This window comes from Dermacentor andersoni, chromosome 1, assembly GCF_023375885.2.
Source record: "Dermacentor andersoni chromosome 1, qqDerAnde1_hic_scaffold, whole genome shotgun sequence".
NCBI classification, from domain to species: domain Eukaryota; kingdom Metazoa; phylum Arthropoda; class Arachnida; order Ixodida; family Ixodidae; genus Dermacentor; species Dermacentor andersoni.
Window position 1 is genome coordinate 355,052,471 of NC_092814.1, and position 288,358 is coordinate 355,340,828.

Sequence of the window (288,358 nt, forward strand, 5' to 3'; positions counted from 1 at the left end):
GCTTTTTGGTGGACTCGTCCATAGCCCGCCCAAAACGGTTGCAGAGTTTCTCACTGAAGCCGTCACCATGGATAACGACCTGCACCAGCACTCGCACCAGTACGATCGGCAAGTGAATCTTTCCTGCGCTACCAGTGGCCTAGGAGCTCTCACGACTGACGTCGAGTCGCTTCGCGAGTTTATTCGATCGGTAGTCCGCGACGAGCTGCGACAGCTGCATCAGGTGCAGCAGCCTTCAGCCAACCTCATAGCTAGCGTCGTGCGCGACAAAGTGGAGCATGCGCTCGGTACACCGCGTTACGAAGCAGCACTTTCAGTCACTCCACCACTTCAGGCGTTCACGACTTCAAGTGAACCTCGACGCACAACTTACGCTGACATTTTAAGAGGCACCGTCCCGTTGCCGGCGACACCTCCTACCGTGGGCGAATACCAGCGTGCGACTTATGCAGACACATTGGGGCACCCTATCCCTGGTACAGGAATAGTGTGCCCCAATGCAGGTAGCGCAGGTAGCGGCAGGTAGAGGCAGGTAGCGCCGCTGCCTGCCGTCACCCCGTATGCCATGCTTAAGTCAGCGCAGGCGGTTACTTATTTTGGAGAGGTTTGACCAGCCGTACGTAAATCGGACATTTGGCGCATGCTCGACCGACGACTGCTGTGTTGCCACTGTGGCGAGGAGGGTCATGTCTACCGAGAGTGACAGTACCGCCGCCTTGGACTCCAGGGGTTACCTATCAATTCGCCCCGACCCTGTTTTGGACAACGGCCACCTCAGATTGAAGATTTTATCGCCCGACAGCGGGCGCCACCGTCATCAAGGCGCCAGTCGCGATTGCCATCACCACGACCATCCTATTCGAGAGGTACAGGTCGCATGTGACAAGGACGATTTCCTAGCCCTCGCCTGGAAAACTCACGTCAGCGACCTTTCAAGGCGAGGCCGCTGACACTCGACGTGCAGAGGACCTCCAATCGATGCGACCTCAGACCGACGGAGACTTGACGAAACCCGTGCCTCAGGCTGGAGACAACTTTTCGATGAACATACTTGTGCTGATAGACGGTCGAAATGTTACTGCTTTTATAGACACTGGCGCTGACTACTGGATTATCAGCGGAAAACTGGCAAGCAGTTTAAAGAAAGTTGTTACGCCTTGGAGAGGGAAGCATGTGCGGACAGCCTGCGGACATGTCGTGACCATTTGGTGTGTGCCCTTCTCGGGTGAAAATTCAAAGCTCTACGTTTCCGATCAGTTCCTTTGTTTTCCGAGAATGCTCCCGTGAATTGATACTTGGAATAGACTTTCTTCCAGAGTATGCATGGCGCCATCATCGACCTCCGCCGACGCTGTATATCGTTCTCTACAAAGAAAGCTACGACACGAGACGACTGCCGCCACAGAGCCGCTCTACAAGTTTCCGACGACAGCGTCACAATACCAATTCGTGTTAGTATAATGATTCCGGCAACGTCCGAGGGCACATGCGAAAGCGAAGCACTCGCAGAGTGCAACTTCTCCCTTCTACTTACTTTCGGAATTAGCGTGGCTCGAGGAATCATTGACGTTAGGGATCGCCAAGCTGAAGTGCTGATCAGTAACTTCATAAATGAACACCGACACCTCTTCCCTGGCACTGCCGTCGCTTACGCTGAAGTCTTGGATGACGTCATTGAGTGTTTCGCTTGTGGAGGAAGCGGCAGCGATGAAGAATGCGTTCCAAATATTGACATCAACAACGAGCTGTCGGAGGACAATAAGGAGGCACTGCGAGGACTGTTGTGCGAATTCAAGGGCTGCTTCGCTCGATCGTCTAAAGTCATTCAGACGCCAATCGCGCAGCACAGGATTACTTACGACGATGCACGTCCTATTCAACAGCAGCCATATCGTATTTCGCAGAAAGAACGCGAAGCAATTCAATGAGTCAAGGAGATGGTTGACGATGGCGCCATCCAACCTTCAAACAGTCCGTGGTCGTCACCGGTTGTCCTGGTAAATAAGAAGGACGGCACTCTCCACTTCTGCGTCGATTACAGAAAACTCAACAACGTCACAAGGAAAGACGTTTATCCGTTGCCGCGCATAGATGACTCTCTCGACCTGCTACGGTGAGCCAAGTATTTTTCCTCCCTCAACTTTAAAAGTGAGTACCGGCAGATTGAGGTAGACAACCATGACCGGAAGAAAACAGCCTTTGCCACTCCTGATGGACTTGACGAGTTCCGAGTACTTCCGTTCGGGTTGTGCTCTGCTCCACCCACTTTCCAACAGATGATGGACACTGTGCTAGCCGACCTAAAAGGGCAAACCTGTCTCGTCTAACTGGATGATGTGGTCGTATCTTCAGGCAGCTTCTCCAGACATCTTAAGCGACTGCGGCAAGTGCTCGAAGCAATCTGATCGGCGAACCTCACCTTAAAGCCTCAGAAATGCTACTTCGGTTACAAAGAACTGAGGTTCCTCGGACATGTCGGGAGTGCGGAAGGCGACCGTCCCGATCCCGAGAAAACTTCCGCTGTAGCTGCTTTCCCCACTCCTACCGACAAGAAAAGCGTTCGACGTTTCCTGGGACTGTGCGCATACTACCGCAGCTTTATACGCAATTTTTCTACAATTGCCGAACAACTTACTCGTCTCACTAGAGACGACACGCCGTTCATCTGGAGCTCTGAACAGGAAGCGGCTTTCGCTGAGCTTCGACACCGCCTGGCATCGCTCCCTGTTCTTGGGCATTTCGACGAGGACGCCGAAACGGAAATTCATACCGACGCCAGTAACGTCGGTCTGGGTGCGGTGCTCGTACAGCAGCAGGAGAACGGCGAAAGGGTCATAGCTTACGCCAGTCGCACCCCATCGTGACCTGAGTCCAATTACACTACCACAGAGAAAGAGTGTCTTGCCGTCGTATGTCATGAGAAGCCAACAAACACTGACACCAAGGACAACATAGGGAAAATTACTTGTGCTTAATAAATGGAATGAAGAAACGATAAATTAATGAAAATTAAAGTGGATGAAAAAACAACTTGCCGCAGGTGGGAACCGAACCCACAACCTTCGCATTTCGCGTGCGATGCTCTACCAATTGAGCTACCGCGGCGCTGTTTCTCAATTGGTAGAGCATCGCACGCGAAATGCGAAGGTTGTGGGTTCGGTTCCCACCTGCGGCAAGTTGTTTTTTCATCCACTTTAATTTTCATTAATTTATTGTTTCTTCATTCCATTTATTAAGCACAAGTAATTTTCCCTATGTTGTCCTTGGTGTCAGTGTTTGCTGGCTTCTCATGATATGACTAACAAAATCGGGCCCCACAGTTAACCCCCTTTCTTGTTTATTACATAACGAGGGTCTCGAATCCGGCAACATTGATGCCTTCAGGTAGCATATGTGGGTTTATTGACCAGTTGCCTTCGCCCAAAAAAGATCCCGTTCTCGTGACACCTGCGGCAACAAGGACGTTCCACGTCCGCCGCCAAAGTCTGTGAGTGGTGGCGCTGGCTAACACTCCCAGGGTTCTACTATATAGTACACATAAATACCCAAGAAAGTGGATGGGGAAACAGCGCCGCGGTAGCTCAATTGGTAGAGCATCGCACGCGAAATGCGAAAGTCGTGGGTTCGGTTCCCACCTGCGACAAGTTGTTTTTTCATCCACTTTAATTTTCATTAATTTATAGTTTCTTCATTCCATTTATTAAGCACAAGTAATTTTCCCTATGTTGTACTTGGTGTCAGTGTTTGTTGGCTTCTCATGATATGACTAATAAAAATCGGGCTCCTCGGTTAACCCCCTTTCATCTCGTTTATTGCCGTCGTATGGGCACTTGCAAAGTTCCGACCTTATTTCTACGGCCGCCCATTCCGGGTCGTGATGGATCATCACTCCTTAAGCTGGCTGGCAAACCCAAGAGACCCTTCTGGACGACTGGCATGGTGGGGCTTGCGCCTGCAGGAATACGACGTGATCATCGTGTACAAGTCAGGCCGCGCACACGAAGATGCCGACACAATGTCGCGCGCGCCTGTTGAACCTGCCGATCAACACACCGAAGATGACAGCGCTTTTCTTGGGGCCATAAGCGAGGCAGACGTATCTACACGGTAGCGAGCAGATTGTGAATTGCGAGCTATCATTGAACATCTAGAAGGCCGCAACGTACGTACGTCTGCCCTGACAGATTGCTCGCGGATTGTCTTCATTTTGTTGGCGAGAGGGAATCCTATTCAAGACGAATTCTGCTGCCAGCTACAAAACCAATCTTTTACCCGCTGTGGTTGCTTAGTGGCTGTGGTGTTGGGCTGCTAAGCACGAGGTCGCGGGATCGAATCCCGGCCACGGCGGCCGCATTTCGATGTGGGCGAAATGCGAAAACACCCGTGGTACGTAGATTTAGGTGCACGTTGAAGAACCCCAGGGGTTCGAAATTTCCGGAGTCCCCCACTACGGCGTGCCTCATAATCCGAAAATGGTTTTACCAGCAGTATTCGTGATGAAATCCTGTTCGCATGCCACGACGAGCCTGCGTCTGGCCACTTCGATTTCACTCGAACCCTTGCTAGGGTACGGAAATCCTACTACTGCCGGAAACTCTCTAGCTGTGTTAAAAGATAAGTCCAAGCCTGCCGTGAATGCCAGTGCCAAAAGTCACCCAATTATGAAACCTGCGGGATTGTTGCATCCTATCGAGCCGCCTCGAGGGCCCTTCGGTCAAGTCGGCATGGACCTCCTGGGCCCGTTTCCGCTGTCTACTTCAGGAAACAAGTGGTTCAGCATAGCCACAGACTATTTAACCCGCTATGCTGAAACGAAGGCTCTTCCTAAAGGCACAGCTTCTGAGGTTGCACAGTTTTTCGTACAGAACATCATACTACGCCATGGGGCCGCAACCTGTGTCATCACAGATCGAGGGGCAGCGTTTACGGCAAGGCTGCTTAAAGAAGTTTTTAGAAGCGTTTACAAATACAAGCCACTTTCACTATTACCAGTGTTTTTCAAGGGCCTGAAAATAATATGTATTCGGTCTGATCAATTTCTTTCACAACTTCGTTGTCATAACAAATGCCCAATACGTATCTAGAAAGGATAGATCGACATAAATAGCCCGGCTTTCAATAAAATAATACATAGTACCAAACATAGATAAGAATATATTTCCCCTTGAATCGTTTCTTCATTTCAGCAAGTCATTGGACTCTCTTAGTCAAACTACATTATTGTATCAGTCGGAGTCTTATCGAACACCCGGCCAGTTGTTTATCTCTGTTTAATTCTTACTTGAATGACGGATTCGAGTGTTCACATCTAAGTATATATCCCCACGTCGTCCTTCCAAATGAATAGATTTGGCGTACCGCAAGGTACTGGGCGAGGACCATGTTTGTTTAATAAATATGTTAATGACATAGTTAATATTGATGCTGATGAAAGCACTTTGCCGATTTCTGGCCACTCTGTAAGCCGCATATCATCAGGGCTGGGCAAGGATCATTTGCAATTGTATCGAGATACGATACAATTGATACTTGGGCAACAAGTATTTGAGATACAGATACAACCATAATTATTGTATCCGATAGGATGCTTTCCATTTGTAGCTTAGGATACTTCGATGCATTCTCAAATTTCTTACTATAGATTTACATAATACAGCAGCAAATAGTTATGCACAAAAATGCTTGCTTGGAAATTTCTTAACTGCGACGAACCTTGTTTCATTTGAATGAAATGTCTTTTAGTCTGTTAGTATTTCAAAATTTTTGCTTTTTCGCTCAAAGTATAATATTTTCATTCCGAAACAACTTATTGGGGTTGCTTTAGCTACTTAACATGAAAGCACTTTATACGCTGCGCTGTCAGGGGTTCTGGCTCGTCGCTTTTGTTATTGATGGGCGCCATTGCTCTGCTTGCCGACCAGCTAGCGGATCGCCATCTAATTACAAGATCGTCAGTGATCGAGCCTCAGCACAATACCTTGTCTTTAAACGTGATACCGTTTACGCAATACCGCGTCACCGGAAAGGTATACAGCAGCAACAATGCTGGTAGCGACATATTTTTGCGGCGCATTGTGTATACAGAGAGCACATAAAGCTGCAATCACCTTTCATATTCTACTTATCTGCCGGCGTAAAGCGTTCGTTAGTGACATATTGATACTGCACGCACCGGCGTGCGCAGCAAAGTACAACCAAGCGTCATGGCGCCAACGCAACTAAAAGCAAAAAATAAAGAAAAGGTTGGCTGCGCGCAGACGTTCGTGCTTGTTTCTGCAGAGACGGCGCGAGCGCCGCCACGTGACTCTGCTCCACCAATAGGGACGCGCAGAGCCCATCGCCTGCCCTCGCTAGAGGGTTCCGGCGGAAGGGTAAAAGAATTTCGCTGGTTTTAGTTTTATTCAGGTGGCAGCAGTGCCATCGTGAGACGCAAAGTTCAGCCAACGTTCATAGTTTCGCAGGGTGTCGTTGCGATAGCAGTATCTCGTATCTTAGGATACACGATACATTCTTTCACGTAACGGAAATGCAGGTACTGATACACGTCTTCTCGGATGTATCATGATACAGATACAAGACACCCAAAGAGTTCCTAAGATAGTATCTAAGATACATGTATCTTTGATAGTGCCCAGCACTGCATATTAGAGTGTAGTGAACTTCTTGCTTGTGAACTTCTAGATGGTCTAAGACAAATCAAGTTAAAGTTAATCCGCCCAAGGCAAAGGTTATCATATTTCAGCGTCTGCCGTCCTTTTCTCCCGCTGCCGGACCCTCTCACGCAGCCACCACAGTGGGAGAGGGCGTTGTGGGAGAAGAGGAGGGCTGTCCTTCCAGAGCGCTCCAACACAGTTGTGTTTAATGCTCCCAGTGCCACAAAGCTCTCGCGCGACAGGGCGTGCGTCTCAAAGAGACAGCTGGCATTCGGCGGCGGACGTGGCCCGCAATATGGTTGCACGAGAGCACGCGCCTTTTGCATGGACGCTTTTGTAACGGCGGTCAAAGGGCGGCCACCGAGCACCACCGACCGTCAACGACGAAAACGGGCGAAACATGTAAAGTAAGGCTATCCGCTTCAAAAGCGGTTGATAAGGTACCCATATCTAGGTATCTCAGTCTCAAACGTTACTCTCAGGTCTTTATTTAGCATTCAAACGACTGCGGCTTGTTCGTAACAATAAGTCTGTCTTGAGAGTGGAGAGACCTGTACACTCGAGAGAAAGAATGCATTTTGTTTATATATATATATATATTTCAAGTGTTATCCTAAGCTGCGGGAAGGTAAGATACGTGATGAACGCCATTAAATGAGCGAGCACTTAAAGACAGCCCATGGTCCTAGCAAATCAGCTGTCAGGGTCAGGGTCGATGCAGGCATGCATCGCTTCCCTCACCGTGTTCTGCGCGTCTGTGGAAACTGTTTTAATTCCGTTTCCGTGACAACCCCTCGGAAATGGCGACGCCAAGGCAATCGCATGTCAGGCACTATGTCCTGAACCTTTTATGACTTGGCGTACACAGCTCTATTTGCGCACGCACGCAGCCGTTCATTAGGAAACTACGGTTGGTGACAAAGCGAGATTTACCTACCTGGAAGTTCAAAACCAGAAGAGCGACGAGGTCATCAAGTATTCGGCATTTTAAAACCTGCTCGTATTTTCAGACATCAATTGGTCTCGACTCGGGAAATGATTGCAATACCCTGTCTCGCCGTATTGCCACCTCAGAAGACCAGCGTTGAGTATCTGACAAAGCAATGTGCGCGTTCCTGCGGTCTTCTTCCGTGGTGTGGCGACATACCGCCAGTCTGAGCTTAACACGTCCTGCGTTGTTCTTTTTAGCTTTGGTGTTGACTAGGCGTAATATTTCCGAAGTGGAAACGGCGACTTACCGGTTTGTCTTACAGTAGAAAAGAGCATGTTCGCAAGTGTGTAGAAAAAAAAAACCAAAAACGTGCTTTGCCCTTAGGCGTAACGCACAAATCACCGTGGTATTCGCATGTGACTTTGTTCCGCAGGGGATTGCTCCACATATACAAGCATTTCAATGATTGAAAGATGTCTTGACCTGGACACGTTATAAAGCAGATACAGCACACTCAGGCAAACACCCCCGATGGTGCATTGAATATCTAAACACGTTTTCTGCGCCCTAGCTTACGTTTTCTGAAAAGTCCGAAAATGAGTGTACTCGTTAGCAAAACTTCCTCACTGCACTCTCTTGATATTTGCAGGGTACTGAAAGCACGTTATATGCGATTTAGCTACCTCACAGAATTTAAGGGTGGTCTGGTGCTTCACTACTTCAAGCAATAAGAATGCTACGAGATTCTCTTCCACCGATTTGCCCCAGCGTTGGCTCGAGCACATCATATGGCCACAGTGGGCAACTGAGGTCATCCTGCTACTTTACGTATACATATGGCATCCCCGGTGGTAAAGTGGAGACAGAGGGCCCACGCACGGGGATTCTTCTTTAATTCCAATCCTCACTCACTCACTGGCCTTGTATAAAGTATTTCAGCATGGTGTTGTTTTTTTCAGATCAGCTGCCAAGCATCAGCAAATCGTAGAGAGTCAGCCAGTCATAGTTCTTTAAGTGCATTTTCTTTCTGTTGTAGCACTGGTGGCGTTGCAGTATAATGCAGAAAGTTGGTTTGAGCCAGGTTCCGGATCGTATTCAAAGAAATTTATGGCCCAAACTACACGGCGACATAGAACAAACTACACGACATAGAAAGGGCGTGAACTTCCAGTTGAGTTGATTCAGAAAGAGAAATCGCTGTTAAAGCACAGCCAATTCGCGCGATCAGCCTTTAGCTCTGCCTATACAGGGTGTCCCACGTAACTTGAGCCAAGATTTAAAAAAATAAAGGCGAGTCGGAAGCGAACTGAACCATACGCATACTATTCGCACTGGCCTATAGTAACTCAGGCAATTTTTTCTTTTACCCACAACTCATTAATTAAGTTTAATTACCCAACCTTTAATTATTGGCTGAGGACCGAAAGTACGATATGCAGATTTCTAGAGCACCATCAGAAACCACCGATCGAGTTGTTTCCTGTACGATGCGTCTCATGTAGTCCTTTTTTTTTTTTTTTCGGGTAGCTAAGAAGGCCCGCGAAATATGAAAAAAAGCCACGTGATGCAGCGCTTGCGCACTGGTATCTTGCTGCTCTCAAGCGTGCGTTCGGTGAACAAGGTCGGCTGCATCATGACTGGCGACGGGAAAGCGGCAGGGCGTTCTTCATCTCCTCGGCAGCGCTCGGCCACCAGCATGCATTTGCGCCGTCATCCGACGGAGGCCGACCTTGAGAGCAGCACGATACCACTGCGCAAGCGCTCCGTCACGTCGCTTTTTTCACATTTCGCGGGCTTTCTTTTCCACCCGGAAAAAGGACTACGTGAGACGCATCGTACAGGAAACAACTCGATCGGTAGTTTCTGAAAGTGCTCTACAAATCTGCGTATCATACGTTTGGTCCTCAGCCAATAATTAAAAAGTTGGTTAATTAAATTAATTGATTAGCGAGTTACTGGGAAAATAAGAAATTGCCTGAGTTACATTAGGCCGGTGCGAATAGTATGCGTTCGGTTTAATTCGCTTCCAACCAGTCTTTCATTTTTAAATTATTCGCTCAAGTTCCGTGGGACACTCTGCATAGAAACGAAGTTTATAGAGAGAGCGAAAGATAAGACAAAAATGGGGGTAATAGAGGATTATTAGATCAAGCCAACGGGTATGTTTCAACCTGCCTTCTTTATCCCTTCTCGATAAGCAACTACTTTTTCTGGGCAACTCCCAGGACGTGTCATTTCACAAGTATGTGCAGCTGATCACTCAGAATTCGTCTCTTCTTTTGGTTATTCTGCTTGTGGCATGCTCGCTTTAATCACGTGACATAGCGGTGCTTAAAAAGCGATTTCTCCTTCTGAATAAACTCAGTTGGAAGTTGGCGCCCGTCCTGTAGTTTCCGTCTGTATCCTCGTCCAACTTGCGCCGTAAATTTCTGTCAATATTATGCCCCGTAAGTCTTGCACTGTTTCACGCAGTGTCGCTTGGAGTGAACATTCGCAGGGGCGTGCGGAGCAATCCGCTACCGATAAGAACACAGCATTTATTGCGGAAGTGGCGTGCCCCGGTTGTAAAGTGGGGTTACGCAACTGCTTTGTCCTCCTCTAACACAATCTACCTTTCCAATTTTAGGGCTAGTTTCGCTTAACTACTCATGGACAATAATTAAACCTGCGCTACGCGTTTTTCCACGTATTGACCAGGATGTTAAAGTTCAGCCTCCATTCGCACGCCATGAGTTAGCGCGATTTTCATTTTTCTTTCAATTTGGCCATTAATGAGTGGAACAGCCTTCCACGTAGAATAATTGCATGCATTACTAACGGGTGACACTTTATTCAAGGAATAAACAATGTAGAATTAAATAAGTGAGAGATATATTCCCATGTTCAGTGGTGACTTTCAGGTTTGTAGTGATGATGGTGCACTACATGGTATGTAGATGATGTCTGCATTCCATTTCTTTGTATTTTCCGTGACCTTATATACTGGTATATAATTCGCTTGTTATATGTCAACTGCCATGTACATTTTATTCGTTGCATAATATATATACATATGAAAAATGCGATGATATTGATCGGTGGTTAGTGCTGATTTGGATCATTCAGCACGCTGGAAACGACAATAGGAGGTAAAGGTTTCTGATATTGCAAACAAACTGAAACATCGACGAGCAGTAGAGCGGGCTCCTCTTAATATGCAGGCCTTCCCGCCTGGCAGCTCGATGATGGCGGTTGGGGGAAGCAGTGGGATGGACACAACTTTTGGGCGCATGTTTGTTTTTATTGGCATGAAAAGAGCTTCGAGACAACTCTGTGATGCTTAATGGCCACTTCACGGGCATACATCTGCGTAATGATCTCCGAAGGGAAAAGAATACTCCGCGAAAAATCATGTAACCGCGACAGGGGCTTTATACAATGTTCCAGACCTCGCGCTTCCAAGCACTAGTTCCGCGCGAGATAATTCAGACGATGTCGTACGCACAAGACAGCAAAAAACGAACGGTCACTCCTTTTTTTCGCTTAGTACACCTTCCAGCGTACGGAGTGTCATTCAGAAATGCATTCGCGGTCATGACTAGGCGCAAACGTACCGCGCGTTCGCGCTTCCTCCGCGAGTATGCTCTTCACACGGCACCGTACACACAGAGGGCATTTCATGTTTCCCTTGTTCGCCCCCGTCACGCACTCTGCTAAACTCAGTCACACGGGATGCAACTGTCTCCAACTAAAGGAACTTTATTTTGACTAACGCATATGCGCACATGAGTCATAATTTGCGAGTAGTTGACTCCCGGTCAGGTTAGCTCTTTGGTTTTACTAAAGGGATGGAACGCGACATGTACATTTTGATGCGATGTGCCGCGAACGCACTGTGCGTGTCTATGTGATTGACCGTGACAATATTCCCCCCAAAAAACGCAATTTTTCACCGAGTCGAGTGACGTTACACGTGCGAGAGCTGCTTCCAGGCTTGCGTGCGAAAAGGATGGCTGGCATGAAATGGCGTAGCTGTAGCGGATGGCTTTTGAAACCGCAAAAGCTGGTCCGCACCTTCCGGACACTGAAACAACGTCGATGCTTTGTTATTCGCGGACTGTTCTAACTGTAGTTGCGATCTGAAATGGTACATACTCTTCCCTCTACGCTGCCGTTCTTTATGGTGTCACAATAAGCCGTCTATGGGATAAACAGCTCCATGGTTCGTCAAAAGAATTTCAACGTTTTCTGTCGCTCAAACTTGAAGTTCAACTTCGGCTGTTGGCGAGGCACTTCCAAATAGTGACGCGGGCGCATCTTCGAAAACTAGCGATTAACGAACTAGCAAAGCTTTAATTCATCGCTACGAGACTGCGCTCTGTGCAGCGTTCATCCGCGAACGACAAAAGAGGCAGACAAAGAAAATATTATTTGGCCTGAGCCAGGCAACACTTTGGCAGAATGAGCACTATGTTTGTGATATCAAAATGCATTTTGCACACAGATTTCGTGCGCCAACTCTCGCTGCTGACCATTTACACTTTGCATTGCCTACTGCGTATTCGCAGTAGGCACAGTGTTGCATTGAAAATTGCTCAACCATATTCCAGCAGCATTTCCGGTTTGGTAGATGCTGAGGTCACTGCTACCAGCTACAGCTGTGCCGTCATTCCACTTCGGGTGTCCCGTTTCACTGAATAGTCATGACACAAAAAGTGCCCCAGTATTGTAGGAAACGTAAACCGGGCTCGAGATTAGCAACCATCACGAGCGAATCGCCTTGTTTCAGCGATAGTAAACGAAGTTGCAAATGAAATGATGTCATACTTGGTGGCTACGTAATATAATTTCGCTATCGATTAACCTTGGTGCCAACGAGGTATAAGTATAATTTGGCACACGTGCCGACCGGTATCACGTGCTGAACAGAAAGCGATGCTCACCAGCGCATCAATAATGGGCCACTTGTAATGTTCAGGCGCCGGAATACTGTCCTACCAGTGGATCTCTTGCCAGTCATCGTAATATAGAACGACCGTGACTTCCAAAGCGCAAGGCAGGACGTGCGCTGTCTTCAAATTGCCAGATTGCAGTTGCCAATACAATGCTCAGCTTAGCCACACGCCCGCGGTCACAACGCACCGTTGTGCCCTCATGGTGTCACGCTGCGAACGGTGGGTGCTGCGCTTGTCGTCCGATAACCTCAACTCCACCGCGCTGCGATGGTATTTCAGGAAGTACCGGGGCCGCCTCATTGCATCGCTGCCTGACACAGTGATTCCGCTCCTTCGCGAACTTTCCCAATACATTTAGTTCGTTTGTCAGAAGCAACGAATCTGGTCGCTCCCGGCCGCCGACGTCGAGGAGTCTAGTCAGCCTTCTGCTTCCATCCTTCTGACTCTTGCCCAGGACTCGGCAAGAATCACGAACATAGCGGATCCTGTACTTTCGATAGAGGCTGCACGCGCTGTCAACATGAGGGAATTTTTTTTTATTTCCTTGCAGCTTTGTGACTAAACTTGCTTGTCGTCTGCTTTGCGGTTAATTGACTTAGTGGTTTCGTTTTAGCGCTTCCCTTAGTTCTTTATCTTAGCGCACCATGTTCCTGAGCCAGATTCAAGTTTCCTAAGAGCCTTCTTCGCTGCTTTGAGAGCTTTTTTGGGAGAGTCATGTGTGTAAGGGCGCAAGCAAGTTTAGGATTTATTCCCGACGACACTGTAGGCAATTACCTTAGTCCACAGCTTCGCTGGTAGACTACGGTCACAATAGCGGCTGGCGAAACCCTTTGTTCGTTGAAAAACTGAGGCATCAGCACCACCTCGCCGGCACGATGTGCATTCCATCACCTGACGGCAACGAATAACAGAAGTGCAATAAAACGGTACCATCGCGGCGACACGATACAACCATGACAACGGAACGTGTCCTGCATAAATCGGGGCATCTGGTAGCCTAACCTAAAATGTCACCTGTTCGTTCTAAATTAAGAGCGCTTCCAAGACTCAGCTCACTTGTATGGTACCTATGGATTAACCGAATATGTAGACTCGCCATGTTCATCAGCACTCGGGAACCTTCAGTCAGCTCCTAGCTAGCAACTACAGCCGTTCTGTTTGATTTAGCCGTGCACGCTGCACGAAAAAGCATTAACGCTGAATAAGTATAGAAAAACCTTAGGTATTACCACCGATGTTCAAGTAACTGAATATGCTCTGTACAATTTGATTATACATTCATGCATTCCACATCGTTAATGGCGATTATTCTTTTTGTGATCAATAGGTTTCTGCTCTTCTGTTCGTAAACTCCTGAAGAAAATAGAGCCGCCTTCCTACTCCTCGATAACAGCGTCCTAACCTCTTTACAAGTGGTGAATTTAATGAATGAATCTTGAGACGCTAAATGAGTTTAATATTGAGTCTTGACCCGTAAGGAATGAAATCAAAGATAAAAGATGTACGGCGTCTTCAAACATGCATGAGAAATGAGAAATCGCTTGGATCCAAATGTTTGGAATAAAACGTCTCTGGATCTACATTGGCTCCTACACTGCAACACTGGCATAGACCGCAAGGTCAATTCCCATTGACTTAATTTGACGGTAGAAGATAGCTGGCAGCAGACAACTGCCTTATTTTTTCTAAGGAAGTAGCGTGCCGTATCCAGGCTCAGCATTTGTATGAGGTTACACATCAAATACTGGAACTGTCAGCGAAACGAGGAAGCATCTCGGTAGGTATCCGTGCATTGCACAGCTGCACTCACTGCCCGTAATAATGAACACGAATTCATGCGTAATACGAAAAGCAAATGGATGTACCACAACCTCCATCCACCTTAATAGCTTAGCTCACTTGACACAAGTTTTATGCAAGAAATATTTTTTGAAAACTTTCCAAAGCAATTAGCCCGCCACAAGAACAAAGGAAGAATATCCCTCGCTAACCAGCCACAACCGGTTGCTTCATGTAGCTCAAATGAAATCGTTTGTATGAAATAGGTCTCTGTTGCGCGACAACTCTCTAGCTTTGTCCAGTAGCGAAGCCTCACATAATTGCTCAAGAAGAAAGGCTAATACTTCAAAAATATAAGCTTGCATTTCTAATGGCGTCCTGCGGCTCGCTGACGTCACTGGAAACGCGATACAAGTAGAACGTCACGGCGAGCGCGTAGGGTGTGCCTCAAAGGTCCGCATTTCATGCGCCTGATCGTTCCGCACGCAGGCTAAGCTTGAAGCCAAACCCGTAGCAGCGTCTAGTGGACGCGTAGTGATCTGCGAAGGGGACAAGAAGAGGAAGTCCACGGGGCGCCGTTTCACAATGACGTGCGCGACGACACACTTCTGCCGAGATTCCAGTTGTGGCATCACGCTCCAGTTGTCACCGAAAGCTGTGAAAACGCGAGGGACGCACACGCTGGCCGCGAGCGAATCGTCCGCGCACGGACACCGCCTCGCCGAGGCGCGCCACCCGTGAGCTCCTTGCGAGCCAGTTCTACCAAAACGAAGACGTCCCAGCCCGGCTCGCCTGCCCCCCTCCCCTCCCCCTCCCCCCACACACAGCAAGCATTCCAGATAACTACACGTCCACATGTGTAGTGATCTGAAATGGTGCTTCATATCAACAGCGTATACACAGAAAGCGTGCAAAGAACGTACACGCGACACAAGAAAAGAAAAACAAACACACACGACTCATTCGGCACGCGAACTTGCGTGTCCCAAAAGTCATGCAACCACACACACGAAGATTGACGACGTCCCGCCGCCGTGTACAGAATGACTGGCGTTCGTCCGCAGAACTGCCAAGGTGGAAAAGGACGACATCTTCCGACGCAGTCAGGTAGAGTTCCGACGCTGTGCGCCGCGCCGCCAAGTGGCTAGGTCGGAAAAGTCCGAAGACGTCTGCGGCGTTGGCCGCGGACAAGTCCACCGTGCGGTGCAATCGTCGCCGCCACAATCCAGAGGCCGCTCGGCACCAGGACTGTTTGCGAGAGAGCGTCCGTGGGCCCCTGCCTCGAGGACCAAACGAGCGTGCCGGATTAGAAAGAAAGGGTTGTTCGCACCGCACTAGAAACTGCTTTGCGCTCAAGGATGGGGCGGGGAGGACTTTGAACTATACGCCGGACCACGTTACAAGCACGTCAATTTTCGAAATGTGGCATTTGCTTTGGCTGACAGATTCGCATCGACTTCTCTCAGCCCAAGTAAAATGCCCATGCGCGTGCATTCTGAGCCAAAAGCACTCAACTACTGGTGTATACTTGCGTTTCTTGTTTCCATCACGTAGTTAAAAATTTGTTCACATATGAAATGTTTAATTGCGTAACGAGCAGAATGGGACATATGATGCGCCTCTACAGCTACGACTAGAGTTAATTGACTGATATGTGGGGTTTCAAAGAGTCTAAACGTTCCGAAACCATTACAGTTTGAGAGGAAAAAGAAATAAAATGTAGCAAACATTGACACTGCATGAAGACTTGTAATTTCTTTTCAGCACGCAACGCATAATGACATAGAAAACCCTCGTTCCTGGTACAGAGGTGCCATGATATAAAAACTTTAGCTTCTCTGCTGAATTTACATCTGTGAAGCTGAAGCTGAGAACGCTGGAGTGGTTCTTTCAAAATCAATCCATTGACTTTTGGAGGAACGTACTCGTCTTCCTCTGGTATATTTTCATTTGACATAGAAAACAAGCTGGAGCCCGTTAATTTAGTCAAGGGTATGACCCAATTCTCTCAAGAAAATCAGTTCTACGAGGTGGAAACTTAAGGCGCAAACATAATGGGCAGAAATCGCCTCGCGCTGTATAGGGCACTGAAAACGAGGGCCCGCATTCACAAGAAATCACTTGCGCAAGAGAGAGAGAGGTAAAAGCAAAGACAGGGAGATTAACCAAATGCAATCACTGGTTGGCCATGAGAACTGTTCGTAACCAGCTAAAAGTGGCAACAGAGATATTATAAAGCGATGATGGCGGCCAATGGCAAGAAATCGTTACGAAGGAAAAACTTTGCGAATTGGGATCCTGGTCTCCAGCAGCACTTAAGAGCACAGCGAAGCACAGAGAGAGGGTTTCTTAAATACTTTCAAGACTTCTCGTGAACCGCGACGGACTGCTCCGACAAAAATTCGGCTGTCCATTCCTGGAGCGCAAAACGGTTTCCCGTGTAGAAACGCCAACAAGGAGGGGGTTGGGGGATCTGTGCGCGTATGTCCACGTGGGAAGACGCTGGTTGTCTGGACTCGCCAACACGGGTGCGTGCCAGTCCACAACGCTCGCCCGCCGCTTCCTGCTCCGGTCGCCGCACGGACTCGTCTGCGCGTGCGTGCAGCCAGCGTTGCCGGTTCGCACTGACTTCTGGGAGCGCCACACGCACCCGCAGACACGTCCACGCGGCAGACCGAGAGCGCGAACCGAACGCCTCTAGCGACACCTGGGGGAGGAGGGGGGACAAGGAAAGACAGAGTCCATGTCGGCAGCGCACAGCCCCGCGTGGCCACACACACCAGGTCCGTCTTAGACGCTGGTGCGGTCGGCGTACTGGCAGGAGGGCGACAAGGCGCTCGCCTGCCGCGGGGGGCTGTACGTGTTGAAACTGGAGGCGGCGTGCTGTTTGGCCTTGAGCCGCAGGGACGCGATGGACGAGGTCATGCTCTGGTCGCGGTAGACGTACGGCGAGGCCGGCGTCGCGTACGGGCAGGGTGCACCAGCGGCGGCCGCGCCCGCTGCGCTCAGCGCGTTGCCGGGCGTCGGCACGATGGACGGCGACGATATGCCGGGCGGCGCGGGCGGCGAGTTGAAGCAGCCCATGCCCTGCGCGCCGGGCACCAGCGGGCTGGCCCACGGGAAGCTCTTGGCGCCCAGCGGCGAGGGCACCTTGGAGGCCCAGTTGTTGTAGGACGAGTAGCCCGAGTAGAGCGAGTCGTCGAACGGCTGCATCAGGCCGTTGAACTGGCTGCCGAAGCCGTTCTTCAGCTCGGCCGTGGCGTTGCGCTCGCGCTTCCGCCACTTGGCGCGCCGGTTCTTGAACCACACCTGCGCACAAGATATGGGCGACAGTGAGGCCGCGATACACTTCTGCCGTGCAGCAATGCGACAAAACGGTCGATCCTTCAGAGGTTGATTGATTGATTGATTGATTGATTGATTGATTGATTGATTGATTGATTGATTGATTGATTGATTGATTGATTGATTGATTGATTGATTGATTGATTGATTGATTGTCCTTGTGGCCCGTCACGTATTGAATGTCTGCTTTCGTTTTACACATTTGAAACTTGTCGAGATTTTGGCTATTCACGTGTTTTTTTCTTTGCGGTGTCATCGTGTAGCGCTGCCCCTCCCCTTGCCGTTTGAATCATGTAAGCTTACACCATCAGCTTCAACGGCAAGCCGTATGGAACTTCAGTCCTGCCCTCTAAAAGTTGTGGCTTCAGCCAATCACGCCCCGATCTCATCCCTTTTGCTGTTGTGGTTGTTCTTCCATTATATTTGCTACACTAAATAAACGTTATTTTCAAGGAACATCATCAGATAAGTGAATGAGTGACAGTCAAAATGACGGGCGCGATGACATGCGCACGAGGTGCCCAATCAAACTTCCGGTTCGTCGTTTACGGCAAATTTATTTCTTTAAAAAGCACATCTGGCACCTGGCGCCTAACAATTTGCAACGATGTGTTACCACACTGTAAAACCATTTACACCGTAAAAGTCAATAAGGGTGTAAATTCGTATACAACTCACGCCCTTGCACCAAAAAAGGGTATAAGGGTTTGAGATATAAACAGATTTCACCCTTATTCACTTTTAAGGTACAAATTATTTTGCAGTGCAGTCTGGTCGATGAAGCGCGAGCGCTAAAAGCGCCAATGTTTCACCAAAGAATTTCACCTGTTTGCCCTTTATTACATCTGTACGACAGAAAAGGAAGAACATAATTTTTTACTCAAGTGCAAAACTCGATGAGTTAAATTCTCCAGGCACCAAATTTCGCCTCAGATACGCTAGTGCATGACTGCAGTAATGGTGTGACATAAACCAGGTTTTATTGATAGAGTGAATATATGCGAAGTTCATGGGAGGATAGTCATGTGAATTTCATTGACTCCGGTATTGGCTCATGCACATTACGAAAGGAAGGCTGTTTAAGCTCTAAATTGTACCCACACACAGAGAGAGAGAGAGAAACCGTAAACAATGAACATGCATTTCAAAGCACCAGAAAACTGTTCCACACAACAACAGCACCTCACAACATTGTCATGCATCGTAATTACTCAATTAAAATCGCCGCAGGCTCAACCAATGTTGCACTCACTTCTTGGATTTACCCATGCACCGCTGTCGCTTTCGCACCGGAATTATCTCATGCGCCCTGAAGCATTGCACTGGTCAGCTGAAGCTGCGTGTGCCAGTTTCGCATCGTTACATTCAGGCGGCATTGTGTATGCTTTGCGCTCTGCAATCGCACGTGCTGAAGAAAATCAAAGCGCAGGGCGCTTGCTCGTATCGTGAGTCATGTCGTTGCGTGTCGTTATTTGTATTGCAGTAAATGTATAGCGTCGTACATAACTGGATAACGACGCATGCGGCTCCATTACGTACACTGGCTCCACCAGCATAATTTATTGAGGAGTAGCGTGACGATACACGTTAGCAGCTATGACATGAATTTAAAGGAGCACTAGCTACTCCCATGCGCAGGACAAACATTAAATGAAAGGTCGCAAATCACTGAAATACACTGAGGGCTGTCTATAAGATACAAAACAACTTCTGCACAGGAAATAAAGAAGATTACAAATATGGAAAGGTACAACACAAACAGAGATATACTGTTCCACGAAATAAGTAAAGGTATTGGAATGAGTTCGAAAGTCACATTTTTCTACGAATGTCAGTCTCCTCCCAGTGAATCCAGAAAGCCAACTTTTCAGTCACACCCGATCTCTTTCTCACTGCATGAATATATGAAACTCTTAATCCTCTTTCTCTCAACTGACCTCAATTACACGGTACAGTTCTTAGAATAAAATCGTTGCAGCTTATCTTCAATTGCATAATTAAAGTATACTCAATACTAAAGCTCGATGTCATGTTGGGTTATCAGCTGCCTATAGCGGCGTCTGATTTCCACTTCATCTTGTGATGAATGCGTAAGACGCCTGCGGTTCGACGTGTCGTCACTGCTGCAAGTTCTTTAGCACTTTGATTTTTTTATTCGTTTCAGCACCCATGACATTGTGCGTGATCATGGCGACCTGTTTGCACGAGGTGTTGCTGCATTTCTTTTTATTCGCTATAGTTAATGCTTCGAACAAGAAAAGTAGAGCTCCACGGGACAAACATAGTAGATTTATTGGACGTTCGAAAGCAAAACTTGGGTAATCATAAACGTCGTAGTCATGATAACCTAGATTATTTTATGACCACCCTTGCTATTTTAACGAGCCCTTAAGTCAAACTACAAACTACATGCCCATTTCCTTGACGTGTACCAGCTGTAAAAGACTCGAGCATATTGTCCTCAACTTCATTACAAAGTTTGTCGAAGACACTGATCTGCTACACCCAAACGAGCACGAACTTCGGAGAGGCCTATCGACTGTAACGCAACTTGTCGAGATAATGAGTGATCTGGCCCATAGGTATTAACGAACACTCCCGAAGTGACATAATTTTTACGGATTTCTCAAAGGCGTTTGATCGGGTTTCTCGCGAAAAGCTAGTTTTCCAGCTGGTCCGAAAAGTTGGGGACTGGCCAGTGACTTGACGGATATCAAGCTATTTGTCCGGCCGTCAACAATTCGTGCAACGCGGTGATCACGTTTCTGACACATTCCATGTCACATCCGGTGTGCCCCAGGGATCCGTTTTGGCACCGATGTTATGTTTGCTGTTTATAAATGACCTGGCAATCAACATTAACGCAAATATTAGGCTATTCGCAGACGAGTGCGTATTGTATGAAGAGGTTAAAAGCAGCAGTGACCAAATTGAGCTGAACGTTGTCCTGAATGAAATAGCAAGTTGGTGCTCTAGCTGGCCCATGGTGATTACTTCAGACAAAACAGCAGCGATGTCAATAACAAAAACGAAAACAAGCTTAGGATTCCGTTATGGTTTTAATAAAGTCACGTTGCGAAATGTAAGCCAGTACAAATACCTGGGCGTAATATTAACTTCTCATCTCAGTTCGACAGTTCACACGGAAGCTATAGCCGCGAAAGCCATGAAGAAATTGTTTTTCCTTAAAGGGGCCCTGAACCACCCCTCGGGCTTGGTGAAGTAACATAGTCCGCGGGTAGCATACGCTGTTGTGAACATCTCAGCCAAGTTCTGCTGTCGTACGCGATCTGTGGAGCTCGCAAGCGGAGCGCGAAGTCACCTTTCTCTCAAACGCTCTCGTTTCAAAAACCTCATGATCCTCGCTCTTTTTGCGTGCTTTATTTCGTCATAAATCACACTCCAATACGCGGCTGCTATTGGTCGCTGCGCTCGACTACACCGCGGCCGCCACGAGGTGCCGCCACGAGTCCAGTGGCTAAGCGCACTGCGGCTCTCTGAGGACAGCCGCGTTTGGCTTACGTTTAGCGCGGCATAGGCACCAAAACTGAACTGAACTGAAGGAAATTTGAACTGCGCGCCACGGTGACGTCTCCGCCGTAGCCTTCGCAGTGCAAGACACTGGAGGAGGAAGGGGAGCACAGCTGAGGCCGTGTTTGATTGCTGATAGCTCCGCCTCTGCTGAACGCATTGAAGTACTTTTTGCGGTAAAGTGGTTCTGAAATAGCACAACTTCACTTCAAATGTTTTCCTCCACTTCGATAAAAAGTTGTTCAGGGCCCCTTTAAACGGAAGCTGCGGCACGCTGACCGTGATACCTAGTTTTTAGCATACACCAAACTTGCCACACCGATTCTAGAATATGCCAATATAATCTGGTTCCCTTTCACAAGTAGCAGTATCAGCATGCTTGAAAATGTGCAGCGCAAAGCAATTAGATATATTTTTAACCGCTATCGAAGCCTTGATTCCCCGACAGAATCGCTACGCCGTGCAGGTTTGCCCTCACTCCAAAGTGGAGTCAAAATTCACCGCCTGAAGTTCTTATATATGCTACTGCACCACTATTTTAAGATAGACCACACAAGATATTTCGAGACTAAGAAAACAAGGCACCTACGTCATACTCATGATCTCACACTCCAAGAATATTCGTGCAACAACAATATATTCCATTATTCTTTTTTTTTCCTAGGTGCATTCGGGAATGGAATGCTCTTGACCAACTTGTAGTCGAACAGCGAAGAATTGATGATTTCCTTGAACTTCTGCATAATACACTTAATACGTACTTATCAGCCTGATTTCATAGTATTTGCTTGTATTTCCCATATGATTATTTTCTTTTTTATTGGCATGCTTGTCAACATTCGTATTCATACTTACTGTTGTACGTATATTCTTTCTTCTTATATTGTACTTGTTTAGCAAATTTGCCCCTGACGATTATTATTATTGTAACTGCTTATGCGTAAACTTTTCTTCTTTTCTGTACACCACTCCTGTAACGACCTCGCCAAAGGGTAGACAGTATGCTGACATAAATAAAATAAATGAATTAATAAACTCCACGAGCATTTTTGCACTTCACATCTGTCGCAATGCGGCAGCTTCGGTCAGGAACCGAATGAGTAAAGGCAAGGCGCAAAGGACCAGGACTGAAGAAGGACACAAACGACAGGGCCTTCTTCAGTCCTGGTATTTTGCGCCTTGCCTTTACTCATTCAAGCATGAACCAACTAGCCCAAGCAAGAGTTTTACTTCAGGAACCGAAGCCGCAACATCATGCTTGCTATATCAGCCGAGACCCCGCGGCAAGGTACGAACGAAGCATAAAGCAGGTTCAAGCACAAGGTAAAAAGTCTTAGTGCAAATGGTCCGTCAGAAACTGTTCTCTCGGGTTTATTTTCTCGGCTCTTCTATCCGAATTATTTATTTGATTATGCTTCTGTCGATTAGCCTTGCAAATCAATGTGGACCTGTGCGACCTGCTTCGCGGGGCTTATATGCGTTCCGTAATGATGGATGCGCTTTAGTAAGCTTCACCGCAGTGCAGACGCACACACAAACTCGGCTGTGCGCGACAGAGCCGATTTTATACACCCCCGGGCACGCAGAGGCCTCGGCAAGCCCCCATCCCAAGGACCTGCCCGGATTTGGTGTCCCCGAATCGCTCCGTTGGTGTTCAGGTGGAGCCCGCCAGAGTGCAGTAATGACGCCTTTTTGAGATACTTCCACAAATTCTCTTCCCCGCAATAGAACGTGTATAGTTCACTGCATTTCACAACTGTATAGCGGTGAAGGCCATTATAGAACGTGTTTAATAACCTCGTTCATTTTTCTGCGCCGTGCAGTTTTCGCGAAATGAGATTGGCTGAATGTCTACTCAAGTGCCTCAGGTGGGAGGCTAAAAACCGCGCATGGCCCTAAAACTGGCTTAGATGTTGGTACCGAAGGATGGTTTCACAAAGCTCTTTATTTTTCGTTGGAAGTTACCGTCTTTCAATTAGATATCGACGCTACAAAAGCGAGTGCGCTTTGTTTCTCGGCTCAAGCTGAGACAGCCCTCCGGCACGGGGTAGGTTGACTGATCGCCAAGTTCTCAGCAAGCCGCATCAAACGTCGACAGGTCGGGTCGCTGGTTCTCCGCCAGCAACGAGGAGCCAGGGGACGACACAAAGCCCGTCGTTCGTGAGTGTTGTTTGTCAGTGGCCGGCAGTTTTCCCGGATAACATGTCCAACATCCCGTTTAGCTGTCAGGAGCTCTTAAAGGCAGCTCTACCGTAATAACGTTTTTACGAATATCTGGCCCACTGTCCATTCGCGCACTCTATTCGTTCGCCAGTGTTCGTGCTGCGCCAAACACTCGAACTATAGTGAACAATCTGCCAGAGTCCCGAACCTAAGGATCTAACAGCCTATTCTATTTTCCCCTCGATCCTTTCAGCCATCCTCTGCCTTGGAATCCCATAACCGCTCACCCCCTCTCACTCCCTCCTCACTCCCAGCAGTGCTCACCGCCGTTCAAGTGTCATTTTCTCACCATTGCGCGACGTGGAAAACAAAGACTTCGCAGGAGGCAGTAGGAAAGAACAGAGCGAGCACAAAGCTGCGGTCTCCCTCCTACTAAGTCCTTGTTTCCACGTCGCGCTAATATGTACCCCGTATACTTGAACCAACTTGCCCAGCAACATATTCTACCGAACAACTATAGGACGGTAAGCAGTAATTTCCTTCATTCGTATTCCTTATCAGTTTAATAAACAGCCACATAATACTATGCACTATATATATATATATATATTTGACGCAGGCTGCAATGCAGCTCATATCTCGGCCTCTCGGACAACTAGAAAGGCGTCAATGTAAACTCTAGTGGCCTCGTGCTGCATCATCTCAGCTTCTGACTCGATACACTCGAGCCAGGTTAACATTAACAAGCCAGAGGCGAGCCAAAGGGACGAGGATTGGCTGGTGTCTTCGGTGAGAGTACTAGAACAAAAACCGTCATATGAGGCGTATTAGAGCACGAACAATAGCCACAGAAACTTTTAGCGCGAGAAAGGCTCATAAGAATAGAAATGCTGAGGTTACCAAAGGTAAATTTAAGCGCGGCAGTCGTTAAGCCACCATTTATAATCATAGGCAGGGCATGGATTGTCTTGCAAAATGCCAGGGACTCATTGATAAGGCGCAGAGGTTCTTATCGTTATTTGTCGCTTTAATGGGGTTTTATGATTGCGTCACAGTTCTTTGAGAACGACTGAATATTTAACTTTAACGACCCTGTAATTTTTTACGCGGCATAAACAAATCACGGCACTTTCGAGTCACTAAATCTACATGAGACATGATGTCTGGTAAGTAACGCTCAACGCGCCCTTTTATTTATAAATATATATTCTAAATCGCTTTGATTGTAACATTCTCTAAGCAATCGATTTAGAGAAATTTCAAGTAAGTCAACCAACTATAGTAGGTGTGCTCGAGTTGCTGCAGCGGTTTAATATTGATAACTACACGTGCAGTAAGTCTTGTTTTTCGTGTTTAGTTGGCTCAAAAGAAAAATGTCGGCAAAAACGATAAACTTATTAAGCTATCACGTGAGACCGACCACTTGGACAATGCATTCATTCATACAGGAAGAAGTGAAAGCGATCTGTTTGCAGACTGGAAGAACGAGAGTTACTAGGTGATTTTTTCAATAAAGACTAGCGCCGTTGCATTCTAGGACATTTATAATCCGCGTTTGGCCCTCGTAATGCCTTCCTGTTAAAATATTATGTGTCTTCCCTAGAGCACTTGTGCGCGAGGCAGTGCTTCCAGAACTCGCACCAATAATCCGCGCATGAATGCTGTTTGCGCTAAATGAACACATAAGAGTTCGATTGTTCATTCGAACGACAAAATCCGTGGAAGCACTAGCCGTCACTGAGCCGGATGCCTAGATTTGCCTGCACCACGACTCTACCTACAACGACAACAGCCTATAGAAACGCGAGGGATTCAGTAAGCCTCTTTTAAGCAAAACAACTCGAAAGAACGAGCACTGGTCAACGCCAAAGAGCTCTCCGTTCTCACTGAGAGTCCTGTCAATTCAACACGGTCAGCGACTGTGGACAGTGCCTACTGAGGAAGATTCCTGGCAATGCAGCCTTCGGCCTCACGCATGCTGAGGAATTTTGGACATTGCCCTTTCGGCTGTCTGCCGTAATTCACCGCAGTGCACCAGTTCAACTCAATGGCCAGCATTTAAAAAAAAATGAAAAAAACATATATTTCCCATAAGGCCGCCTGAATTCCAACAAATTCCACTTAGCAACGTTAAGAGGGTACGCCCCTTTTATTACCATGCATATTTGTGGGCCTTAGTCGTCACGTCATTGCTGCGTTATAGCAGAACCTTGGTTCACTTACTCTGTAAAAATAAAAAAAATGGCCCTCGTGTCCTGAAACGCAGAGTATTTCGGCCTTCCTGCCAAAGAAACTTTCAGAATATGATCGGTCACCGTTTCGTGCCAAAGATGCAGTCGTTGCTATAGTCTCTCTTGTCTTTAGTCTTATTGCACCAATTGCAATAGATCCCTTAACGTACATCATTTACTCTGGCCGTGCTCGCAAGCTCACATAAACTGCGAACAGGACAAGCGCAAGTTTGAAGAAGCAATCCGGAGCGAAGAACTCGCTCCCCAACTCTGGGCCGTCCTGCAGGTCCACGACGCCGCCAGGAAACTCAACCTCCCGGTTCCGTCGTGGGAGACGCCCACTCCATGAGAGCCCAAAGCTCTCGTGGCCTGCAGGACCTCGAATGAAGTTGATTTCCTTCCTCTCTTGTGGGCATACGGCGGGTGGGATCACGTGTCTATGCAGGCGCACAACGAGAAGCGCGTGCGTCAGCCACTACACACACCCGCTCTGTGTCACCGCAGCCGTGCTGTTCATAAAACGAGCTAAAGGAATTTTCAGCACACGCGTGCTGAAATTTCCTGGAAAACAAGTTTTCTGCCGACATCATAAAACCAGGCTACCGAAAAAAAAAACTATTTGGCCATATTCAATATTGTTTCTAAACGCTTCATAAACATTTATGAACTTACGTAATTAATTATTTCCTAAGCTCGGGGCTGAACTCAAGCAGAGGAGAACAGCTAAATACAGCGGAAGTTCGCGCGTTGCGGCGCCGCCAAAGAATTTTAGAAATGCGAACAGAAAAAGAGAATAAAAAAAATAATAAGCAGCGTCGACACGTACTATTGTAGAATATGAAACAAAGCAAGCTGACACGTTGTTTACCTCTGCGAGTAGTTTGCGCCGCTAGTTAACGTAAGACCATTTTAATGGTTTCAAATCACTTCGCACGTGATCGTTTTTCATTACGCGCTTTCCGAATTTGTTCTCTACAAAGTCCGCGTAGTATCACGCAATTTCATTGCTTGTGACTTCATCCCCTGCAGCGGTAGGAGCCCGTTGCCGTGCAAACCGTAGGCATTAGGAGACTGAAATTGCGGTACGTATTTTTCCAGCCTGACTACGTAAACAGCGCCGCTCTATCCAGAACTGAAAACAAGCGGAGGTCCGTTGCCTAGGTGCGACTCCGTTGGCATTAAGGACTCAGCCGTAACCTCTCAGGTATTCCCGAGAAAGAAGTTCAAACAGCTTTTCTGTTCTTTCGACCAGCGTCAGAGGCAACGGATTGCCGGGATATAGGGAGTTGCGCCAAATTGCACGTGTGGTCGCTATATGACTCGCCACAGCGCAGGATTTGTTCGCGGAGCCAACTCGCACAAAAGGTTCTGCTCGCGCCTGTTTCCTGCAGGAAAGGGTTACTATAACAACAACACCAAGTCTCTCGCTGCACGGCGCCTCAAGCCTGGAAAAAAGTCTAAAAAAGGAGGTTGGAGGGGGAGGCAACGAAATGGAACTCGCGAAACCCATCACCATGCATGAACAACGAGGCCTCATCGCCAAACTTTTCAGGCGCGGGCCTCGGTGGTGAGGTGGCGGCAACGAGCAGCAACAAGATGAGCGAGCAGAATCAAGAGCGCGCCGCGGTTCAAGCCGCGCGTTAACTCCTTCCGAAAGGGTTATACGCGCGCCCTGCGGGCCGCGCAATGAGTTTTTATTGCTTTTTTCCTCTCCCGCCCCCCTTGTCGCTGGTTTTCTCTTCCTTTTCGGGGGCCCGCACCGTCGTGCTCGGTGCACTGAGTGCCGCTCGCCGCGATTCATTTTTCATGAGGCGATTTCGGCGCCGTCCGCTTTCGGCGCGCTCTCCCTCCTCGCTCACGTCGGTTCCTGGCGCGGCGCCGCGACCACCGGCTCGTGTTAATTTTCAACGAGCGCCTCGAGGTCGCGCGCACGTATGCGAGCCGGCGAAGCCCGCGCAACACCCTCGGCCAGTAATTGATATATATGACCTCGGCGGCACACGCGCCGTCTCTTTTGTGTCCGCGCTTCGTCTCCTGCGCCGCATGCGCGCAAATGGTACACACCGCCGCGCTCGCGTCAAGCCTCGCTCACGCTGCAGCCACGCGTCCGCGTACCTGTATCCGTACGCGCGGCCAAAAAGGCTCACGGACCAGCAGCAAAGCGCGCATTATACCTCAAGCACGCTAGCGAGCGCTTACCGCCCTCATCGTCGACGTGCCGCACGTATACAAACCACCCGACGCAGTGCGCCCGCATGGCCCGGAAGGCGAGAACGGTTTCAAGCTGGCCTTCGTCGCCCAAAGGCAGCGTCGAGAAATCCTCCCTCCGTGTGCGCGCCCCCGGGAAGCGGCCCTTTTCCCTGCTGCTTGGAGTAGCAGCATAGCTGTGGGCGCAGCCTGCAGCGCCGGATTTCTCCGGGTCGGCTCACGCTCGGGGTCCGGGACAGATCCCCAGCGTCGCCGCGGCTAACCCCTCTCCCCCCCCCCCCCCCCCCCCCGACGGACAGCCGTGCCTTTTGCTTGCTGGCTTTCGTCGCCTCGGCTTGCTGCTGCTGCTGCCGGCACCGACTGCGCTGCCAGCAGAACAGGAGCGAGCCGAAGCGGCAATCCGTCTTCATTTGGCGCTCCCTGGCAGGAGCGCACCAAGGAACGATGTCGAGAACAAGAAGAACAGCGTTTCGCGGCGTGCCCGGCTTCGCTCAGAAGAATACGGCACCGAATACGAGCGCACGCACAGACACTGCGCAGGCGCCCTCCCAGCTGCAGCTGGCGCACGTATACGCGAGTCCGCAGAGCTCTTGTTCCGCGTTGCGATCGCGTGCGTGCGTGCGCGCACGAGGGCCCCGTCTTTTGTTCTCATTGCCGCCGAGTGTCCCCGTGGGAGTCACGGCGCGCGAGAGTGTTATTAGCTGTTGTACACGAAGCACACGCTGAGCGCGAAAAAAAAAAAAAGCGTGAACGCGTTCTTATTAAACGCGCCCAGATTGAGATGACTTATACGACGAGGAATGTTGATGGCCTTTCTTTCTTGCTTTCTTATTTTATTTTATTTTCTACGTGCACCGTGGCGTTCCTCCAAGTCGGTGCCGCCATTGCTGTTGTGGGCTTCGCGAAACGGTTCTCCTGAGATTCGGAATGTATTCGTTCAGTACTTCCTCGGAAGGCACCAAGATAGAGAGAGCAAGAGAAGAAGTGGGAAAGGTAGGGAGGTTAACCAAGGACGTGCCGGTTTGGCTACCCTACACTTGGATAGGGGGAGAGGGGAAGAATAGATAAGGAGAGAAAAGAAAATAATAGTCAGTCGGAGAGGCATCTCCACTGCCACAAAAGAAGCGCAGAAGGGCTTTTGTGGCCTTTTGCATGCAAGAATGCATAGGCCACGGTCCAAGGATCTTTTCTTCCGAGAGCGCTGTATTATCTAGCACGTTTAGTTTAGCTTGTAAAGTACGTCGTTGAGTGTCAAAGGAAGGGCAGTGACAACGAAGGTGCTCTAGTGTCTCATCGTACCCGCACAAGTTGCACGCCGCACTGTTGGCCATCCCTATTAGGAATAAACAGGCACTGGTAAAGGCGACGCCCAACCGCATGCGAGGCAGTAAAGTTTTTTCGCGACAGGAGAGTCCAGTTGGCAGGCGAAGTCGCAAGTTGGGGTAGAGAGAGTGCAAGCGTGAGTTGGTGAAACCGCTTATGCTTGAACTTACGACGCTTACGACGCTTATGCTGAACTACTGCGGTGATTACACACTGTGCAGCGGTCACGAAAAGCACGCAAAAAAATATCCACAAACCAAGTTACCTCCATTTATTCGCCGTTGTTCTAGCGCCACAGTCACAGGAGCATTGGGTCTGGCAATTGAGAGGCTGCAGGGTCCGACTTCGGTGATAGTGATAATGTCCTTTCTTTACAGGCAATGTATAACGTCGATCATCTCATTCTGTCGATCATCCTATTTGGGCTCAGGACAGCTGCTATTCGGTGATGCAGGGAGGCAGTACCAGCAGTTGGCACTTTTGCCGCGCTTTATACACTGGCAGTGTTCCACGATCTCAGAGGTACACGCTTCAAACTGACTTCACCACCACACAACGGAGGAGGTATGAACAACCAACCCTCCAGGGCCATGTCATTCTCGGTTTGTATGTAATATGTCAAGGCACCGGGCACCAGTGTATTCCAGACTATATTGTTCTTGCAGGCAGCAAGTAATATGATGCAGATGCAACATTGGTGCAGAGTATACAAGTGGCGCCGATTGAATCAGAAGCGGTATTTCTGTCATTTAGGTCACGGTGAAGCTGCCTTCTGTTATTTAGTATTATCTCTTGGCGATTGGCTCTTTTCGACCTGCATTAAAAGTGACTTTATGGGCCAGATACAAATACATCATCGCCGAGCTATAGAAAATAACATGATATTCAAACGGACAGCCACCATAATAATGGATGGGGTCGAACGTCCCAAAGCAAGGTTAGGGTTACAGACGCCACAGTGTAAGGCTCCGGATTAATTTGAATCACCTGGGGTTCTTCAATGTGCACTTAAATGGGAACACATACCAGACTTCACGTACCCACTTCTCTTGTCAGGCCCCCTTTAGGATATGAGTCCATAATTTGGAACCCCCATCCTTCTAATCTCTCGAATCCACTCGAATCAATCCAAAATAAATCTGCGCTCGTATCTTCATACTCTCGCTGTCAAGGTGTGTCGGCCATTAATAAATGACTCAAGCTCCCTTCTCTTAACATGCGGAAGGAATTAACACGCCGGGCGTTCTTCCGTAGCCTTCACCACAGCACCATTCCACTCGCTCGAGTTCTTCCCGCTCCTCGCATCTCGACCCGCGCAGACCATGTAAAACCTATATTTGCCAGGACTAAGGCTTGTCACAATTCTCCTCTACAGTTTTATCTATTGACGGATTGAACTTTTTACCTTCATACATTGTCTCGCTTGCGGAATAATCATTTCACGCCACACTGCTAACCTTCTTAGAGCGTATCAAGCGTCGCAACCCACATGTGCTTGAAAATTTGTTTAAACGTGCTTTATAGTGCTTAGTACTGTATAAGATTTTTTCTTTCGTTTCATCTGATATGTATATTTGTGGGTTTTTTTACCTACTTCATTCGACTGTATTGTTAAACTGATGTTCTGATGGAAACTGGTCGTCTCCATCACGTTTTTGAGTTCGTTGGCGTTTTTCACGCTACCAAACATTACACAAAATATTTTCTTTGTTTATTTTTGTTCTGTTCGACGTTTAGATTATTTTTTATTGCATCTAATGACTTCCTATATTATCTAAATTGTGCACATTGCACCTACGCTTTACCGTTTCCATCCCCCGCCCCCTATGTAATGCCCTAACGGACCCTTAGGGTACTCAAGTATTTAAAAAAATCAATGTACACGGTGTGTTCACGTTTCTCGCCTCCATTGGAATCCTGCCGCAATAGTTGGGTATCGAGCCCATAGCCTTGGTCTCAGCAGCGCAGCATCATATCTACTATTTTGCCACGGCGGTTTTCAAGAAGAAGGCATGGGGTCTGCGGCATTTACTCGCCGCTACTAGAGTAATGAGTAAACAAATCCGGATGGCTTACAATTTGCAGGGTTCCAAAAACCAGCGTGTTTAGTTTCTCTAGTTATCACCAGCGCATACGAAGCACAACGATATGTACATTGAACCGGCCAGTGGGCCCCTCTGCGAAGCCCTCATTTATCACCAAAGCGTCGCCGGCATCGGTAGCTAGGGATACGTGGAAAATTAACCTACATTGCGCACTATAACGACGCACGCTTCGTCGCTCCTCTGAGTGTTGGACAGCGAACCATGCTGAACTGAAACTCGGGAATAAACACGTTTCTGATTTCCGTCGCACGCTCAGTGATGTGGGACGTGCGCACGTCGACATTCTCATATCTCGAACCCACGTGCCCCGAGATAGGCGACGTCTTGGCGAGTGTGCGTCGCGTTCCTCCCATTTTGCTGCCGCTGCCCGTTGCAGTGGCGCTGCTGTGGCTATGGAAAGGCTTTAGCAAAAGGTGCCTAATAGGCCACGCGTCGACAGCGCCAAATTCGACGAAGCGCAGACGCTGTATACAAGCACCATTGGCCCACGAGGCACCGGCAGTGGTTCGTCCCACTTAGCACTAAACATCGTTAAACAAGCGAGGAAACGATAGAATGAAAGCTAAAAAGGCAGTGCGTAGCCACAGATCGCAAGGCTCTCGCCCTCCTAACTGAAGAAAAGCGCAAAGTGCGGTACAGCTGTTGACCGTCGCCGCACCACGAGACAGTCGTAAACCAACAACGACAAGTTAAGCTGTACTATGTGGCTGTCTGTCCCGTTGCAGCTAGTGAAAGTAGCGTTCTGCACGAGAGATTCTGCGTGTCAGCGTCCCCATGGCGTCATGTGCTGAGAGTGCGGTGTCAAACAAGGAAGTTGCCGAGAACCTTAATTCTGAGACAACGAGGCCTTGGCTTCATCCTCTCGATATACGCCTGCCTGTGCGCAGTGAAGCGCCTATATACACGTGACACGTGGGACAACCGCCGCGTCTGTAGTGCGGAGACCAGTGAGCCTATATCATGCATATTGCGGCTGAGTGCGGAGCTCCCTCTTACGTGCACTCCTTCCCACTGCCCCTCATTCGTACCCTTTCATCGCACATTCCTTTACCACTCAGCAGAATAGCGGCCTAGAAACTTGGGTCTCCATCTTCGTAGCTCTCTACCAGCTTGCCGCTCGACTTGCCACTCGAGGCACTTTGCGTGCATTCGCGGGCTTCTATTCACGCTCGGAAAAAAACACTTTTATGCAGCACGTATTGAGCAACAGAAAGCTGTATCGGGAGTTTTTCATGTCGCTCTGCGATTTCTTCGTTGACATTTTTCATCTAATTACAATATTTGAGAAGTAGAATAATTAGTTGAGACTAATTATGTAATTAGGCGCGAGGAAAGATAACCGATGGTCATTACGAGTTACAGACTGGATTCCAAGAGAAGGGAAGCGTAGCAGGGAGCGGCAGAAAGTTAGGTGGGCGGATGAGATTAAGAGAGAAAGAGAGAGGTAAAGGAATAACAGGGAGGTTAACCAGAGATTATCTCCGGTTGGCTACCCTGTACTGGAGGAGGGGCAAGGGGATGCGATAGGTGAGAGAGAGAAGGATAAAAAAATTAAAAAAAATAACTAAAAACTACACACACACGCACGAAGGATTTGATTCCGTGACCTCGGGCTTGGTAGCGCAACGCCAAAGCCACTACGCCACCACGGCGATTAAACGCTATTGTACGCATCACTGTTAGTAGCATAAGATTTAATACAAGCCATTTGACTAAAGCTTCCCTTCCAAAGGATTCCGATGAGTGCGTTGAATCGGCATAATTTTTTTTTCTTTTACTTCCATCCGTTTCACAGCGATCGGCATAAAAAAAGAAAGAAAGAATAGAAGAAAAAAAAAGAGGCCAAGGGATGGGAAGGCGCGAAACAGATAGGCGAAACAAATTTCCAATGCATTTTTGGCGAGGGCGCCAACCACAGTCGGACGGCGTGTAGGCCCGTCGAATTTCATTAGTGTCGTTCAACCGTAAGACACGCTTAGCTTGGATGCGTTACGAGTGTTAACGAAGCACAAACAAATTTTTCAATGTCACAGCTGCGTTAACACATTTTTTTCATGCGTTTTATGCCAAAACGTTGCTTTTCTTTTTTTTAATACCTGTTCTTGATTGTTGTACATTCGTACATCTTGGGGCACCGACGTCACGCATACGGTCATCGCAAAAGGAGAGGATCCATTTTTTGGACTCCATTTTGTGCATGACTACTAACACGCGCCTGTATGTCATCACGTGGAAGTAATCGCATTGTAGGTGCGACCACCTAATTGTCATAAACGCAATATGTACCTGCTATGACAAGAGTCTTCAGCATGCATGCGGCTAGCAGGACAACAAATCCCGGAAAGGGTTGGAGTACTGTGCGGCAGATGACCAACAGAGTGGTGGTGCAAATGCATCAGGGATTTTACAGAAGCTCCCTATATACGATTTCGCCGCCCTAAAACGCGGGAGACGGATGAAGTTATCGAGTGTTTCCTTCCGCGCTAGAATGTGCTTGGCATAGGGCAGGTCACGGTCTAGAGTTACGTCATGGAACTTGTGGTGGCTGACTATACAGATGCGCTATCGATTGTCGGATTCGTTACAGCGTAAACCATGACATTTTTTGATGTGTGAACACCGAGGGTAAACCATTTTCGATGAGTTGCAGGAAGTCTTAGTCTCACAAATGTGTGGATATGAATGAGACAGCTCGCTCTATGGCGTTGTCTTCAGGTGCAGCCCTGCCGCTCAGCAATGTACCGTGCCTTGACCGCTGAAGGAACAGGCAGCTTTGCAGCCTATTCCGCACATAATGGTGGCTCGTGAGGTGCCACTGAAATCCACGTTAGCTGTATGGTGTCATCCACAGTTAGGGGGAAAAATATTTTTTTTGTCAATATAAAACGTGTGGTTGCTTGCCTTGTTTTGATAATATTTGGAGTGCAGCACACTGAAACAGCTCGCATTGTGACATTTTACGTCTTACCCGGCCTCAGAACACTGCTTAGGTACACAACGTGTACCGTGGCCTTTGCGGTCGTAATGACCTCGGTAACAGTCTCACTGGTGAAAGGATATGCTGCTTTATACCTTTTTGTCATCTATAGAGCGAAAGCGCTGAGCGTAGCCGAAGCAATACATCTGCATTCGTGTGGCAAACCTCCATTTAATAAAAGCCTACAGCGGACGGACAAACGGGAGATGTTCAGTTTGGCCTCACAACGTATTGGCGCGGTATAAACGTTCCCGGTTCCTTAATTCTGAAACAGTAAGCGTTGGAAGTGCTACAGTTCTCCCAAATAGGACGCGTTCTGTTAGTCTTTTCTGCGCACCTGGCGAACATAGAGAGACAGAGGAAAGTATTCAGCAGGGTGTTTAACCACCCGCACGACCGGTTTGCTACCCTGCGCCAGGGGGAGGGGATATGGAAAGCAGCAGCGGCGACAGGTAACGTGCAGCATCTGAGTCGCCTCTTATTCTTGTACAGGCAAATTTCCCGGTTTCATCAGTCCAGCCCACCCCGCTTGTTACCCTCACCTACCAGCCGCATCATTCCTGAGACCGACGACACGTGGGTTCCTCTGCACCTGCGCATGCCCACCTTCCGGGGACAGTCTACCTGCTTCCGGTGGCCCCTGCCTATATATATACGATCCGATATCACCGGACCGTCAAAGCAGCAGCGGCGACAGCATAACGTGCATCATCTGAGTCGCCTCTTATTCTTGTACAGGTTAGTCCTGAAACTACAGTAATTTTGCATTGACATATTATTTTTCTGCTGTCGCTACTGCTGCTGCTCTGGTCTTTCATCCAACTTTGTACTTCGTGTGCACCGTTGCCGAATTGATTGTGTTTGGGCCCGCTTTTGCCTGATAGTGCTGAGAATGGGTGGGAAAGATGACGCCAAAGAGATAAAGGATCTGTTAGACAGCTTGAAGTCTTCAAGCGTGACATTCGAACGGAGTTGAGAGAACTGAAAGACAGTGTAAAATACTGGGCCGATACATGCGATGAAGTGAGCGAATCCAAAAAGGAATTCATAGCTTTAAGGGATGAGATTAAGCAGCTACTCAAAGAAAATAGCACCCTAAGGGATGAAAACGAAAAACTGGCACAAAATATCTAAGACCTTGAACAGTATCAAAGATTGAATAATCTCGAAATCAGGGGGATTCCAAAAACAGAGAAAACAATTGACACCATGGAAATGGTTGAAAAAATAGGCGCGGCCCTTGAAGAAATCATCCAGGAAAGTCACATTGACACATGCCACTGGGTCCCGACACCGAAACAGGATGTGAACAACATTGTTGTCCGCTTCGTCCAACGAAGGAAGCGCGATGAATTGCTCGCCAAGGCCAGAAAGAAGTGGCTGACATGTAAAGAATTAGATCTAGATTCCAAAAACGCGGTGTATGTAAATGAACACCTGACACAAACAAACAAGAAACTGCTCGCAGCCGCGCGCAAGAAGAAATCCGAGGTAAACTGGCAGTTCGTATGGACATCAAAAGGACGGGTGTTGGCACGGAAAACTGAAACTTCAAGGGTGATCCGCATAACTTCCCTAAATGACGTAGGAAAAAATGGCTTAGAGAGCGAATAGGCTACCAGGAACGCATATACTACATCTAAAATTATTTTAAAATGGGATTTGAATTAGTCAACGACACTTATTATGATATCCTTCGTCTCAACAGAGAAACCACAGGTTTAAAAAGCTTTTCGACTATGCATATAAATGCCAGAAGTATAAGGAACAAAGCAGATGAAATTCAGAATATGATGTCGACAATAGAAAATAAATTTGATGTTATATGTTTCACCGAAACATGGTTATCACAAAACGACCACATACCTATTCTTGATGAATATCGCTCGCAGCACATAACTAGAATCAATCAAAGGGGAGGTGGTGTAGCTATGTACATAAAAGAGAGATTACATTTTACCGTAGCGGAGGAATTCTCTGTAATTACTGAACACGTAGAATGCCTTACTGTATATATAGGAAAGACCATGACATCGGTAATATATAGACCTCCTTCTGGCGAGAAAGAAATATTTTGCAATTCTTTAGAAGCGTTGCTATTGCACACCTGTTCTAGCAATGAACCTGTGATAATTATGGGAGATATAAACGTAGACATGAGCTCACATGACACATGGGCATGGCATCTGAAATCAATTCTAGCTTTCCACGCCTGCACAAACCACATTAAGTTACCAACCAGAGTTACAGAGAATAGTGCCGCATTGATTGACATCTGGGTTACAAACTTAAATGAAGATGAAGTACTTGCCGGTGTTCTTACAAGTGATATAAGGGACCATTTACCCCTATTTTCTTTTACCAATTCTACTAACATTCGCGCTACACGGACACCTTGTCATCGTCGAGTAATAAATAATTTTTCGTTACTACACTTTCGGGAATTAATTACTGGCAGGCGGTCTACAATGAAAGTGATGTTAACGCAGCTTTCAACATTTTTCTTTCCAGCATACAAACTTCTTAAGAATCGGCTTTCCCGCTACGATAGGAACGTAGCAGAAAAAAGAAAGTACGAAAACCTTGGAAAAACCGTCATTTGTATTATACCATAAAAAAAAGAAAAATGCAATGTACCACCTTTTAATAAAAACACGTGATCAAGAACAGTTGGTGACATTCAAAATGTTCACAAATCAACTACAAAGCAAATTGAAGAAAGCTAAACAAGACTACTATCTACAACTGTTTTCTAGCATACGTAACGAACCGAAACTGATATGGAACGCAGTGAATAATATAACAAGTAGAAAGTCGAGTATCGCGTCCCAGATACCATTATACTGCCCAAAAGTCAAATGACGAGCATGAACGGAACATTTCGTTAAGGCTGGTTCATGTACGTCGAGGGGAGGCGAAAGAAGAATGGTTCATGCAATCGACATCCCACTGGTGACTAGCTCCATTTTTCTGCAACCCACAGATAGCGTTGAGATGCGAAATCTGACACACAAAATGAAGAGCACAGCCTCGGCCGGACCCGACGGAATTCAACCGGAGCCGATCAAATATGTCTCAAGCGAAATAAGTGTCGTTCTAGCTTATATTGTTAATTTGTCAATATGTTCAGGAATTTTTCCAGATGCGCTAAAAACCGCTCGCGTAACACCAATCCATAAAGGTGGTACGAAAGATCAAGTCTCAAATTACAGACCAATTTCGGTCTTAAATATATTTTCAAAGCTTTTCGAAAGCGTCGTGGTTGATAGGCTGTGGTCTTTCTTGACTAAACACAATGTAATCTCAAAGTACCAATATGGTTTCCAAAAGAATAAGTCAGCAGAGCAAGCGCTTCTAGATATTAAGGATAAAATAATTGAGAACATCGAAAAACAGAAGGTTACACTTGGCCTTTTTCTAGATTTGCGGAAGGCTTTCGACTCGATCGATCATAAAATATTATTCCATAAACTAGAAATCTACGGAATACGCGGCGTCGCTAATGATTTAATAAGAAGTTACCTAACGAATCGAAGCCAATTTGTTCAGATAAATTCTATTACCTCTGTCATTTTGCCTATAAAACAGGGTGTACCTCAGGGCTCAAAACTTGGCCCACTATTGTTCTTAATTTATGTAAATGATATTGTACGAATACCCGACTCACCTGACTTGGCAGTGTATGCCGATGATACCAACGTGTTTTTTACATCCAATGACATTTCTGAACTTTCTGTCAGTGTTAATGCGTATCTAAATCACTTATCAGAATGGTTGAGTGCAAATAGCCTTGAATTAAATACTGCAAAAACAGCATACATTTTATTCAGGGCTCGTAACAAGAACATACCTAATGTCATTAACATTAATTACAATGGCACAGCAATTAACCATGTCCAAGAACAAAAATTCTTAGGCGTTTGGTTTGACGAACAATTATCTTGGAGTTCGCATATAAGGATGCTATGCAATCACCTTTCTAAATCTGTCGGTATCATTGACAGGATAACCCAGCTGATTCCGCTTCGGCTCAAACAACAGTTATAGAATACTCTCCTTTACTCTAAACTCTGCTGCGGCGTCCTGGTTTGGGGTACAACTTCAAAAACAAACTACAACAAGTTAATTCTTTTGCAGAAACGAATCCTTCATATATACTGCAATTACCATGGCCGTTTTGTAGACCTTGAAACAGCTCCATTATTTCAACGCTACTACCTTCTTCGAGCAGACAGAATATATTATAAGAAACTTCTGATCACCATGCACAAACAAAAATTATTCACCAAAATAGACAACGATGAAATACCTCGTTATTCACTGTGCCGGAATACCAGACACTTACCGAAAACAAGAACAAATTATGGTAAACAAACATTCATATATCAGTCGACAGAAATAGTAAACAAGGTAGGAGAACTGTTAAACTTTAGTGCTTCAGAAAGCTCCTACAAAAGACAGCTTAATGCATTATTACTCACCGATGACATTTGCTTTCACTAATTATTAACATTTTCATTTTATTGCATCTGTCTGTAGGCATGTATGACCTAACAAAGAGTGCATACTGATAGAATTTGTGCTAATGATTATGCGGCTTACTGGTTCTAACGAACAAATATTGTAATCATTTTTGTTACTGAAATTATGATCTCTTGTGCGAAATGTATGTACGTTATATGTGTATTCATTTGTACTGATTTTATCCGCTGTTGTAACTGTGGGGTCTGGGACCTCTGTCAAGCCTTCGTGCCTTTAATCCCAGTCTCCCCTCGCTCGGACGAGAAATAAAGTACATATGATGATGATGATGAGACAAAAAAAGAATTAGAGAAAAGGAGCATTGGTTGCGCGCACACGTGAAGATGCGTAGGCAAGCGTATAAACGCTCGCATAGCGACCTCCCGAATTGGGGTATACTGCAGTAATGCTTTGGCTGATTTCTGCGCCAGCGACGCGCGCAGACATGGTTTAAGGACCTGCCGGAATTTTCTAACAGCAGCGATATTCTAGGTGACTCTAAGAGATAAAAAAAAAATGGAGCTGAGCAGGCCATATCATGCGTAGGACAGATAACCGGTGGACCGTTAAACTTACACAGAGGGTGCCAAGGGAAGGCAAGCTCAGTCGAGTACGGCAGAAAATTAGTTGGGGTGATGAAATTAGGAAATTTTTTTTTTTTTTTTTGCCGACGCAAGTTGGAATCGTCTAGGTCAAGACAAGGGGTCATTGAAGATCACTAGGAGAGAGGCCTTCGTCCTGCATGTGGACATAAAGACAGGCTGATGATGATGATGAATGAGTCGCGAGCAGGTGCCTGCCGAAAAAACGGTCTATATAGAACGGCATCCGCCAGAGAAGAACGTGGTGCCCACACAGGCGCGGTCGCCGCCTGCGTCACTGGTGGCCACGCCGTGTATATATATCCCTCTGCCGCCGTCCGCAGCGGTGGCGGCGGCGTCAATGAAGACGAATACCGTTCGGGCCTTTCACGGCAGCCGTGACAGATTGGCTGTGACGACACCCGCGACCAAAGGGCGCCGCGCCGCGCGAGAAAAGGAATGATGTCACCGGCCGCCTCGAGCGAAAACAAAAGCTGATCGAGACCACGCATCGACTGTCCCTCCTTGCAAGCGACTAAGCCACGAAAGCCATATATATCGCTGTTTGCCACGGAGACCGAACGACGTTTCGCCACCTCGACGCATACAAATGGATCGCAGACGTGGCTGTACAGAATCGTTTTCTTCTTCTTTTTTTTTTTTTCGACCACCCTGATATAGAGACAGATGAATCACACGTGTGTCTCCCGTGTCTGCAGAACTGGTCTGAGTCAATGGTTATTACGAGCCGAGGACGCCCCCAAGGGCAAATAAGCGGCCGCCAGCACGTTTCTCGAGACTGCCGAGTGCTGCACACGCATGTTCAGCCCGTTCCAGTTGAAAGTATGAAAGAGACTATATACAGATTCTATAAATGGCCTCTGTCTCTATACAGACAAAGATTAGCACGGCGTACGCAGGCCGGTTGGAAAAAGCAAAATGCCTTGACTAAACTGAGACAGTTCGTTTGTGAACGTAATATAAAACAGGAGCTGGGGCGATTGCCATCGGAAATAGTGCAGCGAAGCGGCCCACCACTGGCTCACAGTTTAGGACAAACAACACGGTGGAAACAGAACACACATTGGAAGGGTTTTCATTATTCGATATAGATACGTATATACGTCAAAAAGTACCTCCCGATGCTAATGTTGCTAAGTATACCTGCCGATGCTAAAACTTAACGTGCTGTACTACAGTAAATTGTTACGCCCAGTCACAGCTTAGAAAGACAGGCCAAACACTGCTAAAATAAGCTCACGGCCGCATGCCCACAGCAGCCAGACAAAGAAAGGAAAATGCCGTAGAATATGCGCTTCAGTGAATATCCCAGACATTTTGGTTTGTGGCTACTGCGCTAGATCTATCTTATAGGACCGAGATGTCTGACGACTTCGATGTTGTTTCCTATTATGCTATGCGGTGATGAACGGCTGGATATGACGAGAAAAAAGATTGGTTACAGAATACAGCAGTGCTGGATAAAGTAAAGCCCTTTTCTTCCTGAAAAAAATTCAAAGTAATAAAATAGATTACTGAGAGGCCAACTCTGCAGGAGTTTCTGCGATGGACGATTCGTTGAAACAACAAGCGCAGCGACCTGTGTGGCTGAGGTGACGCACGCGTCACCCTCGTGGCATCGTCCGTAATAGCGGGTCTCATCAACAAGGCGAGTTCACAATCGTCACCGCGTCTGTCACAGCGTTGGCTTTTGTCCTCACGTCTCCTTTTCGTGGCATCAACTAGATCACACTCATCAAATTTCGGCAAGCAGCTTTGGCGACAGGCTTTCATTCCCTTAGAAAGAGAGAGAACCTCTAAGGCCATTTTTATTCGTGCAGAACATTTGTCTTTCTTTCAGAAAATAAATGTTTTACTTCCCCGAAATTATCAATCGACAGATAGACGGACGCCGCCGACTACGCTTTGCCCTATCGCTTGCGAAAGCATGCTTTTGCAAGAAGCCTTGGTTTTAATACGAGGCGTTCTTTCCTTCTTCCAGCTACTTTGCGCCTGTTGTCCGTCTGGTCTGGTCTCGGGTCCATTCAACATTAACGAAAATGTATCCGGCGGTGGGATCTGAAGTAGGGTCCCTCAGCACAATAGCCCCCTGGCAAAAATTTATAATTTTTTCTCTAATACAGTTTTTGATTGCAGTCATCGCTGAAACCCCGTATAAAAGCATGGAGCCACCACATAACAAAGCTGACGAAAGCAAATTGACTGCTCTTTAAGTTGAACACTAGAAATAATAAGAAAAAGGGAAATAAGAACGGACGAACGTACAACTTGTTGCAGGCGAAAGGTGAACCCACAGCTGACGTCATCCGCATTACGCGTGCGGTTCTCTGCCACTGAGATACAGCGGCGGCTGTGGCGGTGCAACACTTCATGGCCGTGGCTACTGTGCTTGTCGAGCAGGCAACAGCGACTACGCTCAGTGGCCTAGCCAAGGGGATGGGTGTACACTGGGAACGTCCCCCCCACCCCCAGTCCCGAAATTTCGATGCTAGCATGCAGCCTGTCCAGCCGTGCACTCTCCCCACCTCCTTTCATCCTCCCCGTCCTCGGTCAAGTGCATTCCACTCCAGGAAAAAATTACTGGCTACGTCACTGGCTACGCTTCAGCTTACTTTCATTGTTTACGCCATCCATAAACATGCGAACATCCCCCTCCCTGAGAGGTGAAACAAAAGAGGTAAAACAAAAGGGGAGAGAGTGAGTTGTCAGCGTGAATGACTAAATTACCGTCATATGGCGAGCACCACGACTCCTGTGTCGGATTAACCATACTGAGACAGTTATAGGTGACAAGCACATTCTTGTTCTGAGAGTTACTACACTTGACATCTCGCGGATAGGCGCTTAATTTAACTAGTTCGTCAGGCTGAGGAAACATTACTGCGGTGGGCGCGGCCTAACAGGGAACGAAGTTTCTGCATTCTGCACATCGATAAATGCGTCAGCTGGTTATCTGAGAAGGGCGACGCCCCAGACCTTATCCCTAGGCTCTCTCATTGGCTGTTTGAAGAAATCAATCTCTGGCACGCGCGACTGCGCATTGCATAGCTCTCCTTCACAGCAATATCGCGGACATGCGACGCTGTATACATAGCAGGCCGAGGACGTCCAGGCCACTATCAACGTCACCATTCCCTGGCTCTTGCATGATGATTTGTTTCTTTTCTTTTCTATGTACTTCGCGTACTTACGCAATAATGTGAATTTTCACAAGTCGAACATGTAACCTACTCGCTAATCAATGTCGTTACTTTGCAATGTGACTCATCACATATAAAAGAAATGAACATACTGTGTTTTAAAGGCAGTTGTCATGTGCGGGAAAAAAAGAAAAGAAGTTAGCAGCCCTGTCGCTGGTTCTTTTTCTGAGAATATAGCCCTGGAGTAATTTTTTGTTTACTTTAGTTCAACTTGCCTCACTATTACACTAACATTCTTTTTTTTTTTTTTTTTTTGGCAGAAAGCAAAACAAATGGCGGTGCCTCCGTCCGCGCTCGAGATGAAAGCTACAATCACCAAGATATTGTTCTCTTTATTTTCCCTCCGTTGCAAAAGAGCAAACTGGGGACTATCTTAAGGAATCCATAAACTGGAAAGACAGTCTAAAAATTCTGATCTTAGCCAACTTAGAAAGAGTGCAGACAGCGAGTGGTGCAGCCAATATGCGAATTTATTCACCTCAACGCCACACGCTACTGGCGGCAAAGTATTGCGCCTGTGTTTCGCCTAGTGGCGATTGCGCCCCCTGCAGGGTTTTCTCTAGGTTGGATCTTCACGGAACAGCATTTATTTGCAGACTGTGCCGGTAACAGCGGTCACACGGGGATAATTGACGCAAGAAAAGGGCGTACCTCGCACGACCGCTCTAGTGTGTTTAGCTATATGCCTTCCTTTTAACCACACTGAGAGTTTCCTCTGGCAATTAACGAAGAGTAACAATGGGTAGCTTTAGAAATCTGGAAGCGAAAGTCAGGCAACTTTGTCCGCCTTGCGTACAAAAGAACACAAAAAGAGTACAAAAATACTCAAGCGAGCTTGGGATGTTGCGTAGTCGAAGTTGCTTGAAAACGCCGTTTCTAAAACTCCCTAATAACTAATAAGGTGTTCTCAGTTTACTGCAGCCTTAGCAATTGTGTAAAGGTAAACATATCTGCAGCCAGTGCGCGTATATATGTTCAGTGTTGAAAGAGGGCTCACTTCGGACTCAGAAAGGGCTAAACGACTAAAAGCGTTCACACTAGTTGACGAGAATCCCGTGGGCTTAGAGGGCTCATGCTGTCTCAGATGGGTTCACATTGGCTTAAATGGGTTCACACGGGCTTTGGGTCGTTAGGCTCATGGCGAAGACACGAATCCCTCAGTCTTAGCCGGTCCCGCAGTCGCTCGCATGCAACGAGATCGCCGCAGCCTCAGTGGCTCCGATCACAAATGAATGTTCCAAGCTATCATCAACGGATTCCGCTCAAAGACTGCTCCATAGCTTCACTGTATGATACGTTGTCGAGGCATCCTTTACTGCTTAAACATTGGCTATAATGCCGGCATGTAACGCATAGCGATTTCTTCCGCTCGATTTTATTGCCATTCGAGCAGCAGCAGTCCCCTGTCGCCCTGCGGATATACCCCGGCTCTACACAGGCGAACACTGCGACCCCACCTCCTGTATATATATAGGACTCTTCCGGATGCGCTATATATATATATATTATAACTCAGAAGCCGCTCGGCACCTTCGCGTGTACGGGCAGGTTAGGGTAACAAACATTTCCATGCAAAACAGTTTACCTGCGGTCAGTTTGATGGCAACACAAGAAAGGCTACACTTAGATGAAAAATACGCCGCACAAGCAACGAAACGCATGACGTTCCACGCATGAAGCAAACACAGGAACGTTGCGTTTGAGACGCTTATTGTAAATCACGCATTGTCTTTTTCAGTGAACATACATCTGCGCTGTTGAAGTCCAGGCGAAAACCGTTCGTAGGGCTTATTACACGCGTCTATCTATCTCATATCAACGACCGCGGGTGTGCAAAATGGTTAACGTTGGCATTTCATTCCCTCTCTTTTTCCTCCTTTTAACCCCCATGTACAGCCTGGAACGCTGTACGCCTCGCAGAATTACGTCATAGTAACTGATGACTGAAACATCCAGTGCTCGTCGAAGAATTATTCGCGCCACCCAGTTCTATACTTTATAAAGCAGGCTTCCCTCTTAACATTTCTCAAACTGCCTCTAGCTGCAACTTCTTTTTTCAGGAGCACGTCAACTATTACGACAGCGCGAACGACTGGCACACTAAATTTATTTGCACGGAAACCGCCGAAAAAGCTTACTGTTCTTGGGGAAGTGAAAACCACATGATGTACATATACGCAACTCATGCACGAATGTGTGCACAGACTGCCGAAGACGCACGTTAACTAAACGTAGCGCTAGAAAGGCAGCAGTGGCAAAAAAAAAAAAAAAAGCGATTCGGAATATACGAACAGTGGGCACACCTAAATTCAGTTATTTATTATTATCTTTTTGCCTCAATATATTTCAAGACCCAAATTCGCTTGAACAACTACACGTCCAGTGAGCGATCGTGCTCCTTGACGTCACAGCACAGAAACACTAGGAGAGTAGCTCATATATAAGTCGCAAACTATAAAAAACTATCCCCGTGGGCTTCATTCAGTATTGCTGCTCTTGGGCCCTCAGTTGCGATAGCTTGCCTGCCTGCCTGCCCTGTCAGCCTGCTTAATATTAATAAAGCCGGCACCGTTCACTGGACGATTTAGGTTCGAAAAACCGCGCGGGTGGTCCGGCCAAGTTGAAGCTGACGTTTTGCGCCGGAAGTAGAAGCGCCCGAACCGGAAGCTCGATCCTGAGAAAAAGGGGGGGAAGAAACACCCACTCCCCTCCCGACTCCCTACACACGCCTGCTCGCTTCTGCCGCTGCGCAACCTTCGGGCCCACGGCTGCCAGCGCCGGCGCCCTGGCGGGGTTTAAACTCTCGTTAGACGTCAGAGGTTCGCTTCAACTTGCTCGCTCGCGTATACGCGGCTGCCTGCTGTTTCTGAGGTTTTCAAACCGCGAGCGCCGCCGGAACCAGACCCGGATCAAAGAGGAAGTTGCTTTTTTTTTATACTTGATCATCGTGGCAGTTCTTTATTATAAATTTCTCCGCCTTCTTCCTTTTCGGATTTATTTCTCCCCCAGCGTCTCATGAAATTCCGCGCTGTATCTTTGGCGTTGAAGAGGCTCCTCCTGATTGCGCCGCGAAGCTGCAAATATAAATGACAACGCGAGCGGTAGCAAACCTTCAAGGTAAAACAGAGAGAGAAAGAAAAAGCGAAGACAGGGAGCCGATGAGGGCGAAGGAATGTATAAGCGACGAGACCGGGCCCCATGAGGAGAAACCACCGGGTCCATCGATTCTCCGCGCACGAGCACTTGGCGGCGTTCCGGGATGAATTTAAAATGGTTCGCTTACTTTTTACGCGGTGTGTCACCGTCGCTCCGCGCATGGCGCATAAAAAGGAACCGTGGCACGGCTGATATATTGCACGCTGAGCCGCGGACGCTTCCTATCTGCGGCCCAGATTCTGCAGGAGCATAAGCAAGGAATAAAAAAGAAGGAAAAGACAAATACAGCGATAAGAGTTGAAAGAAGAACGGCATAGTGTAGGCAACATCGGTGCTACGCTTTTAGTTGCGTGTTCCTAACGTTTACGTTGAATTCTACGTTCTCGTTGCCAATATTTTCCTCAATTTTCTTTAACGCTTGATATTTACGAACGTCCTTCGTACTTACTTTTCTTTTGCGTTTTCTGTCTTTCGTTTATCTAGCAGACGTCGGTGGGATGACGGAGAGAGAGAATACAAGGAATGAGGAGAATAAATACTACAGACACCGCGACAAGGGCGGTACAAAGAAAGAACTTCGTTCGTCATTCGGATAGTAGTCGAGAGATGGCGCCTGCGGTCTGAAGTGCCCTCGCTTGCGAGGTCTCTGTTTGATGACGATCTATTGGCATCCCCTTTGAAACGGGGCGGTACAAATGGTCACCTAGCCTGCTTGAGTTACTGAGGTATGCTGTACATGCTTTTCATTCTAGCATTTTTGTATACATCTCCTTATTCTTATTTTTCTACCTCAAAACTTCTCTATCTACCTAGTACCGCTACCTATTCCTGTAAGGATCCGATCGCCTCAATTTCTTCCCTGCTTTTATTTTTCCCCCAATACTCTAAACGTCTCTTTCTTATCTCGACTGCTGACCGGTTGATGCTTTCGTCCACTTTAAATCCAAGTGCTTCTGGAAGGTGTACCTTACTTGCAGGTCTCACTTAGTGAATTCCTTCGCATTCCATTAGGATGTGCTGATGTGCTGAGTGGTTTCCAGATTTTTGCTGCAGCATACAGGTGCCTCATCTAGTTGCGAATCTCTGCTCCGGTATGTCTATGTACTTATGCAAGCAGCCCTAACCTCAAACAGCAAGGTACTTCCCTTCATGTTATCGTACATATTATCCCTTCTAATTTCTTTGTTCTCATTCTTGTAAATCTCCATGGTCTTTTTTTCTTTTTTGCCTCCACGTCTTGAGGCGCCGCCTAGAGTGCAAATCCAGAAACAGGACGCAACGGCCGAAGAAACAACAAAAAGCACCAAAAGCGCAAACGACGACGGCGGAGTGAAAGACATAGAGACGGCTGATCGTCGTCCGGGCACGAAAGAAAAGATGGCTCTTGTCGCTCTGTTGTGGCGGGAAGTTCGGTTATGGCGATGGCGCCAAGCGAAAGGGCCCGGATGCAGCCGCACCACTGTGGCACGACGGCGGCAGTGACGCGAATGAAGGCATCTCCGGTACGTGGTGTGGCCGTGGCGCATGCATAGAACGCATTATCTGCGACTGCTGCCTGCATGCCAGCGACGAGCTTCGCAAGTCTATTCGCCGAATTCCCCAGGAACAAAACTTCTATTTCCTCCCTCGCAACCATTGGTTGAATGGGCCGTGCTATCTCTCTCATTCGACCTCCCTGCTTCTTGGGACACGAGCGACAATCGTTCCTGGACTCTTGCACGTGCCTCTGAAAAGTGTCCCTTCGTATCGTAGTTCGCGCCGTGGAACACACTGCGCTAGCAGTGTATAAGGAAACGTGCTGTGCTTTACACTTGGATAGTCGAAAGAATTCACGGTTATAATTAGCGGTTGTGGATGTGAGAGGAGCCCGAAGTAGAAGGAGTGATACGTAGTTCTGTGCATTGGCTCTAATCGCGAATTAGTAATGTATGCATCACCAGTGGTGCACGGTATTGTGAAACCTATCAGCTGCGGCGTCGGATTCGTTAGTTGCGGTTCCGTATGCCTCTGGCGGCTGTGATCCTATGAGATCCTATGAGACCCTCTTCTTTGTTTCTTTTCTTTCTTGCGACTTCGTCGCATCGGCCGCACTCCGTCGCCGACGCACGTACATAAGAGAACGGATGTTACTAACTTTATTGTGCTTAGTTTTCTCGGTGAAGGCAGAAGAGACGGAAGGCGTTGTGCTTGCGCGGTGGTTTGGCGACTGCTGCCGGTGCCGCCACCACTACGCCGGCGCCGCGCTTACAAGCGGCGGCGGGTGGAGCGTGATCGAGCGGGCGCCACGTCTCGGGGCTTTCTGGTTGGCCAGGGAGTGAAGAGCGAAGGGAGAAAGCGGGGAAGCAGCCACGTGCAGCGGGTGCCCCCCGGAGGCGACGCGTCTTGCATAAACACTTTGTTGGCCACGGTCGTTTTCTTGCCTGCCCCGCTTTCTTCTGCGCACTTCTCGCGCGAGAAAGCGCCACCGAGGGCGCTCGCACGTCTGGCGCACGTTGCCGCCAACAGCAGAAGGAGCAGCCCGCGTATATGCGCCCGACGACGTGGCGTTACGGCAATGTAGTGCTAGGACGCGGCGTCGCGCACGCACGCATGCAGCCTTCCCGTCTGCATGTGTGCGCCTCCTCGCGAGCTCGCCACCCCCAAGTTTCCCCTCCTTCCCTCCGCGGCCTGGCTCGGGAGCGCGCGCGACAGGCGGATGAAAAACGCACTCGGAAGGATTTGGGTGCCGCAACGCGCTGCCGTCGGCCGGCGCTCTCTTGTTTGCTCGCGCGGCGCCGCGAAGGATTTGGCGCCTGCTCCTGAAGAATGAGATTTCTCTGTTCGTTTCTTTCTGCGCGCTCCCTTTCCGCGCGCTTTCTTCGGTCGCTGACGCCATCCAGGAAAGCATGAGTGGCGCGCACTCGCGCGCCCCACGGGGAGGGGAAACCAACCGCGTGCCCGTTAGCTCATTTGCTTTCGCGCGCGTTCTGGGATCGGGAACATCGTTGCCTCCCTCCCTCCCATTTCTTGCCACCGTTACTCCCTATATTTGTTTTTCTTACAGCTTTGTATAACCTGCGAGGCTTCGTTTGTGTTACAGCGTGCCCGCTTCGTCTCGCCTACTCCCGTTTTTTTCGCGCCGATCTCACGTGAAAGGAAAATGTCTTCTAAAAGGCGCTTTCCATCTGAGTGCGAGCGTGTTTCCTCGAGCGCTTTGTTTGCGACGGGTAGTTGTGTACGCATGCGTGCACGCACGGTGGGCAAGAGCTAAGCTTCAGAGCGCCGTCACCTAAGGCTACAGAAAAGGGAGCAGCGCAGCCTATACGAGCGAAACGTCGTGCGGGAAAAGGAAGTTTCAGCTACGGTTGGGGAGGCAAATCCACGCATTTTACGGCATGCAGAGCACATGCGTTCAGTATAAACAGCAATACGGTGTCGGCCGAGAACCAAACATCTCACACACGTGCAGGAAGATCATGCCTAGGGCTGCAACAAAAGAGAAAGAGGGGGAAACGCATGAGAGTTAGGGAGCAACGATGGGTGGCGCAAGCGTCGCTTTCGCAGCGAACTATGGAATACAATAACCGTACCTTCGGGCACCTCAAAATGCATCAAACGCACTGGCTATACGCTATAGACACTTGGGCAGCGAAACGGGGTCCCATAAGAAATGGCGCGATACGTCAAGCTAGGATCCAGACCCAGATTTCAATGCCGGATAATGCAACGTTTGTCGTGCGTTTAGAAACACAAGGCACGTGGCCCCGTGAGGAGAATGAGTGAGAAGCGCGCAAGGGTTGAATCGTTTCAGCGATAGGTCTTCATATCCTCTTCCCGCGCAACGTGTGCGAAAAAGTTTACATATTCAGAGCACGACCATTGCGGGACATATCGAACGCTGCTCACCGAAAGGCGCACGCTGCTAGCTACGTCAGGTACGAAGCCAAGGTGCCGAATTGTGCAGCCCTATAACGAAAAAAAAGATGACGATTAACATCCGAAAGAAACATGTTTTCGCGCTTGGATGGTCTCACCCTACAAGACGAACGGTAGCCATCCATGGCCCACCATTTACCGCGTACCTTTAGCATGCGTCGGCGGCATCGATCGAGCGCTTCGTCGACGCTTCGGTTGCCCATTCACGCCGTATTTAATGACGGCGTGCGCATCCCGCCTGCGATTCCCCAGAGCGCGCGTGCCACGTACGCGCTCACCCGGCGCAGTGACCACTGCGGGCGCCACCCCCCGCGGCCACAAAGCCAACACGCGGCTGCAGCCCGTGCAGCGTGCGTGTCCGTGCCGAGGTGCGTCCATCCATCAGTGACCAACGGGGTAGCCGGCCAGGCGTCGCACCTCGGCCGTTCATTATTCACCACGCTGGACTTTAGCGCGCCCACCGCACACACCATCGCCGGCGTTCGGCCCGCCGTCAGTGCAGCGTGCACGGGGACCTAGCAGGCAAGCCACGACCGGCGCGTCTCAGCGGGAGGTTCGGAGCTGCCAGCCTGCGGAGACGTTTAATCCCGCGGGAAAAGGTCCTCGCGGAAGAAATCTGGACCGTTCGCTCGCTCGGTCGTGCGACCATCAATATGTGCCTCTCGAAATGAGCTGCCCACAAAACTTTGGCGAAGCCGCAGTGGGAGCCCCACTCTGTGCAGCCACGCCGCGGGAGCGCGGAGACCAAGGGGGAACGATGACAGTGCGTGTGTGTGGAGCCTAAGGCACGAACTGGCCGAGCAGCGGACACACGCAGTGGGTTTCCGACCGCGGCTCTGTTTATGCACCGCTCCAAATCGGAAACCTCGTTTCACCGCCTTCGTCTGGTCGGAGAGAAGGCGTGCGCTGGGAGGAGCTGAGGGCACGCGTTGGCGCGTGATGAGAAAAGTGGGCATTTCACAGTCACCCATGCTGCCAGCTTTGTTTTGTCCTCGGAGGGTTCCCCTTCGTCGGGACGTAGCACGATATCGCGAGTCAACGGAAATTGTAACGAGCGTGACGGGTCCCTCCCGCCGTTTCTACGACTGGTACGGCTAAGGCTCGGTGGCGATGAATTTGCAGACGTACACATACCTTTGGCGCCATAAAACTTGCACGCATCTATATCAGACAACACCCATATTCCCCCTGAAAACTACGTGTATACAGTTAGCTGACTTTAGGTACATTTCTCGCAGGATTTCAGTTAATTAAAAGATCGCTTCGCACGCTACTAAAGGCGATCTTCTCAAAGCAATATTCGCCTCTTACAGGGCGAAATCAGAAAGTGACCGCATTGTGACATATGATTCATCATCGTCATCACCATCGGCATACTTTGTGCCTGTTGCAGGATGACGGCCTCTCCCGGTGATCTCCATTTACACACGCCTTGCGCCAGCTGACACCACCTTAGCTGTAAATTGCTTGATTTCATCTCTTCACCTGCCTGCCTCCTCAACTGCTATTCCCTTCTATTGGCATCAATTTTGAACTGTAATAGATTACCGTTCATCTGCCCTACACCTTACACGCCCTGCCCAGCTCCATTTCTTCATCTTAATGTCAACTACTATATTGGCTACTACCGTTTTCTGTCGAGTTCACACCACTCTTCTCTTGTCTGTTAACGTTACGCCTATCACCTTTGAAGTGGCACCTGAGTTTAGCTGAAAAGGAGACGCCGAAAGTTAGTGGTCCAGAAGTTAGCGGACCAGAATGAAGAAGGCACACTAACATTCAGAAAGACAGCCTCTCGCACACAACAGAAATCGCACTCACTTGCACAGTAATTAACTACTACCCCTCTCATGATTATTGCAAATAGTTGGATATAAGAGTAGAACGCACTGAAAGACCATATAAACAAAAGTTTCAAGCACATCGGTCGCTTGTTACAACACAAATAATAACAGGGTGCATAATAAATAAAGTTAAAGTGCAGAGATATAATATGGCCTTCAAATTAAGGAGAGATGAGAAGCACACACAACCATATTTTGCAGTTATGCTCCGACAGGAAAGGCTTGGTGAGATCGGCAGGTAATTAGAATTAACCACATGGGTGTGATGGGCTTCAGAGGTACGAGCATCGCTCAAGTTGAAGACAGATTTTTCGTAGTATGCACACATCCGCACACACGCGCACACACTATATCACCATACGTTTGCCATACTTTGATGATTTGTCAGGTATACATAGGGGCAGGCGAATGCTGGAAGTTTGGAATACGGATCCAATATTACAGACTAACTATAATCCGCCGTGGTTGCTTAGTGGCTATGGTGTTGGGCTGCTAAGCACGAGGTTGCGGGACATAAAGTGAACAGACGCTATAAGATATTTAGGTATAACCATCACACGCACGATAATGTGGGGCGTTCACATTGAAGATATGCGCAAATGCAGCCACGGCAGCCGCATTTCGATGGGGGTGAAATGCGAAAACAGCCGTGTACTTAGATTTAGGTGCACGTTAAAGAACCCCAGGCGGTCCAAACTTCCGCAGTCCCCCACTACGGCGTGCTTCATAATCAGACTGTGAATACCATGAATTAAATGTTTATCAAAATTTTGCCTGCTTGAGTTTCTGCTACTGCTTTTTAAGGATGGCAGTCTGGACAGCATGAGAGGTGTCGAAAAAAAATTTATTTCAGATCCTGCCTCTTTCTCAATTTGTTTAGATCTAGCATGCTTCTGATGGTTCCGTTTGCAGAGTGTGGCGAAAGTTTTGGTTCCGAATAACGAAAGTGTTTTTTTTTTTTATTCTCGAAATAATAAACCAGCTAATTTCGAGGCTGTTGTTCCGGTTAAGTGGCGATTCCGTTTAAGCGATTTCCGTTTACCGAGATTCTAATGTATGCATTCCGTAGCGTCACATTCCATACCAATAGTGAGGCCTTAGAGACCGTCGTACTGGCTTTTTTTATCTGAGGGTGATGTCAGGGCCAGTTTTGTACCGGGTTGAACACAGAGGGGCTATGCTATATTTTTAATGAGAGAAACAAGGGGCGACAAGGAAACACTAACACCAATGTGGCTGAAGGGCCTGCATAGTGCACGCAATGAGTTTTCTAATTGTGTGGGGCCGCATCTAAGAAAGTGGGATGTGCACATTTGTATAACGGAACACTTACACGCCGCTAAGCATTGCTGTATACGGAACCCGAGGACGGCCTATACAAGCCCATTTACGTTCTCTATGTACGCGCGAATATTCGGGAAGCAAGGACAGAAGCGGGGGAAGTTGGTGCCGTCAGAAGTGTGTCCCATACTCGCCCCGGCGAGGTCTAATCATTTCACCCGACGACAGGAATACGAGCTGCTGCCGAATGTGCACCGCCCTGTAACCGCGGTGATGTCCTTCTGCAGCGCGGGTGTCCTTTTGCGTCAGACGAACGCAGGCGCAGAAAGGGAGATGCCGAGTGCCCCAAGTTAGATGATCTATATCCGCAGTTCTTGTTCGTTTCCTTTTCTTTCTTTTTTTTTTTTTCATTCGTTCTTTCTTTCTGTGGCAAACGCCCCGTCATCTTTACCGCAGACCGCGGGCTGGGGACGCACATGACAGAAACCACTGATGTGGCTCGCTGCACACCGTGAATGGGGATATTAGGTTCATTCGGGACCGGGGGAAGAGAACGAGGGAACGCATCGGGGATTCTCGTGCTCCGCGCTTGTGCCCTAGGTAACACGAGGGATTCTTTCTCCCTCCCCATATATATATATATATATATCACCCGAGTGCCGCAGAGGCCCAGTTTGGGTGGCGGGCGAGACCATTAGCTGCTGCCGCTATGACCGATGGGTGCAGCGGGCGCGAAAAACCCAACGGTGGCGTGCGGTGGGTGCCGGGCGCAGCCACTGGCCGTGCTGTAGCGACACACCGCGAACCTGTCCCCCGTGTTCGTTCGTTCCGAGGCGAGAGAAGAAGCGGTCTCCGGGGCACTGCCGCCCCCACGCTGCATCCGCCGCGCGAAGACGACTCTCTCACTGCACACGCGAGGGGAAATACGCGCCGCCACCTCCGAAGCGTTCGCCCTCCGTATGACCGGGTGCGATCGCGTTAATTTGGCAGCGTTAACAGTGGCAGTCTCCATACCTGACGCATGTCGGTGATACATCCTTAACTAAGGTTACAATTTCCCCAAGGTATTTCGCGAGTGAGAACGCTTCAGACTTACCCGGCGCTATTGCGCTGACCGAACGCTGCAGTACAAAGACACGATAGCCGAACTGCCAGCCAGCCGCGGACCGTGCTGCTTGTGAACAGCTTGATAATGTCGGGTCCGTGATTGACTCACACCGGCTATAATACAGCTTCGACCGCACTGGGCGGTTTTCGAGGACGTATAGTGCGTCGTATATGGTATACAGGACGACCGGCTTTGGGCTGCTTTCGCTCACAAGAACTTCTCTGGGCGGTACCCTATGTGTTGCATATTCTTAATAAAGGAAAAATGAGACATCCACCCAACGTAACTAATATTAGCATTAGCTACGTTTGGGCGGATGTCTAATTTTCCCTTTATTGATTACTTCTCTCCACTTTGCGGGTTTCCGCAGAACTATTACTTTTTTTGGAAGGTGCACGGGCGGAACTTTGGCCCGGAAATGATGCGGTTTTACGCAGAGACCTTCCACTTCTATCCCTAAGTGGTCAGACACCAGTAGGTGCAACTGCGCCCACTTTGAACCGGATTTCTTGCCTCAAATTCCGTCGAGCGGTCACCGCGTCACAAATGTGTCACGTCAGTAGCCCAACGCTGTCGTTGTGGCCAACGCTATTATATGAACACAACGCTGCGGTCAACGCTTGTTCTTCGTGATATATTTTAATGATCTCCATAAGTGTGTAACCACATCATCAATTAATCTGTTCGTAGATGATTGCGTGATATACCGGAAGATCACCAACCCTGATGATTCATATAAGCTGCAAGGGGTATCGCTTATGAAACTTAACCCTAGCAAGTGTACATCGATGCGCATATCAAGTACGCTTAGCAGTGGCAATCAGTGTAGACATGTATTGAATGACACTTTCCTAGCCTCAGTTAACACTCACAGATATCATGGCCTTCATATAACTAATGATCTATCATGAAATATCCATGCTAATTATATTACTGCCAATGCTAATCGCATGTTAGGATGTCTTCGTCGTAATTTTTTCGCTGTTTCTACTTCTGTAAAACTGGCGCGCTACAAAAGCCTCGTTCGGTCAAAACTAGAATACACACCTGCCATTTGGGATAACAATCAAGCATCACTAATCCTTACCCTTTGAGCGATTCAAAATCGAGCAGCTCGCTTTACTTTATCTAACTACTCCCGCTATTCCAGTCTAGCACGCATTTAAAACAAACCTGAATCTCCCAGACCTTTCATTACGCCGAAAATGTGATAGCCTTTGCCTATTCCTCAAGTTTTATCACTCCAACCACGTGCTGAAGAAACAACTTATCACCCCACGTGTCTACGTTTCATCCAGACCTGACCACGGATATAAACTTGTCGTGCTATTCTGCGAAACGCAAAGGTACCATGATTCTTTTTTACCCAGCCATGTGTCGACTGGAACCACCCACCTGCTTCCATCATCCGGATCGCAGACACATCTTCATTCAATACAGCAGTCTGCCACGCTATAGCTTAATAGTTTGTTTATATAATTGTCTGCATATTATATTGCTTTGTTAGCACTCCTTTCTTTACTGCCTTCAGGTCTGGAAAGCATGTATAATAAATAAATAAATAATAAATAAATAAATAAATAAATAAATCAGCAGCACATTCACTAGCTGCTGCTGGATTCCCACCTGAAATGACTTTCTAATAAAAGAATAACTGCCATAGCCCGCACAATAAATGAATAATTGAATAAAAGAAAAACAGTTTTCTCCACAGGCTCTGCGTGTTGGCATTGCATACCGGGCAAGCTATTAAAGCAATGCAATAAAGCTGTAGAGGTACTACCGCTCGCATGTAGGGACAGGCTCTTGTCTCCCTATATACCGCGGGAACGGAAATAAGGACGCACTGAAATGGCAAGCCCTTCATGAAGCAGTGCCGACATCCTAAGCTTTCAGGAAGCCTTTCCGTCCTTTCTTTCGTCTCACGTTTCCCTCTTCTCTAAATCCATCCTTGTCTCGCCACACCTTTTCCCTTTCTGCAGTGTACAGGGCAGCCAACCGAAGATATCCTCCGGTTTGCTTCTCCATCTTTACTGCCATCTCTTGCTCTCCCATCTCTGTCTGGAGTTCAAGAATAGATAAGAGATGCGGCTATGTGCAAGTGCAGTCAGTGGCACATCCGCCAATTTCCGCCACTTGTGCATAGTCAAATGGCTAAGACAAGGTCAGCTGATTTTTCGAAACTGTCAAACGTGTGCGATGCGTTTGCGCGCGGTGCACCTTAACCTAGTCAAGCAGCGCACATACAAGTTCACAAGCTCACATCCTGGAGAACAGCGCGTTCCCCAGTGCCTCGTGTACATGTATCCGGACACATACCGCGACAGATTCATGTAAATCACCAGCCGAAATAATTTACCGGTATAGTTTACCGGTCTTCAGTTTGCAAAATATTCTTTAAAACGGTCCCCGTATACTACAGAAGCACGCCACAAGGTCTCATATAAATCTCGCGAATACTGCGTGGCCGTGAGATTACACTTAGGTTCATCGGCCAAATAACAAGCAATGTAATGCTCTCGTGAAAACTGCCTTCGCATGCAAAGGTAAACATGACTTTGTGCAGCCACATAAGGTATCCGTGCTTTACACGTGTGAACGTCCAAACAATTTTTGTCATTCTGTTCAGAGCTCAGTCAGTGCGTTAAACGACTGTATTCTTCCAAGAGGGACCCCTTTCCACATGAAAACCTCAGTTCACTGCAATATTGCGCTTGCAAAAAAAAAATCCACTTTGAGAAACCAGCGTCAAACTTCTGACTGCGTCAATACCCCATGGTTTTGATTATGCCGCCGCATAAAAGAAAGAAAGAAGAGCAACCAAGCCCGTCAGCAAGCTCCAAAAATGCGGATTAATCATCCGCTCACACTTCGGGGCCGCATTCCTAAAGGCACAAACACGTGCAGCTATCGCATTCACAAGTCTAACTCTACATGCTGGTAGCTATACGCGTCTCTTTCGATATCTACCGATATGTATACTCGCTTTCATATATTGGGAGAGTCGCCTCGCATCCATTTGTCAACCGAACGGTGGGCACAAAATGCCGGCATGAAGCGTCGACGCCAAACAAGCGTCAGGATGGAGCAAACAAGCGCGAAAGAAGAAAAAACAAACAGCGACAGCGTCACACGTACGCGCTGCCGCATGAAATTGTACGCGTCCTCGTTGAATATGTTGCAATAGCTGCAAAAAAAAAAAGAAGAAAGAAAAGAAAAAACATACCCGGATGCAAAGAACCAAAGACACTTTCCCACTATACTTCGCTCCCATGCAGCCAAGGCGCCCTGTGGCGTGTCGTCCCGTGTACCTTCCCGAATGCGTACAGGGCAGTGGTGTTTTTTTTTTTTCCTCTCTCTCTCTCCCTCTGCACTATCCTCGCCTCCAAAAGCGCGGAAACACGGACTTCCCCAACGCGCGCCCTTCCCCTGCCCGTTAGTCTTCCCCGCGTAGCGTGCCCGGCAAGCGCCCAAGGTGCGAAATATTGGCTCCCCTATTGGAACTGACGTCGGTCGTTGGGACGGCATGGAGTGAGGCCTACCGCGAGCGGCGTGCTGCGACAACAGTTGCCGCGCTTTTTTTCCCCCCCACCGCATACATCTTCGCAGCAGCGGGAATCGAAGCAATATATGCGCTTGAAGCCACGCGCTACAACGTCCGCGAGCGCCCTCGCACACGTGCCCGGCAGGAAAAGCCAAGCCGTCCACTCTGCGGGCAGCCGCGAGGTGCGGGCAGCCGCTAGCACAGTTCTCTGTACGCATAGCGTTCCCTACAATTAAAGGAGAGATAGAGAGAGAGAGAGATTGGCGGATCCCACGCATAGTGTGGGAACCGGTGATAAGCGGAGCGTTATTTCATTTCTCCTGAAATGTCTTCACTTCTTTCATTTCTACGTAGCTCCTCGCTCTCAGTGCACGTACTGCGTGGCTCCATTTTGTTCACTTTTTTCTCCACACTGGGTTGCTTGGATGCAGCGATGGATTGGCCCAAAATGGCGATGTGTACCCAGAGCCACATACTCAGCTGCACATGCCCAGCTGCCCAAAAGTTGTACTAAAATCTGCAAGGCAGAATCAGCCAGCACCCGCAATGCGAGGGGACAAGGCAAAGAAAGCTTTCCTTTTAAAATTACGCAAGTGTTCACGGGAGCCGCAAGCAACCATGGCAGTTTATCCAGCATGGGAATGGTGGGTGTAGCGCGTGGATTTGCCTGAGCTTGGTACTTCTGTCTTCGAGCGTCTTCGCTACTTTGCAAGTTTATCATATTCTACAAAAATAATGGTTTATTAATAGAACAAATCGCAATGCTCACGCACGTACGCAGAGTTTAGGGAGCTATATGATTACTTCTAATTTCAGAAAAAAAATAATGAAGCTCTGTAATTAACGCCACGAGAACTTCTGAAGCGACAAGCACAATAATTAGACAAATCCACGTATTGCCCATCATTCCCACGGTATCTGACGAGTGGCAGCGTCCAGAGGTCTCTCCAGTAATTTTTGCAGCAAAGTATGCGACTGCACGCGCGCGTCGCTGTTTTGAAGGCTGGCGCTGACGTAAATTCTCGAAGTTTCCAAACGGTGTGTGTGTGTGTGTGTGTGTGTGTGTGTGTGTGTGTGCGTGTGCGTGTGCGTGTGTGTGTGTGTGTGTGTGTGTGTGTGTGTGTGTGTGTGTGTGTGTGTGTGTGTGTGTGTGTGTGTGTGTGTGTGACGCAAACTAAAAGAGAGCACCCTTCGCTACCATAAAGACAGCACTATTCTGAAAGACCCTGCATTTACTTTCTTCAAGCGTCAAGGAAGCGTGAGGACAGTGCTAATTAGCTTCTTTTTTTTTTCTGGCATACGAAAGTTGTTACCGTACTACTTGGCTGACACAACATGAGGTCACGGTGGGTTAATTCTCTGCGTACGCTTGTAGACGGCCATGAGAAAGTGTAATAATAACAATAACACTGCGGCATTCACTATAAGGGGTCTAATGGGGCAATACGACCGGGAAATACGACGTGGCGCGTGAAAAATCGAGGTATTATCAGTGTACTTGTTGCTGGGCTAGTTATATAGCTATGCTGATTACCTTGTAATGGGACACGAAATAAAGTGAAGTAAGACCAATACAAGAAAGGGCAGCATTCGCATGCGTGTGACGCTCTTCTTTTTTTTTTTTTTTTCCTACACATAGTCTACACGTCACTTTATATCGTGTCCCATTGTACACCGCAATAAACACCGAGAGCCTGATAAGCAGGCAAAATGTCACGCACCGAAAACAATGGGGGAATATAAAAAATAAATGTTTTATTTTTCTAGGTGTTTAAAATAATTTAAAAGATCGCAAATTCTTTTTCAAACGCTATCGAAATCGTGGTTTTGGCACGTAAAACCTCAAAATCTATTAAAAATAAACAAACAAAAGAAAGGAACTGCATTCAAGATGCATTTCTGAATGCGGGGGTTAGTCCAGTTTCGAGTCAAAGCAGAGTTAGCGCAGTTGGACGAGCCCGGGGCGCGTGTGTTAAAGCAACGATTCGTTTGCCTCCTCCCCGCCACGTTGCGGGTGCTGCTGTCTTGCGTTAGCGTGTAGCAACTTGGACCAGTGACTATGTGCCACCGGGCATGTGGCGTTTGGTATGTGTCGCTTGGGACACTGGGTAAATGTGCCGCTAAGCGCGTGGCACTGCGTATGTGAACACTGTGTGCCAGCCTCCGAGAAGAGCATGTGCCACCGGTTGGGTGGCCGAATAGACGAGCCGAACAAGACGCAAGGAGTGAAGCGGTCGGCAACAGAAGCATCACAGTGTGGAAAATAAGTGAAGCCAATGACGAAAGCCAATGACGAATAATAAGCCAATGACGAAAGGCGCAAAGGATGGACAAATAAAATTCAACATCTGAAGACATGGCCCTAAGCGCCCATGCCCTCTTTGGAATCGTATTACAAAATTAGGCACCAGGTACGCACGGGTGCCTCGTACGTGTAAATAATGGCGGGAGCACGAGCGCACATATGTATTGCACGAACAGCGACAGCAGCGAGCTGTGTAATGTGGATCGCGTCATCGAGAGCTTAAACTTCAGACGGTACCGCTCTTGGGATAATAAGACGCCACACAAAGAAAGAGATCGGCGCATCTCGGTGTACAACCGACCCTCCGAGGCGCGGGCAAAAGCACAACCGCCTTTCCTCCCGTCGCACCTAGCGAGCACGTCGCGAGGCCATAGCTTGCGGCGTACTGCTGGTCGTATACAGCCAGGTCGGTAAGCTATATAGCCGCAGCAACACTTCCCGGTGCAACGCACGCTCGTCAAAAAAAAAAAAAAGAACAGCGCGTGGAACCGCGGTTTCCCCGGCAGCAGGCAATTCGAGGCCCGGCCCGCTGTCGAGTCCGGCTGAGGCGCGAGTAGCCCGCATGCAAGCGCGCACATGCACAGCGTGTCGACGTCGCCCGCGCCTCGGTGGTCGGCGGCGTCCGCGCTGGGCCATCGCCGCCGGGCGTCCCGCGGAGGGCGCCGACCGCCTGCCGCGGTGCTGACAGGAAGCGCGAGTCCGGCGACCCCCCGCGGGCCGGGAATATTGGGGCGATCGACCCCCCCTTTCCTTCTGGCGGCTCCCTACTCCCTCGCCTCCTTTCGATGCCTTCTGCCACGCCACACGTTCTTGCGAGGCGCGAAACGAGAAGGGGGCGCGCATTCGGCGGGAGAAGGGAAGCGAGCCACTCTGCGACTCGACACAGCCCTCTGTAACATGCAGGCAACAGCATGCCCAGTGGCCGTTACTCTGTTTGATCGAGTTCGAAACGCATTGAATATATATATATAGTGCAATTATACAAGTATTTAGGGTTTGTACCGAGCAATTTTTAGCTCGTTCGGGTTCGTGTACGCACGATCCTGTGACTGACTTGATGTGAAACCAGGAAACATTAGATTGTTATAGCGCCGCGTTCTCCGCAATGATATAACCTGCTGAATAATTGGAAAATAACGACTATATACCTGCAAACGTGTGTTCTTAACATGCGGACTCCAGCGCACGTGCTATACTGGCTCGAAGAGGAGTTACCACGAGTGACATTTTTGCGTGACCAGACGCTTCGCAAGAATATTGGTGGTAACTACTGCTCGAACGTCTCTGCAGGCGCTACTGCGGTATACAATGGAAGCACGAGGAACACCTCGCTCGCCTGGTGGCGTATGTGCCTGCGCATAGATGGCGTATGTGCCTGCACTTTCGATAACATTTAAATAAGAGAGAGAGAGAGAGAGAAAAGGAATGCTCGGGAAGATCTCAACTTCGAGCAGCATATACGCACCACCGACAGCGGTGACGTGTATGCTGAGCATTGTTGCTGCATGCACAGACACCGGAAGGTCCTGTGCCGACAACGTTGTGAGGCTGAACTATAGATCGAGATGCTGCAGGCAGGATTCCTCGAGCCGAGGGTCCACCGCGCTTTTATAGCTTACCATCTCACTTCCCATCCACCACACCCCCGCGTGGGCGGTTTCAGCCTGTCTCGAGCGCTGTGGCCCGAAACACATCGGGTGCCCGCAAGCCGCTTCTGCTTTTAAAAAAGCGGTCGCGCATGGTCGACGTTACCGTGGCTCATTTGGGTACAGCGTCGATTTTAAGGGACGGAGGCGCCTGGACAGATGGTGTTTGAGCAACCTTCTGTTATAGTTCATTTTATCGCCATGAAGACACCCACAATTAGTTCATGTTGCCGAGATAAGCCAACACCGGCAGGAAGTATCAAGACATGATTCAATTAACTTGTATTAAGTTCAGCCTAACAGTTGTTGCTAGCCTATATTTCTGTTCGGCCTGCGTTCCAATCTGTATTTGGAGCAAAAGTGTCTGTCAGGCTGCTGAGCCTTTCGCTTCTGCTTCGATTTCTGTATATCTACGGAAAGAAAGAAAGAAAGAAAGAAAGAAAGAAAGAAAGAAAGAAAGAAAGAAAGAAAGAAAGAACAGCTCCGACAGCGCCCACCGGGACTCCGACGACCATGCCGACACGAGCTCTATCGAATGGCGTGCAGAAGAACACAAAGAAGCCAGATTAGGATGTCGGGAATCACGGAGTGAAAATTTGCCGATGACGAGTATACGTGTTTAGCGCGTGGGAAGAGCGCAAAAAACAACACGTTTCATTAGCACTTCGCAGTATCCAACCAGAGGTAAATGAGAACGTAGTTACCTGGGCCGAGGCCTTGGGCTTTAAGGATTTAGACGTATTGACGTATTAAGACGAAAAGTAAAAGTCATATTGGTGGCGTAAAGGTAGGGAACACGCGGTATGCGAAGGCGTCACTATTTAGACACACACACACACACACACACACACACACACACACACACACACACACACACACACACACACACACACATATATATATATATATATATATATATATATATATATATATATATATATATATATATATATATGTATGGCACAGCAGAGAGATAAATATAACAACGAGCTTGAAGGCAGCATCCTCCAATCCATTTCAAAACGGGACGCTGATAATAACATAACATCTATTGACACCCATTTATCCATCCGGAGTAAGGCGAGTGTTCGTCGAGGCAGGTGGGGAAGGGTTGAACGTATACGCCAAAGGGCGAGATTGAACGCGATGAGGGTGAACGAATATCTCGTGAAGATGGACGCAAATTGTCGGCGCATATCTCTGTATTAGCAGCTGTTATATATATATATATATATATATATATATATATATATATATATATATATATATATATATATATATATATATATATATATATATATATATATATATAAAGAAAACAGCGCCCGCTAACACAATCTCTGCACATTTGGCCAGGCTAGCGTCGTTGTCTCAAATTTCAAGCTCGAGAGCCCCGCTAACGTACCAGTATAAATAGGACGTTGAAAGTTAAAACTGCTATCATATGGCAGGAACACAGTCTATGGTTGTTCCTCGACATTATTCACCCAGACCGGCAGAACGTACCGAAGGCAAGTAAATGAAGCGGCAAAGGATTATAATCATTTTAGAAAGCTTAAGGTGATTGTTGCACGCGCGAATACATTATTCAACCTCAATCAACGGTGAGAGTGCGAGCGGCTTATTTAGTTTGGGGAATTATTTAGCACGGACTGGGACAAGAATTTAAGAATGCCACAACGTCCCGCAACAGGCAAGTCCAGATAAGCCACGCAAACGCCAAGTTCGCTTCTTCGCGCTGCTCTAAATCCTTGCGAAGTGGTGGAGGTCTCTTGGCAGGTGTGCCTATGCTCAGCCTGCTGGTAGAAGCACATTTACAGTCAAGGAGGGGGAAGCGAGCACCGCCTTCTTCCCTCCTAGAACAATTACTGAAACTGTAACTGGGCGCGTCAGAACTTTGTAATAAAATTATAAGAGGTAATGGCCGTAGTCCAATTCACCAGTTCTGGGTTATAATGTAGGTCATAAAAGTTTTTAGGAGCAGAAAGAAAATTCGTTGCTTGAAAGCTGCGGAGGCACCTTCCTTTCTCTTGGCCTGAAGAATGCCACACATGCTGCAGGGGTCATGCGACAGATCTGATCACTCGCGGAGAGCCTTCAAAGTTTTGACACACTCCAACCACCTTCACCTGTTTTACAATGTGCACAGACACCAGCTATGACGTATAATCACATATACGGCACAGCGACCCTTTAATATTTAGGCTCCGCGTGGTGTTTGTACTTGTTCGAGCAGCGTCCCGAGAGTCACTGTGCGTACCTGCGGCGTACGTGTCCAAGGCCAGACTCGGCAGCAATTCGCACAATGCAGACAAGGCGCTGCTCAGTGTATAACTGGCTAATGCGGAGGGACGTCCCCTTACTGCCGGCAATGTACTGCGCCTGCACGTATGCCTCTCTAACGGAGAGGCATCACAAGCGCTGTCGGACTACTTGGAAGTAATGGTAGGGTTTTCTTTACAGGAACACACCGCTTACAGTACTGGCACTTAGCAGTGACTGGGCAACGAGCTCGCGAAGCGGATCATGTTTGGCGTACAGGTCGAGCAGCACAGATTATAGAAGACTTAACGTCTCCAACTCGGGCGATCTTTTGATGTCCACTGACCTTAATAAAATGTTGAATATATGTTCTCTTTTGGACGCTGATTATGTGTGCCAAACGATACCACTCCAGGTCATTTAGTTTTCCTGAAAATGAATCTTAAAGATGGGTTGCGTGTTCCCGAATCATGCCCACGAATGTATGACTTTTTTACCGCCCACCATCTGTTTGTGACGTCAGAGTGTACACCGCTACTTCGCCCAGAAACGACGAAGCTGTCTCCTTTTTCTACTAGACGACGGCCGACAGACGTGATGACCGGTGCTTCTCTTCGTCTTGCCGCAGCTCAATGCGTTGAGCGTGGGACTCGTCAGCAGCCTCGCACGGCGGTGGCGGGCCAGCAGCAAATGGTGATCCTTCAGCGCTCGTATCGTCACTGAAATCGCCGCTGTCTAGTTCGAAAGAGCTGGGAAATCTCCCCGTGTCGTCAGAAAACATCGTCAGAGTCGCCTTCTTCTTCTTTCTTTTTTTTTTGAAGGGGGGGGGGGGGGGCGTGTTAGCACTGCGCGTACTTGCGTGTTTAGCACGCGTTCTGCCTGTTTGCATTACCGTAGTGTAGGATCTGACGTCAGCGACTCATCGTAGACGTCACACGAAGCAACAACCCTTTTCGGTTTCGGTACCTCGTTTATTGGTTATTTCAATTTATTGACGCGTATCTAAGCGAATTGAACCACCAATCAGGTGACAGGACTGTCAATGCCATTTAAAAATGCCAATATCATAATATGGTTGAAAAAACGCCGGTGTTGCCCTTTCAACGTGTACACGTACTTTTCTTCTTCTTAACCGACCAGAGATTGTTAAACTTCTTTTTATTTTTCCTTTGATGCATCGAGCCATATATTATAACAGTATTTTCCTCAAATCCATACCTATTACTTCACCATACTTTTGCTGCCTCCTTGGTTCGGCATCACTGGCCAACGTTTGGCTCAGAAGAACCACTTATAAATAATTACCTGCATTACCAATTGTCTAAGAAACACTGTTTCTTTCTCTTTCTATATTACTTCATTATCTTGTCCACGTTATTATTCGACAGACCGTTTAACACCATCGGTAGTCTAAACTGGTAGCAGCGAAAATATTAGCAGTAGTAGTCCTAGTAGTAGTACGATACACTCACTGTTGTAGCCGAAGACACGTCATTAGCGTCCGCGCGGCAACATATTCGAGTATGCGTGCGCGCCCGCGGCTACCAACTGAGCGTGGCCCAACACTAAGGTGCCAGGACTGCTCCAGCCTCGTCAGCCTGTGGTGACAATACGCAAGAGGGGAGGAGAATGTGCTATAATACGTACGTTTAAAAAAAAAAAAAAAATATGACGTCGGCTCCGTTCTCACGGTCCTGTTTCTACTAGGAGTAAGTGAACACTTTAATCTGGTCGAAAAGGGCTGACTGCTCTCACCAAAATGTTCCGCCGAGATTAAGACGAATATTCGTAATGGTACTTCCACAACACTTAGGACGTGTCACTGTTCGCCACTTGAAGTTTGCGGTAAACCATGCACCAACTTCGGGTTTTTAATGCCACTAGCATTCTTTGGGAACATCACCCGGTTTGCGGTATGTCTGTATTTGGTTGTTTTTGATGTGGTAGCGTCCTCAAATCAATGGCGCGCTCCCGCGACAGGGCATGAGCCAGGGTTTGCACCGTGCCGTATGAACAAGCAGTAGTAGAAGAAGTTGAAGTGGGAGGCCTGCAATGACCAGTCTCACGCAGTGGACATGTCTCATATAGTTGAGGTTCATCATCATGATCATTATCTGTCTATGGGTACGCGCAATATACAGAAAGAAGGAGAAGGAGGAACTCGATCCACATCGCTATAACTACCTCTCTTTAAAAGTTTCGCAGATTTATTTTAAAGATACCTTAAATTTGTTTTGAACTTACGCCGGCCGCCTGTTCTTGATATCACTGCAATCGTCTTCTTCATATCACCCAGGAGGAGCGCCTTCAAAATCTCGTTGCACACGCCACCTGATTCTTGGCAAATCACCCACAGCTGGAGCGCGTCACTGTTCCCGAGGAAAACAGAATGAACACCACAGGGGTGCTGAACTTTACGTTCGTGATCGTGCTGGGCATCTTCTACGGCTGCCTCAGGTACTTGGTGCAGTGGGCCGCGTTCCTCGCCTTCCCCAGGTGCGACCACCCGACGCGCTGCTTCAACTACGCCGAGGAGCTAGCCGCCAGCATCGACCGCAGGGTGGACCCATGCGACAACCTGTACGAGCACGTGTGCGCCCGCTGGGACCGCGTGCACCCAGGGATGCCATCGGGCCAGTTCTCGCTGCTCCAGGGGCGCATCACGGCTTTCACGCTCGAACTGTTGGAACGCTCGGCGGCCTCCCTAAAGCCTGACTCCGTACGCAGGAGCGTGGTTGCCTACCAGGCCTGCCGCAATGTGTACGACCAAAAGCGAGACGACATCAAGGTATACCAAAAATTTTTGAAGCTCACTATAGCGCCAGCTTACGTATGGCTTCAGGGAGCTCTCTCTCGGCGTTCTTGACGGCCTTGACGGCGTTCTTGACAGCCTGGAAGCGCCCGTACATCATAATGGCGGGCATGTAGCATAGCCGCCATCGCGATATTGCGATGGCGGCTATGCTATCGATATATGGCGGCCTGCTGTGGGGAGGAATTTCGCTACAGACCACCCCAAATCGTCTGCTTCGGCTATTTTTCGTACCCTTCCAACGCGCCTACACGGGCCAGGTCCCAGTTTAATATAAGCTTTTTTGCCTTGTCGGGCCTCCTATGCAACACCGCACATTCAACACTGCCGGCTTCAGAAGTGGTGAAAACTAAATTTGAGGACAGCGCATCGGAGACAAATTTCGGGGCTCTTTTGTCACGTATTATTCCCGTTGGCGGTCATCAAATTTAAAGTATAATACGCTCTGCGTGGCTACATACTTCAGTATTTCAATTTGGGTAACTAATTTTTCTTGATTGACTTCAGGGCACAGTTGTAATCACTATAGGCATGAAATTAGAGACAGAGACAAGCACCATTTTAATCATGTCCTATCCAAAAATATGCAAATAAACAGTTCGATTTTGGAAGGGTTTGTTCTTCCAAAGCGCCCTTCACGCCAAAGGGGTACTACACCGCTACTATATGTATATTTGCTTAACGCCACGGAACGTGTCCTTCGTGGCCCGTTCAGGCGTGGATAACTCGAAAGTGGTTATAATCGTACTGTTCATAAACAGATGACTTGCTTTAATCTTTGGGCTTCATATTCACGTTTGCAGACTGTGACAAAATTTACTAATCGCTGTTCAGTTAGCCACTCGTGCTATCAGGTTGTAAATGGTGCGCAAAGGGCATATCTTGTCGTTCATCACTGCTGATGATGAACTGCTATAAGCTTTGGGCCCCTATTCACAAAAAGCTCGTATGCCAGAATTGTTCGCAAAAGAACATTTCCAGCCATTCCTGATGCTGGACTTGTTATTAGCGAAGGCAGCCAGCCAATCAACCTGCGCATAAACCTACGAATCAACTTATGAACGAAAGCTCTACATATGAATTCAGCGTTTGTTTCCCTATTTCGCATTATTATTTTCTATTCTCTTCATGTAACCTGAAATAGACCGGTGGGACTGCTAGCTGAGAGAGAAAACCATATGCAGCACTTCAACGACTAATAACGATTAATTATGCTTTTAATCACCCCTTCGCCCCTCCCCCAATAGCGCCAGGACCTATAAAACCGGCAAACGTGTGCAGAAAGTCGTGCGAGCAGTGACCAGGAGTTATCAAATCAAATCTTTATTTTCGAAACCAAATGCCGGCAAAGAGATAAAAGGCCGAAATCCGCTGGGCAAAGGCCTGTGCCCCATAAGCATGGCAGAGGGGGGCGTGCGAATGCATATATTGTTTTGAGTGCATGTCATAAAGTAACATAAATGATGCATGGGTAATACAGGCATATTATTACCATACATGAGATATAGAATAGGTTCAAATGAATGGCTATTGGATGAGGGAAAGCTGAGGAAAGCCTGTGACCTGTATACCATTTGTGTATATAATGTTGTTATTTCGTGTATTAGTTATAGTTGCATTATAACCAAGTTGTTTAAATTTTTCTTACTCGTCTACCTTATGACCGAAGAATTTGTGCGAAAAACGTGTTACACACTTGTTTCATCCTGTTATTCAGTGGAAATAATCTTTTGTGTTCTGCTCACCCTGCTTGGACTTCATTTCCGCAGTATTTTATAAATAAAAATAAAAATAAATAAATAACTAAGAGAGAGAGAGAGAGAGAGAGAAAATATGAGGCAGTCAACACTACCTTATTCATAGAGAGAGGGGCTATTGTGTAGGGGCCCAGATGATTATCTGACGAAGAGAACAAGTTTAAAGGCCTCCACAAATATATTTGTGAAGAAACATAGCGAAAAGTAAGCGAAACTAGGAAATGTAGTATCTTTTGTTGCCACTTTTTCGAAAACCATGACCACTGGGGAGCTCTACCACTCCCTTGCCGTCACTCATTTCCGATTGTGGTTCTTCCATCCTTTCTTATATAGCCTGAGGAAAAAGAGGGACACCGAGAGTCATGCTGTGCATTCACGATTAACCGTAAGCTGATGAGTGACGTGCAATTAATATTGTTCTCTTCAGTTTAATTTGTCCCTGTAAGTCTTTATGCCTTCCCTGTGTGAGTACAAACTAAATGATATTGAATTTCTTTAGTGCGGTAATGCGAATGCGAGTACTCAAGGCGTTTAGTAGGAAGTGTAAGCTAAGGGATATTGCTTCCGAAATGGCATCTTCGACTAGTTATTGTTTGATATAGTGAATTGGTAGCGCTATATATACAAAGGTCGTGCGAGGCAGCAGTCAAACTTTATTACGGAGCAAATTCAGCTCTAGCACGCACAATGAAGCATGCTAATTACTGCTATTGAACCCGACTGTCGACGAAATGTTGGCCTCAGTGCTGTCTCTCAAGAACTTTTATGCTCAAGAATTTCAACCAGAACAGTAAAAGATGCTATCAGCCTGACGTGTCAGTGGCGTGGCCGAGTCGTCTAAAGCGCTGGTTTTGAAACCAGCAGCCGCGGCTATGAGCGTTGTTTTGCCAAGCGCGAGGTCGTGGGTTCGACTACCAGCGGCAGCAGACGCATTTGGATAAAACGAGGAAAGAAAAAGCGGTTGTGTACCATGCTGTATGTGCAAGTTCCCCTCCTCCTCCCCCCTCCTCTCCCAATCTCCAGAAAAAAATCATTCTGGAGCGTTGGACGTGCCAAAACTACGATCTGATTATGAGGCACGCCGCAGTGGAGGGCTCCTAACTAAATTTTGATTCATTAATTTTGAGCTCCTGGGGTTTAATTAATGACCACCTGAGGTTAGTTTGACCAGCTGGTACACGAACCCGCAGCCGGAATGGCGACCTCGAGCTCAGCAGCGCAACGCCACAGCCACTGGGCTATTGTGGTGGGTGTCTACGCCCCTGGTGTTGAAAGTTAGAGCGAGAACTCACAAGATGTGTCTGTGCCGGCCAAATGCAACAGCAAAAGACGCGGTAGCCGAACTGCCGGCGAAATGACCTAATGCTCTTACGTACGAACTTATTGCGAACTCGGCCGCTGGTTCGCTGGCGCCAGCCTTGACTCCCTGAGGACTGCGCAGCTTAGTGGGTCAGACCGGCACAGAGCATCGAATGAGACCGCCACACAAGCCCGCATTCATTTTCGTGTCGCTCGTAGATTCTCTTCGACGTGTTCAACAAGTTCAACTTCGCGTGGCCCTCACTCACGCTTCCAAGCGACTTCGACGTGATGGACTTTCTGCTGGGCATCCCGCTCGACTATGGGCTGGCGACGCCGTTCCTGCTTACGCTGCAGCCCCACCTGAAGACGGACAAGAGGTACGGCTTAACGCTCGAGTTCTCGTTCGTCGAGCGCAATGAATCGTTGCAGGAAAACACTGTGCGGCACTGCTTATCGAGCATCGCACCGTCGGTGGACACAGCGTCGCAGGTGGCCCGACGCGTGCAAAGCGTGTACCAAGACCTGTACACAATCGCCGCGAATCTGTTCCCCACGGGGAGGGTGCTGCGCAACTACAGCACAGTCGAGGACCTGGCCAGCGGCCTGAGCGAGCCCGCGCACCTGAGTGGCTGGTTGAGCGTCATCAACAAGCACCTGCCTCCGGACAGAGCGGTCACCAAGGATGAATACGTGAACGCGTTCAGCAACTCCAGCCTGCTGCTCACCGAACTGCTGCGCTCGACGAAGCCGTCGGACTACGCGGACCTGGTCCTGTTCGGCGGTTGGATGATGATCCTACAGCTGCGCGCGGGGGCGTCGTACTCGCTCATGAGGTGCTTGTACAGCTCCCACACCATGCTCAAGTCGGCCATGGGCTGCTTGGAGCTTGTCAACGAGGTGCGATATCCTCTTTTTCGTTGCATTGTAGAAACGGAACTTAGTCTTTCTCAGCTCCGTGTGGCATATAATGGCGAATTCGCCAAACCTCACCGGCGCGCACCGGGACGTCCCGGGGCGACGATGATTGGATGAAACGGCGCATTGGGGCGCACCGGTGCGATTTGGCGAATTCGCCACTAGATACACACCGCCCCGAGTTCCACCATATCCAACCGGGTTTCTTGCGTCCTAAAACTTACAGGAGGCGTAAGCGGCACATTGCCGGGTTCCTCTTGCATTGTATGAATGGACCAGTTCCCATCAGAGAAAAAAATATAGCGCAAAGCTTCCTCGCAGTGTTCTTGTGAATGAACTGACGTCGTGATCTACACTTCGAAATATTGTCTTTCACCCATCACCCAACTTTCCAGCTGCGTAACCAAACTGCTATTATGACAAACACAGAAGCCACTATCCTCCGTCATGGCTTCATATAGACCGGATACTGCATTAAATGAAAGACAACCTGTGAAACCCTTTGAATCAATGCAGTGGAGGCGCGTAGTCAATAGCTTGCATCCGAGCTTTGTGACACTATATAGAAACAGCACTATAGCTCCTGCCGTCAAGCTAACATGAGCGCTAATTACAGGACTAGCCTGCTGCACCTTGGTTAGCGCTTTACAGCCCAGGCGGCATTTTTGCAGCCCAGTCTACGTTTATGGCATCGGCTGCTTCACAAAAATTGGTTAGGTAAAATTTCGATTTTGTAACTAATACCTCAGTTTTAATAATATGGAAACAACCGCCGCTAAAACACAGGGAGCTCCAAGTCTTTGCCAACTTGTGCTAAAATGCTCCTTTAACGCGATTATAATACTAGCAATTCGACAGGTTTCCAGTGGCACACGTGCTACCGCTGCAGTAATTAGGCTTTAGAATGTTCGGCGGGTGTAATGCACCTTTAACCCAAGCACTCCGCGGTACGCGACCGTGCGCGTCTTATAAAGACATATAATTTGACGTACGGGAACTCCAACGTAACGAAACTTTTAGAGGACCGGACGCCATTTGGTGCCTTCTTATGAAACATATCTAAACCAAAACAATTAATTGGCAATCATCCTGCCTTTCTATGTCGACGCGTCTCGTTAGGCCAACGGACGCCGGATCAATCACCAAACGATCTCAGAAATTTGAGGCTCTCGTCGCTCATAACTTTCGCTTCGGGTGAGTTTAGAGGAACGGAAAGTTTAATTCACCATTTATCGGCGATTAACGATAACGAGAGCGCAGCCATTTCGACAATTGGCACTGACGTTGGCGCCAATGGGTTCCGCCATGTCTGACTACGCTATTTATTAGCGCACGTAAACACTACGCACGTTAAACTCCCCAAATAAGAGGCAGCTTTAGTTTCGCGTGCGCAGAAGCGCTACGCAGGTGATGATCTTGCGGAATCGAAATTCGCACGCGCCGAGCGTAGGGCGCCCCGTCGTGCCTAACGTGCGCACGTGATGCCCTTGCGATGCACGCCCCGCCTACTACGTGACGGGCACAGCGAGCTACCAGGCAAAGCACGCAGCGTAAGCCAGCACTAGCGAGTCGCACGCGAGTCGCGAGAATCGCGCGTTGGCTCCGACTCTGGCTCGTCTTGAACGAACTTGGCTGGAGTAGTGTTCATGTCTGCCGGCAGAGGCGCCAGTAGACATGCGGAATCAACAATCTAGTGTATGTTTGGGATGCCTTCACACACAGACTTTTGCGCACGCGATACTATATGCGTCCCGCTCATCTGGCGCGTAGTGCACGCAATAGACTCACGCTTGCGTGCACAAAGCTTCTTAGCACGTGGAAGCTAAAGTTGTCTAAAGCACGTTTATACATAGCGTCCATAAGCCACAGAAACCCAACAGCGTGAGGAGCGTATGCGCAGTGAGCAGAATACTTTTTTTTCCGTATACGTAAGGCGTTTACGTTTCCTTGCAAACTCTTGTCTAAATCTTTGTAATGCCGCAATACTGAAGACGTGTACGGGAACAACATCGCCCGTGGACACATCTTGTGATCTTTCGTTGAATCAATGCGCTCAGAACTCTTACAGGGATGAGCGGCAGTGCTCTACGTATGTGCTGGTGCATATATATTCACTCCGACGTACTCTTCGCAAAAGCATTTTAGCTCTTATTGCGTAAACGAGGTAAAGCTTCCAGCATAAAAGAAATTTCTAACGCACTACATGTGCGCGCAACCTCGAAAGCCTGACGTCACCAGTTAGCTGCTCTTCCCGTTCACACTAAGAGAGGTACGTCTATGTCAGGCAAAAATCTCTTTTATGTTGCTGAATTAATGCGAAAATAAAAATGCATTTTACAGCAAGCTGCTAGATTCCATATGGCTGGATGTTGCAGCGATGTACTTCAAAGGACGCAGCAAAACCCGTGCCCCGACCTGCTTTCACGTTTTGTATATTGAATGAAGTCTGTGCGACGTGCCGATCACCTGCGTCTCAGGCTTTGCTAAGTTTACGAATACAAGACATGTCAAACGTCTTCATACGTTTTCCTGCACCCCCTTACAGCGCTTGTTTCCATTTTGACTCTTAAGTAGTTCAGGCACCAATGGTGCAACAAAAAGAGACTGCTCCCCTCGTGCAGCACAAGTGTCTGCAGTGTCGAAATATACAGATTATTTATAAGCCTGAGACGGAAACGGACTTCTTACTGCAATACATCCATCTGCGCTTACCTAATCCAAGACCTCTCACGGTATATTTTCTTCCTTCTTAAATTTGGCTTTTGTGTAATGAAGAGTGCAGCACATTTCGGCGCTCGTTGCATTCGTAAGGGCCGCGCGCGCGTTGAGGCTAACGAACGTTCTCACCCAGGTTGCGGCGTACTCCGTGGGTCGCCTGCTCGCCGACGGGCTGCATCTGCACGAGGCCATCGCAGCTGCCGAGAAGACCTGGCTCGCCTTGCGCAACAGCACGCAGCGCAACTTCGCCAACCTCACCTGGATGGACCGAAAGACGGCCGCCGGCGCCACCGACCACGTCGAGCAGCTCAAATCGGTCGTCTCCGTGCCGCAGCACCTCAGGAGCGACGAGGCGCTCGACGAGTTCCACGACTACCTGCCGGAGTTCTCGCAGCCCTTCCTGTCGTCGTACTTGGACGCGGTTGGTCGCCGACAGGACAAGTACAAGCGGCTGCTTAGGCCGAACGCCAGCATCGTGGTGCACCGCGAGGACGTCCCGCTACCCATGGTCACCGTGAACGCGTACTACATGCCCGTCAACCACCTCATGGTCATCCCGACGGCCATCATAGCGCCCCCGTTCGTGACGCTGTCGGTGCCCGACGCGGTGAACTACGGCGCCATAGGCAAAGTTCTCGGTCACGAGCTCACGCACAGTTTCGACCCGCGGCTGAGCAACACCAGCAGCAAGGGCGACGCCATCGAGTGGTTGGGCTCGTACGTGAACACGACTAGGCTGCTCAGCTGCGTCCACGACCAGCTGCTGGACTACACATGGAGCCCCACGCACGCCAGAAGCGCCCTGTCGGAGACCTTCGCCGACACGGCCGGAACGGAGAAGGCGTACCTGGCGTTCAAGACGCTGCCGCCGCAGCCGGGCCTGTTGGGCTACACGCAGGAGCAGCTCTTCTTCGTCGCGTCGTGCTTCGAGTTCTGCTCGCGGAGCGCGTACCACTATCGGAGGACGGGCCTTTACCCGGCCGTGGTGCTGCGCTGCAACCTGCCGGCCGGCAACCAGCCCGGCTTCGCGGACGCCTTTCGGTGCCCGAAGGGAGCCCCGCTCAATCCGGCCAGGCGCTGCAGCTTCCACTGAGCTTGAGCCGTTCTCTCTCCGAGACCGTTCTTGTTTCCAAGGTCATCGGGTTCCACTTCACGCGAGCCCGAGCTGAAAGGGTCTTTGAGTATCATTTAAAAAACACGCGAAATCATGACACGCTGCTGTTATCGTGTCACTGTGCTTTAAAAAGTTCCTCTGCAACCGTCCTTACTATCTTCCGAACAGCTTTGTCATCTGTACCTTGCATCATGGCCATTTCACGTGACGCTTTATTTGGATAGTTCTTACGGAGGTAAATTTCTTAAGCAAACCCAAATGCCGTAACCCGAAAGTTGCGTTAGAGAAAGGTTCCGGTGAATAAAGTCCGTCGAACGGAAAGCATGACCAATTTTATTTGCTAATGTACGGTACATCCGTATCCATTTATCCGGTACAACGCCTTGCATTGGCCTGTTTCGCTACGATCTAGCACAGAAGTATGTTTTTCGCGCCTTCTCGGAAGTCATGCCACCTCTTCGATGCCCATTGTGCGACGATCCTCTTCTCATAATTGGCGTCGAAACATGTTTCACCTCGCGAGTTCATGGACCACACGTATGCATTGCGTGCCCTGAATTTCTCAACTGGTTTGCCGTTCCGTGATAAGCTGGTGGTTTCATCGGAGTTCGACATGAGTTTTTATTATATTTAAAGACTTCGTTTCTCTATTGAAAAGCATGAGAGTACCCTTATTAGCACACGCCATTCGATTACTTTTACTGTAGAAAGCTCCTGGTATCATGTCTATGTATTATCGCAGTGAAGAGTGGTGCTGCATCAGAGAAGCACCATTTCTGTGAACTGATGCGAAGCATATACTTTGCCTCATACCATCCACATTGCCGTAGGATGTTCCAGTTTCACATCGTTTTGGGCCTCTTCAATTAAAAAAGAAAGAAAAAAAGAATAAAACAAACACATGTCCGATCGTAGAATTGAAACAGGGTCCCCAGCACTATAGATCCCTATGATCTACCTATTAGGCACAAGCATCTTTTTTCCCTTTAATACATAGAAAACAAAACTCATAATATACTAACGAGAGGACATCCCTACACAATCAACAATTGGGTAGACACAGCCATGCGTCCAACAATTCACACAGATTATTGTTTATATCAACGACATAGCAACTATACCAGGATCACAACAACTATTAATATATGCTGACGGCACGAACATCTTATTTAGAGGGTAAAAACTAAGGAAGCCGTAGAGGAACCAGTCATCGCATATCTTGTGAGGTTGCTTAAACTTCTGAAGTTATCAAAATAATATATGCAATTTTTAAACCAAGAAACAAGAAAGCTCATCACTAGATCAGCATTAAATTTGATGATACCCATACTTTCTCAAGGAAGTAAACAAAAAAATTCTCGGTGCTTCGGTCCTGTCCTGGAGAGTTTATGTTGACAAACTGAGGAGACACCTTTCCAAGGTCGTCGGCAGTTTACATAGAATACAACAGTCGATAACCACATGGTTTAAAAAATATATACACTGCTCATTATTCTACTCCAAGTTAGGCTATGCCAGGTTACTGTGGGGGACAACAACACACACGAACTAAGAAAGGCTGATACACTAACAAAAAGAGTATCACGCATATTGAAAACTATTATGGCGACGTTATATGGGAAACTAAGCACAAATATGCTTTTTAGTAAGTACAACATGTTGAAAGCAAATGAGGTATATTATTTCAGGCTTGCGCAGAATAGACATAAGCACAAGCTGCACGGTGAGGTTTCTAACAGCACTAGTGAATGCGAAATTTGTAATCCAAAGAAAAAAACAACTCTTAATCAGAACCAATTATGGGCGCCAGACATTGCGTTTTCAAGCAAGTATGAAGAAAGAGTGGAGGAGGTTACTAATCGGGAACATCATTGCTTTTTCTTTGTAAAGAAATGGTGAATGCTGGAAAAGGTTTCCTTACTGAGGTGCGAGAAAGGTCTATGAAAGACCACTTTTTCTGTGGGCCCATGTACCTTGCTTGATGTAACGTGCAACTTTTGAGACTCGCAGTGCTCAGCAGAAATACGTGAGACGGTCTTGACCCCTTTGGGGGATCGTAGTCCGTTGCCAGTGTGCCCGGGGCCACTGCTTCCTCGGCATGTGCTGATTGGGCTGCTGGAGGTCACTAAGGGCCACGCTACACGTAACGGAGTGTGCACTGGGCTTGTGCTTGGCGGTGCTTTACAGCTCAGTCTTTGTGCTCTTTAGTACGCGGCGTCACGCCGAAACCAGTTCATTGCTTTGAAGCAGGAGTCGCATCCAGTGGCGGAAACGAAACGTTGGCCTGCGCGCACTTCTTGGTGCATAAGTAACAACGAATTGCGCGCAACAAAAGAAACAATAGTGCTCTCTTGCGTCAATCCATCTGTAAGCCTGCCTTTAATCTTGCGAACGAGCGAGCTGCCATGTAGGCGTCTAAATAAGGTCCGTGCACAGCCACATTGCGTCTACCGTCCCGGCATGGTCGTGCAGTGCTCCACCAAACGGAGCGGCCCTACAAGCGGCATCATTCGGCGCTAGGTCTTCGCGCAGGAGGCAGGCTTTGAAGAAAACCGCAAGTGCTGCCGGCCATCATTCGCGTTTATTCTTTCTCGGCCGCGGAGTGCGTGAAATTCATTTGCATCGCCGCAGTGACACGAGCGGCCTCGGCGCTCGCCCTCGCGAAGACACGCGCACGCTGCGACGACAGCCAGCGCCGGGGCGATGCGGCGGCCACGCGGCCCGCAGTCGCCTCCCGCGCCACGTGCGCTCGGCAAACGGCACGTCACATATCATTTCGCCGCCCTGACATGCTGCCCGGCGGCGCGAAGAACGAAAATAGGTAGCGCCTCCTCCCCGCTCTTTCAACCCTGTCGCCGCCCTGAGGAACGGACACGTCGAGCGGTTCGCTCGCCACCTAGCGTATATAAAGCGAGGGTCGCCGCAGTTGCGCGCAGCGCTCCGGCAGGCGCATCAGCGGCCGGCCGGTGATGGAGCGGTCTCGGATCGCTTCCCGCTGCCCCTGCTTCACAGTGGCTTCCGTCTCGAGGTAAAAAACAAACCGGGTCTTCCCCATATTCCGCCGAATCGACGGCTCTCGAAAAGAGACTCGGACTTGTTCCCGGAACCGCTCGCCGGAGTGCATGGCGAGCGCGATGCGGGAACGCGTGCCCTCACACGCGCAACACGGCTGCCGCGCGTCCTTATCGGTCGCTGCCGCTGCACCCAATTGGCAAGACCGCGGCTAGTGCACGGCCGGCAGTCGCCATCAGTCAGCGGTGACTGCGGCGTCATCCGACCCTGCAGTGTGGCCCCGCGGGGCGCCGCGCCGAGGTGGCGACGACGCATTGCACGCGCGCACGTTCCGCGCCAGCGCCGTCGTCGATGACAGCGGCCTCCCGCGTCTCTCCCGCGGCGCCTGGGGGCCGCGGGCCCGGCTTCGCCGAGCTTCGGGCGGCGCGAATTTTCGGTGCGGCCTACGGAAGCAGCAGAAGTGCGCCCGCTGCGCCCGGCGGCGTGCGGCGCCCCCAACCGTATAGCAGACGAGAAGGGCCGTTCTCCCGAATCTCGACGTCACACGCAGCGATGCAGCGATCGCGACAAAGCACGCATCTTGCTGCGGCAGTATCTTTTTTTTTTTTCCCCCATTTCGTTGCCACCCGCCTGTCTATCAAGCGCGTGCGCACGCCCGGTGGGCCGCTTGGCTGGCGTGGTGAAACTCGAGCGGTAGGAACACCTGTTCGCCTCCGTATATTCGCCCTTTCGCGTGCGACTGTGTACGTGGTCGCGCGCTGGGGATCGACTACATACGATGCCTCGGGTAAGAAGCAGCACGCCAAGTATGAGCCCGCCCGCAACAAAGCAATGACCCATCGTATGTAGCTGCATTCAGGTAGCCTCAATATGTCCTCTATTGCGTATGTCCGCTAGCAAAATTTCAAATCCCTCATAATTATGCATATAAAATGTCAAGGAGGCCACTTCTATCGCCTTCCTTGTTTTCAGGATGAACCTCTTCGGTTACATTTTGTTTCATACCAATACGTCTAACGTTTGCTAAAACGACAGTATATCACCATAACGCGAATCATTTTGCAGGGCAATATGCGAGAGATGGACAGACGTTGGTAAGTTACGTAAGGTGTAGCGGCCTCATACGCATACCAAGTAGCGTTCCGAGGGCGTATGTTCGAGGGATGATGCATTGAGTTGCCACCATGGCAATTAAAAACCCTTGAAAATCAATCATCAGGAGCGCCGCGTGTTTGAGACACCCTCCGAAGACCCCTCCAAGTACTTTCCGAGAAAAAAAAAACGAAAATTTGTTGCTGGCTAATAGCCCTGGCAGTGGTGGTCACGATAAATTGTAGCAACAATCGCCAGTACGCTATTTAATTCATCAAAATTGCGTCAGTTACATTTTTAAATCTTAGCATCCGTGATAACCTTTATAGAATACTGAGGCAATTAAATGTACACTCCCGCTGATGCGTTTGACTGCTGAATTTGCGGGCGATAATCTCGAAAATGCTACGTGCTACATACTCAGGATCCCTACCATACATGGGAGAGACTTGAGACTTCACCAGCACCGATAGATTTCAATGCCGTGATCGAACGAGATTTTATTTCGATCATCGGACATTTTCTGATGTGCGCTGCTGTTATGGCCCTTGAACAGGATATATATATATATATGTATATAAATAAATTCGTTTATGCCACATTATCATCGAGTCGCATCTAGCAGAGCACATGAAAGAAAAAAAGAAAAGTGATTCAGCGAATTTCTCGCTGAAACAAGTCACCTCTGTCATAAAAAAAAAGAAGGAAGAAAAGTAAAGAGGCGCTGGAGCACAGTGTAGCAGCTTGGATAACATTTAGTATGCTCTCAGCACTCTTTATTTACTCAGGCCGTGCTTGCGCGACACTCGTCATGCGGAATCCGCAAGCACGCATACAGTACCAAATTCACCTGCATGCGTGAAGCCCGGTGGCCAGAACTGTACCATCAGATAGTTCTATAGCTTATACATTTGTGCTACTTTTAATAGAGCACCGGAAAACCAGAGGCGTAGCCTACGGGAGCAGCAGCGCTGTTTGTCAAGTCCTGCGCATCTATTTACAACTATACCTCAAACTTTTTTTGGTATTGCTTATATGTGGCTTTCGTAGAAAAGCAACAACAAAAAGAAACAACAATACAACGTTCAAGGGCATTATGTCGACTGCCCGCGCATTTACGCCAGTAACTATGTAGAACGCAGTCCGCCAAGGCAAATAGCACTTATGCATGGTACAAAGCATAATATATAATAAAATTACCAACTAACCCAGTAGCAAGCCTTGCCAATGCATAACACTTGCGCTACTCGGTGTCACAAGATCGCGCCGCCAGCCAGCGCTGCTGCTGATCTCTAAGCTTCCGGCAGTCCGGTATCCCGTAAGAGCTAAGATGCATACGGGACACGGTTAAACTCTCTGTTATAGGAGTCGTGCATTTCTTTTTCTTTCTCATCGGTTTCTAATCGCAGTTACAATTCCCACAGATCAACGCTCTATCAAGTCTTTCCCAAAGCCATTGAAGCACGATCCATTTCAGTTTCCTTGTGTAATGATTGCATATACGATGCAGCACGCGCTGCAGAAAACGCCATATATGAAAAAAAAAAGCAAGAAAGGACATCAACTCTGTTTATTCTTCACACCACATGCAATATGATCACTTTCCTCTCTCTCTCTGAACAAATTGGTGCGCTGTCTATACCGTCATCATTATTCCCTGGTCTACTCCGTCCTTCAGCTCGAAATAAGCTGCTGGGACTAGTAGCTCCCTTCAGCCCCGAGCCTAAACAAACAGCCGTCTTCTGGCCGTTGCTCATCACTGTCATGGCACAGGATTCTAAAGGAGTACGAAGACCTCTCGCTATTACTTATGCCTTCAGAAATCTGGACCGGCGTTTCTTTCCTGTATCATCGAACTTCCACCTTTCTAGAAAATTCGCGCTTATTCGCATCGGACAGATATAAATTATGGCCGTGCAAACGAGTTGTATAACGAACGCAGCATGTAAAGTTCAGAAAAAGAACGAGCGGTAGGAAGCAGACAAGCCCGCATGTGAAAGGAGAAGACAGAGTAGCCTTCAGTAAAGGAAAACCGAAACCAACCAAAAGCCTTCGTTTAACGCTCTCATTTCATTTGGGACAGCACGTTTGACACCATTGCGCATGCGTCGTATAAGGTCGCTGACATTTATGTCGCGTTACATATTTCGACGTTCGGCGAGGTCTGATTGTGCGGTCGGTACATTCAGCCCGCGCCAGAACCACGTAGTTTTTTTTTTTTTTTAATTTGGCGGTCCTGCGATTAGCACGACCTTTCTTTTTTTTTTTTTTTTCGCTCTTTACCGATAACACGTGTTGTCACTGCCCGCTGAATGTTTTAGCTGGTTGGCCGCTATGCTGTCACGAGGACCCTGTGGAAGACGTAATTGTTACCTGGAAATAAATAAATAACCTCTTAAGATTTCGAATACTTCTCAGCATTGGTGGATACCCTCCTCAACGATATCGGAAGGCAACGCATCCGGCGGATGTGCACGATAGAACAGTATAGGCGGGCTTATCTTCGTTCTTATTATATACATAGCAAAAGCTAAGCGAATGATTAGGCTTCACGAGAAGTTGTAATACTGGTACTACAACTTTCCCGCATGCGCGATGGAGCTCTGGTTAATATTCCTGCAGCAGTTACGTCAACCCGCATTTAAAAGGACAAAAAAAAAAAAGAATTGATTGAGTGAAGCATGAATTCGTTCAGCGGATCTCTCAGCATACAGCAATGCGTCAACTAAAGTCTCACTGTGCGTATAAGGCCCGGGGCACGCAGTTGTCCTACTGTAGATCACATTAGAACCACTGCCGTCGATCGAGTGATGCCCCAAAGGTGTTATATTTTTGCGCAATCACGTGAAACACGAACGAACACGCATTGTTTGCGAGCGAGACTTTGGTCTTGATGAACTGGCTCAGTTATCTCTTGCTCCAAGCTGACACCCTTGCAGCTATAAACATGCTCGCACTTGCCACTATAGGACTAAACAGAGACAGACACGGGAAAATTGTGCGCATGTTTAAACCTGCAAGTATGAACCAACCAGCCGAGCAACGCATTCTTTTAAACGGTAACCCGAAGGTATATACGAAAGCAAACCTGAAAAACGCATAGACAGCGGCACAATCGCAGCGTCGTCCATTCATGTAGCGAGCGCTCGGATCTCGCAAAGTTGTCCACAGCATGAGCACCCGAGGTGGTTGTAATACGCCCGATGCGGAGTCAGACGCCGCGCCGACGCTCGCAGATTCTCCCGGAGCCACGAGAAGCCGTCCCTTTGCGTTCTTGTGGGCTCAATCAAGGGGGGGGCATGAATTTGAGAGCTATATATGTACAGGGCGTTGGCTACAGCATGTATACTACAGTGCGGTCTGATTTGGCTGTGTCAAGTGGTACAAGGCCACATATGAGAATGTGCTTACGGGTGTGGCGGGATACCGAAGGACAATAGTCCCACAGACTTGTGCGAACGGGTTATTATGAACGATAAGTTGGACAGGCAATCTACGAAGCTTCCTCACGAAGAATGCCTGCACGCGTTTATTTAGCCATGATATTCCGTATCGCAAATCGTGCGAACAACAACAAAAGGGCCGTCTAAAGCTTTCGAATCCTCACCGTATGCATATTTCTCATAGGCTGCGTGAACATTCGGACTCTTTCGTATAGCAATCGTACTTCTAAAAGCGTCGACGATGGCCCTGCACTGTGCCTACGGACCACGCGACCTGTAATCAACCGGGCGTGCATAACACGTATACTCGCCCGTGAAATGGCTCGAGTTCGCGAACGAGACTCACCCGGACCCTGGCCTCGGTGAGGTTTGTCCACATGGCGATCTCCTCGCGCGTGGACATGTCCGGGTAGCGGTTCCTCGCGAAGGTCGCTTCCAGCTCCTGCAGCTGCTGCGACGTGAAGTGCGTGCGCTGGCGCCGCTGCCGCTTCTTCTTCTTGGGGTCGTCGTCGGCCTCCGAGGAGACGCCGCCGCCCCCTCCGCCGGCACCGTTGTGGCCCCCGCCGCCGTCGACGCCGTTGCTGCCGGCAGCCTTGTCCGGCAGCACGGTGGACGTCGATATCGAATCTGCACACGCGCACTCGCCCGATCACTTTGCAGTCCCGAGGTGCGCTACGACGTGTGCGATTTGATGATGACGGGAGAGGCCCGAATGATTACCGATTGTGCGTGACACTCCCGAAACACCCCACGACCACGTATATTAGCAAGATTTTATTCGTAGGTGTGGTACGTGACACACGCCGAGCAGGCTGCATGTGACGGGAAATGTTTGATAGTCAAATACATTAACGCTTGACCTATAGCGTTGCATATTTATAGCTTGACCTATAGCTGCTATATTTTTTTTCCGGCATGAGTCTGGTTCCTCCCATCTGTGCCACCTGCTGTATCCTACATTATTTCAACTTTCTGCTATAGGCTTCGCTTCTTGGTGTATGTCAAAGTTAACGACTTTTACGTGGTATGTTATCCATCAGTTCAAGCTATGCGTTTGGGCGTACGGACGAATCGAAAAAAACTTGGCTTTAACCTGTTCGCAATGGCCTGGTCTATATATGCGACCGCAATGCAGTGCTACTTATCGATACCACTGTGAAACACTGCACCTGAATTTACAGGGCACAGAACGATACTACTGGTTGCTTCTCGTGAAGTTAGAATCACAGGAAGCTACAAGCTGCAGGCTTGCTACTGGTGCGAGTAACGCGAGACGATTGGAAGCATTGACGAAGACAGATGCAAAATTGCAGTTTTTTTTTTTTCAGTCTTTTTCCTCAATTCATTTTTAATCTAGTGTGAGGCCTTTACAAGACCACACACAAGGATAGGAAACACAAAAGTTTAACACATTCTATACGCTGTTTTTCAATGGAAAGTAGGAGGAAGGTGTATAAGGGAAAAGAAGAAGAAAGGTTGGGAGAGCAGATACGTCAGTATAATAAGGTAGCCATCCTTGTTTATGGTCACTTCTTCCTAAACTTCGACCGCCAGTCTAGATAACGCATCTGCATCCGTCAAGCCGCTGCCTGCCCGGTGGATAACCTCAACATCATACTGCTGCAGTTCGTTTATCCAGCGCGACTGAGGAGATATGTCTTACTGAGGAGTTAGGTCAGAGCCTGATGTTCCGTATACAGTTAGAATTTTCTGCAGTATATGCACGATCTAAAGTATGGCACTGCCAAGAAGACGGCCCTGAGAAGTGTTAAAGGTGTAGGAATGGTATTCTACGACACGAAGTTGTCGATTTAGTGGACAATAAATAAGGATGGCTACCTTGTCAGACTGACGTATCTCGGTTTTATTACAAAAGGTAAATTTTTTTTTTACTACGGCCGTCACAAGGCGTTCTTTATCTATAAAAATATACAAGACAAAACAAGCAAACGAAAACTGCACTGTTACCGACCAGCAACTATGAATTGTTCTACCAGAAACTTAGAATAAATAATGGACGCGAAGTATTCTCGGCTGAATCGCCTTACCAACGTAATCTGGGAGTTGATTCCCTTCCCTAGCAGTCCGCGGAAAGATTGAGAACTGATAGGCGTTTATTTAAGCCACATGCCTTCCACGCTTTCACATTTGAGGCACGCAATAGTGGACTATAATCTGAATTAATTTTGTCCACCTGAGCCTTCTCAATTTAATTCTACAAGCTGTTTTGTTCCCCCCGCCCCATATCTTTCTCCGTGGTAATGCGACCAACAAACGATCTGGCGACTTGGATCCCGTGCAGTATATAATCGCAGTGCTGCGTTTTGTCGCGATGCTGCGTTCTAGGAGCGCTCTTCTGCAGTTGGCCTCTTTTGTCATTGCGCTGTTCTGCTGCGACATTTTGTCGCTGTTAACTTTCGTCGTTATGCCATTTTGACAGCGTACAGCGTTGTCGCATTGCTCTTTTTCACTTATAGCGTCTGATTCCTCTGTCTGGTCTCGTCACTATGTCGTCACTAAGCGTCATGGAGTATAGGGAAAAATGAGAACCCAATCTTTTGGAAACGTCTCGAGACCGTACGAAGTGCAAGACAAGTCAGAAAAAAAAGAGAAAACAAAACAGAGCGCGCGAAAGAGGAAAACAAAGCTCCGACACAACACCTCGTGTATGGCGCTCTATATACAGTTGCAGGACCACGCCGCTGCGAGCGAGCATCACAGCTAGCGCACTTTCGTCTCGGTTTCTCGGCCCACTAAATATACTGATCGTGGTCCTTCTTCCGCTTTTGCCGCGGCAGGCCAAGACCCGCGGCGGCCATTGTTGTGTTAGCCTGGAAGCATCGACGCCCTGCAACGTCCCCTCCCTCTCCTTTCTACCCGCGCCCTCTTTTCGAAACTAGCGTGGCGCTGCGAGACGCCAAAGCGAGCAAAGCAACCAAGCAAAGGGCCGCTGCCTCCCATAAACGGACAGCGATGGTTATTGCCCGGCGGCTGGCTAGAAGAAGCGGCGCGGGCAATCGTCAATCTGTTAGCTCTATTTCCCCATAGGTCCAGTTGTCCCCATCAGTTCCTAATGGAACTTTATGGTGCGGGCTTAAGGGGAAGGCGCGACGCGCGCCGCCCAGCGGCGGCCTTCCTCGCGAGTGCCACGCCGCCGCTGCCCTTCTTCCCGTTTTTGGCGGTCTTTCCCAGCTCGCGGCGGCATTCGGTGAGCGCCGGCCCAAGTATTGATGGCCGGGCCTTCGTCTTTCCCTGGTTCCAGCTGCCCCGCGCTTTCCTTATTCCTTCCCTCTTGCCCTCACTTCGCTCTCGTTCCGACCGTCTTCTCGGACTTCCCCAAACTCCCATTTGATTCCGCCTTTCATACTTTCTCTCTATTTCGCTTTTTTTTTTTATTCATTTCTTGCCTGTTTCTCTCGTTCGATTCATGGCAGCCGCTCTGGCTGAGGCGCGTCCGTGTTGACTGTGTACGCTCTCGTTTCTTTTTCTTTTTTCCCCTTTTCGTTTCTAAACGATCCTTGTTACCAGATTCCCATGGACGGCGTAGTGAACAAGACAGCTCAGAGACGGATGCACGCGAAGTCGTTGGCGACATGACGTGAATGACGAGTGCGAGGTAAACGTTTCGTCTGTATAAGGTGCTAGAAGGCGACGCATCCATGATGAGTCGCTCTCGTAACGTCTCCAACACCGGCTCATTCGAAAAGCATAGGCCGGTTGTAAACCACCGTGCATATACGACATTCTGCCGCTTTCCACTCTGGATCACCTGGCAGACGGCAGATTTTAGTGAACGTGTCGAGGGTGTGAACTTCACCTGTAAGAATTGGTGTACAGAATTTTTATTCTGCTTCATGGATGGAGCGGTGCTGCTAATAACTAATGTTGCATGCGCCATTCTAAACGCAGCTGCGGCGTAACTGCCACCTGTCACGTGATTTTCCTATATGAAACGCTTCCACAAAAAATTTCTCCGGCGATCACGATACTCGCTAATGCGAATTTACAGCGCAGCTGTGAAATTCGCGAATATATTATGGCAAAGAATGTGATTCTGCAGGACAAGGTGTTCTCGGCGGCGGCGCTGAGCCTCTGCTCGAGCAGCTCGTTTAGCAGCAGCTGTAGACGAAACATTTCCACCGCTTGCCTCGCTCACTGTTCAGAAAGAAAGCGCAGGGTGTCTACCAAACGGTAAAACCGAGAAATCTCAAGGATTTCGAATAGTCTGCAAATATTCGGGGAAAACTAAGGGAATTTGTGCTTCTATCAGGGAAAATTAGCTGTAATTTTATTGAAAGGGAACAAAAGTCGCGCTAATGCTGGCTCAGTATAACCGAGAGGAATCGTAACGAATCGTCTTTGGCGCCGTGTCGTCGGCTGGAGATGTCGCCAGTGTACAGTCAAGACCGATTTTCCGGGCGCCCGATTTTCGGGGACATGCCCGATGATTCGGACGGCTTCGCGGCACCACCACGTACCCTATACGCGTAGTGCGCGCCGATGGACGCGCCACTGGCGGCGGCCTTGCGCAGTGCACTCGGGAAACGAGCCACCCGCGCGCCGTAGTTTGCTGCGTCGTTGATCGCGCTTGTCTGTCTCATTCACGTTTCCAAGGCAAAATGAGCAACACCCTTGGCACGTGTCGGGTAGCCAAAGCTCAAGGGAATGTCGAAGAAGAATTGTTGCACGGTGGGGTGCCGAAATACCGGCAAAAACGTGCCGCCGATACGGTTCTAATCATTCCCCGCTAAGCCTCATCAGCGGGAGCAACGGTAGCAATAGATCTCGCAGCCGTTCGGCGGCAAGTTTCTTGTTCTCATCAAAGCTTTCTTTTGTCGTGTCGGGTATTTTTCCACTCGATCATATGTAGACGGGTAAGCGACGAAGTCCGCCTGCAGTGTAGCATGCGGTTTAGAGGTATTTCGCTGAAGTTCTGAATGCCGTTTCCCGTTTCTACAGTTTGCGCTTATTCACCGCGTTGCGCTATCCATAGGCACCTCGACTGCACGAGTGCATCGTGTTGTATGTTAGAGCTTCTGATGCTTGCAAGAACTGAAATTGTTGGTTGTATGCGGCCTGGTAAGTCCTCGCACCAGCTGTGACGAACTTCATGTTTTTGCATCTATTTTATGCGTGGCTTCGTGCATGTTGAACTGTTGCTAGTTGCTTCATGTGTTACTGTTGATTTTTTTTAGGTGCCAGGTTTTCACCCCGCCTCGTTCATTAAAGGATCTAAATCACGCTGTGTCTTATCGGAATGATACAAGGCAAGTGCTTCCTTAACAGCTTTATTCTTGTCGCCCGATCGAGCGCATCTTACTTATTGTGGTTCCTTGGGAAATGCGTTAAGAAAATAGGTAGCTCAGGGCGAGAATTGCTAATAGTTGCTGCACGTGGTATTTCTGTTTCATGTTCGCTGAAAAGTTCGCGTCACGTTTGGGAAGTCATCACACCTTGATGCTGTCTGAGCAGATTTACCACGCCGAGTGATTGGTTTGTTTCTCAACGTTGTCCCTTCTAGCATGTGAATTTTGTACTAAACTGAATTCTTTCTTATTATGCTTACGCCGCAGAGGACTAAACCCGGCCTTGCCGCCAGCACCCATCTACTTTGGCTGGCGCTGCTCTGCCTTTAAATATATCAGGTGGCATCTCTCTCAAGTAACATTCGAGGAAAAGAACTACTGAAAAATTCGTCAGACTAGCTTTGTACGTTTTCAAGCAGCTCCCTTAGGGAATTTAATATTGCGAAAACTGCAGCGGCAACGGCAGTTAATCGGCGTATGCAGCAGAATTGCGTCGGCGGTACAGCGCTAACTCGCGCTGTTATTAACCCGCGCGTTTGGCGGCTTCGTTGACTAGTGTACGCGGTTACATCAATAAATTCGCAATTACTATTCTTGAGGCGACTTTGACAGCACTTATTCGGCGATGTCACATGTATTCATCGGCAGAAAGGTCCCAACAACATGTGCAGACATGTTGTTGGGGCCATGCGGATTTGTTTGAGATATTACTCTGCACTAACAACGCGTGCCTGTATAATTGATAAACAGAAACAGTATTACCGCAAGGGTATAATTAAAAAAAGACGATCGAGACATCGCATTACTCAACAAAACGTAGCGGCTAGATAACATGAGCTCCTCTTCATGTAAATAGGTTTCATGGTGTTTGTCTGCGGGACGCGCCTTGCACATATGTGGACCGGGTTGCCCAAAACATCGGTAACATCGTGTTCGATCATACCCGCTCCCACAGCGGCCAGTGCCTTCCCTACAGCTGTCCCCGTAGAATAAGCAGTCTGGCAGCGGAACAAAGGAGAAATCGCAGTCGCAAACTTAAGCCATCCATCCTGCAAATGGTTCTCGTCTGCTACTGCTCCCGAGCGTACTGTTGGAAGCGTCCGCTAGGTGGCTATCAGTGGCGCATATATAGGCGGTGCACTACGCGTCTATGTGTAAGAACTAATATTTTGGACGCAAGAACCCTTCGCCGTCCGATTTTCCGGACGTTTTGCCGTGACCGCAGGTCCGAAACAGCATTAATCAAAGCCACCACCGCTGTCATTTTGGTTATCTCGCCGCCTCGAACCGGCGCTCTCGCACGCAGATCCGCTGGCAGCCGCAGCCACCACCGCGGCAGCGCTGGGCCAAGCTATTTCGACGTTCGCTATCAAGTTTCTTGCCGTTAGGTGCCGTGTACCGCGTTTTTTTTTTTAGGGAGCTTGAGCTCAAAAAGCAAACTGTTGGCTTACGCAGAGATGCAGGTGTCCCTAATCCAAATCAAAATAAACTCTTTTTAAAGCAATGAAGCGCAACACTGCGACGATGTGCGCGGGCTGAGAGTATGTCGGGACAGCTGAGGTTGACTTTAAAGTTGCTCAGAAGGAATCTCACTTTTGACAAAGTTCGGGCCTCATACCGATGAGCTTGCTATCAGTTGATATTGTTACGTAGGAAGACGCAGACGAAAAGCTATGTACAAATATATTTACAAGGAAAATACGCTGCGCTTGGCCAAGAGGCAACAGCCCGCGCTAGCTTCTAATCGTCGTCGTCGTCTTCACACTGCTGGCCTTTCGTGATCGCGCATATTGTGCCGTAGCACTACCCCCGGCTGCAAAAGCGCCGTCCCGGAGCGACTAAAGATCGGACTCGGAAGCAGTGTAGTAGGCCTTGAGCCTACTGACGTGTACGACATCACTAGATGCCACAGGAGGGGACGAGGTTGAGGCCACAGGAGCAATTTCGTAAGTCACAGGCGTCACCTGGCGCAGCACGCGGTAGGGCCCTGTGTATCGCGAAAGGAGCTTCTCTGAAAGTCCGACGTGACGAGAGGGCGACCACAGGAGCACGAGCGCACCAGGTGAAAACTGTACGTCACGATGGCGGGCGTTGTACTGACACTGCTGAGTGGTCTGTGAGGCCGTCAGTCGAGCACGGGCAAGCTGGCGTGCATGGTCAGCGAGGGCGATGGCGTCGCGCGCATACTCGCTTGTTGAGACCGCAGCAGGAGGAAGTGCCGTGTCTAGGGGCAAGGTAGGTTCGCGACCGTACAGTAGATAAAAGGGAGAAAATCCGGCGGTGTCGTGCCGGGAAGAATTGTACGCAAATGTTACGTAAAGAAGGGCAATGTCCCAGTCGTGGTGGTCCTTGGAAACGTACTTGGCCAGCATATCGGTAAGAGTACGGTTTAACCGCTCTGTCAGGCCATTGGTTTGAGGATGGTATGAAGTAGTCAGTTTGTGTTGAATGGAGCAGGAACGCACAATGTCAGCGATAACTTTCGAGAGGAAGTTTCGACCACGGTCCGTAAGCAGCTGTCGCGGGGCGCCATGAAGCAAGATAATGTCACGCAAGAGAAAGTCCGCGACGTCAGTGGCGCAGCTGGTAGGGAGAGCCCGAGTGATAGCGTATCGGGTGGCGTAATCAGTCGCGACGGCTACCCATTTGTTCCCAGAAGATGACGTGGGAAAGGGACCGAGCAGGTCTAATCCAACACGAAAGAACGGTTCCACAGGGACGGTGATCGGCTGGAGATGACCGGCAGGTAGCACCTGAGGTGTCTTCCGACGCTGGCAGGGATCACAGGCAGCAACATAGCGTCGAACGGAGCGAGCGAGACCAGGCCAATAGAAGCGGCGGCGGACGCGGTCGTACGTGCGGGTTACCCCAAGATGTCCTGAAGTGGGTGCGTCATGCATCTCAAAGAGCACAGTCTGTCGTAGCTGTTTTGGCACAACAAGAAGAAGGTCAGAGCCGTCAGGGAGGAAGTTCCTTCGATACAGAATGCCACCCTGGAGGACATATCGGCGAACGGATGCGTCGGTAGGTGTAGAGCGCAGACGCTCGATAAGTGCTCGCAGCGATAGGTCTCGGTACTGCTCATCGGCGATGTTACCGAAGGCAGAGACAGAGAAAATGCCGTTGGCGCTACTACTGTCGGCGTCGTCAGGCTCGTCGACCGGGTAGCGAGACAGGCAGTCAGCGTCCTTGTGTAGTCGGCCAGATTTATAGGTGACAGTATACGAATATTCTTGGAGGCGTAAGGCCCAGCGACCAAGTCTTCCTGTAGGATCTTTCAGTGAGCATAACCAGCAAAGCGCGTGATGGTCTGTGACAACGGAAAAGGATCGGCCATATAAGTATGGGCGGAATTTCGCAACCGCCCAAACTAGGGCCAGACACTCACGCTCAGTGATGGAATAGTTGCGCTCCGCGGGTGAGAGGAGCCTGCTGGCGTAAGCGATAACACGGTCGTGGCCACGCTGGCGTTGTGCCAGTACTGCTCCAATTCCGTGACCGCTGGCATCAGTACGGACTTCGGTAGGCGCAGAAGGATCGAAATGGGCCAAAACGGGAGGCGTTGTGAGAATGTCGATTAGATGAGAGAATGCAGAGGCCTCGTTATCGCCCCACTGGAAAGGAGCGTCTTTTTTCAAAAGGTCGGTTAGTGGTCGTGCTATGGCGGCGAAATTTCTCACGAAACGGCGGAAGTACGAACAAAGGCCGATGAAGCTGCGCACATCCTTGACACACTTCGGAACAGGGAAGTGCGTAACAGCATGGATCTTGCCTGGGTCCGGTTGCACTCCGTTCGCGTCAACGAGATGTCCAAGGACGGTAATCTGGCGACGGCCGAATTGGCACTTCGATGCGTTGAGTTGCAGACCGGCTCGCCGAAAAACGTCCAGGACTGCTGAGAGGCGCTCGAGGTGCGTAGCGAACGTTGGGGAGAATACGATAACGTCGTCCAAGTAGCACAGGCACGTGGACCACTTGAAACCGTGAAGAAGGGAGTCCATCATGCGTTCAAAAGTGGCAGGGGCGTTACATAGACCGAACGGCATCACTTTGAATTGATAAAGACCGTCGGGTGTGACAAAAGCAGTCTTCTCGCGGTCGAGATCGTCCACGGCAATCTGCCAGTAGCCGGAGCGAAGGTCAATAGAAGAGAAATAGCGAGCACCGTGGAGGCAGTCAAGGGCGTCATCAATCCGAGGTAGGGGATACACGTCCTTTTTGGTAACCCTGTTAAGGTGCCGATAATCCACGCAAAAGCGCCATGAGCCATCCTTCTTTTTGACCAGTACTACAGGTGACGCCCATGGACTATATGATGGTTCAATAATGTTCTTGGCAAGCATTTTGCGAACTTCTGCGTGAATAACTTGACGCTCAGCTGGTGACACTCGATACGGGCGGCGATGAATAGGAGGGGCATCGCCGGTATTAATGCGATGTTTGACAGCTGTAGTTTGGGCTAAAGGACGATCGTTAAAGTCAAAAATATCGTGGTAGGAAAACAGAACGCGGTAGAGTTCACGAGCGTGCTCGGAGGGCAAGTCGGGGGCAATCATTTTCCGTAAGTCAGCGATGGTACAATTTGCCGACTGCGATGGTAGAGGAGTATCGGATGAAGTGTCGTCTACTGCAATGGATGCTACTGAGTGATCCCCGAATGAACAAAGCTGGGCCAAAGACATCCCACGTGGCAGCACTTGTGTCGTCAAGCCAAAGTTGACCACTGGCAGGCAGACGCAATTCGCCGTAATAGATAAAACTGTATGGGGTACTGTGATCCCATGTGTAAGGAGGACGTCTTGCATAGGAGCCGCGATGTAGTGACCGTCGGGGACTGGTGGGGATGACACTAGGTCAACGTAGGTCAGTGCCGAAGGTGGCAAGCGAACGAAGTCGGCGGAACTGAGGCGACTGGGGTGTGGTTCAGCAGGATCCAGAACAGGCAGGTCAAGGCGGAGAGTACTGGCGGAACAATCGATGAGAGCAGAATGTGCGGAAAGGAAGTCTAAGCCGAGGATGATGTCGTGGGGACAGTGGGCGATGACTGTGAATAGCACGATTGTTGAGCGATCGGCGAAGGAGACGCGGGCGGTACACATACCAATTACGGGGGCTGTTCCGCCATCGGCGACACGGACAACAGGCGTCGTGGCGGGCGTGATAATTTTCTTGAGCCGGTTACGAAGGTCAGCGCTCATTACGGACAAATGCGCCCCAGTGTCTATGAGAGCAGACACAGAAACACCGTCGACTTGCACGTCAAGAAGGTTCAGATGAGTGGGCAAAGTCAGTAGAGGATTTGGCGGCGTAGGGAGCAATGCAGCGTCACCTCGAGGCGCTGCATCGTCTAGTTTTCCGGCTGGGAGCGGCGTCCGAAGGGAGTCGGCGAATAGGAGCGACGGGGCTGGGGAGAGCGAGATTGTCGTCGTTGGGGCGAAGGCGAACGAGAATAGGGGCGGTTCGTTGCAGGAGAATCAGTGGCGGCATTATCGGAGCGTGCGGCATAGGGACGAGAAGGGCCACCTGAGGGGCGAGAGTAGGCAGTATAAGTAGGCCGGCTCGGGGAACTCCAGCGACTACGACAGTGCCGAGAAATGTGCCCGATTCGATGGCAGTGGAAACAAATAGGCTTGTCGTCAGCAGTGCGCCATTCAGATGGGTTGCGGAAACGTGGTGGGTAAGAAGATGCGGGACGGGGCGAAATCGAAGAAGCCGGGCGGGTATTAGGGCGATGGGCCGAGCAGATGGTGTGAAGACCCATGTTTTCAAACTCCTGGCGGACAACTGCCTGGATCAGTGAGACCGTGACTGCAGATGTGTTGGTGGGACTGGAGTCGAAGGCAGCCGGATAGGCGGCCTCGATCTCACGCCGGACGATCCTGGTAACATCGGCAGTGTTGTTGGGACGAGGAGCGTCGGCACAGGAAGATGTCGCTGGGGTGTTGGGCAGACGGGCAAACTGCTGGTCAATACGTCGGCTTTTGGCGAGTTCCAGGCGGCGGCACTCTCTTATAACAGCATCCACCGTCGCTACGTTGTTGAAAACGAGCAAGTTGAAGGCGTCATCGGCAATGCCTTTGAGGATGTGGGAAACCTTGTCTGACTCAGTCATGTGGGTGTCAACTTTGCGGCACAGAGCCAAGACGTCCTGAATGTACGTGACATAGGGCTCTGTTGACGTCTGCACACGGCCGGAAAGCGCCTTCTGCGCGGCAAGTTGTTGACCGTAGGGGTTGCCGAACAAGTCTCGAAGCTGTGTCTTAAGTGAATCCCAACTGGTGAGCTCATCTTCGTGCGTGCGATACCAAACTCGAGGTGTGCCACCGAGGTAAAAGACTACGTTGGCGAGCATAATAGTAGGGTCCCACCGGTTATTGCGGCTGACGTGTTCATACAGGCTGATCCAGTCATCGACGTCTTCCCCATCTTGGCCCGAGAATACGCCAGGATCACGGGGAGCGGGGAGAGTGATGTAGGTCGTCGAATTGGCAGCAGGTGTCGGAGCCGGCGGAGTCGGGTTGTCGTCGCCGGGAGCCATGAAGGAAGGCTCGACGTACCGTCCACTGCGAAGCTCCGTGACGAGGTACAGGGAACGTCCACCTCCACCAGATATGTTACGTAGGAAGACGCAGACGAAAAGCTATGTACAAATATATTTACAAGGAAAATACGCTGCGCTTGGCCAAGAGGCAACAGCCCGCGCTAGCTTCTAATCGTCGTCGTCGTCTTCACACTGCTGGCCTTTCGTGATCGCGCATATTGTGCCGTAGCAATATAAATAGCTCATCTTCGAAAATATTTGCTTTTGTAAGCATCTCCTTTTTATTCGTATTTGAAAATGTTCGATTCGATTTGCAATGGGCTTTATATTTTTTTTTTTCGAAGACATTTTGTTCGTTGTGCATTATACTAACCCTTCCCTTCTGTTTTCTTTTTGAATAAAATAAACACTACTCCTTACTATTCACACTCGATTAGGTCGTCTTTATTTTTTTAACATGCTTATACTAAAGAGTGGCAGCATCGGGCGACATGGTGTCAGCCCGTCTTGACGTAAAACAAAGTTCTGTATATCCCTCGTGGATTGTTGCAACGGCACTCAGGGAAAACCTGGAAAACTCGGGGAATCTGGAAATGTCAGCTTGGTAGGCACCCTGAAGCGTGAACACGGGAACGCGTGGCTCGCGCGGATGGCGTTCTGTAGCGGCGCGGCGGCGCGGCGGCGGCGCCGCATGCGAAGTAGCGCATACGCAGTGGGTCCGAAGCCCACGACAGCGCTTTGTTTCCGCACCGGCCTCATGCCTGGTTGTGCCGGCACTCCGATTTCCCCCTCACCCTTTTCGCAAGCCCTCCTCCGCTTTCCGCCTCCTTGTTGCACTGCACCCTCCTCTCCGCTTTCCTCTTCGCGTCCCCCCGCTGCGCTGCGCGTTCGCTTTCATCTTTCGCGGTGCTCGTTCGCTCGGTTACGCCGACACCGACGCCGACGCTCGCCGCAGGAACGGGCGCCGAAGAGCTACGCTCTAAAAGCTGCTCTGCGGAACATTGCCAACAGACATGGCGTTGTCTTGTCGTAGAGAAGCCGACTTGAAAAAGTTGGTCCATATGATTTACTGTCCGCATGATATATTTTGCAGTTTCTTTGGAGTGGAATGTCATTAATAAATACAAAACAACCATTAAGTTCATTTACGCCTGTTACACCTAGTAAGTTCTTACACACTTTCAAAAGTCAGCTTCTCCACAATTCACTAGAGGCCTTCGACTGCAGCGCATAATGGTCTGCGCATAAACTTTTCCGCATAATTCTGAAAATTTCTCCTGAAACAGTGCTCGCGGACGCAGCCAGTGGTGCAGCATGTCCGTTCTCATTTCAATAGGGTGTTCAAGTTTTTTTTTCACAATCAAACACGGTTATAACGAACTGGTTGGTGCACTAAAATTGGTTCTATCTATGAAGTAATATGATCTATTCGAAACCTGGTCTAATGAGCACTAATGAACTTATATGATAAGTTCATTATGCACGGGTGAGGAAACACCCGATGGCGACATGACTATTGCAGCAGCATGTACGTGTTTGCAAACGCAGCAACAGGGCAGGCTTTGTAGCTCTCTATATCGGATGATGCAAAGGATATTGCACGCTACCAGGTTAAGTTAGAGCGTGTTATCAAGCTTGCTGAGGTGCATGAGAAAAAAAAAGATGCTCAGGAGCATGCGCGGAAAAAAAAAGTTCGTTTTAAGGCGTTTATTTTGCATTAATCTGGCTCATCAGTCTTCCGTGTCCAATCTAGGCCCGCTGCGGTGGCTTAGTGGCTATGACATTACGCTACCATAATCACGAGGTCGAGGGTGTGATTCTCTACCTCGTCAGCCACATTTCGAGGGGGGTGAAATGCAAGAAACGCTTGAAACGCTTCAGGTTAAAGAACCGCAGGCAGTCAACATTATTCCGGAGTCCTTCTGATCATATGGCGTGCCTCATAAACACATCATACTTTCAGCATGTAAAGCCCCGGAATTTAATTTCTTTTTGTTCGATATAGAACATAATTTGCTGTCCTTTGGCTCGTTACATGATCGGGTTTGACTATGTAGGTCTTGTTTATTATTTTAACAGTTCCGCGACCCGTATTTGGCGCTGAAATTAAGACATCGAGTTGCTGCAGTAAGACATTTAGCTGCAGCGATATCTAAGCGTTAGAAGAAACCATAGATCTAATTTTAACCGCGTTCATATAGGCCACGTGAAAGTTCATTACGAGGTACCTTAAAGAATACTGGCGATATTTGTTCATCCTTTAATAACACAGAACACACTCCATTGAAAAATCCATATGCCCTATATCCGATAATCTGATATGAAACATATAGGACCCCATTCAAAAACCCGTTTTTCCCATATGTTATATGATGTTATTGGATATAGGAGTTACGTGGAATCCAGTTTTTTTTTTTCAGTAGGGCAGCTATGTTAGAACCCTAAAAAAGCACTTAAGAAGTGTATTTTGTGATTAATTATGTGAGCCGTACGTCCGTACATTCAGTTCGGCATTTTCGCCCCGTAAATGTGCACGACACCAATAGAAGCAACGATTTGAATACTCACATGGGCTTTTCCGGTCGTATGCGTCTGAAATAGCAGAAAAAACAACAACGTTACAATCCTATAAGGCAGCATCTTTTTTGCGAATAAATAACAATGAGGTTGGGGAAGGAAGGTTTAATATCTGACCGTCATTGTAAATGCGAAGGGAAATAAAAAGAACTTCATCCACAACACCTCCTAGGTGTTTGAACACCAACAAACCCAGCGTGTGGCACCGCAAGTTGCGTACTTGGCCGCCAAACCTGCACTTCCAAAATTTAGCTTCCGAGAATAAGCCACGCATGTGTCACACCCATCGGCAAACGTGGAGACGAAAGTAACCGAATTGCATTTCGGGGGTTTTACGTGCCAAAACCACGATTTTATTATGAGGCACGCCGAAAGCAGATTAATTTTGACCGCCTGGGGATCAGTAACGTGCCCCCAATTTACGGAATACGGGCGTTTTTTTTTTTTTCCATTTCGCCACCCATCGAAATGCGGCCTCGGCAGCCGGGATTCGATCCGGCGACCTCGTGATTAGCAGCGCAACACCATAGCCGCTAAGCCACCACGGCGAGTTCGAAAATAACCGACGTGGATCGGTTTCTTCACGCTCAAGCTTAGGACATACCGACCAGCTCGGTTGTGCATTCAGCATGGTCAACTCTGTCGTCTTTATCTAGATTGTTTGTTATTTCTGTATCGTGGTAAGACTACCTCGCTGCATCCACAAGTGGTAGATACTATACTCGGGCCGGCTGCGTGTAGATAGATAGATAGATAGATAGATAGATAGATAGATAGATAGATAGATAGATAGATAGATAGATAGATAGATAGATAGATAGATAGATAGATAGATAGATAGATAGATAGATAGATAGATAGATAGATAGATAGATAGATAGATAGATAGATAGATAGATAGATAGATAGATAGATAGATAGATAGATAGATAGATAGATAGATAGATAGATAGATAGATAGATAGATAGATAGATAGATAGATAGATAGATAGATAGATAGATAGATAGATAGATAGATAGATAGATAGATAGATAGATAGATAGATAGATAGATAGATAGATAGATAGATAGATAGATAGATAGATAGATAGATAGATAGATAGATAGATAGATAGATAGATAGATAGATAGATAGATAGATAGATAGATAGATAGATAGATAGATAGATAGATAGATAGATAGATAGATAGATAGATAGATAGATAGATAGATAGATAGATAGATAGATAGATAGATAGATAGATAGATAGATAGATAGATAGATAGATAGATAGATAGATAGATAGATAGATAGATAGATAGATAGATAGATAGATAGATAGATAGATAGATAGATAGATAGATAGATAGATAGATAGATAGATAGATAGATAGATAGATAGATAGATAGATAGATAGATAGATAGATAGATAGATAGATAGATAGATAGATAGATAGATAGATAGATAGATAGATAGATAGATAGATAGATAGATAGATAGATAGATAGATAGATAGATAGATAGATAGATAGATAGATAGATAGATAGATAGATAGATAGATAGATAGATAGATAGATAGATAGATAGATAGATAGATAGATAGATAGATAGATAGATAGATAGATAGATAGATAGATAGATAGATAGATAGATAGATAGATAGATAGATAGATAGATAGATAGATAGATAGATAGATAGATAGATAGATAGATAGATAGATAGATAGATAGATAGATAGATAGATAGATAGATAGATAGATAGATAGATAGATAGATAGATAGATAGATTTAAGGTAAATGTTCGACAGCGATTTAGCCTACAGTGAAATAAGTATTTACTGTACACATATATGAACAAGAATTCAGGATCGCGAGTCAGTCTCTAGAGTCTGTAGAGGAGTACAGTTATCTAGGCCAGTTACTCACAGGAGACCCTGATCATGAGAAAGAAATTTCTACAAGAATAAAAATGGGTTGGAGTGCATACGGCAGCAAGGGCGTAGCCAGAGGGGGGCGGGGGCATATGGGGCTTCAGCCCCCCCCCCTCCCCGAAATTTTTTCGTGTTGTCCATGCACCGCCGACCAAAACAACCACCCGCGCCGGAAATCATTCTGGATTTTGTCTAGAACGTCTCTTTCACGCTCGAAAATACATCTTAGCGCGTACAATGCGAACTCGGGCTGGATTTCGCGGCAACGCCCATGCACCGCGAGTCACATAACGCAAGGAGCCCCATCCGAGCACAAAGTTTCAAGCGCATAGATTTCAATTCAGAAACTTTGTGGGTATAAAATTTTCATAAACTTTTGTTGAGAAAAGTGCGCTGACATTTGTAAAGTCGTGCTTTAGATTTTCAATTCCGGAACGTTGTGGGTTTAATGTTGTTATAAACATTTGACGCCAAAGGTGCATTGACTTTTCTGAAGTCGTACATCGAAACATACTACGAGACAAACCAATCAACACACTATCAGACAAGTTGACAAAGCACGCAGCGATGCCCTATGAGACGAAGCGTTATGGTGCTTCATTTGTGCCGTCATGTCACACACACACACACACAAAAAAAAAAAGAAAACAATCAACTTTTTTTTTCATCTGCGCCAAAGCATCCATGTAAAGACACTAAATCCAGCAAAGGAAACTGCGTTCTTATTTATTTTTCTACTTGGAATTTTATTCGCGACACATTGAGCATCTTCAATTTTCTTGTTCTCGCTACCCGCGGGCTGCCAGAGCCAGCCAGAGCGCAGGCGTTTTTCTCGTGTTGCCCCGACCATCGCGCTGCGCACTTGGGCGCGCGTTCGTTTTTCTCTGGCCGAGTGGATTTTCGCCTGGCACCCGCCGTGGTTGCTCAGTGGCTATGGTGTTGGGCTGCTGAGCACGAGGTCGCGGGATCGAATCCCGGCCACGGCGGCCGCATTTCGATGGGCGCAAAATGCGAAAACACCCGTGTACTTAGATTTAAGTGCACGTTAAAGAACCCCAGGTGGTCAAAATTTCCGGAGTCCTCCACTACGGCCTCATAATCAGAAATTGGCTTTGGCACGTAAAACCCCATAATTTGTTTTTTGAATTTTCGCCTGGCAGAGTTTTGGACGCCTTCTGGCTAGTAGACGAGAAAAAGAAACAATGGTCGCTCGCCGCGATCACTGTGGGGACTCGACGGATTGCAACGCGTTCGCTTGAGCGCAACCTCTCCGGAAAGTCTTGTGTCGCCGAGGTAGGATAGCGAGCAGTATGCGCATGGTTCTCTGTGGACCAAGCGTCTCACGTTTTCTTCGATATGCCTTCGGTAGCCACATTAGGTGTCCAAAGTAGGCATTCAATTGTGACCAAGATGATTTACTTTGCGTTTCTTCACTTCGGTATCCGCGCCCCACAAAAGAAAAAAAAAAAAGACATTGTTGCAGCGCAGCGAATTGTCGCATGGTGAAAGTTCGATTTTGTTATTTCTTCTTTTGTGGAAAATAATGGGCCACGAGATGCTTCGGTTGCGGGCTATTCTTATATTATTGCGATTGCAATTACGGACACTCCAGGCGCATTCCTGCCGTCGCCGTCGCCCTCATGTTCCGTATAAAGTCCAAGGGCGATAACATCGTGACCGCGCGTCGCATGCTATATGTGCGAGTGAAAGGGGTGGTTGGCATGGGTGAGCCGACGATGGTGGCTCAGTCTTGTGTGGCAAGAGACAAAAGCGGGGAGGAAGCGCGCCGCCTTCCGGCGCTCGCGATACATAGGGGGGGGGGGGGGGGGGGAGTCGCCCGCATATGTTTTGCAGAACTCCTGCTTTTTATGTGTGCTCTCTGTTGCGACTATAATTTCAGCGCAATTGCTCACAATACACGACCGGTGAGAGCTGCTCATGTGCAATACATTAGAACAAATGACAGCGTCATTGAGATTTTTCCCTGGCCGTTGTATATGTACAAAAATGTAAACAAGGTTCTTGACTGACTAAGTTTCATGAAAACATTTGTCCTCAACTTGTTCATTTCATGGCCTTTACGTTTTTCATATCAGCGGCGTGCACTGCCTTGCTGGTTTTGAACTGATATAGTTCTAAACTTTGTGTGATATTTTCTTCACTTATTAAATAGACAAAATCATGGAAGCATTGATATCAGTTACTTTGGGCACAATTTTTGGGACATACGAGTATATTCTTTTCTAAAAAAATACATATTTTACTTGTTTTGACAGTGCGTAGCGTTAAAAAATTCGTTTGCAAGAACTTTCGCAATGGCAGTGCAGTTATTATTCATGTATTTGATCCCTCGACAGATTCTATACGGAGGAGGCAGAAGTGCAACGTGAGCCCCCCTCCCCCAAACGAAATTTCTGGCCACTGTACGGCAGGCATTACCAAATCCTGACTGGCAGCTTACCACTGTTGTTGAAAAGAAAAGTGTACAATCATTGCACTCTACCGGTGCTAATATATGAGGCAGAAACTCGGAGAGAGAGAGAGAGAGAGAGAGAGAGGGAGAGAGAGAGGGTGAGGGAGGGAGGGAAGGAGGGAGGGAGGTTAACAAGAACTGAGCCCGGTTGGCTACCCTACACTGGGGGAAAGGGGAAAGGGTAGGGAAAAGGTTAAGAGAAGAACAGAAAGTCCATTGGATGTTAACAAAGAAGCTCGAGAACAAGTTAAGGACCGCACAAGGACCGATGAAAGGAAAAATGTTAAGGGTAACGTTAAGAGACAGAAAGAGAGCGGTGTTGATCAGAGAGCAAACGGAGATGTCCGATACTAGTTGGCATTAAGAGAAAAAAATGGAGCTGGGCAGGCCATGTAATACCTAAGGTAGATAACCGGTGGACCATTAGAGTTACAGAATGAGTGCTAAGGGATGGGAAGCACACTCGAGGACGGGAGAAGACTAGGCGGGGGTGATGAAATTAGGAAATTTGTCAACGCCTTCGTCCTTCAATGGACTTAAAAATGGGCTGATGATGACGAAATAAGAAAAAGTAACCCTGTTACTTAATATATGCGATACACTATAACGTCGCCGTAATATAGGTTTCCGTGTAACGTGGCATTAGTATAAACATCAGCAGAGTTGTTGCACGGTTCGTGAATACCTCGACAATCAAAGAGCCCGATCTGCAATGAAGAAACGCAGCGCGTTGGCTAAGGTACTGTCGTAGGTATACACACTCGTCTACAAGTTGACGAAACGATCGTCAACTTTCTCATCCATCACCGTTATTGAGACATTGCTCCTGCCAGCTGGTGAAACCATTTTGATCGCCGGCTGATCATCTTTATACCAGAACTCATTGCAGAATGTGAACGAACAGGGTTTACGGTCCCAAAGGAACACACGCAGTATCAGAGATTCAGTATACCACGAAGGCATCCGGATTCATTTTCATTACCTACGGTTCTTTACGATCCATGCAATACTGGGTACGTTAGTGCTTTCTTGCATTCTGGTCCTACAGGAATGCGGTTTTCGTGCCCGATAATCGAACCCGTGATCTCGCGCTCAGGAACAGAACGCCATATCCACTGAGCCGCCACTGCAGCTGGTCTCATTGAGAGGGCTTCTAACACGGAATAAAAAGGCAAGCTCGGCAGTACGAAACCGCAGGTGGCGAGAGCGATCCACGGGGGGGTGCTACCTGTCGTAGCCTGCTAAGGCTGCCTGCCATCTATACACCAGCCCTCCAAGTGCGCCGTTGGGTCGCTCACACTCATTGTTCGGGCAGCGTTGATACAACGCGCGTCTCTACCTCGGCAACAGCGTCCTCGCGGCAAAACAGGACGCGTCGCTGGAGCAGCGACGAAGGAGACAGCAGCAGTGACTCCTTTTAATAAAAGCCGCGCAAGGGTCGGTAGCAGCGAGGGTATAGGAAGGTTGGGAAGGGAGTGATTGAGGCAGGAGACGACGCACACTGGGAGCCGGCGTTGCACTGTCAAGGGGGGAGGGGGGGGGCACTGTGTAGTATAGAGGGGCCCATCGTATCGACTGCGCCCGCGTCTCGTGTGGTGCTAGCGCCCGGACTCGGGCCCGGGTGTCGAGGGGCGGTGAGGGGAGGATGGTGGTGCGGCTCGGCTTTATTGGGCGCCCTCCTGGTGTGTGCGTGCGAGAACGCGGAGCTGCTGCTACGATTCTCATCTCCATTTCGCGCGCGCGCCTTTCTCTCCTATAGCATGCGCGGGGCGGCGGCGCCGCTTTAAATGGTGCGCTGCGGCGGGAGGGTAGGGGCGCGGCGTTGCCGGCGAGTGGCGGACGTGGAGTCGCCGTGGAGTTCTGCGCAGCGGTACCGAAGTCGAGCGCTGTGCGAGACGCTGTGGTGCGGGGATATACAGCTGGTCAGCATTGGCCATCGTCCGTGGACTCGCGACCGCTACAGAAGCTGCACGATGCAGAATTTATGATACCCGTGTAATTAGTCCTCCTACCCCCGATTTTTTTACAGCTGGGGCATTCGGAAAGAAGAGACGGCGGTATCGAGTCGATGAATGAAATACTCGGTTTTGCCAGACGGTACCTGCCATCTTCGTGCGCGCTTTTTCGAATGCGTGCGCTCCGTTCATAGTGCAAAAGCGTACTTTGAGTCGTCAAAACAACAATTGTCCAGAGACCGTTCTTTTGTTATTGCTTACCAATGAGCCCAGCGTGCAATAACAAGTATGGTATAGCGGGATATTTTTTGGTTTGTACGAAGCCAACGTGATGGCAAGTTATGTCCACGCACAGGTTCGTTTGGTTGGCTGGACATTTTCGCTTTCTATTCTTTTTTTTTTTGTCCTCACTTTTTCTTTTTTGTTCGTTTAGGCTCTGAAAGAACAATAGCTCAATAGTACTAACAGGACACACTTCCCTACACATGCAGCCTGCAGCGCGAGCTACAAGCGAATAAACAAACTCGAAAGAATCACTTCCTGAATACGACGTCCGAGTCCTTTGTTCCCGTCGTCCACGGGGCATTCTCAAGAGAGGCTCAATGGCCGTGAATTGCAATTCGACTATCGCCGTGCGCTGCTCGATTCGGAACGAACAAAGAAACGTTGCCTTATAAGGCGCACGTCTTCCTGGAGAAAATGCCTCGATCATTTCAGCAGTACTGCACGCAACAAAAAGCGCGGATCTACTGCACGGGGCCGTTCTTTTTAGCTGCTGCGCGCGCGAGGTGTTGCTAGTGCGAAAGGGGAGAATAAGAACCGTTTGCCGAGCGACGAAGCGTCGTCGTAAGCGTCACCTCTCGCGCACGGAAGCGGCGAGACAATTGAAGTCGGCCCGACAGACCTTTCCTTCTTTGATTCCCGGAGGGGAGAAAATACACTGAATGAAAAATAAAAAGAAGGGGGGGGGGGGGGGGGCTGCCACGAATCGCCACGGGACTCCCCTAACAAATTACCATCGAGAAGATTGGAGAGCGACGCTATTAAGATTCGACGACCGACGTTGTCTTCATCTCTCCGAGAAGAGGACGCAGTTTGTTCCACTTTGCGCCCCCTCCATCTCTTTCGGCATCGCATTTAGAAGGCGTCTATCCCGTTAAGAGGGCGCCCTGATGGCGTTCCCATTTCAGCGGTTTACGCGCGCGGAACTGCGACGACAGGACAGGTGTAATGTGACCAGTGAAATCGTCTAAATTTGGATCAGCATGCATAAACAGAAAATTCCTGCATTTGAGGAGTACAATTATATAGCCTTAGTCCCAGGAAGAATCGTAACCTTCTCTTAGTGGATGCTGTCTTTTTTTCTTTTTTAGTGAGGGACTGTTCAGCGGTTTGTTTATCATAACCATCATACCAATGTTCATTGTAATACTCCAATATTTTTTTTACTTCACTTCCTTTATTTGGCTTCACTAGCTGGCAGGCGCGCACGCGCGCGTGTGTGTTCGAGATTAACGCTCAAGATTAAGACACGCTCGAGATTAAGCATTAGCTTATCGTTGTAACGAGTAAGCATTACCTTACAGTGTAGCAAAGTAAGCGCTTTTCTTCGCACTCCATACACATTTAATATGACTCAATTTTCCGTACAAATTCTCGTCATCGTGTATATTTGTGCCGGCGCTAAATTAAAGCATGAAGTGTGAATGTGTTGTCAACTTTTGTGGGAGATGATGATACCAGTGCTCTGCCAAAGTAAATAATGTAGCGAGAAACAACGATACATAATTTTTCCAACGAGCCAGCTCGCCCGTGGCCCGCCGATGCCACAGTTTTTACCTCGAAGGTATAGGCACTGGCCTGTCTCTACATTGCCGCAATTCCTGAACGCGCAGCCTGTAAATGTGGCGCTGTTGGTGACGATGATTAGACGCGTTGGCCGATTCTTCTTTAGCACGAGATTTCCCCGAGAGCAGTGTATACTATTTAAAGGGCCTAGTTCACAGAGCTTTTCGTACGCAATAATAATTTGTCATTGGTCTCAGAAGTGATTTATGCCAGGCGTCGTTGCGGAAACATCTGTATACGCCAGCAGCTGCCACCGTGGTGTCGCAGTACATGGCTATGACTCCCTGCTGCAGGTCCCGACTTCGCGGGCTTATCAGCCGCAGTGCGGTGAAAGCGGAGTGCAAAAAAAAAAAAAAAAAAAGAAAGGGGGGCACTCGTGTGCTTAGATTCAGGCGCAGGGTACGTCAACGAACCCCGGGTGGTGAGTCGCTTTGGGAGGTGTAACCATATTGATTTAAATATTTTTCTTTGCCGAATCGGAGCAGACGGCCACGCGAAGCAGTACGGAGAGTTAGCACAGCGGAGACATATGACACTGTACCGGACGGAAGGCGCACACTCTATAGTATAGAAGCAACGCTGGTGGCGACATTTCATGACGCCGTGTTTAAACAATGCGTGCACACCTTTCAGCAACTATCGCTTATCTACGGTCGTTAAAGTTTCAGCTTATAAGCACGGTGGTCACGAAGTCATTGTTCGTTGTTGTTGTTATATCAAGCAGTCGCGCGCTTGAAAACACAAAATATAAGAGCCATCTAGTAGGGGGCGTCACGTGAGGCTGTCTGCTATTTCTTCTGTGCGCCTCTAATCATGCCGCAACAGCAGCTGTTTATGGTTCTCGGCCTCAAAGGCCAACTACAAGTTTCAGACTGAACACGTTGAGTTGTTAATGCCTCAGCGAATTTCATCACCCAGTCCTGGTACTACTAAGGTAGCCTCAGCACGAAGTCAGCGTGCAGCATGATTTCGCTTCTATAGGTATATGCATCATGTACGGCCTTCGAAAGCACAATCATAGGTATTCATGTCAGACTCATTTGTACTGTCTCCCAGTTCTTTCTCTCTCTCTTTCTTTCCTTCTGGCCTCCCACGGTGGCGGGGTCCCAAACGTACGGGGTCTAAAAAAAAGAACTTACAACCATTCCACTCTGTGAAGATGGAATGGCAGCGTAAGCTGACGACAGTCAAAGCTTTCAAACGAAAAGCCAAAGTGCTTTCGCTGCCATTCCATCTTCACAGTGTGAAATGGTTGCCCGGGCTCGCGATTGTCGTTTTCGTTCAGCATCATGGGAACGTTCTTCGTCAGTGCTCGTTTCGCGCCGGCGCCGTTTACATTCTCCTTGCTGTTCCCTCCGGCGCTCCTCGTACGCATGTTGTTCTTCGGGTGTACGAACTATACGTGTCCACCCCACCGATAACGCAGCGGTTTTTAGCGCCGATACCTCTCCTGTTTACATACTGCGATAACCTTGACGTCACGCTATTGTTCACGGCGAGCGTTCTAATCTGTTCCGCATTTTGACATCTGCCCCGCCGCACTGCACCCGTACGTGATCACACACAAAGCAAATAATGAAACCCATTGTGTATCGGTTTGTTGGAAATCGCTAAGTCCGGTTCTGTTGCCAGACGCCGAAAAAACGACGGAAGGTTAGTCATATACAGCTTTCGCTGTAAAAGCGACGAGACGCGGGCTGCCCATTTCAGTCGCCGCTGTAGGGTGAGCACCACTGTTCGAAGAGGGCTCTGCAAATCAAAATGTGACTACGTAAAACACGCAACGATATCAATACTTCCGCAACATGGCAGCGGACCGGGGAGTCCATCTACCAGGCTCTGTACCTGAGGCAGAATGTCAACACGGTCGCGAGTGGTATTATTTTGAACCCTGTTGCTCAAGTGGACTGGAGGAGACTAAGAGACGGAAAAAAAAAATGAAGCTTGCGGTTTTTCTTTCGCAATTACAATTTGCGCGAAAACACTTTTGCGACAAGAGCAATGGCCTCGGAAGCAGTTCGCTGTCCGTAGTATACACACATTCGTGCCCCGTTACATTCGTTCTGCTTTTTTTTTTTTTCAGCGGAAGTCGAGAGGGTGTTCGAGGCAAAGAAAGAGTAAGACGAGCGTCTTTATAGTTGTTTGAGTTGCCATTAGACGACTGTCTGCGGACTAGAAAAAAAGAAAAAGAAAATGTTGTAAGTTGGGCGAAGGGGGGATATTCACACTCGTTAAACGAAGTGCCCGTTCCAGCGGGCGAACGTCGCGCGGTCGACCAAATAGGCCGGTGCAATTAGCGGCCTCTTCCGAGAACTGGGTCCCGTGCGAGACAAGTCCGGAATGCCGCCGCGGGAGGTGGCTGTCGACTCGCGTCGCTGTGAGTTGTGTGCTTTGTCAGTGTCCTTTTGGCGTGTCACTTTTACGACACGCAGATAAAAGCCGCCTTATCGGCCGCCCGTCTCACGCCACGTGGTGCTTGTGTACTCCAAAAATGGTCCCGACGCGCGCGCGGGGGCTTGCAGTATTCGTCGGCGTTCGCTCGTGTCTCCTCCGATTTTCGCACGACACGCAGTCGGTGCCGCATCAGAGTTGCCAAGGCTATCTGTCTAATTAGATAGACTGAGCAAACGGCACGTGTAGAGACTAGACAACGAAGCCAGTGGGATTCAATTCAATTCAATTATGGGGTTTTACGTGCCAAAACCACGATCTGATTATGAGGCACGCCGTGGTGGGGGACTCGGGAAATTTGTACCACTTGGGGTTCTTTAACGTGCACCTAAATCTAAGTACAGGGGTGTTTTCGCGTTTAGTCCTCATCGAAATGCGGCCGCCGTGGCCGGATTTCGATCCTGCGACCTCGTGCTCAGCAGCCCAATACCATAGCGACTAAGCAACCACGCCGGGTGCCAGTGGAATGTGAACACCCTTCTCCCCGTACCCCTCGTATCATTACGCTTATATTGTTTTGCTTAATGACGGTGACTTGCTTAATGACGGTGACCTTTTTTTTTGTCCGGATTGTCACTGTTACCAATTTGTCATTCGGCGTAACAGGCGCCACGTCATGTAGGCTACCTAGACGTCGCCCATATACTGTATCCGAAAATTCTTGAATGTTGTCGCCGCTTGTCGCAGACATTCTCTTGCGAAGGAGTCTTGCCTAATGAGGTTGTGCTTGCGACGCGAATGTTGTTGTACATTCTCGAAAGTAAGGGAACGCGATCATTTATTCTGGAATATACTGCGATACCTACATAGACAGCGGACAGCTTCGGCCCATCAGATCGGATTTCGACGACCGACAACTGATCTCGCCGTTATCGCTGTGCTTTGAGTGTTACTTGTTTTTCCGGGCCCAAGTTCGCCATATATAGAGAGTTTGATTAATGATCTGGAGCGGTCTCGTTCTACACCATCACTACGACGTAAAATTATTGTTCTTTATATACCGTCGTATCGGTCGTATCAAACCAGGATATGCACGCGTGGCACTTTCGCATACGGCTCCCCCCCCACAAGGGAAGTACAGAAGTGAGGCACCCGCCGCGATGGCTGTGTGTACATATAGTATTTATCACGTTTCTTCTCCTGAGCACAAGGCCACCGGTTCGATTTCCTGCCGCGGCGGCCGCACTTTGATGGCAGTGGAATGCAAAGACGCTCCTGCGCCGGTGCTTTGCGTTAGATAACACCAGGTGGTCAAAATAATTCCGGAAGCTTCCACTCACGGCGTCCCCCGTGGCTTGTTATCAGAACGGCCGAGATTGGGAGTTCAGCTTACTGCCGAGGCTGCCCGCTTTACCGAGGCTCAGTGCAAACCTTGATAAATAAATTTTATACAAACATTTTACCTCGGTATCTATACTCCCGTGTCTGGGAGGATTGTAAGCGCTTCGTAAGCCGGCGCTCCGGTGAAGCCCGGAGTGAGGTGTGTTGCTGAACGTTACGTTCACCCGAACTGCGTCTACGTGTTTCTGGCAAGGTTCCTTGCAACTTCGTTTATTACAGTCGTCAAACTTTTAAGACGAGTTTTTTTTTATTATTCAACATCATCGACGCATTCGCTGCTTAGTATTCGCATAGTTTGGACTCGTTACCTCTATTGGCCTGCCTGGACGAATTATTTGAAAATCACCGTCTGCGCTGAGCGAAGAGCGGACGCACGGAGGACGGACGCAGCGAACAATGAGCCCTTAACAGTCGACGCCGCCGTAAAATTGCGTTCGCGCCCGCTGGCCGTCTTCCAGCGCACTTCACTGATCTCCAGTACATGCCAAGGAATCTCTGTTGGCTGTCGTAAGTGTCATGGCTGTTGAATGAGTGCGCTGGCGAACTTGAAGGAAATAGCACACACACACGCACAAAAAGAAAGAAATAAAAATAAAGGACGAAGATGAGAATTTAGCGGTGTGCTTGTATACGCTCGTGTTCGTCCCGATTCTTCCTTCGAGCTCCATAATGTAGACTCGGGATCAAAACTAGACTCACCATGAGTCCTGCAAAAAAAAAAAAAAAAACGATAGAAAGTATGCTGGACAATTCAGACTGACGACCTAGAAACTGACCAATGTACTGCGATGTTTGCAATGCCAAATCCTAACTGTAGTCTTCAGTTTCAGGTTACCTGCGAAGTAATTGCAGATGTTCGTTTTTTACTTTTTTTTCGCAGAGACCCTGGACCGTATACGTTTGATCTCTGGAGTGTACCACCCGGCCTAATTCAGTACTATTTTGCGTTATAGAGAATACGCAGGAATATATGATGTAGTTTACGCGTGGAAGCATCGCACATTCTTCTCTTCTCTAATCGTTAATTAAATAATTAAATGTGAAGTTTTACGCACCAAAACTGCAATATAATTATGAGGCACGCCGTAGCACATGGGGAACTCCGGTTTAACTTTCGAAATGCGGCAACCGCGACCGGGATTTGATCCCACCACCTCGCGCTTGGCAGCACACCCCGCCATATCCACTAAGCAGCCACCCCGGCGGGGTCTAACTCCGTCGTGACTAGCTCTAACTGTCAGAGGCGAGGGAGCCTATAGAGATTCGGTACGTGAATTGAACTACGTTGAGTTGTTCAGGATGCCAGTGATTTCCGTTGAGCCATCTAGACAGCAGAAACCGCACTAGTGTGCTCTTGCTTCGTTTGTTCGTGCACACCCCAGAGCAATGAAATGACCACTTTTTAAAGACAATGTCTTTCTCGGCTAGTTAACACCACTTTCGAGTATGTTTCTAGCTTCTTTCGTTAAAATAATTAACACGTCATCATACGTCAAGATATGGGCCGATCCCAAACGACAGTGCAGTAAAAAAAGATGTAAGCAGTGCGACGCTCATCCTACTCGCCTCACGCGAGGCGTGACGTGATAAGAGTGCGGTACGCAGTACGTGACTCAGTCCCACTGTCACCCCCATCTCGCTCACGAAGACACTGTCTTTGTATCCACTTCAATTGGAGGTTAAATGTATCCTTCCGAATGTTTCAATGCCTGGAAACCGTAGCGCGCAGTTGATTTTCAACTCAACGACTTCTCACTCGAAGCCGTTGGCAACGGCATGAACGCGCAAGGTCATGGGTTCGATTCACAGCCCGCCGAGGTTGCATTATGAGGAGAGTGGAACGGCTCACGTCGCATATAGTCCGCACTGCCCGACTTAACTCGAATTCCTTCGCCACGGCATTTCTCATACTCCGTGCACGTGCGCTATTACATAACATGCGAAACGACGAAGGCAATTCGTACGACAATCAATCAACTCCGCAGCCCCTTTCCCGGTAAAGTATGTCCGGCTCCTCCTGCAGGCAGGAAACAGAAGCTTCAATTGACTCATTGAAAGGAGAGTAGATATCTACACGCGCAACAATTATGAATGGCATATTACATTATTTATTTATTTATTTATTTATTCAATACCCTACATCGCCTTGGTGGACATTATTGTAGGGGACTCGAAACAGCGACAAAAATGGAAACAGGGAAAGAAACAGGCACAGTGATAAGTTGAACATTCACGTGAGGCGTATATATCTTGCAAGGATTAGGTATTTGCAGGAACATCGACGGCTTTTGCGTCCAAACTGTTGCACTCGCGAATCGTAAAAGGTAGATAACAAGAATGAGTGCGCAAATTTACACACCTTTCTAGCCTCCTCATTAATGGGGCGTGCATGTTTGTCACGTCGTCATGAAATGTAGGAACTTTTATCAATACCGATATTATTATTATTAGCGAAAAAAAAGAAAATAAAAGAGAAACTCGGAGCATTTTTTTTTAAAATTTTCGTTGCCTGATAGCTTTTTGTCCCACACTCAAAGATAGGCATATTACATCGAAAGTTATAACGGCCACTGGCGAAGCATGCAGCAGAGTTTTGAATGCGTTCAGGCTCGTGTATTAGGGACGAGACAGACGCGGAAAAAAAAACAACAAAGAAACCTTCGTCTGCGAGCACGCGCGGACGGTCCGCGGAGATTGCGAGACGGGCGCGCGTCAAGGAGCGTTCCGTCGGTGGGCCGCTTGCTCGGCGAAACCCGACACGTCGTTGCGCGCTGATGAGTTTAGCAGGGTCCCTCCCCCCCTGCACACGCGCTCTCGAGCCTGGCCGACCTGATCGCGCTTGACACCGGCGGCCCCTGCTTCCTCCCAGGGGAGAGGGACGGCTTGTCCCGCCTGCTGACCTTCCCATGGGACGCCGGGAAAGAGGCACCGTCGGGATCAACGGTGTCGCTGAGCGTTGCTTGTGTTTCGGGGTTCGTTGAACACGCCGCAGTACTGCTCGCCTCCCCCGAGTTGACAGGCAAACGAGGGGACCAACTCGGGTGGCATACGACACGCACACAGCGAAGCAAAAGGTGGGTGGCCTGTGGACGGGGCCGCGCGCTGCGCTGTCTGGCGCCTCTGCACCCGTTACCCGCGTGCACCCCGAAAGGACAAAAACCAGAGAAGAGCAACGCGTGCGGATGCAAAAATAACGCGTCTTCCCTGCTCGCCAAGCGATCAAATAATAGAAGACCGTGTTCTCGGTTCAGTGGAGGCGCCGGGGAGGCTGGGGGAAGGGGGGGGCGCAGTTAACGCGCCTGTAATGTTCCCCGCGCGGTCAAAAATTGGGGCCACGGAGGCAGGCGCTGCCACAGTTAATTCTTTATTATTATTATCATGACTACCTGAGGAGGAAATATTACCAAGAAAAGACACAGAAAGGATGGCGAGCGCAGCAACGGTACAGTGAAGCGTGTGGATACATTTAAAAGTACAAACACTGTACTCACAGCGCTCATAGGTTCGCCAACGGGGAGCAAGGAACGGGCTGGCCGGACTCGGTGTCGGCGCGCTGGATAATTAAAGTGATGATTTAGGACGCGGCGCCGATAATAGACGGTACACGGAGAGCGTTGTTATCACTTTCAAGCAAAGGCGTTGTGCCGCCGTATAAGTTCTCTCGCCCTCTTGGGGCTACAAACGCGATAGCGCGCGCGTACGACATCGTGTGCGCGTCGACGCGGCACGGACAATGGATTTTTTCTTTTCTTTTTTTGCGTTTCAATGCTGTACTTTTGGCGGCGGCGCGGTTCCACTGGGGCGAAGGTTCATCTACACGGCGCTATGTGGGAGTAGAGACGTCACAACTTTAGATGTCGTTTTATGTGCACGCTTGTACGTTCGTTGTGCGTTTGTGCTAGCGCGCGTTTGTGCCTATACGCGCGTATAGAGAAGACCAGAAGGCACATATAAGGCTGGTAGTGGAGTTCTGCAGGAATTATGTTTTTTCCCTCGTGCGAGAAATTTGCGGTCAAAATTTGAGTGAAGAAGGAAGATCGCTCCAACGAAGAAGCGATTACGAAATGTTCGCCGGTTGCCGGCTCATTGCAGCCTTTAAATAAAGGAATACCAAAGAAAAGCTTCCCGCCGCGCCTTCCCTCAGCGGTTGGTCATATCTGCCTCACCTCACCTTATGTCGTCCTTTTAGCGAGAGGAAAACAAAGAAGCGACGTCTTCATTCTGCCCAAGGTCGCCAACAGCAGTAGATTTGCAATTTGAGCGAGAAACATCCTGTGTTCATAGCCCCTTCTTCTAACACAACCCCCGCCCACGCCCCCTTGCCTTTTCTAATTCTTTTTCTTCTCTGCTTTCTTATCCTTTCTTTTTTTTAGTACAAAAATAAATATGTCCCGCATTAGGCGCGCAACGTCTGTGCCATGACAGTGTTCGACGTGCGTCGTTATATATGAGGGTCATTTCACGCCAATTGAGCCAGGGTTTTTTTTTTTTTGTTGTTGTTGTTGTTGAGCGTGACAGATATAGTTGAAAAGATTTCCACGTGTGTGTCGAAGTTTGAAACTCATTCTGCCCGTTTATTTTTCTTCCCAAACATTTTCTAGCATTTTGGCTAAAAATTATTGTTTTTGCCATGCTGAGCCAGAAGGCATCAACCAACATTGTTTTTTTTAAAGGCACATTGTATGATCTAGTCGTTCAAATTGTGTGTATACCAAGACAGTGAAGTGATGCGAGTGGCGAAACAGCCAATATGTCAAATATTTGAACACTTTGGGTGCGTTTGGGACCGACAAAATCCTGTAAAATTGCAGAGTTTCAATTTTTTCCTCGGAACGCGGGAAAACCCATAAGCCACAATTTAAATATAGAATAGTTGCCCGGTTGACAGAGTTTGCCGAAAAATATTTGAACCTTAGAAGGCTCAGCGGATGGCCTGAGAAATAACCGTAAAATTATACATATTTGGAGAAAGCTTGATGTTCAGTAAGGTAAAAAAAAAAATAGTATTGGTGGCCGGCTTAAAAATATGTGGGATATATCATCAGCTACCTGTCTGCTATTCATCTGAGCAGTTTATTTGAAATGTTCATACGTTGATCGCGCATGACGGCATAAATTTACGAATTCTTGCCGTCTAGCAAAGAGAGATTGTTAATAAAATGAGCCCGAGAAACTGTTAAAGAAACTGTGACTGTTTCTTTTCTATTGATATGAAGACAAGCGACGTCAAGCGTCGCAGCATTGACTCGTAATTTGATTTTCTTTCCATGAATGCGAGAAGTGGATGTCAACCACGCCTGAGCACATCATCCTGAACAGGGCACATATGTATCTTATAGCCGAGGATGTTCACGCTGTCGAACAGTCGTAACGCTAAACACCAAAAGATTTTGTTTACGCTCGTGGAGAATTTCATGCAGTTATAATTATGAAAGCGTTGTCTACTCGCATCCAGGGAGCAGGCACAAAGTGTCTTGCTCCCTGTATGCCGCACTGCATTGCATGTCGCAATGGATGTTGATGTGCCATAAGGCGAAGCAGGTCGCATTTTTTTTTCCTTTTACACATGTCATGTTGCCAAATGCGAGAAGCAACACGATGAGGGTTAGTTGCAACAATGCACCGAGCGAGCGGCCGCAGCTGCATCGCGCCACGGCAAGCGAGCACTGAGCGCGCACCCACAGGGGTGGAGCCCGCAGCGCGTGTATAGCAAGTTGCGATAAAGGCGGCGGGTATCTAATCTCGGCCGCGCATGCCGAGCTATCGCGAGCCGGTGCTGCGCGTGCACTCGCAGTCCCACTTCGGAAGTCGCGCGCCCGCGAGTGTGGCACCATGGCCTCCGAGATCACCCCCACACGCACGTGGGGGTGATCTCGGAGGCCATATTGTACACAAACGCGACGCTACCCAACAAGTTCTCATGGCGAGAATAAACACGTATATACAGCTCTTTAGCCACGCCATACGTTTGCATATCAGCCGTATATACGGTAATACGGTTTTTCGCCTCGCACCTACTCTGTTTAGCGGGATAGAAAGATTTCGAGGAGGAAACGGTACGGCGCACGATTCGGTGTTCGATCCAGCGAAAGCCTTGTCGCAAACAGCATATAACAGGTTTCCTTGTCGGTCGCATCGATCAGTCGCCATTCGGTTATCTTTGAGACGCATAGTACCGTCGTATACCGGACGCCGCGTCGTATAGCATGCGTCTTCGCGCATCGGCTCATGGTACGACGCCTTTCCGCGTGCGGTAATAATGCAGCATGGCTATAATAGTGCACCTCCAATGTCCTGAAGTCGAAGTAGTGCGGCGTCCGCGTGGCCGAATTCGGGCGCTTGTTAGTGGGTGCCGAATAACGTTTCCGCGTAACTGTACATATAACCGACCGCTCGTTGATTGAATATTCGTGGGCAGGTTCACACAACTCGTAAAATGATTCGGGTGAAGCATAATGGGGAATTAATAGGCTATGAAAGTTCATAGGCTGCGAGGAAATTATAGGCTCTGCGGGAGAGTGCTGGGCGTGAGCAAAATAAGGCGTTGCCTAGTTCCTGTAGTCGACGTCTATTCTTTACCTTTCTCACTAAAAACGAAAAGCGCCAGGACCATGCATAGCAGCTTTCACTTGAGCATGCATGCCTACTATTTTCTGACGTGCAGGCTGTATACGGGGCGGCCCAAGATATATATAAAGCGATCCCAAAGCAAGTGAACAACACGCTAACTGTAAGGTAATATTATACAAGTAGTATATATATATATATATATATATGTACAGTGCACAATGCAGCGCGCTACATTGTTGACACCTTCCAGCCCTTAATTTGCAGAGCAACTGGCGCCAGACGAACGACGCTTCGAGTATTAATAGCGCCTTACACTTCGTGCGTTCTTCACTTGCTTTGTGTTCGGTTTATATTGGGCCACCTTATAAACCTTTTCATCAGGCGAGGAGGATTAAGGCGCGCGGCGAGCCTTTCTTCCTTTATGGCTTGGGCGAACCGGCGTGGCGCTGCTTGAATTTGTTGCCGTCGCGTTGTGAAGGAACGATTCGGAGATCCATAGTGTCCCATAGATCCATAGTGTCCCTCAAAGTCGTCGAAGAACCACTGTGTAGCGGTGTTCCGGTGCAGCGGTAACTACAGTATTCGGAGATGTCCATTGGGTGCACAAACATGCGACGTGCATCATCAGCCACGATGTCTGTATGTATTGTGAGCTATTTTGGCTGCGGTGTCGGTTTTCAATCGACGAAGAGCACAGGCGTCTGTGAGTTGCCAGCGTGAATTGGAAAATTTTCTCCCCATCTGATCGCTAGGCGTGGTAACTAAAACATAACGAGTGCTCACCTACGGCCAAGACAATGCAACCCCGAAACATTAGGCACCAATCGTTATAAAACATTTCCGCCAGCCACCGGCATAGTTCTCACGTATTTGAAGTCGAGTTGAGTTGAAATCACTATGATCTGTCTACGTTAGCCTTCTGTATGAGGTCGATGGGGTTCCTCAACGCAGTGATCACTGCGATGTACGTTGGCAAGCCAGCATGATACATCGACGCTCTATGCTTCGGCATTGCCTTTTTACCCTGTAAAGCAGTAGCATCCAAAGGGGATCGCATAAAAAGAATCCGACCGTTATTTGTGAGGACGCTGTTTCTATTTCTGATTTCTGCAAAACGGGTGAGTGCGCTGTAGAGGACGGGACGAACTAGACCGAACAAACAAGAAATCGGTTTGCATCGTCTTCTTTCGCGAAAGGAACATGTGAGGAAAAAAAACTACAAGGTAACACCGCACTAAAACCTGGCATGCTCATGTCGCTTGCTTGAACCGTGCGCCATATAAAACAAACCAATCTGTACTCAAACGTCTACCATTGCTTCGGATGCTGGCGCAGTTCGCAGCCGGTCGCTCACGACTCACCAAATGTGATCCACACTGTACGGTGTGATGTTAATAGTAATAACTATTTTACTCGTGGGCGAAAACCTCGCGCACCAAACGAGCTTTAACGCGACCACCCACATTGTGCGACTACCACAGCTACGATAGTCGTGCAATGTATCTACAAATAACAATTTCAACGTTTGTCACAGTAAACAGCGCAACTTATTTCGTAGCAGAACGGTACCCACGCTGTTAAGATCGTCATATGGTTTCTAACTACTCATTGACGCTAAACCACAACTTAGAAATACACAGTAAGAATGCTGCAGTAAGGTCACATTAGTGAAACGAATTCTCAAAAAAAAAAAAAAGAATACACGCCTGATAGCTCAGGCTGACTATATAGGTCCAACAGGCGGGCACACATCGCGCTGAATGCTACGTCCGCCTCAACACCAGCACTAGTGCAATACTTGAAGTGCCCCGGCTTAAGAGACCGTTTATAGTGTCCCTGTGGATATAGTGTCCCTTCGACACGCACTCAGTGCTTACTCTCTCCATTTTTCCTCTTTCCATTCTTCTTTCCCCCACACCTAGTGTAGGGTAGCAAACCGGGTGCTCTTCTGGTTGACCTCCCTGCCTTTCCTGTCCTTGCTTTTTCTCTCTCTCTCAGCACCAGCAGAAACTCCGGCCATACCGAATTAGACCCCTTCACTACGTCTCACAGAACCGCTTCCCACAAAGAAGACGCCTCGTCATACTAAATAGATCGCACGAGCGCGAAATCAACAACCAGAAACTACCACCGAGCGTATATATATACCTGGCATACAAGACGGAGCATTCGCCAAATCTAGCATGCCGACTACCAATAGATCGTCCCACTTCCTATGAAATATGACGGCACCCATACGCACACACAGAAAAGTCTATAGGTAATGATTATAAATTGCGCGTATGAAGTGGATCAAACATATCCAGTGACTGTTGCACACCTGTTCGAAATTATAAGGATGGCAACTAGTGCGTGCCGAGCTTTTGTCTGTGACCGCTTCTGACAATGGCTGTCTAGGCCTTCTGAATGCGACACAGAAACGATTTTCCATTCTGGACAACACCCCTATGCCAGGTATGAACGATTTCCTTAGCAATACTTAAATGAATAGGCTGTCACCCGCGATCGTGTAAAGCAGACATACCAGTGCCGGCAGGGGGTCACAGAAAATATATATATATATATGACATCAGAAATTTGAGATATTGAACAAAATGTTCTTTAATTGCGCAGCTTTCATCCTGTGGGCTCCTCTGTGTTGCCTTTCTAACTTGATTTTGAGTGGATTCTAGCCTTCCCTTTCGTGAAACTTCCTCCACCTTGATGGTTTCCACATGGACCCATCTGCTTATAGAAGGGCTTCGATTATGTCGCAGCAGAAGCAACATCAACAATTCCTTACACTCCCGCTCTTCTTCTTTTTTTTTTTTTTTTTTGAATTGCCAACGTATGGGAATGTTTATATCATTCCAATATCATCCTAATGCTTAATATATTTGAATTCTCTACGTTCAGAATCAGAACGTTTAGTAAACGTTCTGATTCTAAAACGTCGTCAGTGATGCCCGAAAGCGTACTTGATCCTTCAGTATCCAGAATGAAACATAAATTCACAACAGCACAGTACCAAACGAGAAGAGCTGCAGGAGATCATGGGCTGTGTATAAAATTTAACAAGTGTAAGAAAAGTGGAGACCAATTGATCTTTCTATCGCTGGACAAATAAACGACATAGAATGGAAGACGCAAAAAAGAAAAAAAATGTAGGAAACACCTTCCTAATTTTTTTTAAGTGCAATTGTGTGGCTCCTCGAAACGCTATTGCCTTTGGTGCTTATAGTTTCTCTACTCCTGTCCCCAAAACAGGCGAAACCACTGAAGGTATGCTTGATAGCAGTGCAACTGCTATTACTATACACGGCATGGCGTCATGTGAGATCGTTAAAAGAGCTTATAAGTGAACGTAGGGCGTGAATGTACGGAATGCGCCAACTCATATTAGCGTTGTCACTTTACTGCAGTAGCAGGATGGACACGTGAACATCAGCGCGGTATACAGTGCATGGCATCTAGTGGCACTGCGTTCGATCGTAATGGGTTCGAAAGTTAGGCTGCATGGCATTATTTTGGCGGGAAACAAGATTATATATACTATCAGGAAGTTTGCGTGACCACTGAAACATTTATGCTAACAGATCAGAGAAAACGGAAGCACGATATTTCAAGAGCGCTGCTTGTGTAGAACTTCCCATTATGTCGTCCACAGCTCTTCACGAATCGATCCCGATATAGCGGTGAGGAAAACGGCAGCCATAATGCGCGTACGTTAAAGATAAAGCGCTACAATAATATTTCCGTGACTGCTATGTTAGCGAACTTCGAGAACAGCAGTCATATGGGCAGCTGCGAATGTCCTGCGTCTCTCCTTACATCCCTAATTCTAGTTCCTCACAGCTAATTCGCTAGCGCACTTATGACTTCTGAGTCGGATTTCGGACGTCCGTTGCGAACGTCATCTGCCACACACAAGCAATCATAAGCGTTCAGCAGACCCTCAATTTCTTTTTTTCATTTCTTTTTTTTTTGTCAGCATTTTCATCATCAAGAACACAGTAACGACAGACGATCAGTGCTTGTATTCACGAAACTTCTCTTAAGTACAGGCGCCGCGTGTCATTGGTTGTCACCAGGGCGATTGTCCTGCCATACCGCCAATTGCAAACATGATTGCTGGGCCCCTAAAATGGAGCCATTTAGCAACCGTTTTCACGTAAGAGAAGATTGGTGAATACGGGCCCAGGATCGGGCAGACCGTTTGGCGTGTGACGAATTATCGAAAGTGGGCATGACTTACGTTTCGATGAGTAGAAGGACAAGGAGTCTGAAAAGATAGAAGAAAATATTAGTTAGTGCACAGTAATTCAGTTAGCTCCCAACCACCAAGCCCTCTGCGTTCTTTTCCCCAATACGTCTGAAGCTTCGAATACTACTGCGATGAGTAACTATTCGTAAAAACCTAAGTATGCTGCATTTTCCAAAAGAGCCAGTTTCTCATGATGCAAATTCTGCGATGCGAACTGTTCCGACCGTGAGCGTCCGCCATCGCGTTGACTGCAAGTCTTCTTGTGACTGTAGTGGGCGCTACTGCTGCAACGCAAATATGGGGAGCCTACAACGCAAGCCTACATACACTACGTGCGCTTTAGCGTGTCTGCGTATGAAGGCTCTCCCTAGATATGAACGCGTCACACCCTGACGCCGTGCTTTCAACGGTTAAATGCAGCGCTTCTCAGAAAATGTGCACCAATTCTTCACTCCACTGCAACCACTGCTGTTACCTCTGAAAACGGAACGGGCATTCTCGGTGTGCTTCCCACGAAGCGACCACTTCACCAGCGCCCGCCTAGACGACGACGGAGCCCAGCGCTGACTATTGACGGGCAAAGAAAGAAGCTGGGCCCTTCAAAGTGATAGCAACCGCCGCATTCCGTGGTAGCGGTAACGACCGTCAAGGCCAAGCACCTCAAATCGATACAAGCTGACCGTTTCTGAGAGCCCCCTAATTGATGCAAGGGGCCAACGTCGATTACTTCCGTGGGAACAGCGTCAACTTCGGATTCCCAATCGCATCGTGGTTGCGTCGTATACCGGAGCGATTGCGCAACATCAGAAGTGGAGTCCAGCGAGTTGGTGCGACATTAAGGGCGGTGCACTGCAAACACTCCGACCCTTCTTATCGGCCGGCACAGAGTAATTGATTTCCCTCGTCTAGTGACCTGGGAACACGATTGCTTAAAAAGAGGACTTTTGGTGCAGTATAGCGTGTGCTCAGGCATGTAGTGTGCGCAGACTTGCAGTGTAATCAGACATGTAAAGTGCTCCGGAATGGAGTGTGCTCGTCTGTATATCTATGGAGCCAGTTGTGAGTTCTAAATATGCAAAATAAACCAATGTGTTTCATTTAACCTCCCGACCTCACCTCCTTACCGACAAGCAACTCTCGGCGATAGAGGCGGCCCACTTGGTCAGCTTAGTGCGACGCCCCGGTTTAGCGCACGCCAGCTACCACGTTTTAGGCGCGCCGATGGCGTAGGCAAGCGACCCTCGGTGTGACGTCCGACTCCGAACTACGAACCCCAGAACCGGATCCCAGCACGGCGCAGTTATACCGATTGCGATCAGTTTCTCGATTGCGTGAAACGCAGACAATTCGCACCTTGTGAGACGGCCTATAACACGCTCACAGCTGACATCGTATTAAATGAAACATGGTAACAAAAGGAAACTCAGCGCTCAGGCGAAGGGCAAAGATGGATGGAGCCTTCGTCTTAGCACTGAGTTTTGTTACCATGAATTCAGTCTAACTAGTCCAATTTGCAGTCTTAATTCACAAATGAAGTCACATTGAAGCGTTACAAAATTACTGTGCAGTACACACACATGCGCGCACACACAACTATTGGACTTGTAGCATAAGACCCGATAAAGATCCTATATATACCACTGAAGCATCACACGAATACAGTCACACGCGCCGCTGTTGTTCTTGAGCAATTCAGTATGATACAGTGAAGGAAGTTATTTATGAGGAACGCTCAGTGTCTCGATCACGAGTGAAACTTGTCAATACGAACCTTGCCGCAATCTTCTTTTGTGTACTTCAACGAAGAGTGCCAGAAAAAATGTCATAATTGTCATACGCGCCGTTCTGCGCACGATGGTGATACGGACATTTGCAATGAATTTAATTTACTTCACCATAAGCATAATTCTAAGGAGGAATACTCAACCCAAAACTCTTCTGTCTAGCCCTCATCGGACTGTTCGGCTGCCCATGCTGGTAGACGACATATGCAATTGGAAATCGCGAGTGACACAGCTTCAGCTTCTCTCTGGAATTCAGCAGACCTTGACCTCGTCTTACCTTCCCAACGAAAAATATCACGTCAAACCAGGTAAAAAGTGCCCAGCGATGACATTTCCTCCAAAGCCAATAGTTCACTACGTGATATCATCATGAGATCCCTGATCTCACAGAGCAAAATATACAAGTGCATTTGGGGGTTGTAACTAACAAGCACCTTCTGGATTCCTCACGTAAACATTGCGAAAGAGCGACTGAACAAAATTTGGCATTTCTATAGGCTCCCTCTAAAGGAAGGACATTGGGTGTCGCCATAAAATCTATGCTGCCGCTGTACAGGACGATATTTTTCGGATTTCTGCGGTACAGCCTCTCCGTTATCTCCAACATATGCAGTACTACACCCTGAATACACAGAGCATACACGCCATTGCTGTAAGGACTTACTTGGTTACGCCACAAAGTGTGTCAATGGCAGAAGCTACTGCCATCGCTTAAAGTTCCTTAACCATTATTCTTAATGCCGCTGAAGCAATGCGTGTGCACGTCAGACATTTCGCCAGGAACAATTCTCACCGTAGGAACTCTAAGACCATCTTATTCCCTCAATAAACGTTTTCATCATCATCACCGTCATCATCATCTCGCCAGCCTTCTTGCTGTAAAAAGCGGCACAAAATTTACTGGAACTGTTCGTGCAAGTCACAGCTTTATTTGATATTCGTATGTACCCACGGCCAAGTCGTTGTTATCATCGTGTTATCATCATGAGCCATCCAGACGTACACCTCACTGTTTCAGGACTTAAGGAAAAGTCTGACGCATCATTAGCTGCACTCAAGCAATTTAGCTTATTCTGTGCCAGAAGCACAGCGACAACACCCACGTATATTCTCAACTACGTTGACCGACAAGTGCCGACAAGTGCCAACAAGTGCCGTAACACTATAGTTTAACACATTACACGTCATGAAACCTACAGGTGCATAACTCTCAGCTCTGCGCGGGGCTATTATATTAATCGACAGAGAACGCTCTAGGAAATGGGTCCATTATTTTACGAGTAAAAGCCGGCTGTTCTATATAAATTTTCAGTCCGTCATTTCACGCAGACATCGAACGAATTGACAGATGAAATCATCGAGCTTTCTGGTCACGTGGAAGAAAAGGGTCATGCAGTTATTTTCCATTCCATTCCTTTCCATTTAGACATCGCTGGTAATGACTGAGCAGACGACGTGGCTTAGTTATTAGCCGAGTGGAATACCTAGAATATAAGCTGCCATTAAACTTCACACACTACAGAACTCTTTGCAAATCTCACCTCCACCCGGACCGCTCCACATGAGGCCTCTCTTCTGTGCTGGCTATTACTACGGAGCGCAAGCCCTCAGCAAAGCAAGTTTGTTCAACGGTCAATGGAATGGCTGACAGTGCCACATGTAATGCCTGCAAACGTGAAGAAAGTACTGACTACCTATTTCTTTTTTATGTTTTTGTTGTAGATTAACAGCCTATTGTGGCACCTGTTGCTAATTTCAGTTACCGAGACAATCCCTCTCCAACGCATATGGACGGCTGAATTAACGATCGGCCTATGTCTATCCGGACGCTCTCTCTGTCGGATGGCGACCTGTCCGCTCGTCGATCCACAAGGCAATGGAGGCAGTTGCTATTGTTCGGTCGTTTGTAGATTATTTATTTATTTATTTATTTATTTATTTGTATTTCTTGAGAATTGAGAATGAGAGGCCTGTACGAACGTCCTTAACTTCATGACGTCATCCGCGCACGTGCACGCATTCGCTGCGTCTTTATATCGGTTCCCCTTCATTTTTACATCTCTTCGGTTTCAGAAAACAGAAAGAAGTGTTTGGTTCATATGCATGACTGAAGATACCTCCGGCAGCAATACCGCGTAAGTGACTTCCCACAATCTTGCCGGAATCAAAGAATAGCAGCGCGAGAAAATACTAATAGTACCAGATAGAAGTCAGGACAGGAAGGCATTTCATTAAGAAATTTGGGGTTTTACACGCAAAAACGATGATGTGATTATGAGGCATGCCGTAGTTGGGGACACCGGTTTAATTTTGACTGCCTGAGGTTCCTTAAGGTGCCCCCATTGCACGGTACACGATCGTTCCTGCCTTTCGCCCCATCAAAATTCATCCCGGAATTCAGTCGAAAAGGATTCAAAAGCGAAACGCCGAAGCCACTAAGTCAGTGCGGCGGGTAGGCATTTCAACTTCGTTTTCGTTGAAGTACTAAAGTGATGATTATTTTTTTTTTTTTTTTCGAGCTCTCCCGTGGCTGCTGTCGAGCCAAGCAGCTCCTACACACAAAATAACGGAGCGCACAGAACTAAGTGTGTGATGGTGGGGTTTCAACCTCAATCAATCAATCAATCAATCAATCAATCAATCAATCAATCAATCAATCAATCAATCAATCAATCAATACTCAGTCCAATACTCTAACAATGCATTATATACCACGATCGTTATTTTCTTTATTAGCTGATAAGCTTAATGCTTTTTCGTGAAAAGGAAAATTGTCATCCCCCGAACTGATAGCACGATGATACAAAGGAAACCCGATAGAGGTTTCTCTGAAAAATAGCTTCGCAGTTGAAGAAAAATCCGTCCCTGTCCGGGGGTCGATCCCGGTGCCGATGTCTTACCGGGGCGGTCGATCTACCATCCCAGCTAACCTTGAGGCTGCCAAACCACAGAGCGAAGGCGAATGAATTGACAACTGGAGGCACATGTGACACTGAATATGGCAGATCAGTTCTGCCTAAGCCTTTAATTAGGTCGAGAAAAGGTTGATGAACGGGAAACATTCCCTTTCACGAACAACAGGCCCATCAGGAGAGACTGAACAACACAGCAGCCAACAGCGCGAAGCACATTTATGATGTATACTGGGCGTTTCAGCCAACTTTAGCCAGAGTTTAAAAGTATACCGGTGCACTCTAAGACGAAACGACCAAATGCATTTCGCTTTCTTTAGTATGTAGTGTGTCACGCTGATTTTTTTTTATTTTGCTTAGTTAGACAATTAGTCAAGAATAATTAACCAACTTCTGTAGCAACGAAGCTAGGAAAAAAATTCCAGTTAGGAAGTTGCACAGCGGTTAGCAAAACGTCCGAATAAACAGTTTCTGTCTTTCTATATATTGAACCCACCGTGGATGCTCAGTGGCCATGGTGTTAGGCTGCTGAGCACAAGGTCGCGGGATCGAATCCCGGCCACGGCGGCCGCATTTCGATGGAGGCGAAATGCGAAAACACCCGTGTACTTAGATTTAGGTGCACGTTAAAGAACCCCAGGTGGTCGAAATTTCCGGAGTCCTCCACTACGGCGTGCCTTATAATCAGAAAGTGGTTTTGGCACGTAAAACCCCATAATTTTTTTTTTCTATCTATTGAGTGGCTGTTTGTGCGCGGAACGTTTGGGAGCAGTGCAATCACGACGCGCAAGCCGCCATGCCACGTGGTGTTTTTTTTTTGTATTTCGCGGGCATCCACAGTAAGCCGTATGGCCTTGGTTATGGTGTATCACTGCGACGCGTTTTTATATTGTGACTGCAGCGGCAAAATATTCAATCAGCCGATTTTCAAGATTGAGAACAGTATTGTGCCGCGGAAGTTACCCAACGCACTTTTACTACCAGAGATAAACGCGATAACAGCGCGGCGTTTAAGGGTGGCAGCAGCGGCATATTAATTGGCTTGTGATGGTGGCTTGCGGGCGCTAAGCTGATCTGAGCAGAAAACAATATGAAAGGCCTCGGGCGTGTGTGCCACCCTGCTGCTACATTCATGACCTAAACTCGAAGAAAATTACGTTTCATTTATGCAGAGTTTCAGCATAAAACAAAAGTGTGATGATGTTCCCTAGTGCCTGCGGCGTGCCCTTACTAATTTCAGGGCACTGCTGACTCCAGTCGCCAAATTAAGTGGTGTAATTTCTACTAAAGCTTTAATTTTAGCTGGAGATGTTAGCCTGGGGGCAGGAATCATATGATGCATAGCATGCCGGCTTCAGCATGTCACGGCATGTTGTTAGGTGAGGTTCACGAACACAGACCAGATGCGAAAACAGGCTCAAGTAAGCAAAGCTACGCGTCATATTTTCTCTCAGTGATGTACCGAATACACACAGACTTGTGGCAGCTGAACAGCTTTATATGAATTTGTTTTTATTAACAAATGTAATTTAGGCAAAAGCGTACCAACATAAAAAAAATGGATTGTTTAACAGCCGCTACCATAAGTGACACTTACAGTAGTAAATTTTTATGCAACTTAAACGCAACGAGATACCCCGCGAACATTTGCAGGGGACAATTAGCGGTACTCGCTGACGCGCTCACATACACACACACACACAGCGCCTCGCGAGCAACAGCAGGGATGCGCGCATATGTCTACATCAAACCATAGAGTTTCACACAGCTATTGTATGCAACTCGATGCACTAGCCAGCATAAATCGGGTCAAATGAACTAGCCAGCAAACAAAAAGCCCACTACCCCTCGCCACACATCACACCACGCTGCAGGTGGCGCAGCTCTGGGTGCTAGTAACCAGTCCCCGCGCCATCTATGATTTGAGTCGCGAAGTAGCTGGCTCACCGGGACACAAGTTGGAACGCCTTATCAGGCGACTCGGCGCTCCTGTTTATCTTAGGTCCGTGTCTAGAACAGACAGTTCTAGAAGCCTTGCTTACGGGTCACAATGTAGCTAACGGGGAGTTATCGCTCTCCCATTAATGCCGGGCTTAACCGAAGGCTGCACGGAGGCTATTCCTTCCGCAGAGCAAGCGGATGGCGTACCCGTTACGAGTGCGCGTGAAAAAAAAAAAAAAATAAATAAAGGCAGTCGTACGCAACCGGCCTTCACTGCAAACAGGTGACGAGACGTTCGCAGTCGCGGATTGATTTTTACTTTGAGAGAATAATTCCAGGCGCGTGCGAAAAGTGTCTTTGTTAATGAAAATGCCGTATCGAATATGGATCGCGAGACGATATTGTTTAGAAAGCGTGGTAATTTTTGAATAGATCCCATAACGATTGGATCGTTTAACGTATGTAGATTCATTAATTACGATCGTATTACATACAGATTAACCCGTTCTCGATTCGGCCCAGACGATAGCAACGAACTTGTTTCACGTTTATTAGTCGACAACGGTTTGAAGAATCCATTTGAAATTTGAAATAGTAGCCAGACGATTCGGAGACCGAGTCAAATTGCGGGACATTCGTTTCTCCATGCGACATTTACGACTATTCAAACAGAGCTGCTTCTAAAGCCCCTGGCGAAGCGGTCTGTGCGCAGTGATTCCAAAAGACGCGGCGCTGTCGTGGCTGCGAACACCGCTTTTCTTGCAGCCTACTACACCGATTCTTTTATTCATTACTCGTATTTCTCTTAGCTTCCATGTTTCTTTGTATTTTGCTTCTTTACACTTCCGCTAACTTACAAGTGGTTATTTGTACGAACTAAGATACACTTTTTTTCACCAGCGCTCGTACGTGCGAACCGACCCGAACCTCCAGTTCACTGCAGCGTTCCCGGCACGGAAACGTATAATAAACGGTCAGACGCGCGGTGTTGTTTCAGTGCACTGTTGGAGCGCTTGCCACGGAATTCACTTTTTCAAGACACCCGATCCTCTCCGCGCGAACTACAGGCGCGCACGCGACCACCCCCACCGTCTGCACGGCCGCAGTAAAGGCGACGTGCCACCGCGGGCGACTGCGAGCAGCGCGATGGAGACGGGGAAACGATCGCTGCCAGAGACTCGTCTGCGATGCTTTCTCTGCAGAGAAGTGAACGGAAATGGCGACAGATAAACAAACGCATATAACTGCCGAGAACAAATACGGTGGGAATAAGGGGGGGGGGAAAACGAAGCGAGAACGGAGATCGAAGCACGCAGCGGCGTGTGTGTACGGCACGGGTGCCCAACGTGCGCGAGCGAAATGAAAAGGCGGGGTTCACTGCACAGCGCCGACGCCGCCGCCGCGCATTCGCCACCAACGCCAGCGCGCGGTGCTCGATCGATGGGAGCCGCTGAGGCGCGCTCGTCGACGTCGGGGCCGAGGACTCGAGTTTCCCGGCGACGGCGAACAGCGCGCCCGAACCCGCTGCTCTGCATCTCGAGTCCGCCAGCTCCGCCTCCGCAGCTCGCTCACACACGCTGCAGCGCCGGGCCTGGTGGATGTTCTGTTAGTGTGGCTGTCCTGTCCAGAAGCTAACCCGTGAAGCATCGAAAGCCTGTCGCGCGACCCTCCCTCCCCGCCCCTTTGCCTTCATTGCACGCGCTATCGCCTAATTTAGGGCAGGGCGCTCGCCGGTTTTCGACTTAGACCAATTAGGTATCGCCGGCGATCCGGCAAAACGAGCGACGTGGATAAACAAGCGCGAGCGAGCGCCCTCTGTGCGACTCCGCGGGGTGGGACGGCTGAGAGCCTGTCGCCATCGGCCGAATGAAGACAAGCATGCCCCGACCGCGGGTGCTGTGTCGCTTACGTGTAGCTTCACTATATGCGCGGTGCTATAGCTATAGGTGACAGACATTCGCCCTAGACACGCGACCGTTTCCGTCATCTGTTCGATTTGGTTCTCACAGTATACGGGCAAGGCATCGGGGATCGCGGTGACAGAGGCTTTGGCAGGCGACTCTTATTAAGGCGCTATGATGACGAAGTGAACGCTAAAAAAAAATATTAAAAAATGAGAAGAAACCTGGACGCTCGACTTTCGCTATCCTATATACTCGATCACAACAGCATATATAGGTAATGAGAGCAGCATTCCCGGCAAGTTGATAATCCATTACTCAAATGATATTGCGGCATCAATTACGGCAAGAATGGAGGCAGCATCACATGACTCGTAACTATGTTACATGAATGCGCATTTCATTTTCATGTAAGCGCATGCGCAGACTACACTGCTTCACATGTATAAAATCGATTCAGTGGTACAATAAACTTAGTTGAAAGTTTGCGCTTGGTGTGCCGTCTTCTCTTACGTCCGTGTCGTTTTTTGTTGCGCAATATCACTTGAGTATATAGTTATCAGTTTTATCAGGCGTACACGTATACATGCACATGCGCCTTATGCACTTGCGCGGTATGCTCAACCTGCTACATGCGACTGTAATAACTCTGGGTGGAAAGACCGCAGTGAAATATTTTGTGCATCCTCAATGTAGAATTGCACGCACTATAGTCGTGTTCATGGAACAAAATGAGAGGAAGAGGAACAAACAGTGCGCAGGTTAACCACGTACGGGTGCGGTAGAGGAACTCAGGACCGGCATGCACATTTCGCGATGTTCTGTGAGGCTTCAGAGGCGCAGAACCAGGGCTGTGTGCATGTAGCGGGCTGAGTTGTTGCCCCCAGAGAGAAAGAAAGAGAAAAACAAAGAAGGAAAGGTAGGGAGGTAAACCAAGCGCGCGCCCGCTTGGCTACCCTACACTTGGGGAGGAAAAGGGGGAATAATTATTAAGAAGGCAAGAGAAAAACAAAGATAAAGAGTCAGTGATTGTCCGCTGTCAAAAGGGCTCGTGCAGTCCAGTAGCCTTCAAGAAGTGCAGAAGGGCGTTTGTGGCCTTGCGCACGCATAGGCCGTTATCGCAGGATCTTTTCATCTGACAGCGCTCTGTTATCCAATCGGCTGAGCCTTGCTTGTCCCCAGCTTTCGCGCTTGTCTTTGCACTTCACTATAGCGAAGTCACTTAACATGTCACGAGTGGTAGGATTTCTCACTCAGCTTCCTGTATTTATTTCGTTTCGCTGACCTGGTTTCGTGCTTGTCAGTCACAAAGGGTCTAAAATAGACCGTAGAAACACAAGGACCACTACTTTGATTACGGAGCCGTTCAAAAGCCAGATGCTTCAATATCCACAGAAGTCCTTTTAAATCCTGCGGGTTCGTATTTACATAGAATCCTTCAGCGGCCCGTGGAGAGCTGACGTAGACCTATTCTGGAATACCGGACGGTGTATTGTGAACAGCCGAGGCGGCGCCGATTTCTGGTGAAGCGGTAAAGAGCACGCATAACTCTTATCTCTGTTACCTATAATGAGTTCCGCTTATCTGCATGTGCAAACCTATCAACAGCGACATAATACTCACGGGGATGTTATTGTATATTTAATTTGTTTATTTATCATAAAATATTTCCGTCTGTCTTTTTTTCACTCCCTTTACTATAGTAGTTCATCTTTTTCATCTGCTCCCATCTTACCCGCCCATTATCTGTCCACCCGCAATGACCATGTATGCAAAGTGGCTCCCATATTTGCTAGGACGAAAAAATTCCAAAATTCCCCTTTCGTGTTATCAGTGAACGAATGGAACGCCCTACCTGAAGATATTGTAACAATCACTGACCCGTCTGCCTTCCAATCAGCCCTGCGCACATTTTTAAATGTATAAAATGTTCAGCTGCCACTTCTTGACTGGCCTGTGTTACATATATGTATAATTTCTAAATTTCCATTTACCCGCACCCACCTGCCACTTGTGCCTTGTTGAAAAGTGCCATGTACAGCAAATATGAATTGTACCATGTACTCTCGCCCAAATTACTTTTCGTTTTTTTTTTCCCTCTTTTTTTTTTCATCTTTCTTTTACAAAGTGTTTCTTCTACCGAAATCTGTGCTTGTTGCCTTCAGTCATTTTTATTACAATATCATGTGTGAATTGTATCCCCCCCTATGTAATGCCTCTCGGGGCCTTTAGGGTATTGAAAATAAATAAATAAAATAAATAAATAAAAGAAAATAAGAAGTGAAGAGAGTCGAAGAAAATAAAGGCAAGGAGGTTAACCAGAACAAAATTCCGGTTTGCTACCTTACACTTGGAAACGGGGGACGTAGAAAGATAAGAAGAATATATATATATGTATATATATATATATATATATATATATATATATATATATATATATATATATATATATATATAGAGAGAGAGAGAGAGAGAGAGAGAGAGAAAGAGAGAGAGCACATGCACACAACCACTATTGTTCACTGTACAGAATAATAGTTTAACACTTGTCAGTGCTCTAAATTCAACACTTGTAAGTGCTGAAGTCGCTTGTACAGGTCTGTAACAGAATGACGGAAGGATTAAAAGGAAGTATGACTGCGCACAACGTCACAAGATGTCGCTACGTGCGCTTCTGTTCAGGGATTATCCTGGTATTCCGGTACATGTCTATACGATATGCTGAAGCTCACTAATTTGGACACGATATGCCTGCAATGATGCACCACAGTGAAGACTCGCCTGAAAACGCGGATTCTAGTTGGTCTTATAATAGAAAGTGTACCACTCACATCCTCATTGGTTCGCGTCGGCACATTGCCGAATGGCAAAGCCGGAGGTGCAGTGAGTTTCAGGCGCGAGGATTTCCATGCGCAGGTAAATTGAACACATGCTGGGTGAAGGTCTGTTTTATACCCATCCAGCACCGACATTTTACGAAAGACGGCAACGAGCCGGTCAGATGAATGGGCAGCCACAAGCGAACAATGCAAGTCGAAATAGACGTGCGTGAACTGAGTACAAGAGCATGAGTGAGGCTGCAGTTTCTGCGGTCATCGACGCGTCATCGAGCACCGAGCAGGTGGGTCGAAGAGGACAGTGCAACGACCAGATAGCGAGATCAACTATATTTACAAACGGCTCACTGTCGGAGGTGGTGGGACCACTCGCTTATCACGAACGTCCCGACAGCCCTATATAGTCAAGGTTGATTAGTCCCTTCCGCTTTGCCAGGCGGCCGAGAGGCGTATGTTCGCACTCCATTCTTAACTGGCCACCGCACTTCACTGCACAGTATCGAGGTGTAAATGGGCTTGTAAATACCGTTTTATTTGCTTTTCAATTTATAAAGAGTACGACGCAATTGCTTCCCGCGGTGTCGCACTTTCTGCAGGGAAGCCTGCATTCAAACGCAAATAGGTCAACCGATAGCATGGCTACAAAGGTAGCGTAGAAATTATCAGAAGACAGGGAGTATCGGTGAGGGACGAGGTTAAATAGAAAACAAAGGGGGGGGGGGGGGGCACAAATCAAACGAGACATGCGTGTTCTGTGCGCGCGCTTGCGAGAAAGGACACCGGAAGGGTAAAACCGACTGGCTCTGCAACACAGATGGCCACAGCAAGCGCTAACGTGCGGTTAGAAACCACCTCTCGGGATACTTTTCAAAAACGGAAGGAAGGAAGGAAGGAAGGAAAGGCAGGGAGGTTAACCAGTTTAGCTCAACCGGTTTTCTACCCTACACATGGGAGCGGGTTGGGAAAAACGGAAATCTACCAGAAACACTATAACTAAAGACTAAAGGTGCTCGAGTATCGATATTTTCCAATCGATCGAGTCAGAAACTGAATATTTACAATTTCTAAACACAGTGAAATACAAAGCTCCTGTGGAGTTTGTTCGGCAACAAAAAAGCTTGTTTACGTTATTTGATACACGTAGTGCCGTTATGAATTGAACTTCAGCTCAACTGACAAGCTTGTAAACAAGAAACGAAGAAAACGTGGTCATGTCTGGCGCACCATGACAATGACAGCAATGAAGCCAAGAAACAGCACGTCGCAAAGTTCCCGATATATAGAGTGCATAGTGCTTGATGATGGAGCTAAGTGCACTACTACCTCACCGTTTATGAATCTAAAGGAATCCTAAGGTGATGAGAGTGAACAAATTATAAATTGCTTTGCTTAAATCTATAGAAAGCAAATTCGCAGGCTACCTAAGGCGCGATACGCTTCATTAGCAACTGCAAACTATTGTGCGTAAACCCCTATCCTCCACGTCATTGCTCCGGAACAGCTGCGTCTGCACAACCATGCACCGCGGTTCTCCTGCGCAGAATAATGCCTAAGAGTTCCCACTTGCACCAGTCTTTCTCCCTAGCAGACTTGAAAAGTACACAGCATGCGCACAGCGATCACAGCAGAAGCGGAAGGCAGAGCGCTTCCCTGGATCCGGCAGAGCCGACATGAGCGGAGCGGCATGACGGTTCGTCCACTTGGCTTCGTCACTGCTGCAGCCAAACACTCTGCGCGTGTTTGAACACCTTCCATATTGGCGAGGCGCGGGGGCCGCGCATGCGCGTCGATAGCGAGACAGCACGACGGTAGCGGCACAAACGCGCCTCGAGCATCCGCACAGACCTTTTTCGCGGAGTACACTCTTAATTTATAAGAAGAATTCCGGGGAAAACGGGAGCAACTGGGCAGTTAGCCCTAAAAAGGGCGCTTTCGTCCCTCAAGGGAGTAACCGCATGGATGTGCGTGCCGTGTGCAAATTTTGGAGAGTATCGTGTTTAGTCCCTGGTCGGAAAGAGAGCAACGGGAGGATGAACGGCAACAGTTACTCCCCATGCGCTCCACTGTTTTCGTCCATGTCGTGCAGTGATGCGGCAAAAACTGTATTGTCTATAAATCGTGAATAGTTCGAAGTTCGTGCACTGTCTATTGAACTACATGCAAAGCAGCACTTTGCTTCCTCGTGAGAAAATTGCGTGAAATTTAAAGTTGGAATGTGAAGAGCCATGCCCTTCGTGCGCACACCATAAGTGAGCGATACACATTAAACGCGCAAGTCATTGATAGACTGCCAGATTTTGCTGGTCAATAGTACCTAAGTTCCTTCCGTTCCAAGGAGATTACGAACTTAACTGAAGCGATGTGTAGCTCAAACGGGACACACTAAGCGACAGAGCAATTGTCTGTCTCTGTCGTCTTAAGTGCCCCGTTTGAGCTCGCTACACGTTTACATCGCGTAGTGCCTCAGTTTAAAGCACCCTAAGGATACTCAGGCAGATTTCTTTTCGCACTCGCTTATGGTTGCAAGTACACTCAACGTTACACTCTCCCCGCACAGCATACACAAAATGCCGAGTCGCTTTTACATTGCCGCACCTGCGTTCCGATGCTTAACCTGTCTCAATTTGCGACCCAGTTAACCAGACTGCTGTGGTGCAGTGGTTAGAGAAGCTGACTTGTGAACGTGAGTTCGAATCCTACTTTCGGGCACCTTTTTTTTTTCTTTTTTTTCAGCTCAGTAATCTTTTTTATTAGGGTATAAATGCCTAATTTCATTAGTTCCACCTTTGCGGAGCATCGGAAATAACGACCGTTACTCCTTTGAGGAGCATTGGAATAAAGCAACTGTTAGTCCTCGGAGTAACGGCATGGGGAGTAACAGTTCATCCCCTCGCACTTACCCCCTAAAGGGAGGAATGGTTGTGGCAGATCAGTTGCTCCACTAAAGGAGTAACCTCAATACCCCATTTCCTTCTTTTCTTCTTCTACGAGGACGAGGACGAGGTCTACGAGGACGAGGTGGCGCTTCCGGCGTAGCGCCGCACGTTGCCTTAGGCGAATGCGAAACCATTTCTGCATATAGACGGCTACTGTGCGGTCAGCTGTCGGAACTGCAACTGGGTGATCGCTGACCTACCGTGCTCCAGTCATGCTGCAAAGGGTGGAATGGTAGAGGAAAGACGTGTGCAGTGGTTGGCAGCAACAATAGTGACTGGCATTTCAAGGAATGGAATGAATCTGTGTGGGGCCAAGTTCACCGACTGCTGCTACGCAAGGACTGCTTCTGTTGCCGGCCCTGCGCAGTGCACGGCTTTCCTCGAGGATAAAAATAATTTACTCGTCCGCCAGCTAAGCTCTAAACAAAGGACTTGAACCGCGGAACGCCGGCAAGAGTGAGTACACCGCTCGCTACACAGTGACCAAGGAAGTAGCAGCGCTTCCTGGCATAGTAAGTTTCCCACACACCATCTACACACATTCACCCCAAATCACACTTAACCTTACTCCCATTCTTTCACCCACATATTAAGCATATAAGTGAACAGGTGTGTTCTAGAATCAATCCTCCGAAGCGTGGGTGAAGGACTATAGACCAACAGCTCGCAAATATATACGAAGGTGAACGTTCCGTGACGGTCCACAGAGTAAGCCAGTGACTAGGGATGATACGTATTTACTACAAGCTGTTACAAAGTAGGGAACATCTGCGTTCCAAGCCTTGTGCGCGGCAAGAACAAATCTACCGCAAACTGAGAGCGATTAGGCAGAAAATAAACGATCAGATAGTGACCGCAACGAGGAACGTTACTGATTCAGAAACATGACAAGCCGCTGCTTCTAAGTTATTGGCAAATAAGGAACGAAGAGCACACTACACTGATCCTGATTTAATTCAGAAGCGAAAAGTATGTACAGCTTGGAAGACCAATTCTAGCCCCGCTTCTAGTATACAAGCACCGTATTCGCAGCTTGCACCCTTTGTACAAGGTGCAATGAGCTTGGAAAGCGCTTACGTATTCTCCGACGCTCTTGCGAAAGCTTTGTGTCGTCCAAGCAGGCGCCGTCTACGATATCCGCGAAAAACAAAAGCTTGCCGATCTGCACCGGCGTCATGCACATCAATTGAAAGCCCGGAGGCAACGGAGGCAGCTGATGCAATACCTGGACGCGTCACTGCGTGATCAAACATGGCGACGCCCTCAGGATTGCCGTGAAATGGGTCGATAACGTATATCGCAAGATACAAAACAAATTGTGCTTCCAAATAGGTGGAGAGACATGAGCCGCTCACGCTATTTTGACTTGGGGTTCGCTTTTATTATTTTTTAAATATCATAGGAACTGAAATGAATTCGCGGCGTTGGGAAATAAACTTGTTCATATATATATATATATATATATATATATATATATATATATATATATATATATATATATATATATATATATATATATATATATATATATGCACTGCGCGCAATGCAACGATGCAGCTGCAGGCATTCGTCATTTGCGTATGTGCCAAATTTCTTTCCTTTCTCTTATTACTTCGAACACAATTTTTTTTCTTCTAAAATTCTGCCGAGACAAAGTATTACCACCTCTCCGGGTCGACTATTTCAAAAGGCGGGCGTGACACATCGAAACCTTCCGTTAGCTAACCAAATCACCACGCTGCCAAAGCGCCATCAATCTTTTTCATCACCCAATGTTGCTATCTCCAGAGCTCCGTGCGGCATGTGACTCTTGCTTCATTCAGCAGAGATTCTGACGCTAGCACCAATTCGTAATATCCGTTCCCAAATCTGCTGCTAAATACAATGGCGTCCCTGCTAGTGTGTCCGCGAAGCCGCGAAGGAGACATCGGCGAAACTGTTAACTGCACCGACAATATATTTCACGCGACTTTCAGGTGAAGGCTGCTCAAAAGTTCCGGGACTGCTACTAAATGGGCAATGCGTAATTGCGTGTTGTATCTGTTGAACCAATTCCGCAAATGCAACACGCAGCCTATAATGAATAGACAAAAGTGAAGACGTAAATATTGTTAATTCGCTCACTTAAGTACAACTATCATTAGTGGGAGTATCTGCTGTGTGCTGAGATGGCTTTCTCATGTCCCACAAGTGACGCCAAGAGTCCGACGCCAGCTGCGATGCCGTCTTATGTAGTATGACGAGTGCAAGCGCTGAAATAAACGGGGCCTATTACGTGACGCAACGTGTGCAGATTGGTCCTTACAGTAGAAAATTAGACGGCGTCTATGCCAATCTACGACGCATTTCATTAATCCAACCACCCAAAGAGGGAGAATCATACTACCATGCCGTAGATGGTTTAAAATCGGAATGTGTTCGAATGAAAAAAAATAAATAAATACAAATCTGGCTCTAATTATGTCAAGCATCATTTTTCAGACTTCCAGCCGCCTTCTAGCAGAATGTTTTCTTTTTCAACCGCATGCAGCTAGATCAAATGTGTTGATAATAACGCATTCCCTTTAATGACACATTCTGGCATTTTTTTTGCAGCCCCTTCCTTACGTTTTTCGTGGCGAGTTCATACTTGATCGCGTATTTCTGAGTTTCTTTGCCACCACCAGAATAGAACCCATTGCGTATCTTCTCACCAACGTATATAGCTCATATCTATTTTGATGACCTGGCGAAACGAGCTTATTCTACTCTCTTAAACCCCGGCTCAGGCGCCTGATACCTGAAGGGCTTATCGAATGAAGTTCCGAGCCCACCTTTCCGAAGAACTAGGTGCGGCCATTTCAGCATCCTCATTTGAGCCACTTGAATCTCCTCAAATGATGGGCTGTTACAGTAGCATCCTTTCGTTTCCATAGCAAATTGTAAGTGACTAAGCCAGTGAGAGTAGCATTGGACCTCTTTCAACCGCATAACTTGTAAATGTCGGTTAATCAAGCTCGCGAAAACTTGTGCCAATTAAACGATTAGCCATTGTAAAAAGAAATCTCAAACAAACACAGTTTTAAAAGCAGAACAATCGGCTATAGAATATCTGAGCAATGCCTTTTTTTTTCAGTTTATGCTTAACATTACTGATCTTTATCTATTTTTTTAATTGACGTCATTAAAAATATATTCAAAAGCACAGCTTTATCGAGTGTCCTTTCTCCACTTTCAAGGCATACCTTTGTACCCATGTTCTCAAATTTCTCGACATCTGGAATATCATCGCAGTAAGTTAATACACGCTTTAAAAAGCACGCGCAATCTTCACCCGAGTAGGTAAACAAGTCGTATCGAACTATTTATTACTCGTAGATCACTATGCACGTGGGCGCAAACGCAAACACAGGCGCACGCACGCACACAAGCAACGACCTCATTCGCTGCCAAGAGTAAAATTACGCGCGCACGCTAAACGGCGTCCGACAAGATTCAGAAGCATGTGGTGCACACAAAAGCGTAATGCGGCGGACGCACCGTGTCGAATCGAGATCGCGAGATTAGGTGAATGAACGAGCGTGTTGGCATGCCAGCGCGCGGGGCACAATTAATCTGAACACAACTCACAACAATAAACCAATTTCTATCGTTCAAAGAGCATAGATACCCAATGTCAAAATAGCCCTATATATATACTTGTGCATAAACGCACCCCGTATGTAGCGGGAATACAACACTTGTAATACGACAATGCATCGATGTCAACGACACTACCTATTGAACTGCGAGTTTAACGCAACTCTGCATAAGCTGAAGTCGGTTCTTAAACGCTGCATTCTTTTTTTTTCGCCTCGTACATTCGTCAATTATTGTATTCGGTAGGGACACTGCGCAATTCAATGACGCATTAACCACGGCCGTCCACGTTTCTGGCCACTCTCCAATTCGACATCGGTATATACTCTATGGCTCCGTTACAACTACGAGTCAATAAAACGAGCTATTACAAAGATGACTTATAGCTTCTTTTTTTCTTATCTTATCCTGAGCCATTTCTAGGCACTGCGATGACTGCGCCGCCTGCAGTCCGGTCGTTGTTAGAAAACCTGCGGGCAATAGGTGGTGTACAAAGCACACGGGACATTTCATTTTGTCGGTGACCGTTTCCGACGTTTGCCGTTGCATATGGTTACCATGGTAAGTTAATAGCAACGGCTCCTTAGAATTCTCTCTTGAATAGTCTTTCCATTGCTATGCCCGCTCTCTATATCTCTCTTAACCGGCCAAGCATGTTTTATAATAAATGTACAGTGGAAAACACTAGGCTTTTTAGTACGCATTAGCGCACATCGTACTAACCCGAACCTTGATACAAGCGCCCGACTGTTATCGTTCAAAATGTCGTGTGATTATCATGGGGTCCCTACGTAACCCACGGCGTCAGCATATTTTAATTACAGACTCAAACTGACGTATAGCACCTCCTGGCCAGCGCTGGTATCCCATAAGCACGGAGTAAGAAGACGAAGAGGTGCGCTGACGGAGACATATGGCAAGGTATGTTCATTCGTGTCTAAAGACCAGGCTAATGTCATGCTTCTCTCTATTTCCTCTCTCCACCCACCTCTTTCACAGCTCTGCAACTTTTGCAGCTTCCCCTTCCCTTCGCCTCATACCTCTGCCAACAATTCAAAAGTGGGTGGAGAGAAAGAGATAGAGAAAGCAACAAGAGGAAATGTAGAGCTCAACCAGATGAGCGTCCGATTTGCTACCCTACACTGAGGGTAAGGTACAGGGGGAACAGGAAGGGGAAAAGAGGGAGCACTGCGTGAACGCGGGAGGATGGACAGCAGGACTTGCAAACGATCACTGGGGCAAGTGCTCTTCGAAAACTGCTGTTGCGCACGAATAGCTTTGTACACCATCAACGGATGTGGCCAGGGGCCAAGAATTTCGGTTTAGGAAGGCGTTCGAGAGCCATGTCGGCTTTGTGGCGGCCTGTAAAGAGAGGCACTGGACGTCATATTGAGGGCAAGCGCACAAGAGGTGTTCGATGAGTTATTCAGACCCATAAGTGTCGCATGTTGGCGTATCGGCCATTTCAAGGCGGTAAGAACAGGCGTTCGTAAATCCCTCACCCAGCCAGAGGTCGTATACAGCAATGTCGCATCGCCGCAGGAGAGGCGACTTGGCACTTGCAGCCGTAACAAAAAGTCATTGGTGCGTAGGTGGCAACTAAAAGGCGCTCGGAGAACTCGGAGAGCTTGTGTCGTAGTGCGAGCAAGCAAACAAAGTTTCCACATGTCGCAGTGTCCGCCCTCACCAGTGGAATTTAAATAATGTGGATGCCTTCGTGTGCATGGCCGCGCAGCCTCATCAGCGAGGCTGATAGCGACAATGCCACGATGACCAGAAGCCACTGAAAGATGAGATTGAGCCCTTTCTACAGAGAACGATGGTTACTTTGTCTTAGTCCACACGTCATCTGCTCGTATATGACTTGGGGGTAAAGCAGATATGACGCTCTCAAGAGCTGCTATTGTGTCACAAAACACGACCCATTCTCAGCTGGTTGGTATAGGTGACATAGTTCACAGCAGAACAGATGGGCTGCAGCTATTTCTTAATTCCCACCGCGATTTTTATACGTCATGGCTTCTCCATAAACACGGATATAGTTTTATTGACGCTGGTTGGCACCCGGTCAATGGACGTGATAACCAACCGATTATAAGCTTGTCTTCAGCCGTCATGTTCCGCGAATAAGTCTTTACCCCCTTCAGTGTCGACCGTTGTCTATAATTTGAGCAGTGCGTGAACTTTTGCGAGTAACTCTCTGTCACATTCAGCTGTGTATAAACGTCGTGGCAGTTCTTCTGGCGTATAGCCAGAAGCCCCGCTTCTCGCACATGCATGAGCTTTCGCACTTCTGGCAAATGCTGTCTATACAAAGCTGCCTGTACACCTACATAGGGCAACGCCCACATTACGATATACTTTAGACATTTTTTTTTTTATTTCGGGGCTAAATGTTGACAATATGACGCTTTGCACAGATACTGATCAATTAGACATTAGTCTTCATATCAAATGAGTGCTTGAATGCTAATGAGGTGTTTCCCCTCGGCTGGAACGACATCGGACATCATACGGGGTTTTGTTCGCCAGAGTTGTTAATGTGTTAGCCTTCACTAGGCTACCAGTGCCGAGACACCATTTTGTCAATAGGACAATCACTACACGATCGAGGCGATGACACCATAAGGCTTGCTCTGTAGGCTCCGAACCTTGTTGGCTTTTCTCAAATCTAAGCGCGACCAAGAGCAGGTAGATGTGCCTATAGTGAACAACACTATCTGAGCCAAGCGTCTCTGAATGTGTGTACATACATACATACATACATACATACATACATACATACATACATACATACATACATACATACATGCATGCATGCATGCATGCATGCATGCATGCATACATGCATACATACATACATGCATACATACATACATACATACATACATACATACATGCATACATACATACATACATGCATACATACATACATACATACATACATACATACATACATACATACATACATACATACATACATACATACATACATACATACATACATACATACATACATACATACATAACGATAGCAGTTCACAACAACGTGCGGGTGCGGTGCATGTAGCAGTCTGCTGCGCCCATTTGTCTCTTACCACTCGGGAGCCTTTCTTCTTTAGTCTCGCTGATTCCGACTCTTGCCCTCCCGCCTCTCCATCCCTACCCTGTGTTTCTTTGTTCGTCCCTTCTAGGTATGCGGAAGTAAGCCACTTGAGCTTGGCCGGCACTCCAGCTGCCCCTTTGATAACGAGTTACGGAGATAACGCGGGCGAACACGCGTGCATGCATAAACTGAAAGCGTGCACCGAGCATAGGGGCGCACACGTGTCCTACAGTATAGGCAGTGTTACACAGCACGTCGCGAACGGCACTCCAATATGCGTTTGTAGTGCTCAGTCGCGGTGGTCATGCGATGCAGGGTTGGTAACTTTCAGGGGTAATCGGGCATGTGTGTGTCCAGGTGTGTGACATGACGTATAACTGTAGAGGTGCACATGTTTTTAATGTTATGGGGAGGTGGCGGGCGACTCCCCACCGAAATTTACGGGGTCCCTTTGTGTGTTCTGCCTACACAAACGCCGCACAAGGCAATGCGGAGTAGATAATCATGATTATGGTATATCCTTGTATATTAAACGTTAAGAAAATCGTATTCGAAGACCACTTCACTCTCTTTTTTATTTTCCGGGGGCGCTTCAGTTCCGAAATATTAATCACCAAATTTCACACTCATTCAGCTAATTTCACAATCACACACCTGTATCTCGACGCAAGCTTAAGCCGTGAAGGAACTTCAACGTGAGTGAATGGAAGGAAGTCATTCGTTGCTGGTCTTCGTTGCCCATTCGTTGCCCAAGAGCAACAGCGCCGCTGTTATCAGCCTCGCTCGGCTTGCAGACGATGTGCCACACGCAGCAAGCTGCGTCACAATGGTGGCTTGACGTTATGCCTTCATCCAAGTCCCTGAATGCAAAATTACCGAACGAATATCTCGAAAGCGAATCGCTGCAGGAGAATGAAACTAAGTGAAGTTGTCTTCAAATACCATTGTCTTAACGTTTCAAATATAAACATGTACCATAACGGGGATAGTAGAAAAGTTAATTAAGAATAGTTTTTATTGATTATGCGTTTGGTCACTCTAATTTGTCGCGAAAATTGTGTCCGCATACGCGCAGAGACCATCCGAGCAATCAGATTGTGCGTAGCTGTCATAGCGTTTTTATTAATAATACTGTTAGTTTAACTTTGGAGACCCTGTACACAGAGCTAAATGACAGCGAATGCAGGAACCAAGGACAAAACAGCGTCTCGACTGACAACGAAGCGTTTCCTGAATACAGCGGCCGTCACTCTCGATCGATAATTTTCGTAGACATCACTTTCTCTGAGCAATCATACAAGCCAGACGACGGTATGACCGCCACTTCAATGAGGCATTGCGCTGCACGTCAAGTCAGGCAAAAATGAACGTATTCCCCGAAGTGATCGACCGTGAGCACGACCTCAGTATCATTTGGCGGCTAGTGCAGCTGTTCGTGCGTTGGCGAGGAACGATATCATCGTTTGTTGTCTTATTTGAATTTTCGCATTAGCGGAACAGCTTTAAATGATTGTTAAGGAAGGCTGGTCAACAGAGGGAAAATGGGTTGATTGCTTATTCAGATAATCTGTGAAAGGTCATCATCATCATCAGCCTATTTTTATATTCACTGCAGGACGATGGCCTCTCCCTGCACAGAAGTAAAAGTTCTAGGACACTGGTCCAGACGGGCTTCGGCACTCAAGGCCCTAAGGGCTTTGCTGAAGTTTTTTAAGGACATGCGAATTGTGCGACCATCTTTGAATGATGTCGCGTGTAGCATCGCGTTACTGTGTGAATTTTCCTGTTCTTTTTTTTCACTTCTTCTTTCTCCTTTTATTCCCTTTACCCCTTTCCCCAGCACAAGGTAGCCAGCCGGTACTTACACTGGCTAAACTCCCTGTCCTTCCTCCCCTTTTGTCTTTCTCTCTCTCTCCTCTCCCTGCGACCTCCAATTAACCCTGTGCTACGCCAACTGGTTCTAACTTGCGCCTGCTAATGCTAATTTCCGAATTTCATCACCCCACCTAGCTTTCTGCCGTCCTTCAATGCACTTTCCTTCTCTTGGCACCCATTCTGTAACAACTCTAACGGTCCACCGGTTATCCATCCTGCGCGCCTGCCATGGTCTGCTAAGCTCCATTTTTTTCTCCTAATTACAACAAGAATATCAGCTATCCCCGCTTGCTCTCTGATCCAAACAGCTCTCTTTCTGTCTCTTAAAGTTACGCCTAGCATTCTTTGTTACATCGCTCTTTGCGCGGTCCTTAATTTGTTCTCAAGCTTCTTTGTAAGTCTCCAAGTCTCTGCCACATATGTCAGAACCGGTAAAATGCACTGATTGTATACCTTCCTTTTCAATGATAACGGTAAGCTTCCAGTCAGGAGCTCACGACGTCTGCCGTATGCGATCCAACCCATTTGTATTCTGTGAATTTCATTCTCATGGTCAGGGTTCCCTGTGATTAGTTGACCTAGGTAAACGCACTCCTTCACAGACTCGAGACGCTGACTTGCGATCCTGAACTCTTGTTGCCTTGCCGGGTTATTCATCATTATCTTTGTCTTCTGCATATTAATCTTCAATCCCACTCTATTGCACTCTCCCTGTTAAGGTCCTCAATCATTTCGATGACAATGGATTACAATCGCACAATAAATGTTTGACGTTCTCTTCCACACCGCAGACGTCGCATGCAGCACTGTTGGTCATTCCAATCAAAGTAGTGTACGCCTTCGTGAAAGCGACTCCCAACCACAGCCAGTATACAAGAGATGTCTCACGTCGGTGAAGCCAGCGTGGACGTCGGAGTTGGAGCGAAGGGTTCAGTCCGCACAACCTGGTGCGCCTTATATTTGGGGTGTTCCACTCTGTTAAAGAGAACTTGCGTGCCAGGTGGCGAAGCTGCCTTGCAGCGTCTGTCCTGGAAAGACGAATGGGAATGTTGTGTTGCTCTTGATGCGACTCTCGGGCAGCTTTGTCTGCTTGATCATTTCCACTGATACCGCAATGGCCAAGTAGCCACTGGAAAATAATTTGGTGGCCTTTCTGTTTGAAGTCATGATGAAGTTTGACGATTTCGTATGTTAGCTGTTCGTGAGCTGTACGTCTGAGTATTGACTGCATGCTGTGTAAAGCCGGTCTAGAGTCGGAAAACACGGCCCATGTACAACGACTCTCTGTATCAATAAATTGAAGCGCACTGCGCAGAGCCGTGGGTTCTGCAGCCGTGGACGTCGTGACATGTGACGTCTTCAATCGCAGTGTTACTCCTATTGTCGGTATAAACACAGCACGCCCAGAACTGGTCGATCGGTCAATATAGTTGTGTACGTGAATATCCGTGCAAGATATTAAGTGGTAACTAAAAACTTCACAAGCCCTTGACGTCATATATATATATATATATATATATATATATATATATATATATATATATATATATATATATATATATATATATATATATATATGTATATATATATATACATATTCATTTATTTATTTATTTATTAAAAGCGTCCCAACCTGCATGATTGGTGCCCATTTTACGATACACTACCGCGTTTGTGGACGCGGCAGAGTATCAACATGACAGAAGGGCATTCGCCGCTGCAGTCGTCGGGGCATCGACCGGTGCAACGAGAACAGCGGCGAGTGTGCGGACTCGAGGGGCGCATCAAGCCGAGGAGGTGGCCATTGCCCTGGCCATCGCCGACCCCGAGTGCACGACTGTGCTCTGTGATTCTCGGACGGTAGTGAAAAATTACGCCAGAGCAAGGGTGTGTGGTGAAGCCGCGCGTGTCTTGCGTGTGGTCGATCTCGCGAGTGAAAGTCGGTGTGTGGTGATAAAGTGGTTTCCGGCCCACATGGGCAGTGATGTGTCGGATCGCGGCAACGCTAACCACAACGAGACGGCGAACGCGGCGGCGCGAGGACTAACCAACCGCGCCGCTGCTACTACAGCCGACCCGTCGTGGTGGTGGGAAACGAAGGACAAAATGACTTCTTACAATGAAATTGTGAAATGGTACCGACTAGAGCGAAGGACTATGCCGCCACCTCATCCGGGCTTGACCCGTAAGGAGGCGGTTATATATCGACAACTTCAAACAGGGTCGTTATTCACCCCGGTGCTGATGAGGCACGTGTGTCCAAGTGTTTATGAAAGTGATCTGTGTTGTGTGTGCCGAAAGGAAAGAGCCACTGCAGCTCACATCCTTTGGGACTGTGCTAAGAATCCGCATGAAGCTGCAACGATGACAACGATCCCGCCACGGCTCGAGGCCGCAACGAGGTGCTATGACCAAGATGTCCAAACACAGGCCGTCCAGCAGATCTCGGCGGCCCTCGAAAGGCAACGACCGAGCGAAACCGGAGGGAGGCTGCCACCCCAAAAGAGGGGCAGGCGCGGTCGACCAAAGGGAGTAGTGCGGCCGCGGCCGAAGTAGAGGTGCCACACGTCGCGAAGACGTCATGGCCGCGTCACGGTAACGCCTCCCTAAAAGGGGAAGGCTAACCATTCTGCAGGCGTTCACAACAAAGTTCCATCACTCACTCACTCACTCACTACCGCGTTTTTTACCATGCGTATCGATGGCTGAAATCACTGCATAAAGTAATCAGACGGTTTTAGCTTTGATGACACGGGATACGTCACCATAATGCACTAGGCCCACTTACGCGCCGCCTCTCTGCTTTACCACGGTAAACATGTCGAGATATCAGCGTTTCAGCGTATACCGTGGCATCATGTACCGTGCTGGAGAAGGAAATTAATGATGGAGTGAAAATTTTGGCTTATAGAGCGTTCCGTAGACCCAACTCATCACCAAGGCTAATAAAGGTTATTCAGAACAAGTATGAATTTATCCTGTAGCGTCTACAGGCGCGGGAGGAGATAGACGCTGATTAGGCACAAGCCCCCGCGTTCATTTACGTTGGAACAAGACTTCCCTAAATAGAATCATGCCTCCGCATTTAGGAACTGTTCAGTCTGCGTGCCGGTATTATTAGATAAGCCTCAAGAGTATGCGTGCAACCAAATGGCATCGCAGAGGCACAAGTTGTAAGCGTCGCAACTTTCCTGTTACTTATATATTTACTTCTTCACTGGGCACTGTTCGTGAGGGCCGTGTCTTGGTTCAACAGCAGGATTCTGCTATCGACCGCTAATTATGTAATTATTCGTAGGCACTGTTTTAATTGGCACTCTTGAAATCATGGCTGAAGTGATCTCATCTCGAAAACAACCTACGCATCTTCGTAATTAGCCATGACAACCTGCAACGTCACGGACCATCGCTCTTCTTGATTAGCCAAACCCCCAGCACTATAATCCCTGCGCCCCCTTACCGCACTATAGCGTATAGCCAACGGGAGCGCACAATGGCCCACCCCCCGTCTATCCATTTCGTTTTACATTGAACCCCCATCTATCATGGCTCACCCGCTCTTCTAAAAAAGAAAAAGAAAGAAAAATTCGTTGCCGTTACTAACTTTAAGGTAGCACATCTTTGTCGCGATATTGACTACCTAGGTAGTAAACACAAGTAGTAGGTGTAATGGTAGTAACCTTACTAACTAAAACATGTAGCAACCGTATGCAACCATGGGACTCGCAGAAAGGCAGTAACCTTTACTAATGCGGCCAATCACTAACTACAAAACGTAGCCGTTGCTAACGCAACTTCACTATAATTAATAGCAATGTACTGAGGACTATTTTGCCTTATAAGCGCCATTTCTATTGTCATTTTACGTCGATGCCACTGCGGAGCAGCCGACAACCCGGTGTGCATCGTCACTCGATTTTGTAGCCTTTGGTTTTGTGATAAATTATGCGCCGTGATGTGCCGCGTCAGGGCGTGAAAGCATAGCAGACAACTTGCGAAATGTAAAATATATATATATATATATATATATATATATATATAGCTATGCATTTTGTAATGGAGCCAAGTAAGCAAAAAAAGAAAAGAAAAGAAGATGAAGCAAGAAACAGAAAGAAAGGACCAAAGAAACAAACAAGCAAGCAAAAGCTCTATCATGAAGTGCGCCTATACCTAAAGCTTATGTGGTCTGGTTAAGCCATCCGCGCAAGCCACATAAAATTGTATTTCCCAGCTAGCTTTCCATCGATAGTGCGGCCCCTGCTGTAGCGCTTTGCGCTATAGCGATGACAAATGGTTACGCAAATACGCACCCGGGTATACAGAGGTCCATCTCTCATGCATGGCATTCTTTTATAGCCTCTCGACTTCGGGGCAACAATTGGGACTCGAGGCTAACTATTAAGCCTACGCGCTCTCTTCTCACTATATATAGGACCGTGCTACGACCGTCAACACAGCCTATGGAGACAGCTGTAAATGGAGTGTCGTGGAGGGCCAGACACACCACGTCACCCCCGTCGGCCTGCTTTTTTGGTGGGACTGCGCGTTAGGTTACGTTTGTAGTCACGAACGACACCACTTTTTCAACACTTTTTTCAACACGTCAACACTTCTTCGAAATGTCTGAGTTCTCTAGATTTCTCGCAATGAGTTGAGCAGAAGTAGTACTTGGAAGGGAAATGATAAGCATAAAAGGGGTTATTCAACCGTAGACAGCACACTCACGATTGAATTGTGCCATATGAAGTACATACTAACATTATCAGCTGTACATACACGAGAAAAAATTGCGTTGTTCGCGCACCTCGGTGACACTGCTATACGTAACGAATAATATTTTATGGTCTCAGTTTTGATGACACGCTCTTGTGGAGTTTGAAAATGGGAGAGATGGATAACACGTTGTGGGTCACGTGTGCGCGCATAAGTACGTCATGACAAGCCTGTCATTATCACGCGGGAAAAATGGTGTACAAAAGTTACAAATAACAACAACCTGTTGTAAGGTATTCATAGCCATAACTAGTATTTAAGGTCTACCGTTAACCTATAATTTAAACATATTGAGACATAAAAATGCAGTAATTCTTGCTCATAGCACAAGGTTCCATAACATTCTTCAAATTCTTTGACTATGTATATAGCGTTGGTGTCCTTTCAATGTGTCAACTGTGTTTACCTGATATCTACGTAAAAACTATTTTCTTGGGAGACCTGAAATTTTAATAAACTCCACCCTCTTCCTAATATTAGAACTTGCTTGACTAATACTAGAACTTGCTGTACTGCGCGCATACACAATGTCGTGACTACTACGTGCAATGCGATTTCAATACGATAAAATTTGGCGTATTATAGGTAACGACGGCCTATAGGTTAACAGGCCGCAACATTTAAACGTTGACACAGCGGCATTTTTTCATGCTCTCTCTCTCCCTCCCTGTTCATTTTTCAGTTTGTGCTATATAAATGTCTAGTTTTCTGAATAACCTAATACTAAATAATACTGCTACTTTGCAATATTTTTGAGTTGGTACTGCACGCAGTACATGCAAAGAAAAACGAAAAAAGAAACGACGCATCTAGATGTTGTTGCTCGCGCTATATATCGATATTGCTTTCCTGCTTGCCTAGTTTGGGGGTCACTAATGTTGGTTAACTCCTATGCAACTATTCGATTCGTGGTACTGTTATGCTACATGAACTCAGAGTTCATGGCAAGGATCTGGTGCTTTAACGTCGGCTTATGTCTGTGCAACTATTCTTTTGTATTCTCTCTCTCTCTTTGTGTGTGTGTGTGTGTGTGTTCATATTATACAACTGTGGTGAATTAATAGGTATATGTGATACTTTTCTGGTGCAAGAATGTTCTTTTAGTGTAGTGCTACCCTTGTTTCTAATATACTAATTTTGTGCATGAATGTTCATTTTTTCGTTTTCTCTTGTGCATTGGTGTTACTTTAATCATGTTCTACACTTCAATTTCTGGTATACTGTTGCGGGCGCATTAATGCGCGTTTCTCATGCTTCTCTGGTGTATAAATCTTGGTGCACTTCTACGTAGCACCTTAGATTCTCGCAACAGGGTATGTGATCGGGCTAGCTTGGTGTTTATGATATTGGAAATCACAGCGCCCAGACCTTACAGTGACTAGAAAAATGGACGAAGACGAGCGTCTCATCTATTTCTGCATATACTTCATGACTGCTGGACACAACGAGAGAAAAGTTTGCGCTGCAGTTACGGACTTTCTTTCAGGTTCTGTGCGACTGAATTGCGAAATGTCCGCCTAAAGATGTCTATTTCTTGCCAAGTTCTGATTTGTTTCTTTTTTTAAATTCTAAACTACGTGTTCTCAATTAGTGATTCATTTATTTTGCATTTTATAATACATCTATTCTTTCTAATGGTATTATTGCATAATTTTGGGCTACCCGATTCTTGGCCAATACCCCATGGCGTATAGACATACGCGCCACTTCCACAAGGCTGTCCATTTACATCCGCTCAGAGCACTCGTCTTCGTCCCTTCTCGTCTCTGAGTCTGGTCGCGCGCTGTGATTTGCATTGCCAGTTTCTTGTTCGGTCAATTAAGTGCCATTAATGTGCATTTCTGGCACTACTCTGCTCATTAATGTTCGTTGAATGACGCGATGTACTTTAGTTTCTGTTGCTGTTCTTGAGCATGAGTGTGCTTTTTCGCACGGTGCTTATATGGCGAATTAATATTCGTTTGCTTCTACGCAACCTTTCAGTTCATATATGCTGCCCTGATGTATAAATGTTCGTGTACTCGTATGCAACACTTATGTTTGTGGCACAGCTCAAATGCATTAAAATGCATTTCTCACACTGGTTTGGTGCATTAACATGCCTTTCTTGTTGCTGCTCTGATGCACTGATGTTCGCTGACTTCTGCTCAACGCTGAGTTGAGTTTCTTGTGCTGATACGGTTTTGTGCGATTTTCCTGCGTACGGCTTCTGGAGATCGTCTTTATAATGGTGAGGTGGTTTTGATTGTAGCTTCATTGTATTTGGATTAACGAGGAGCCGTGACTTCACTGCACTGTGTTTTTTTGCAAACAAGTAACTCAAAAGCATTGGCGAGATAGATTACCAGTGTTGCAAACTAGTGGAAGCTTAACAAAAAGAAACGCAAAGTCTCGTATGCTAATCGCCAAAGAGACGTGAATAGAGCTTGCCAGACGGTCTATATAAAGAATGGCGGGTTGCTTTCAAAACGATTCATGGAAGCAGAACACTCAGTCTCTATATAGTTTGTCTCAGAGCTCTCCTCGTTCGTATATAAAAATACGGAAGCTCTATGGCCGATATATCGATACATGCCTCGAAATACAACTCAAAATTGGTAAGGAGACCTAAACTAAAAATCAGAAAAGCGGCCGGTACCATCGATTATATAGCATATAGCCGGGCGTCTATAGATGTGTCATTCATAATCTTTATGCATTCCTCCGGGGGTGTCAATTTAGAGGAAGACATTTAAATGAGCGCATCATTCAAGGGTTCTCTAGTCAGAAATTAAGCAAAAGAACCACGACTAGAATGTGCAACAATTTCTTTTAATGCGCAAGCATTTCTATGCTATACCCAACGCGGAAACCCGTCCGTCCGTCCCTTAAGTCGTCGCTGGAGTACGACTGATCACGGTTCATAATGGTTCGACGCGGATGGATAAGGTGCTAAAGAGCGATAACGGCTTATAATGATGGGAACGTCATCAGCGCACCTGGCGCCGCCACCTGCAGTACACTGCAAAATAATTTACACCCTAAAAGTGAAAAAGGGTGTAAATGTGTCTATAATTCACACCCTTAGGGTGTTATCTATATAACGGACACCTTAAGGGTTTGAGTTATAGACACATTTACACCCTTTTTCACTTTTAAGGTGTAAATTATTTTAGAGTGTAGTTTGCTTGCGTCATCCATTCACCTTGCGCCGCCGTCCGCAGCAGCTCTTGGAGTCGCAGCGCTGTCGTTTATACTGGTCGGATCAAGTTTCATAACATTGATAACGACATCGGGCTGCGTGGAGATGAGCAAGTGGCACAGCGTCAACGCTTACTTAGACAACTCCTGCAGAGGAGTCTTTGCGTGAATTTTTTAATTAATACCAGCAAGCGAAGTAAAAATTACCGCGACAATCAATGGCAGAATCCTTCGAACTGTAGGTAACAGGTCGACCATTCGAAGAGCAGATAAGTGGCGGACCATTAAAGTTACAGAATGGGTACCAAGGCGAGGAATGCGCAGTGGAAGACCGCAGAAAATTAGGTTGGGTGATGAAATTAGGAAATTTTCAGGCGCAAGTTGCAGTCAGCTGTATAGCGCAAGACAAGGGTGTAATTGGCGATCGCTGGGGCAGGCTTTCGTACTGCAATGGACTTAAAGTAGGCTGATGATGATGATTACAATGATGATGATGTCCGCAAGCAAGGAAGAAATAAGTTTTCAAACTGCTTGAACAACACATATAGAACAAATACTCCGAGGGCACGGCTCAGTGGTCGGCCGCAACAGTGTTCGAAGAGGCAAGCCATTTCAGGGAACAAAATTGTATGCGCCGTACACAGTACATGACATAGCAAAAAGGAAGAAAACACTGAGATAGATTCTGAACAGAAACTTACCGAACGAATGCGGCTACTGTAAGAAATAGCATACTTTCTATTCTACACACACACTGCGGATAACTTTTTTCCCGAGAAAAAAAGTGATCCGTAGTGCCCTGAGGTATATACTTCCGAGCATGAAGAGCCTTTATCGAACTTTACACCCTTATTATACCCAGGACGACACAGGACGTAGCGTCTATCTATTAAATGCAAATCTTTGTTCTACTTCATCCCATAAAGACAACAATGGAAACGGGTGGGCGAACGACCTTTCAAAAGCGATGCCCTAGGCCTGCAGTGCAGGAATGCCCATGTAACTGAATGTAAGAATGATCAAAGCATGCAAGTGCAATCACGGCTTCTCTGTGATACTCCAGGCTGTTCAGCCCATGAAACATATATACGAACGAACGACAGATTTAAAATCCAATAGCCCTCTTTCACGTGCACGGTTCCAAGCGAACAGTCATGCATTATCGGCGTTCCGGCTCTCTGATCACTTGAGCTACCTATTTTTCTCTCCCAGTCCCTTCCGACTCTGAGTACATCCGCTTGATCGACTGCGGCTACTGCCCTTTAGAATGGACTAAATTATCCTCAAGTATTGCTCGAAAATACTTCGAAAAATAAGTGCGTCCGTGCACGGTTGTCTACATTTCCCAGATCAATAAGCTCATTTAATGCGCAACGCAGATATGCGTACTGCGTCATGTTGTAAACACCCGTCATGGTTTCACGCTCATCCGCACGCACAAAACGGTACTAGCAAAAGCGATAGGCACTGGCGACATGCTGGCATCATTATCTGGGCCATGTAACATCAAGAGCCACCGACAACAGGGAACGGTCAAGTTGTGCTTTTCAAGTATCCGGATATATTGTGTCGTCACACAGCTGCCAAGCTTTGCGTATGCTGATGGGTTTTCATTGAGTTCCTTCAGTGGCCTTCAGCTGGCGCACTGGCTTACTTAGTGCGTTGATTTCCATATATTAATCCACGCGCTTCCACGATACAGTCACTTGCTTCACTAAAATTATCACAGTTTAACTACGCATGCACGTGAGCAGACATGTCAAAACATTGCTACAAACTGACCAACAGGGCACAGGGTATAAGAAAGGGAACAGACGAGCGCAATTATGTCGTCTTGTCGTGAAGATTGTACCAGTGCACCCGCACGAGCTCGCCCAGATATGTCCGCCTTAACAATGCCGAAACATAACGCAAGCATTGTCACATGACGAAAAAATCAACGGCATTAAAAGTGTTTCATTAAGGCGCAGGTATACGTGCATGGTCCGTACACTGAACGATTCTTTGTTGCTGCGCAAAGTGTGTTGACACGTAACATTACAATCGGCAGAAAAGTGATTGAAAGCGTACGTTTCCAATCGAGGGCAGACGACAGGCAGGAAGCATATATGGCGCTGGTACAGATTACCGCTTTTGTCGCCGCTGGCACGCATAGCTAACGAAACGCGCATTGGTTTTGTACATTTGATTAAGCCATGGTGAACGCTCTGTTAGCCACGTGACGGTCTAACCGGAAAACCACATGGGCAGCTGCAGACAAGTTTTCTATGGTCCGCGAGAACTTGATATACTCGAAAAGAAAGGAAAATAGAAGTCGCCTCTCATCTACTCTCGTGAACGCAAGCTATCGTATAACACAAATATAAGCGTATATTGAATATACTCTGTTGAAAGCATTACCCATTCTTGAAGGCAGAATAAATAAGCATATATGTCCGTGACCATGTGCGATTACGTTATTTATAGAAGAGGGCCTCAAATTGACACACATTTACTCCGAGGCGTACAGACACCAGCTGAAAATTACGCTTTACCAATAAGCCCAACAAGAAATACTCCCTATAATTACATTATAATCTAGCAGCCCCGGACCATAACGACGTTTAAGTGCCTCCCGCAAAGCGTAAAACCAATCTATACGTTATGGACGCTCCTCACATATCGCATCAAAAAATGCTAACATGCATCATCCAGTAATAATATATTTCTCTGGGAAAACTAATCAGCTAAAGGAACAGCCGAACGAATAACACATTAAGAAGCGCCATATATAGACTATATATACGCCTGCTCAATATTGGACTTTCGTGAACCTCTGCGGCTCTTCACTTCAACGGCTATATATGGCAGAGCTTCACCACGTCGAGGACTCCATGGAGCAACCACGTGATTACTATATAAGAGATATATAGCTAACGCAGAAGGAAGGGCAACTGAATTTTATGTGATACCAGTTGTATACCAGTAGACAACCACTTACTGATTTACAGGTGGCAACAGCTCACCACTTGCGCATGATGTTTGGTATAGCTATAAATACAAACAAGGCTAGCGGGAATTCCCGGCACGTGAGGAGGGACAATAAACATATACATTGTTATTACAGTGGCGATTTCTGTTTGCTACGTGAAAACTCAGAATTTGATGCACTGAAATTGGTTACTAAGCGTTAGAAATTTTTCGGGTGTTTGGGCTGCTAAGCCCGAGGTCGCGGGATTGCATCTCGGCCGCATTTCGATTGGGGTGAAATGCGAAAACACCCGTGTACTTAGGTTTAGGTGCACGTTAGAGGACCCCAGGTGGTCCAAATTATTCCCCCGCTGCGGCGTGTCTCATAATCAGATCATGGTTTAGGCACGTAAAATCCAACAATATTTTTTAACCCTCTCGCTATCGTATATATAATTTATTCAGGAAAGGCGACTCTTCAGGTAAAATAACTGTAGCAACGAGCACCCCGAAAGTCGAAGAAGCTGCAGAAAGCAACGGGGTCTTCAGGGAGATTGCGCCACTCACACGTGCTTGTGATTCGACACGGTGACTGCGCGAAAACAAACAGGCTTGGAATCAAGCTGCCGATGGCCCTCGTGATGCTCCTAAGAATGAGGACCATCAAAAAAGGCGCTTGGGAACTTATGATACGGCCCGATGACATTCTAACAGCTGAGTGACCCACGTGCAGCTATATACACACAGTGTGATTTCACGATGAGAGAAGTCTTGGTGGATTTGGGGTGGAACGCTGAGACAGCGCGTCGAGAAGTTGACAGACGTGTTTTGAGAGGCATCGGTATCTGAGGAAACGCGCACTGCGTTAGCGAGCAGCAGCTGACAAGCCACAAAGCGACCAGCGGTCGCCGGACTTAGCAACTCCCGCATTACAGGGTGCCCGATGACATGGGCGTGCACATGACTCTCCGATAGCGCTGCGAGATAATGCGGTCGCTATTTCAATGGCAAACGGTGACGAACAGTCCACAACGCAATGTAAGCGATCGCGGCACTTATCGTCGCGTCACTTTCGCGGTGGTCACGCGCCGCATGTGTCACCAGCGGGGCTCTCACCTCGCTTCTTCTGCTCGGCGTCGTGGTGCTGCTGCAGTACGGCCGAGCAGGCCGTGTTGAGCGCGCCGCCCAGAGGGTGACCCGCCATGGCGGCGGCGTGGTGATGGTGGTGGTGATGGTGCATCGCCACCGGCGGCGCAAGGGTGGCCAGCGTCATGGACGGTGTCATCGGGTCGCCGCCGCCGCCGGCCACCAGATCCTGCAGGCACAGCGGGTCGCTTAGGGACTCCATCGCCGCGCCGCCACACGACCCGGCTCGCGCGTCTCTCCGCGCCGGGGGGATTTACGCGAAGCCTCTCTTCCCTTCTCCCAAGGCGCGCCGCCACGCTGGACCGGCATGGCCGCCTCTTTTTTTCGCCCTCCTCCTCCTCGAGAGCGTCGCCCTTTCTCTCTCGTTCGCCACCGCCTCCCTCGCGGGCGAAGCCGCCCGGCGTCCCAGCCGCATCCTCCTCCCTCTTCGGACTCCGCGCCGTGGAACGCCGGGAAAAACGCGCGTCCACGCGTCACCGGGAGGCGGGGACTCTTCGACCGCTCCTCTTCTGCGCGCGGCGACTGGTCAAAGAGGGACCCCGCCCTGCGTCCTGCGACGCACCTCAGCCCGCCTCTGCGCTTCGGAGCGCCCTCGGCCTTCGCCTCTTCCTCACGCCGGATCTCTGGGAGAGTGGGAGATGCTCGCGGAGGCACGGTGCGCGCGCCCAGCGCCGCCGCCGTCGCCGGCGCGCGAAGCCGCGGTTTCCTCGGTCTCCGGACCCCAGAGCTGCGCGCCGGCGTGCGTTGCTCGCTCGCAGCCCGGTGCCGCGCCCTCGCGCTTCGTCTCCCCGGCCCACACGCCGGCGGCGGCGAGGGAGTCGCAGGTGCAAGCCGCCGCTGGTTTCCTTGAGCGGCTGACTTGAGAAGGAGAGGCGCGTCCTCCCCGGTCTCATCGCCGCCGCGCGCAGATTACAGTTATTTGGCGCGAAGAAAACGGCTCCACGGCGCGGCAACGGAGACTACTACTCGCCACGAGCGGAAAACGCCGGCGAGCTCTATGCTTGCTTTGCGCGAAGCAGATTTGAAGCGTAAAAGCCCGGCCACGCTGAACTTGGCCTCCGTGCGGCGACCGCCGTCCGAGGCGCAGACGAGGGTTTTCGCATTGTGGGGGATTCGACGAAGGAGCGCCTCGTTTGAAGAAGCGCTTCGCTAAAGTGGAACTCACCAATACACGCGAAAAAGTGACGCGCACAAGAACACAAGGGAAATGCTGCTGTTTCGCGGATGGGACATTCCTTGCGACGAAATGCGACATGCAACGGAAAGCAGCGAACGACAGTTACAGGGTGCCTAATCGAAAGCTTTCTATATCCGCACATCCTGGAGAACGGCCCACGTGGCATTAAACAAACGCCACAGTTGGGAAATAGTATGGAAAATGATCAAGGGCGAAGGAAGTTGTGAAATCGACACCCCTGATCACTCTATGTATACTGGCGACCCAAGACTGCGACGTTATGGTGTGGTTTTGCAGCATGATGCGGACGAATGCATAGTGAAATGAGGAGTTGAAAAAATAATTAAAGTGTAGTACATTTTAGGGTTTGGGAAATTAGCTCTAGATGAGCCTCCGCCGAGCCTTGTTTACACATATATGCATTATTATTAGTAGTGTCAAAGTGTAAAAAAAGTGATTGTGTGTCTAGCGTAGGAAGCCTATCTCGTGGTAAAGATATATATATATATATATATATATATATATATATATATATATATATATATATATATATAGAGAGAGAGAGAGAGAGAGAGAGAGGGATAGCTTGGAAGAGCAACTGACGGTATATAGTTTGCTCCGGACTGTACCGTCAGTTCCACTTTGCTCCTCGAAGAGGCAGGACGTATGTCGAGCGAGCTCTGAACAACATTGTGCAATGTGGTGAACGCAGTTCACCACATGGATCCACATGGATCCACATGGATCCGGGACCTCCCTGAGGTGCGACGTAATGCTAGCGCATTTCTCTCGCATTTACAACTGAATCACTGCGGAATTATTATTATTTTTTTTTTTTACTTTGAGGCCATGGCGCTTCAATGCAGACAGTGCAGTGTGCACACATATTGTTCATTCTGTTCTGTTTGCTATTATCCCTTTTTCGTATACCCTCAGTGTAAGTATAGCAAACCGGCTGCTCCTCTGGTTGGCCTCCCTGCCTTTTCTTCTCCTTTTTTTTGTCTTGTCTTGTACACTCGGCAATACGTAGTGACGTTAAAGTGCACCCACATGGAATCTTCGTCGGCAGGCTCGGTGTATTTTCTGCGTGGTAAAGAAATCAGTTCTAGGTAGCATGTTCAGTACGTCCTTCAAGGCTCTTCACATGGTCGCCGGACTATCCCCGTCCCGTTTCTCTGGCTTACCGCCTTCGGATGGAACCATGATAGTCTCGCAGCAGGTATCGTTTAATTTCTTTATTTAGATTGAAAATGTTGGCAAGAAGTAAATCATATGTCAGCGGCTTCTGCTCCACAACGTTATGTTTTTAGGGGCCGACAGGTGACAAGTGGGTGCTGTAATATTGCTTGTGAGGTGAGCTTGATCCATGATACTTCGAAAATAAAACCACAAGTACCGAACGCTCCACACGTTCCGGCGCCGGTTTATTTATCCGAACAGATGCTATACCATTGTTTTCTTCAGTGGACGGGAACACTTTGCGTACGGCTGTTGACAGCGACTCGCATTATGCAGGGCAAGCAGTTCAGTCGTCAAGCGCAGCAGCGCTTTCCTGAACGAAATCGGGAGAATGAGCAATAATCCGCCCGAACAAAGGATATATATGGAGTGCATGGGGAAAAACACGTGCATTGCTCATCGAAACGCTTGACCTGTAGCTTGATGCCCTCCGTTTTCACTTGGTTGAGCATTCTTTTATAGGGCCTACTTCTGACTTCTGACTTTACTTCTGACCGTGCCAGTTCCGGGAACCTGTAGTAATGTCACGCAGCCCGTCCGATGTCCTTTAACATATTAATGCCACAGGGTGTCACGCATTTTGCTCGATGACAGCATTTTGCTCCATAGTCATCTGCGCATGGCATGCCGAAGTGCTATAAATAATGACATGCAACTTAAGCTTAGCGCTATGCATGCTAAGAGATCCTGTGCTTTCAATCAAGTATGTACTGGGTCTCATTTATGACGGGAAGATGAAAGCTTGGGTGCCTGTTTGCAGATAGGACCGCAGCAAAATCAATGATATAAAGGGATGAATCACCAATAAAAAAAGAAAGGAAAGCGATTCGGTGTACTGCATTATACGGGGACGCATCCGCAGTTGGGGTATATGCGAAACGTGTACTGCAGTGCGGCGTTAGAAACGTGGCGTGAAAATTTTGCAACATATTGCACATTTGTAGGCCTTGCAATCCTGATGAATACCAGTTTGAGTTTGAGAGAGAGAAAGAAATAGAAGAGAGGAAAGGCAGCGAGGTTTGCTACCTTGCACAGAGGGAATAGTATAGGGACAAAGAGAGAGAGAGAAGAAGTAGAGAGAGCACAGTTTCGCGCACATTTGAAGGTTCGCACCGAGTCTACACGCGGTTGCCAAGACCTGTCGACTTGAGGTACTTCAACAACGCTTTCGTCGCTTTCTGTGCCATCGACGCGCACGGCCATGTTCCAAGGATCTTCATTTCCGAAAGTGGTCTAGAGTCCAGCTGTTTCAATGCTGTCCGGAGAGCTTCACGCTCGACGTCGTACTGCAGACTGCTTTAAATTTTCTTTTTTCCCGCTAACTGTTGAAATTTGGAATCGATTGGACGGCTCACTTCGCGCATTGCCTATTGAAGAGTTCGTTGTTCAGTTGCCTAACAATTTGACCTGTTGATCTGTTTTTAATACTTTTGTGCTATCTATTTCTATGCTGACCATGTATCTGTTTTTACTAATGTATGTACCCACTCTTGCTATGTCTCCCCTACGAGACAGCAGTAGTTGTAAATAAATAAAAATAAATAAATCTATAGGCATGTACTGTGCGTGTTTCTGCGCGCGGTCCTTTTCAGCAATTTCTCGGGCTTCAACAAGGAATGCAACAAATGCTGCCGACGCTGCAGCTGCCATCGCAGTTTTACAGCGAAGCTGTGTATGCGGACCCTGTGCCGTCGCTGTCGGACTTCGCGAAAAAGGGGTCGCGGGACCTAGCGGCAGAGGAAAAGAAGATCTCAATAGGGGGAAAAGGGTTGGAGGTTGGAGTGACCCCTCTCCTGCTGTGAGAATGCTATCTTATACGGGAATCTCATATATACGGTTGTTACACGGCGCATTTTCGGCGACCGAGCCAGATCGGCATCGAATTTCTCCACGACTGATTCCCCCCGGCCGCGAAAGAAACAAACGTTATGCTGGCGGTTTGCGGCCAACGAACAGCGGCCAACGAACAGCGCCCAGCGATTGAAACGCGATACTAGGAGCGCGTGGCTGCCAATCAATCGTCAAGCCAATCCAACCAATTGTCAAAACGATTGCAGCGCCCCGATCTCCAGTGGTTGGCGTTGCGCCCCATATAAGGAGCTTTGCACTAGTGGTTCCGCACATTCCATCCCAGCTACAGAAAGACCACGAGTAGTGCGTACTCCTTAGGAAGAAGCCGCCTACCGCGAGCGTTAGCGAGAGTTGGCTCGTGAACGGGCTCGTCGTCGTAGGGCCGACCCGTATAGGGCCGATCGACCCCAAGCTGCGCGCCAGAAATGCCGACTTAAGCGGCAGCGGTCCTAAAGCATGCTCACCACGCGAAGCATACAAAAGCGAAAAATGAGGGGAAAGAATGGCGAAACAAAATATTTACGATATAGACTGCTTGCGAAGTTTGACTTGCATGGTGTAACACTCCGTGTAACTAACACAGCTTCGCCGTTCGATCAACTTCACGGACTGAAAGGGCCGGCGATATCGTTTGTAACATGCGTATACGTTGCGCACGCAGAGGTGTTGCGTACGCTCGAGAGCTGTGTTGCACAGTGCGCATGCGCAGAACTCGACAAAAACGCGGCATTACATTTATCCGCTTCTCGCACGCGTATATATACTATAGTACGTGTAGCAAACCTAGCGTGGCGCGCGCATCCTTCTTGTCTGGTTCGGAAGAGCGCAATGATCCTCTTTGTTTTCTATACGAAATGGCGGCATCAAAAGCTACCTGCAGCTTGCGGCTCTATACGTTATACGAAGCATCGTGTTTCTATTCGGGAATCCGGGAATCCTACCGGGGACGCCAGCATGAGCCCTCAAGGCTCAGTTGTGCATACAGAGCCGTTTGTGTTGCTCGTCTATTTTTGTTTTTATATATAGCCCGAGTGCAGGCGCAACGAAAACTCGGAGACAGCTATCTATAGATTAAGGCGCAGCCCTCGCGAACGTGTCGAGCATGGCCTCACAAGGAACGGAACGAGGCGTTTCATGTGAATGGAATGACGTCATTCGCGGCGTCAGCCTGCATACGACGCATTTTAACTTCCATTTCGGGGCGCTGCCGGCCCTGAAGAAAGGCTGGAATTTCTGTAAAAAACGGCTCAGCAGCCTCAGAACAACGCGTCCGCGCATCGCTCAGCGTGGTTCTCGCTCCTCTGTCGCGGTTGCGCGAAGCGGTGGCATACACAGCGTATATGCGAGGTGGAACCACTCATCGGTTTCACCTAAAAGTCCGTTGAGTTGAGTGCAGCGAAATGCGAAAACACCCGTGTACTTAGATTTAGGTGCACGTTAAGGAACCCCAGGTGGTCGAAATTTCCGGAGTCCTCCACTACGGCGTGCCTCATAATCAGAAAGTGTTTTTGGCACGTAAAACCCCATAATTTAATTGTTTTTTTAGGTTGAGTGCAGCGAACACTGATGCGAAAATGGACAAAGCAAAGATCGAGCCCGCTCCAAGATTAGATTACGGGGTTTAACTTCCAGACACTGAGCAGTGGGTAACGAGGGACGTCCTATACAGTGGTGGGCTCCGAATGACTGTTGACCACCAGCGTGGGTTGTTTAACGCGCACCCAAGGCAAGATACAGGAGCCTTTCTTTTTTCCCTCGAATCCCGCCACCATCGGAATGCGGCCTCCGCTGGTCCGATCGGACCGACGATCTCGTGCTCGGCCGCGTAAGGCCATGGTGACTGAGCCACTCGAGTTCATCTCACGGAGGTAGGCTTGGTGACCAAAAAATTGCTTCTTCTTCACAAGAATATCCCTTGCGGTTTCCAACATAGCTTCACAAGTTTCTCGCAATGAATTTTTGTGGGAAATGTGAGGAGCACATGAAAAAAAAATTCTAAATTCCGCAAAAACCATGCACGCAGGACGTACAGACCTATCGGACCACCTTCAAACACTTTGCGTTGCGGACTTCAACCGATATTTCTCTTCGGTGAAGCATGCAATATATGAGCAATATATATATATATATATATATATATATATATATATATATATATATATATATATATATATATATATATATATATATATATATATATATATATATATATATATATATATATATATATATATACATATATTCCTTTTACACCTTACTTGTGCAAGATTTAAGAGTATTTTTAACGTGATCGGAGTGCGCGTATGAGCAAATGCTCAAGCGTGTGAACTTCATCTTTTTTTTTTCACGACGTCCTCCACACGAAAAGCGTGTGCGCACCTATGGCGACGAGTATATGCCGAACGAGTCAGCGTATATATATATATATACCATCGCCGATGAAGGAATCTTCAACGCTTAAAGTCATGGATGTTTCTTTAAATACGTTCGATGAAAAGGAGAACCTCGTTCGTCACGTGATTGCGAAACTCCTGCGCGATGAGCCACATATGCAGGGCTCATTAATCATTTGCAGCCGTGTAGTCGAAGAAGTTCTCGCGGTACTTAACTTTACCTGAAATTTAGGAGAAGAACCTCGATTATTCGAAGGATGATATCAGAAAGAATAGGGAGCCCATACCGAACACCGGAGGTTCCGTTTATTCCAAAGTTCCGTTCATCCGGAGTTTGCTGTGTACTGCCAAGCGTGCGGGAGAAAGTCATGAAATTCATCAGTGAGTCGAACTGGCTGTCGGTAAAATTCAAGCCGAAATCAACGTATGAGGCCCAAATTATCACCAGAGCTTGAGATCTTGAGCTTAAGAAATATCTGAATGTCCTTACGAAACACCCCGCATTTCCATATACTTTTCTTCTTTTTGTTTACTTCGCATGCGTTCGAACTTCACGAAAAATGGTGCTACTTCAATTCCCGCCTCTCTATAATGGCGTTATTTAATTGCAGCCTCGCGAGAAAAATGTAGCGGATATAGGTATTGTCTCGACACTTCACCTACCACAGCGCAATTTCTCGTTGCAGACGAGAGCTCCCTACGCAAGGTTTATTCAGTATATGGTCATGATCAATATTGTTTAATTTTTTTGCGTCATTCCTTTTCTTTCTTCCTTTTGTGCTGACAACAGCGTACACACACAGAGCTTCAGCGACCAAAGTATACTATACCGCAGAAGACTCACGTAAAGGAGCTGGAATTAAGAGAAAAAGCTAATAGCACGACAATTATCCGAACTGACCTAAATATCGTTTATTTGTGCTCTCATTCTGCTGTCAGAAAGAAGGAGCGACACCGTTGCGGAGAGGTCGATATAATCATATACAGGGTGTCTCAGCTAACTTTAGCCAGAGTTTAAAAATATGCGAATGCCACGTAGCTGGACAGAACTAAGGTAGTGTTGTTTACCGTCGCTTGGAGATACTCAAATGATTTTTTTTATTCTGCCTAATTACATAATTAGCCCTAATTATTTATTCGACTTTTCATATTTTATATTAAAAGTGTCAATGAGAAAATTGTAGGGTGACATGAAAAACTCCCGATACACCTTTCTGTTGCTCAATACGTGCTGCATAAAAGTGTTTTTCTGAGCGTAAAATAAGCCCGCGAATACACGCTAAGCGCCTCGAGGGGCCCAGTCGCGTGGCAATTTTGCACGCATTTGCGGGCTTCTTTCCCGCTCGGAAAAACACTTTTATGTAGCACGTATTGAGCAACAGAAAGGTGTACCGGGAGTTTTCCATGTTGCCCTACAATTTTCTCATTGACACTTTTAATGTAATATCAGAAAAGTCGAATAATTAATTAGGACTAATTATGTAATTACGTAGAATGAAAAAATAACAATCTGAGTATCTCCAAGCAACGGCACACAACAGTGCCTTGGTTCTTTCCAGCTACGTGGCATTCGCATATTTTTAAACTCTGGCTAAACTTGGCGACTCATAGATGCATGCAGGCTCCAACTTTAGCGTTGACGTCACATACGGGTAACTTCTCTCGCGCAGTGCGCAGTTCGCATCTGCGGGCGATTCGTAAGCTTCGATTTTTCGGCAAGGAACATCTGTCGCACGCAACTGGCTGTACAAATGTTATCGAAGAGGACGTCTTGCAGCAATTATTATTATTATTATTATTATTATTATTATTATTATTATTATTATTATTATTATTATTGGATATGGAAACATACAAGCACACAAAGAAAACAGGGAGGGAGCAAGCTGACAACTGCCACCGAGAGGGGCACAACGCCTGCCTGCTCTTTCGGGAGAAGGGAAGGAAAAGAGGGGAAGATAGGAAACAAAGAAACAGGAAAGAGAATAGAGTAGGAACAAAACAAAGTAGGAACACGAAAAAATGCTATAAACGGGAGGCCAAATCAGTTTTCTGCATTAAAGTTAGCAAGGCTCTATGGGCCTGGTCGCTTTGAGGAGCACTCCTTCTCGAAAACAGGCAATCGACGAGGGTCGTACACTTGAGTCCAACCAGGCCATATTCCTTAATTAGCAGTGCACGTTGTGTGACGAATGCGGGGCGCTCCAATATAAGGTGTTCAAGTGTCTCACAAAGAGCCACAGGACGTACACGACGGACTGTCCACACGTCCTTGACGATACAAGCCTTCGCGCCCAAACACAGAGCCAACTGTTAATTTGAATGACAGTGCTCTAGCACTACGAGGCATGCCACGACCACGAACATGGAGGAAGGAACGAGCCGTTTGCAACACGGTGGTCTGGGTGCTGCTTTAGGAGGTGTCGGCGGATTAACACACGGGCGTTGTCAATCCTACAATAAATTTTTGGGCAGTCACTTCCGTTGTGAGCCCAAGTTGAAGCGAGGCGATCAGCCTCTTCATTTCCAGCAAAACCCACATGCGAAGGTATCCATTGGGCAATGAGGGACACCCCACGAGAAGTAAATTTGTCGGCGGACTCTATTATACCGCGTAGAATCGGGCTATTGGCATCCTTACTCAACAGCCTGCTAAGCGCAGCACGGGAGTCTGTAAGGATGACGACCTTCGGTGTGCTCATTTCTTCCTGTACGTACTTCAGGGCAACATCAATCGCTGCCAGCTCCGCAGTTGTCGATGACGTTAGACGAGGTATTCTAAACACCCTTCTTATGTCAATCGAAGGGCAGAAGAAAGCTGCTTCAGCGCCTTGAGCGTCGCTACGTACCGATGCGTCCGTAAATACCTTAAGATGGTCTCCATATTTTTCAAATAAGTGCAGCTGGGCCAACCGGAATAGTGGCGAAACAGGCTGGTCAGATTTTTTGTGTATCTCGGGAATCGAAAGATAAATAGGGAAGGGGCATTTGTTGTTGTGTTCCTTCGGAGTTGTCAGTGAGGTAGTACATGTATCTTGTGAACTGCCAGCAATGTAAACGAAGAATTCCGCCATTTTCCCCATGCAGGAGAACGGTTGCTGAATCAGCCGGTTAACATGTGCTTGTCCGTCTGATGCTCGGTGCAGACGCTCTACGTGATATAGCGCTCTCCGATCTGCTTGCACCCTCAGGGTCAGCTGGTGAGCTTCAGTGAGTAATGGAAGAGATTGCGCCTCACGAGGTAAGCCAAGAATGACTCGGAGGGCAACACGATGGTCTCGCTCCAATTGAGATATCAAACTAGGTGGCACGTTCAACGCTGGCAAGGTGCACATCAGGCCAGGAAGTACAGATGATTGACATACCTGTAGCGCTGTCATCTAGCTGGTCACAGCCGTCGCCCATAGGAGTCAAGGCGGCCACGTATCTGAGTAAGGACTGTGATTTGCGCCGCACCGAGGTGTCGGCAGGGTGCCGTGATAGGCGATCATCGATAATTACACCCAGGTAGCGGTGTTGCTCTACCCAATCTGTCGGTGTATATCCGAGGTATAGCCGGCTCATGGTTCGACGAGCGCGTTGTCTAGGATGGTACGCAATTACCGCTGACTTAGCGGGTGAAATCTGCCAACCAACTTCCTCCATGTACTCTGATGTGACAGTCAGAGCTCTCTGCGAAATTCCACGAATACGTGGGGCGTGGTGCGGAGGACCGCTGATCCTCAGTGCAATGTCATCAGCATAGATTACTATGCCTATTGGTAAGTCCCATTCTTGAGGCAATCGGCTTGGAAGCCCATCAAGCACATATATACGCTGTTAAAGAGAAGCGGCGATAAGACGCTGCCTTGCGGGACACCACATTTAACAGCGCGATGTTCACTTGTTGCACTTCCAACGCAACGCAGCAAGAGTCTCAGAAATACAACGCAGACCAATGACTTTGGTCCACTCGAGCTGAAGCCTCACGAGAGCTATAGGCTGAAACGCGCCCGACGTTGTGCTTGCAGCCTGCGTCACAAGGTATAGAAAGCAGAGTTCTTGTAGCAAGATACTGCTTGACATTTTTGCACGCTTCGCGTCGCGAGTGCTATACAGGTCAATATAGAGCAAAAGCCGCATATTACATGATATATACCCATCAGCGACTACTTTGAGAAAACAAATTATGCGTTTCCCCATTACGGTGGTTGCACTGTCGTTGCTTTCATGTTGATGGGTCCCAGCAAGGTTTTACTGGTATATTAAGAATCGCAGTGCAGTTCTGCAAATAAAAAACGAGCAATAAGGAGCTATAGGCGTCTTGTCGCTCAAACCAAGATCTAACCAAGATACGAGGAAGTGTAAACCTGTTGTACATATCCATTTACCGCGAGTGTTGCACACATATGGCGGGGACGACGGCTATCTGTATTGGCGAAGCAAACACGACGAAGGGCTCTCCATGTTTCCTATATATATATATATATATATATATATATATATATATATATATATATATATATATATATATATATATACATACATATATATATAGGAAACATAGAGAGTGAAATGTCTCTCGCTAGGCTTCGACTTTCGGGTTTGGGTCTGACGCAATCGCCGAGCTCATGAACGTGGCTTGCATCCTGCAGATGCGCAGTGGACGACAACGCGTTATTTCTTCTGGTCCCCTAGGCTGCATTTCCCGAAGTGTGTCGGCATGTTTACCCATCGCCCAAGCAAGAATACATATCGCGGCAAAGATCTCCTATAGCTCGCTCACACTCACTCGGTGATATTGCTGATGCCACAAACCATCGACACTTTGTCGTTTTTACATTGTTACGTTCACACTGAATTCGCCGGGCTCAAACTCCGGGCAGAAAAACATAACTGGAACCACAGCCATAGTACCACACCGACAGGAGTATACGAGTGCATATTATTGATCTAAAGGACTCGCTGTTTGAACAGCCGTTTCGTATAATAACGAGGAGTTTAGATGCGAACTGCGTAAATTTAATTCATTCATACTCCTGATCCACGCTTCGCAATAGCTAGCTACATCTGCCACCTCTAAAGGTCGCTCCCCCCCGTTCACTCTTCACTCGAATATACAGTAGGGAATGCTACGGCGAGGTACTATCTCGATATGGCACCGCCGCGGTGGCGTTGTCTCTCTTGTATTGCGCTGCTAAGCCCGAGGGCGTGGGCTCGAATCCCGACCGCGGCGGTCGCATTTCGATGGGGCAAAATGAAAAAAAAAATGCCCGTCTATATATGCATTGGGTGCACGTTAAAGAACGCAAGTTGGTCAAAATTAAGCCGGAGTCCTTCACTATACGGCGTGCCTCGTAATCATATCGTGGCGTTGACGCGTGAGCTCCAAGAATGTAATGTAAAAACCTATGTACGGCACGCCATACAGCTGCGTGTTCCAGATTCATTTACGCATTTCCTAAAAGATTATATTGATTGCGTCGAAATAGCGACACTTCACGCGGCATATTTATGTGTATCATGCTCCGAATGAGTCGGCCGCTACTCTGAGGAACAAAATTCGTGACCTTCTCTGTGTTTACCAGCAGAGCGCCGTACACCCACTGCGCTATAGCGTGCTTAATAATGGCGACGTTAGACTCGTCTTCTTTTTTTTTCATTCATCCTTTGGCGTGTATACTTGCGTAAATGCCCGTGGCAGCGTTAAAAAACAGAATCACAGAAGAGCGGCCAGTCGAAGGACAGAAATACAGCTCCAATGTACATGTTGGAATCTATATACGTGAAGCGAAGCTTTAGTGAAGCGGTTAATTAAACGCTATATACAACTAAGGGCGATACGTGCGATTGTGTTCACTTTCGTCTATGCAGCGCGTAATCTCACGCAATGTTTATCTTTCTGCATCACACCACTCCCGAGATATGCCAGCATGTGTATGCAAACTCCAAATCAGGCGGATTCACAGTGCGATAAGTCTATACGTACGCAGCGATGTCAGGAGGACAAAAGCGATTTGCGACGCTCGTCGAGGGAGAATTGGCGATGACAGGTGTACACACAGCGAAGTACGTCACTTTTCTACATGCATATAAGGACTCTATACCCCTTATGTTACAGTGGTACGTAAGTTTGGCCGTAAATGAAGAAATAGTTGCCACTGTAACCAACCAAACTCTCGCATGTCTGTCAACCTACCATGAACGCCCGTCCAACCTTAAGAGCATAAGAATGGTAATGGAGACACACGGACGTAGGATGTTCTATATCGATACCAGGAAAAAATGAACGGTTTCTAAATTATATTATAGCATTTCTGCAGTAAGAAACACAGCGAAGGCGCCGTTGTGCGTCGATCAGCATCCGCTAAGAAACCGCTATCCTAACGGCAGCGGATGCGAAGTTAACTGTATTAACGTTTATAGTCTGTCAGCGCAAATTCATTTTGGTGTGACAATTTTTCTCACATAGCCTTTAATTTCGATCGTCTGATAATTTTCAAGCCGAGCATTGCAAAGAAAATGTTCCTTGCAATGACAGCAATAGTTATACCTATATGGCGAGTTATTTATCAACACAGACAGCCTTAACGTTAAGCGAAAAGGTTATTTTATTGGGAACCCTAAACACCAGGCTGCTATAAAGTAACGTACAGTACTCTACATGACTACTGCGTCACAAATAATTTTGGCAGGAAACGATACGTGATTCCTTAAAGAAGCGACGCGAAATACACGGAGTGCACGCAAATGATTTCCACGAATGTCGATCGAGAGCCGTGCCAGATCTCGCTGCGCGGTATTCATACACAACGTTCCACATAGGTGCGTGCACACGGGGCATATATGTGCAGCCAGCGCCCGCCCTGCTTCGTGCGGCCCCGCCACAAGAAACGTGGTCATGCCATATGCTGCAATGGGCGTGCTGCCGCTGTCGCCGTGCAGTTGTCCTGCCGTTGTGTAAGAGATAGGCGCGATTGCACCCCTCGGGGCCGCAGCGCGCGCCTATCGGGCTCCGGAGGGGCCACATTTTATTCGAGGGACAATTTATGGCCCACCACTCGTCGGCGATAACACGGTCAGCCGAAAAAACAACACACCGGTTGCCCCCGCGGCCATATAACCGTGCCGCGCGCCCACACCGCAACGAGCGCCGTCACGTCCGCAGGCACGCCGCCGACCACGCACCGCTGTACGCAGCCGCGCAGCCTGTGGGCGCCCGCGAAAGGGGACAGCAGGGCGCTTGGCGCTTGGTTCCACAATGACGCGTATACCGCAGTCTCAAACTTGGGCCGATCATCGGTGTATCTTTTCGCCAGAGCTCCATTTATGCGTGTACACCTCTCGGTGCTAGCTGGTGCACCGTGCGAAACTCGTCGGCACCGCGCACGCCAGCACATCCAGACAAAGGAGCCGCCATAAAGTCGACACGCGTAACATCGGCGCATGTGTACGATATTAGGCGAGAGGAACGAGAACGAAATGGGTGGGTAAGCAAGGTGGCAGGTCGAGACAGTTGTTCTTCTTTGTTTTGAACACATATATACACATATACACGGGTATCAGGAAAGGGAAAGCGAGGAGCAGGCTGGCAACTGCCACCGGAAGGGGCACAACGCCTGCCTACTCCTCTGAAGGGAGGTGACAGCAACACAGAAATGGAAATTAGGAAGGAGGGGAGGAAAAAGGAAAGAGGAAAGGAGAGCAACAGGACAAATCTAAAGACCAAAGTAGAACACGGCAACAGGTCAAATCTAAAGACAAAAGTAGAACTCTGCAGCCGGAGTTAAAGTGACGCCGCGTCGAACAGCCTCCACAATTATCAACCACATCCGTGGCTACTTCGCTGTGCGGCTAATTGTGTTCTCCACGATGAGACGCCAAGTAAAGCTGCACGTAATCACCGTTTCACCGGTAGTCGGCTCACAATGTACACTATAAGGTGTTTGAACCCGCCACCTCCCATCTTCGAAGGAAGAAGCGTTAGGGTACAGTACTGATCACACACAGTAGAGTCGGTCACTGAAGGTCACGCTACTACAGGATGTTGAATGTTCATGCTACAAACGTGAACAACGTGAAACAAACGTGAAACGAACACAGTAGAGTTGGTCACTGAAGGTCACGCTACTATAGAATGTTGAATGTTCATGCTACAAACGTGAACCTAAGTTAGTTAGTTCTATAAAGGTTAGTAGGGCGCGATGGGCCTGATCACGTTTAGATGCACATCCACTGGGGTATAAACATTCCTCGAGTGTCGCACACCGCAGGCCAAGGAGATGATATATAGTTTCTCACTAGCGACATGCGCTGCGCACTGAAAGCGGGGCACTCAAATATAAGGTACTGAAGTGTCTCGTAGCAGCCACAAGACGTACACAATGGACTTTCCGCACGCCCTTGTCTGTATAAACGTTCGTGCACGTTCACGCAACCAACCCTCAGCTTGAGCAGTTGTGCTCTAGCGCGACGAGGCAAGCCTCGACCACGAACACGGGGCGGGAACGTTCCATTTGCGACGCGCGACAGTTGACGCGGGGTGCATCACGCGTTTTTCGCGAAGGGCGAAGCTCAGCGAGGTGAGACGCCGATGGGGAGCGCTACACTCGCAATCCAATGTTTGTTTACAAGAACGTCGTTCGTAAGAATGAGCACTTATTATCGCTATCACAAGCAAAGGGTGTAGTACAAGCCAAAAAAGTAAACACAAGCAGGGATGCTATTCTGGAGTGTCAAATTCTCCCATATCAAAATCGCCATCTACATGTATGTCACCTCTGATGAGCTGAAAGGACGGCTACGCCCTCTCTAGCCTGCTCAACGCGAAAACCTGGCGAAATTTGACAACATGGCGGAATTTAACAGCGTCCAAACTACCACCCCATATTCCAAACGCAAACGCAAGAGCAGCTCGCAAGCCGAAAAGTAAACGAAACGAAGTGGTGGTATAATGTAATGCCATGAAAGCCGCTTCAGCGAAATGTGATGCGATCGACAAGCTCGTGCGAGAAATGGTCAGCGCATGCGCAGCTAAGGCTACCCGATTGCGTAGACACTTCATCGCGGTGTCCCAACTATCATGCACCAAGATTCAAAAATATGCAAATGTCACGTACCTGGACAGAACCAAGGGAATGTTGTTTGCCGTCGCTTGAAGATAATCAGATTATTTCTTACATTCCGCCTAATTACACGATTACTATAATTTAATTATTCCCCTTCTCAAATATTATAATTAGATGAGAAGTGTCAATGAGAAAATTGTAGAGAAACACGAAAGACTCTCGATACAGCTTTCTGTTGCTCAGTACGTGCTACTTAAAAGTGTTTTTTTTTTTCCGAGCGTGAGAGAAGGCCGCGAATACGCGCAACTGGCGCGTATTCGCGCATTAGCGGGCTTCTTTCACGCTCGGAAAATCACTTTTATGTAGTACGTATTGAGCAACAGAAAGCTGCATCGAGAGTTTTTCGTGTCGCTATACAATTTTCTCATTGACACTTTTCATCTCATTGTAATACTTGAGAAGGTGAATAATTAATTAAGAATAATTACGCAATAGGCGTAATGCAAAAAGATCATCTCGAAGGGACGGCAAACAATGTTATGCCTTGGTTATGTCCAGCTATAGGTGGCATTTGCACATTTTTAAATCTTGGCGCACGACAGTTGGGAAACCCTGTATAAAGGCGCATGCGGTGCTTATTTGCGACACTGAGCTAACGCTATAGAAAACACGGTGCACGATGCTCATGCGTTGCCTAATCGCCGATACCGGCGATACGTTTAAACGCGAGAACGGCACGTTTCGTTTCCGCGCAGCGGAGCTAGGGCACATTAAGAAATCAGTTTAATATTTCTGGTTCAATACCGTCGGCCACGCTTGAAGTCCGCCGATCGTGTGCTTTTCTGCACCGCTTACTGCCGCGTATACATTTTCAGGACTTCGGTTGATCCGCGAGGGTTCGTGAGAAACTGGCGATAATCGAGGCGTTGTAACGAATCGCTTGCTGGTTCTTTAAAACGGTCTTTAAAACAAAGGCGAGGGGAGGGGGCAAAATGAGCAATCCGAGGATTTAACGCGCTTTCGCTAATTCTTCCAACACCGACAAAATTCCGAGCCCAATCCCGTCTCTGGGTTAACAGGATTATCGTGAATTACTCGCGCAACGCGAGAAGCTGTTACAGTGCTCAGTGGTCCTTCATCGATTTCTTGCTCTGCTGCGGCTGCCCACGCTTCGCTAAGATTATAGGGACCTGATGCCATTTATATATACACTTCCAATAAATGGCGCGTCGCTCAGCGGTCGCATAATATTGTACGCATATACAGTATCAGGTAGAACGAAGTACGAAGTGGAACAAAATCAATGGATAGAATTGAAAACGAAATGCACGAATGCTTTTCGGTTGTCACTCCTTTTGGAATAAGTTATTTCCCAGCAGTGTGCCGTGATTTTGGCCAAGTGGCTGACCACAATAGCTGACGACGACATTTACTTTCTGTTGTCGGCTCCAGCTGAATGAACTCCTATTGTGCGGTCGCCTCGTGACCTCCTTGTAGGCTTCGGGCTTTGCTGGTGGCGTAGCAGCAGGCCGCCTGAAGCTGTCGTGTTTGGCCGGCAGTTGCTCTGTCTGCGCGTCTCTTATACGCTATTAGCGCGGGTGTTGCTCCTGAACGTTCGTAAACGTTTTCAACGCAACGCCGATTCATGCCAATATGAGGAGGGCTGATCTCGAGCATTGAAAAGGCTACAGGAGGCGCCACACTATTTTTATTGTCGATAGAATGGCTATACAAACCACAAATTTAGAGCTCTCGAAGTGGGCGGAGAAAAACGTTATACCGGGGAAACCACAGAATGGGTTCAGACCAGGCAGTCGCTTAGAGAATGATATCTTTGCCCTAAGGCAGTGCATAGAGATTTAAATAGGTAGATTTGCGACAACGTAGACAGGGAATTGCTACGGGATATTCTCAAGCACGAGGACTTAGACGATGATATCGTGGAGCTGTTGAGGGAGATAGATAGCGACAAATGAGTACAAATCGTGTGGGAAGGCCGGAAATGCAATGAATTTTGCCGAGGTTTGAAGCACGGATGTTCTCTTTCTCCATTGTTGGTCACGCTTTATGTGAAGGGCATAGAAATACGATTAGAAAGCGGTTTCAATCTGGCTTATACACGCGTAATGGGCAAAAGGTGCAGCAGAAGGATGCTGTGCTGATGCATGCGGACGATATAGTGTTACAAGCGGACAATGCAACGGATTTACAAATATTTGCGAGTATGAGTGACAATGCAGCGACACATATAGACCTTAAGTTTAGCACAGGGAAATCAGGAATTGTGATATTTAATGAAGAGAGCAGTGATGACGTGGTATCAATTCAACAGGAAGTCATAGCCATAGTCAAGCAATATAAGTACCTGGGTGTATACATAAACAAGGCAAACACCTACTCAAGCGTTCACCAAGATAATCTAAAAATGATATGGAAGCGGAATGCAGCAAGAATGAACATAGAGTACTTTGGGACTGCGATAAATGTGCGATGATGCGAGGAATCTGGAAAGGGAGTAATGATGCCACCGTTGACGTTCGCAAATCCAATTCTGTGCTATAAATCAGAGATCTTGTCCGGCAGGCTTTGGGAGCCCACGGTAAAACCACAGAGACAGCGCAACGTGACATGGGCTGGGCTTCTTTTGAAGTCAAGGAAGCGCAGAACATGATTAGTTTTGAAGAAAAAAAAAGACTAGGAAAAATGGATGAAAAGGGATGACCGGCTAAAGTGCACATATCTGTACTTCAAAAGCGTGGACATAGAACGGAGGAAGAGGACAGGAAAGTTGGCAACCAATTACAGTGTAATTGAAAGTGCAAATAGACAAGCAGGAGTCATAAAAAAGAAAGTGAGAGAAACGTAGACGGTAAATTGGATGCAAAGGATGGAACTAAAAAGACATGGATGTTTACAAGAATGGCAAGAGAGAAATCAGGAGGCGAAGCCTGTATGAAAACGCAAAGCGGAGTGGCGTGCTATTTCAGGCCCGAGCTGGCTGCCTGAGGACAAAAACATACCGGAGCAAATATGCTCCTCAGGATGAGAGAGGATGCCAACCACCACCAGCACCACCACAAGGCGTCAAACTTGCTTGCTGGAACGAGTTCGAACACGCCATTACATGCAGCAGAATATAAGGTGCGCCACTTGGCGCATGGACGCAAGAATATATACGACGTATAGACACATTGCCACATAGGGCAGAAGAACAGTTTCAGATCGTAGGAACACTTTTAGCGACAACCTGCCTATTGGTGTCCGAATCGGCCGTTTCAGTGGCAGCCTCAGCTGTTAATATAGCTGCTAATAACGTAGAACATGCATGAGTCCGCGGACGCTTTTTGGACGATTACAGCAGAGATACGGGAAGATACATCGAGGTGAACTTTTCTGAATAGATAGTGCGTATATTTTCGTGTCCATTTTTCTGTGCTATTTAATACTGCGCCCTGATCAAACTAGGCCGCATTCCCCATCTTTTGACTCAGGCAGATTAAAAGGTGACGCTGAGACGGAACGCTTCCTCGCCTATGCAACGATGGTACGATATACGTATATTATCGTGCATGCCTGTATGTACGTCTGAATTCAACCAGCTCACTTTTGATATTATAAACTGCGCATTTTGAATGCACGATATGGCGCCGAAGTTCCAAGTGTTTTCTAAGCGACTATTCTAAAAAAGATTCGAACCAGCAGAAACCGGGTATGCCATACGCTGTGGACAGGCAGGTCAAATCACGGTCTTGAAAGCCACCGTGAAGGATAACGGCTAAGTACTGCCCATAATTGCTTCACGATAGTCTCACAGTATCTTGGCTGAACAAATAACTTTTCACTCAGAGCCCACGCGGTTATTCGAGATTACTCATTGTTCGGGAATATAATATAATGAAATTTCAGATTCATTAAGTAAGGAAAAAGGTCATCGTCTTAAACACCTTGCCTGAGCCTTCGTCTTGAGTTTTCTGTCTTTCACTCTTGATAACAAAAGCAGAGCGACTATATTCAGCCTCCTGCATCCTGATTCACTTTCTTTAAGACAATGAGAAACAAGATCACGGTTGCTATACGCTGCAACAGTAAAACATGTTGCTAGGGCAAATCTACGAATGAAAGAAAAAAACTAAACACTTTCTGTCCGTGCGCAAGCACGTGTTCACGATTCTTCTGAGGAAGGAAAGGAAAAAGACGAAAAGAACATCAGCCCCGAGGGGTGGCCAAAGGAACCAGCGCATGCCACGCTTTCACCTCTACAAGAGCCATCATCGCCATCATCATCAACGACAATCTCATCAGCGGGGCCATTACGCCGCCGGGAACGGCAAGCGACAAAAGGAAGCCACCGCGCAAGGTATACAGACGACTAGACTCGAACGCGTGGAGCGGCTTCGAGGAGCACGAAAAAAGATGCCGACCCTGTCGCGCAGAAATTGGGGAAGAAAGCAGAGGACAAAGGGAAGAGAAAAAGGGAGCAAAGACAACCCATCCCCATCGGGAAAATAAAACTTGCGACTCCAATGAGCGTAACGACGGAGACGCCGGCGTTGTTTCTGCCAGCGTGCCCTATCTCTTTCTCTCTCAGTCCCCAGCTTTCACTGCGCGCTCGGGGGACGCGAACGAGCCAACGAAATGAGCGTCGGTCGAATCCTGGCGTCCCTTTTCTTCCCGCTTTGGGGGAAAGCAGGAGAAGGCCTGCGGGGAGGAGAAAAAAACCGCTCCTCCCGTCTAGCGAGCCGTCTCGCGCCGCAGTCTTCGTGCATCCCTGCCCTTTTTTTGCTGCCCTCCCTTACGTGGTATGTGCGCGCGCGCAGACTAGTTTCAGCTCATGTGCCCCGGGGCAGGGACACACAGGCACACACACACACACATATAAATAGGCAGATAGATGCGCACACAAACGAGCGACCGCGTGGCGGAACAGGCGGTGTGCGCTCCTTCCTGCGCTAATCCCCAATTGGCTACGCACGGTCCCGCCGCTCGGCGGACTCTGGCGTTGGCGATGGATAGATAGGGGGAGGAGGGAGATGGAGGAAAGATAAATCTGGCCGCTCCCCTTCCCTCCTCGTCGTCCTCCGCCGCGTGTTCCTCCTCAGCGACCCGTGATCGTTCCATTAGCCGTGAAACTGCCGCGGACCGCGGCGCTGCCGGCCGGCCTGCGGGACGACGCGGCCGCGCGCTTCCTGAAGACCTGCAGTACCGACTGGCCGTTTCCCTGCCGATGTGCCTCGCGACGCTGACCAAACAAAAGAGAGAGCGCTGGTGACCCTGCAGCGCCGTCCCTTCCGCCGTTTGCCCGCGGCCAGACCCTCCTCCGCCCATCGAAACCCGACTTGGGTAGGGCCAGAATGATACCGGTCATAACGACGGGAGAAATAGTATTCAATGCCGCTCTTGTGGGAGCCAGCAAAGCGAATGAAGAGAGCTCCACACAGGACCGCGATCGCGGCCTCGGGCATTCCTCAAACGATGGCGTCCGGGCCATCCGCTGTGCTGTCGTCTCCGCGTGAGCGAGCACGCGCGCCTCCTTTGGGGCTTCCGCCTCCTGTTCGTCATGGCCGCGCAACGAATGCGCTGTGCTTTCCGAGCGTTCTCCTGCGCTCCCAGCGCAGCGTTTACGCTGCGTTCCAAGAGCACATTTGTGTCACGCCATCTGCGCATTGGCGTATCTCAGAGAACAGTCCGGCGTGACAGGTCTGTTGGATCAACCTCCCTGTTTTGGACATATTAATTTAGGTATAGCTGATGTCTGCCAGTTCTATGTGAAAGGAACATTTTTTATTTTTTGCTTTCCATTCTGTAGTACAAACGACAGACCACGCTGATGTTGGAGCCGCACTAAATCTATGATGATCTCCTACCTGCTCTTGACGTTTGTCTTTGTTTGAACAATGTTAGAATGACTAAAAAAAAAAGAAACATGTGCACAACTGGCACACAAAAGACAAAGCAAGAAGTACAAAGAAATAAATTTATTCTTATTTTTCTTACACTTAACGATATCTCCTTTGCTGGCAGTGCAGAACGCGGGCTCAAAGCAGCTATAGCTAAATCGCCGTATATGGCTCCAAGGAACGCCGTGCAGCAAGCTTTGTCGTCTTCGTTCGCCGTATAGACGGGTGCACAACCTGCGGCACTGAGGCTCGTTCTACACCATGTTCGGTTCCAACGAATGTCGAGCAGTCGAGAGCGACCTGTTATATTCCTCAGCATCTCTATCCCATACAGACAATTCGGCTAAATTGCACTCACGAAGATAACGCCTCACATTCCCATGCCTAATAGGAATAATGCTGACTCTTTTCATTTCATTTTCATTTCATTTTCATTTCAGTCATTTAGCTCAGATCTGCAGACCATTGTGGTTAGACTTCTATGCTGAGAAGTCGGTTAGTACACAACTGGTGCTAAATATGCACATGTCCGGCATGCTGGCCTGATGAGGTTTTCTTTTTCTTCAGTTTGTGTTTGAGAGCATAGTTCAGGACAAGTTATTATGTGGTTCCGAAAAAGTTTTTTTTCCAAGCTTAGGCAAGCGGTCGAAGCCTCAAGATGTATTTTTGTATTTTTTTTCACCTTTCCCTCTTTGTTGTGTTCTGCGCACGCACAGCGGTGATGCTGGTGCAGCATGCGTATGTCCTGTGATAATCTGAAATAAGATCAGGATTTTGTGGTTTACCGCTGCTTCTTCTGTTCTTGTTTTTCATTTGCTCTTTCTTTTTCTGAGCTGGTTATCTTTAAAGGGTATGGAAAACAACTTGAGCAACTTTTCTATTCTTGGATCAGATTACATTATGGGGGTTTTGCGTGCCAAAACCATTTTATGATTATGAGGCACGCCGTAGCGCAGGACTCCGGAAAGTTCGACCACCTGGGGTTCCTTAACGTGCACCTAAATCTAAGTACACGGGTGTTTTCGCATTTCGCCCCCATCGAAATGCGGCCACCGTGGCCGGGATTATTTTTTTTTTTCGTTCTAGTGGAGAAATGTTGACAATGCCCAAGTTCGTTGACATTCATCGCGATGAATTGAGCTCAGTGAAGCACATAGCAACGGAAGACAGCGCCTGTCCAGTGTGCTTCACTGCGTTGCATTCCGCACGATGAACGTGCCTGTAGCGCGCAATATAATTAAATTAAAGCTTCTAACTTCGCCAATTGTTCTGCTACTATCTAAACTTAACCATTTGCTCAAGATCTGGCTTCAAACTAAAGTTTCATCAGACATAATTAATAGTCGATAGTACAGCCTATCACGTACCTTGGTCGGTAATGGTTGTGCAAGTATTGCGCCTTCTGTATAGATGAAGCTGAAAAGTGATATCGTGAAGTTGGCGCATAGTCGTTGCCATCGTAACCTTACAGCTTTGGTGTCACTGCACACAACAACGATCGTTTACCGAAAGGTTGTCGCGTGGTCTTCGAGTAAGCGTGCGGGCGTCCCGATGGCCTTAGTCCTTTGGTTGCTCTGTATGTCTGAACGAATGTACCGCGGTGACAGCAAAATCTAGCAAAATACGCGAGCGACCAAAAGCTGAACACTGTATAGGTAGTATGTTCGAAGGTGTGTCGATCATTTTTGCCCCTATATTTGAGGGGGTATGCGTGCACACGATCGCATACCGTTGCGTGCCACACGAAAATAATTCCCGAACGGCAAGATCGGCAACGTGTATAGCTCAATATATGGAGCATTTTCTGTGCTAAAGTTGGTCTGGACTTATCAGAGAAGCGCTGGATTTTTTTTTTCGTATTCGGAATTTAATAGATGGCTCTCCTCCTAAGTCATTTTACAATTATTTTATTGACGAAGGCAGAACCTTGTCATTATTTTGTATTTGTTTTCAGCCAAACTCATTATATTAGCATATATAAGGTTGTTTCAGCGAACACATTCAAAAATTTTTTAAAGGTTTTCTTTGGAAGATAGCTCAATTATAGTTCATGCATGCGTGGTCTACTCGAAGCGACGGACACTACTTGCACAAAAATTTGAAGTGCAAAACCGACTAATTAACAAAAATCCACTAATTGACCTTTTCATTATTACCTTATGAGTCATATTGCAATTGACAAATTCTAGTCGTGGCGCTCGCAAGGAGGATCCACTTGGAACGAATTCTCAGGACGGCAGAAGTTTCGCGATATTAATTCCCAAACTTCGCGGGAAAATGCATTGGCGTGCATGGTTACTTGCGTGCTTCAATGCATAAAATGACGTTTTGTTAGCAAATTAACCGGTGTTGAGCCCATCCCGTTTGATGCGGTCCGGAGAGGTTCACGCCCGACGTTGTAGTGGGGACAAAGGCACACAAAAGTCGTTCAATACTTTCTTTGCTTCTGCAAGTGACCCATACGCGTGTGCCACCCATTCCTATGGGGAACGAGTGTAGTAAGCCTTTGTAAATACCACCCCGTGCTGGCCAGAGGCGGCACATCAATGCCGCATTAGTGTAGGGAATTTTTTATGGCACTTGCTACTTTAAGGACAGATCAAGTGTATGTATACGAGACATTTCTAAAGATTATAGGGGAAGACCAGTAAGTCGGCGTCACAGTTCCAGTCAGAAAATTATGTTTTATTACAGCACCAGTTCAGAGTAAGGGGATATATAAACGAATGATATAAAATAAAATTTCCGGGACCTATAGTATTCATGGACTCTTTCGCGTCGACGCAAGTTTAATTTGCAGGGAACAGGGGTGTTCATTCTGATGCGCCACTCTCGTAAGAAAACATCAGAGCAGCCCAACCGCTGTTACCTCGTTTTAATCAGTGAGGAATAGCAGGTTCTCGACTCATTAAATATATGTTTACACAGTCATCCATCTAGTAAATACTAAATTATATAATGCGTATCTTTTTTTTTTATCGAGAGCAGCAGCTCTCGAAAAGATATTGATTGGATTGAATATGCTTCAGGCTAGTTCTCTGCAGACAGCGGCCATTTATTTGGTACTTGTTTTGAGGGAGCACTCCGCTTGTTGGCCTGAATTCGCATGGATATACCCTGTCAGCTACTTCCATTTTCAGCGCCCTTTGCAAAAGACTGCCCGCCATTTGCCTCCTCAAAAGGATTGTTTGCGTTTATTTCGCTTAATGACCTCTTCACGTTGCCTAGACTCACCAAAACCATCAGCTATAGCCTCTGAACTCGTTTTCATATCTTCCTTCTTTTTACATGACTCTTTGTTCTCTTCTTGTTCCTTCATTCTTTTTTTTTTTTTGCTCTCTCTCTATCTATTTTTTTCCTTCGTGACAAGTATTTGTCGGTTCCAAAGAACGAGCTACGGGCTCAGTGTGTGTTCACGCTGGCACCGGATTACCTATTTTAGCTCTTGCTATGAGACACTTCAAAGGCGAGTTGGCGAAAGAAGAAAGCAGCTTCCGATACCATACCCTATCACAGTGTTTGAATGATAAAGAATTGATATATATATATATATATATATATATATATATATATATATATATATATATATATATATATATATATAGAGAGAGAGAGAGAGAGAGAGAGAGTCCTAACTATCATGCACCAAGATTTAAAAATATGCAAATACCACGTAGCTGGACAGAACAAAGGTAATGTTCTTTGTCGTCGCTTGGAGATACTCAGATTATTCTTTACATTCCACCGAGTTAAATAATTAGCTAATTAACTAATTAATCAACTTCTCAAATATTATTATTATATGAAAAGTGTCAATGAGAAAATTGTGGGGCCACATGAAAAACTCTCGATACAGCTTTCTGTTGCTGAATAAGTGCTACATAAAAGTGGTTTCCGAGCGTGAAAGAAGCCCACGAATACACGCAAAGTGCCTCGAGCAGCCAGTCGCGCGGCAATTTCGCGTTATTCGCGGGCTCCTTTCACGCTCGAAAAAAAAAAAAAAAACACTTTTTAAAAGCACTGAACTTAAAATTCGGCCGACACTTAAGACTGCTTACGTGTGGGAGTGCGAAAGCATTATTCCGTTTGTGGACCTCGGAACGTCATCAACGCACTCACTTTATACACGCATGACGTGGCGCCACCTACTAAGCACCGTCACGTGCGCCGCCGAATGACGCGCGCACTAGTCGGGGGTTGCGACGTCACGTGAGTAATCAGGCACGCACTAGGCGCACGTTTAGAAAGCCAGAGCCGTGGAGCACGCTTCAGGGAAGAGTGCTCGTCTCGCACCCCGAAGTCCCGGGCTCGATTCCCACCCAGACCCAAATGCAGCACCACATTTCCTACTCAAAGCCACTAATTTACTTTGTTTAGAAAAACCTCGTTGATAAATTTGACTTCAATCCGAGCACTTTTGACGTGTTTTTACTCTTTGCGGCGTCGGCCATATTTCGTCACGGCGAAGTTTCACAAAGGACACCGCCAAAATAGGCACCTAAATCTTTCGGCCTAAAAACACTTCTGGCGCATTTAGGGGTGCGACTGGCACTGCATGTTCTTCAGAATGTGCCTCCAAGCTTAGTGAACTCACGGTCGTGCACAGAAAAGAGACCTGCAGATCCGCAGGATTACTTGTTGCTGGCATACGTTCTCGCGGTGATGCTCGCTGGCCCTCGACGACAACTGCGCGTGTCCGCGATGGAATTTCCGTTCACTGGCGTAGATCTTGATGATTATAATGATGACGAAGACGTACGCCTTTACTGCACATGACGTGGAGCCACGATGAGCTAGATGACACTACTGAAGTGTATGTTCAGCAGACGCCTTCAATTCGGAGTGGCACCCGTTAAGTTCGCTTTTAATTACTACATAAAATACATAAGTATTGCTGCGAAATGTACATTACTAAACTGGAACTTTTCCGCAGTGCTGCATTCAGAACACACGCACAAGTGTGCACAGACAGACAGACAGACAGACAGACAGACAGACAGACAGACAGACAGACAGACAGACAGACAGACAGACAGACAGATACAGGCAGACAGACAGACAGACAGACAGACAGACAGTCAGACAGATACAGACAGATACAGACAGACAGACAGACAGACAGACAGACAGACAGACAGACAGACAGACAGACAGACAGACAGACAGACAGACAGATACAGACAGACAGACAGATACAGACAGAGAGACAGACAGACAGACAGACAGACAGACAGACAGACAGACAGACAGACAGACAGACAGACAGACAGACAGATACAGACAGACAGACAGACAGACAGACAGACAGACAGACAGACAGACAGACAGACAGACAGACAGACAGACAGACAGTCAGACAGACAGACAGACAGACAGACAGACAGACAGACAGATACAGACAGACAGACAGATACAGACAGAGAGACAGACAGACAGACAGACAGACAGACAGACAGACAGACAGACAGACAGACAGACAGACAGATACAGACAGACAGACACATTCAGACAGATACAGACAGACAGACAGACAGATACAGACAGAGAGACAGACAGACAGATACAGACAGACAGACAGACAGATACAGACAGACAGACAGATACAGACAGACAGACAGACAGACAGACAGACAGACAGACCGTCCCTGAAGGACAAAAGTACGTCAAGCAATGTGTCGAAACCTCGTGATGAAACATTTGCGTCGACGTCTCAGCAATATGGAGCGAAGACACCCTTATATACCCGACTACGTGCGAGCGCATTTACGCTACGGGCTCCGAATACAGCTCCGGCACACGCGAAAAGCGAGAACAGAGCAAGCCGACCGCACTGGAGAAGCGAGGTGCATAGCTCGTACGGTGCGACGCCGGCCAAATGCAGGACGAACTATCCGTCGCGGCCGCAACGCGGGAAGGCGGTGGCCTGACGCTCCATGGCAAAACCGTCGCCGCACATGCAACAGCACATAGGTCTCGGGACGCGACGCGCAAGACTGGCCGGCGGCGGAAGAAACCGAGGGCCGCTGTTTTTCTCTCGATAAACGCCTCTCGGCGCGGGAAAGACAAAGCGTGGTGGGGAGCGGCTAAACGATGCGTTCATAAATGATGACGTCCCTCCGTCGGCGCACGCCTGATGTCTCCCGCAACGTGCGTCCCCTCGCACCGCGAGGTGAGCGCATGAGGACTCCGTGGAGCGCAAGTTATTCCTCTGGGCGCGCGCTATATAGTGTGCCTTCCCTCACCCAGCCTTCAGGCGCTCAGTGGAGCGCACACCCTCCTATACGTCCTCATCTCCGACTACGCACGCACACGTAGTAGAGAGGAAGGGAGACAGCGACGCATACACGCACATAAATACGCATCGCCACATAAAGTCGTAATAACGCGACCTCCCCCCCCCCCCGGGCAGCGCCCCGGTGCGATGTGGCGTATAATGCACCCGTCTCCTCTCTGACTCGCCCAGTCGTCGCTAGAGAGAGATTATTACTTATGGCCCATATATGCCGCATTAACCTCACTGAACAGATGAACTCTGAAAGTGTCTCTATATACCCGCACTGTGGCACACAATGTGTCTGCGCGCGCACCTGCCGATGTCCCTCTCAGTGTTGGTTTTGTCGGGGAAAGTCCGTTAGTGCTCTGTGTACCCGAATGGCGACTCGGAGATTCTCGAGCTTTTGTTCCGCGAGTGCCGTCACTCGTGAGGTTTTCCAGAGAAGGACGCTGTCGCTTGGCGCTAGCCATGAATCTTTAGCGCCGAGTGACGCTAAGTGTTGAGTGGCCGTAAGTGGGGCTGACCTGCCCGAAATAATACTATAGCGACCCAGCACTTTCTCTCAGCAAGTGGGTCTAAACAAACGCACGCAGAAGATAAAAATGCCGAATGCATTGCAATAAAGATAAAGAAAGATAAGAAGAAAAATCACGCAGATTAAGCACGCACAACACCGGTGGGGCGAGCAAATCCAGGTCACAGTTACCGGGAACATTGTAAGGAGAAACGTTAAATAGCGGGTGTTTCTGCGAATAGATTAAGTAACGTTTAAAAAACCGTGTGTGGCAGAGGGCACAATTATAATCCTTGAGCTGGATTGCCCAATTAGGCGAACCTTATTTGTACGAGAAATCGACATGCATAATCGATTAATTACCACGAAACAACTAATAAAAATTTTAACAAAATAGTTTACAGCGGATTGTAATTTACAAATTGTAGCCTGGAAGTTCGCAAGGTAGATCCAATTGGAATAAATTCGCAAGATGACACATATTTCGAGATATTAATTCCCGAACTTTGCGAAGAAATACACTAGCGGTCCAGTTACTTTGTATACAAGACTAATAAATAAAACTGCGTTATGTTAAAAAAGTAAGCCGAACGATGGTGCATTTTTACAGCAAGTTTGATGGTGCATATCTCGAAAATGATATCCACAGAATTATTTTCAAGTGGGCATGCCTTGCAGTCTCACTAGCTACAATTTGTAAATTCGAATATGTGACGTAACATGATTAGTTAAAAACCTAATTAGTAAGTTTTCGTTAATTGTTTGACTATGTATTTCGATTTCTCGTGTAAGCAATATCCGCCTCTTTGAGTAGACCAGCTCAAGGGCTAGAACTGGGCAACCTGCCACAAGAAATTTGTGAAAAATTACGTCGCAGAAACGCCTGGTATAACGACAAAGATTATGCGTCGCCTCAGTGGAATTGGACAAGATGGAGCGAGAGCCTGGGAAAGTTGGTAACCCGTCCTTGGGAACAAAGGTAGAGAAGCTACTTGGATACTAGAACGAGAGAGCTTTGTCGCTATCAAATGTATTTCCGTGTCTTCTGATTTTTCAGTTGGTTTTCTTAAAGAATATGTAAGGCACCTAAGAATGACGGGATCGGACGTGGCAAACCATAAGGTTAGTGTTTCGTACGCGAAGCGTCGTAAGTCAGCATTCTCCTGTAGTCAGAGGTCCTGCATGCACCGAAAAGCAGGGCCGCATTTTATTTTCAGAAGTTGCGCCGGACAGAAGTTGCGCCCTAGAGCCACCAATACAGCACACACATCAAGCACTTTATTGTCCTCTCAAAGTGGTAATGTTTCGGCTATATATATAGGTATAGAGTACGAAGCCTAACACGGGGTCCCTGAATTTTTGTTCACAGTATCTTTTTAGCGTTATGGGGAAAGCAGTCATATCATGTGTATGCAGTTGCACAGCATAATGCTCCTTTGGCCAGTTTTCTTGTTTGTTCAAAAGATGTTGCTTTGAATTTTCGCTATGGAGAGAGAGAGAGAGAGAAAGAGAGAGAGAGAAGGGGGAAAGGCAGGGAGGTCAACCAGACGAGCGCCCGCTTTGCTACCCTACACTGGGGGTGGGGGAAAGGGGACTTATACCTAGTACAAAATGGGCTGCCGCTTCCCATGACCAACAACAGGGTTGCGAAACAGAAATACTGATATAAAGCTTACAACGCGCTTCATACATCTTTATGAACTTGCATATCCTACAACAGTCATAATGCCTCGATTGCGAAATGCTGAAGCTTATGATCCCCAGGTACCGCCAGTATCCATATTACGTTCACTTGTTCTCTCAAATACTCTTCAGAAGGAAATATTTGATTACATATTTAATTGTTTTCTGACGAAAGGCTCGTCATCGCATAATTATAGAACACGACTTGTTGAATGCGAAAGAATGGTTCTTGCAAATTACTTGCTGCGTCTTATGCTTTATTCGTTTAAGAATTCTTGGTGCGCTGAGCGAGAGCAGAGCCATCACTGCTCTACTGTGCACGAAAGCATTGTGGGGAAGCAAGCTTTAGGCTCACGTGCGAAAGTGTGGAGCTACGGGCAAACACCACGCAAGTTTCGTTAAGTCAAAACGAAACCTGTACGCAAGTGACATGTGTCAAGCCGAAGTGCCACGCGTTTGTAGCATCCACTTTTGCCGCCGGCCCGTGAAGAAGTAGCTGGTGCGGCATTATATGTCTACGTTCTCGATGAACCTTGTTCGCCGTAGGAGACAGTAGGGGTGGAAAACAGTGTAAAGGCAATCCCTTCTGCATGGCGCAACGCGGAAGAACGTCTTCTACTCTTGTTTGGCGAGTCCTGAGAAATGTCTTGTGTTCTTGCTGTCCTTGCTATCCTTGATGGTAGCCATTGACTCAGGTGAATATCACCACGCGACATGAACACGTTTTTTCTTTCCGCCTTCTTGAGTACATGAAACGCACTCTGCCATCTTTGTTCTGCATTTGACGCCAACATGGTACCAAATGCGCTTCCCGGAAGCGCTCTCTGTTCCATCAGTATCATCATTGACAACTCAACTGCATGACGATGGTATGCTCAGCCATCTCCAGTTAGCCCGATCCTACGCCAGTCTACTCGTCCTGCACCTGCGAATTTCCTTGTCGAATCATTCCATCAGATCACCTGTACCTATAGACTGTGTTATTCTTCCCTTGGCCCCTATTTTGTTGGTCTAAAAGACGAGCGGTTGTCCGTTCTACTCATAACCTGTCCTATCCAACTCCACATGTTCCTCTTCACTGATACCGACGTCGTAAACCCATTAAGTCGCCTCACTTGCAAATATTGGCGAAACGTGCTTCAAGCACGCGACGCCTGCACTTTCCGGGTAAAATATGAAGGGTCTCTGTTAGCGGCCCACAGGCAGGCACGCGAGCGTGCCGGCGTTCGCGGCGCCACCGCCTCCACGTGGCGTTCGTCGCAACTTTTCCCGTTGCCGCCGACGGCAGCGCGACACGAGGCGTCGCCGTCGTCTCGCTGGCTGTGCCGGCCGCGCACTCGCAGGCAGCGTCCGTCCGCCAAGGCTCGCTAGACTGCGAAACGCCCGGCTTCCCTCCTCCTCCTTCCCGTGGATCGCGTGGAGACGCGCACGCGCGCGTTGCGGGCACGTCTTCCCGGGGCCACCGCTGCCGGGATTAGCGACGCGCAGAAGCGCGCGTGGCAGTTTGTAGCCCCCCTCTCTACCTCCGCCTTTTTCTTCCCTGTCTCTCTGTTCGCGTCGCGCACCCGCGTGATGGCGTTCGCGTAGGGATGCGGGTGAAACGTGGAAGCAAGAGAAAGGGAAAGCACGCGCGCACGGCAGCGAGCCGGGTGCGAGGGAGAATTGGGGAGGAGAGCGGAGGAGACTGAGGACGGCTGGCGGAGCCCGCGGCCGGCGTGCCCGAGAACCCCACACAGGGGATTTGCAGCGGCGGTGCTGCGTAATGAGATTCTTGTTTGCCCTCCAAATCCGTGCCGGCCTCTCTCCTCACCCTCCTACGCGGCCCTCAGCGGCCTCGCTCTTGCGACGCATCTCGAGCGCTCGCGCGCGGTCACCGACGAACGCACAAAAAGGGGAAAGGATGCGCTGCCTTGCCCGCGCGCCTTCATGCGCGTGCGTGCGTGCATGTATATTGTGCTTCACTGTGCGCTGGCGCGCCGTGTGTACCAGCGGTCTCAGGAGGTGGCTGCGACCGGCGACGATGAAACGATGAGACCAGAGAAGTGGGGAGCGTGCGGGCATGGTAAGGATCGCAGGCTGCCCTCCCCTCGCGAAGGAGAACGCGACGGCAGAGGGTGTCCTCTGCGCAGAGAGCCAGTTACAGGACCGCAGCCTTTTCTGGCCTCCCTCGCTCTTCCCGTTTCTCGCGCGAAAACAGAGGCGCTGCGCGTCCGCACTAACCCGCGCTGCTGGCGGTGGGCCGCTCGTTCTCTCACTCTACGTGCTTGCGATGGATACAGCCACGACCGAACGGCGGACGCCTGTCGTATGCAAATGCGGCTTCCTTCCTTCCACCTCCCTTGGCGTTCTCCTTCTCTCTATGCGATAGCTGCCGCGTTTCGCGTCCTTCGCTTCGTGGAGCCCGCATACATAACGTCCGGAAGGGATTACAGTCTGGGGATCGCGAACGCTCCTTCCTCGGCCTCCGACCCTTCCTCACGTCCCCCGGGCTCGCACGCCAAACTTTGTGTCTTCCTCGGGTTCCTGCGCACTGTAGTTCGAGCGCGACGGAAGCCGCAAGAGGCTCTGCAGGTCACGGCATTCCTGTTGACAGTGCTTCCCTTGCGTCCCAGCGAACGCAAGCCCGAGCCGCCGCTGCAGGCTGGGCGCATGTGACGCGAAACGCGAGGGAAAGTTCGCGGGTGCGCTCTGCGATGACCAGAGTTTGGAACGAGGCTCAGACGCCCTTAGAAAGCCCGGGCTCCTTTTGAGAGTAAGCCAGGCTGGCGACTTGTTGACGCTGTTTTTCAGGAACGCGGGCTGAGTAATGAAAATTCTAGAATACTGGCATGGCAGATATTTACGTTACATCCGCGCGAGTCTGAAAATGACACGTGCTTTATTAATGCGAGCAATTTTATACATCTCTGTAAAGCCAGACAAAAAAAAAAAAATGCGGATCCCACGCACTGTGGGAATCGATATAAGCGAAGCTTTCTGTGCTGTTTCCTTTGGTTCACGATAATAAGCGGGGATCTTGTCGGTGAGTGTTTAATTTCTTCAACGTCTAGTCCAACACGAGAGTGGCGAGCTGATGTTAAACCTTACCTTGCGTGCACCACTGCTGTTCGTCTGGCTAGTACACAGAACACACAGCGGGAGGTGTGTGCTTAAGGCGTTCTTGTGCGCCATACTTCATCTGAGTGGGTCGAGCATATTCATTGCCTCACATGGCGCATCGCATCGTGTCAGAAATTTTACACTTTAATTGAATAATGGAACTACGTGCCAAAACCACAATCGGATTATCAGGCACGCCGTAGTGCCGGACTGCGGATTAATTTTGGCACCTTGGTGTTCTTCAACGTGTCCCTAAATGTTAGTCCACGAGCGTTTTTTAGTCCGCCTCCGTCGAAAGGGGGCTGCCGCGGTCGAGATCAAACCCGCGACTTCGGGCAATGCCATGGCGGGTTTGACGTTTAGCGGGTTTGACCACGGCGGGTTTGACGTGTGACTGCTTTCGCAGTGTCACCTAGACACTATACGGTGCGCTTTAATGCGTATCTGCTTCTGCACGCCCCGCGTAAGTTGTCCACTTGACAAATGTGCATGGTTTTTATTTTTCAGGAACAGCAGAAATGTACGGTAAGTACTTTGAAGTTAAATTTATCCCGTTTGCCCGCAACCGTTGTTAGTAGCGTTTCCTTGCCTTCACACGTTACCTGCCCCGCCCCCCCCCCCCCCTCTCCTGTCCCCCGCTATCTGTATGGGAACTGCGAGAGAAGAGTGGCATTTGTTTCGCGTCTGCGTCGCTTCCACCCATTCTCTGCTTCCTCTCCCCTTTTCTCTCTGCCATTCTATCTATACCTTCCCTATGGACTTGCACGTTAGTAGAAAGCTAAGCGCTGTAATTCCTGCAATGCCTTAGCGGGGGGTCACGGATATATTACAGCTGTAACAAGGCTAATGTGGCGACGCTCAGGAAGCTCCAGAGGGTATTGTGCACATTCGACGCAGTATAAAGGTCGAAACGAGTTTCTCGCGCCGCCTTTGTTTTGTGCCGCACTCCTGTGATGTATACATACGCTCTGAACCACCTCCCCACGCGGTGTACCAGACAGCAGCAGCAGCAGCAGTGGAAAAGTCGAAGAATGATGCTAAGAAAACTTCGCAAAAAAAAAAAAGAAACGCGTGTTTGCTTCAGGCCCATATTCGAAGTATAGTGAGCCAAGAGCGAATACGCCTGCTTTGTTACAGTTGGGCCCCTTATTTGAGACATAAGTTCTTCTGCAGGCTAAATTGCACGGTATGATTTACTAATAACGCCAAGCTTTCTTTGCGAAATCTTCCGGACATTGCCGTCCGTGGCTGTCTTCCAGAATAGCTCAACACAAAACAGCACACATAGCCAACCAATTAGCTCATACAACCCTTTTTTACTGCCCCTACAATTGTGACATTGACCGGCTCTGTTCTCTACGGAGTTACACAATGAATCAAGAAATGGTACCGAAAGGTCCTTACCTCAACAAATATACGCATTGCAGCGCATAAATATATTATAAAATGGGAGGTTTCTTTGATTTCTTTCCCGTGGTTTTGGTGCGTCTGCACGACCCTTTTCTCGTCGAGTAAAGCAGGATGATCCCGGAGAAAGTGTAATGAAGCAGGTCATGTGGATACAGTGCGGGTGCCGTGATTCACGGGGGTCGCGTTGTGGGAGTATATCGTCCTGCATGCCGTCTTTCCGGGTCGGCATGTATTCGCTATATGCTGCAAAAACGCGGCGCAGAACGCGAAACGCTACCAAGAAGTCAAACGAGTCAAAACTTCAGTTCTTTTCGCGTACTTTGAAATAAAACAAAGTTGCTCGCATTATGCGCGTGTCGTTGCAAAGCGTGAAATGTTTGAATCGACATTCCATGCATCGCTTAATGTTAATTCCACCAAGTGCGTTGGACCCGCGGTAATATTTTTCACCCTAAAAGAAATTACTCATTCAATATTGCACACTCAAAATACGCGTGTGATCAGCGTCGTGGATCGGCTCTGAGTGGCGCTTATTAACCAGTTTTCTTGGCTTGATGTATGACGATAACGACAGAAAGATAACGAGGATGCAGTTGGCCATGAACTGAGCTTACTGATAGCAACTCGTGCAAAAGCAAATGTGACTGACCCGTTACTTGAGCTTACGGGCCAGCCATCGGCTAAATTTGATTTACGTTGGAGCTTGGTCTTAATGCGTGCTTGAGCACATATTGAGACCGAGGCTGGTGAAGCTCCTGATACAAGTGATGGTTAAAATCAGAATAGACTATCGATGATTATCAAATCGCATATTTAGAAAACAAGCACGCACGTCGCACACTGGCATATTGAAATTTCAGAATTGCGTGAGTAATCAATAAAAGTTAATTCGACAAAAATTTCTTTCTTGTGTATGTAACCTTCTTGTTCTGGCATTTCACATATGAAGACAAGCTTCACCCCCATCGGCCTGGTTCAAAAATAGTGTTCCTAATGCCACGCTGATTCTAGAATGACCGTGTTGAACAGCGCTGCTGCTCAACAGGGTCTGCACCAGCCAGTCAAATTACACGCGATGTTCACTCCAGTATAAGCCTCAGGATAAGGTCAGCTGGGAGATCAGGCGGAGAACCCGGAAATGCTCTTGTTTTACCCCATTTTCTTTTCTTTCCGAATGGCTGCAATAATAGTGTGAATAACCAACTATACCACACGTTAAGCTTTTGGAATTTTGAGCACTATAGGGCTTGTAATGAGGGACCGTAAATAATATTTAAAAATATAAAAATAAACCTACTAAAAGAAAGAAAGCCAGAGAGAAACAAGCAGTGGCATAAACACGATAGTGTAAGACACAGACGCCTGTAGTCTTGCGTTGAGCACGACGTGTTGGCGTAAACAGGGTGTGAGCAGAGTTCTCGGAGAGTGCGCGTCAAGTCTTCCCGAACTGATCCATCCTCGGTAGAGAGACAACACGAATACCCTGCGCTGCTGTACGAGCGCCGTGTCTTCAAAGTGCAGCTCCACGATATCGGTTCGGCGCTGCAGCCGACAATGCTTACTTAACGACCGCGGCGGCCGATGTGAAACATACGAGTACTTTCAACCACAGGGATCGCGTATATATACATCTATTTCTTCAACCGTCTCATTTCAACTTTTTGCGTCAGGAATAATATAGCGCACTGTGGTGTCGTCTCCCTTCTGTCCTTGTTCGCTGGCGCTAAATATGCTTTCAAGGAATAAGAAGTTTGTCGCTAATTTCAGCCTCATTCATATCCACTTTTGCCTTTATTCAGCGTTTCGTATAAACGAATGAATGAATGAACATCTCGCCGCTTTTTTATTTCCAATATTGTTTAAAATTGCTTCTTCCCAGATACTTGATCACATGAAGCCGATGCTCACGCTTTGCGAACGTTTTGTCAGACCGTACAGCAATCACAGACAGTCGTAAAGTGCTCGAGAGGCCGTCTATCCGCACGCACATTTTCTTTCTCTATCATATGGAAATATTATTGGACGACAAATATCACGCCCCAACGCATATTTCTATGGTAATGAAACGTCCGATTAGTCCTTTGTATCCAAATGGCAACATACGTTACCATAGGTATGTACCGCAATTTTTGTATGGTAGTTAATCTGTTTTCTCCAATTGGTAACCTACTTGCTGCATCGGCGCTACGGTAGGACCCGCATAGATTGCATAACCTAAGGAGGTGTCGTGAATTGTGGGAAAGAAATTGTGACGCCGTTTCAGTTTTCTGTGCCCAGGTCTCGAGAATGAAATGTCAAAGGGGTGCACTTACGCTGCATTTTTGAGGTAATAGCGCAGTAACAGCATTTTCTGGCCTACTCAGTAGAGCAACGCCCTTATTAGTTGCCGCTCGGAAGCTGAGAATGTCACATGCGCTAGCTGAACTCATGAAGCATGCCGCAGCATCTGCAACGCGAAATAAGGAAATCAAATCTAGAAATGCTGAAGTCCAAATGACTTTGGTTCCTTTGTCTGCATTCGGAGAACGACAAGGCTATGGCCACATTAGAATGCCACGATGATAAAGGCATTCTGCTGAAGTTCGGCACACAAATCGCAGAAGAACTAGAAGAGTGTAGTCGTTATGACTGGAAAAAAAAAAATTCTTCATGTCCCGAAACCCAGCTTCGTCAACGTCTATGACTTGGGCGTGGTTGGGGTAAATAGGGTCGACAGATTCGAGTGTGTTCATTTTACAGGAACTGCTTAAAGTTGAAGAGGGTCATTCTCCATTATGATCGCCTTACAGAGGAAAGCGACAAACGTTGTCATCATCATCATCAGTCTAATATCCGCTGTAGGTCTAAGGTCTCTCCGAGCGATCTCCAATTACCTCTATCCTGCGTCCGCTGACTGCTCCGATTCCCTCACACTGCACATTTCTTCTGCTGTGCTCGACGGCGCTTTCCTTCCCTTGGCAACCAGTGTGTTACTGTAATAAACCACCGGTAATCTGCTCTACGCGCTACACCAGCTGCTCAGCTCCACTTCTTCGTCTAATCTCAACTGGATTATTGAGATTAGACGAAGAAGTGGAGCTGAGCAGCTCCACTTTATCGCGGACCGACGCAGCCCAACACCTAAGCAAGGTAGCACACCGTATGACATTAGAGAAGTGGCACACACCTGAATTCACCCAAGAACGATTGCATTCCCTCGACCCCTCTATGCAACTGCGGCTGTTACCAGGGCTTCTGCGAAATGAAGAAACAATGCTGTGCCGCTTACGCTTGGGCGTCGCATTCACTAATGCATATACGGTTTTGATTGGAATGACTGATAGCGCCGACTGTAATGCCTGCGGTGCCGAGGAAACTATAGAACATCTACTGTGCTACTGCCCATCTTTTCAAAACGAAAGACATGACCTCTGCACAGCTCTCAATCAGCTAGATAGAACACCGTTCACCTTGAAGAAGATCTTGGGACCATGGCCTCGCATATCGCAGCTACAAAAGGCCACAAAAGCTCTGCTGCGATATTTGAAGGCTACTGGCTTGAGTCAGCGTTTGTGATCCGAACTGAGTTACCGAACGATATACCCAGTAGACTTTCTCTTCTTCTTTTAATCTTTCCGTCCCCTTTTCCCTTTCCCCAGTGTAGGGTAGCCAACCGGGCTCAGTCCTGGTTAACCTCCCTACCTTTCCTTTATCATTTGCTCTCTCTCTCTCTGGATTATTACTAGAACTGACATCTATGCTTAGCTGCAAAGGGGTCTGAGATGCCAATAGGGTTTGAAGATCTCGACCTGGAAGTCGCTGTCGGGCTCGTGAAGATAGAACGGGCCATCGAAACGCAAGTTGAATTCAGATACAGTATCTAGTAATGCGGTACCAAACAAATAATCAGACCTACTTGATTATTTTGGGTAAAGTGGCACAGAGCATACTTATGTCAAATGGCCCCAGGACCATGGCCCAGCTGTAAATTACCAACATTCACAAGGTGAACCAGTTTAAGAAGAAAAAGGGGCAATTTTTTTTAATTATAGGGTTTTACGTGCCAAAACCACTGTCTGATTATGAGGCACGCCGTAGTGGAGGACTCCGGAAATTTCGACCCCCTGGGGTTCTTTAACGTGCACCTAAATCTAAGTACATGGGTGTTTTCGCGTTTCGCCCCCATCGAAATGCGGCCGCCGTGGCCGGGATTCGATCCCGCGACCTCGTGCTCAGCAGCCCAACACCCTAGCCACTGAGCAACCACGGCGGGTAAGGGGCAAATTGCCTCCTTGCGCTGCGGCTTCCCGTAAAGAACCTTTCTGTCTATCTCTATACTCATAGGGTGCACCGTGATATCGCTTCGAATGCCCTTCATGAAGGTACTCTAAATTCCTGACGCACAAAAATCTGCACTTAAGTGTTTTTATTGAACATAAAGCACACAAGATAACCTGGCGCTTTTTCTTTCACCTCATGTGGAACATACTAGAAAAGAACTGAGCAGTGAAAATTTTTCTTGCACTAATAATAACCTCACTGGATACGAAGGCTTCATGTTTCAGTTTCTCATACTCTCGCCCTTGCAGCTTCAAAATAAAGTGGTTTTATTCGAGCGTTTCGCGTCTTTCAACACTGAGAGCTTTCATGACTTACGATTTCCCTATGGGCTACCCCTGAATAGCCATTTAAATGAGAATTATGGAGGGAAGGAAGGGACCCGTCCGGATAAACAACGTTTCAGAAACCACAGTGGCATTTTCTGATCGTTATGTGTTTGCAAGAAAGAACGAGGACATAAGATGCATGCTGACTTTAACATTGTGGCCAGTGCTTCGAGGGCACGAGAATAACATTGCCATTAACGACATCTGGACTAGTCGTTCCAAGAAGCAGACAAACCGTCAGCATACAAGTGGCAAGCAAAGCTGGCTGCACGGATCAGCTGCAGCTGAGTGCTCTGGAAGCAGATGGCGGGATCTCTTTGCCGATGGCTAGGTGCGCAGAGGCCGGCAGTTTATCGTTATTACCGGAGGAACCAGAGAAGTACTGGTACCACGTGCTCGAGTTCATCATTATTCCTGTTACCCAGCGTAACAGATAAACCATTGATAAGTGCAAAATATCCCTTTTTAAATGCGTAAGCATTTCTATGCTTACCCAACAAGGAAACCGTTCGTCCATCCGTCTATAACGTATGACGAATATAATTAGGCCATAAAACAAAACGAGTTCGAAAGGAAAAACTTCGGCGGTGGTGAGTTTCGAAACTGCGACCTCACATTCGGAAGCCGAGTGTTTTACCCGCTGGACTACACACACGCACTTGCATAAGGATGAATATAATTGAACCACATGAATGTGTTGTACCGGAGGTACAAAAAAAATGTCAACGGAGAACAGTTTCTATAAAGGCTTTCTTGAAAGATTTGGTAACGGTGGAATAAAAGCCAGCTCTAGGACCACATGTACAGCCGACTTAAAGCCTTGTAGGCATCAGGAAAGTTCCGATCTCGGCAAAATTTAATGCCAAACATACCCCATCTCCGACGCGTTTCATTGGTCGAGGGATGCGCCTTCTCTTGGGGCGTTCCTCCTGCGACGAAAATTCCATCCATCTTTGAGGGATCATGCGCTTCGCATCGCGCAACACATACAGATAAGCAGTCACTGAGTTGATAAGGATGATGAGGAGTGAGGAGGGGTTATATGGGTCTCATCATGGTTGATAATGGTTCCACGTGGATGGATAAGTTGGTAAAGAGTGATAACGGCTTATAGCGGTGGGAGCAACGCTGATAAGGATGATAAGGACTGATAAGCGTTGATAAGGGTCGGATAATGTCCGATAACGTTGATGAGTACAGATAAAGGTTGGTAAGGGCCAGATCGATTGTGATAAGGCTGATACCTACCGATAAGAGTTGACAACGCTTGGATCGAATCCGATAAGATTGATAACAACCAATAAGGGATGATAAGGGCCGTATGTAGTCCGATCACGCTTATAACGACCGATAGGGGTTGATAACGGTTTATACTATTCGGATCAAGTTTCATAACATTGATAATGACAGTGGGCTGCGTGGAGATGAGCAAGTGGCACAATGCTTACGCATAATTAGACAACTCCCAGAGGAGTTTATGCGTGAACATTTTTCTTTGGTATATTTACTGGAAGTGCAGTAACAGCATGGTATCTTGAAAACGAATATAGGCGAGTGTGCACAATGCGGTCTCTGTGACATATCCCAATACCATCCAAGTACACCGCAACATGACCAGAAATAAGGTGGTGTTGATGATCTTTGCTGATAGCAGCCCCTCTGAATCAGTATGGCGACGAGCACTCACTTGACCTGCTATTGTGATCGACTGTAATCTATCATTCAGCTTATCTATAATTCATCTCGTAAAGTTACAATTGCCAGTAGCAATCCCCTCACCATCTCTTCGCTGTTTCTTCATTACCAAATTAATACTCTAATCGATTCCTGCTTATATCCACTGATGACCAGTTAACGCTCTACAAAGGTTTCAGTAGAGCTAGTTAATCAATCAATCAATCAATCAATCAATCAATCAATCAATCAATCAATCAATCAATCAATCAATCAATCAATCAATCAATCAATCAATCAATCAATCAATCAATCAAACAATCAATCAATCAATCAATCAACCAATCAATCAATCAATCAATCAATCAATCAATCAATCAAGCAATCAATCAATAATGAATGAATGAATGAATGAATTAATTAATTAATTAATTAATTAATTAATTCGTCATTATTTTTCTTCACTACAATTACATATTGTGAAAGGGGCCAGGAAAGAAGCCGTTACTTGACGGCTTGAGGGACTCCTTGGTCACATTTTTGGCACCCATAGTAACAAAGCAACAATGTCAACAAACGCAGACAACAAAACAAATACAAACTCTTCTAGAATACGTTATACACTGCGGCAATCACAAATATAAGATGCACTTCAGGAAGAGCGTGATATTCTAGGACGAGAGATGTTACGATGTTGGATTTCGTTCGTATAAAAATATTTATGACAAAAAATTTTAGAGAGAAATAACACACCTATTACTCGTGCCACTTATTTCAATCAGTAAATAACTTGCCTAGTTCTATGAACCTGATTTTTGTAACATCAATTTCGGATTACAGGTATCCATTCAGCAGTCGAGGGAAACAGTTTCGCAGCGCTTGCAGGCCGTACTGAGTTCGACAGTACTGAATGTTCCAGTGATTAGTATTAGTAGGATATATTAACTGAATGTCTGAAGTGTCGGAGAAAATAGTGTTCTGTTTCTTAATACTAACGAAGGATCGGAATTTCGGGAGCATTCGCGAGTTAATTATTACTGTAGCGTATACAGCCTAAATTTACGGCCAAGACATGTGAGGGAATATACTACCTACATTTAGTCTCTACGCTAGATTAATCAGTTGCCGCTTCTATCGTCTTTAGTCTCCGGTGCTTCTGGAAGGTACACTCATCCTACAGGTCTGAGTGAGTGACGGTGAAGAGCCAGACACTGCCGCGGCATGAGTTAAAAATTTAATCGTATACTGAGAGATCTTTTTTTTTGTGCCCAGAAATACAAGCAACACTCAACTCACAAGGATAGCGGCGAGCACAGTCATCGGATCTAAAAAAAAATATAAAAATAATAAGTTCGCTGGTTTTACTCGCCCAAAACCACGATTAGACACAAGGTATACTGTAGTTCCGCATTAATTTTGAACCACCGGAGGTTCTTTAACATGCCCCTAAATCACAGCGCACAAGCGTTTTGGATTTCGCCCGCATCGGATTTCGACCGCCGCGGCCCGTATCCAATCCTCTGCCTAGGGCTCAGCAGCGCAACGCTATATGTGCGCAGCCACGGGGCTACCGCATCTGGTGGTCCTCGAACCTCAACTTACGGGTCAAGTCCGCCCGCTATTTAAACGCCGCACACTGTAGAGTATAGTCGCTGGCGCACGCATGCGTCAGATAATGTGCCAGTGTTCGCGTCATGGGCGCAGTATGATAAGACAAGACTTTCGCTACATAATTGGCGACATCAAAAGAATTTTGTATGCAGCAGGTGCGCGTGAACCCAGCAATAACTTGATATCAATGATAACGTGGTGAAAACTGTCACTCATAAAAAGTAAGACAATGAGGGTGTGGCAATATCTAGCGACTGTTCGGGAAAACAGGCGCGACTTCTGTGCGATAACGTTTCCAGCAAATAACTCAGCACAGTGGTCATTATTCGGGAATGTTCGCAATAAAAATATGGTGTATTAATTGCCTTACCCCACATCCGAAGTGAGCGGTAGTTTTTTTATTTTTTATTTTTTTGTAGTTGAAAATTTGATCCAAATTACATGCTAAGTTTGAAGTACGCAAGTATATGAAAACAGCCGAAATCTGAAGGTGATTTTGTGCCGTCAAAAGCAATTTGCAACAAAAGTGTGGCACCGATTGGAATATTCGAAGGTCTTTGTTTTTTTTTTTTTTTGAAACTTCGCCGTGCGCGCGTCTCGCAAGGACCCAAAACTTGTTCCAGAATTAATATCCTCAAAAGTACAGTCACAAACTCAAACGCAAGATCATATAGATAAGCCTGCTGGCGAGCTTATCCCGCCGTGCCTATTGAGAAATAGAGTTCGAACTCGTTGACGAGTTGAACGTCAGACGCTGGCTCGATTCGGGCGGGCTGCATACTTAATTTTTTTTTCCCGCTTCAACTCTGCTCAGCTCGTGATTGACTTCACGTCGTGCTGTATGTCACTTCGTGCGTCATCGCTGGATTTCCTAATATTAGAGCTAACGGGACGCCCTGCGGTTGTATAGAGCTGTCATACGGCCCCTTAATGTCGCTAATTCCTGGTTATGACAGCGAATACAGATCACGCATGGCACAGCCCCCAATTATCAGCGAGCGCGCTCTCAGACGCCATGTGGTGCGTCGCCTATCTTCTTTGTCTGTCGAGTGGTGGCGTGCTATGGAGTTTCCCTACTTTGCTGGGAGGTCGCGAAAGGCAATTATGTAAAAGAGTCACGAGCCCCTTTTCCCCACACTAGTATTGGTCACCTCGTGGGTTTGAAGATTTATGATCGCACCCTCAGGAGGGGGGGGTAAGGGGCGGCAAAAAAGAAAGGCGTGTCGACCAAAGTCCACGCGAAAGAAGGCGAGGTCGTCGTACACGGCATATACTGGATTATATTTTAGTCATACGAACGTTTTAAAAATTGCCTGTAGCCCTTGAGCTAAACCGTGAGTTAAATAACTGGATGATGGGGACATTACTTTTGCGTGAAATTAAAATGCTGGATTGAATAAGTAACCAAATTTCACTAATTAACACATTACTGTGCAGCAAGTAATGCAGTTTACGAATCGTAGCCGGTAAGTTCGCAAGACGATATCCACTTGGAACGAATTCTCAGGGCTGCAGGATAGCGCGTTTTGACCGAAGACCTCTAACGGAGAAACTTATTTTAAAATGACGTCATCACGAGGCCATCGCAGCAGAGGGCGACGAGGGCACTGTTGCGGTTTTTAAGGGCAACAGAATTGGACAAGCGGCTGTAGCATGAACAGATGGTTCATAGTGCTGCAAGTGCTACTGGGCTGTGCGGTGACATTATGCGGTGACAGTAACCAACTGTGATTGTATGTCTGTGCGCCTTTCTTTCTTTATCTCTACTTTGTTATCACTTTGCCTCCCCGTCCCCTCTTTCCCCAGCGTAGGGTAGCAAACCGGATCTTCCCTTCTGGTTAACCTCCCTGCCTTTCCCCTTCCCCCTCTCTCTCTCTCTCTCTCAGGACTGCACCCGTTTCGAGATATTAATTTTCAAAATATCCTACGACATTCATTGGCATTCCAGCTACTGCTGTGCTTCAATGCATAAGACAGTGTTTCCCTAAAAAAGTGGAACAATAGTGCATTTTTACCGCAAGTTTAACAGTGCATTCTCGAAACAGGTGCCATTTTCAAAAGTCGTTCCTACTCTATATGCCACGCAAAGTCAATAACTACAATTCGTATATATTACAGTATGCGCAGTAAAACCATTAGTAAAATTTGAATTATTGAAATTTTGTTAATTTGTCAAGATTGCTTGTGGAAGCAGTTAATTTGAAGCACCAGAATTGTGTTATCAGATACAGGCGATTCTTTAAAAAAAATCACTGACGATAGGATAGGATAGGAATAACTTTAAGAAAGTGCCGGCAACCGACGGTTTAACGCGTCGTGACGCTGACCAAGCGTCGACCCGGGGTTATACCCTACTCTGCACTACCCCAGTTGGGCCCGTTTGTAGTGGGTCATGAGGCTTGTGCTTTTCGAGCGCACCCCGGGCCTGCTGGACGGCCCATAGTTGTGTGTCCTTGTCTGCAGACTGCAGTGCACCTTGAAGTTCGGGCGGGTAAGTCCTGGAGGTAGCTGCCGTCGGCAACCTGGCACAGTCCCACATGATGTTCCATTGGTCCGCCGGACCCGCTGCACAAACACCGCACAGCGCACTCGGATAGAGCTCTGGGTGAAGCACGTGCAGCATTGCGGCGGCGAGGAGTGACGCGGTCTGTATTTGCCATAGGATTACGGCCTCCTCCCGACTGAGAGCCGGGTGAGGAGGCGGCATTGTCCGTCGAGCTAAGCGATAACATTTGGTTACTTCGGCATAACTGGTCAATCTTTCCTTGGTTTAGAACCACCACACGGAACGGTCACTCTCGGAAGGTAAGCGCTCGCGCCGCCGAATGGGCCGTCTCGTTCTGGTTCGGTGAGGATGCACACCGGCGGCGTGCTCCGGGAACCACTTGATACGGATGGTGCTGCCACGGTCTTGAAGTTGCGGTGCGGCCGCCGGCACGCATATTCGACCCTTGGCAAGGTTGCGCACGGCGTTCCTCGAGTCGCTGTGCACGGTGCGACGCTCGGCCTCGGTGATCGCCAGAGCGATGGCAACCTCCTCAGCGTCTGTGGCGTTCGTGCACCGCACGCTCGCTGCCGTTGTCTTGGTGCCGGTACCCGCCGCAACGACCACTGCCACGAAGCCTTCCCGCTTGTATTCCGCTGCGTCCACGTACCGGGCGTGCGGGTCTTGGGCATATTGTTCGGTGAGGGCCTTGGCCCGCGCCTGCCGCCGTTCTTGGTTGTACTCTGGGTGCATGTTCTTTGGGATGGGGTCCACGTAAATGTGGGCCCGCACCTCCTCTGTGATCTCGCACGGTTGCCGGCTGGGAGCTTGGGGGTTGTAACCCAGGGACGTCAGTATACTGCGGCCCGTCTTGCTGGTAGAGAGGTGCTCCATTTGCGCGGTGAGCTGCGCCTCGGCTATTTCTTCTAGGGTGTTATGGACGCCGAGCTGCAGGAGTCGAGCCGTACTCGTGGTCTCCATTAAGCCCAGCGCCGTCTGTAAGCCCGTCTGATCAGCGTGTTGATCTTGGTCCTGTCAGTGACCTGCCAGTTGAAGTAGGCTGCAACGTAGGCGGTGTGACTGATCACGAACGACTGGACAAGGCGCAAGAGACTGTCTTCACCCATGCCCGCCCGTCGTGTAGAGACTCGGTGTATGAGCCGGATGGCGTCCCTTGCCTTGGTGGTAAGCTTGCTGATGGTCTCGTCGTTGCGGCCGCTCTTGTTGAACAGCAGGCCCAGGACCCTGATCTTGGGAACTTCTGGGATGCGTTGCCCCGATGCAGTCACAATCTTGATGTGGTCACACTCCCGAAGGGGAGCGCGCTTCCATCACGGCCGAAGCGGTGTGAGGATGAACAGCTCGGATTTGGTGGGCGAGCACATTAGGCCTGTGCGGTCAAGGTGCTGGTCGATGGCGGTAACCGCCGCTTGCAGCTGTTGCTCGATGCTGGTGTCGGTGCCGCCGGCCGCCCACAGGGTAATGTCGTCGGCGTACATCGTATGCCGGACGCCGGTCCCCACTACTGCCCTCGCTACCCCGATCATGACGAGGTTAAAGAGTAACGGCGAGATGACCGAACCCTGCGGAGTACCCGTACTGCCGAGCTTGTGATGGGGGAGCTTGAGGTCTCCGGCGTGCAGTTCCACCGTGCGGTTGGTCAAGAAGTCTTGAATATAATTGTAGCTCGTTACCCCCATGTTGAGTCTTGATACTTGTGCTAATATGGCTGAGTGCTGGACTTTGTCGAATGCACTTTGTAAATCGAGCCCCAGAATTACTTTGCTGTCTTGTGTCTTGTTGTCGATGATTTCTTGTGTGCTGAGTCTGCGCCGGAAGCCGATCATTGTGTCAGGATAGAGGCCTTCCTTCTCTAGGTATTCCTGCCACCGGTTGGCGACCACATGCTCCATCACCGTGCCTACACAGGACGTGAGCGAGATGGGACGCAGGTTGCCGATGTCCAGTGGTTTGCCCGGTTTCGGAATCAGGATCGTTCTTGCCGTTTTCCACTGTCGGGGGAGCTTGCCCGAATGGCAGCATTCATTGAAGTAACGTGTTAGCGCCTCTATCGAAGCATCGTCCAGGTTGCGTAGCATCTTGTTGGTAACGAGACCGGGTCCGGCTGCTGAGCGGGTGTTGAGCTCGTGCAGCACTACCCGTGCCTCTGATATGGTAATGTCTCGGTCGAGCCACGCGTAGGGTAGCCCCCCGTACGGCAGGTGGGTTTCCGTTGGCGTGTCCGGCAGATACTTGGCTTCCAGGCTCTTGATAACAGCGTCTTTTCCTTGTTGTTGTGTGATGGTGTGCATGAGGCGGGCCAGGCGGTCGCGCTGGTACGACTTGGCCTTTGTTTCGTCTAGGAGGTGCCGAAATAGATTCCATGTGCAACTGCGATGCAGTTCCCTGTCAGCTCGGTTGCAGATTTTGTTCCACTGATGACGGCACAGGAGCATGCAATGGCGTTCAATGGCCCTGTTTAAGTCAGCCACCTTCTTCCTCAATTGGCGATTCAACTGTTGCTGCTTCCAACGCGCCTCTATCGAATGTTTGGCCTCGATCAGATGGGCCAGGTGGCTGTCCATGACGATGACGTTCTCGTCTGTTTCTATGGTTTTTGTGGCTGAGCGCACTGCATCGCGGAGCTCCGCCGTCCAGGTTTCGATCTCTGTGATGTCTTGTGCTGTGGTGAGGCGTCCCTTCAGAATCTGTCCCAGTCCGTCCACTTGTGTATAATAGTATTGGACCGGAATTGGTTGGGTATCGTAATTTCGAGGATGTAGTGGTCACTGCCCAGGTCGACGCCCGTATTGTGCCATGTTACTTTGACCGTGTGGTAATTTTTGATGAATGTAAGGTCTGGTGTGGTGTCTCGTGCTACGGAGTTGCCGATGCGGGTGGGATGTGCGGGGTCCGTGATCAGGACATAGTTGTGGTCCAGGGTATCCTGTAATAAGTCCTGTCCCTTGGGCGTGTCCTTCACGTAACCCCACGCTCGATGGGCGGTGTTGAAGTCCCCTCCGATCGGCAACGTGCTGTCTCTGGCTTAGGTGCTGACTGTGCGTATTAGGGTCTTGAATTTCTGTGTTTGATGCTTGGGGTTACTGTAGATGTTGGCGATGAACAGGCTGCCTTTCCGTTGTTTGCTTGGGATGATTTCAGTGAAGGCGTATTCCACCCTGCTGCGGCAGTGTTTGAGTTGGTGCTCGATGAACGTGAGCCCTTTGCGGACGAACATGCAGACGCCCCGTCCCTCCGCTGGGCTAACGTGAGCGTGATACCCAGGGAGGGTGGGGGTCACCGTCGCTGTTTCTTGCAGCAGGATAATGTCGGGTTTCTTGTTTACTGTGGTGATAAGTTGTTGCAGCACTTCTTTCTTGTTGTTGTAACTGCGGCAGTTCCACTGCCAGACCGTAAGGCCCGGTAGCGATCCTATTGAGGATTGGGGCTGGGACATAGTTGTGGCGAAGGTGGGGCTTGTGTCTGTTCTTAGAGGTATGGGTGGTTGGCGAATTGCGCTGAAAAGATGGGGCTGCGCACTATGGGCTTGAGGGTGTGTTCAATGAAGTGGAAACGCTCTTGTATGGTGCGGAAGGACGTGGTGATCAGTTCCTCCAGCCGCGCCAGTCGTTGGTCGGTCACGGCAGCCGTGTTGGCGTAGGTGTTGCGAGCGCTTCAATTTTGGTTTCGAGCTGAGTTTCCAATTGGGTCAGGTCCTTGTAATGTCGTGATGAAGTGCGTGTTCGTTTCTTGGTGGTCGGGTCAGTGGTCTTCTCCTCCTGGGGCTCGTCTTGGGTTTTGTCCTTTGATTCTGTGCCTTGGTGCGATGGCTTGTCGGTGTTCTGCTCGGGCACAGCGGTGGGTGTATGTTCGGTGCGTGCTCGTTTCTTGGGGGGTTGGGTCAGTGGTTTTCTCCTCCTGGGGCTCGTCTTGGGTTGTGTCTATTGATATATTGTATGCCTTGGTGTGATGGCGTGTCGGTTTTCTGCTCGGGGATAAGGGCGGGTGTAGGTGTCTCGGGTGACTGAGCTGGGTCTGTCCTTGGATGGGCTTGCTGTGCTTAAAGTTGTTTCTTGACCTCGGCTAGCTCCTCGGCAAGCCGGCGCGTGGTTTCTACCAGCGTCGCATTGGTTGCGCGGAGTTGTTCGAGTTCCTTGTAGTACGGATTGGTAATCCACGCCTGCCAGCTGCTCGGAGTGTTTCGGCCACCAGTGGCGCTGTTGGAGCTGGCGCTGCTGCCTTTAACTTGGCCCTTGGCTACGTCGGCCCAGCTGACTCTGTCACGGGAGCGCGATCTGTCACGGCAGCTGACTCTGTCACGGCCGCGGGATGCGCTGCGCAAGGCATGAAGGACTTTGAAAGCTTCTTCCGCCCATCTACGCTTCGGAAAGGAAGCTCAGCAGGGCGAAGTACGTGTACAATATAAAATAAAGTCTCAGGTGTTATGTCGGCGTGCTGCAACTCGCAAGTACAGAGAGCATCAGGTTTGTCTATAGGCATATTAGCATAAAAATCTAAGCATTTCAAATTTGTTCATATTGAATATGTCCTGAACACAAGACTTAAGTATCGCCTATATTTTGACGTATTTTATCGTAATGTTTAGTCTCGCAATTATTTACAGAGTAAATCCTTTCATGGCCTTTTCCAGGGCAGCAAACAGAAAACGTTTTCCAAGGCAGCAAACAGTGTGCGATCATAACGAAAGTAAGCTTCCTACAGTGCCTACGCGCTGCATCTTTCTTTCTCGCAGCAGCTACAGCATCGCTCAGTACCTTAATTAGAAGTTTTCGCAGACGCTTCGAGCAACAAGTGCGCACAAATAAATGTAAATAAACGCGTCGATTTGTTTCTTTACACACGTGCGTTACTTCGCAAGTACTCATCCAGTGCTCCTACAGCAACTTTATTGCTCCCATTTGAAAAACGCAGTCGAGCAGGCTCAGCACATTGCGAAACGTGCTTGTTGTATCGGCGCAGGACATACAAAATACCGATAGTAGAAATGAGCTCGCGATACAACGATGCTCTAGAACAGGATTTTGAATTCATAAACGAACCAAAATGTTTGGTTAAGCTGACCAGCCAAATCTCTCCGTTCCACTTGTTGAGTCAAGCGGAGGCGGTCGTCTGTTAAAAGGCGATATATCGATGGCACATAAGCAGGATGGTTCGCAACGTTGTTTTTTCTGTTACCAACGAAGTGGCGGCTGCAGATTCTTGAGTTTTCGCTTGGTTACCACGGTCCTCCATCAGGGCTACGCAACACAATTATAGAAGAACAAAATTGTCACACATTCTCATACGAGCCACTATGTTGTGGGGAATGCAAGTAATCCGATTACTTAACAGGTTGAACGGCCCGTATCCAGCGCTCTCGCCTTTCCCCTTCATACGATCGCGATGGAAATCGGTAAAACGGAACGTTGTTATTCAGTCCTTCACGTTCATGGCAATTTACAACACAACAGCAGCGTCGATTGCGGCGTTTCTTCGTAGCGCGCGGAGCTATCCCGGTTGCCGTCGTTTCCGCCATCGGTCTGAAGAGTGAGCCAGCAAGCGCTTTATGGCAGTTCGGCGGCGCGTCCGACTAGCGTAGAAATTCATAGCTCTCTGTCTAGGTGTTAAATGCGCAAAACACTCGTAATATGGACCAAAATCTAGTTAAATCGTTGTTTCGCAGTCGCTAGCTGCGTAGGCAACTTAGCAAGGGAGTCGGGCTTCGCACTACTCAATTACTGCCTCTTCGCACCGGCAGGTGGCACTACGCGTCTTGCAAAACTCCAGAGTCTGACGTTCATAGCCGGACACGGCGAACACTGCTCGGTCTAGCGAAGAGCGTAGCATTGGGACTGTTCGCAGCGCCCTCTGCGCTTTCATCCAAAAAGCGTCTCACCCTCTCCATACGGTGCGGCGCGGTTGGGCGCGGACGGAACACTAGCCAATATCCTGTATTAGGGACCATACCCCACTGCCTGGCGCGCGATCGAGGACGGCGCGCGCGAGGCTGAGCCACCATCGAGAGAGAGAGAGAGAGAGAATCTTTATTAGAAGAACAGAGAATTTTGTCGGCGCGTACACAACCGCTGGCATGCTACTCTGTATAGGGATGGGGAATGGGATTCAAAGATTCCAGAGGAGAGCGGGAGAAAAAGAGAATAAAAATCAATATGAAATGCGCAAGCGGATCTGATAGTGATATTTACAGGTGACATGGCGGGTAAATTCAGGCTGTTGTATGTGAAATGTTCAATCTTTAAAGCTTTCCCATTAGGCCAATTTCTGGCAGGTATTTGAACAATAAATCCAAAACCCGCCGCTGTTTTGAATGGCCGGGCCCCGTTGGACCTAAGGTGCTGGGTAATGTTAACGGATCGTGGTAAATCATGTCCATTTGTTGCTTAAAAAATTGTATCTCGTCACTGTAGCGGGGCATTCTAGTTATATGTGCTCCATTGTTTGTAAGTTGCCACAGTTATCATAGTAGGGGTCAGTGGTAAGCCCTATGCGGTACAGATAGTTGTTCGTGTATGCCACGTTCAGTCCAAGACGATGATACAATGTCGCTAAGTGTCGAGGAAGTGGTCGTGGAATTTTCGGTCTCATTTCTGGTTGAATATAACGCAGGAAGTTATCTTGGTGAAGCGGCAGATTCCAGATGCGGTATTTTTCTTGATACGCATTTTTTTCCCCATGTTTGAAGCCGCGGTTTTTGCAAAAAAAATGTTCTTTTGAAATTGCGGTATACTGGAGTCCGTTCTGGGCAGCTTCATCCTCTTTCTTATTTCCCGAAATACCGGCATGGCCAGGTATCCACTGGCACTTGATGCAATTTCCAGCAATCTTAGCCTTCTGGTGAAGATAAGCAATGTCAAATGCTGCAGGTTGGTTATCACAACGCTTATGCCTGTTCCACATACTTTGTAGGGCTGCTTTTGAATCCTCGAAAATCACGCAAGTCTTTGGCAGCTGCTGTCGAAGTACATACACAAGGGCCTCCTTAATGCCATATAGCTCTGCTGAAGTAGTTGATGTCGCTCGCTCAAGACGAAACGAGAATCGTTGCCCTGTAGAGGGAACAAAATGTCTGCACGATGAGCGATGTGCAGTTGTAGAGCCATCTGTGAAAATGTGCGTTGCGGCTGCGTATTCTTTGTGCATATATTCCAAAGCTATCTGATAAGTCGCTGCTTGAGGCTTTTTTCTTTTTCGCACTGATTCCAGGGATATATGGCACGATTTCCAGTGGGGACAGTGTCCAAGGCGAAATGTTTCGTGGCATAATTTGTGACGCCTGAGCGGGAATCGAAATAGATATGCTTCCGACGGCCTGTCCAAAGCTAGATGTAGCACGGGTTCTAGAAATATCCTTTAAGAAGTGGGTCTTCGTATTAATGGCTTGTCGGAGGTGAATCCGAAGTGTCTCCTGCGAAGATAGCACTTCAAGAGGCAGGCATCCAGCTTCTGCTACAGTTCCTGAGCGGGACGACCCCTTCGGAAGGCCAAGACACGCGAAGGCAGTTGTTCCGGGCTCCCTCAAGTTTTCTCTTGCTTGTGGGAGACATTCTGTGCAGGATAGGGAGGTAATACCGTAGTGTTCCGTCGACGTATACGCCTTATGGAGGAGCACCATTGATCGACAGTTGCTGGTCCCCTGTGATCCGGCTAAAAATCGGAATACGTGCGACGCCGAGGAAATCTTCTCACTCAGTTTTCTCCCTTGAGGCGACCATGTGAGGTTCCTATCGATCATCACTCCAATAAACCGTTGTGTCTTGACGTATGGAAGGGCACGACCACCCAACACTATTGGGTATTTTCCATACGCCTCCACGTTAAAGCCATAGCAACGCTTTTGTCGGGGAAAATTTCAGACCCCTAGGATTTAGGTAGGCCGATATATTTGCCAGCGCTCTCTGGAGTCGTTGTTGGGTGGTGCTGCGGGAGCGCGCCGCGCTCCAAATGTAGATGTCGTCCGCATACAGTGTGATTTTGACGCCATGGGGCAGGTTTCTTCTCAGATGGATGAGGACTAAATGAAATAATACCGGGCTTAACAAAGCTCCTTGTGGCAGTCCCTTCTCGACGGCATAAAGCGCTGTGGGGCCATCCGGGGTACACATGAAAAGTTGGCGTCCTTGAAGATAGTCTGCAATCCAAGCGTAAAGCCGTTCTCGGAGACCAAGAGTTTCCAAAGCGTTGTTGTAATCGCACCGCTGGCACGAGTTGTTGGGGTCTCGGTGCTGACGCCCGTTATTGCCAATGGGTCGCAAGCCCCAAGGGTAGCGTTGGCCTGGCGGCCTGGGGCACTGGAAGCATCTGAAGGTCCCGGCAAAGCAAGAGAAGACTGGTAACAGAACAACTTGTTTATTCTAACATAGCAAAAGAGCGGCCGGTCAGTTCGACCGAAGTGGAGAGACGGGAGAGCACGTAACTCAACAGTACAAATCGGAGCCTCTCTCCTGGCGTCCGGGGGCAGCTGCTCTTATACTCCCGGCGTCGCGGTCCAAAAAGGGAAGGAGGGAAGGTCACGGGATGAAGGTCACGGGACGGCGCAGCAGGAGCCCACGACGGCGCGAACTGTCGGGCCGAGAGACCTGCTGAACCGAGTGTAGTGACGCATCGCCAACCCTCACCCACACGACGGCGCGAACAGTTGAGCCGAGAGACCTCCAGGCTCCTCATTCGGGGAACTCCGCTCCCCGGCTGCCGCGCTTTGACAAGCGAGGGCACACACACACACACGCACACACGAAGACACGTGGCACTGAAACACGCCTGGGCACGCTTGGCGGGTAGGCGTTGCGGCGGCGTCGGACGGGCCAAAATGTCCGCCGCTTTGAACAAAGCCCCGGCGTCCGTTGCATCCGCGCCGGCATTACCGCGCGTTGTAGGCGAAACGTAACAGACCGCCCCGCCGGGGGAAGGAGATCCCGATGGTCAGGGGACTGCATCCGCTGTCCGGAGGGATGTCGCTCGATGATGCTCATAACCGAAGTTGGGCGTCCTTGGGCGTTTCCTTGAGCGCAGCGCACAGAGAAGGCCTCGTTCTCACATTCAGGGGCACACAGGACACTGCAAAGTGACTTCGGGAGAGTTGACATTTTTGTTCTCGTTTCCGGCAAGCGTTAGAACCACGCCAAAAGTCAACCGCTCAGTTAGCAAGCACGGCACAACCCTCACTAAGCCCTGCCAGGCTCTTTCCCCTTTTATACTGCTGCCTAGTTCCTTACAGTAGTTTAGCAGCACTCAGAACGCGTCCACAAATCGGAAAAATTGCACTAAAAAGCACATCATCACTTTGAAACACTACACAAAAGCAATAAGTTAAAAAAAAATCCTGCCTCAGGAAGAAAAACATCAGTAACAAGCAATTTTGAGGCTGATTCCCACGTTAGGGGCTTCGACTTAAGCCATCGGCGTTACCGTTGAGACTCCCCTTTTTGTAACGCACCTCAAAGGAATATTGTTGCAAAGCGAGGCTCCAGCGCAGGAGGCGGCCATTTTTGGGAGAGATGGTCTGCAGCCATTGGAGAGGGCAGTGATCCGTTTCAATGATAAACCTCGAGCCAGCTAGGTAACATGACAATTTCTGAACGGCCCACACGATACACGCACACTCTTTCTCGGTGGCGCTATACGCCTGCTCACGACTCGTCAGCTTACGACTAGCATACAGGACGGGGTGTTCTACTTCTCCATTTTCCCGTTGGCACAGTACAACGCCCATGCCTCGCTCACTAGCATCACACTGAACAACGAACCCTTTTGTGTAGTCGGGCGATCGTAGCACAGGTTGGCTTGTTAGGGCGCTCTTTAGGGCGCTAAAAGCTCTTTCCTTCGTCTCATCCCAGACGACTGTTTGCGGCTCTGTCTTTCTTAGAGCATCCGTCAAGGGAGCCGCGATATCAGAGTACCTGGGGATGTACCTCTGATAGTAGCCGGCGACACCTAAGAACGACCGAATATCGGTCTTCGTGCGCGGTTGCGGGAAGTCTCGCACAGCGGCCACCTTTATTTCAGAGGGGCGGCGTCGACCCCGACCAATCACGTGTCCGAGGTAGACAACCTCGGCCTGTGCTAACTGGCACTTGGGAGCCTTGACTGTCAAGCCCGCATCGCGCAGGCGGGTTAGCACTGCCCGCAAGTGCGCCATATGCTCAGGCCAGGATGCGGAGAATATCGCTACGTCGTCTAGATACGGTAAAGCGAATTCTTGCTGTCCCCGCAACACTTTATCCATGAGGCTTGAAAAGCAGTATGGCGCGTTCTTCAAACCAAAACTCAAAACTTTAGGACGGAATGTCCCCATTGGTGAAATGAACGCCGCATACCTACTAGCCTCTTCTGTAAGTGGAACCTGCTAATAACCCCTGACAAGATCTAGGGTGGAAATAAACTGAGCGCTACTCACTCTCTCAAGGCGCTCCTCGATGTTAGGGATCGGATAAATTTGATCCTTAGTGATGGAATTAAGCCTGCGGTAGTCGACGCAAGGACGAGGTTCCTTGCCCGGTACCTCAACTAAAATCAAAGGGGAGGTATAATCACTCTCACCCGCTTCAATAACACCGAGCTGTAGCATTTTCTTTACCTCAGCCTCCATAATATCGCTCTGGCGGGGTGACACCCGGTACGCCTTGGATCGTACTGGCTCTGGGGAGGTAAGTTCTATGTCATGAGTAAGGACAGAAGTCCTACCAGGCCTCTCAGAGAACAGACCTTGAAACTCTTGTAAGAGCTGGTGTAGTTCTGTTTTCTGCTCAGGCGACAGCGATGCTTTCCTTATTAAGTCACTAATGACTTGATCGGTGTCTTTCCTGTTCGTCACTGAGCCTAGTCCCGGAAGCTCGACCGAAAGCTCTTCTAACTTTCCCGCATCGGGAATTTCCTCTCCAGTATCTGGTGCCTTTAACGCTACAGGCTCAATTTTATCCCGTTCGGGCGTGCTCTGAATACTAGCTTGCTGCGCCTCTGACCCTTTCTCATCGTTCAACAACGTCGGTCCCGCATCTACCGCCTTTGCAGCGAGCTCCCGAACCTTCGATCTGGTTAAGGCCTGAACGCTAGCCTCACCAAACAAAAGCCCCTTCTCGCGCAGGAGGTGATCGGACCTGTTCGAAAATAGGTACGGGTACTGGGGGGGCAGCATAGATGACACTGCGGCCTCCGTCTCAAGTGCTCCGAAAGGTCCTTCAATAAGCACTTTTGCTACCGGCAGACACACGCTATGAGCTTCCACTGCTTGCTTGATCCATGCGCACTCGCCCGTGAACATATCGGGTTCTACGTAAGAGGGGTGAACTACATCCATTGTAGCTGCGGAATCGCGAAGCACTCGGCACTCTTTCTCGTTCACGAGGAGGTCTCGCATGTAAGGCTCGAGAAGCTTCATGTTCTCGTCAGTGCTGCATATAGACAAAAACACGACTTGTGTTTTTGTTTCTGGACACTGCGCCGAAAAGTGACCCGGCTTCTGGCACGTATAACAAACGCGCGCTTGCCTCGTCTCGAACCGCTTTCTGCGTTCGGCTTCGGTTGCCGCCGTCTCCTTACGTTCGGTCGGACTGCTTTCACTCGCATCCGAACTACGTGTGTCCCCCTTTGCTCTCATGGGCGTGAACTTTGGCCTCTCAAACTTGGAGCCAAATTCACCCTTTTGACCGTCCTTAGCTCCGCGAGCCCGACGCGTCACAAACTCCTCGGCTAACTCAGCGGCTCTAGCCACCGTACTAACGTCTGGCCTATCCAAGACCCAGTACCGCACGTTCTCAGGTAACCGACTATAAAACTGTTCTAGCCCGAAACACTGCAGAACTTTCTCGTGGTCACCAAACGCTTTCTCTTCTTTGAGCCACTCCTGCATGTTTGACATAAGCCTGTACGCAAACTCTGTATATGACTCACTTCTGCCTTTCTCATTTTCCCGGAACTTCCGACGGAACGCTTCCGCTGACAGCCGGTACTTTTTTAGCAGACTCGATTTCACTTTGTCGAAATCCTCTGCCTCCTCTCTCTCCAAGCGAGCGACTACGTCGGCCGCCTCGCCGGGTAGCAAAGTGAGCAAGCGCTGTGGCCACGTTTCCCGAGAGAACCCCTGCTTCTCGCACGTTCGCTCAAAGTTAACCAGGAACAAACCAATGTCCTCTCCAAGCTTAAACGGCCGCATCAGGTCAGTCATTTTGAACAATACTCGTTCTCCTGCACCGTGTGCCTGACTTCCATTACGAGCGCGTTCCATCTCTAACTCGAGACGCTTCATTTCCAAAGCGTGTTCACGCTCTTCTTTTTCTTTCTGTTCTTTTCGTTCACGCTCATCTTTCTCTTTCTGTTCTTTAAGTTCACGCTCATCTTTCTCTTTCTGTTCTTTAAGTTCACGCTCCCTCTCCTCAATGGTCTCAAGGCATTCCGACAGCTCGTCATCCTCAGCTTCTAACTCAAGAATAGCCCTTAGCAGTTCTGGTTTTCTGAGTTTGTCTGAGACATCCAGACCCAACTCTCTTGCAAGCTCCAGGAATATCGGTTTGCGCAACGACTTCAAATCCATGGCTGCTCTGAATGCTGCTTTCTCTACTGCCTACTATTGTCTTGCCGCAAACTAACCCGGTAGCAACGACAACCACAATTACCAGCTCTGTTTCTAACTCTAACAAAAGCCTGGCAAAACTCAGAAGAAGAAAGTCCCGCACTCACCAAACCTTGCAGCCAAGACTTCAGCGCAGTCGTTCCGCTGCAGGCAACCAGTCATCACACAGGGCTCGTTGCGCTGCTCCCGGATGGTCGTTGTGCTGCTCAGCATACAGTCAACCGCATCTCTTCGCTGCTGGCCTCCGTTGTCGCGATCTCACCGCTGGCAACCAGATGTTGTAATCGCACCGCTGGCACGAGTTGTTGGGGTCTCGGTGCTGACGCCCGTTATTGCCAATGGGTCGCAAGCCCCAAGGGTAGCGTTGGCCTGGCGGCCTGGGGCACTGGAAGCATCTGAAGGTCCCGGCAAAGCAAGAGAAGACTGGTAACAGAACAACTTGTTTATTCTAACATAGCAAAAGAGCGGCCGGTCAGTTCGACCGAAGTGGAGAGACGGGAGAGCACGTAACTCAACAGTACAAATCGGAGCCTCTCTCCTGGCGTCCGGGGGCAGCTGCTCTTATACTCCCGGCGTCGCGGTCCAAAAAGGGAAGGAGGGAAGGTCACGGGATGAAGGTCACGGGACGGCGCAGCAGGAGCCCACGACGGCGCGAACTGTCGGGCCGAGAGACCTGCTGAACCGAGTGTAGTGACGCATCGCCAACCCTCACCCACACGACGGCGCGAACAGTTGAGCCGAGAGACCTCCAGGCTCCTCATTCGGGGAACTCCGCTCCCCGGCTGCCGCGCTTTGACAAGCGAGGGCACACACACACACACGCACACACGAAGACACGTGGCACTGAAACACGCCTGGGCACGCTTGGCGGGTAGGCGTTGCGGCGGCGTCGGACGGGCCAAAATGTCCGCCGCTTTGAACAAAGCCCCGGCGTCCGTTGCATCCGCGCCGGCATTACCGCGCGTTGTAGGCGAAACGTAACAGCGTCAAGTATTGCTTTATGATAGACCGAATCATATGCTGCCTTAATGTCCAACAATAATGCAGTAGGTGTGTTTCCACAGACCAATTCCTCTTCAATTGATGAGACCAAGGCAACGGCATTATCAAATGCGGACCTATTCTGCCGGAAGCCATTCATTTCCTCCGGGTAAACTTCTGCAGTTTCGAGGAACCAATTTAGTCGTTTGTAAACCATTTGTTCGAATAGCTTCCCTACGCAGCTAAGCAGAGATATTGGTCTGAAGGAGGCATAATTTGTCGGCTGCTTCCCTGGCTTCAATATAAAAATAACTTTCGCAAGGTTCCATTCTGCAGGATCCTCCCCAGTTATCCATGAGGCGTTGTAGTACTCCACAAGGCGTAGGCGAGATGTGTGGCATAGATTTGTGAAGGCTTCATAACTCACACCATCACGGCCAGGTGATAATCGCTTGTTTGCGTCGCCGATTGCTGCCGTGAGCTCTTCAGGAAGGAAGGGTCAGGAAGGGTCGCTCGAGGTGGACTAGGCTGATGACTTGCAATTTGCCGAGTAGGTTGTGCCCCGCTGGAAAGGAGCCTACAGTACTGCTCTGCCACCTCTTTCAGGGATGCGTACTCATGTAATGAGAGGGCGATAAAAGGATAAAGCTGTTGCGGTTCTTTGCGAATGCCTCTGACGACTCGCCAGATTTTGCTCAGCGGTTTTCGTATGCCCAGTGTCCCACAAAAGTCCCTTCACCTTTTTTGTTTCAGTTTGGTGAGGTAACGCCGTATATGTCTTTGTGCCCGTCGACGAGTTCTGAGGTCTTCGATATTCTTAGTACGCAGAGCCTTCCTTTCGGCACGCCTTCGAATGGCACATAACCATCTTAAAACTTTTTGTGCGCAAGCAAACAGGGACGAAGAATAGGAGCAACACAAGGATGAGCGTTTGTGTTGCTCCTATTATGCGTCCCTGTTTGTTTGCGCACACAAAGTTTTAAGATGAATCTGTTCCAACTAGGCCGACTCGCAGTTATGCTTCAGGCACATAACCTTTCGAATTCCTCGTCGTTAGCAGGTACATTACAATGCTTAGTGGCAGAGCGAGTACTTCGTTTGAGGCAATTAGCTATTGTCGGTATTAATTCTGCATTCCTAGTCGAGGCTGTGATCCGTTTGTCTACGGCTACTGTGTAAGCTTCCCAGTCTGCCGACTTGAGTTTCACTTTTCCAGGCGACGTCCGAAAATAAACCGCAGAGATTAGGATCGGACAGTGATCACTACCTCGAGTCTCGAAATCTGTACACTATCGTCGGCTCACCCTCGCAAGCTTTCACTCGCGTATACAGCGGACGGCGCGCGGTGACGATGTTATCGCTATTGGACTTTATACGGAACATCACGGCGATGCCGACGCCGACGGCAGAAATGCGCATGTAGTGTCCATATGATTGATATCGCAATAAAATGAAGCGCGCAGAATCTATAGCGCACGGTGTACGGACTGCGTCGTCCTATTCGCGCTGCCTTCTCTACTTAACATTCTATGAGCAGTTTGCAGTTATCACAAAAAGAAAAATAATAATAAATCCGTAAGGTCAAAGTATGCTCCTCTGCCGTGCCAGAAAACCTGCCCATACATGGTGGTCGTATTTGTCCTCACGAAAAGATGCTTTGCACCATCACGTGTCTGGTTCTTCCACTGATAAGCAGAGATCCGATATCAGCTGCGATGAGGAGAAGTGAAGAAACGCCCATTCGCGGGCGCTCACTACGGCACTCAATAGCGGCGGCGGCGGCGCGCCCAGAACGACGGGCCGTCTCCGAAGGGGATTCCGCGCACATCCCGGGGTCTGCAACGCGGCTCGGTCACCGGCTTAGAGGCGCCCGCGCCGGCAAAGCCCGGGGGTAATCCGACGCAAATCCAGCGCGTTTTACCGGGATTGCATAAGGGCCGGGAAGGAGACAGGTAGAAACAAAAGCGTATAGCATACTCCGCAAAGAGAGAAAAGCGGCTGCGAGCTACACCTTAAGCTGAAGCTTACATTGAAAAGTGTAGCACGCGCGTTAGAATTGAAACAAAAGAAGACACGTGCGCGTAAGAAAGCGCCCGTGAGAAATAAATGAAGGAATAAAGAAAAACATTTGCACGCACAGCTAAGAAGGAAACGTGCCGCTATAAAGATAAGAAAAATAGGCGGCAGAAGGGTGGCGCCACGTGACGATCTCGTTGACGGCGGCGCTGCGGGTCGCGAGGAGAGCGGGGGGAGGGAGGGAGTGCGAAGGCTTTATACGTGATAGAAATCTGGGGAAACGTTCTTTGCCAAGCGCAGAGTAACAGCGCGAAGGCACGCGACCTGTCTAAACACCGGGACAATCGGAACGTCGCCTAGATGAAAGGAGAGGACGAGGCGATGAGAGAAAAGGAATGATTGGGAGCGCGCGACAAGATCGGCTCCCGTGCGCAGCGTTCACGAGGCAGCACGGACGAGGCGATATCGGGGGGGACGCGGTCGGACAGACGCCGGCCGGTGGCCTGAGTGACGTCGGCACGTGGCCCGCGACGTGCGCCACTCGGAAGTCGGCACGCGCGCAATGACAATCAGCCGGCGATTAGCACCGAGCCAACCCGATCGGGAAACGCGGAGGCCTCTGCCTGCTTCAGACAAAGGCGACAGCGCTCCCGATACGATGCCGCGGCCTCGTGCGCGACGGTGGGCTTAGAGCGTTTGCCCTCCGCCACGAGGCTCCCCCAATGGGGACAGGGAGGAAGAAAGAATTGGGGACAAGCTAAACGAACACGACGAAATGGGGAACGTGTGGGAGGAACTTCGGGAAGAGAAAAAAAAAATATCGAACGATTTAAAATGAAATGCGTACAAACTGGGTAAAATTTTAGCGAGAGAGGCCAGACCTGTTTGCCCTGCAGATTACCGCGAGAAACTGAGGACGGCAGGCTATATACCGCCGAGCTTTGACCGGCGGCGACGCGCCCCACCCATCTGGCCGCTTTGGCGCAGTCAGCACGACGGTCGTTGCATCTCCAATGAGGGCTGTTTAACTGATTGAAGCGGTTGTGTACGCGCGGCTAAATCGCTTTTTAAACTTGCTCCTCCCCTTATCGCCCCTTCTTCTCTTCAGTGCCAAACTACGGTGGCGTGTGTTCCAGTTTGTGTAAGCGGGTGGCGGCGCAAGTACGATCTCGGCGCCCTTTTTTGTTTTCTCCCTCATTTAAGCTGACGCAGACAGGCATCCAATCCTTTGTTTATATCTGCATCCCCTACATGCGCAATTTTATTTTATTTTATTATTTTTTTTGTCCTGATTCCTGGGGCAGCGTGCCAAGGGTGGGACGGGAGTGTGTTACGCGACCCACAGCTAAACCATGGCTGAGCCGTGCGGTATAGTGGAGCAGCGCAAAGGGCGTGAAACCCGGATGCGACGCTGCTCGCCGCCGCGGCCGAAGTTAGCAGATGGGCTTGCGCGTTCATCCCGTTTTATGTCAGCCTTAAGCAAACCTGACAACCACACGCGCCACTACGTCCCAATTGCTTCTTTGTGAGCAGCGGTCACGACGTCTTTGTCATTGCCTTTTCGCGCCATCTGCGCATGTACCTGGGGTATAACAACGCTTCAATATAGTGAATTGAATAGAGAAGCGGAGCATTTATTTGTACAAGCCGATAACGTCTACCTGTCCTCATTTATCTTACTAGCAGTAGGAAAATCCGACAGCCGGCATAAATTAATTTTTTGCGTGCAGGTAATTGTTCCCTTTCTTTTTCAATATTCGTATAAAGCATTTTAGAACACTTTTCGCGCTTTTCAAACACCCTTGCATTTTGCCTACAACTCTATTGCAAACTTTGGACCGAATTCAGGAAGAGTTCGTATACGCTTGAATAGTTCGTAAGAGCAAATTCGAGCAAAACCTGATGCTAAAAATTTATTAGTGAAGGTGACGAAGTGTCTGCTTGGCAGAACGTTGTTTGAGTGTCTCTTGCCTTTTTTGTGAAATTATACTTGCAACTCTGAGGCGTCGCTTCTTTGTCCGTTGGCGATGGACGTGGACCACCTCGGACGTCTGCCAAATTCGGCGACGTCAGTGGGCGCCGCGTCGAGAAAGCGGACTGGTCCTGACAGCGGCTCTGACAGCGAGGACAACTGGATCTACTCAATGAGCAGCGAGGAACCCTCCGTCGATGACTTTGAACTTGTTGTGAGCCGTAAGGCGAAGAGACGTAACACCAGGGCCTCTTCGTCATCGAGCACAATGAATGAAATACCACAACGGAGGCCTGTGACCAATACCATTGTCTTCGGTCCTGCTGTGCCCGACGTGAGCATGAAACGCCTCAACAGGCAAACTGTCTCCGTGGGGCTATAAGAATTCGAGTCGAATAAAATTACTGACATCAGAGTGAATACGCGTGAGAACGTACTGGCGATTGATGTCACGCACGCGGCAGCGCTGAATACTCTCCGCACCGTCACCGACCTGGACCGAATGAAGGTACGTTCCCACATCCCGCTGGGTTCTGACGTCGTCACCTAGTCATCTACGACGTAGATGCCGCTATTCCCAACTCCGACTTAGAAGTTCTTGTCAAGCCAGCCAGTGAAGTTGCTGTCATCGCGAGTGTTACCTGCCTGACCAACTCACGTTGTCTGAAGATGGTATTCAAGGGAGACTCTCTGCCTTCATATGTAAAGGTGGGCCATTTTCGGCATCCTGTACGACCTTTCATACCGAAGCCACTACAACGTTCCAACTGCATGAAGCTCGATCACGTGAGAAGCGTATACTAGAATACTGCAGTGTGTTCTCGCTGCGCTGACTCACTCCGCGGATGACTGTAAGGCAATTGTTGTTAAATGTTCGAATTGTCATGGGTCCCATGAAGCTTCGTCAAGGGATTGCCCAAACATTAAAAAGGAGTTGGCTGTCCTAAAACCAACGACGAGATACCATTCGTCTCATCGGGAGGCTGCCAAAACCAACAGAAAGCGGCGCTATTGTCGCCGACCTTAGTTAAAGAAAATCGGTGCCCCCATCGCGTCCGTTGCATGCACTGCTACTTCGCCCCCCTTGCCGCCCACACCGGTCACGGCAGATAGGAACCACAATGATGAAAAAAGCAAGGCTGCTGCTGATGCAGCTTGGCCAAGGTTGTCAAAGCCACAGCCACCTGCAGATTCAGAGTGCACACCGGCAGCCTTGAATTCTGAACTTCCCGCCGATAAACTACCGGAAGAGGACAAACAAGTCGTCGTAATGCTTCGATCACTGATGGATGTCATTCGCGTGCTGCTCAGCAAGCTAAAAACGCCGTCAACACAGAGTGCACTTAAGGTACTGGATGCTCTAAGTCCACTACTGGCAAGCCTTGAGTAATACCATGGCTCATCCAATACAGTCATTTCGCACTGAGGTCAGACAAGCTTCGATTTTGCAGTGGAACGCCAGAGGATTGAGGTCCCGCATCTCATCCTTTCGTCAATCTATTTTTACAAATAGGATTCCCATAATCGCTATTTGCGAACACAACGTACGCACTTACTCCCATCAAATTGTCAGGGTACGAACCATTTCTTTCGTCGACGTAAGCAGAGCGCAGCAAGGTTGTCGTGTACATCTGCACAGATTTTACATATGCCCACCATGCAGTGCAACCACATGATAACAATGAATATGTCTGCCTACGTATAAGAAAGAAGCAAGTGTCATCCGCCCTCATTGGTGTCTACGTATCCCCGTCAGGTCCATTTGAACGCGACAGACTTCGCGACATAATGTTGCAAACCAGTGGTCCTTGGATTCTAATGGGAGATTTCAACGCCCATCACTTACTGTGGGGTACCTCTACAATCAATTCCAGAGGCAGAAATCTGGTGTTGCTCGCCTCTGATCACGACCTTTGTGCCATGAATGATGGCAGTACTACATACCTGCAAGGTCTTAGGTAAAGCAGTTGCCTGGATTTCACTTTGGTATCACGATGCTTCAGTTCACAAGTTCAGTGGTTTTCAGGCATAGAAACACAGAGAAGTGACCATATCTCTACATATTTGCGGATCAGATGGCTAAACAATTCTACCTCGTCGAATGCAGTACGCAGAATCGACTGGACTAAATTTAAGCTACACATGGCAAATGCATGCAGAAAAGACCTTGGCCGCAGCCTGGCGGATACATTCACAGAGGCAATGAGGGAAGCTTCAAGCCTTTTAAAGTTGACAGGAAACCGTTACCAATTTGACGTAGAACTGGAGTGGCTTACCGCACTTCGACGACGAGTTGAAAGGAGATACAGGCGCACGAAGGCAGTTTGTGACCTCAGAATGGCACGGCGAACACAGAAGAAAATCCAGTGCCGTTTCGACAAATTGCAGAAACAACGCTGGAAGTCCTTTTCCGACTCATTAGACCTTCACAAACCACTTTCATACTTCTGGAGGACTGTTCGAGGCCTGCGCTCGTCTCCGCAATAGTGAAATCCTTTCATGGCCTTAGCCCTACGTCACTGCCAGACGCAACTTGAGGTGGCGAATGTTTTTTGTGGGCGTATCGCTGGCGTGTGTGTCACCCCCAACGCCGCACACACGAGTGTTGTCGCTGTGTCTCGCGTCCCAGAAATGTAAATTCCATTTACTATGGAAGAACTGGACGCCTCTTTGGCTGCTTCTCGACGCTCCTCTTCACCAGGGCCCGACGGCATCACCTATGCAGCTGTTACCCATCTTGGACAAGAGGCCAGGCAAGAGCTGTTAAATTACTACAACCGCTCATGGCATGAAGGCATCGTTTCTCAGCAATAGAAGATTGGTAGGCTCGTACCGCTACTCAAACAAGGAAAGTCGCCTTTCGACCTGACGTCATGTCGCCCTGTTGCTCTGGCAAGTTGCATAGTGTAGGTAATGGAAAAGATTATTCTTACACAACTGGAATGGCATCTTTAACGCCACAATATGTACCCTGACTCCATGACAGGTTTTCGGCGAGGCAGGTCATGAATAGATAATGGTATTGACCTAACAACATTAATGGAACAACAAAAATGCCTCAAGCGCATATCAGTGGCGCTCTTGATGTGAAAGGGGCATAGGACAATGTTACACATGAAGCGATCCTAGAGTCATTGTAGGCTGTTGGAATCGGTGGCCGAATGTTTCTGTGGATCCGCGACTATTTGACCATAAGGTCCTTCTTTGTGCTGACCGAAGATGGCCCGACTGCCAACTATATTACACACGGTGGCGTCCCACAGGGCGGGGTATTGAGCCCCATTCTCTTTAACCTAGCTATGGTTGGCCGTGCTCAAATATTACCCAAGACAATTTACCTATTAATGTACGCAGATGATATTTGTCTTTGGTCTTTCTGTAGTGACTCGTCTTCAGGTCCGCGCAATAATTCAGTGGGCAGCCACCCTAATCTGTTTCTATCTCCTTAAACAAGGCCTTAGAGTGTCCATTGAAAAATGCGCGTTAATCGCGTTTACGCGCAAACCCATGGCACCGTGGCCTGTTTCTCTCAATGGCCAGGCTACCAAATACCAGAAGTCTCACCGCATTTTATGTGTGATTATTGACAGGGATCTTTCATGGAGCCCCCACTGCATCTACCTGAAGCGGAGACTAAATTCGATTGTACATATACTGAGGTTCCTGTGCTGAAAAACCTGGGGCACGTCGGTATGGTCCATGCTGCAGCTGTACAGAGCACTGTTTCTGGGCATTTTACGGTACAGCTTGCCGGTTTTGGCGAACACATGTACAACAAACATTCGCACCCTCAAGAGTTTGCAAGGCCAGGCTATACGGATATGTCTTGAACTACCAAGACGCGCTTCGACTCACGCAACAATCATGATTGCTAGAGACTACTTGGTTCCAACATATATAACGATTGACAGCCTTAGAGCCCACATTCGACATCTGTGTCGCGTACCCAGTCATTACATTGCTGCTTTGCCAGCCCACTTACCTCAAGCCACATTTTCTAAACTTGTTGCGACACATCAAAGCTACCTTCCGTCGGGTTTTACACCAGCAGCAACACCACTGTTACCCATGTGGTTCCTACGACAATCACAAGTACGCCTCACGATTCCGGGAATAATGAAGAAGACCGGTAATTCAACAGTGGCTCTACGTCAGTTCACACTGTCATTACTGAGCGAGACATATGAACAAAGAACGCACATTGACATCAATAGATCTTTCTCAGCCACCAGCTCCACAGGCACTGTCATCACCCCGGCCTTACAAATTATAATTACTTTCAAAGTGTCCCATATAACGACCTTTACGGCAAGAGAACTTGGCGCTCTACGTGCTGCTGTTAATTACGTTGCACAAGCCAAACCTCGAAAGGGGGTCGTTTTTTGTGACTCCAAGGCAGCCCTTCAGAGCCTGCAGTCAGCCTTACGACGCTAGGCCCATGACCAACTGGTGTTTGAGACCAGAGAGGTTCTCCATGAAGCCCTCATAAACGGACATGACATCATCTTCCAACGGCTTCCGGGGCACTGTGGCACCGTCGGAAATGACCTTGCGGACGGTCCCGCCCGGTCAGCCCATAAAGAAACCCTGACATTTCGTATACCCTTATCAAGGACAGATGCTGCGAGCGGTCTTCGTTTACTTGCTCAAACAAAGACTGAAGCTTTGTGGAACACCCCCATTTTCTCCAACTGCCGTCTTCACCGGTTGGATGCTACATTGAAGCTACAGATTTCATCGAAGTATTCCCGCCGTGATGCAACTTTATTGTGCCGCCTCTGGTTAGGGGTGGCTTTTACGAAAGCCTACTCATTCCTGATAGGAATGTCGGACACACCGATCTATGACTCGTGCAACTGTGAAGAGACGATTGTGTTTTTGAAGAGACGACGTGTTGTGTTTTTGTGATCTCTATGAGAACGAACGCGACGTTCTTCAGAGGGTGTTAAACCGATTGGATAACAGACTATTTTCAGAGACTAAGATTCTCGGACCATGGCCCCATGCGTCGCAGGCTTAATAAGCGACGCGGGCACTGCTACATTTCATGTAAACGACTGGCCTCAGTGACCGATTATAGGCGTGAAGTTATGGACATCCGTATGTACTCACATCGATAGTGCCTTCTTCGCTCCCTCTCCTTTCTTTTCTTCCTTTAAATCCCTTCCCCTGTGTAGGGTAGCAAACCGGACGTGCGTCTCTTGACCTCCCTAACTTTCCTTCCTTCCTTTTCATCCTTCTCCTCCTCCTGACTTAAGAACGAAAGGCTCTGCAATATCGGCTCCTTGTTGATCCCTGTGGCAAGGGGGCTCAGGCTTTGCGAGGCTTTACTGATGGCATTTGCTGCATCATGCGTTCTATTTCGTACACTGCACGCGACCAATCAAGGGTCAGTATGCTTAGGACGCGCATGTATGTCTCATATATGACGGAAATGCAGGCCAACGAGCTTGCTGCCGGTACGGGCATAATGCCATGCGGCAGTGCTTCCTGTTGGCTGGTTTGGCCTCATATGATGATATGAAGACTTCCAGGCATTTTATGCTGGCGTACAAACACAAGAATAACGTAGAGCAGCCTGACGACTTTGCTTTCATTCTACAGACAACATGGCTTGAAACTGTTGCAACACATAGTGTGCAAGCCTTTATTACTTAGCCACCTTCGAATCATAAGTCGCCGCACTAGAGCAAAGAAATTGTGGTATTTAACGTTCAGAAGATACACACAATTGGCTATGAAGGACGCCGTAATGCGGCTCTCAGGATTAATGTTGACTGCCTGCAGTATAACGTGCACCAAAAGCACGTTACATTAGCATTTCTGTTCTTTTCTTTTTTTTTTTTTTCATTCCGAATCCATCGGAATGCGGCCGCCACGGTCGGTAATCGAACTCCCGGCCTCGTGCACGACGACACGACTCCAGGGCTACTTAGAACGCCTTTGCAGACTGCGTGACAGTGTCCACAGAAACAATTCTGTATTCGATGTATGTGCGTGTGTGACTTTCTTTTTTTTTTTTTCATTCTTCTTCTCTCTCCCACCTATCGCATTCCTTTGCACCTCTCCTGGTACAGGGTAACCAACCGGAGATAATCTCAGGTTAACCTCGCTGTCTTTCTTTTGCCTCTCTCTCTCTCTCTCTCTCGGGCTGTTCCACAGCTGCAAAAGCGAGGTGGCGTAAAAAGTTGCAAGTTGTATGAAAGTTTTATGGGAATATTCTTATCAGGGGGTCAATTTTATAAGAGCACAAACATGCTTATGCCGAGGAATATGAGGGCCTTAACGCTCATGGACCATATTCGTCATATTCGTAGTCTTACATTTCCCGCCACTCGTTTATTTCTGAGCCTGCACGAAGTCACAGCGCATGGTCAATAAAAGCGTGCACGGCAGTCATCCTTTGGTGCCTCATCGTTCGGTATATATATATAGTATACATATACAAACGATGCGGCACAACAATTAGGGCATTAGCACCCAAAGATATCTCTATACCAGAACGAAGGTAAAAAGAAATAAAGAGAAAAATAAAAAGACAGGACACAATGAACAAAGTCACCATAAAAACTATTGCCTTCACTAACATATCTTGTCATGTGTCAGGTTTGCACACACACAAAAAATACGGACTGTTTATGCATGTCTTAATGCATAGATTTCTTCCGTTAGTATCGTGTCTATTGTAGATATCGAGGCCTATCAACCCGTGTAGTAAGCGCCACGCAGTGATCGCGTTACTTTTCTCTCCTGGAACTTTCTTTCTTTGGTTTCTCTTTTTTTCTGCCTAGTTTTGTCGCGGCTTCACGCGATCGCGTAACGCCGAGTGCACGTAAGAGAAACACAACGACCACCGAATTACGCGTCCCGTACACCTCGCAATTTTCACTCGCACTGCATTCAACGCCTCCGCAGCTGGTTCTCCAAATCGCGCTCCATTCAAACGCGGCAGCTGAAACAACTTTGGTTCCAGCTATAACACGGCCCGCGCTGCCTCGCGAATGCAGGCGTACTGCTCGCATCGCTGCGGCGCCCGCCCTGCGGATCGCCACTTGAGCACGATCACCGAGAGCTCTCTACGGCTCCGCCATGTTGTTGCACCTCGCGTCAGCGTTTGCGCGCGGCTCCGAATCGAACGCCGTTCTTTCCCGCACCATTACGTCCCATAAAAACAAGGAGACAGAGACGCGGAAGGCAGCGGGAAACACTTCAACGGGAGGTCTGTACTCAAAGCGCCAGCGTGCTTCTGCGGACCGCGGCGAGCTTAGGGCGTTACTGACACGTGAGGCTCTGTTTTGACAGCCCCGCAGGCGCTGCTGACGTAAGCTCTACGGATTGTGCGGAAGTCTTTAAGAGGCCGAGGATCCGACAGAGAGGCTTCTTTCAGGGAGCTTCGCAAATGGGCGCTGTGTAGTGTTGCGAGGCGACGTGTTTTCACGTTGTTGGCGAATGGGACGAGAGGAGCAGCCACGCCATGGCGAAAGGAAAGGTTTGAGGGGGCAAACATTGTTCCGGGATATATATATGGATATCTCTCGAACGTACACATTCAGTAGGTTTACCTAATCGGGCGTGATGGACACCGATGCTGCCCCCGCTTCACGCGCCATTACAGTGCCTTTGCTAAATAGAGTGGGGAGTTACGAACCCGTATACGACGGGAAACGTCAGGCTGAGGCACGAACGGTTTCAGGAAAGCGATAATTGTTTTAACATTAGGCGCCTTTAAAATGGTGATAATGTGAGAATGCGCAAGCCCCCACGTGTGCTGAATCTGAAAGGTGAGCTACGCTACCTTTCTTTTGGTTCAAGCACGGAATACTTGGCATCTGGCCGGACTCTAAATGAAACCAAGGAGAACATGCTCGTATTTTGAATGGAAATGTAGAAAACGTGCCATTGGACGTGCGTAGAACTAGGAATATAAAATGACTACAAAAAAAAATTGCCCAACGCATGCCAGTCATTACGATATAGATGGTTTGCATTGACGTTATTGTGACCCTCATCTTTGGGTACTAGCATGCCGAAAATCTGCGCAAACAAGAGACTTCATGGCACCACAGCATGACATGAGCATTTTCCGCAGGTAGGGAGGCTAACCAGATGCGAGTTTCAGATTTCCTACCCTGCTCTGGAGTGGGATAAACAGGGGTTGGAAAGAGGGCAAAGAGGAAGGAAAAAGTAACCCGAAAGGCGTTCTAATTACAGGCATTCACAGAGGCCCGTCGATCTCAAGAAGCGCAGTAGCGCCTTCACGGCCTTCTGATGCGACGTTAAGTCCTCTTGATGTTGTTAAATTCTTTTTTCCGACTGAGACTGATCGTCCATCTGGGACGACGAGGAAACATTGCAGAGCGACGAATTGATAGCAGTGATAATCAGGTGAAAGCGGTCCCCATAAAAAAAAAAAAAAAAAAATATGCACGTGCGATAATTTAGCATGTTAACGCCATCGTGGCCAGCATATTTTGGTACTAGCACGGCGAGAAGCTGTGTGCGGAACGTCACGTGTAAAGTCTCTTTATAAGCGTACAAGGATGCGCAATAAATAGATATGGAGGTAACTGCCCCAGACATTACATGACCTGCCCAGCAGTAGCTACGATAGTTTCAACTAATGCACTGAACAAATGCTTGACACACCGCCTATCCGTCAAAAATGGTTGAGCCTAATTTTCTTCATGGTATTCCAGTTTTACAAGATAAACCGATCTGTGTGAATCTCCCAGACTTCATGTGTTTTACAAGCTCGCCTAGTATAACGCTTTAACAAAACTGTTAAAGCTGGCTTCTTCACATTAATGAGTCTTGTAAGGAGAAGCCAGCCCCCGCGGCAATCATAAATATCGCGACAGACAGACAGAAAGACAGACAGACGCACATTGATATGTATGTGCAGAACACTGATTACATCATTGTCTAGAAGCCGTGTGGTGCGTAGGGGAATAAGATTCGGCGATGGTTTTGGAAAAGAGCACACGACAAAGGACACTCGCCTGTTGCATGCAACACTTCAATGAACAGTTGCTGCTACGAGCTCTGGAATTATTCCAGTTTCATCACCAACTTAGCTGATCTCACTATAGGACAAATATGCGTCTTCTAAAGGCCTGAAATTGACTGTTAATTTCATGTACCAGCTAAATCGACCATACAATATGGGCTGCCTCTGAAATTTCTTGAAATCACTATTCCGATTCTCTAACACTCCTACAAGGTTGCCCTTTCCGGTTGGAATTAACGGTGCCAATCGGGAGATGTCCACCTGTTGTCTGCACTATGTATTACATGGCCTGCCTAACACCTCATTTACTTACGTTTTCTGATTAATACACACTGCCCGATTCTTACATATCGAAGAGGTCCTCACCAGGTTTGGGCATTGCAGACCGACAAGCCCAATTCGTAGCTTTTATGAAGTGACTGTGGTGTTTGCAAAGTATTATATGCAACCGATGTGTCCCACGAAAACAGCTGAAAATTCAAACAAAAGCCCACCTGCTTTCCTTCTTGCAGGAGCCATTCGGCCCAACACAGAGCTCACATGATGTGCATGCATGGTGCTACCGCTTCGCACGCAGCACGCCTGCTGCGCAAAACTGCCAACAGTGGAGAAACAACTGGAGTTTACTGCGAAACGGAATGCAGAACCGCTTCAAGAAATGTGCCGCGCTGGAAGAAGTGATACAAAAGAAGTGATGCGGTGTTGGTGAAGAAATCCCGGGGGAGGTACGCTCTTGCCTTCCATAGAAGACGGCAAGAGATGGGCGTTGGTCGAGGCAACGAGGGAGAACCACGGCTACGGGAAGGGTAGCTCACCTCCTCCAACGATATTTTATGTTGAATTCCAATGGCGGAGTCGGAGCAAGTTTTTCTGCTCGTTTCGGAGCACGTTTGTTCCAATGACAGAGTGACGGCGGGAGTAAGGTGTTCCAATGAGGGAGTCGGAGTGGATTTAGAGCGGGAGTCACTCCGTGGGAGCAGAAAAAGATGCTCCGCCAAAATCGGCGGAGTGGACCGGAACTCTGCGTGACGTATTTCCTTTACCACGTTTTTCTGCTGGGAGGCGCCACCGGTCACGACTCGCGAGGAAGCAAAAGCTGCTGCACCCTAGGCGAGATATTCATTCCGCACTATTAAAAAAAAAAAACAGGTGAACGGTGCTGAAGAGACAAGTGACCGGTGCGGCGGTGCTGGGAGCAAACAGCGGCAAGAAACAACACGCAAGGCATCCTGGGTAACTCGGCGATACAAGTTCCGCTTCCGCCTTGCTCCGGCGGCGCAGGTTGTATTCCACTCGTGGATTTGGAGGCGTTGCTCTACGCCAGAGTCGAGTGCTCGCTCGCGGAGTCCGTCGTCTGCTCCGACTCCGCCATTGGAATTCAACATTAGTTGTTTCAATCTCGGCTACTGCGAAACCTTTTTAAAAGAAATATTGCTGTAGAACGTTCGCTGGATGGATGCTTTGCAACATCTATTGTATAACAAATGTTTCCGACGAGGCCTTCGGAGGCTACGCCTGCCAATCTTGTCATGGAGCGAACAGCTATCAATGCTGCGCTTCCCGACAAAGCTTCGTCTCGTGCGTAACAAGAAATGGCCATCCGCATTTAATCATGACCAAGGTGACACGAAGTGTAGAAGTTTGACGAAAGAATGCCACTGCAACCGGTATCGAACTTGGAACCTTCTCGCGTGCAAACTGGCGCTCGAGCCAACTGTGCCACATCTGTGCCATGTTGACTGCGACGATGCGCGATCGTAAAAACGGCAATGGCTCCCGGGGCACCCGTTGTGGTCAGCGCCACTGTGCACGAGTGATTGCTTTAAAACAGAAATGAGGTGATTGAAGGCAGGAGGCGGAGAAAAGAAAGGGAGGAGGCAGGCATGTATAGAAAAGCGTCTGGTTGGCTGCCCTAAGCTGTGGGACAGGAAAAAAGGAATAGATAGATAGATAGATAGATTAGATAGATAGATAGATAGATAGATAGATAGATAGATAGATAGATAGATAGAGAGAGAGAGAGAGAGAGAGAGAGAGAGAGAGAGAGAGAGAGAGAGAGAGAGAGACGGGCGGTGAATTCGTGCTTCCGCGCAGACGGCGCCGCGTTCTCAAATGCACTCACGCAGGCCGGGAGAGTGACCCTCGAGAAGTGCACAAAGCGTCTTCATTGTCTTGTAAACCAACGATTGGTGGGGTCAGTGTTTGAGTAGCGCCTGCATGTACAGTTGCCGATCGTACAGTCTTCGGAATGCGTTTGAGAGTGTTTGATAGTGATTGTCTTTGTGATTCAAATCGAGGACAGCAGTACAATAAGAGTTCTCTTCGCAGCTGCAGACATCGCACGCTTCACTGTTGGTCATTCTAATTAGTGTAAGATTTGGTAGCCTTTGCCTAGCAGTTGCCTTTGTGATTACAAATGCTAAACGTAGCCGTCGCACACATATGTCGATACTTACAGCTTACGTATACGAACTCTGTATCTAGAGCCCAAGGTTCTTTATACAAGTTGCCAAAAATAGAAAATTTCATGTAAGCGTAAGATTCTGCAACCATGCACCAAAAACCGATATCGAAATATTGTGAATCATATGTGTTACATTGTCTGAAGCGGAAAAATATGATGTATTATTTTACAGCCTAGATGAAATCAATAAATTTTTATGCGATAGTTGCTCAAAAATTGCTAGGTGTAATGGACAGCATTGTATAATGTACAGTTTGCATCTTTATATCGTTTTATTCCGACTATATACAATTGCAACTTGATGCTACTTTTTTATTTTCACAATTTTCTTTATTCTGTTAAATATAGACCGAGTAACTCAAAACATTCAAGGACGCCTAAGCACTTCTTATAAGTGGCGAATGCGAAAGAAATATTTTCTACTTGAGCACCGCTGAGTGGTCCTTCGAGTTATGAACTCCTCGTGATGAATCAGAGCGCAAATGACGTTATGGATCGGAGTGCACAGGCCTGCGGTCTAGGTTGCGTTGATTTAGCCCATTTCGTAAGACACTCGCCTTCTGAACGTGGGGTCAGGTTCGAAACTCACTTCCGCCGCTCATTCCTTTTGAATATATTGTGTTTTTTTATACATTAATTTTTATAGCGATTACGATAGATACGAAGTTACAACGCAGGCGAGAGCTTGCGCGGACAAGGAGTGCGCGGATAACACAGGCTTCCGAGAGCGAGGGCGACGTGGCGTTGCGGCCATGCGCTCTCCCCTCACGCAACACCTGGTGCGCCAGCGCCCCAGCAGGCATGCCCTTTTGCCCGCTCCGATACGTCGAGGTGTGCACGTCACGTGGCATTGCAACCAATGGGAATCCAGGTCTACAGACGCCGGCTGTTTCGCTTAATGGGCCATTTGATGCTTTCGCATCAACAAGTTGATCGCGGCAACTGGTAGATTTTAACTTAGACTTTTAGATGCGACAAACCTAATCAAATTTGCTTCACTGGAAGACGAAGGAAGCCTATTTCATCATTCCTGTGCGGGTAGGTGGAAACACTTGAGGTAAAGCTGTTTCTAATAAATGAACGTGGTGAGAAGGTGTATTCCGTTTCCGTCATCATTGCAGTTCGTGTAAGCAGAGGTGTTGGGCTGCGACCTTCGTCACAGAGTCATTCGCGGTGCACTGTATACTGCAGTGAACGAACTTCTCGGTGCAACGGAAAAAACGGAGTCCGTACGTTTAGATTTCACTTGAATGAGAAACAAAAGAGAGGAGAGAAATCTCGTCGCTGTTCGCACCTTTGACCCTAGCGATTATCTTGCTGCCGCCGCCTCATTTCGATTGCCTAACTGTCTTCCCAAATATCAGTGATACGTAGCTAACAACATAACCACACAACCGCACCCCCGCCCTCTACGGTTGATACTGCATCCAGCGACTCGCTATATATACTTTTCGTGATCTTCTTCTGCCACCAAGTTTTGGGCCGGGTTAGCCAATAGCAATTACCGCATTACACAAGCCTCACCGGCTATCATCGTCCGCTGATTCGAGAGGAAGGCTGAGGGAGGCACGATAGCGATCTTCCCAATAAATCTCCGGGGCATACACACGCCTCCCCCCACAGACGCAACCAGAGGGACGCCGATACAATAGCAGCAGAGTCACTTTGTCCGAGCGCAGAGAGGGGTGATTAGGATGAGTTTAGGGATTAGCGCACCGATCAGCGCCAGTGCCGTTTCGAGGATCTACGGGCCGGACTCGGCGCTCGGGAGAGCACGAAGCGACGGGAGAAGCGGGTGCTCACTCGGGTTCAGGTGATCATCGTCAACGACGTCATCATCGAGGCGACCAAGGAAGATTGCTCATCATGCGACAGAGTTGTGGAGCAGGTTCACTGAGGCGTGACGTAGTAACGCCACGTAGTGGAGAGAGAGAGAAATAAAAAAAAGAGGAAAAGCAGGAGGTAAACCTGAGAATTTCGCTGCTCTATATACACTTGATATTGAAAGACACCGCTGAAGTTGCCGGTAATACATTTCTTTTTGTTTATTTTCTGTTTCCTGTTTCTATCTCTTTCTTTAGTGTTTATGAAAGGGCGGGGAGGTATCGCTTCTGATGTCCAACACAGGTATTTGTCAGACACGGAGAGAGAAAGAAGGAAAACAAGGGACAGGGAGATTGACTATGGTCACGCCCGATTAGTTGCGGTTTTTGTTTTTCTTTGCCCTTTTCCCTCCCTCGTCAAAATATTTTCTCCTACCATGATCTGGAGATCATTGTCAGCGCAAATGTTTGCCTTTAAGCTTGTTGCTTCCGCCCCTGTACATGGTGTATATAGACTTAAAAATCCGTGGATAACAGATTCTAGCAAAATGTCTTGCAAGACACGGCGGCACTCTGTTGTGGCGTTATGAGCAATTTCGAAGTCTGGGACAAAGTATTCAAGTGGAGGGTCAGTTTTCATTGCATCGTTGTCATTAAGAGGGTCAGTTTCGTATGCCTCGTTCGCGGTAACCAATGTACCAAGTGCTGGTGGTCATTACACATCGTTTATTACAAGTTCGTACATATTAATGCCATAAGCATAGTGTCAGCAAACAGTGATAGGTGAAGAGTATGTCACACGATAGTAATAAAACAAATATTTAAAAATATTCCAAGAAACAGACACTGCTACGCCACATGGCCTTAAAAAGATGCATGAGGATATTGCCGCGTGACGTTTCGTCCGACGCGCTGGCTCGCTATAGTGACTGAACGTTTTAGCCGCTGGTTTAGCCAATCAGCGTGCTCTGAAAGTGGCATCCGCAAACGTGGTCGCCCGAGAATGTGGTCCCAGGTCCAGATCCGATGGAGCATGCCAGCGTTAAAATTATGTAACCCTGCTATATATCTATAAAAAATAGACGATATTTTCTCGCAGTCCTGAAAAAAATGGCATAGTTAAGTGGTGCGAATTTTTTATAGTAAGTAATCGTTTTCCTTGCAGTGTGCGACGCGTTCTTGATTTGCTTTCAAGAAGTCGAAGACCAGTATAAGCAAAACAGTGCGTGACAGTCAGTTTGATGGGCTGTAACCATGAGGTCACCGAGTTCCCGAGCCGGTCACACTTGCCAACCAGGTGGGAGAAAGGCCTTCCCTAATTCCCTACCCTCCCCCAAGCGCGTCCTCGTTTGGCAAACTACTCGACAATCCGCCGCGGTGCAAGAACCCGCGCCACAAGGGCCGTCTCCGCTCGGCAAACTTCATTTTGTCTCACTTGCACTGCCTTCACGGAGCGAGGAAGAAGGAAAAAAAGAAAGGGTGGCACAAGGCGCGCGCTCTCGGCAGCCTCCGGAGCGCGCGATCGAAGGAGGCACGGACCTCCCGGAAAGAGGCTCGGTCGGGGCTGCAGATCCGGGCTTGATCCGACAAATCTTGCTGCTTAGCTCCGCTGACTCGCCGCCCCCGCCGCAGCCGACGTGGTAGGCCGGCCGCGGCCCGGACTCTCGCCGATGCAGGCCGGCCGACACGAAAGGGCGCGCACGCACGTACACGGAAAGCCCGAGCTCGCACGGCGTCACGTATATAATGGTGCCGCGCACAGCGGCAGTCGCGCCCGCCATACCGGTGCCGGGGCCAGTCTCGCTGGCAGGACCGAAGGCCTCTTCCAATTGAGGTGAAGCCTGCTGCCTTTCTCGCGCTTCTCCGGTGGCACACAAGAACGAGTCGAGCCAAAAAGAGAAAGAAAGAAAGAGGCCTGCTTCGGCGGCCTTCTTAATTAGGTTTCTGGTCCGAGCCGCCACCGCTGGTGGCGCGGGACGCTGCTTCTTCGCTTGACGCCGTAATTAAGTAGTGCTCCTCCGTTGTCTCCTTCGACCCCCCCGCTCCTTCTCGATCTAGACGAGCCCGGCTCCTTTGTTCACCGCACTTTCTCGACCAGCCAGCCAGCCAGGCCCCGTCCTCTCATTCCGCGAGCTTGGCCTCGCGTGATGGCTTCTCTTCCCCTGATTTCCTCTTTGTGCGCGCCTCTTCTCGCTGGCACGTAATACGCGTGGCTTCCGCGCTGGCGGCCGCTGAGACGACGGGAGAAGGACTCCCTGATTACGCGGGGATTGAGAGAAGATCCCGCGGAGAATCGGACCGCCCGAGAAGAGCTGAAGAGACACCGCCACGAAGAGAGAGAGAAAGAGAGCGGTGACGGATAGAGAAAGTGAAAGAGGCGCGGCATCGGCTGCACTGTGGTCCTAGAACAACGTGGGCCCGAGGACCCGGCGTTCTTCCGCGAGAAATCATGCCTGTGTGTCGGAAGGAGGCACATGCTCAAGCTGCGACCGAGACTATGAAAGTACCAAGTTGTTCCATATATTCAGTGACAGCTGTATCAACAGATCCCCTTGAGTCGTTGTGAAGTAAGCTAGCTGCATTTCTGAAAAGGAAGTACAAACAGTTTTTTTTTTCAATTCCTGTGAAATACATCGTCCGTATTAACCAAAACGTTCACATACTCTATAGAACTGCTCATAAGAGCACACGTAGCCCATCCAATCGCGTTGTTGCAGATACTATTAGCGAAGGCAGATGTTCAACCGCAAACCGCACGAACGAAAAGCTTTGTGAATCCAGCGTCATGAAGTCGTTAGAATTTTTGTGTTCGCTTGAGATAACAATTAGAACGCCGATGATAGCCTTAAAGGTAGACCAAATTACTTTTGGCGTGTCGACTTAGCCTCAGCAATCCATGAAACGACCCTTGCACTTTTCTATCAGAATGGGAACAACAAAAAAGGGCACTCTCGCTAATATTTTGTGCTTGTCGTACGATATACAGATCCCCCAATTAAATCACCTACGGCGTCGACTCATTGTGTACGGCGTTCTGCTGCTAAGCTCGATGTCGAGGGTTGGATGCCCAGCCACAGCGGGCGCATTCCAGTGGTGTCGGAGTGCGTGAAAATTTGGAGGCTGAATTCACAAAGCATCCGTTCGTTACTTACTTAATTTAAAGTAAACAATTTACAAAGCTCACTGCAGGGGCAAGCGCGAAAGGCAATCATGTGTGACAAAGGCCCTATCTCTCCGCATTTCGTGACAGTTCCCATGCGTCGAGTTCAGCGCAGTCAAAAAAGGAAAATAAAGTGCCCTTAATATCCCTGCCTCTTTGTCATTGCTTTCCGTGATTGCTATGCCATACTGATATTCACCTAAGTGTTAATGCATGCCTGCTATGCTGTAACATGAGGGTGGCGGCGTATTGGAGGGTAATGAATCAATGCGTTCGAGTTTCTGAGAAAAATAATAATTACAAGTCCTAGTTTCGCCCGACAGGTGAAAAATTGATTATGATATCAAATTATTTGCTACACGAAGTTAGGTTAGTCGTTTTATTCAGCTACATAAACTGCGTTAAAGATTCGCTTACTAACTAAATTAACGAGCACGTTGTCACGCGCGCCTAGGAAAACACGAACACATCTAACTCGATGACCGCGCACACTCGCTGTCAGAACGCTGGCGAGATGAAGAGCGGCAGCAGCGGCGTGCGAATTCCCTTCGTGCCGCCTTTCGCGTGAACTCAAACTGGGCGCGCGGGAACACAGCGGCGCACATGAAACCATCAGCCATCTCCTGCCGGCTGGCCTTCGAACCCAGCGCAGATTGCCTCCACGGCGACGCCCAGCCGCCGCAGCTGGAGATGTGCACTATATAGCTGACCTCGTGCCCCCCTCCACGACAGTATGTTCCTAGCTGTCCGCAGTATTTACATTGTTCGTCATATTGAGTGCACGCACTCGTACGGTCAGGCCAGTTCGTTCTACTTACCGTATTCGCACAATGTTAATAAAAGTAGGGAGAAAGGTTGCTTAAAGGGACCCTAAAGGTTACCAGAAAGTCAAGTTAAAGTGATAAAGCAATGCTCTAGAACGTCTAAGGCGTCAATATAATCGCGAACAGAGCTTTAGTAACCGAGAAATTGAGGTAAATGCATCACATGATTTGAGACCCACCCCCCAGCTACATTCCTGTACTAGCCCGATGACGAAAGCACTCCTCATCATAATTTATGTCACTAGTACTCAACTACTCGTATTAAAAAGATAATTTCATTAGATTATAAGACGGAAGAAAATGCTACTTGTCTACTTCTATTCGATTCTAAGAAAAAATAACATTTTGACGTTACCCTTGAGTAGTATGGGTGACCGAAAGGTTTCGTTTTCGCTCGACTCTGCGCGGTCGACTTTGCGCCGCGCGCGCTTCGGAGTTTCAATTGTTTGTTTATCGCTTCGTGCTGCGCTGGTTCTGCTGGCTCGCGAAACTTGCATTTGGAACAAGCAGCGAGAATGCCACGCCCATGTGATGTCGTGGGATGCGCGAACGGTCCGCGGAACTTGGCCAAGGGCAGTTGCAGCGGCGAATCCAACGTTACTTATCACTGTGTACGAACGAGTGAACCTCTCCGTTCGAAGTGGTTAAGTGCCATACTTCTACCACAGCGCGCTGGCAAAGAGCCGAAAAATCACGTAGTGTGCTCGCTGCACTTTCGTCCAGAGGATTACGAGTTCAACGCTGACCTACTGAAGTCGCGTGAAGTGTCTTTCAAAGCAGGCCGTCGTCGTAGTAGTACGCAACGACGCCGGCAGCGCGAGCCCTCAGCAGCAGGTCACGTTCATCAGTACTTAAATCGCCGAACTCGAGCCCAGCATCGCGAGCTAATGTGTCGTTGTCAGGGTCATCCATTGCAACGAGCGTCGAAGTTGGCGTCACAAAATAAAGAACCAGCTTGTCGTCGTGCGCTTTCCATTCCGCTAGCCACCATAGTTCCGCTTTCGCGCTGCTGTCGGCTCTATCTTGGCTCTTTCTGGCCGCGCTTTTGCGTTTTGTGCAGAAAAGCTGTAGCGCCGTCTGCGGGAGCCGTTTTACTCACGGACGGCGCAACGTCACTATGAGACCATGACGTCAATACTCCTCGATCACTGGGCGGGTGATTTGAACTGCGCTAGAGGTACGCGGACGCTCCAGAACGCATTTTCTCTTAAAATAAGTCTCTTCTTTGCACGGAACAAGCGTTCCGAGGTTTCTGGGATGGTATTTCAACAGTCCACATTGACTTAATATTAACTTTTAGTGTCCCTTTAAAAGTTATCCATTACATTTTAGTAATAGCTCAATTACTTTCTTCGGCAGTAACTGATCACTGTATTTAGTGACATTTTTGAATTTAGTAATTGTAATTGTAATCGGTTGCTTTTTCTCTGTAACTTTTACAAGTCTGTTTTTGACCAGAATAGATGCAGTAAGCCACCATTGCGTTCGCATTATTCGAAACCCAGTTTTCTGAAACGATCCTCGACTCGAAGCGCTTCCTCCACTCCACCCAGTTCAGCACAGCGCCACCCGTCGACTGAAGAAGAGGCAACGCTTCTAAATAATTACCGTGGATTCTCAATTAAGCGCAGTGACTCCTTCTGTCGAGGGTCGGTGTTGCAATCCACTTGAGTTAAGGGGTTTTACTTGAGTCGAGGTGGACCGTTGAATGGAGGAAAGTTCTAGAATTCGGGGTAAGTACGTTAGCGCACATGCGCTAATCACGCAGTGCGCTTTCTTACGCACGATAACTTCACCGGTGAGCCGATTTCTGCGGGACTTTGTGAGTCTTACACTTTACTGCGTCATGGAACAGCCGGCTCGCCGGGAAAGGTATCGCGGAAGGTTTGTGACACCAACCACGATGGAGTCTCCAGGTGCCCATGGATATTGGCGTCCCGCAGGAGTCGCACTGATAACTTAACGACACTGCAGTCACGCGTCGCCTGAGCTACCTTCATTCGGCGAGGAGAGCACGGCGCGCCACCTTGGGCCTTTTCTGGACTCGGATCAAGGCTAGCTTTCACCAATTATTTCCGTATACGCAGGGTGCATGTGACTGCAGGCGAGACGAGAAAACGGTAGACATCAACAAAGAGGCGTGCTGCTGGCTACCAGGAGCATTTTGCGCGGAGGGGCCCCCATACGCGACTCAGATGTCCTTCGTTTGTCCTCGTCGTTTCTCTTCTTGACAACCCACCCATTTACGTCTCCCTCCTTCTCTTTTCTTTTAGAGCTCGAGTCGGAAGAAAAAAAAAAAAAAAGCTAAGGAAATTGTGGACACCTTGGACACCACCAGTACGAGTAACAGCGCGTCAAGGGAAGAGAGAGGGAGAGAGAGAGAGAGAGACAAAAAAGTTTTACATGTGAAATAAAGAAGGGCTACTGCGGAGGCACCAGCGGAGAGAAAAGCATCCGTCCAGACACGCCAAAAAACGCGCTATCCCTGGGTGCTGCACTGCACCGCGGAAGAATAACGAGACGAGAGGCTGCAGAGGAAAGAGCCACACCGAAGCGGTTGAGAAAAGAAAAAAAGAAAGAAAGCGAGGAAGAGAAAGAAACGACAAGGGAACAGGGAAGGAAGCGCGGCAAAGATGGAAAAATAAGGCACGGGGACGGAGAGCGATGCCGGTCCCGGCCAGCAAGCGAGCGATCGCGTGGGCCGTATAGAGGGAAGAAGCATCGACATAAAGGATAGCCGGGATCAAGCGGTCGGGGCCCGCTGCTGGCGGCAAGCGGCCATTTTAATGGCCGCCCAGCAACGTAGGCGCGCGCGCGCGCGCGCTCGCGGCCTCCTCCGGGTCTGATGGGGGCGACTCATCACTTGCGGTTCAACGGACGCCCTTCCTCGCCCACTCCGCGCCATCGGGCCAACCAGTCGGTCCTCCTGTCCTTCGTCCACCACGCCTGGCGGACTAAACACCGCACGACACAAAACGGCACGACAATCGCCTCCCACCGACCTCCTCGCCCCCTCTCACACATGTCCACCGTCCCGTCACTATAAATGCATGTACAGGGTGGACACCCTTCTCTAGGCGGTGTGCCTCGGTGCGTTCATTTTTTGTTCTTGTTTTCTAGGGGGGGAGAGGATGGAGTGAACTCGGTACACCGTGCAAACACGAGCACTATGAACAGTCAAGCCAACCAGCCGGCCGGGCTAATGATGCCGCGAGGCGCGTCCGCCAGCGCGAATTTTACGCCCGTTGACTCCTCTCCCTCGGCTTTCCCCGCGGGCTCGGCAGTCTTTTCTTTCGTTGTATAAACGCGACCGCTCGCTTAGTTACGCGCGCTTTATACCGGCCGGATTACGGCTCGCGTACGGCCTACGTTGTGGTGCTCGTCGACCTTTGCCTCGTTCTTGTATACTCCGTACATACCATGCTGCACAATGCACAGTTCCGTGCAACACGGTCACGCCGGTGCAGAGCGCTGAGGTACGCGTTACAGCGTGGCCCTATGCGGTGCGGCCTTCCTACGCCATGCCTCTCGGTCAGACTTCGCAAACTCGTGTTTTTTGCATCGTGCGCATCGGCCTTGATTAACGCAAGCTGGTTTGAATCAAAAACAAATATCTGTTAGGCTGATCACGGTTCCCACATTTTCACGACATATTGTTGAGCCGAATTCGATAACAATGTGTATATGTATCGGGGTTTTAACGAATGGCGAAAGAAAAGCGGGGCTTAGTTAGGCTGTGCATAGTCAATTCCTTGCACCAAACACCTCATTCATCTACTCCTTTGCTCACGAAACACCTTACACCGATTCAGATTTTCCAAATGGCATACACTGGTATAGCCAAATCATGATTGATTAAGGTGACCAACTCTCCGCAACAAATTCTTTTTCGAACTTTTGCTTGTATTTATTAAGCCCGATATTTAAGTACCTCGAGTGTCGGTAGAGTAGAACGCATTCGACAACACGCACGTATACTACGGGCTCTCGAAGCTTGACCCTCGCAAAAATTCAGCCACGCCTTGCACGTAACTGCCGACGCGCGGTACGCGGAGCCTCGCTCAGTTGGTTGCTGTCCGAGTGCCGTCGCGTTGGCCCACGTGGAGGCCACGGTGGATCGTAAAAGCTGGCCGCCGGGTTTCTGGCCACCGTCAACCCCCTAGGCGTCCGGCGGCGTCGTACGTATAAAGTGATCTTCTCGTCGCCTGCCCAGACGTGCCCAGCGTGCCGTGGCGTTGCGCGTTGGCGCGCCTGAAAGCGTATTCCTCTGGAATCGCCGTTGCGCAGGACTTCCTGTCCTCACCTTCAGGCGTTCCGCAGGACACTGGGCTTGCGTCCTGTGCGGTGCACGTGGCAAAAAAAAAAAAAAAAAAAAAAAATCCCAACGTTGCTATCTGCGCGACCTCTGGTTCTTCGGCCGCCGATATGGACTGTATCGTTTAGTGCGAACGTTTGCTCGATGCCTTCGGATCCCGCACTTGAAATACCAGACGGCAAAGGCTGCGTGGTGGGGTCTCGTCTGTTGCTCCCATTGCAGTCCTTCCTAAAAGGCAATGCGGCTTTAATGGTGACAAAAAGAATGCGAAAAATTCCGCAAGCGAACCATTCGTCCAGTGCCATTCCTTTTCTTTTATCCTCCCCGTTTTCTTTTTTTTTTTGCATTGCGAAGCATATTTCGCGACATTTTTGGCACTTTGGGGCAGTTATAGGTACATGTAGCCAGGTATGCTCCTGTCTCGTCTCGATTTAACAAAGAGGAAGTAAGGTGTAACCGATGGCGGAATCAAACCTCTGCCGTTAAACACAGCAGCCCGATGCTCTAAGCATTAAGTCAAGGTCACTTTTGTTTCCGTTTCATTCATGGCGTTTGTTACATTAACATGTAGCGCCATAAAGCATTCACTAATTGTGCATAGCCGTAGAATGGCGGGCACAATTACCGTCAAAAACACACACTGAAGCGGCACAATCACAAGCACTGTTCGTACTTTAGGCGGAAATGCAGGTTCAGCTTTCAGAGGGCGCTAAGACTCAGCACCTCACGAAAATCGGGTACCAGTCCGGCTGAGTATGACACCCATCATAAATGAAGGACGTACGTGCGCGATTGTGGCCTAATGTTTAAGGGCCTAAAGCTACTAAAACATTAGGCCACGACCGCACGCATCTTCCTATCGCTACAAAGCCAGCCAGCTGTTGTTGACGATGTTGTTGTTGTTTTTGCTCTTACTTCAGAACATGGCTCGTACCAAATAGGGGATTGGCCGCAATGGAGGTAATGAAAAGTGCGTCCGATAAAAAGTAAAGAGGGCTAAAAAGCAAACAATATCAAAAATAGACATTAGGCAGCTTAAGCATTAAAAAAATCAGAAGGCGTATTCATAAAATGAAAGAAAATGAAAAACGTACCCCACGTTCGGTGCCCTAGCAGCATAATCTTGCAGACACTTCAATGAACTTGTGTATAGCACTAATAAGAGATCTGTGGCTCGTGCCTAATCGACAGGCACCAAAGGACAATATGTTTGAAGTTGATAGTGTTAAACCCAGATTACCAGTCGGACGTACTACAAACATTCTGCGGAGGGAGGAGAAGCGGGAGGAAAACGCCCGTGTCCTGTGCATTGGGGCTACGTTAAAGGTCCCCTGGTGGTCAACATTAAACCGGAGTCCCGCTATGGCGTGCCTCGTAGTCACATCGTGGTTTTGGCACGTTAAGCACCAAAATTCAATTCAATTCAATTGGAGCGCAAATGACAAGCGCTGGTTCGCCAGCGCACTCGAGGCGCGCATGAAAGTACAGCGTGGTAGGCGCATGCAAGCAGCAGGCGTGTTTATCTCTTGTGCCAGAGGAATAGAATTCTGCATCTGTTTCGCCAAACAAACTACGGAGCGTACATCTCTCGTTGCACGGTGCTGTAGCTCATCGAAAGTTTTTCTCTCTTATCCTGCTGGCTTCAACTCCGTAGGTCCGCTCGGAGAAAGCAGTGCCTGTGTAGTAATATTTCCTGTTTCCAGACATCCGGCTCCAAAACCCACTAGAACATAGATTGGCTTTCCACTTAACATTTCCTTGGAACAGTTGATGTATAGTATTACGAATAAAGGTAGGTTGGAGCCCACTTTATTCATAAATGGCAGCTTAGTGGTAATTGTGAAAAGAAAAGCACATCATCAGTGCATTATATATGATACCCATTTAGGGGGTTGAAAACAAAAACCAAAGGTACGGGGACTAAGGCCCTAAAGCAACTAAACGGGCTAAGAGAGACAGCAAAGCAGCCTTTCGGATTAGCTTAGAGTACCCGAGGTTCTCTGACGTGCACGTAATCTTTGCACGAGCATTTCTCTTGCATTCCTTCTCCATAAAATGTGGCTGCCGCGGCCACGAATCGAGTCTGCGACCAAGCGCTTAACAACGAAACACCACGATCCACTGTATACCTCCACGGCGGGTAGTGTATGTGCTTCCAACCCGGATGCTTGCCTTCCAGGAAACCTCCCTGCTTTTCGCATGTGCACCCTCTTTCTCTTGAGAAAACGCTAACCATCGCGCAGCGAGCTATGGACTGACGAGTGATAGGCGTGGGGAGTGGAGACACCACGCATACGGCGCTATGGACTGGAGAACAGTCGCGAGTATAGCTGACATTCTGGATGAGATTAAGGGAAATAAATGCAGTTTGGGAGGTTGTGTAAGTGTGTAGACGAGATAACCGTTTGTAAATCGGAGTAGCAGCACGGGAAGGGAAAGACAGTTGAGGACGGCAGAGAACGAGGGGGTGTGATGAAATTAGAAAAATTTTAGGAATACATACATAGGGGACCCTGTTGAGGGAACATATGAGAGATTTAGAGAGCGCTTAGATAGGGCTTTCTTTCTGCATGCAGAAAAAAAAGATAAATAATACTTATGATAATGGCAGTGATGGCGACAACGACGAGGACGACGTTGCTGCTGCTCCTGCTGTACTGATTGATGGTGGCGGCGGATGTGGTTGTGATTGTGTTGCTAATGTTGATTATATTTATTATTATTATTATTATTATTGCTTTACCTATGGTGACATCTGACTTAATTTTAAATAATTTCCGGGGTTTTACAATACAAAACTACGATCTGATTATGAGGCACACCCGCGTGAAAAAAAGCGTTCGGGCCGTAATGGGCACGCGGTTATCCAAGATTATGGGGTTAGGGGGATGCTACCAAACGTGGGCGGCTCGTGCGCGTGCACACACACACGTGTGTGCGTGCGTGCGTGTGTGTGTGTGTGTGTGTGTGTGTGTGTGTTTGTGTGTGTATGTTTATGTAGGTATGTCCCAGCTAACTTTAGCCAGAGTTTAAAGATATGCGAATGCCGCGTAGCTAGACAGAGATAAGGTAAAGTTCTTGGGCGTCGCTTGGAGGTACTCAAATTATTCTTTTCATTCCGCAAAATTATATAGTTAGTCTTAATTAATTATTCAGAAAGAGATAGAGATGCAAATGAGAGAAAGGCAGGGAGGTTAACCAGAGTTAAAACCTCCGGTTTGCTACCCTGCACTAGGGGAAGGGAAAGGGGAAGTAAAGACGGAAAGAAGAGCGTGACAAAAATAAAATCGTGAGAAAAAAAATATGAAAAAGAACTGAATGGGGTCATTATAGTCTTTCTAATAGGCCACTGTAACGTAAAAAGGTCAACAAAGCCTTGACCGACTTTCGCTGCGACGACAGTTCATGTCGGCATTCCAAAGCTGACTTCTGAAAGTGGCCTGTCGTCAAGGCGTGCCAACGCGGTCGCTAGTGACAGCCGGTGCGCGCAGTATTGAGGACAATGGCAAAGCACGTGTTCGATAGTCTCCTCGCCGCCGCACTGACTGCAAGCCGCGCTGTCGTCCATACCGACTCGGAAGGCGAAAGATCTTGTGTAGGTGACACCAAGCCCCAGTCGGCAAAGTACTGCTGTTTCGAGTCGAGAGAGTCCAGATGGGGGTCGAAGTCGAAGGGATGGGTCCAGTCGGTGTAGATGTGTGTGCTTCAAGCTTGGTATGTTCCATGAAGTTTTGATGGCTTCATTTGCAAGGATACGAATTTTCGTTGCAGCGTCTGTTCTTGAGAATGGAATGGAGTCTTGCAAGCCCTCCTCATGTGCAGATCGTGCCGCTGCGTCGGCATGTTCATTGCCCATTATGCCACAGTGGCTTGGAATCTACTGTAACGTGATGTCCTGTCCTTGCTCGACGAGGTGGTGAAGCAGCAGTCTGATTTCTAGAACTATTTGTTCGTGGGGTCCTCGGCGTAAGGCAGAAACAAAACAATGAAGAGCAGCCTTGAAGTCACTGAACACGCTCCATTTCTTGGGTAGTTCTTCAGAAATTGCATGAAGTGCACAACGAATAGCAGCAAGCTCCACGGCAGTCGATGTAGTCAGGTGAAATAGTCGAATCTTTATGGTGGAGGGTTTTGCAGGAGAGATCACCGATCTTGCAGACCCATTCACCGTGGTTGAAGCGTCAGTATATAGATGATAATGCTCGTTGTACGTCTCGTACAGCAAGAGCAGTGAAAGCTGCTTGAGTGCTGGAGACGAGAGTTGGGCTTTTGTTCGTATTCCTGGTACCATTAGTCGAACCTTTGCTTGAGCCAAGCACCATGGTGGAAACGGAACTTTCGCTGGAGCTGTATAACCTGATGGAAGGTATGCACGATAGCGCAGGACTGTTTCACAAAATGAAGCACGTGGTCGATCCTCTGGCAGTGAGGCTAGATGATGGGTAGGGGCTCGAGCAAGGTGTCTTACGTGTGCTCTGAGCGCTTCCATGACTATATGGGTCTTGGCTGGGAAATCGTGTGCAATGGCAAATCTTTCAGCTGTTGACGAGCTACGCGGCAATCCAAGACTCACTCTAAGTGCCTGGGCCTGGACGCTTTCGAGTGTACGGATATTACTTCTGCAGGTGTTGGTCAGCACAGGCAAGCTGTATCGAAAATACCCAAGAAAGAGCGTCCTGTACAGTTGCGTCAGCGCATGTACTAAACACATTAGAAATATCCGTCAGGCGCTTCCTTAGGTAGGCCACATGAGGACTCCAGCAGAGGTCACGATCAATGATTACGCCTAAGAATCGGTGCGTCCTGACATAAGGGATGCTTTGACCGTCGATAGAGACATCGTATGATCTCATTGGCTTTCGGCTAAACGCGACCAATGCGCACTTTTCTGGCGAGATCTTGAGGCCTTGTTCATTTAAGTACGCCGATGTTGACGTGGCAGCTTTTTGAAGCCTGGTGCGTATTTGCGGCCGTGTCACACCAGATGCCCAGACGCAGATGTTGTCGGCATATATTGATATTTTAACTGTGTTAATTAATTATTAAACTTCTCAAAGATCATAATGAGAACAAAAGTGTCAATGAGAAATTTGTAGAGCGACATGAAAAACTCCCGATAGAGCTTTCTGTTGCCCAATACGTGCCACATGAAAGTGTTTTTCCGAGCGAGAAGGAAGCCGGCGAATACTCGCAAAATTGCCGCGCGACTGGCCGCGCGACTGGCCGCTCGAGGCACTTTTATGATTAACGAAAATCTAGCCCCTCATTTTGCCTTCTTGTTCTTGTTCCAAAATTGCGCAACCCACTCTGGGGAATCGGCCATGAATCGTGCGGTAAACGAACTGTTATCATTTTTTTTCAATCTGTTCCATTTTATCTGTTCCAGTGCCACCACTGACAAGCCTTGGCGCCGGATGTGGAACATCCTTTCTGCCGCTGGCTAACACTCCCAGGGTTAGTTCTTGTAGTAACACATAAATACCCCAGAAAGTGGTGGAGAAAAACGGCGCTTTATCTTTTGGCTACTCATGATATATATATATATATATTAGGAAAGTAAGCACGTTTCTTTACTCGATGTTTCGGCCGGTGAAATCAAGAGTCTTGATAGAGTCTTGATGCAGATCTTACCACGGCCGGTCCGTCGGCTGTAACGCCGAGTAAAGAAGCGTCTCCAAGGGTCATGCTCTCTTTAAATTAGTTGTAGAGCAAGCCAAGACCCGTTTACCTTATGACTATACTGTGTATATGTATAGCATAAAAGAATAAATACGACGTACGTGGAAACACGTTCTTTCTTACTGTCAAACGTTTCGTCTGGCCCAACAGCCGGAACGCTTCTGGTCGCATGTTAGCAGATAAATATGCAATTTCCTATTGTTAATAACAAAACAGATGGTGCGCTCGCATATTTCTCTTTCAGTATTGATATTCTATGTCCTTCGATTTTTTCCCAGGTCATTTGGATGCTGTTCTTTGCTGACACTTGACATTCTTTGAATTCATGCCAGCAACCGCACTTCTCACAAAGTACACCCAGAGGGCCACTGACTGCTTTTGTCACGTTGCAGTACCATTAGGTATGTGCATGCGTTGAATTTCGGTGGGTATGTTGGAATGCCATTTGGCATTACAACATTCCCGCCGAAATGTGCCCAAGATATGTGGCCTGATGCCACTGCGTGGCTTTCAGTTTATTTTCACTCGTCTACCTTGTCATTAGAAACATTCTATCTTACGTACTATAAATGTAAACACCAGAGAGTAATCCGTTTTAGGGCCCATGTTATTTTCGTTATACTTGAATGATTTGCCGAAGGTCCTAAGTTGATCTGATATTTTAATGTATGCAGATGACACTCCGATCATGGTTACAGCTGACAACCATGAGGACCTAGAAGCAAAAACAAACGCTGAATTGAAAAAAATTTCAAGCTGGTTTTTCACCAACAAGCTAACGATTAATTAAAGCAAAACCAAATATATAGTATTTAGCTCACGAGCAAAAGTCATTGACAGCTTTCAGATTAACATTTTCATTAACGACCAGTCACTCGAACGAGCACACTCATTTAAGTATCTTGGTATCATTCTAGATGAACATCTTCAGTGGAAAAATCAGATTAGCGCCGTCTGTTCGAATTGGCTTCTGGCTGTTATGCCTTATTATAAGCCCGCGATTGTTTTAGCATACACACACTGCGTACCCTTTATTTTGCCCTTATTAACAGTCATTTAACATACTGTGTAGAATCATGGGGTTTGACGTACAACACATACCTTGATCCTATCCGGCGATTACAAAAACGGGCTATCCGAATTATAACACAAAGCAAGTATACTGAACCAAGTAAACCAATTTTCCAGTTATTAAATATCCTTCCTTTTGACCTTTTGCGGTCTTTAAAGATATCGGTGTCCCGGCCACGGCGGCCGCATTTCGATGGGGGCGAAATGCGAAAACACCCGTGTACTTAGATTTAAGTGCACGTTAAAGAACCCCAGGTGGTCGAAATTTCCGGAGTCCTCCGCAACGGCGTGCCTCATAATCAGAAAGTGGTTTTGGTACGTAAAACCCCACAATTTAATTTTAATTTAAAGATAGCGGTGTGTGTAAACAACACAGTAAAATATAATCAACCTTTCAATGCCTGTCTGTTTCGCTCTCCTTCTCGACTCACAAGAAACGTCACACATAGTAACATTAATCTGCTTCAGAATCTACAGTGAAAGATTGGTGCAGTTTTCAGGAGCCAAGGTTTGGAATGCTTTACCCCCAGAAATAAAACAGTCCCACGAAACAAATAAAACATTATGAACCTACTTTATGAGCCTTATTTGATCTATGTGACAGTCGTTTTCGGTTTGTGTTTGTTGTCCCGTGTTGTTCATGACAGATCTTTATTCATTCTGCTGTAAAATGCACATTATTTTATTTTCTCCTCATTGTATGCTGTACTTTGGTTTTTCGCCGTGATTTTGGGCTTTTCATTTTACACAAGTGCTGTGTCATTGCCATCGTGTATTTTTGTTTCTGAACCCCACACTAGCCTCTGGCTATGGTTTCAGTCAGTGTTTTGATAATTTGTAGGGCAAGAGTAGCAATAAAATGAAGATGAAAATGAAAACCGTTCGTTTCACAACAGTTACATTATTCCATGCTTCACATTCCGTAGACATCAACTACAGTTGAGTCTCCCCAATTGTTTTGTATGTCCTTATGTCTGTTCCCGCCCATTCGGCATTTGGCAATACCTCCTGCGCAGGAGGAATAAGGAGCTCTTATGGAAAAAAAAAATTAGGGGAGTTGGGGGGGGGGGGGTGGCGGGTTATGTGGCTCATCTTGGATGGGTGTTGGGAGGGGGTAGTGGAAGGGGAGGTCTTAGGGGTGTACGTATAAGGTGCTTTTTATGGGTACAGTATCGGGCTTCTGTGAACAAAAATGTTGGCTCTCCCGTAACCGACAGTAGATGTAAGCATGAAATGGCTACCAGCAAAGCAGATTGCTTCGCCACAAGCTTAAAATGGGTGCAGCGCATGTTCACAACGGCACACCCCACCACACCCGACCGCACGATGACATATGGTGCACTGGTTCATATAGACGCAATAGTCTCCATTGCAAGTCTCGTCTCGGTCGGTCAGTCTTCTGTGATTCCAAGGCAGCCCTACAGACTGTACTCTCAGCACTGCGCCATGGATCACATGAGCAGCTCGTCGCAGTGATCAGAGAAGTACACCATCGCATAGTTGACGAAGGACACGATATCATATATCAGTGGTTGCCTATTCACTGTGGCATACATGGCAATGATCGAGCAGACGCAGCTGCCCGATCTGCCCATGATGGCGTCAACTGCGTTGCCATTCCTCTTTCGAGAGCCGACGCAGCGAAAAAACTTGCCGTACTTGCACATGACCTGACATTAGCTCAGTGGAATTCATCCGATTTCACAAGTGCACACCTTCATACCCTGGACCCTAATTTACAACTCCGTATTCCGCCCGAGCTTCCACGACGCGACTGCACCCTTCTATTTCGTCTATGGCTTGGAGTAGCATTTTCAAATGCGTGCTCTTTTCTTATCGGAATGTCCAACAGCCCGCTTTGTGACTTCTGCGGGCGCAATGAAACAATCGCGCACCTTCTTTGGCAGTGCTCTCGTTTCAACCCGCAAAGAGCAGTCCTCTCAGCCACCCTAGACAAACTGGACAAGCGCCCAATGACAGAAAACAAGATCCTTGGAAACTGGCCTACGCGAACATCAGCCCCATGGGCTATGACGGCGCTGCTGCGGTATTTAAAAGGCACTGGACTTTCTGACAGATTGTGACTTCACTGTGTGACGCATGCAGGATTGTACGGTGACACTGCATAACACTAGGAACGCCTTTGCGGGCTGCGTGACAGTGCCCACAGAAACAGTTTGTCTGTACGTGCGTGTGTGTGCAGTTTCTTTTTCTTTTCTTTCTTAATTTTTTCAAATCCTTCTCTCTCTCACCTGTCGCATCCCCTTGCCCCTCCCCCAGTACAGGGTAGCCAACCGGAGATAGTCACTGGTTAACCTCCCTGTCCTTCCTTTGCCTCTCTCTCTCTCTCTCGTCTCGGTCAAACAGTCATCCGCGGTGCGCCAGGCGGTACCGGGCTGGACGCTACCGGCGCTGCCGAAGCGCCGGACGCGCCGCGGACAACCGGAGCGCTGGCGTTGAAAAGAGCACAGGCAACTCTGTCTCAGCGCCTAAAGATAAAAATCAAGTGTATAGGGCCTTGTATCTGTCTTTTGAACATCGCCCCATATTGGAAATGACAAACAAAACTTCAGCGTACTAGAAGTTACAGCTTGAGGTATATTGGGAACAAACCTTTGGAAGAATTCAGAAACAATATTTTTTGGTAAATTGTATGGGAAGTAACTAGAGTATATAATGTCCTGACTGGTTGTCCGGATGATCTCGTTTTGTTCTCGTAACTTGCCCGGATAACGGCTCTGGCTTTTGGCTCAACGTCACTCGAAGGTCGCCGACAACGGGACAAAGCATTTCATGCTTAAAAACGAGCACACTCTCGCTTTAAGGGCGCAGCAATGAATGCGATAGCAACCTCTTCAAATATTACACGAAGGCTCGTAGCTTCAGTGATAGCATGAATTGCACTAAAAATAAGCTGACCAAGTAAACACACATGACGCGGCGTGCGCGGACACATGTGAATGCAGAGAGCTCGACGACCGTGAGCGCCATCGGTGACGACTGCGACGTCTTGTCGGCGCAGTCGCATAGCCTCGACCTCATGGAGGAAGGAAACTGAGGAGAGGCCCTACCCCCTCCGCGCGCTAGGAGAAAAATGTGGAGGAAATGACGTAGTAGGTTCTCCTCTTTTTTGCTGATTTTTATTTCTTTGCCGTGGCGGCCACGCCTTTCGGGCCACAATGGCGGCTTTGTTTTGGTTCTGTGCGCTGACACGTGTTGCTCCGTAGGTTTCGTACCGTGGCAAAGGCGCCGTGCGGGCAGGTTCACGTTGGTCTCCGTGTTTTGTTGCGCTGCGTTAGCTGGACCGTGCTCTCCCGGATTTTGCTGTGGCCAGGTGGGACACGAGGAACTAAAGTACGTGAAATGAACGCGCATGCAACGCTGTACGCAATGTACCGCACCACGGCAATGGCAACGGACGAAGGAATATCCGCGGGAAATATTGCCCTCTTTGGCGGAATCATGCTAACGTGCTAACGATTGTTTAGTATTGCTGCGGAGCGCGCGCGTCCGAGCACCACGGTTGCGCGCAGCGCGGCGTGGTGCTCGGAGGAGAGGAGAGGAGAGCAACGCCGAGCAAGAGAGGAGAGCTGGCCCGATAGGCAGAGCAACGCCATGAGCAACGCCAACTTCCGGCTTCACTTTAGCTTCACAAAGAGGGACGTCAGGGCCTCTCCTGAGTTTCCTTCCTCCGTGAGGGAAACTAAGGAGAGGCCCTGACGTCACTCTTTGTGAGGGAAACTCAGGAGAGGCCCTGACGTCACTCTTTGTGAAGCTAAAGTGAAGCCGGCAGTGGCGTTGCTCATGGCGTTGCTCCGCCTATCGGGCCAGCTCTCCTCTGTTGCTTACATTTCTCGCGAAAACGGAGGAAGGAAACTCAGGAGAGGCCCTGACGTCACTCTTTGTGAAGCTAAAGTGAAGCCGGAAGTTGGCGTTGCTCATGACGTTGCTCCGCCTATCGGGCCAGCTCTCCTCTCTTGTTTACATTTCTCGTGAAACCACGCCGCGCTGCGCGCAACCGTGCTGCCCGGTCCCGCGCGCTCCGCAGCAATACTAAGCAATCGTTAGCACGTTAGCATGATTCCGCGAAAGAGGGCAACATTTCCCGCGGATATTCCTTCGTCCGTAGCCATTGCCGTGGCGCGGTACATTGCGCACAGCGTTGCATGCGCGTTCATTCCACGAACTTTAGTTCCTCCTGTCCCACCTGGCCACAGCAACATCCGGTAGAGCACGATCCAGATAACGCAGCGCAACATATCAAGGAGACCAACGCAAACCTGCCCGCACGGCGCCTTTGCCACGGTACGAAACCTACGGAGCAACACGTGTGCGCGCACAGAATAACAAAGCCGCCATTGTCGCCCGAAAGGCGGGCCACTACAGCAAAGAAATAAAAAAAAACAGCAAAACAAAGGAGAACCTACTGCGTCATTTCCTCCACACTTTTCTCCTAGCGCGCGGAGGGGGTAAGGCCTCTCCTCAGTTTCCTTCCTCCATGATGGCGGCGCTCTTGCGGTTCCCGATTTCAATGCATGGGCCCTATGGGCAGTGGCATGGCAACAGGGGGGGGGGGGGGCGTGGGCCCCGGGTACACGGGGCCAGTAGGGGGGAGGGGGTGTTATATACGTCTGAAGACACCCGAAAATTGTCGATATCCTCGCCTTCCTCGACTACACCCGGGGGGGGGGGGGGAGAAGAGCTAAGGGTCCCGGGTGCCAAACGACCTAGCTACGCCACTGCATATGGGTAGCTTGTCCTCTAGAGTCAGTATAGTAACTCTATGGCGGAAATGCACAGCGCCGAAAAAAAAAGCGACGAGAAAGAAAAATGAAGGCGGGGCTTGTTAAAACCCCTTAAATTTCGTAAAGTAGTGCCACGCTTTGAAGAATGCCGCCTCCTCCTCGCGCGCTCTGGCCGAGGCCGCCGCCGCGTCGCTATTGGCCTAATAGCATCACGTGGGCCATCGCGCCTTGCTTCAGCGCCATTTTTGCTCGAGAAGTGTCTACGGAGTGGCGAGGAGCGCATGTTGGCGCCGTTGCTACGCTCGAGCAGTGTAGGCGGCGCCACGGTCGAGGAGGGAGCGTGAAAGAGAGGAGAAACGAGGAGGAGTGAAGGTGGAGGAGGAGAGTGTCACTACTTTACGAAGTTTTAAGCGGTTTTAGGACTTGTGACGTATGCGTCACGCGATCCTCAAGGTCCGGTATGGGAGAACGCACGCAGGAAGGAAACTCAGGAGAGGCCCTGACGTCACTCTTTGTGAAGCTAAAGTGAAGCCGGAAGTTGCCGTTGCTCGTGGCGTTGCTCCGCCTATCGGGCCAGCTCTCCTCTCTTGTTTACATTTCTCGCGACACCACGCCGCGCTGCGCGCAACCGGGCTGCTCGGGCGCGCGCGCTCCGAAGCAATAGACGACCGCACGCCAAGTTTCATCCTAGACGCGAGCGCTCGTTTCTCCCCTGACGGAACGATTTCATCTCCAACGGGTGTAGGTTTCCGCCGCCGCTTCCCTTAGCGGTCGCGCCAGCGTTCAGTTCGCGCTGCGCGCGAAACGTCTCTAGTTTGCGACGGCGCCTTTTCGGATGACCGGAAATTATTGTGTTGTTAACTGTCACGACAGCAATGTAAACACGAAAGGGTTGATGCCACCAGTGAAATTCTACCGAATCACAAGAAAATGGTGCGAAAAAAGCAGACGACAGACATGGATTACTGCGGTGCGCCGAGCGAAGTAAACAACTGGCAAACGAAGCGAGCTCGTTCATTGATCACTCCTGAGTGTAGGACGGTTTTTGTATGTAACCCACATGTATGTAACCCACTCGGTACATAATCCTTTTATTCATATAAAAACTAAGTTGTTCGACGAGCGCTTGTCCTGTCTTCTTTCTCGTGTTTCGTTTGTGTGTGCGCTTCCCAAGAATGGAAACCACTTTAGTTGTATGCGCTAGCAGTGGCCGAAGTTCACGCGTGCCGAGCAATTGAATATGTGCACGATGCATTGAACATGACCGGAGTTCATTCCCGCTTCACCACTGCACCGATCGATCGAGTTACTGGACGATACACGCCCGCGTCTTGGTCGCGCCGGCATTGCTGAAGCAGGAATGATTACTAATACTTTCAACTTCCGTCTCTTGAGCACTGTTAAAAAATGGCCAAGCTGTCTACATTGCTGCCTCTATTCCATATTGTAGGGGACGCACTAGTTAAAGTTGTGTGCGCATGTTGTACTTGTGCGATGCAGCGATATATTTTGTCTATTTCCGCACAGTGTCGATGGAAGTCCGTTGTCGCCATCAGAGACAACACGGATTTGTAGCAAACATATTGTGAGAAACTGCAAAAATGACTTTAGCTCGTATGTGCCGTATGTATGTGCCGCATCGTATGTGCTGAAGATATTTCCGGCGGCACATACGATGTCGTTTCCAATTACCTGCTCAGCGTCACTTACAAAATTAAGCAGACGCTGCCCTTTCGCCGCATTGCAGCCATAAAAATAATTGTCAAGAGTACCGATCTTCTTAAAGGCAAATAGAAGCGTGTACAGTCTGTTTCACACGTAGGGGAAAGCTCGGAACTTATTGCATCGCGATGCGGCAAGCAGTGTAGTCGTGCGGCGGCAGGAGCTCGAGCAGGCGCAGACGCTCGAGGGGCGGAGTCGTGATCTGCGTCGTCTGCTACGGCGGCGCGCGCTGGCTGCATTGTCGGGAAGCGTGCTACTGTCAGGGGTGGTGCACCGATTTCATCGGTACTGCGGGAACTGTGCTGATGTTGTTTACTAAAGGTTGTGCCACGCCAAACTCTGAGCCTTCATTGGCGATAATGGAGTTCCACAAACGTCTTTTGACAGCAAGCTTCGTTTGTTCTTTCGAAAGGCGGGGGTACTGAGCGCGTGCACGTATATTTATTCACTGTGTGTGCTACCGTAATAAGCAGTGACAAGACGCTCCAAGATGTGCGCGCAACGTGCTCAGTCTTTGTTTGACTCGAAAGGAAAATGAAGCCCTCAACAATAACTATGGGGGTCGAACACGATGAAATAAACAGATACGATTAAAGGAATGTTTTAGGCTAAGACAATGAGCTGGAAGTGATTTTTCTCGACAATCATTCACTACACCGACCCGCCATGGTTGCTCAGTGGCTATGGTGTTGGGCTGCTGAGCACGAGGTCGCGGGATCGAATCCCGGCCACGGCGGCTGCATTTCGATGGGGGCGAAAATGCGAAAACACCCGTGTGCTTAGATTTAGGTGCACGTTAAAGAACCCCAGGTGGTCTAAATTTCCGGAGTCCTCCACTACGGCGTGCCTCATAATCAGAAAGTGGTTTTGGCGCGTAAAACCCCATAATTTAATTTTTAATTCACTATACCAGACAGACCCTGCCCGCCGGCGGGGAATTGGACACGTCACGCTCGGAACTTCACTTTTTAGTATCTCGTCATGTCCCCAGCGGCAGCGATGACAGCGCTCATCCTGGAAGGCAGTGAAGTGTAGAGTGCCTTGATCAGGGACCTGTTCATTCGCTGCACGTCTCAGTCGCTGACAATGGTGGATCGAAGCCTATCCTCGGGCGTCTTATAGAGGGGATGGTGCGCCAGCGATACTTTCAACGAGCCCCAGACATTTTAAATGATGTTGGCGCCCGGGGATTGAGGCGGCCACTCCAAGAGAGTGACGGCGCGCTCTTCCAGCAGTTCTTGCACAACACGAGCAGTGTGGATCGGCGACCTATCGCGTTAGAAGATATAGTCGCCTTCCAAAAACGGCTCGTCAAGAATGTATGGAATCAGTACGTCGTCTATGACTGCCCTGCAGCGATGAACTTACCTTCGAGGCGTATCAGTGGGCGTCGCACAACGCTTAGTAAAGAATACCGGCTCATTTCACGCAGTAACGATGAGATCGGCGCCCTGCAACTGACAGTAGAACGTTTCCCGACAATGCGGCCAGCGCGCGCCGCCGTAGCAGACGACGCCGTTCAAGACCCCGCCCCTCGAGTACCTGCGCGAGCTGCTGACGCCGCCTAACTCAAGCGCTCGCCGCATCGCGATGCGATGCGCACCGAGTTTTCCCCTAAATGTGAAACAGACTGTACATCGCCCTTCGAATGAAATGTCCACGCGCACGCACATAGGCACACACCGCGCGCGGCACGAAACGTGCCCAAACACGCGCAGTGCAGGAGGCAATCAAGGCGGTGCGAACGAGAGATGGGAGAGGGGTACCACCCGCTAATAGAATTTTGCTTCGCATGCGGCGCTCTCAACGCCGGCGCAGCAGCGCCGCTCTTGGTGCCGTTCTTGTCCATACTAAACAATCGCGATGTCTGAATGCATTACCGTTGCCGAAGTCGTGTTGAAAGAAGTTAATGAACTAGGTCGAATCGGCTGCTTTTACCGGCTTTTGTGATAATAAACATGCTTTATCAGGCCAGCCAAATGAGCTATTCTCAGCAACCGCGGGTACCGGCCGCTGCATGCCCAGTTCTTGCGCGATTTTAAAAAAGGTCACCTTTATTGCTGCCTTCTACTTGCTTTTCTCTGCTTGGACTTCCTGGGGCGCTGAGACGATCGTGCGAACTAGACGTCCGGCGATACGCAAAAAATGTGCGCATTCTCACTGCACTGCAAGAACGCACTGGAGACACGTGCGACACATCGACTCATTTGCGATCCATTCGGAGTTTATGAGCACAAACACATTCTCGCTTGAGGAATCGTCGTGCTTTATTGAACAAAGTTCGGGTGGCCGCGCATCACTACGACAGCGCGCCGGTGAGGAGGCAAGATGTCATTTCTGACTTCGCGTTTAAATTGATTGACTGCGGCCTGAAGTGCCTTCGTACCACTGTAAGTGAAGCATCACGGAACCAAAGTTTTGCAATAGCCGGCGCAAGCTGCAGAACAGTACGCACGTAGAACCGGCCGACGTGCGACCATGAAACAGCCGTTAGACGTGTTCGCAGGCGTGTATACGTTCTGTGGAGCTTTGCCGACTCTTGCAATTTATCCGCTAACCTTCACTTCCCTGCGCTTCTAGCGCGCACAGATAAGATACGCCCGAGGTAAGGAGGATTCGTTCCTTAAGTGAAAGCAGCCGCTTCTTTCCCATCTTCCAGGATGACGCGTCGGCTGGCAGGCGCACGGTGCCGAGGGCAGCAAAATGCACATATTCGGCGTGAGGCTCTATCAGCACGTGTATTGAGGTACACATGTGCCGGTGTGCATGAACCTCGAACGCGCTCAGCTTAAAAGACTTCGTGCTGTCGCGAGTACTGCGAGGAACAAGCAACAGTTAAGCAACATGTGTTTTAATGCGCACAAAAGCAAGTTGCTACTGAACACGAACTATGTACTCATAACGTACGACTACGTGCCGCAAATGCACCATATGCGCTGTCAAAAGCAGGAATCACTGACCTGCAAGTCGTTCATTGTACAGATTCTGAGACGCATCGGTTTCGGCGTGCGACAGCACGTTAGCATGATTCCTCCAAAAGAGCAATATTTCCCGCGGATATTACTTCGTCCGTTGCCATTGCCGTCGCATGGTACATTGCGTACAGCGTTGCGTGCGCGTTCATTTCACGAACTTTAGTTTCACCTGGCCCACTCGGCCACAGCAACATGCGGTAGAGCACGGTGCAGATAACGCAGTGCAACAAAACATGGAGACGAACGCAAACCTGCCCGCACGGCGCCTTTGCCACGGTACGAAACCTACGGAGCAACACGTGTGAGCGCACAGAACCAAAACAAAGCCGCCATTGTGGCCCGAAAGGCGTGGCCGCCACGGCAAAGAAATAAAAAATGAGCAAAAATGAGGAGAACCTACTACGTCATTTCCTCCACACTTTTCTCCTAGCGCGCGGAGGGGGTAAGGCCTCAGTTTCCTTCCTCCATGCTCGACCTCCACTTCCCGCAGCACCGCGTCCGGGCGCCTCTGGCGTTTGAGCTGCAGAGTGCGCCGCACACGCAGCAGCACGCTGTTCCCGCGTCTATGAGTGGTCCTGGCGCGTATGCGGGCCCGCCTTGCTTCAGCGCGATTAGCGTTTCGCTCGAGCTCCTCGGCCGGCTTTCTGACAAGTGGAGGCGTGTTCGCGCGATGTGAGGGACCCCGCGCTTCCCTGCAGCAAGATGCCGCAGCGGCAGGTGCTGCACCATGGCTACTACGTGTGCGAAAACGATGACACAAGGCGGCCGGGTCTGCATAGGCTGCGTTATAATTTTTCCAAGCAAGCAAAACTGTCAAGCCTACTTTCTGTGCACCAGTGTGAGTGACTGGAACACGAACACGTCTAGACGTCTTTCGCCGTCTGACGTTTAAATTCCGACATTTAAATTCTGGCTTTTAAATTAGGAGCATTCAGTGGCTCAGTATGACGTTAGAATAAGGGCGAAATGTCCTGACGTCGGAAATGACGATGAGCAATAGCATTCTGTAGCAGCAATCGAACAACTCTCTTCACTGTCTCCCGCGAGCCCTGCTGACCTAACGGCTAACTGCGTTTTACTTGTATACTAGCTTAAATATAGATCAGTAGGAATGAACTTCTGGATGAACGTCGCGTTGTTCACACTTGTGAAACCGATTTTCTCCTCCGCTTCCGAGGATAGAGGAGCGCGCGACACTAAAACTGTCTCTATAACGAGCTCCTCCCACTGCTGCCAATTTAAATCAACAGATGAGAGAGCCGCGTAGCTGTTGCGCCTAGAGGACCCAGGTGCGCCAGTTTTGCAGTCTATATATCGACTGCCGACTCCACTCATTGGTCGCTCGCAGTTCTCCCTGCATACAAAGGGAAAGCAGGGAACAATGAAAACGGTGCAAAGTGAACACCAATAATTTTTCGCTCATTTCGATAGCGCTCAAGAGAGACATGACAGCCTCCTCGAGCGGAGGGGTTGCTCACAGGTTCTATACGAACGGCCCCTTCCAACGCGAGGAGAACTTCACACACACACACACACACATATATATATATATATATACATGCGACGGCTTTCGAAAAGTCACCAAAAAGACAGGGAATGTGGGAAGCGATGGAACGGGCTTGGCGGCAAGAAAAAGGAATATGTATCGAACTCGTGTGAATTGATAGAGTAATACATAAAGAGAGAGAGACTGAAAAGAGACGAATTCCGCCTTCGTCGTAAGAAATTACCATTTCGTGCATGAGAAACGCGCGTAATCGGGAACATCTTCAGGAAGCTTGCCTTGGTTCGCCTTTTCCTTTCTCCCTGCGCAATCACGCGCAGCGAACTGAGCTTCTGCAAGAGGAAGAAGGGATGGGGAAAAAAGAAGGGACACGGGGAAGGATGAGGCAAACGAGGCGGCAGTGGGAGGCAATATTTTTACATTTCTTCTTCGTTCTTTCGTCCCTGTATAAATATAGCTGGCGTGTCTCGGCGAGATAAATACGCGAATAGGAGGGAAAGAGGACGCGAGGGACGAACCTTACGATTGGGGAAAAGAGGGGGGAAAATGAGGAAAGCGATAAAAGGAACGCCGCCGCGAGCACGCGCTCATCGCCCCTTCGCTATCGCGTTTTCTTTTCCTTTCTTTTTACATCTTCCCGTCGTTCTCAGCTGCCCTTCGTGCCTAGCGCCTTCTTTTCTTTATTCCCCCTTCGCTTCTACGTCGCTGTTCCATCCTTTTTGCTCTTGCCGCGCACGCCGGCTCTACAGCCAGCGTGCGCGGCCGCGAGCCCAGCGCGCTAAATCCCCGCTTGTTTCAGCCGCAGCCCACAAAAATTGGGCGATCTCTCGAGCAGGGAATCACACATCGTTCTTAATAAGAGCGATCGTCTCGGCCCGCCTCTCTCGTGGGTAAGGTTATACTCCCTAAAACAAAACGAGTACCGACAAAAACGAAAGCAATAGTGGAACTCAATCGAAAGGGGACGGTAAACTGTCCGGGCTTCGCGTCGCGCCTCGCTTCGCCAGTCGACTCTTGCGCTACACTCACCCCCATCCCTTTCCCAAACCCCAGTCACTCCCCCACCCCTCCCTACGCGCACATTTTTATATTCTTTCGCGTGTTCGCTGTGTCCGTTTCTCTTTAATCTCTCTCTTCGCTCAGCGTCTTCGGTACCTCTCTCTCTCTCGAAATCTCTTACGCCCTTCCCCTGGTCTCTTTTTCAACCTCAGCCTGCCTGGACAAATTTTGTCCCTCTCCTATTTTTTTTAATTTTCTCCTTCCCGACTGTCCCTTTTCCGCCTTCCTTCTCCCTATTCCAGGCGCCTTTATTGTTTGCCTCTCGACGTCGGCGGCTCGCACTTTATTACTCGCGGCCCGCGCTGCGCCAGCCAGCAATCCCCGGACGCTGCTCGTCGCCACCGCGCGCGCACGGCCATGTGCCTTCTTCCTTTCTTTCTCTCTGTTTTTCTTTCTTCTTTCTTTCCGTTTCGCCCACATTTTTTTTAGCTCTTGCAGACGCTTTTTGTCCCTGCTCATCTGTTTCACTATCCTGGGAAACAAAAGGATATTCTCAACGAGTGAGAGAGTCGACGAAGGGAAGCGCAGACGCTTTCATTTAGGGAACAGTAAAAACGCGACTCCAGGACCATAACACGCACGCCGGCGTTAGGGGTTGGTCGTCCAGAAGAACAGGGGGGATACGATAGGCATGCTGGGTCTTTTTCGAATGTATTTTGAGCCGTTATGTGAAACATCGACACTATGCTACGTACTAGACGCATGATTTAATTCAGACTTAGCTTTCCCTAGAGCTGTGACATGGCCAATTCAACACGACAGCAATACCTCCAGTCTGTAGTTGCGAGCAGGAGCCTATACACTTCGTCGCGATTGCTATTTTTATTCGGTCACATGACTGTTGAAAGTAGCTGTTTCTATATTGCTCATGTCCAGGCTCCAGTATCCGAGATTTTTCGACAACAGTCGAACTTGCACATGTATTGCGTAGCATTAAATGTATTTTCTTGCAACTTACGTGCACTAAGGTCGATCTAATATGAAAAACGCGACAAATCTGTCTAGAGCTACTTAAGCTGGGAATTTGAGAGAAGTAATGATAATCTTTTGGACGCTGCAGGATGCTAATTGTAATGTATTACACACTCACAATAGCACTATTCAGGCTGCGACTAAGAGACATCCAACTGGCCATCCTGCGCTACCTGCGCGTTCCATTTGAAAGCTGGACACGGTTTTAGCACACATGTAAATAACAAGAGTGATATCGTTTGTATAGCATGAGGACAAATGTTCCGTCAGTCCATTCAACTTCTCACTGACGTCGATCAAGCATTGTCGCTCCAGCGCGGCTCTCGCAATAAATTGTACGGTTTATACTGTCACGTGGTAGTGACGGTTAAGAAGGCAAGAAAACTGTGATTAACGAAACGAGCGTTTTATTGGGCTAACTTGTGCCCTCAAAAACACGCTACACTCAAAGAACAACGGTAGCGACGAAGACGATCGGCGGTCGTCGAAATCTCATCAACGGGTCAAGCGTGTCGGCTTTTGCGCATCAATCGTCGAATGTTCCAGACTAATCGCTGGGACCCGCGCGCCTTAGACAATGTTCTACATTATTCACGTCGCGCACACATGCAATCAGGTTACACAAGGCTCGGTCAGAGACAGTGGATGGAACCATCGATAACATTCCAGAAACTTCCGACACATGCAAGCGCGTCCTGCGCTGTGCGATAACATTTGTTAGGCGGTGAAACGTGTCACCCGATGAAGACAATTGCACGTGTCAATACCCCCCTCTTAAAAAAAAGCACCGACCCGATGCTGCAAACAAACGAAAGTAACAAAGAAAAGCACTCGTAGCAACGAAAACAACAAAATAAGGAAGTTCGTCAGCGTCCGTGAAAGGGCTTAACACGCACCACGTGGACCACTTCAGATCGTGCGCGGCGCCGCTGTGAATGCGAAATGCCGTCTGGTACGACCTCATAGTCCAGTGCGCCAATATGTCGGATGACCTCGTAGGGTCCGAAATAGCGTCGCAGTAGTTTCTCACTGAGTCCTCGTTGGCGTACCGGGGTCCATACCCAAACATGGTCGCCGGGCTGGTACTCGACGAAGCGTCGTCGGAGGTTGTTGTGTCGGCTGTCGCTCCTCTGCTGGTTCTTGATCCTCAGGCGGGCGACCTGTCGGGCTTCTTCGGCGTGCTGGAGGTAGGTAGCGACGTTAAGAGTCTCCTCGTCAGTGACGTGCGGCAGCATGGCGTCGAGCGTCGTCGTCGGGTTCCTGCCGTAAACCAGCTTGAACGGCGTGATCTGTGTTGTTTCTTGCACCGCCGTATTGTAAGCGAATGTTACGTACTGCAGGACGGCATCCCAGGTCTTGTGTTCGACGTCGACGTACATTGCTAGCATGTCGGCGAGGGTCTTATTCAGCCGCTCCGTAAGACCATTCGTCTGTGGGTGGTAGGCCGTTGTCCTCCTGTGCCTTGTCTGACTGTATTGCAGAATGGCCTGGGTGAGCTCCGCTGTAAAGGCCCTTCCTCTGTCGGTGATGAGGACTTCTGGGGCGACATGTCGCAGCAGGATGTTTTCGACCAAGAATTTCGCCACTTCGGCTGCGCTACCTTTCGGCAGTGCTTTCGTTTCAGCGAAGCGGGTGAGGTAGTCTGTCGCCACGACAATCGACTTATTTCCGGTTGTTGACGTCGGAAAGGGTCCCAAAAAGTCCATCACGATCTGCTGGAATGGTCGGCAAGGAGGCTCGATTGGCTGTAGTAATCCGGCTGGCCTTGTCGGTGGTGTCTTGCGTCGCTGACAGTCTCGGCATGTTCTGACATAACGGGCGACGTCGGCGGTCAGGCGCGGCCAATAATACCTTTCCTGTATCCTCGATAGTGTCCGGGAAAAACCGAGGTGTCCAGCGGTCGGATCGTCATCTAGGGCGTGCAATACTTCTGGACGCACTCCTGACGGGACAACAAGAAGGTAGTTGGCGCGCACTGGTGAGAAGTTCTTCTTTACCAGTAGATTGTTTTGAAGCGAGAACGAAGACAATCCTCGTTTAAATGCCCTAGGGACAACGTCGGTGTGCCCTTCGAAATACTCGATGAGGTTTTTCAACTCCGGGTCTGCTCGCTGCTGTTCAGCGAAGTCTTCCGCGCTTAAAATACCAAGGAAGGCGTCGTCATCTTCGTCATCTTGCGGCGGGGAGTCAATGGGGGCGCGTGACAGGCAATCGGCATCAGAGTGTTTTCGTTCGGGCTTATAGGTTACAGTGATATCATATTCTTGCAGTCTTAGGCTCCGCCGCGCCAGCCGTCCTGAAGGATCCTTTAAATTTGCTAGCCAACACAAGGCATGATGGTGGCTGACGACTTTGAATGGCCTGCCATATAGGTAAGGGCGAAATTTCGCTGTAGCCCAAACAATGGCGAGGCATTCCTTTTCGGTTGTAGAATTCTGCTTTTGAAAACGACCGGCTAGCGTAAGCTATCACGTGTTCATGTCCATCTTTTCTCTGGAGTAGGACGGCACCAAGGCGTAGGTTAAAATTAAATTATGAGGTTTTACGTGCCAAAACCAGTTTCTGATTATGAGGCACGCCGTAGTGGAGGACCCCGGAAATTTTGACCACCTGGGGTTCTTTAACGTGCACGTAAATCTAAGTACACGGGTGTTTTCGCATTTCGCCCCCATCGAAATGCGGTCGCCGTGGCCGGGATTCGATCCCGCGACCTCGTGCTCAGCAGCCCAACACCATAGCCACTGAGCAACCACGGCGGGTCCCGAGGCGTAGGTTACTGGCGTCAGTGTGGATTTCGGTACCGACGTACTCGTCGAAGTGCGCAAGTACGGGCGGCGAGTGCATGCGTTGTTTGAGTTCTCGAAATGCGTCGGCCTGCGGCGTTTCCCACTTGAACTGGACGTCACATTTAGTTAGCTGTGTCAGCGGCTCAGCGATGCGTGAAAAGTCCTTGACAAATCGCCTGTAGTAGGCACACATGCCAAGAAATCTACGCACTGCCTTCTTGTCGATGGGCTGCGGGAACATTGCAATGGCAGCTGTCTTCTGCGGGTCGGGGCAAACTCCAGACTTGCTGATGACGTGGCCTAGGAACAGAAGCTCATCGTAAGCGAATCGGCACTTTTCTGGCTTCAGAGTAAGCCCTGATGACTTGATGGCCTCTAGTACTGTTGCAAGCCGCCTAAGGTGATCGTCGAAATTTCCGGCGAAGACAACGACGTCATCCAAATAAACGAGACACGTCTGCCACTTCAATCCTGCTAAAACCGTGTCCATGACGCGCTGGTCATGTCCTCCATCTGAATGCACCTAGTTCCCTCGCAGCTTTGGCTTCTAGCATAACAGACTCGCTTATCGCCGAATTCAAGAATGAAAGATGTCACCCCTGAGGGTGAAATCACTCACGTCGGAATAGCTCATGCATACAATGTATTCCATTGCCGTAAAAGGATTGTCAGCAAAGCTGGTGTGAGATTACTTTTTACGGCAAGCAATACGTAGGCAGCCTGAGTCGACAGGTAAATAATCAAAGCGCATGTACACTGGCGTACGTGTGAAAAGAACCACGCAAAAGTGTACGAGAATTGCCAGTGTAGGCTTGTGTATGAAATTCCCTCGTCATGCGGCCGTTGCGTCGGTCAACCAGGCCGGTGTATTAAAAACCACCTACGCGAACACGCGACTTCACTGCGTGGGAGGCGTGGGTCCCGTGGCAGCCATTTGGCCATTCATTGTTCTACAGAGTGTCCTAGCTAACGTTAGCCAAGCTGTTCCAGGAAAAAAATATTTAAAAAGCACGGTGCAAGATATAATTAGAAGACCTACGTGTTGGGTCGTCAGATATCTGAAGACATCACAGGCCTTAAAATCGGGTCTTGCCCCGTGTTCTTTGATTCTTTTTTTGTCTTGTATTTTGTTTTTCGTGGAACAGCTTCGCTAAAGTTAAGCTGGGACACCCTATCGATGCTCGGGCAGTTCGGCCTTCCATAAGTGCATAAGTCGATGGGGCGAAGTGCGAAACCCTCTCGTGTACTTTGATTTAGGTGCACGTTAAAGAGCTCAGTTAGTCGAAATCATTCCGGAGTGAGCTACTACGGCTGGTCTCATAGTCAGCTCGGGGTTTCGACACTCATAATCACAGAATTTAGCTTAATTTTTGTAGAGGTGAGAAATTGGGGCCAAGTACTATCAGCAACGGGCACAAGAGACACGGCAAGAGTTCCTGATCCACAAAACGGAAGATGTTTGTGTCCGCTGTCCTTCTGCAGCACAGCATATATAAACGTGGTCGCCTATCCAGCAGACTGAGGCATGCGTCCGCATCACGATTTTACACCTATTTTGTCACCACTTTTTGCTGTTTCATGGTTCATCCTATCTTGTGTCCTCTTATCTATTGCACGTTTGATTTTTGTTAGAGCATGCAACGTGCGGGCCCTTTAGTGACCTTGAATTCAACATAGGCTTTAGACAAGTTATAAACTTACCAAATATTGCACATATATTTTATTTTTTGTCTGAAGGTTGCCGGGTCATTACTGCGAGCGAGGTTACTGGGAAAACACTTCTAATGCTTAAGGCACGTGGCTGAGCAGACGAGTCGAGTGGAATCATCTGACCGAAAATACGCTGGAAATTCAGGTAATTGCGCAGGAGCCTAGTTGTGCGGGATGGGCGAACGAGTGGAAAGGTGGGTGGGTGCTCCCCATGAATAATTTCACGTAGCAGACAAAGCAACGTTACGTTCCGGCGCGACGCCAAGGATTGTAATGACAATGACAACTTAATGCTAGTTACTCTCGAATATGGGCTGTTATCTGCGACAATGAAATGTGCGGCCCGTCTTCAGGTCGACTCGAAAATGTCGATTAGATATTCTTTGTTAGGCGACCAAATTGAAGTAAAAAAAATTATAGCTGGGGTCGGACTAAGGTCTATTAGGCAAACTTTTTGGTGAAGGAAGGAACGCCACGAAGGTTACATCTTAGACAACCCAGCGTGCTGCTCGAGGAGACAGCTGTTATTTTTATATACGCTGGGTAGAACCACGAAGAGTTGGTCTAGAAGAATGCCAAGGAACTTGTATGAAGACGCGCGAGTGACGAGGTTGTTGTCAAGCGAATAACTGAGGGTGGAATAGAGTTATGTATGGGTAAATATCCTCAGTTTTCATTTATCAGTATTCACGGTCATTGACCAAGCTAAACGCCGGTTAGTAACATGATCAAGATATCGCTGAAGAGCGATATGATCAATGGGTGAGCAGATTTGACAAGAACTAACGCAATCACCTGTGAATAGTTGAATGATTGATGTTTTTCGGATGGCAGGTCATCGAAAAAAAAAATGAGAGAGAGTAGAGATCCGACGACCCTTCTTTGTGGTACACCTGCTAAGCTGCTGATAGAGGAGGAGTACTTATCAACGACAGTGAACTGCTTACGAAGCGACCGAAAATTCCTTATCCAGGATATTGTTAGTGAATCCAGAATTAAGCATTTATGTTGATCTATATAAGGTGTCATATGAGCGACGCGGTCTAACGCTTTAGAAAAATTGATTAAAATGAAATCTCTGCGATTATTCGCGTTCATGTTTTGACCCTCTTCCTTTGGCACTCTTTTCCGCGAAAAAAATCATCCATGTCCTGAATGCCATTGGTGCTAAGTTAACATGCGATGATTTCGCCATGCTTGGATACCTAACCAAACTATAATAGGCCATAATGACGACAAGATGCTCGGTTAGGCTGGTTGGTACACGTTGTTGCAAAGGAAACTGAGAGAGCGATACAGGACAAACAAGAAAACTGCAAGGATTCTACTCTGACTGCGACAATATGACAAGGACGGGAGCTGACGCGTGCGCCTCTGTGCGCCAAGTTACTGAATATCTCGTGGGCAGCCTTTTCTTGGTACTCTTTTCTTATTCTGCGATCTTGGCAATACAAACATCGTGCTGCACAGTGTCATAGCAGATTTTCTTTATGAGATAAAAAAAACAGTAAGAATAAAAAACAACTATTCCTGCCTTGAAAGTTCAAGGACTACTGTTACGCATTACGTACAGACTGCGCGTCCCATGGATAGTCAAAGTAGCGGCAAAGGCCGGAGTGAGGGTAATTTCTAGCGCGCCTAACGATCTTCGCGGATCATGAGGGCGAGTAAGTAAAGAAGAAACAGCCTTGTGCTACGAAACACGTCCGTCTTTTTTGTGGAATGCCGCACGCATGCCTTGCACGAGATTCCGCTCACGTACAGCTATATACACTGGGAAAACGAGATCAGGTTTAAGCGAATGCCTAAATGCACGCATTCTGTTTCGCTTAAAGTTTACGCACATAGTCGTATTTAGCCACCCGAGTGTAACAAGTGCGGCTGCACTCCTATATATAAAGAAATTCAAAATATTAGGAAAGCATCACAGCGCGCACGCAAGATATTTGAAATTTTGCACCTCTAGACGTGGAGACGCTCGCCATCCTCGTCTTTAATGCCGGAAGAAATAGTTCATCTATCTCTGTCATGGTCTTATACAATTAGCGTGTTTCACACAAATTTAAGCCGTGTCTTTTCGCAACTACTAAAAGTGCCTAAATGTCGAGCAGAAATTATAAATTGCACTCTTGCCGAGGGCTAGATATTAGAAATAGCGGACGTCAAGAAACAACCTTTCATTTTTCGCTATTTAAGGATTTCTAATAACATTTAATCGCCGCAGGGCGTACCGCCATCTTCTGAACAAATCATTTGCGATGTACACAATGTCGTCCTCGTCTGCTAGCTTTTTTCCATTGTATGGCCTCCGAAGTACATGCAGAAGCGCCATTACTTTCAGAGTCTGTGTGGGGCGCCACACCTTGCACTCATTGCCAAGCGCTAATACTGCGCGATAGGAGCAGTCGGGAGTGCGTTCCGCTCCGAAGTATATCTATTCCTGCGGGGACGTTACTTGGAATCCCAGTGGTTGGTGGTGGGCAAAGTTTTATTTTAAAGATTCGCTTTAAAGGGCTGTTGCAACCTCAGTGCTGACGCCCGTTATTGCAAATGTGTCGCAAGCCCCAAGGGTAGCGTTGGCCTGGCGGCCTGGGGCACAACTGGAAGCATCCGAAGGTCCCGGCAAAGCATGAGTAGAGTGCTAACAGAACAACTTGTTTATTCTAGCATCGCAAAAGAGCGGCCGGTCAGGTCGACCGAAGTGGAGAGACGGGAGAGCACGTTACTCAACAGAAGAAATCGGAGCCTCTCTCTTGGCGTCCGGGGGCAGCTGCTCTTATACTCTCGGAGTCGAGGGCAAGAGGAAGGCCTCGTGACGAGACCACGTGACGGCGGGGCACGGACAGGCTGAGAGACACGTTGAGACGAGTGTAGTGACGCATCCGCCTAGCCGGCGCCGGTCAGACCTCCTCGCTTCACACTTGGGGAGTTCCTCTCCCTGGCTGCCGCGCTTTGACAATCGTGGGCACACATACACGCACACACGAAGACACGTGGCACTGAAACACGCCTGGACGCGCTTGGCGGGGAGGCTTTGCGGCAGCTCCGAACGGGCCAAAATGTCCGCTGCTTTGAACGAAGCCCCGGCGTCCGTTGCATCCGCGCCGGCTATACCGCGCGTCGTAGGCGAAACGTAACAGACCGCCCCACCGGGGGAAGGAGATCCCGATGGTCAGGGGACTGCATCCGCTGTCCGGAGGGATGTCGCTTGATGATGCTCATAACCGAAGTCGGTCGTCCTTCGGCGTTTCTTGAGCGCAGCGCACAGAGAAGGCCTCGTTCTCTCGTTCAGGTTCACACAGGACACTGCAAAGTGTCTTCGGGAGAGTTGACATTTTTGTTCTCGTTCCCGGCAAGCGTTAGAACTACGCCGAAATTCAACCGCTCAGTCAGCAAGCACGGCACAACCCTCACTAAGCCCTGCCAGGCTCTTTCCCCTTTTATACTACTGCCTAGTTCCTTACAGTAGTTTAGCAGCACTCAGAACGCGTCCACAAATCGGAAAATTGCACTAGAAAGCACATCATCACTTTGAAACACTACACAAAAGCAATATGTTAAAAATCCTGCCTCAGGAAGAAAAACATCAGTAACGAACAATTTTGAGGCTGATTCCCACGTTAGGGGCTTCGACTTAAGCCATCGGCGTTACCGTTGACACTCCCCTTTTTGTAACGCACCTCAAAGGAATATTGTTGCAAAGCGAGGCTCCAGCGCAGGAGGCGGCCATTTGTGGAAGAGATGGTCTGCAGCCATTGGAGAGGGCAGTGATCCGTCTCGAAGCATGCGAAGCGGAGAACGCAGCGAGCGACCGTACACTAGCTCAGCTGGCGAAAACCCCGTAGCCGCATGCGGCGCGGTCTTTAAGGCCAACGTCACCCCAGGCAGACACAGCTCCCAGTCAGTTTGTTGTTCAAACCACAATGCTCTCAACACGCGCTTCATGACGGAGTGGAGCTTCTCAACGGAATTCGACTGTGGGTGGTACACTGAGCTGTGTAACAGCTTTACCCCGCACCTTTCGAGAAAGGCTGTCGTCAAAGCGCTAGTAAACACTGTGCCCTGATCTGATTGGATTTCCGCAGGAAAACCAACTCGCGCAAATATCGACAGTAGTGCATTGACTATCTCAACTGAGCTGAGTTCTTTAAGCGGCACTGCTTCAGGGAACTTTGTCGCTGGGCAGATCACAGTCAAAATGTGTCTGTACCCCGTGGCTGTTACCGGCAGAGGTCCCACTGTATCAATAACGAGCCGTCTAAAAGGCTCCGTAATGATAGGTACCAACTTCAACGGCGCCCTGGTTTGCCCACCCGCTGACAGGTGTCGCATGTCTTCACAAAGTGGTCTGCGTCCCGAAAACACCCTGGCCAATAGTACTCTTGCAAGAGACGGTCCTTAGTTTTCTTAACTCCTAGGTGTCCGGACCACGAACCCCCATGCGACAAGCGCAACAGATCCTGACGGTAGCACTGAGGCACGATCAGCTGATCGAACTCCACTCCCCTGCGGTCTAGATACTTCCGGTACAGGACCCCACCTCTTTCCACAAAGCGAGCATTTTTCTTGGCGATACCTTCCTTGACAATGCAGCGTATGTTTTCTAGGCTGCCATCCTTCTTTTGCTCGGCTATCAAAGCCGCCCGGCTGACTTTTAGCAACCTATTAAGTCCGTCTGACGTAGGCGCGATGAGCAAATCTGCAGATAGCTCTTCTAACCTTCCCGTGTCGGGCATTTCCTCTCCAGTATCTGGTGCCTTTAACGCTACAGGCTCAATTTTATTCAGTTCAGACGTGCTCTGAATATCAGCTTGCTGCGCCTCTTACCCTTTTTCATTGTTCGACAACGTCGGCCCCGCAACTACCGCCTTTGCAGCGAGCTCCCGAACCTTCGATCTGGTTAAGGCCTGAACGCTAGCCTCACCAAACAAAAGCCCCTTCTCGCGCAGGAGGTGATCGGACCTGTTCGAAAATAGGTACGGGTACTGGGGGGGCAGCATAGATGACACTGCGGCCTCCGTCTCAAGCGCTCCGAAAAAGTCCTTCAATAAGCACTTTTGCTACGGGCAGACACACGCTATGAGCTTCCACGGCTTGCTTGATCCATGCGCACTCGCCCGTGAACATATCGGGTTCTACGTAAGAGGGGTGAACTACATCCATCGTAGCTGCGGAATCGCGAAGCACTCGGCACTCTTTCCCGTTCACGAGGAGGTCTCGCATGTAAGGCTCGAGAAGCTTCATGTTCTCGTCAGTGCTGCATAATGACAAAACACGACTTTTGTTTTTGTTTCTGGACACTGCGCCGAAAAGTGACCCGGCTTCTGACACGTATAAGAAACGCGCGCTTGCCTCGTCTCGAACCGCTCTCTGCGTTCGGCTTCGGCTGCCGCCGTCTCTTTACGTTCGGTCGGACTGCTTTCACTCGCATCCGCACTACGTGTGTCCCCCTTTGCTCTCATGGGCGTGAACTTCGGCCTCTCAAACTTGGAGCCAAATTCACCCTTTTGACCGTCCTTAGCTCCGCGAGCCCGACGCGTCACAAACTCTTCGGCTAGCTCAGCGGCTCTAGCCACCGTACTAACGTCTGGCCTATCCAAGACCCAGTACCGCACGTTCTCAGGTAACCGACTATAAAACTGTTCCAGCCCGAAACACTGCAGAACTTTCTCGTGATCACCCAACGCTTTCTCTTCTTTGAGCCACTCCTGCATGTTTGACATAAGCCTGTAGGCAAACTCTGTATATGACTCACTTTTACCTTTCTCATTTTCCCGAAACTTCCGACGGAACGCCTCCGCTGACAGCCTGTACTTTTTTAGCAGACTCGATTTCACTTTGTCGAAATCCTCTGCCTCCTCTCTATTCAAGCGAGCGACTACGTCGGCCGCATCGCCGGGTAACAAAGTGAGCAAGCGCTGTGGCCACGTTTCCCGAGAGAACCCCTGCTTCTCGCACGTTGGCTCAAAGTTAACCAGGAACAAACCAATGTCCTCTCCAAAGCTTAAACGGCCGCATCAGTTCAGTCATTTTGAACAATACTCGTTCTCCTGCACCGTGTGCCTGACTTCCATTACGAGCGCGTTCCATCTCTATCTCGAGACTCTTCATTTCCAAAGCGTGTTGACGGTCGCGCTCTTTTTCTTGTTGCTCTCGCTCTTTCTGTTCTTTCAGTTCGCGCTCCTCTTTCTCTTTCTGTTCTTTAAGTTCGCGCTCCTGTTTCTCTTTTTGCTCTTTAAGTTCGCGCTCCTCTTTCTCTTTTTGCTCTTTAAGTTCGCGCTCCTGTTTCTCTTTTTGCTCTTTAAGTTCGCGCTCCTGTCTTTTTGCCCTCTCCTCAATGGTCTCAAGGCATTCCGACAGCTCGTCATCCTCCGCTTCTAACTCAAGAATAGCCCTTAGCAGTTCTGGTTTTCTGAGTTTGTCTGAGACATCCAGACCCAACTCTCTTGCAAGCTCCAGCAATTTCGGTTTGCGCAACGACTTCAAATCCATGGCTGCTCTGAATGCTGCTTTCTCTACTGCCTACTATTGTCTTGCCGCAAACTAACCCGGCAGCAACGACAACCACAATTACCAGCTCTGTTTCTGACACTAACAAAAGCCTGGCAAAACTCAGAAGAAGAAAGTCCCGCACTCACCAAACCTCGCAGCCAAGAATTCAGCGCAGTCGTTCCGCTGCAGGCAACCAGTCATCACACAGGGCTCGTTGCACTGCTCCCGGATGGTCGTTGTGCTGCTCAGCATACAGTCAACCGCATATCTTCGCTGCTGGCCTCCGTTGTCGCGATCTCACCGCTGGCAGACAGTTGTTGCAACCTCAGTGCTGACGCCCGTTATTGCAAATGGGTCGCAAGCCCCAAGGGTAGCGTTGGCCTGGCGGCCTGGGGCACAACTGGAAGCATCCGAAGGTCCCGGCAAAGCATGAGTAGACTGCTAACAGAACAACTTGTTTATTCTAGCATCGCAAAAGAGCGGCCGGTCAGGTCGACCGAAGTGGATAGACGGGAGAGCACGTTACTCAACAGAAGAAATCGGAGCCTCTCTCTTGGCGTCCGGGGGCAGCTGCTCTTATACTCTCGGAGTCGAGGGCAAGAGGAAGGCCTCGTGACGAGACCACGTGACGGCGGGGCACGGACAGGCTGATAGACACGTTGAGACGAGTGTAGTGACGCATCCGCCAAGCCGGCACCGGTCAGACCTCCTCGCTTCACACTTGGGGAGCTCCTCTCCCCGGCTGCCGCGCTTTGACAAGCGTGGGCACACACACACGCACACACGAAGACACGTGGCACTGAAACCCGCCTGGACGCGCTTGGCGGGGAGGCTTTGCGGCAGCTCCGAACGGGCCAAAATGTCCGCCGCTTTGAACAAAGCCCCGGCGTCCGTTGCATCCGCGCCGGCTATACCGCGCGTCGTAGGCGAAACGTAACAGGGCACTTCCTACCCGCCGTGGTTGCTTAGTGGCTATATGGTGTTGGGCTGCCGAGCACGAGGTCGCGGGATCGAATCCCGGCCACGGAGGCGGTATTTCGATCTATTTATGCAAACTATAAATCAATATAGCCTTTCTTGGCCTATTGCTCGTCGTCAGTATGTGATGTGTGAAGAAGAAGACAAACAAGGCATTGGTAAAGGTTGTCTTGAGGCTGTGTTCGTTTTTTCAGGAATTGCAGCCTATAAGCTAAGACCTTTAATACTACTGGAAAGGCAAGCGCTGCGTCTTTGTCTTGGACTGCCAAGTTTTGTGGCTAACAATGTGCTTTATCTGGAGGTTGGAATTCTAGTGCACATTTAAGCAACTTACTGGCCTGACTTACCTGAAGCTTTACGAAGCATCCCTTTCCCGTTTGCAATCCGTTTTCATCATTTTTCCCTATTCATTTTTCAGAACATGCTGGCGGCGTTATCGAAAGCCACAAGTTGTTTTTGTTCAGGCGCTGTTATCAAACTTCAATTTCTTCTACCGTGGCTGATTTCTCCAAAAACAAATTCGTCGAATGTGAAACTGATTTTTATTATATTTTTCCAAAACATGCAAAACTTCTTCCAGCGCGCTTACTTGAAGGTCTCCTTCAAGATCATGTTCGTCAATTTCTGACTCACTTGGTTATTTCTGCGGACGCTACACAAAGTTTAGAGAAGGCCTGAGTTGGCATCTTTCCAAATCAGCTTAACTAGTCTTTTGCTCTCAGTCTCGCTGATTACACTTCAATATTTCTTGCAGAGTTTCTGGCAATTCTTCTGGCCATCAGAAAATTGAGTCAACGGAAATCTAAAGTAAATAATTGTTACAGATGAGCTTTCAGTCTGTACACATTTAACTTCTAATAATCGGTCACACCTGCTGAGTTCAATTTGTATGAAGTCCACTTTGTCTGGGTCCCCGTCATAGAAGAATCTTTTTAAATGAATCAGCTGACTCGCTCGCATCGACATCACTTACTAGTACGGTCTTAAATGTTCTTGCCGATTTATCTTTTAAAGCAGGCGTTAGGTTTAAACGCCTTTTATTTCTAAACTGTAATGAATCATCCCTACTTACCGCAGATGATTTTGGACATCTAAAATTTCGGTGGAACATGAAAATGCCTTTCACGACAATGCGAGGTGAAAGCGTCCGTTGTAGAGTTCCCCGGGTAAATTTTTATCTTCATATATTTGGTTTATCCATAACTAATCTCTGCTCTTTTTGTAATGAACCGGAAACTATTGACCATTTCTTTCCTTCTTGCCGCAGCTTCTCCTACCTGCGCAGAATGTTCCTCGCATTTTCGATTGGTAACCTGGGTTTACCCTTCAAAACGTCAAACATTCTGTCCTTTGGTGCCTGTCAATTAGGCACTAGCCATGAGTCGATGCATGATTGCTGCTCTGCACAAGTTCACAGAAGCGTCCGGAAATTTAGTTACGCTGACACTTCATTTTATTTAAATTTTTTTCGCAAGTTTATGCATAGGCCCTCTCAAAATTTGTGTTAATATTTAGTTGCCTAATGCTTCGTTTTGAATGCTTGCCTTTACCTCTTCTGGTATTTTGCTGGGTGTACTTTTCAATCAGTCCAGTGCGGCCAATCTCCCTCGTGGGTACGAGCCACGTTTTGCGGCAAGAACAACAGCGTTACTGCGTAGTACGCCGTTGTATCGTGCAGTATCATGCCGCCGAAGCACGCCAGCTTCGCTGTGGTATTTCCCAGCGCCGCGAACACGCCGTGGCGAGCGGACAACGACGACGCCGCCGACGAGGATTTGCCGCTGTTCGGAGAAGGCCGTTTCCAGCTGCTGGTAGCGGCCTCCTCAGTGCTGGCGGCCGTAACCTTCCTGCTGCGCTCGGCGAATTTTCGTGTTTTCACTCGGGAGGCGGACCACTGGTGCAGGCAGCCGGACCAGTTTGGCAACCTCAGCACGTCTCAGTGGAAGGCGCTGGCCATTCCACTGGAGCCGGGCGGCACTCGGGGGGTCCACTGCACCGGTCGTATCGTGCGACGAGTGGGACTTTGAGCATGCTCACCTCGAAAGCAACGTCGTGAGCCTGTGGAGCCTCGTCTGCCATCGGCGCTGGCTCGTTGGGGTGGCCGTGCTCACTTACACGGTCGTAGGCGCTGTGGGAGTCTCCTTGGCTGGCGTCGGCGCCGACGGCGTTGGCCGAAGGATGGGGATGAGCATCTCGGCTCATCGTGCTGCTCGCCGCACTCGTTGCGCTCCTCACGAAGGGCTTTACCGTGAGCGCGGAAAACTGGTTGCCGCTGCTGATCCTGCTCCGCACCGTGGTCTCGGTCACTGCAAGCTGCCTCATGATTGTCCTTTCCGTGCTCCTGTACGAAGTGACTGCACCTTCCAGGCGGCTGCTTTACTGCTACATAACGCCAGCGAGCTCGTTCGCGGCTGCCTCCATAATCATGATTATTATGGCTCATTTCAAAGTGAGCTGGGATGGCGTCCACGTGGTACCCCCATATCGCTGCTAGTAACCGCCTTCACCGTTGTTGACGAGTCCCTGTCGTGGCTCATTGCTTCATGCAAGTTTCTGGAGGCGGAGCATGTAGCCATGAAGGTCGCACGCTTCAATCATGTTGCCGCTGAGGACTGCCACGACTGGTTCAATCGACCGATAGACAGGAATGAAAGACTCAATAGTATGGAAGGTACCAACAAGATTTCTCTTATTACGTTCGCATCGGACTTCCTAAAGAAGTCGTTGCTTCTCTGCTATGTCTCGGCAGCCACAGCATTTTCATCGAACCAGCTGTGCCTGAACAGCATGTTCACCTTTATGAAACCCATTATGGTCAGCACCGTGCTATGTCAAATTCCGGTACTCGCTGGTATATATGCGCTGACCATCGCGTTTAGTCCGAAGCGAACTGCGGTCATGTCCAGCTTGATGTTGAGCTTTCTGACACTCATACTGGCCGCTATGTGCGGCCGGGACCTGAATCTACTCAAAGACCTCCTTGTCGTTACCGTCAACGGCCAACCTCGGCATCATCCTTCTCTTCTTGACGATGCAGTAATATGCGTTCACGATGCGATGTACCGCGGACTCGACATCAGCTGTGGTGTTGGTCATGGCTGTGGGTCTTTGGGCGATATACTGTTTTCTTATGTGCCCAGGTACCGGCGCGACACCATTTTAGCAGCCATCGCGGTATTGATGGCATGCTCGCCCGTGGACCTAGAATGTCTTCCACAGAACGCCGATAAGCCACGCGAGCCTCACCGTGAATCTGTGCCATCAGCGCCCTCAAGGCGGTATATCACTGGTATACCTGACGATGTGCGCCGGTCGATGCAAGAATCATTGGTGTCTCTACCCAAGGGTCCCCAAAGGAACGCGCAAGAAAAAGGAGCGCGCAGGAAGAACTCGCTGCCTGAACAGTACTCTGTCAGAATTTCGAGGGTGTCCCTAGGTTTCAAGTGATAGAGCAGTATGCAGTTTCTGTCAGACTTCAGTCGTGAACACGTCGCGTATATAGGGCCAATATGATAGATCGTTTTGTAACCAGAACTAGCGCGTAGGTCAGAACTGCCGTGGCTTCGGCCTTTGGAGAACAGATTCAATGAGCCTCCCTGTATATTGCTGTTTCTTCGCTCAGTATTCCCTTACAAAAAACATTATGCAATACAAGAAAGCAGCAGTCAACAAATGTTTACGTACATATTTGGCAATGAAGGCTAAGCAAAAAACGCAAGATCTCACGCTTCTTCCAATTTCTTAAATGGGCACTCTAGTTAAAAGTAAATGCATCCAGAGTTCTTAAAATACTTACAGCTGTTGCGCATAAACTGCAAAAGAGGACTAAAAACAATGCTTGCTTTTATTTCTAAGACGGGAATTTATTCCAATTAATTTTCAATTCTGATGCATGGACTCACTGCTCCGCACCATTAAAACATAGTACCTGTCGTATAGGTTTTTCTTGTGCCCTGTATTATTTAAAAAAGACTGCTTCTTCACCGAATCTTTCAGTAATTCGCACACAATATCACTTTGGTGAGTGAGTAGTTATCTCAGATGTATGTCTACCATCAAGATAACATTACTTACATGGGTACTACACTCCATCACTTTATCGTGTCTTAATCTCAGCGCGAAACAGCGCCTACAAATGCTAGCTTTTTCCGACATGTTGTTTTAGCTCACGCAAATGCAAAAGGAATACGCAGCCAAGCCGGCTTTGTTTACTGAAGTTAATGGAATACATAGTCAGGACGGCTGGCTAGAAGAACAAAGCGGCACAAGCAGACTGTACTGGCTACCTGCTGCTTATTCGCGCAGTGTCACTTCACAGAAATAAACAACCTGTGGAAATGGGGAAAAGGAAAATAAGTGCTTGGTGGCACACTTCGTTAATAGCGATCATATATCTGGACAATTATTATGCTTTATTCAAATTTCAAAGTCATCTAATCATCCAGGCGAACCCACAAACTTCGCCATATCTGACATGGCAGTAACGAATCATTCTGGTAATCATTGCGCTTCACGGAAGTATGCTTAAAATAATAAGGCACTAAAATATAGACAATATCAAAATTGGTCAGATATAATGGCCCCAAAGTGCGCTGCTAGTAGAATGAGACGTTGTAGTGGAGGGCTCGGCGTTAGCATTGTTCGTATGTTGTTCCTGAAAGTGCATCTAAAATTCAGATAAAGAATCGTTTGATTGTTTTTACACGCAGCCCCAGCACAAATGCGACCAATGTAGTTGAGACTGGACGCTGCGACCCAGCAGAAAAATGCCACAGTCATAGGACCACCGCGGAACGTTTGCCGACGAGAAACGAGAAACAGTAATAATTAGCGCATATCCTCCTTTGGGAGAGCAAACGATGTAATATGCTAGCACAAAACACGCGCTGATTGTTGAATGCGTTGACTCGTTCGGCGTATGATTGCGGCTATGTAGAAATGTAAGTTAGATATTGAACGGCCTCTGTCGAGTGCCAGTATAGTTGAAGGCAGGGATAGAGAGAATTTATTAGGGAAAGGCAAAGAGGTCGGCCTGACGTAGTACGCTCTGGCCTGCTACTTTGAGCACGGGAAAGAGGAAAGGGGCCAAAAAGTGATGAAAAATGATGATCAGAACAGGAAGAAGGGATGCGTGTATAACAAAACCACATAAGAGGGTGGTGCCTTTAAATTATCGAGTCTAATGCGGTACTCTTCATGTAACCCATAACAGCTCTATAGCTGTTGTTGCTCCAGTGGGGTCACACATTACGGACAAGAAAGTACTTTCAGACATCTGCCTTCCAGTGACTCACAACGTAAAAGCCAGCGTCTTCCGCTGTGACGTGTTGAGAGGGCAGTCGCAAAGCATGCAGGTGTTATGGAGTCTCAGACATCTGGCACAGCGTTCATCGCAAGCGGAAAGTTTTAATTTTTTCAGGGAGGGGGGGGGGGGGCGACCAGTTTTCATATATATATATATATATATATATATATATATATATATATATATATATATATATATATACATTGTCAAGAGCATTCACGAGTAGACGGGGAAAAGACGAAACCGTATGTTACAATATTTACAGGCGGCTGCTCCCGCACAATGGCTGACAGCATCTCACGCGGCATGTCCCGTCTTCTTTGTCTTCGCGGAGCGGACCGGTCCTCTAAGGGCATGTTCATACACGATGCCTCGTAACATCACTCCCGGTGGACTGAGCGCCGTCACGGCGCCTTCTAAAATCGGTCAGCACTGCGGGTGATGTAGGGTTTTAGCCACGACACATGGGCAACATCACTAGTAGACGCAAAAGAAGAAGGCAGGTGATGTGGGAACGGAGTGATGAGGTGGTCAACGCCATTGAGCTTGCGGAGAACTTTGTAGGGTCCGGTGTAGCGAGGGAGGAGCTTCTCGCACAGGCCTTGGCATCGAGACGGCGTCCAGAGTAGGACCGGAGATTCATGAGGGTACTCGAATTCGCGGTGCCGGTTATCATAGCGCTCTTCTTGGGAAGCCTGCGAAGCACATTGTCCAGAGTGAGCAATCTGGCGAGCTAGTCTGGCTCGAGATATGACGTCCTGAAGATGTGCGGTGGGTACGGGAGATGAGCTGGAAGGAGCGTCTCGAAGGGCAACGCACGGTTGAGGCAGTACAGGAAAAAGAACGGCGACTAGCCAGCGGTGTCACGCCGGGTCGAGTTGTAGGCAAAATTGACGTAGGGTAGGGTGGCGTCGCAATCACTAGGATGAGTAGAGACGTGCATAGCATATCCGTGAGAGTAGGCGCTCGGTAAGGCCGTTGGTCTGTGGTTGGTAGGCTGTCGTAAGACGCTGTCGTAATGCCGACGAGAAAGCGCTCCGATGGAATGTCGACAGGTTGAAGCAAGCCAGCCTGTGGAAGAGCAGGACGTTTGCGCCGTCGACAGCGCTCGCAGGCAGCAACGTATCGGCGCACAGAACGATATCAGCCAGGCCAAAAGAAGTCACGTGACTCATGGGCTTTTGTGAGGACCCGATTCGAGAAATCTAGACGGTTGTGCAGGTTCCTATGTTCAAGAATTGGTGCTGGTTAAGGTGGTACAGGTAAAAGGCCGAGTCATTTAGAATCCTCCAAACTGAGCACTTGGAAATTGGTACCTGGGCGGCCACATCTCGCACGCTAGCATGATGGTTTGAGGATATAAATGCTAAAAAATCGGCGCGTAGGCTAAGACGCAAAGATAGAGTCCTCCGACGCTGCTTTTGGAAGCTGCCGGCCGGTCTGTTTCAGGTTTTCATAATTTCTGATGATAGTCGATGCGCTTGGTCTGCCGTCACGCTGATATATATTTAGAGCCTTCCTCTTGCTGCTATTTGCAGCTCCCAAGGCAACGATCATGTTTTCTTTCTGCTCATTAGAGAAATACATGTCGACTAGGATGAAATAAAACGTACCTTTAAACCTTTGAACTGACGTTGTTAATTTGCTTTTGTGGGGATAAGTTTTGTGGCAAAAAAAAAAACCATCCGTGCACCTTATCTATGCTTAGACGACAACTATCACAGCTTGTTTCCAACTAACACGAAACGCGACGTGTTACTTCAGCCGGGACGCGGCAGCTCGATCACGATGTTTTCCTTTATTTCCTTTATTTCGTTCTGGCTAACTCAGAAGGAGCTTTTTCGCGGACACTGCTTTATGATGCCGGTGGGAACGCGGTCACGTTGCTTTTTTCATATTTCGCGGGGTTTATTTATCAGACGGAAAAAATTTGCGCTCAATTAGTACGTCGCTGAAACTACCACAGTTAGATGTCCCTTGGCAAGCGCCCACAAACGCCTCATTGACACTTTGATAATTAGGATAGTATGTCTCGAGATAGATAATTAATTACAGTGACCTAATTAAATCTCAGTAACGAAAAAATTACTGGCAGCTACTCCAGTGTACTAGAAGCAATATGCACTATATTTTCTTCGAGTAACGCATTGCTCTTTTTTTAAAATTTTGGTGAATAATATTTCATTGGGACGCCCTATATATATTTATGACCTCTCCATACAAGTTGCAATGTTTCCATCCATAATAAATATTATAAATTATTAGCATTTTTTTTCATGAGTCTAGCATTGTTTACTGGAAAGAAGCAATACTGAGACGCATATCATTCACGTGCATTTCACACGCCGTTTATAAAAGACTCTCCTGAAAGGGTAACTGAAGTCTATAGGTTTTTTCCAGGGTCAAAAAAGCACGCAACGCAGTTTCAAGCGAGGTGAACATAAAGCAACATATTCATTCTTAGGCTGAGGCGATGCATACCTTGAGAAATAATTTTTAATTGGCTACCCCCTTCTCTTTCAAAAATATAATAAACTTTGTCCTTTGTGTATATTTAATATATTGTGTATGTGCATTGTGTTTACAGTGGAAATTTACAACAATGTTGAAGTGAGAAAATACGGATGAGGCAGCTGCCGCAAATGCTTCTAATGCGCATGTCCTCCTTTTGTCAGAATTTGCAGAAATAAAGCGAAAGTATGAATTAAAAGCCGTGCAAGTCCGCGCCGACAATGATGCAGTAAGCTATTAGCCACAATAAAATTTAAATGAGAAGGTCCAGACAACTCAACTCTGGCAATGACATTTTAGGTGTGTGTGTGTGGGGGGGGGGGGTAGTCTTCGGCATCACCGGGGGGGGGGGGGGGGGGGAGGTCTGCCGGAAAACTCCGGAGGGGGCTCGAGCCATGGCGCCCCCCTTGTAGTCGGCGCCTATGGCGTTCATAGTTCAGGCTGTCCGCACGGCCAATCAGATGGGCGTATTATCGAGTGAAGGCGACACCCAGGAATGCTCTAAAGCATACTTGCTTCGCTCGGCCTGACTTTAGCAGGGATGCCAGAATCTATTTCCCGCAGGTGCCTGTACCGCTCGTGGTCTGGTAGAGCCCAGTAAGCTACTGTGCAATTTCGCATGGGCGAAGTGTTTGTTGACATCGTTCCGTGACTACGGTATCTTTACTTCGATGGCTTTAGAAACAGCCGTTCCTTCTTCCGCATGAGCTGGCTCGTTGCCGGCCAAGCTACAGTGCCCAGGTACCCGTTGGAAGGTAACTTAGTGACCAATCCTCTGGAAATAATCAATGATTTCCAGTGCTGATTTTGCGTCCGAAATTGTCCATTCACGCGGTGTCAGACAGGAGGCAAAGTGGGCAGCTTCAACAGCAGCCCAACAAATTTGGCTGCTGTCGAAGACGACTTGTAGTCCAATTTGTACAGCCGGGAGTTGCTGAACTGAGAGATCACCAAGGCCGCAGTCGAAGCGCATGAAGTCACAGACCAGTCTGCGTAAATGTGCCAAGAGAATCAGATTCGAAATGCACTGCAAGAGGCTATGTTCACCTTTAGGTCTTCTGCAAAGTACACAGAACACGAAGGTGAATTGGAAAGCATTCAATCGAATCGCTGACGAGAAAATTTATTCAGGATCTGAGGGAGCCGAGGCGGATCCAAAAGGAAATCCAGCGCCGCATCGATAGGTTACAATCGCAAAGTGGAAATCCTTTTGCGAGTCCTCGGATCCTCGTAAACCTCTGTCCCATATATGGAGAACTCTGCGTGGCCTACAATCGTCTCAGCAACAGCGTCAGCCTTTTAAATCTCTTGTCTTGCATCAAATCATAAGAAGCCAACAAACAAAGACACCGAGGACAACATACGGGAAATTACTTGTCCTTAGTAAGTGAATTAGAGAAATGATAATTGAATGCAAATGAAAGTGGTTGAAGAAACAACTTGCCGCAGGTGGGGAACGATCCCACGTCTTCGCATTGAACGTGCGATGCTCTACCAACTGCGCTACCGCGGCTCCGTTTTGCCACCTAACCCACAACTAACCCACTTTTCCACAACCCACAACCTTTCCCACAACTAACCTCACAAACCTTAGCTGCGGATATGGAACAACATTCCTGCCGCAGGCGCAACGAGTACGTGATCTTTTTCGGTGAAGGCAAGTGGTCAATAAACCCACAGGTGCCACCTAAAGGCATCAATGTTGCCGTATTCGGGACCATGCCTCCTTTACCTCCTCACTCCTTGCTCAATGCTCCTCCATGTACAGTTTCATGCAGTCTCTATTGCTAAAGTGGTTTTATGTCTAAGTTTTCCAAAGACTACCTCCCAAATTTCCGTATCTGCCCCCAAGGTTCGGCAGGCACTGCTTCTGGATTCACTGACTTTGATATTGAAATAAGTAATTTGTTTATTGTTCTTGTTTTTCATACAGGCAAGATCTCGTATTTTTATCGCCATGTTGGAGGTTACGATCGACAGCACTGCTGTATATCCGCGGAAAATGATGTATTTAACTTGCTTCAACTTTCACACGCTTCAGTTTCAGAATATCTACAAATTGAGTGTCTCATGTGCAAAGCGAGCGCCCAATTTCGCAGCTGCCTTGGCGAAACAAGAAATTTCATGTTCAGAATGGGGTTCTACCAGAATTCAGCACTATGCTTTGCGTTGTTCGACAATCACGTTGATATTTCGATGGAACAATCCAGAAATGAATAACTTTCAGATACCCTGCACGCAGATGAACTATTCACATGTGAAACGTTAAAAAGAACGGCTGAAGTGAAGCGGGAGCACTCGACGAAATATTTAAAGAAAATATGCTGAGAGAGGAACAGAATCAACAACGATAAAATGGTCTACAACACGAGAAGGCAATTAGGCACGCAGGCGGATCTAGATTTATTTATTTAATTTATTCGATGGGCATACGACAGCCCCTTTTTGTCTTTATTATCTATTTAGGCATGTGAACACTGATCTCTAGTAATATTGTAATACCTACTACAATGTTTGATCCGTGTGATTAAGTACACTTTACCGTTAAGTTGTAAACACACATGCACAACTTAGTTTCTCTTTTAATCATTCAGATGAACAGCAACGCAATGGTCATGTACAGGTAGACAAAAAAGCCTCGACTATCTATCAAATTAAGGTGTTCCCCTAATATTTTTACTTCCACTAGCCGTACAGATTCTAGAGCACTGCACAGACTGCTTTTTTTCATAGCCCCAGCCTGGCCCAGTCCGGGTCCGGTGCGCGGACCGACTGTGAACACTCCCAGGGTACGGGCTCGGACCCTGGGAGTGTTCACATCAGGATGAACAGGTTGTACCACATCCGCCGCCAAGGTTTGTGAGTGGTGGCGCTGGCTAACCGGCGCCGCACTAGCTAAATTGGTAGCGCATAGCACGCGCAATGCGAAGACGTGGGATCATTGCCCACGTGCGGCAAGTTGTTTTTTCATCCATTTTCATCATTTCCATTGTATTTATCAGTTCTTCAATTCAATTAGTAAGTACAAGGAATTTCCTCTGTGTTGTCCTCAGTGTCTTGGTCTCTCTCTCTCTCTCTCTCTCTCTCTCTATATATATATATATATATATATATATATATATATATATATATATATATATATATATTACCGAGAAAAATCACGGCGACCAGTGGTTCCAGACGCGCACATATCCGCCCACTTTCTTGGCTGCACTACCTCCAGATCGGCCCACGTTAAGAAGCAGGTCGTCGCAAAAAAAAAAGTTGAAATGTGGTGGGAACTCGCTAAGACAGACTGTTCTTAAATCAAAAGCGTCGTCATGCCACCACCACGATATTATCGTCGTCGCCGCCGTCTTGCTTCTGTCGTCAGACACAGGCTCGTGTCACACGCACATGATTGCTTACTTACACACACGCGTTGGACAATCTGGTAACTGTTTCAAGAACTCTAAACAATGTTGCATGGATAACCAGGTACCTTCGAAATGCTCCGCATAACACCGATTCCCACAGCGCATGGTATCTGCAATATCTTGTCATAATTTTTGCTTATAATGTCGTTTTAACAGGTCGCACGTTCTTTCGACATCAAAGCATTACGCAACGCGTACAAAGCGTTGCGCATGTCGCCGGAAGCGTTGGCCACACAAGACAGCTCGGGACATCGCCCTTCTCGAGTGCGTATAGAATAGGGGCTGCGCGAGCACCGGATCGGTGCGTACAGGCGCGCCCCAGGTTCAAGCGCCAACAACTCCATCAATGCAGGCGCTGGGGCGAAAGCGTGTGCGCTCCAGCGGGGACGATGCGTTGCGAGACGACGCGCCGCGCGGGGCGGGCGCCCGCTACTCGCCGAACGGGTCGCAGTCGCCGACCCGCGGGTCACGAGGCACGGAGCTACCGCTCGATCGGCTGCGCATTGAGTCGACTGTTCAGGAGCGCCAGCCGATGCCGCCCCAGCCTCGCCATGCATGGTGGGGGTCCTTCGTAGCAGCGCCATCTGTAGCGCAACGAATGCATAAAAGATGCGGCCGCTGCTCGCGATCGCGGCAGTGCCACGCTCCGGCGATGGCTGGCAAGCGCTCGAACGGTGCGCCACGGCGCTGCCTGTCAAACCTGGCCACTATTTCTTTCGGTTCGGTACGTCGCAAGTGAGGCGCTACCGCGTCCTTTTCTGGAAAGCCGGGATGTGCGGGTTGTTTTTTTCTGCTGCCCGCAAGACCAACCCCACCTCGACGGACCCACCCGAGGTCGTGTGGGCCAAGTGGAGCGGAAGGGCGCTGGCGAGCGTGCATATATATACATTGTTTTGTCAGTGCTGCCGATGAAGTGTCGGAGAGGCGTTGCTCAAAGTTTTTTTTTTTTTTTTTGCATCTGCCCCGCTCGGTCTCTGCAGAACAGGGTTGTTGCTGCGCACGCGGAGCAGGAATGAATCCTCCGTAAAACGAGCGGACATATTTCACAGACTCAAAAGTAGCGTTAGGTGAGCCGTAGGTGGCAAGCGACGCAGGCCGTCAGCTAAACTGCAGAGGCAAACATTTGGCGTTCTGCTGAAGCGTAACGTGTCGTACCAGTTCATTGCTTGCTCGCTCTCAGAGGCGCACGCACGCACTGATGAAGGCTTTTGAATGCCAAAGCATTATATGCCCCATTACGCGAAAATCTGTTGTCGTAGGCGTCGCCACCGAGCGATGGTGCCAAAGGTCGCAATTTAGCCCGAAATGCTAAGCATCGATTGCGATAACAAATTCGTGTCCATCTATACGATGCAAGAGTAATAGATTTATCGGCCGTATCAACTTCTAAACGTTCGCTTACTAACTAAATTAACAAGCGCGGTGTCACGCGCACACAATCAAACATGGACACATCTCACTCAATGACCGCGCACACTCGCTGTCAAAACGCTGGAGTGAGAGAGCGCAGCCAGCAGTAGCGAGCGAATTGGCCTTCGTGCTGCTTCTGGCTTCTACGCGAACTAAGAGACGAGAACACCGCGCAGACGAAGCTATCAGCACTCGGCGCACGCTGTCCCCATTGCAGATCGCTTTCAAGATACGGCCCGCGCGGCCGCGGGCCATACGCATCTATCGCCGGAGTAGAGCGCCCTCCTCTCCCCGGTGCCTTGCGCACCGGGGAAGACGGCGTGCTTCCTGCCTGCTTTCCTCCCTTGCGTGAGCGAGATTGAGCCGCCATCATCGACTCACTCTCGCACACTTTCACTCGCACATACAGCATACGGCACGCGATGCGATGTTACCATCCTTTGACTTTAATATGGAACATCTCGGCGACGGCAGGAAATGCGCGTGGACTGTCCACATAAATGTTATCACATTAAAACGGCCGACGGTGCAAAGAGGAAGACAAATCAGCAATGCTCGGCTTAACATCAAATTTTTCAGGGAGGTTCCTGTGAAACGAAAATTTAGTAAATTTCGGCCTGGGTGGGAATCGAACGCGGGCCTAAGGGGTGCGAGACGAGCACGCTTCCCCAACGCCACGGCGGCTCCACGGCTCTGGTTGACTAAAGATATTGCTAGTGAGTGCGTCATTGCACATGCCACGTCGCAGCCATCGGGCGGACTAAAGGTGTGGCCTAGTGCGTGCATCATTGAGCACCTGACGGCGCAGGCAATGGGCAGGAGGTGGTGTCACGTCATGAGTGTATAAAATGAGTGTAAAAATAAAGAAAATCATAAATGTCCAATTGAACGCCACTGAACGGTCCTGCGAGTTATTTACTCCTCAAGGGCAAGCGAGTGGGTTAAGACGCTTGGCGCGTTTTGATGTTTTGATTTGGCTTTACCGAGGCGCATTTGAAACGCAGGCGAGAGCTTGCGCGGACGAGGAACGCGTGGGGAAAAAAGGGCACAGTTTCGCCAGAAAGGCGAAACATCGATTGTGATAGCAAATTAGCAGACAGCCATACGAAGTAAGGACATAACTTTTATCGGCCGTATCAACTTGCAAACATTCGCTCAATTGCTAATTAAATTAACAAGCATGGTGTCAGCGCACACAGCAAACATGAATACATCGCACTCGATAACCGCGGACCGTCTCTGTCGAAACGCTGGCGTGAGCAAACGCGGCAGCAGCAGCAAGGGAAGTGACCTTCATGCAGTCTATCGCTTCAACGTAAACTGAGCGCCTAGAAAACACAGCACGCACAAAGCTACGGGCCGCCGACGCACCTAGACTGTGCCCCCAACGCAGATTGCTCTCAAGATGACGCCTCGCGACCACGCGCAGTCACTACATACGCATTTGCAGTAATTTGCAGCCGGGGTTGTGCCGCTTACGCTTGGGCGTCGCATTCACCAATGCATACAGGTTTTTGATTGGAATGACTGATAGCGCCGACTGTAATGCCTGCGGTGCCGAGGAAACTATAGAACATCTACTGTGCTACTGCCCATCTTTTCAAAACGAAAGACATGACCTCTGCACAGCTCTCAATCAGCTAGATAGAACACCGTTCACCTTGAAGATCTTGGGACCATGGCCTCGCATATCGCAGCTACAAAAGGCCACAAAAGCTCTGCTGCGATATTTGAAGGCTACTGGATTGAGTCAGCGTCTGTGATCCGGACTGAGTGACCGAACGATATACCCAGTAGACTTTCTCTTCTTCTTTTAATCTTTTCCGTCCCCTTTTCCCTTTCCCCAGTGTAGGGTAGCCAACCGGGCTCAAACCTGGTTAACCTTCCTACCTTCCCTTTGTCATTTGCTCTCGCTCTCTTGCAGCCGGGGTAGAGCATCTTACTAAGACAACAGCATACTGCAAATATCCGCCGAAAGGCAGTCCCGGCTGAGCTAGTAACCTGCCGCGGTAGCTTAGCGGCTATGGAGTGCTGCTTGGTACGTGGTCGCGGGATCAAATCCCAGCCGCGGCGGCTGCATTTCGGAAGGAGGGAAATGCAAGAACGCCCGTTTCGCGTGCATTGGGGGAACGTCAAAGGTCCCCTGGTGCTCAAAATTAAACTGGAGTCCCTCATTACGACGTGTCTCACAATAAAATCGTGGTTTTGGTATGTAAAACCGCAAAATTCATTCATTTTGATAAGTGCAAAGCGCGAACACAGCCTGCATTGCACTTTTGCTGTTGCAGAACTGTCGCAGGCAGCTGAGATTTACGAGATAGCCAACAACCATTAAGCGGAGTCACGTGTTTCGGCCAGTTTAATCACTGTCGTTGCCTGCCTAAAGACTGCTCCTTATCGAACAGTTGGATGTGATCGAAAGAGAGGCCGAATTTTGTTGTAATTTCTAGGCCCTATGTGGGGGAAAACACACCGGTACAACTATAGTACGTCCACACGAAATCCCGGTCCTCAATCGCATCCCGTGAGGACTCCTTCATAAGAGCGTCAAAACCTATTCCACACAAGAATGGAGAAGAGGGCCCAGAGGAGCGTCTTAAAACAAATGCACAAAATTATCTCCCGTGCGACAAGCCTTGAGGAGATATCGGAACGCCACGGGGAACCGCAATCACGCAAGCTTGAAAACTATATGGCGCCGTTTATAGTGAACAACAATTATGATTCCTAACCGGCAATCGCCCTGATCGGGACGCATGTCACTGCGGCCAGTCGTGTGAGGGCTTGACAAACAAACTGCACAATGCGCAAGTTCACTGTTTATACCGATTCGCTGAAACCCAGAGTTGGCAGTTTGGTTACGTCGAGACGCTCTATAAAACGTTAGCTTTAGGTCGGCAAAATAAACGGAACTCACTCAGACAAACTCACAAATTATATTTTTTCCTTAGGCGTCCATCGGACTCGCCTTCATCAAAATTCCACTGCGTCGGTCTCACTCGTACTCGGACTCACGAAAATTCTATTCAAGCACGGCTCACGTACTTTCATTGAGACTCGACAGAATTCTATCTCAGTTTGGCCTCACTTGAGCTCACTCTCCAGAATCGGCATCAGGCAGGCTCTCATTCGCTCTGGCTTCCTCGTAAATTGAACATGTCAAATATTGTAAGACCTTCATACGAGGCTGTAAGAAATAGCACATGCAAAGAGATTCAAACTCTGGACATTTAAGAAAAAAAAAGTGCGCACAAGAGTCTAAAACACAAGAAAGTCCCGTATTATCTGCGCATCACTAGGTTTCGTAAGGAGGAAATAAGTATGACGCGCGATCTTGGCAGTGCTGGAAGTACTTCGCTTCAGGATAAAATGTGCTAAAGGGATCTCCAAAGAACATGGAAATACTCATGTGCGTGTTCGTGCACGTCTGTACGCGTGCGTACGGCGCACACGCGCTTTTGTTTGAGTGGCGCGCGCGTGCGTCTTTAGCAGCTCAAGATGGAACTCGGTCCTTTCTTTCTGGCATCGGTGCGCTTTGAAGGCCTGCCTCGCACACGAGAGTGGATGCTGCTAAAATTGGAGCACAAAGAAAAAGAAATTACAATTTACGATAGCACCACAGAAGATCCGGCTCGCTGTTCGCTTTCCGAATTCTAGAAATTTTGTAAGTCCTGGTCGGTCCACAGTATCAACAGTAGTTTTGCATATATGACACTTTCGCGATTCCTGCGGTGACACTACCGACACCCGTATTTGCTGCCAGTCGCGCTGAAAGCAAGCGCAAAACACGGAGGAAAAGGAAGAAAATATGCAGATCTAGCGAGCATGTTGGAATCTATGTGAAGCGGAGCTTAAGTAAAGCGGTTAATTAAATGTTTTACAACTAATGGCAGAGCGTACAATTTGGCGTATGCATACAGCAGGTGCATGTGCGCACAGAAAAGTACGACACGTATTAAGCAACATTTAGGCATTGTGCACCTCTTGTATCACAGCGGGACACGACCATTTTGGAGGACTGGCCAAGAACGGCTGCACCCCCAGTGACACATGCCGAATGGCTAAATCAAGGAAAGTTAATTAAAACAAAGAATCGGTTACATATAATTTACCACTCCATTAACAGATCAGCGTGCTTTAGAGCTGTCTGTGCATGTTCTGCTCTAATGCAGGAAGTTCTTTCTTTCTTTTTTGGTTGCGCAGAACCGATACGAATATGCTTGATCAGCATACAAGGCTTACATAAGCCACTTCACAGGGAATTTCATTTACTATTTGAACATATATCCACAAATATATCACCCGAGATAGCGACCAACCCATCAGCAAGCAGCTAGGCAGCCACGCCAAATTCGGGAAAGTAGGCAGAGAAATCTCGGTTTCAGAAACTAGGACGAAGTGCCTTGTTGAAGCCCAGTCATAAAAATATAAAGAATAGGCTCATGGGAAATTAGTCCTCACCACGTGATGCGCGAACGGTAATTTCTAGCCGCAGAGCACTCGGAGTGCACACGAGAGAGTGTAGAATGAAGACCGCGTGGCGAGGGTCGGTGGTGACGAAGACACTAGTAAGAGCTACCGCGTAGCAAACGGCGTCTTGAAAAGGTCCGGCAACCGTAGAGCGCCAACTGCCCAAAAGTCATCGAGCAGATATGCCCCGGCATGAAACTGGTGGTTTGGCGTCAGAGGAGGTTCGCTTGTCTAGGCTAGCTCCTCGGCGTCGTGCTCCCACCTAGTTTTTGTCTTCTTTTTTTTTTTTTTGTTATTCCATGGCACCAAAGGGCCCGCGCGAAAGCTACATCGCCGACGTTCAATCGAACTACGCCCGCGACCGGGCCAGTGGGCTAGACCTGCCGGTCCTGACGTGGGACTATCCGGGTGCGCGACGAGTTCGCGTCCTCGCCGGACCTCCAATAAAGTTCTTTCGCTCGCTCACTCACTCACTCACTCACTCACTCACTCACTCACTCACTCACTCACTCACTCACTCACTCACTCACTCACTCACTCACTCATTCACTCACTCACTCACTCACTCACTCACTCACTCACTCACTCACTCACTCACTCACTCACTCACTCACTCACTCACTCACGAGAGCACTGCTGAAAGTCCGGCTCACTCCCTGCACGAAAGCAAGAGAGCACCGACGCTCAGCCAGACAAAGAGGGGACGGGTCGAGCGAGCCCTCAATGGGAACGGTAACATAACCCGACAAGACCCTCGAAATTCGAGAAACTTGGCCGGCGTCGATCTCGCTCGCTTTTCGCAACATCATAGCGCCGTAGCTTCTAGCCTTGTCTGACCTTGGCCGCAAGGGTGAAAGGGTAGGCTTACAGGAGACAGGATCTCCGGACCTCCTCGGGGGCGGCCTAGGCCTAGGCCACGAATTTGCCGCATTTCCAATAAAGTTGTTGCCGCCACCACCACAGCACGCATTACTCGCATGGATGTATCGCGCTTCGCAGCGAGCCTTCCCCCCCCCCCCCCCCCCCCCCCGACTTCCTTTCCAAACCTGCTTCCAGCGTGCCGCGGACGCGTGAATAGAAGGAAAACTAGAACCAAAGGAGAGACAGAAGGGTAGAATGCGTAGCGCCGGACAGCCAGCCCTCCAGTTCATTCTGAGTCTGGACTTATCAGCGTCAACTTGCGTTGCCGGTGCTGCGATAAGGAGGGGCGTAAAGCTGGTGGTCCATGGCGCCCGTGCACGACGATGACCGGAGGGGGGGGGGAGGGGGTAGTGGGTTGCAACGCGATGCGCTGCATCAGGTTGCTCCGTCGCGGAGACTTTAGAGATATTAAGGTGGGCAAAATAAACACAACTCGCTCAGACTCACTCACAAAAATATATTTTTTGTTTAGGGCTCACTCGGAGTCAGGCTCACCAGAATTGTACTAAACCTGCCTCACTCGGACTAATCAAAATTCTACTCAGTCGGGCTTACTCAAATTCAGAGTTACGGG

At 48.5% G+C, this 288,358-nt stretch overlaps 2 protein-coding genes and 1 non-coding gene across 3 annotated transcripts; 1 reads left to right on the plus strand and 2 right to left on the minus strand.

The window, feature by feature from the left end:
* Window positions 1–15,117: 15,117 nt before the first annotated feature.
* Window positions 15,118–155,560, minus strand: Ptx1 (pituitary homeobox homolog Ptx1). The gene is made up of 5 exons (XM_050166958.2): window positions 153,881–155,560; window positions 118,944–118,970; window positions 96,145–96,168; window positions 82,076–82,356; window positions 15,118–17,606 (listed from the first exon to the last, which is right to left on the minus strand). Exons 1-5 carry the CDS (start codon window positions 154,110–154,112, stop codon window positions 17,088–17,090), a joined length of 1,083 nt encoding a protein of 360 aa, XP_050022915.1. The 5' UTR covers window positions 154,113–155,560; the 3' UTR covers window positions 15,118–17,087.
* On the plus strand, window positions 47,081–74,466 carry LOC140215508 (endothelin-converting enzyme 1-like). Its single transcript, XM_072286022.1, has 4 exons — window positions 47,081–47,161; window positions 65,921–66,352; window positions 69,652–70,332; window positions 73,202–74,466. The coding sequence occupies exons 1-4, from the start codon at window positions 47,081–47,083 to the stop codon at window positions 74,159–74,161; spliced, it is 2,154 nt and encodes a 717-aa protein (XP_072142123.1). The 3' UTR covers window positions 74,162–74,466.
* A 123,448-nt stretch (window positions 155,561–279,008) lies between the features above and the next one.
* Window positions 279,009–279,080, minus strand: TRNAE-UUC (transfer RNA glutamic acid (anticodon UUC)). Its single transcript has one exon. It is a non-coding gene; the product is annotated as a tRNA-Glu (tRNA).
* Window positions 279,081–288,358: the final 9,278 nt, after the last annotated feature.

Bases quoted from the DNA above. Each gene is read 5' to 3' on its own strand.
- LOC140215508 (XM_072286022.1), top strand. From the start codon at position 47,081: ATGGCGCCAAGCGAAAGGGCCCGGATGCAGCCGCACCACTGTGGCACG. The intron at 47,162-65,920 runs GTACGTGGTGTG...AATCACCCACAG, and splicing joins CGCGAATGAAGGCATCTCCG to CTGGAGCGCGTCACTGTTCC. The intron at 70,333-73,201 runs GTGCGATATCCT...GTTCTCACCCAG, and splicing joins GCTTGGAGCTTGTCAACGAG to GTTGCGGCGTACTCCGTGGG.
- Ptx1 (XM_050166958.2), bottom strand. From the start codon at position 154,112: ATGGAGTCCCTAAGCGACCCGCTGTGCCTGCAGGATCTGGTGGCCGGC. The intron at 118,971-153,880 runs GTGAGAGCCCCG...CTATCTTTTCAG, and splicing joins CGCCGAGCAGAAGAAGCGAG to ACTCCTTGTCCTTCTACTCA. The intron at 17,607-82,075 runs GTGAGTCTCGTT...TCTTGTGCGCAG, and splicing joins TCACCGAGGCCAGGGTCCGG to GTGTGGTTCAAGAACCGGCG.